The sequence below is a fragment of the Mustela putorius genome, unplaced genomic scaffold (assembly GCF_011764305.1).
Source record: "Mustela putorius furo isolate JIRA1106 unplaced genomic scaffold, ASM1176430v1.1 tig00003896_pilon_pilon_pilon, whole genome shotgun sequence".
Classification (NCBI taxonomy): domain Eukaryota; kingdom Metazoa; phylum Chordata; class Mammalia; order Carnivora; family Mustelidae; genus Mustela; species Mustela putorius.
The window spans coordinates 11,332,925-11,617,500 of NW_025422045.1; the positions used below are offsets into that span (position 1 = coordinate 11,332,925).

Genomic DNA, 284,576 nt, shown 5'->3' on the forward strand with positions numbered 1-284,576 from the left:
GAACATATGGATTTCCAGGAACCAGGGCTCCATCCTGGGAAGGTGGGCTGCTGTCTTCCAGATTGCTGCCAAGTCAGGGAGGGAGTAGGGCAGGGATAAGTGAAAGTATCATGAACTTTTCTTGCCTTTTTTTTTTTTTTTAATATTTTATTCATTTGACAGAGAGAAATCACAACTAGGCAGAGAGGCAGGAGGAAGCAGGCTCCCTGCCAAGCAGAGAGCCCGATGGAGGGCTCGAACCCAGGACCCTGGGATCACGACCTGAGCCGAAGGCAGAGGCCCTAACCAACTGAGCCACCCAGGCGCCCCTTTCTTACCGTTTTTAAGTTGTCTTTTTTTTTTTTTTGGATTAAGCATTTGCTCAGTTACTATAAACTTTTAATCATTTTCCAGAGTTCTCACAAAGTTGGTCTGACAGTTGCTGGTTATTTTTTAAAGTTTCTGTGAAGGTATGGGACTCTGAGCTGCCTATTCTGCCATTTTGATGATGTTCTTCTCCCCACAATTTTGATTCATTGTATCTTCAATGTTTACATACACATATACTTTTCAGATATATTCATATATATATATGAAAAAATGTGTAATTTTATTTTGAAGTAATTGCAGATTCAATTCTCAAGAGATTGCAAAAAAGTATATAGGGAAGCCACATGCATCCTTTCCCCTGTCTTCCCCAAAGTGAACATTTTATGAAACTACAGTGTAATATCAAAACCATGAAATTGACATTGGTAAGAACCACCCTTTCCCCTCATCCCTAACACCTTGGCAACCCTAGTCTATTCTCCATCTCTGTAATTATGTGATTTCATTAATGTTACATACATAGAATCAGACAATAAGCATCCTTTTGGGATTAGTTTTTTTATTTTTTAAGTCAGTATAATTTCCAGGAGGTTTATCCAAGTTGTTGTATGTGTCAGTAGTTTTTGTTTGTTTGTTTGTTAGATTGCTGAGTAGTACTCCGTGGTATACATGGATCACAGTTTGTTTGGCCATTTACCCTTTAAGGGGATTTGGAGAGTTTCTAGTTTGGGGCTCTTATAAAGAACATTCTTGTACAATGTCCTGTATGGAAAGAAGTCTTCATTTCTCTGGGATAAATGTCCAAGAATTGTTGAGTTGTAGGATGAGTACCTTTTCACTTTTCAAACAACTGCCAAACCATTTTCCAAAATGGCCATACCATTCCTACCACAAATGCATGTGTGATCCTTGTCTAGCAAAGTTATGTCTCATTAAAGGTTATAGAGATTTACTCCCTAAGAGTTTTATAGTTTTAACTCAGATTTAGGTCCCTGATAAACTCTGAGTTAATTTTTATGTGTTGGGTGGGACAGTAATTTTAGGGAACACAAAAATATTTTAAATCTTTGAAATTAGAAGAAAAAATAAGTATACTCTGCTTGGATTGCATTAGTCTTTACACTAATGTATAAAGACTACATTTAAACAAATGTAAATGTAGTTTTTAAAAATATAATTATATATAGATTTATATATTTATGGAAGAAGGGGTCTCTGAGGTTCTTTCTGACACCAAATATGTGAAATCTTTCCTCACCAATTCTCCAATGCCAACCAAGTATTCAACAATTCAGTTTTGACACTAACTCTGGGGATAAGCTCAGACCCCACAGGTTAAGGGCTCAGTCCCACAAGACTGCCCCTACTTCAGATACCAGTTGCCAGTCCCGTGGGCCACTTGTACTGCTGACTTGCTTTGTGGGTTCCTATAATGCCTGCTCAGTTTTGATAATTCATTAGATTGGACTAATAAAACTAAGGAAAACACTTTACTTATATTTACCAGTTTATTATAAAGGAAATAACTCAGGAACAGCCAAATGGAAGAGATGCATGGGGTAGTGCATGAAGTGGGGATGCAGAGCTTCCCTGCCCTCCCTGGCACCAACCTTCCAATACTTCCATATGTTTACTAGCCCTTATCTAATCATGTATTTAGTCTTTGTGTTTAGTCTTACCAATGACCAGCTCCTATCCTGAAACTCCTGAGGAGCCACACTCTCTTACCTCATTAGTACAAGCTTAGGTGTGGTGGAAAGGGGCTCATCATGAATAACAAAAAACAATCCTATCCTCTGGAAATTTTAAAGGTTTTAGGAGCTCTGTGCCAGAAACCAGAGATGAAGTCAAATTTTATTTTTTAATTGTACCCTAGAATGCAAAAGTGTGTAGGGCAATGAAAGTCATAATGTGGTCCTCTCAGTTGAATACCCTTTCTAAACAGTCCATTTGTGAAATTATGGCATCTTGGAATCGGGTGATGGTAGTGGCCAGCCAGTGACACGGACAGGCTTGGGAGACGTTTTAGAGGTGGAGTCAGCTGGATTGGCTGATGGATTGGATATGAGAGATGAATGAAAGAGAGGGACCAGGGATGATTTTCAGATTTTTGGTTTGAACAGCTGGCTGAATGACGGTGCCATCCATGGAGAACAGTGGGAAAGGAACAGGGCTGGGGGTAAAATCAAGGCACTACTTGACATAAAGCTTGAGATGACTAGAAGTCATGAAACAGAGATATTAAGTAGAGAGTTGGATTTGTGAATCTGGATTTTGGTTGGGAGGTCTGGGCTAAACAGACATTTTAATGTCAAAGAGTTGGATAAATTCACCTGACTGTAAAACAGAGAAGACAAGAGGGTGAGGACTGAGCCCTGGAGGACTATAACATTAAAGATTGAGCCAAAGAAGAGAAATCAGCAGATAATTTTGACAAAGAGGCTCAGTAAAGGAATAGGAAAATCAGGATAGGGAAATGTTGAAGGAAGTTCAGGAGGAAAAGTATTTCAAGAGAAAGGAGTCTTGTCAACTGTTTACAGTTCACCCGAGAGGTCATTTTAGGTAATGAGAATTGACAATTAGTTTTGGAAACATGGAGATCATTAATAATCTTGATAGGCGATCCTGGTGAGAGAAGTCAAGGCTGGATAAGAGGAGGCTGAGAAGGGAATGTGATGTGAGGAAGAGAGAACAATCATTATAGAGAGATCTTGAAAAACCTGAGAATTTATGCAGTGGAGAGAGAGAAATGGAGTGGTGCTGGAGGAGATTTTGGAATCAAGGTAGGTTTGTTTTAGATGGGAGGAATTTCAGTATGTTTATATGCTGATAGGAGTAATCTAATAGGGGAAAAGTAATGATGCTGGAGGGTGAGGTGATTGTAGGAGTAAAGTTCTTAGGAATGTGGGAGGGAAAGGAATCCAGGTCACTGGTAGAGGAACTGGCTTTCATAGGCACAGGGACACTTCATTCATAGTAACCCAAATGTTACTATGACTGTAGGAATAGTTTTGATGGTAAGATAAGGGAGTTCATATCTGTTATCTTTTCACGTTTTCTCTGACGAATGAAGCAAAACTGAGAGCAAAAAGTGTGGGTTGGGGAGGAGGTATAGGAGGCTTTCAGTAGAGAGGAAAAAGTGTGAAATAATTCTTTCATCACATCTACTTAAATGTCAATTTATTGGAGAAAGCCTTCCAGGAATTAAGTACATCTCCTTCCAACCCCTCTTCTCTCACGGGACCCTTTGCCTTCATCTGGTACTCACCACCATTTGTAACTGTATCTTTATTGGTTCACTTGTCTGTTCCTCCGTTAGAGAACTACGGGAGGGCAGGCACTTTTTGACTTCCCGATGTACACATAAAGAAACAGGACTGGTATATAATCACTAAATAATGACTTGTTGAACAAAAAGTTAATGAATGAACCTCTTCAGAATTTTGTCTTGGGTCATCCCTATAAAGTGTTTGGGCAAGTCACTTTTCCTCTCTGAGCTTTCACTTCTGACTATACACATACCACGGGAATTGTAATCTCTTCTCTGCCCACCTCGCAGCGCTGTCATAAGGAGGATCTGAGCTAATAAATCCGGAAACGCTCCATCAAGTGATCCTCAAATGTAACGGATTGTTATTTTTAGTCCACGCGCAGCCTCGCAGGTAGCAGGTGCTGAAAAGGACTCACTGATTGGGGGAGGGGGCCATTATAGTTTCTGTGACCATAGGCATCGAAGCTTTGCAGAAGGGTTCGGCAGGCCGCGGAGAGGCGGGGCTTAGGCCCGCAGCCCACTTGCTCCGGCCTTTCCCTGGAGGCGCTAGCCCAGCGAGGATGGGGGGCGGGGAGTAACTGTCAAACCTCCCCGCTTGGCGCCATTATTTAAATGGTACGTGCCGGTCTCGCTGCTGTACGTGCCCGGGGCGGGGCTCCGAGCGCCGGGAGAGGGGCGGAGGCCGGGGGCGGGTCGGGGAGGTGGAGGAGCGAGAGGGGACGGACTAGGGCGGGGCCAGGCTGGCTAGAGGGGCGGGACTAGCGGCGGCCCCCGGCGAGGTTCAGTGCGCTTGCGCTGACAGACGCAAGATGGCGGACAGTGCGGAACTAAAGGTAAAGCGCAGCTCGAATTCACTTCTAATATTCGGCCGCGGAGACGGCGCCGCTGGTGCTGGGGGGGATGGGTCCGGCCCTGGGGGGCCGCTCGGGCTTGACTCCACCCGGGCCTGGAGTTGTAGGGAGGAGCGGCGCGCCTGGCCCTAACTGAGGGGGCCCGGCAACAGCGGGCCGCGGGCCCCGGGTGCCTCGGGGGCGCTGACGGGTCGTCCCCGGCGTGTTATTGTTGTGGGCGCCTCTGGCGGGGGTGGCGGGGGAAGAGATCGGTAGTCTGGAGGTAGGGGCCTAGGCTGCCCTCTGGGCTCGGCTTCTTCACCTTCCACCAGCCTTCCCCGCCCCCCCCATGGGGAACGGGGGCTGGGGCAGGGTGTTCGTGTAGGGGGGATTGGGAAAGCTCCCCGCCGCCGCTTCCTCTTCCTCCTTTGCAGTCCGGGGCTGCTGTCAGGAGCTCTCCTCGGACCCCCGGGAACTTGGCTCCGGCCGCCCCGCCCCTCCGTGGCTCCCTGCCGCCCCCGCCCCAGACTCCGCTCTCCCCGGGTGCCCGCCTGTCAGGAGGCGCCCGGGGTGCCCCGTTTGTGGGCAGCGCAATCCTGGGGTTGTGGGGCGGGGATGTGGGGAGAAGCTCCGGTAAAGTTTAGTGAGCCCCTGGCCGACGTTGGGGCTCGGCTGAGGGGTAGCGGGGGAGTCTGCCTGGGCGGGACGTTACTTTCTCTCTGATCCTGGGCAACCGGAGTGGGGGGAGAACCCCCCTCGAAGGGTGTGTATTTGGAAGCAGTGGTGGGTGGTGGGAAGCAGCTACCTCTCCCTTCTTTTCCTTCTCTTCCTTTGCCTGGTGTGGAGGGTGAGAGGAGCCTTTGGGGGTCTCTGCACACACCATGATGGCGATGCTATAGCTGATGGAGGTGAATGGTTCGTGTTTATATCCCCCCGTTGCCTTTTGTTTGTAGGGACATCTTGCTGGCCATGTTGATTTGAACGAAATTCTCCCCTCATCCTACATCAACCCCCAATAAATAGAACGTTCCTCCGTTCCTCTCAACTGTACCAATTACTCACGCCTCGCGAAATTGGATGAAAGGGTGCCCCCTTTTCCCCGCTTTTTCTCCCACCCCAATCTTCTTTACCTGATGATGGCTTCTTTACCGAAGCAGATATACCACTACACAAGCTGTTGGGGGAGGGGGGTGGAACCCTTATGATTGGATTGTGACAAATGGGGCTCCGCTTGAATAATTTTGGTTTAGTAGCAGGCAGTTTTAACTAACGCGTATTATTTCGAGGCTCTGAACGCGATATTCCCCTCTGTGGCTTCCTGTGTGTGAACCAAGCAGCTGGGTATATCTTGACCCAGAGAACTGACATCTCTGTCAGAACGGCGATTGGGATATACAGTTGTAAATCTTTGGGGAGAGTTCTCTGTCTCTATTTAATAAAAATTATTTTTAAAACATTTCTCCGTTATACTGAAACGACAGCTTCTAGAACAGGCACACACTGGGTTTGTTTCTGGAGTTTTTCTGTGGAAAGCTTCGCTGAAAGATCGGTTTCCTCAATAATTTTGCAATATTAACATTCCAAAATTTGTATATTAAGGCGCTGGCTTTGAATGTCGTTCTTTTAAAATTTACTTCTAGTTACAAATTAATTGAACAGAGTGCAGATTTGGAATGGTTGGTTTCGTTTTTTTCCAGTTTCAAACTGTTGACTGAAATGAAAAAGCCTTAGCAATTTAAATATTTTGAGGTCATTAACTCTTGAAATATAAAGTATGCAACTTTAAGGTAGATGTTTTCAATAGTTTCACTCTTAAGATGTAGTCACAATGTTGCTGTGATCTCCTCCTTCTACTATTTATTTTGTTTGGAATCCTTTTGAATGATAGCTAATCAGTTCTGTTATACATGGGCCTCAGAGTAAAGCTGAAAAGCTTGTGCTGGGTATATTGTCACTCTTGATGCTGTCTGAAGAAACTGGTATGGAAAGCACATGCTGGGAGATTTCCTCCTTTGTTCTTTCTCATTTTAAGAAAGTGCCTTTGGGGATAGATCAGATCCCTGGTGTGAGTCTTGTTAGGTAAAGTTTCTCTTTACAAAAATGAGCCTGTATCAGATAAGTGCTAAACACTTGGGGGAAACATTATTTTTCTAAAAATGATCTCCCTTTTTGCTTTCTCAAAAATCTACTTGAGTTTTTTTTAGTGGAAAAACTACTCTTGTGTTTCTGTAGTACAATTTTTTCAAATTATAATAACTGTTTTGACCTACAGGTTGGCATTGTATGTGCCCAATACTTTTAGAAGCTGTGATAAATTGCTTAGCTGTTGATAGCTGTGTTAAAAATTTTAGTGCTTGATTGTGGTTAGATTTGCTGGTTTTTTTTTTTTTTTTTTTTTTTTTGGAAGGGGGTAGATGATCTTAGGAATGCCTACCATAGTTATTTGAGAATGTGTGTATATAAATTTCTGTGCAGTAAGCTTTGGAAGACACTTCTTTTGGAAATCATATTTTCTGATGGTTTTTTGTTTTGGAAGTAAATAGCATTTATTCTTAATAAGATAGAAGAAGTCAATAAAATTTAAGAAAAACCCAGAGATTTCAGCTTTAAGTGAAAATACAGTAGTACAATGGATTGCCAGCTGTAAGGCTTTGAGAAAATAGTGACATTTTTGTTATCCTGATTCACAGCTCACATATCATCTTGCTGTAGATTGTATTCATAATTATTTTCCTCATGGCCCATTTTAGTGAGTCCTTTCAAATCTATAATCTACAAAGATTGGATGGGGAAAATGGATAGATCTCTATCTCCTGTAGGAATAGTGCAAGCTGCAACACTTGAAGATACTGCCAATAAAAATTAGATTGTGAGTCATACATATCAAAAAGAATTCTCTGTGCACATTTGTTTATGAAAGATTTAATTTTTCATTAGGGGAATACCCATAAATGACATCTGTAAGAATGTAAAGAGTGAGCATTTTATTATCTTTAGGAACTTAAAAAGCAGGAGGATGTGATGGCCGGATGATCTTGGAAGTTAATAATCTGACAGCTTCATGTAGTTCCTCTTAAAGAACCTTTTTTTTTTTGGAAGATTATTTATTTTAGAGAGAGTGAGAGAGAGCAAGCACACGAGAGCGAGAGCGTGCATGCTTCAGGGAGAGTTGAGGGAGAGGGAGAGGAAGAAAATCTCAAGCAGACTTCCTGCTAAGCCAGGAGTGGGGTGGAGTGGCTCAAGGGCCTGATCTCAAAACCCTAAGAGGAGCTGAGCAGAAATTAGGGAGTTGGATGCTTAACCACCTAAGCCACCAACGCACCCCCAAAGGACTTTTTTTTTATTACAAATTTTTTGCATTAACTCTCAAATCAAGTTATATGGCCATTTTAACTCACGGGTGGAACAGTGGGGAGGAAGAAGTTCATCATTTTAGTGGAATAACATAATGGAATTCAATGGGAAGAGAAGCCATACTTTTGACACTGTGCTTTTAAAAGTATCTATAAGCATGTCAGGAAATTGTTGTCATATTCTTCCTCTTTATTTTCAAGAAATAGCCATTTAATTTTGATCTTTGTGGTGTGATTTTAGAAGGAAATAGACCGGACAGTTTATTCATGAATTTGATTTGATTCTCCCTAATTTGGTTTGGTGTCAAGTGCCACATTTTGTTAGCTTTTGTTTTAAGTCACCATTTTTATGAACAGTATTTAAAAACAATTTATAAAACACTTTAGTTTTTAAGTATTTCATACAGTTGTTTTTAAATACTGCTTTTTCATCTACAGTTTTCTTCTGGGTCGTTGTATTGTCTTTCTCTTCAGAGTCTCTTGTAACCGCTGTGAGTTGCAATAGTGCTTAGTGGAGAGCCCATAGCTGATTAATCTCAGGTTTCTCTTGGTGAACTATATCAACATGCTGACCAGGGTTCTTGCTGAGGCTTTTTGAGTTCAGTGTAATTTGTACCCTTTCTTGGTGGTAAGTAGGGATAAGAAAATAAAATGGCTCATGGTTGTAGTGAGAACTGGGAAGAAGTATCTTGAGTTTCTGCAAAACTGGGTGTTTGTGATAATATGATGAAGCCTTTAAAAACAAAACCCCTGGGTCATTACTTTATAGAATTGATTGTAGTGCTCTCTGAAGTATTGTGCTCTGACATTAAGCACCTTTTTCTTTTTTTCATGTTTGAATGAATAGTATTTTTTATAGTATGTTGTACTTCATGATGTTGCCGTTTATAATGTACCCATTATCTCATCTGATCTTTCCAACAGTTCTTTGAGGTAGGAAGGCAGGTCTTACCTCTTTTATTGGTGAAGCGAGCCCAGAAAGAGTAAGTGACTAGCCCAGGGTCTTACGACTAGCCCAGGGTCATACAAGTAAAAGTGGCAGGGACTTGAACTTACCTAAGTCTTGTGATTTCAAACCCTGTACTATATAGGCTGCTGTAAAGGTCCCATGTATGTCCTGGAGCCCCATAGGGTGCCTCGCTCACAAAGAATTCTAGTTATGTTGTTGCTAATACTTTCCCTCTTGCTCTATGCCAAGGTATTTTTGGATATTCTTTGGGCTTTTTGCAAGGGAGATTTTGGAGTTTGTTAGTTCGAATCATAGATGTTAATTCTTGCAAATATCATTTTGCCAAAATTTCAGGGAATACTGAAAAATAAGCAGAAAAATAAACACCTGTAATCTCAGCACTTAGAAATATCATGGTTAACATCAGGGGATCTATCCATTTAGACTTTCTCTCTGTGAACATATGTGTATGTATATTCATCACAAAAAGAGATTGCACTTTTCTTTATGTGTAATCTGCTGTTTTCATGGCTATCTTTCCAGGTAAGTAAATATAGGTCTGTGTGATCATTTGAAAGGTAACATTGTATTTTTATTCAGCTAGTCCCTTATCATTGGACACTTAGATAGTTCCACTTTTTTGCTCTTTTAAACAATGTCTTGACAAACAGCCTGATATAAAGATTTGCAAATGTTTTATTCTAACAAAAATATATTGATGTGACAGAACTTTTTCTGTGCTTTAGGGAGCAGTGTTAATGCTATTTTGATTAGATGAAGTTTTGTGAGTGAAATAAGTAGTTCTTGCTTTGTTCATTGTCTGTACCTTTGTTTCTGTTTCTATAAACCTATCTGTTTCTATAAATCTATCAGATAAGATTATTAAATGATGGCAGAGTATATTCTATAAAAATAGAAGTAAACATTTGGTAAAGTATAAAATAGAGTATGAAACAGCATTTATAATTTATTTCAAGTATGTTTGACACAGAAATCAAATATTGGAAGTTAATATGCTTTGTTAGATGACCACGGTTTTTGTTTTTTTTAAATCTTTAAAAAATTTATTTATTTATTTATAAAATTTATTTGACAGACAGTGGTCACAAGTAGGCAGAGAGGCAGGCAGAGAGAGAGGAAGGAGAGCAGGCTCCCTGCTGAGCAGAGAGCCCCATGCAGGGCTCGATCCCAGGACCCTGAGATCATGACCTGAGCCGAAAGCAGAGGCTTTAACCCACTGAGCCACCCAGGTGCCTGCCCATCTGTTTTTAACTGACATTTTAAGAAAAGCAGTGCTGACCATTAATATAGGTAAAGTAGAAAAGAGAATTTGCCTTATTCATATTTTTTTCTCAAAATTAAGTGTTGGGGTGCTTGGGTGGCTCAATGGGTTGAGCTGTTGAGCCTCTGCCTTTGGCTCAGCTGGGGTTGTGACCTCAGGGTCCTGGGATTAAGCCCTGCATTGGGCTCTCTGCTCAGCAGGGAGTCTGCTCCCCCCACCCCCCTTGCCTACTTGTGATCTCTCTCTCTCTCTCTCCCTCTGTCAAGTAAATAAATAAAATCTTTAAAACAAAACTACAAATAAAACCTAAGTGTTGCCAAAGTATTAGTTTGGTAGGTAACATTGTTTTGAGGAGGTTGTTACAGGAAAGAGGTTATAGAGGCAATGAAAATATTTTTCTATTTTAGGAAGAACCTTATTGGGTTAAATCAGCTAATAAATGCATATATGAACCATTATGGGTTAAGTCAATAAATGGATATGTCAGTTGAGTTAATATATATATTTTAGAATTTTTAATTTATTTATTTGATAGAGAAATCATCAGGCAGGGTGGTGAGGGGAAGCAGGCTCCCTGCTGAGCAGAGAGCCTGATGTGGGTCTTGATTCTAACACCCTGAGACCATGACCTGAGCTGAAGGCAGAGGCTTAACCCACTGAGCCACCCAGGCACCCAGTTGAGTTAATATTTGTGCAACATCTGGAAAGTACTACACTGTAGAAAAAATAGTTGATGAGATTAAGGGCATATAAGTGCTCAAACTCTAAATTTAATGTCAGATTTAGTCCTCATGTAAACTTGAATTTATGTAACACGTTTTAGTACTAGGATTTTTAAAAAGAGGTGATAAATTTTAAGTATGTAATTGTATTTTATTATCAATTTTGTAATTGCAGTGCACTTTTTGCTTCTCTTACCACAAAATATTTGTAATTATACTTCCCCCTTCCATGTTAAAAACTGTGGCACCCCATTACTTTTTGATTCCTTCTACTTTTGGTTTAAGTGGTATCACATGAAATGGTAGGCCCCCCCCCCCCCCCGAACTCCTCCTCCCTTCAGAATTAACTGGTAAAACTTCCTTCTTTGTAATGAATTTCTTACATGAATTTCAGTAAAATGAAGAAACTACCTTTTTTCCTTTTCTGTTTCACATTAGATCAAACAAAATAAATATAAACCCTTTGAACATTAACTAGTAACTTTGAAATATCAGTAACTCTCCAGAGATTGTTGCAAATGTTCCTATTTTTTAAAACTTCATCTTCTTCTTACCTTTCCTGCTATTCTTGCTTTCAGTTTCCCCCTTTGGTTGCCAGGCTAATTTTCCCAAAACATTTCTTTTCATCCTGTCACTCCAATGGCTTTCCATCGATAACAGGATAAAGTCTTAGCTCTCAGGTATTCAGGATTTTCTGTAGTCTGATCCCAGTCCATTTTTTGTGTGTTTTGTCTTTACTCTGTAGCAAAAGTACTTAACTTAAAGCTAGAACTGTTAGTTTGCTTCTTTTTGTTGACTGGTGTTCTGCTTTGTATACCACTTCATTTTCCCCCATTCCTACCCTGTGGATATAGTAGGTGCTTAAGGTACATTTGTGAAATGAACAAATTATGTTCAAAATTTGTTTCTGTTAGTTAAGGGGGCTGATGCACATGTTGTATGATAGTCTAAATTGCAAATGTTCACATCTTCATTTTTTTTTTCTAATGGCAGCTTTGTAGATAAACTCAAATAATGTTAAATCTAGAATTGTTTATGGGACACCTTGGTGGCTCAGTCGGTTAGGCATTTATCTTCAGCTGAGGTTCCTGGTCCTGGGGTCCTGGGATCAAGTCCCAGATCTGGCTCCCGGCTTCCTGGGGAATCCTGCTTCTCCATCTGCCTGCTGCTCTCCCTGCCTGTGTACTCTTGCCTTCTTCTTCTCTCTCTCTCTCTCTGACAAATAGTCTTTTTAAAAAAGAAACTTAAAAATCTAGAATAATTTATGAAAGATTTTTAGGTTTGTCTTTTATTTTCTTTAAGTTATATAAATTTAAGTGACTACATTTCTGATTGTAGTGATGTGGCAGTAAGTAGAGTATAGTTTTAAAGACCTTCATCTTCAACCCTCCCTTCCCTGAGAGGCAGTCACTTTGGTCTCTATTGTTTTTTGGGGGGTGGGGAGCGTAAAAGCTTTATTGAGATATAATTCACATACCATATAGTTAGTTCATCTATTTAAGGTACACAATTAGCTCGTTTTTAATACATTTACAAAGTTGTGCAGCCATCTACATAATTAATTTTAGAATATTTTCCTGACTCCCCAAAGAAATCCTGTACCTTTCAGCTATCACTCCCACTGCCCACAATTCATTTCACTCTGAGGCAGCTGCTAATCTGCTTTTGTTCTCGTAGATTTGACTGTTTTGGACGTTTCATACATGTGAAATGTCTTCTCTCTCTGACCTATTCATTTTTCTTTGAGTGGGCATTTATCTCTGCCTGTATAATATTTTTAATTTATTGTATGTGTATATCTAGATTCAGATATGACTGGGCATACAGAATGAACTCAGTATTACTAAATGATGTACATGCACATAAATATATTTTCTAAAAACAAATGGGATCATACTATACCTAATATCTTTTGACTTGTGTTTTTCACTTAATAATATATATTGAAGATCTTTCCATGTTATATCCCCAAATGAGATCATTTCATTCTTTTTTAACAGTGTACATATTTTGTACGTATATTTACAGAGGTTTACCTCTTGAGTTTATCAATGTATATGTCGAAAAGTTCTTGTTTTGATAGTTTTGTTACACTGTTGCTTTTTAAAAAACAGTTGCCACATTTAATGTAACAGCTATGGTATTAGCATTGAAGTGTCCCTGAAAAATAGAAATAAAAACTAAAACAGGTAAAGGTTGTTTGGCTTGAGGAGAAATGGAATGGAGGCTCTTTATGGGATTCTGGCAGTGCGCAACCAAAGCAGTTCATTTTGTATTTGGGTTTCTGAATGTGAGCAAGCCTGTTTTTAGCTTCATGGCATAGTGCTTAAAATAGAATTTAACATGCTATCTTGTGCTTTATGGTGAATTTTAAGACTTTTTCTTGCAGTCATGTAGGTCTAATCTTAAAAAAAGATCCGAAAGATTTCAGGATAAACATTTTTCTTTTACATTAAAATCATCATTCTGGTCTCTAGGGTTTTGTAAGTTACCCAAGAAGGGGAATGAAGAGGCGCCTAGCTGATGGTAGGTATTTGGCAAGTAGTTTTTGACTTAGGAGGGTATCTGTCACATTCTGTCATTCATAATTTTTGAGTTCTAGCTCTGAGGTATCAAGCTATCAGTAGTTTGGGTATATCTCTGTGTATATGTGTGTATTTAAACATTTTTGTTATAATGGGATATCTATTTAAAAATTACCTTTAAAAAATTTTTTTAAAGAGTTTATTTATTCATTTGACAGATCACAAGTAGGCAGAGAGGCAGGCAGAGAGAGAGAGAGAGAGGAAGGGAAGCAGGCTCCCTGTCTAGCAGAGAGCCCGAAGTGGGGCTCTATCCCAGGACCCGGGGATCATGACCTGAGCTGAAGGCAGAGGCTTTAACCCACTGAGCCACCCAGGCGCCCCAAATTATCTTTTTTAAATCATGCAAGTAGTGCATCAGCTATTACAGTGGTTCTCAAAGTCCATTTTCCAGGCCTTCGGTGATTCTCTAGGTTCTTTCTGGGGGTTGTCCAAGTCTAAAACTATTAATAGTAGTAAGGCATTATTTATTATATTGGTGTTTGCAAAATCAGTGGTGGGTGAAATTGCTGGTGCCTTAACATGAATTAAGGCAGTGGCACTAAACTGTAGTTGTTTAGTATATCACCATACATTTAGAATTAAAAAATAAATGCCAGATATCCTTAGTATCCTTAATTAAGCAAAAAAAAAAATATTAATTTGATTATGTCTCAATCCTTGAGTCCATTTGGAAATATATTTTATGTGATGTAATGGGAAGTACCTATAGAAGTATTTTAATGAGTACCAAACCCAGCGGTTAACTCAAAGAAAAGATCTTGTGTAGTTGTTTGAGTTATGGGCTGAACTAGCTGCTTTTTTAATGGAATACCATTTTTACTTGAAAGAATGACTGACAAAGTATGGTTATACAGACTTGGATATTCAGGACATTTTCTGTACGAGAAAAACAGCTGACAATATTTGTTGCTGAAGATAAAATTTAAGTTTTCAGGCAAAATGGAATTTTGGAATACTTGTATTTACTACTTTGAGTTTGACAGTTTCCCAATACTTATTTTTGTTTTGATTTGTATTTTTTAGAGATTTTGCTTATTTGTCAGAGAGAGAGGTAGAGCACACAAGTAGGGGGAGTGGCAGGAAGAGGGAGAAGCAGGCTCCCTGCTGAGCAAGGAGCCTGATGTGGGATTCAATCCCAGCAGTCTGGGATCATGACTTAAGCCAAAGGCAGACGCTTGGCTGACTGAGCCACTGAGGTGTCCCTTACCAATACTTATTTTTTTTTTAAATTTTATTTATTTATTTGACAGAGATCACAAGTAGGCAGAGAGGCAGGCAGGGGACAGTGGGGTGGGGGGGGGAAGCAGGCTCCCTGCTGAGCAGAGAGCCCGATGTGGGGCTCAATCCCAGGACCCTGGGATCATGACCTGAGCTGAAGGCAGAGGCTTTAACCTACTGAGCTACCAAGGCACCCCCCTTCCCAATACTTTTTGATAAGGTTATTGGTGGTACTAATAAATGCGATATAGCCCAAGTGTCAACATTTGGAAGAACTGCATAACTCAGTGAAGCAATACTTTCTAAATGTGTGGTATTGAAAATCATGCATGGGTAAAAAGATGCATTGGAAATAGAAGATAGACCAATGGATTTCAGTAAATCAGAGTAAGAAGTGTTTACTTGATATGGTTTTAGATTCCATATTGCAACAGCCTTTAAGGAACTGCAGCTTGTTGAGTTTTGGTGAAGGATCAGAGAATATCCATAGTTATCTGAAAAGCCTATTGAAATACTGTCTTTTTCCAAGTACATACCTGCATGAGGCTGAATTTTCTTCCTGTACTTCAGTCAAAACAACCTCATGGAGCAGATTAAATGCAAAAGCAGATATGAGAATCAGGCCGTCTTTATTAAGTCAGACATTAAAGCGATTTGCAAAAATGTGAATCAGTGACAGTCTTCTCGATAATATATTTTTTGTCTTGGAATGTAATATTTAAAATTAATATGTGATTTATGTTAACAGATAATGACTTATTTTTTTATTTTTTAAAGATTTTATTTATTCATTTGACAGACAAAGATCACAAGTAGGCAGAGAGGCAGGCAGAGAGAGAGAGAGGAGTAAGCAGGCTCCCTGCCGAGCAGAGAGCCTGATGCGGGGCTGGATCCCAGGATCCTGGAATCATGACCTGAGCTGAAGGCAGAGGCTTTAACCCACTGAGCCACCCAGGCGCCCCTAATGACTTATTTTTAAATGATGATAAATCTTTAAAAAATTCTGTTTTAGTTTCTAATACAGTAAATATGGTAGTTTTTTTTTTAAAGACTTATTTTTTAAAACGGAGAGAGAGAGGAGGGGGGCAAAAGGAGAGAGGGAGAGGGAGAGAATCTTAAGTAGACTCCCTGCCAAGTACGGAGCCCTACACAGGGCTCAATCTCACGACCCTAAGATCTCTCCCTGAGCAGAAATCAAGAGTTGGATGCGTAACTGACTCAGCCACCCAGATGCCCCAATATCGATAGATATAATCAACAAAGTTTTTTGGGTTCTCCATTTTCTAGACTGTAAAAGAGTCCAGGGAACAAAAACTTTGAGAACCTGAACACTGTTTATATAAGATTTACAGTACAGGTATAGTTTAAAATCAGACTATCCTTTTCACCTTCTTACCCATGGCATTTAAAAAAAAAATTAAAAGAAAAAATAGTTTGCTTATAGATAATAGTGATCCCATTTACAAGGCAGTTTGCAAGCAGAAACTGTTTATTTTATCTTGCATCTCTGTGGCAAAAATACTAATGGTATGCATTGCATTGTATGACTCTACTCTCAAAATGCTTTAAATCATTAGTGGTATGGGGATTCTATAACTTTTTATTTTCTCAAGGTTATGTCTCAACCCTTGATTGGTTTTTTTCTGTAGTAGGGAATAGAAATAGCTTCAATAAGTGAAAAATCCATAGAGATGTCCCCTAACCTACTTCAGCCAATAATTTCCTCTTTTCATCAGATCTTACTAGTTCTTACGAAATATCTAAGATGATTGGTTTACATTGGACCTCTTTTGTTTTCTTCCTTTCCCTCTTGTGGGATTGAAGTGGAACCTAGAGATTATAAAACTCTAAATGCTTTTCTAGTTTTTTACCTTTCCTTAGAGTTGTATTTGAAAAGCCTTTAGCTTCTGTATTCCTCAAGCATCTTTCACTAGGGTGTCAAGGTAATAGAAAACAAAGATTTTTGTGCAAAAGTTATTCTAATCTGTGGTTTCAATATGAAGTAACATCTTAAAGGTGAAAGTTTTCTTTTAAGTATGGTATTTCGTGTGTAATTGAATCCTTTAGGGTTGCCATTATTTTTCACTTCTAAATTTAAATAGTTATCCCAGGAATAGTGCAATTACTAATAAGAATGGGGAACAGTAAAAGTTAATAACCCTTAATTCCAGACTCTTTAAAAAGTTACTTCTTGGTATATGTGGCAGATATGTTAAAAACTTTTTCTGGGGTGTCTGATTGTCTCAGTTGGTGGAGCTTGTGCCTCTTGATCTCAGGGTTGTGAGTTCAAGCTCCACATTGGGAGTGGAGCCTACTTTAAAAAAAAAAAAAAAGTATTTCCACGTGGCAACCCTGGAAAGGATATTAGATAAGATTCACTTGTAATTAGCGCATTATTTGCATATAAAATGTGCTATAGCTCTTGAATAGTTTGGGTGAGTAGGTTCAACTTTGCTACTTATGGGTTGGCTAATAATTGTTTAGAACATACTTTCTTTACTTTTTTTCTTTTTTTAAAAGATTTTATTTATTATTTGTTAGAGGGAGAGAGAGCACAAGTATGTAGAGTGGCAGGCAGAGGGAGAAGGAGAAGCAAGCTCTCCACTGAGCAGGGAGCCTCATGTGGGGCTTGATCCTGGGACCCTAGGATCATGACCTGAGCCGAAGACAGCTGCCCAACCAGCTGAGCCACCCAGTGCCCCTAGAACATATTTTCTTGTAGATAAACTGTCCTGCATTATTTTCTGGAATCTGCTGATCTGAACTGATCTAATCAATTCTGTTAAGTGTGGGGAGTGATAACTGAACATTTTGTTTTGCATATAATTTCCAGTTTTATCTGTAGCTTTAGTAAAAGTGACCCAGTTTTTGATGTTGAAATGTCTTGTCATGCTAACTGCATAATCCATTTGAAGGAATGAGGTGATGTTTGTGTTTATGTGGTGGGGTGGTGGTGCTGAGGATGTGAATGGTCTTGGAATTCAAGGGGTATGTCTTCTATTGAACCTAATTCTGCAGGTAAAGTTAATCAGGGGAAAAGTGATATTGATGTGAAGTGCAAATATAGTTAGACTCAAGCTTTTATTAATTAGCTGTGGGATTAGTTTATTTGATTGAAGAAGTAATGCCTTATGAATATAAAAATATTTTTTTTCACTTAAAAATTGCTTCATCCATTAATGCTTTCCCTTTTATAATTTTTTTTAAAAGATTTTATTTATTTATTTGATAGACAGAGATTACAAGTAGGCAGAGAGGCAGGCAGAGAGAGAGGAGGAAGCAGGCTCCCCACCGAGCAGCGAGCCCGATGTGGGGCTTGATCCCAGGATCCTGAGACCATGACCTGAGTTAAAGCAGAGGCTTTAACCCACTGAGCCACCCAGGTGCCCCCCCCCTTTTATAATCTTAACATGGCTCATTAAAATCTTGGGGTTAATGAGAACTTATTTTACTTTCTATATAATTAGGTCTTCTCATATAGTCATGTATTTATTCACTTAATATTTGAGTGTATGCCATGTGTCTGGTATTGTGCTAGTTAGCAGAATATAGGGATAATTAGAACAATTCTGTTGGGAAGGAATTCAGTCTGGTGGAGAGACAGGTACATACTCTCTTGCATCATAATTATCTGGTTAAAACCAGTAGTAAAGCCATGCATGATTGATGTGTACATTTTACTTGCCTTTGAATATTTATATTTCTGGATTATTATATTTAAGATTGTTTTCCCTCAACTTTCACATAAGAATTAATTAGATTGGTAGGAAAAAGAATTATCATAACATAACTCTTGAAAAACTTACTGTAGTTTTTTTTTTGAGATTTTTGTATCCCTCCTGTCCAAATGCCTGCCCTCTGCCCACTTCCCTTCCTGCCTGACCCATGGTTTTAAAAGGATCCTTCATTTTTAGGTTAGTATTTTGCCAAGCCTAATTAACCAAAATCTGTTAGGAGCAAAGGACTTTAAGTAAAGACTTAAAGACTTAGCTTTACTTAAAGTCCTTTTATTTATTTATTTTTTTATTTTTAATTTTTTTTGAGGTTGAACTTTTTTTAAAAAAAGATTTTATTTATTTATTTATTTGACAGACAGAGATCACAAATAGGCAGACAGAGAGGGGGGGGCAGGCTCCCTGCTGAGCAGAGAGCCCCATGCAGGGTTCAATCCCAGGACCCTGAGATCATGACCTGAGCCGAAGACAGAGGCTTTAACCCACTGAGCCACCCAGGTGCCCCTTAAGGTTGAACTTCGATAATGATCTTACTGAAAGTTAGTTTCCTGTTAGAGTTTTGAGATATCTTAGGTTTTCAGAAAATTTTCTTCAAGGTCTGTTTTTTCCTCTTGAATGAAACTAGACAATTTGAAGTATGGTAGAATTTGAGCAGTTAGACATTTTCTCTTGTATATTCTTGTCTTTTGTAACCCTAAAGATGAGTTTTGCATTGTACATGGTACAGAGTGCCATTTCATACTTGAACCTTTACATGTGACCCATCTGGAGGTTTGAGGATCTTTATTCCTGGTGTGCTTACATCCTGATGAAATGCCTTCGTATGGGTATCTTTCAGTCATTGTGCTAAGGTACTTACTTGATGGCACAGTCTGGAGACACATGTCCTTCACTTCTAGGAAATTGTCTTGTGTTAATCCTTTAGTAATATTCGCCCTTTCATTTTTTGTTTTCTGTTGTTAGAGGACTGCACCTGTGCCTTTCCTTTCCTTTTTTTTTTTTAATTTTTTTAATAGATTTTATTATTTATTTGACGGACAAATCACAAGTAGGCAGAGAGGCAGGCAGAGAGAGAGGAGGAAGCAGGCTCCTCACTGAGGAGAGAGCCCGATGTGGGGATGGATCCCAGGACCCTGGGATCATGACCTGAGCCGAAGGCAAAGGCTTAACCCACTGAGCCACCCAGGCGCTCCCATCCTTTTTTTTTTTTTTTTTTAATTTATTTATTTTTTAAGAGCCCAGCATGACACCTGGACTCATGAGCCTGAGATCAAGATCTGAGCTAAAATCATGAGTCAGATGCTTGACTGACAGAGCCAGCTAGGCGCCCCTGCTTTTTTTTTTTTTTTTTTAAAACCAGTTGATTATTGTCTTTTGCTCTTTGTGCTTATGACTTAACTTTCCTTTTTTTCTTATTCCGCTGTTACTTTGTTTCTTTTTAGGGAGGGAATATGGTAGGTATTTGTGTATGGTCGTTGGTGGATATTGTAAACTCTGTGAAGCTCATAATATGAACTGTATTAATATATGATAACCATTCTTAAATAGTTGCTAATGTTGAATGAAGATTTATATTTAGTGATAATAGAAATTGTGTTCTTTTTTGAGAGAAAGCTAGTTGCTTTAAGAAAATGTATATACAAAATAATATGTATAACTTTGAGGAATGTATAACTTGTAGAAGATTAACAAAACATCCAACTTAATAGAGTATTCCAAAACTTTGAGGCTTTTTTTGGTGCTCCCTCATCCTATTCCTTTCTAGTTCCTTTTACGTAATTTGTATTAATAAGTTGCTTTTAAAGTCAAAACTGATAATGAAATATTAGTTATGTATATTATTTACTTGTAAGGTTGTTTTTAAGCTGTTGCTTCTAATTAAACCATCTAATTATATATCATAGTCTTATAAATTTCCTAGATTTGGTACAGCTTTTTGAAGAGGAAGATTCCATAGGTGGAGGTGGAGAGGAAAGTTTTAGAGACCTCATTATGAAAACATGCATAACTGTGGTAAATGTATATGCCCATAGAATCTAGCAATTGTGTCTGTTGATTTTTGGGGAAGACAAAGGGTCTTAAGTAATTACCACAGTGATGGACACTTGGTTAAGTTTTGAAAAGTGCTTAGATTTATATGTGTTCATCCTGTAACCCATGAGGAAGTTTAATTGAAGTGGTAAGAAAAGTCTAGCTTTTTGTGGAAGCATAAGCCATTAAAGTTTGTGTTATACTTAATATATTTTTTCATTATTTTGTTTGATACATTTTTTAAAAAGTTTCATGTAAAGTGTAATTATTTCTTTACTGGGCTATATACATTCTGTGCTAAACCTTGGAAACAAATAAGCACTCTCCCCTTTTCTTCCCTTAACCTGTTTCAAATTTGGCCTCTCATATCTCAGTTGGTTAAAGCAAGGATCTCATTCCATCAGTAAAAATGAGAGCTGGTTTACGTGTCAGATAACTGTGTTAGATGCTCAGTCATTATTTGGAAGTGAAATAGATTTGGGTCTTGGCCCTTGTGAAACTTATATTCTAGTATTCCAGTTAAGTACATAAAAAATATCTTGGTTCAAAAACAACAACAACAAAAAACCTGATTCTCCTGCACCTTTCTATATATGAATTTTTATAAAAAACATATTTTTATAGTTAGCAAGAAATGGTGTTTTTAAATTTTGGAGTTGTTTTTTTTTTTTTTAAAGTTTATTTATTTATTTTAAAGAGAGAGAGGGAGAGAGTGCGTGAGTGCACAAGCATTGGGTAGGGGAGCAGTAGAGGGAGAGAAGCAAACTCTGTGGAGCAGGATGTGGGCCCCCTCCCAGGACCCTGAGATCATGGCCTGAGCCCAAACCTAAAGTCTGAGGCTCAACCAACTGAGCCACCCAGGCACCTCTGAACCTTGTTTTTTCTTTTAATAACAGATAATAATTTTGAATGCTTTGATATAAAAAGTTGAATAGTCATTTGCTTTATGTATGCTTATTAAAGGTAGTTTTTGGAGGGAAGAGATGTGGGAGGAGCAAGGAATAGATTAAAGTAATTATCATGGGAAGTTTGATTACTAGCTTACTGGAAAATTTAGTGGGATGCCTGTGTCCATTGAAATCGACGATTATAGGACGCCTGGGTGGCTCAGTGGGTTAAGCCTCTGCCTTCGGCTCAGGTCATGGTCTCATGGTCTCAGGCTCCTGAGATTGAGCCCCCGAGTCGGGCTCTCTGCTCAGCAGGGAATCTGCTTCCCCCTCTATCTCTGCCTGCCTCTCTGCATACTTACTTGTGATCTCTCTCTGTCAAATAAATAAATGAATAAATAATCTTTAAAAAAAATCGACAATTATAGATTTATAATAACATCTGTTTGCCTGTGTGCATGCATTCTTCTGCCTGCCTGTGTTGTAAAGTTGGAATCAGTTGAATGTGCCAGGCAGAGATGGGGAAGGGAATTTTGCAGAGGCAAGTTTAATGATGGACCATGGAATGTGTCTAAGCTGGATATAAGGGGGCAGATGGATAGTGGTAGATATTTATGATGTTGAATTATTGCAGTGAAGGTATGTAAGCAAGAATAGGAGGTGGTAGTTGGAGGATTCAGTGTTTGAATTAGTGATTTTGGAAGTAGTGTGGGTTTAGAAAGGTCCACGGTGTGGCTACGGGAGTGAGTGGCAGAGGGTGGAGAGTAACGATAAAAAATTAAGAAATACAGCCAAGGGTATTGGGGTGGAGTGTGAATAGCTGAGGCAGATGATAAAACCTTCAGCAATAACAGGGTTATTGTTCTAGAGCTGCACTATCCAGTATGGTAGCCAGTGGTCATATGTGGCTGTTGGGTGTTTGAAATGTGTGACTGGTCCAAATTGAGGCATACTGGAAGTGCAAATATGTAATGGATTTTGAGGATGTAGTGTGAGAAGGGGATGAAAATATCTCATTAATAATTTTTGTATTGATTACATGTTGGAATGATAATATTTTGGATATATTGGCTTAGGTAAAATATATTATTGATTTTACCTGTTTCTTTTACTTTTTATTTTTTTATTTTATTTTTTCAAAGATTTTATTTATTTATTTGATAGACGAGATCACAAGCAGGCAGAGAGAGAGGAGGAAGCAGGCTCCCTGCTGAGCAGAGAGCCCGAATCGGAGCTCCATCCCAGGACCCTGGGACCATGACCTGAGCCGAAAGCAGAGGCTTTAACCCACTGAGCCACTTAGGCGCCCCCTGTTTCTTTTACTTTTTAAAAGTACAGTTAGAGGGCGTCTGGGTGGCTCAGTTAAGTGGCTGCATTCAGCTCAGGTCATGATCTCAGGGTCCTGGGATTGAGCCTTGCATGGTGCTCGCTGCCCAGCAAGGAGTCTGCTTCTCCTCCCTCTCTCTGCTCATGCTGTTTCTTTCTGTCTCTCTCAAATAATAAATAAAAACTTAAAGAAAATAAAAGTATAGTTAGTAGAAAATTTAAAATTACATGTGTAGGGGCGCCTGGCTGGCTCAGGGGGTTAAATCCTCTGCCTTCAGCTCAGGTCTTGATCCCAGGGTTCTGGGATCAAGCCTCACATCGGGCTCTCTGCTCGGCGGGGAGCCTGCTTCCCCCCAACCCCCGCCTGTCACTCTGCCTACTTGTGATCTCTGTCTGTCAAATAAATTAATAAAATCTTTTAAAAAATAAAGGCTTTAAAAAAATTACATGTGTAGCTTGAATTTGGAGCTTATATTATCTTCTTTTGGGCAGTGATTTTCTAGAAATAATATGACCAGTAAGTAGTATGAGAATTAGAAGGGAAGACATCTCTAGGGGTCTTTGTAGAACCCAGTATAAGAATCCTTTGGGAGAGGGAGTGGATTTTCATTGGTTCTCCGATGCTTTCTCTTCAGCTGTTTTTTGTGCTTAGAGTTGCAGTCTATTCAGCCTCTCCATACCTACCTCTGCTCCCTTTGCCCCATACCTGACCTCAAGAAGTTTGCCTCTTTCATGTGGAGGAGAGAAATGTCTAGAACAACTACAGTGGAAAGCAACATAAAGGAGTAACCATATGAATAGTTAACAAAGTATTCATAAGGGGAAGAGGTCACTTCTGGTTAAGCTTATTTCAGATTGGGTCTTAAAGGAGAAGACTTTTGATAGTTGATCATAGGAAGGTTATTTCAAGCAGAGAGAATAACAGGAACAAAGGTAATGTGGAGAAAAAAACATGGAGGTGTATTTTATGGAACACCCAGTAGATTCATGTGGAGGTACACATAGGACAGCAATGCAAATTCTGGGAAGTTAGAGATAGATTGAACTTTTCCCATTGAAATTATGATTCTGAAACTGTAGTAAGTTCTATAAAGGAAAGGGACAGAGTAAGCACATTTAACAAGGAGACCTGACCTGGTTTGGGTACTCAAGGAAGGCTTCTCTGTTTCCTGAATCTTCTGAACTACAAAATCCCTCCACATACAAGTCTTGTCACATCTTTCTTAATGTTAGTTTTTCTTTTCTTTCCAACCACCACTCTTATTATTTCATTCTCATTGTATCATTTTGGTGTTAATCAACAATGTCTAAATTGGTCTCCTATTTTAATTTCCCTTTTCAGTTCACTTACTCTTCAATTACATTGACTTTTTGACTTTTTGATTATACACACACACACACACACACACACACACACACTTTTTGTTCTGTGTAGGATTAAGAACAAAATTCTTTAACTTAGCCATCCAAACTAAGTAATCTATTGTTTGGATACCAGTAATATACTGACTGGGCATTGGGCAGAATTATATAATGTTTTTTATTTTAGGGAGGTAATGTGTATATTTCTAATAGGTTCACACTACCAGTATGGTTCATGTAATTAAGACAGATGTCAGACCATCATTACTCACTTTTATTTATTGACAACAAGAAAAACACAGTCTGTATAGACAGCTTAGAGTTTGATAGAGAATAGACCAGTAAACAGGACTTCTCTACATACAGCATAAGGTTCTCTGTATTGGGTTAATTTGTGGAGCATGTAGGAGGGTAAATTTACTAATGTTGAGGGTCGACTGAAGAAAGTATCCCAAAGGTGATGACATCTAATATGACACCTGAATGAGTTAAAGTTAAAGTTAAAGTTAGGATGAGAGAGGGAGAAGAATGACTTGCTGAAAAAAGAGCATGTGTATATACAAGTCCCAGATGATGGGGAGCTGGTTAAGGGGGTTAGTGGCAGTGGCTGAGACTGGATCGCGAAGTATATTTTAGGCCATGCTAGGATGTTTGGCCTCAGTTGAGTGCAGTGGATGATCATTGCAGGGTTTAAGCATGAGAATGACATGATCAGACTTACATTTTAGAAAGATCACTAGTGTGGAGAATTGCTTGGAGGGGATAATATCAGAGATTGGTAGAACAGAGATAGCATTAGTCTTGAGTTAAAGTGGTAAATAGGGTTCTTTGGGGGGACGGCATCCAAAGGTGGTCCAGTGTTTGACATTCCACTGCAGGCTGTCCTACAATATAGCCTCTAACAAAACTAGGCCGTCCTGAACCCCTGGTCATAGAATTGTTTACCCTTCTAGCATTGAAATTTGCATTAGTGTATGCCTAGGTCGACTAATAGAAGTTCATGCTGTGAGACCTAAAGTCCTTTTAAGGTTGTCTAAAACAGAAAAACAAAGGTGCCTGGGTGGCTCAGTTGGTTAAGCGTCTGCCTTTGGCTCAGGTCATGCAAGCCCCGCATTGGGCTCTCTGCTGAGCAGGGGGCTTGTTTCTCCCTTTCCCTCTGCCTACTTGTGATCTGTGCCCTCTCCCCCCATCAAATAAATAAAATCTTAAAAAAAAAAAAAACCTGTCAGCAGGGTCTTTGGTGTGTCTGTGTGTACAGTGTGTTCTCAACACAATCAAGCACGCTTTCCTTATGGGGGAGCAGAAGATTGTTGTGAAAGTGTTGAAAATGCGCAGAGTCAGAAAGCCAGATTAAAAAACAAAAAATACAAAGCTTTTTTGAGCAATAAAAGAATCCAAAGGCAAAAGCAACAAAAAGAAAAGTGGTAATAGTGACTTAGATATTTTAAGGTGGTAGGATTGGTATGACTTGGTAAAAACACATAGGTGAAGGAGAAGGTGGTGGGGAAGTTTCTGGCTTGGACAACTGGTAAGGTGGATGGAAGGTTTGAGAAATTTGATGTTTTAGGTTTGGGCATGTTGAGTACGTGTGGGACATTGAAGAAGTGGATTTGGGAGTTAACAACTTAGAGATGGCATTTTGAAGTCATGAGATGGAGGTCATCCAGAAAGACTGGTCTGAGTGAAAACAGGGTCAGGAATAGAGAGGAATTCTTATAGTTAAGACCTGGAAAAATTTTTAAAAATATCTTTTAAGGGGCACCTGGATGGCTCAGTGGGTTAAGCCTCTGCCTTCAGCTCAGGTCATGATCCCAGGGTTCTGGGATCGAGCCCCACATCGGGCTCTCTGCTCAGTGGGGAGCCTGCTTCCTCCTCTCTCTCTGTCTGCCTCTCTGCCTACTTGTGATCTCTCTCCCTCTGTCAAATAAATAAATAAAATCTTTAAAAAATATATATCTTTTAAAACTTTAAACTTCTTTTACGGACGGCTTTAATGTTTTTAAGATAGCATCTTTCCTTACAATTTTATATAATGGACTCTTTAAAATCTTGCAATTACACTGCCTAAATCTGTTTGGTTTGTGAGTTCAGTTAGCAAGAATTTATTAGTCCAGAATATTTTGGAAATACATGTAAGATTGCTAGCGGAGAATTGTTCATGAAGTTTGGGAAAATGGTTTGAGATTAATCATCATCTATGTAACAGTTTAACTGCATGCAGTAACATGGCCATGTTAATTTAACATTTGGTAAAGGTAGCACATGTTTTATAACTCATATTTAGTTTTGGAGTATTAACTCTATGGCTAGATAATTTATCATCCATACTGGGGCACTTTTAAGAGTGGAAAGGGGAAGCTTTTAATAATTCTGCTGGAACAACAAGCATAAAATGGAACTCCTAGACAACTTGAATATCCTGTAATTTGTTCTGGATTTCTTTTGTGAAGTGCTAAGAAATGAGATGTTTATAGATTAAACAACAGTAGTAAGGAAGGTTTTGTGGCTAAGTAAATTTGCAAAACGTTAAATGCAGCATTAACATTTCTGTTGGACTTCTTGGAACTTTTAATGTGTTCAAATATGACTTGAGAAAGGAGGGCATGGTGGGGAATTAGAGAATCTTGAATTTCTTGAACTTGTTTTGCCATAGAACTCTATTTCTCTGAATACCCATTAACAATATGAACCTAGTTTGGAAAATGCTGATTTAGAGTATTCTTTTGTTTAAATTAAAGCTCTTTAACATGAAGCCCAGTCAGATTGCATCATAGTTATGTTTTATTTTGGGATTTGGATTGGTGATGTCTAGGCAACTCTTTTTGTCAAAATAAGTAAATTTTGGGGTGCCTCAGTTGGTTAAGTGTCTGACTCTTGATTTCACCTCTATTCATGATCTCAGGGTCATGAGGTTGAGCCCCATGCCAGGCACTGGGCATGGAACCTGCTTAAGTAAACTTCTCTCTCTGTCCCCCTTCTCCACTCAAACCTTAGGCAAATTGTCACTGTAAGACCTGAACAACATTTTTTCCTGCAGCCTATTTTTTCTTTTTAATATTTCTCTGTAGTTTTTGAGAAATCATTTCCAGGGCTTTTATTTTATTTTTTACTTTTTCTAAAACTAGTAATCTCTACACCCACCATGGCTTGAACTTATGACCCCAAGATCAAGAGCCATTTGTTTTGACTGAGCCAGCCAGGCATCCCATTCTCAAGGCTTTCTTTTTTCCCCCCAAAGATTTTTTTTTTTTTTTTTAAATTTGAGAGAGCGAGAAGGGGGGGGCAGGCGCAGAGGGAGAGGGAAAAAGTAGACTCCCCACTGAGCAGGAAGGCCTTTGTTGGCTAGATCCCAGGACCTGGGATCATGACCTGAGCCAAAGAAAGATGCTTAACCCTCAGAACATGCCCCCCCCCAAAAGGCTTTTAGAAAATGTGTGTACATCTTAACTAAGTTTATTTTTCTCTGAAAAGCAAGTCTGTAAATTGGGATTGAAATACGATAGTTGATAGCTTTAATTATTTTTCTTGGGCAACCCAGATAGGGTATATTAAGATTAGGGAATATTGGGGGAAAATAGTCATCTGCATCCTAAGTAGTTGAGCAGTGCTATGTGTAATCTTAAACTTTATTGTTATCTGAAGAGGCATCTCTTACGATGTGCCACAAGTTCCCGTAGTCTTGACTCTGTTATATCCCAAGTTTTAAGGATGACCTGTATGAATATTTCGGATTTTGTAGGTGGCCTGGGAAGAATACGTTAGATTACGGAATCAAAGGGAGTTAGTTTGTCATCATCTCCTGGGCAGTTACCAAGTGTCAGGTACTATACCTGTCACCAAGTGTCAGGTATAGTACCTGTCACCTATGCTAGCATAGGTGATATGGAGATAAGTCATTGTCCTTGAAAAGCTCAAAGTCTTGGGGAGGACATAGATCAGAAAATAAGCAATTTATAATACCATATATGTGCTGCAGTAGAGAGTGGAGAGTGTACTTCTCCAGAGGGGTTTTGAAAGGCTGGAGTGATGAACTGGAAAAAAAAAAGTGAAGTTTAACAGAACCTAATATAAAGTTCTACTTTTAAATTTTAAAAAAAATTTGTAAGGGGCACCTGGGTGGCTCAGTCAGTTAAGCATCTGCCTTCACCTAAGGTCCTGATCCCAGGGTCCTGGGATCAAGCCCCACATTGGGCTCCCTGCTCGGTGGGGAGCCTGCTTCTCTCTCCCTTAGCCTGCTGCTCCCACTGCTTGAGCTCTCTCTGTGTCTGCCAAATAAATAAATAAAATCTTAAAAAAAAAATTTGTAATAAAGCATGAAGAATTTTAACCTAAAAGCAGTTCACATAAAAAAATCAGTTAAAGGTTTTAGTTCACTTTAAGCTTAGTATGAGCAACTATATGACGTGATGTACCTCCCCCTGATTGCTGAAACAAAAACATAACACATACCACATCCTTCCCCTTGCACAGGTAAAACAAACCAATTAGCCCTAAATCGCGAATGCCTTATTTGGACTGTGTTCATAATAAGAGAGGTGGTAATACTGCAGTATTCAAGATTAGGCCACTATCTGGATTATTTCACTCACTCTGAGTACAGTGGACTGTTAAATGCTCCAGAGAACAGTGATAAGGATGGGAAGGGGTCTAGAAAACAAGCCTGTTGAAGGAAAAGAGACGTCTTAACACATTTAAAGAATAGACAAAATTTTAGAACCTTTGGGTTTGGATTCATAGAGCTTTTCAGTAAGGTAGGTCACTTTAAGATTAGGTTGTGAAGTCTTAGAAGAGTTTCAGTAGAGGCTGGGAGACTATCAATTAAGGAGGTTACAGTAAAACTTCATATATTAGATGTAGTGTTGGACAAGAAGATTTCCATAGTTTTATTTGATGTCGTGAATCTCCTATTTCCAAAAACCATCATTTTCCAGTTATATTTAATAGTATCTATCATTGTCAGTACTTTGGAGAGTTGTGTGGACTTTGGCATCTGACTTTTGAATTGGACTGCATTACTTCCTAGCTCTGTAACCTTGTGTGGGTTACACCTGTTACTCGGAAATAGTTCCCTTGATAATTTCCCTCTAGGGCTTCACCTAATCTCTTTTCTGGGACTCAGACGGCTATGATTTAAAGACTTTCTGTTTAGTTATAGAATGTGTTTTTCCCCTTCACTTTTTGTTTTGTTCATACTTGTCTTTTCTTTCTTTTAAGTGTCTTAACTTTCTCTCAGATAGAGTATACTGTTTCTTTCATAGCTTCTTGTCTTGTCTGAAACTTAAATTAGATGAGACGGTATCTCCCAGTTGCACATGCAGTGTTTTGCTTGTTTTTGGTTGGGAGAGTTTGGAAGAGAATCCTCACTTTCATAATTCAATAGAATTAAAATTTCATCAAGCCCTGCTTATTATATTTAAATGCTAAGTTTTATTTTAAAAGTGAATGGTAGTTGTTCTCATGATCACGTACGGTACTAATTGTAAAAAGAGGCATCTGTAGCTAGAATATTGCGTGTGATCAGCAGTTTTCTTTGCAGTATTTCTTGGTTCTGTCTCTTTTACGTTGACCGTTACATTTTCTGCTTCCCCTATATGTAGATAAATAATTCTTGTTGCCATATGTTTTTGCTAGAAATCTTAAATTTCTTAATATCTTTTGTTTCATTTGTCCTACAGGTAGCTACTTGGATAGTCTTAAACACTATTTTTATCACATTTTCACTGCCTCAAAATATGCTTGTTTACTCTGTGTAGTCTAAATTCCTCATGACATTTAGTGCCCCCCTGTCCTAGAGTAACACATATTCTGCTCTGGCTGAGAGTTGTGATAAGACACTTCTCTTGGTTAGTGTTTATGAGCTTAGGCTCTGGAGTCAGGTCACATTCGAGCTCTGTCTCCATCACTTAGTGTTTGACTTCAGGTTTTGCATCGGTTTTCTTATCCATGCAGTGGGAATAACAATGGTGTGTCTTTTGGGTAATCATGTGTCTTTTTGTGTAATCATGTTTACTATAATTGGTATATGGTTGGCATGTTGTAAACATGTAACTTATATTGGATTTATCATTATATTTATTCTGTCAGCTCAGGTAAATGACACTTAAACTTTTTTTTTTTTAAAGATTTTATTTATTTGACAGAGATCACAAGTAGGCAGAGAGGCAGACAGAGAGAGAGAGGAAGGGAAGCAGGCTCCCCGCTGAGCAGAGAGCCTGATGCGGGGCTCAATCCTAGGACCCTAAGATCATGACCTGAGCCGAAGGCAGAGGTTTTAACCCACTGAGCCATCCATGCGCCCCAACACTTAAAATTTTGATTGAAAATCTTAGTAACCTAGATTCACTGACTTTACAGATTGTTTGTATTTCCTTAACTATGGAAGGGTAGAAGAATGAGAAGAAAGATTTCATTTAATAGAGTTATAGCATTGTAGAGCTTTGAAATTTTAAGGAGCCTTTGGGAACCTCTAGTTAATGCCTCATTTTTTGATGTGAGGAAACAGACCCTGTGAAAGATTGTGTTTCAGTAATTTAGTGGTCAAGTTGGTACTGGAATCCAAATTCTTTGTGTACTGGTACCATATTATGTTTTATATGTACCTAGCACATAGTAGGTGTTCAATGACTTTTGAGAATCAAATTAATATGATGATCATGTATGTCCATCTCTGAAGACTAGCTTCTCTGTATGTGTTCAATGTTCCTGTATTCCCTTTCTCTTCATATTCATTTAGGGGCTGTGCACTGATCCAGAAAGCATTTATTGAACATCTGTGTGCAGAACAGCCTTTTACTTAAATAAAAGTAATATTTTCCTACCTCTGCATAAGAAGTTTGGCAGTGTGTTAGAATTTTACACTCTAAACTTTTATATTAGAAAAAGTATTTTGTCCAAATTTTAAAATGTTCTGAGTTAGGTTTGTTATTTTTAATAACCAAGTTATCATCTGGAAGGAGCCTTTTGAAGGACACATCCAGATGTTTCATGAAATGTAGTAGTACGTAAATGGTTATGGTGTTTAAATTATCTGTCACAAATTGACGCCATGGTGCACTAATGTAACAGTCCTAGGTTTATACTCTGCATAAAGGAGAGTGGGATCTCCATATTTTGTCATTATGTGTGACTAAATGCAGCTGGTATGATGAAATAGAGACCAGGAGAAGACAGAGAAGATCGACTAGGGGAGTAGGCTCTAGAGGTCACTTTTCAGTTATCTTATATTGTGAAATAAATTAAAAAATGAGAAATTGGGTTGAATGAGATTATAGAGATAACCAACCTGACTTGCTCCTTTTGTAGAAACTGTCTAACTAGGTTTTCTGGTTGAACTGAGTAGTGACAAATTACTAATCTAACAGATGCTTATTAACTATTTCAAATGGAGATATTAGAAATGATGCAGAAGTCATTTTCATTGATGAAGCATCTGACTTTAAAAATAATAAAATATTTTTGTTGTACAGGCTTTAATGTATGCAGTTATAGAATTTTTGATGATTGCTGTTGTGGATAGAAAGTAAAAGTATAAATGAAATATAATGACATTGTTAAATGCCCAGTTTTTCTATGTTCAGAATTCATTTTGGTTTACTGTTGGTTATAAATTGATACCAGATAGTCATAATATAGAGTCTGCTTTATTATGACTAATCCTCTAAAGTACTGCAGTGGGATGTGTGAATGAAAGTAATTATGTTGCTCAGCAGGAAGGACCTAATTCTTAATTCACAATTTAGGTATGACCTTTAATGTAAGGTCATAAATAAAGAACAGTAATACTGGCACATTTTGTTTAATTGCAAAAAGCACTCTGTCTGTAGTACTTGTTGATACTGCTTGAATATTGTCTGTATTTATCTTTCTCAAAATGTGGTTCCTGCCCCTGTGGTTGGCATAGTTGTTTTCACACACACACACACACACACACACACACGTGCATGTGTGTGTGTGTGTGTAAAATTTTACATATCTGAAAGGGGGATTAAATTGAAATGTCTAATTTCTGAATGGTGAAGACCACCCTCTTCTCTCTCCCCATTATCCTGAAAACACTAGAAGCTGGTCATACTGCCAAAGCAGAACATTGGAGGATTCCTCTTTCAAAAGTAATTAGTAAAAAGGAAAAAAGGAATCCTCAAAATAGCCAAATTCCTGCCTGATCATCCTAGAATGAAGTACCCCCAATCTGCTCACTCACACAGATCATTTGATTATGTTTTTAAAGTATTTTTTAATATCTTTTAAATGTAAATGTACAGCCAGAAATCCCTTGTCATTTGAGGAAAACAAGTGGGAAATGCAGAGACCGAAGCAGGTAGTGAAAAAGAATCCAGAGGTTGCAGAGACGCTGCAGACAGCGGAAGACAATAACACCACCAAATACCCAATTTATATATATCATCAGAGAGGAAGTAAGATACTCCATTCATGAAAACTAAAAGCAAGATGTAGGGGGAAAAGAAAAGAAAAAAAGGTATGTAACAAACAGAACAGAGCTTATGGGAATGAAAACTTTAGTAGAAATGTTAGAAGATCAAGTTGAGGAAATCTCTCAGGAAACCGCGAAATGCAGAAGATGTAAAATGCAAGAGAAGAGAAAAGATAGAGTAAAGGAAAATTGGACAGTTGGTCTAAGACCAGTACCTAAATAATAGGCACACAAGAAATGTGCATCTCTAAATTTAAAAGACAGCAATTACCAGGTTCATACAATTAAAGCAAAAACAAAACCCCACAGAAAACCAACCCAGCCCTAAGATGCAACACTAAAATTGCAAAGCACGTAGGAAGAAGCTTTTTTTTTTTTTTTAAAGCTTTTATTTATTTATAAGAGAGAGAACGCGAGTGAGCGAGTGCGGGAGCATGAGCAGAGGGAGGAAAAGCAGACTCCCTGCAGAGCACAGAGCCTGCTGCAGAGCTGGATCCCAGGACCCTGAGATCATGACCTCAGCCTAAGGCAGACAATTCACTGACTGAACCATGCAGGTGCCCCAAGAAACTTCTATATACGCTCCCTTAGGGGGATATACAGGCGACTGTGAAGGATTGGGGATCAGGATGATGCCAGGCTTCTTAACAGCAACACTGGAAGCCAGAAGACAGTAAGGAAAGGCTGTTAAAATTCTGACAAAACATGCTTTCCTGTCTAGAATTCAAATACTGAGCCAAACTCAGTTATTAAGTATGGGTAAATGGATATATTTTTGGACAACGTAAAGAATTAAAAATGTAGCTTCCAGTCCCTTCTTAGGAAGCTAATGGAGAAAATACTAAAAAGAGAAAACTAAGGAAAAAGTGAGATCAGTGAAATGGGATGCAGTATGGAAGAGGGATGGGGAAATTACAAAGATATGTTGAAGGGAAATTCTATGACCATAGTTGTGTACCAGGTCTAGAGAGCAAGCAGTCCAAATTGGAAACTGATAGAGGGCTCCAGAAGGCATGTATTTAAGAAAGAAATGAAAACAGTTTTACCTGATATATTTGAATATGTTAAAAGTTACACTTTTATCAGTTACAGTTTATCAGTTTTATCAGATGAATTAGTAGTTACCTAGAAAACAAAGCAAATGCACAAATGGTGCAGTGATTAACTAAGGAAAGCCAAAGTTCTACAGAATGGAAGAGTAATCATGATATTATTTACAGCTGTAATAATAATGTAAACGACAACTGATTCAAACAAAAATTGTGAGGGGATATGGGGGTAGAGATAACACAGAGCCCAATAAGTCATTTTTTTCCTAGAAGGAAAAATTTTAGTAACACATAGACCTGCTGTATAGAATATAGTGAAAAATGCCATAAAAAATAGCCAAAAAGACTTTAAAGAGTTTGCCCTAGGAATGTAAAAAGTGAGGGTGGGGAGGGGATCTGTGTTTTCTGGTCACACTAGTTGACTTTTTAAACTGTGTGCATGTCTGCTTGATTAAAAAAATTAATTTTAAAAAGATGCCCTTCACAGAATGCTTTCCGTACAGTGTATATACATCTCTCAGGCATTCTGAATTTCCTGGGGTTCTGACAACTCTATCATTTGGAGATATATTCGCCAGAATGCTATTTGAGGAGATAATGATTTCTAGTAGTAGCAGTGGTTGATGTTATCCTTAGTTATAAATATTCATTTTGTTGTGGTGCTAACAAATGGAGATTTTTAAACACATGATGGATTAAAATATATTGCTCTTCAACATCTCATATATAAGTGTTTAGTTTTCCTCTGTGTTGTCAACACTTTGCATTGTGAATTGACTGCTTCATGCTTCTCTGAAACTTTTCGGTTGAGTGATGCTTCAGATGTTTGTGTTTCCTGGCCCCTTTTATTTATTTTTTTAAAATACTGCATGCTTATTACAGTCCTTGAGAGTATGCAGCAGCTGCTCCAGTTATAGCTGTGGATAGTACTCCATCTTTCACTAAACCTGATTTTAAGGTGCAGTGGTTAATTTGAATCCAGATGCATTCTTATCTGAATCACCCATTTTTTTTTTTTAAAGATTTTATTTATTTGTCAGAGAGAAAGAAAGAGAGATATCACAAACAGGCAGAGAGGCAGGCAGAGGCAGAGGGAGAAGCAGGCTCCCTGCTGACCAAGGAGCCCGATATGGGACTCAATCCCAGGACGCTGGGATCATGACCTGAGCTGAAGGCAGCCACTTAACCAACTGAGCCACCCAGGCATCCCTGAAGCACCAATTTTTTTAAAGCCAAAATTTTGGTGCTTGAAATGGAGATTGAATGTTTAATCAATTAGTCTTTTAAAAGGTTTTTCTCTTTCCTAATTGGAAGTGTAACAGCATAATATTTGGAGCAGTTGTATAATATTCAACAAATTTCTTAACCTGCGTAGGCCTCAGTTTTCCTGTCTGTAGAATGAGGACAATACTTGCTGCATAATTGTCAATGATAATTACACATCCTGAAAAAACAAAAACATAACTTATGCTTATGTCATCAACTTTATTCTTTTGACTGTCACACAAGAGGTTTTATTTTATGTGAATTGCCAGTGTGTACTTCCATATAACATAAAATAATACATCTGTGCTGCATCCTTATACCTGTAGAGTCAGGACAAAAACTCATTGGGGAAAAGCCTTTGATAATCACTGAATTCAAGTTTATTTGTGTTTGACCTAGGAGAATGCAGTTGAAGTGGGAAGACATTGTTCTCTTTCTAAAATTTATACTGTGTTCTCTTTAAAATGAAGTACATTTGACCAGTGCCAACCTAAACTTACTTTTAACTGATAATCTTTGAATCATAATTTATGTTATTTCTCCAAATGCAGAAGCTTACTTATAGTTGAAGTCCCAGTTCCTTTTAAAATAAGTAATAAAAAAATCTTTAAAACTCTTGTATTCTTAGGACATTTTGGATAGTAGGGAGAAATTGATAGCTTGCTGATATTATAGTTAGTAATTAATCTCTGATCATATCTAAAAAAGAGAAGCATTTATAGGATTTGGGGGAGGCTTTATTTGTAAGGCCTATAGTATTTCTTTGCCTTTTAGTGAACATAAGAGTTTGGGAGTTCATTTGCATTTGTATTGTAGTTATATGTATAACTTACCATTGTAGATTCTACCCCACCCTTTGGTGTGACTTGTTTATTTCATTCTTTCATTCATTTCTTTATTCATTGTCCAGTCATTTGATGTGTTTCTACTGTTGTCAGACCCTAGTGTTAGATGATAATGGTGACATTGGTATGTGCCCTGGAAGACCTCAAACTGGTCATGGACTCACTTGTCCAAATAGAAATTTATAAAAAAGGCAAGACAAGTGCTAAATAAATGTATGCAAAGTGACCAGTAAAAGTAGTGAGAGTCATTAATATTGCCAGGCCTAATTGGACTAAGGCTGAGAAAAGCTAGAAATTGAGGAAACAGTATTTTTCAGGCCAGAGAAGTAGGGTAAAGGCACATATATGTTTGATAGCCAGATATATTTGATATAAAGTCTTTATACACTGTTTTCTCACTATTTGATTTTTAAATTTACTTTGTTTGCACTCTTAAAATAGCTTCCAGAGGATTGGCTGGGGTGGGGTGGCCTCTCAGGTAGTGGCAGTGAGTTAGGAAAGGCAGTTTATCTTTTGTGTATTGCTGTTAGGCCTGAGATGAGGGGATAAAACAGTGGGGGAAATAGAGAGCCAGTGGTAAGCTTACATGTGTCTTCTACCCTAGCATCTCCCTGTCGGTGGTGGTCAAGTCAGGATTCTGCTGTTAATACTGTATGATCTTGGGTAAACCATTTCTTCTCTCTGGATTCCATTTTCTTCCACTTTAAGATGAGAGGGTTGGTATAGTTGGGCATTTCTTGTTGGTAGTCTCTTAGTAATGGGAGAAAAAGGAGAAAGTGACCAAACAAGTTTGGGAACAAAGAGTTAAACAGATTTTTTTTTTTTAAAGATTTTATTTATTTTACTTGACAGAGATCACAAGTAGGCAGAGAGGCAGGCAGAGAGAGAGGGAGGAGGAAGCAGGCTTCCCGCTCAGCAGAGAGCCCGATGCGGGGCTCCATCCCAGGATCTGGGATCATGACCTGAGCCGAAGGCAGAGGCTTTAACCCACTGAGCCACCCAGGCGCCCCTAAACAGATTTTTAAAATTACAACCTTCCACATTATGGCATGTGGATTGAATTCCTATACTTTTTAGCCTGGCCTTGCTAGTGGAGTGAGTCAATATTATGTTTCCAGCTCTGTCCTTTTCCTAAAGCTTTAGTGAAAAGAGCGTGGACTTTAGAATCCTACATATCTGGATTTGAATCCTGACTGCGACTTTGTAGCTATGTGGCCTTAGGTAAGTTATTTGACCTTTCTTAACTACATAGTTTCTTCATGTATAAAGAAGGAAGGGGATAATAGCTTGTGGAGATAATAAGATTTAGTGACAACCATATGAAAATACCAAGTATATTTGGTAAATATGGGGTCAAAAAGGATATATAGTTTTTAAGTCCTACAAATTCCAGGGTCAGCATAGAATGTAATACCTGGTAGTATGTTATTTATACCCTGCTTGCATCTGACGTTTGAGGTAGGCATTTATGTGTTTCATATATACTTATATACTTTTACCCCAAGAAAACAAATGTTCTTGAAGCCTCATCGTTACGTTTTGCCATCTGCATAGCAGTCAGCACTCTCTTGATGACTCAGGAGGCTCTTGATGAATGAATACCTGACAGTTGCATTGAAATAGGGCAGTGAGGTGAGACATGGTTCTGACTGGTGTATACTTCATCTTACATTTTTCATAACCATGGGTAGAAGTCACTGAATTTATGAATATTAATTTTAAAATTTTTTCCATTACTTATTTTAAGCTGGAAATAACTAGAATTGATTGTAACTGAGCTGGCCTTTAAAGCAGACCATGAGGGGAAAGGGTTAGAATTAAGTATTGTTTAATATTGTGAATTATACTCTTGGAATACTAACACTTTACATTTTGTTTTGTCTCTAAGCAAATGGTTATGAGCCTTAGAGTTTCTGAACTCCAAGTACTGTTGGGCTACGCTGGGAGAAACAAGCACGGACGCAAACACGAACTTCTCACAAAAGCCCTGCATTTGCTAAAGGCTGGCTGCAGTCCTGCTGTACAAATGAAAATTAAAGAACTCTATAGGCGGAGGTTCCCTCAGAAAATCATGACGCCTGCGGACTTGTCCATCCCCAATGTTCATTCAAGTCCTATGCCAGCAACTTTGTCTCCATCTACCATTCCACAACTCACTTATGATGGTCACCCTGCATCATCACCGTTACTCCCTGTTTCTCTTCTGGGACCTAAACATGAACTGGAACTCCCACATCTTACATCAGCTCTTCACCCAGTTCATCCGGATATAAAACTTCAAAAATTACCATTTTATGATTTACTGGATGAACTGATAAAACCCACCAGTCTAGGTAAGATTATTCTATAATGGTTATTTGGTTACTTGGGTGTGGGGGTGGGGAGATATTCAGTTTGACCTAGTTTATTATTCATGGTGAATAGTAGTGCAAATCTTTGATAGTAGCATTCAGATTACAATAAGTGTCTTTCAGTTTTAAACAAAATCAAATATAAGCTGTCTTTTAGGCAAAGAAAAAGTAGAGTCAAGTTTCCAGTGATGGTTGCTGACCCAGTAAATACTAAAAAGTTTCCAAGAACATAAACTTTTATTAAAGTGTAATATTTTAGATTGTTGATTAGTATTTTACAGTAACCTTTACAAATTAAAAAAGTAAAATGTAGTAATACTACCAGCCTCTGAATTCAATACTTAATTTTCAGGAGTTGATGACATCTAAAACAAATGACTGAATAGTTTTGATTATTTAAATGAGTTAATGGTTTTAATTATTATAAAAGATTTGAGCTTTGATGTGTAGTATTTCAGTTTCAGCTGACTTTTCAAGTGGATATGTGTGCTTTTAGGTGCACACATGATCATGGTTTATAATATTGAAATTTATTTACTGTGTTTTTATCATTGTTTGATTAATATTTGGGATATTAATAGAAATTAAGTATATTAACTGATCTGTAATTTTAATTTCTTCAGTACTGCCTTGCTTTATTTAATGTAGAATAAAACTGACTATTGTGATTTCTGATACCTTTGTCAAGATGTATTTTAAATATCAGATGTCAAGGTGCTGGTTTATTATCATAAATTAGTGGTTGACAAACTGTGGCCAGCAAGGCAGATTCAGCCTGTGGTCTGTTTTTTATGATCTAATAAGCTAACTTGTGCGCACGCACGTCTCTCTGTCTGTTTATATTCCCAAAGGGTTGCAAAAAAAACCAAAGACAAGAACAAAAAGAATAATATGTAGTAGAGACCATGTTTGTCTGCAAAGCCTAAAATATTTACTGTCTGACCTTTACAGAAAAAGTTTTCTAACCCTTGTTATAAATCAGTAAACATTACAGCTTGGAGGATTGGTTAGTGTTAAATTTTGAGAATATACTGAAATTCTTTGAATGTGGAAATGTTTGTTTTTAATTTAACAGGATTTACCTGAATAAATTAAGTTTATAGGAATCATTTTTAAACAACATGAATTTTATACCACATTATATTATTTTTAAAATAGCTATAACAAGGTATATAACAAGATGTAACAACACTTGTCAAGAACCTATGCTTATAAAACTTACACATGCTCATTATAAAAAATGAAAGTGTTGAAGTCCCTTTCTCATTAGTAATTTAATGCGTGTGCATATATAAACAAGTTAACATTTCTTGCTTTTCAAGAAGGAATCTTATTTTATACCCTATTCTGTGACTTGCCTTTTTTCCCCCTAATGTAGACATCTCTCCTTGTCTGTCTTCTTTCTCCTTTTTCACTGAAGGCCGTGTATACACACATGCACACAATATATGAGATGTATATACTTATATATGCACACACACATATTTTCTAGCTCATTTCGTATTAAACTATATACTGTTACATGATTTAAATCACTCCTCTATTAAAAGACAAATTTTTCTTATTTTTTGCTGCCAAAAACTGCTCTAGTGAACATCATCTGAAATATAAAAGGAAAAAAGATGTTGGTGGCTTTTTAAAAATTTCATTCCCTGTTCTCAAATTCTCTTCTGGTTTTAATTAATGTATCTTGCTGTTTTCATTTTCTGTAATATAAATCTCAGGTACCAGTGTGAATAGATGATGTTTAAATATGCATCTAAATTTTGTTATAAAGAGTAGAAATGCAAACTGGACACAGATTATGGTTATACTTGATAATAGTTTAAACAAATTAGAATTTAGAGAATTTTAAGTCAATTTTTATTTCACTGAGGTACTTTCCTTGAATATATTTAAGTGTTAATTTCTAATCATCTACACTGATGGTCTTTTCATGCCTTTTTAGCTTAACTTTCCTATCATAATTTACATTTTATATTTTACTGCTTTTTTTTTTTTATTTTTAAGATTTTATTTACTTGAGAAAGAGAAAGAACATAGAGGGAAAGGGAGAACCAGACCCTCCCTGAGCAGGGAGCCGGATGCGGGGCTTGATCCCAGGACTCTGGGGTCATGACCCGAGCTGAAGGCAGACGCTTAACTGTCTGAGCCACTGAGGCATTGCTAGGCAGTAAATTTTAAGTCATTTTCCCATCTTTATTCTTTATCTGGAAACTTATAAATTACTTCAGTCTGCTGTTTTTGTGTGATAATTCAAAAATAATGCTATAAAGTTTTTTCCCCATCTTTGATGACCATTAAGTAAACCCTTGTATTTATAAAATTGGGTTGAAGTACTAAAATATTTCCCATCAGATTTATTTAATTAGGCTTTCTTTGTACTGTCAGTTCTTGTTATTTGCATATTTTGTGTTTGTGAATGTCTGCTATCTCAAATTTATTTGTAATTCTAAAATCATTACAAAAGTTTCATGATTATTTATGGACATGCGTGGAATGGTGAAAAATCTGAGTCTTCTGACTTGAACTTTCCCATAAGGTGACTCTTGCTTTCTTGTTTTCAGCTCTCATACTGCAAGGACATGTCCTCTTTTGTTCTCTATTTAATGCCTTGTTTTTTGCATTTTTGTGCTTTTTGTTGGTGATTTCAGTTTTAAATAGCAGCTAACCATAGTGCTGAAGCTCTGTCTAGTGCTCTGAATGGGAAAAGGCTCTGATGCACCCAATGGAGAAAAAAGTAACATATGTATTCAGTTTTGTTCAGGCATGAATTAGTGCTGTTGGCTCTGAGGTCAGTGTTAATGAATTGTATTATTAAATAAATAAAATTATTATTAAGTAATAAGTGAATTCTGTATTAAGTAAGGTGTCCTTGAACAGAAACACATCTAAAACAAGATTACATAGTGATTAGTTGATAAAAATGTGATCAGGGCTTGCAGGAACCTAGCCCTGTGTATTCCCAAGGAGCAGTGGTTCAGTATTCACTAATTCATTGTTTTGGTGACTTTATAGAATAGTTACCACACATAATAAAAATTGTACATTTGAAGTATAATTTGATCTGAATACTAGTTTTTATTGAATAAATCTATTGTTTGTTGTGTACACATAATGAATAGGTGTTAATTTAGAATTGTTGGTGCTTTATAAATAGATTTCTAATTTCTCATTTTTGTCATAGAATTAAAAGTCATCATTTTAGTTATGCATAAAACAGTCTTACCAAAAAGTAATTTGTGGATGTTTATTGATTCATTAAATATATAGGGGTGGGAATGTTCAGTAAATCTGAGAAAGATTTATTGAAAGATTTTGAGTAATTTGCAGAGTTTGGGATGAACATCTTTTAAAGCCCTGTTTGGCAAAGAACAAAATAAAAAAAAATCTATAAGATGCTTTAATGTTACTAAAAGACTACTTCTCCTTCATTAAATAATCAAGTGACTACTTTATCATGGAATTCAGTTTTCTAAAGGATTACTTTTGCTGGTAGATCATTTGTTTTAAATGTAGAAAAATGGTATTTCCTGAAAAATTAAATGGCTTCTGGCGTTCTCTTTGTCTCTAAACATATATATATATATATATTTAAAATCATTATAACCTGAACATATATATAACCTAAACATATATATATATTTAAAATCATTATATCTTCTTAATAATTAGTTGTGACCTATAGCCAGCTAGTTCATTACATTATCACTTGCGTCCAGAATGTGACAAGTAAATTTAATTTTTCATCCCTCCCCCACTTTGGCCTTAACCATTAGATTTAAATGGATTTTAAGATGTTCTTATGTAACTGAATGGTTTTCTGCTGTATGGTTCATGTTTCTAACCAAAATCACAATAGTTTTGGTATCCCTAATTTTATTAGGTAATTGTTACCCATTCTTAAACTCTTTTTTTTTTTTTAAAGATTTTATTTATTTATTTGACAGAGAGAGATCACAAGTAGATGGAGAGGCAGGCAGAGAGAGAGAGAGGGAAGCAGGCTTCCTGCTGAGCAAAGAGCCCGATGCAGGACTTGATCCCAAGACCCTGAGATCATGACCTGAGCCGAAGGCAGCGGCTTAACCCACTGAGCCACCCAGGCGCCCCTCTTAAACTCATTTTGTTATTTCTTGAACAGTGAGTAATTTTAAGGTCCTTCATTTTGGAACCACATATTAAAGAGAGTTCCTTTCATTTTCCATAGTTAACTAGAAGGATAGTGAGATGAAGGTGGTTGATTATTTTTGCCTATAATTAAAATCCTGTTTGTTGTTTTTAGACTTACATACTTTTTAAAACCTTTTCCATGAGTCTAAGATATCCCCTATATCTATCTGTTCCTTCCCCCACCCAGAATTGAGTTCACTTTCTTGCGTGTTCTTGTAACATTTTGTTGTTAGTTCCTCAAAGTGGAAAGGTTCTGCTGTATTTATCTGTATATTCCCATAATATCTATCTGTGAATTTGTTATATGGTAGTTGCTCAGTAAACATTTATTACCTCTCTAGTTTATTTAAATACAGTAGATAGAGTCTTTTATTTCACTCTGATTCAGTGAATTTTAATCATTTTATCATTCAGATAACAACCAAGGTATACCATCATGAAAAGTGGCTTATGATAGAGTAGGGAGGAAAGAGTTGTCCTTCCCTTTATTGTTTCCACCCCCATTTTGATCTCTATGGTCAATAAATGACTTGGATATTTAATATATTCTCCCATTTCCCCCCAATTACAAAAATATATATTGCATGTTTAATATGGACTCCATAGACACTACTTAACTTTAGAAAGTAATTTAAAAATATTTCTGTTGTGTTCTAGTTAGTCATTGTTTTGTATGTATATGTGTTTGTGTTTATTTCTGATTTTGTTTTAATGAAAAGGAGAATCTCAAATACTGAGTTAACCCAGGAGATTCTTAGCCGCATATATTATTGACCCATATCAATAAAGAATGGGGCACAGTAAATTACAATCTTCATAGTATATTGAGTACCATGTGTTAGAAATGTACTTTGAAGTATCTTATTTGTACACTGTGTCACTCTTTGTGTTTCTCAGCTATCAAATTTACAATTACGAAAGTCAAGAGGACAAGTTATTCTGGATTAAAATATCTTATGTTCATTCAGAGGCAATATATTTTCCTTCAGTTCTTTAATATTATTTTATTTAGAATAATAAAATTGTTTTGAGTATTATTGTTTTGGATTTTTTTAGAGTATTACTGTTTATATTGTTTACATTGGCCTATGTTAGAACATAATGGCAAAAACAAAATATTTTCACAGTGATTAGAAGAATATTTGGTTTGATTCAGATGGGTAAACATCCATTAATACTCAGTTTTATGTTTGCTAGTGATTTAGTTATTTCTGTTTTCCTTGACTCAGGTAAATTTTTCAAGGAGCAAGTACATTTTTTTAAAAAATGGTGGTTTTAAGTATTTTTAATAATTTAAGGTATTTTAAAGGCTAACAGAAAACAGCTTTGCCTTCATTTAGAGTACTTGTGTAGAAGTTTGTTGAGTCATCTCTCAGATTTGATTTTTCTCAAATTCAAGCCAAATTATACCTTCTAAAGGGTTGTCTTCAGGTTTTTTTCATTCATTCATTTTTATTTAGAAGATTTTATTTGTAAGTAATCTGTACTCCCAACATGGGGCTCAAACTCACCACCCTTACTTAGATCAAGAGTCACGTGCTCTGTTGAGTGAGTCAGCCAGGTACCCCCCTTCTCTGGTTTTTAACGGTCTCAGGTTATACATCTGAGTAAGTTCATATCATGTGTCTTTGGATTTCCCATAGAATGGTATGAGGAATAATAATTGTTGAGCATTATTTCTGATGTTCTCATTCAGTGTTCTAATTGATCACTGAAGGATACAACATTTCCTCTTATCCAAATTGGAACCAACTGATAAAAATTATACAGAATAACTTAAACATTTTATTTTAATGTAAAACATATTAATGTATATTTACGTGCCAGTCTTTTGGTGTAGGTCAAAGCCTTTCTTTGAGACCGCAGATTTTCCAGTTTTAGTTAGTGTTTTTTTTTAAAGCACAGAGAATTTAAAGACTTGTGTAGCAGTTTGAGTGTAGAATCTGTTACAACTGGGGAAAAAATCTTTTATAGTTATTCCACGCAATTTCATTGCATTTTTTAAAAGCAGCTTTTGTTGGGTCTTTGCAGAGCATTCAACTTAGTTTTCATGAAAACAGCAGCTCTTTTTTTTTTTTAAAGATTTTATTTATTTATTTGTCAGAGAGAGAGTGAGCAAGAGCGAGCGCAGGCAGACAGAGTGGAAGGCAGAGTCAGGGGGAGAAGCAGGCTCCCTGCAGAGCAAGGAGCCCGATGTGGGACTCGATCCCAGGACGCTGGGATCATGACCTGAGCTGAAGGCAGCTGCTTAACCAACTGAGCCACCCAGGCGTCCCATCTTTTTGCACTTATATTTCATCAGTTTTGTAGTATTTAAGTTTCGTAATTGCAGGTGCAACTGGCATACACAGAGTTTATTTGAGAATAAACACCCCTGGCTCTCCAGTGCTTTTGCACTGGAGAGTGTTCTGCTGGTACAAGCAGTCACCTTGCTAGAGCACCAGTCAGGATGTATGGAGGCCATGGAGAACATCAGTTCATTTAAGAGCAAGTCAGTTAAGTCTCCAAAGATAAGGAAATTAGGAGTTTATTTGTTCTTTTGCTTGAGAATAATTTAACTGGTTTCTTCTTTGGAGGAATAAAGTAGATTATAATTTTTATGGTTGAGGTGTTTTTGTTGTTGTTTTTTGTTTTTAAAGAAAGCATCTTCTGGGGTATCTGGGTTGCTCAGTTCGTTAAGGGTCCAACTCTTGATTTAGGGTTGGGTTATGATCTCAGGGTTGTGAGATCAAGCCCCACATTGGGCTTTGTGCTGGGCGTGGAGCCTGCTTAAGATTGTTTATCTCCTTGCTGCACATGCCTTCTCTCTAAAAAAAAAAAAAAAAAGAAAAGAAAAGAAAAAAAGAAAAAGAAACTTCTTTTATCTCCCTGTCACTTCTTTGGGAGGGGTAGATGGGAAGAAGTTTAGGAGAAGTAAGGAACTAATAAGTAAATGATGTTTTTAATTGTATAGTTTTATGTTTGTAGTCTTTCTTTAGAACTCACTATCATTTAATTGTTTCCTTTTTGAGGACAATGATTGTAAAGGAAAGGCTAAAATGAAGTAAATTCACAGGCATTTTTTCTTAAATTTGATTTTTAACTAAAAATTGTCATAAAATACTAGAAATTGTGAAGATGGTCTCCTCTTGGTCCACCTCAATTCTTTTTTTTTTTTTTTTTTAAGATTTTATTTATTTATTTGACAGAGAGAGAGATCACAAGTAGGCAGAGAGGCAGGCAGGGACAGAGCAGAGAGCAGAGAGCCGCTGAGCAGGGAGCCCAATGCATGTCTTGATCCTAGGACCCTGGGATCATGACCTGAGCTGAAGGCAGAGGCTTAACCCACTGAACCATCCAGGCCCCCCCACTTCTTTTTAAGACTTTATTTATTTATGTCCACCTCAATTCTTAAAATGAAATATTTTTTGGAAAGCATTTGGATGCTACAGACTGAAGTATCTGAAATACTAAGACATTTTAAATGATCACATGGATATCATTTCTTCAATTTGTGATCAAATAAGTCGCTTGTTTATGTTTTTGTTTTTTTTTTCTTTTTTAAGATTTTATTTTTAAGGAATCTCTACATCCCGTATAGGGCTGGAACTTCAAACTCCGAGATCAAGAGTCGCATACTCTACCAACTGAGCCAGCCAGGCACCCCCTATCTTTCTTTTTTTAAAATCCTGGAAGGTGGCTTCTGTTTACGTTTTAATGTTTGTTAAACAATCTTTTCCCATTAAAAATCATGAATATCTGTCATCTGGGTTAATTGTATTTGCATTTTCCTGAGCTTTGTTACAGCTAGTTCTTACTTGATGTAGATACTTCATAAGGAAGACCCCAGCATTCTAGGTGTGTTGGGTTTATAGTCTCAATATTTTAGAAAGCTAGGTTGATTGCTTTCCTTTTTAAAACAGAACACTTCTATATAGAAAATTATAAGTATTTTAGGCTTAGGAAGATGTATGAATAATTTACAGAAAAGGTTTGAAATATATAATTCATGTATATTAAATTCATGTTTATAGATGTGTGTGTGTGTGTGTGTGTGTGTATAAATTTGGGTTTTGCCTTAGGAAGAAAGGCAGCAGATGCTTTAGCACTTCCAAATAGTTAAAATGATCCATCTTGTTTTGTGTAGCATGGGTAAGGTTTCTGCTATATCTTAATAACATTGATTACCAGTGTTTTCTGCCAAGGGCTCCTCTGGCATTGGATTAGATTTCACAGTTTCCTTCTCCTCTCATTTTTTTATAATTGAGTTTGCCTTCCTCCACATGCTTGATAGCCACTGCCTGAAGATCAGGTGATGCAAATTCAAGGACGCAGGCTCTGATAAGTATTGGAAAGGGCATTCAAAGGTTTTGTGATTCATTCTTCTGTGCTTTTAGAAAATCTGCCTTCTAACAATTCAGTACAAGCTGTGCTCTTCTATACTTGAATTTTGGAAAATCTGAGCACTAATTTTTTTCTTTGGTGGGTTTTTTTCCTAGAAACTTTTTTTTCCTAATTTGGCAGCCCTGGCTTCTGACTTTTTTTTATTTTTTTAAGATTTTTATTTATTTATTGGACAGAGAGATCACAAGTAGCCAGAGAGGCAGGCAGAGAGAGAGGAAGAAGCAGGCTCCCCGCTGAGCAGAGAGCCCGATGTGGGGCTCGATCCCTGTACCCTGGGATCATGACCTGAGCCGAAGGCAGAGGCCTAACCCACTGAGCCACCCAGGCGCCCCTGGCTTCTGACTTTCAAAACAAAATCTAAGATTTACCTTCTAAATTTGTATTCCTTTGTACATGTATTCGGTCTTTCTATTTAATATTTTTATTATATTGTTTCTATAGTGGTCCAGAAGCACGAAGGCATCTGTGTTTTTAATAAATGGGTGTCTTTGTTAATAAGTGTTACTAGTTCTTGGGAACTAAGAATCAAAGACGTATGAGTTGGAAAGGAATCTTGACAATCAGAATCAGTAAAGAACCCCTCTATGTAATTGTAAATTTGAAATTAAAAATCTTAAATTATGACATTAATGAGCCAGCCATTTAGATTCAGAAGTAAGTAAGTACGGTTTAACAAAGGAATCCAACATAAAAGATTTTACTAGGATGGAATTTAAAGATCAAACATATAGTATATATGGTGTTTGGAATACAGCATTTCAGACTTTGCCAGCGGGTTCTACACTTCTTTGGCCCAGTCTCCCCAGCACAGATCCAGTTCCATATGAGTTGCAAACCAGCTAGCTGGAGGACTTGGGTGTGGTAATCATGGGGCAGGTAGGATGGTTCATCAAAGGAAGAACTCAATTTTGACAATCCATTTTTTTCTTTTTAAAATATATATATTGATATAAATATTACGATTTATATGTATTAATATTAAATATATAATATATATTATTATTATATAATATATAATTTATATATTTACATATATTTTTAAGATTCTATTTATTCATTTGAGAGAGAGAAAGCACAAGCAGGGGGGAGGCAGAGAAAGGGGGAGAAGCAGACTCCCCACTGAGCTGGGAACCCAATTTGGGGCTTGATCCCAAGAGCTAGAGATCATGACCTGAGCCAAAGGCAGATTTTGAACCACACCCTAGGGGCCCCCTTTTTCCTTTTTTTTTTTTTTAAAGAATTTTGTTGATCAGTATCTGGGCGATTGGTTGCTAATTTTAAGCCATTGCCTTTATTGAGCCATACTACTTTATTGCTGATAGTACTTGCAGATGAACTCAGTTTTGAGCAGAGATTAGTTCTAATTCATTGGCACTACTGCTGCTAAATTTGTTTAAACCAAAATGTAAATAAGCTTTAGATGTGCCAAATAGGGGAATTTTGTGGTTCAGAAGAAGCTGGATGTTGAATGTCATGTTAGAATTAAATCGCTTTAAGGTAGGTAAAAATAAAAAGGCTAAATTATTTCTACAAGTCCTTTGCAGTTCCTAGAATTTTGCTTCACTATTTATTTTAGAGCCATATTTTTGAATATTTTATTTCTGCTCTTAAATTTCAATTGTAGAATTAATGATTTTCATACATAAGATGGATCAGAAAGGAAAATCACTTGTGTATAATATACTCATAACATTTTATGCTTCTTTTCACCACCTCCCCACGTAAACTTCATTTTTAAAAAATATTTTATTTATTTGAGAGAGAGCGAGGGAGAGGGAGGGAGAATGAAAATCTGAAGCAGACTCCACGCTGAGAACAGAGCCCAACTTAGGGCTCTGTCTCGTGACTGCAAGATCACAACCTGAGCTGAAACCGAGTGTTGGCTGGCTGCTTACCCAACTGAACCACCTAGGCGTCCCTATCCCACATAAATTTTGAATGTAAAGTTAGCAACTTATGTTTACATACAATTTTAGGAAATCACAAAGAAAGTGAGGGTTGAGTTTATTACATAAAAATGTTAAACCTCTATATATGCATCATGGTTTTTTTTAAAAAGCCCAAGTATAAAAGTAAATACCAAATGCAAAATACTTTAATCAAATATAAGACTAAAGGAAAGAACTCTCGCAAATCAGTATGGGGGAAGCTGCTAAGACTCTATAGGGCAAAATATATGAATAGGTAAGTTAGTGAAGGGGGACCACAAGTAGGTAACATCAAAAGATACTTTTACTAGTTCTTAAAGAAAATTCAAAAGTCAACAGTGAGCTTTTAAATCTTGTCTGAAGTAGTAGATTTAAAAGTATATTTCTATCCTGTATTGATAAGATTTGTTAAAATACATGTAATCTGCTGGTAGCTATATAAATTACAATACAGCTCTTTGAGAGTACAGTTTGGCAATATGTAGCAAGAGCTTAAAAATAATTTTTGAGGAGCGCCTGAATGGCTCAGTTAAGTGTCTGCCTCCTCCAGAGATCGAACCCTACATCAGGCTCCCTGCTCAGTGGGCAGCCTTCTTCTCCCTCTCCTCCCAGCTTGTGCTTGCTAGTGTTCTCTGTCGCTATCTCTGTCTCTCAAATAAATAAATAAAATCTTAAATACTTTTTGATCTATCTGTTAATTCCACCTTTGGGATCCCAAAGCCCAAGAATATTCACTGTAACGTTATTACTAATATAAAAATTAGGAATAACCCGAATGTCCAATAATAGAAAATAATTAACCTGTCATCTATCTACTATGTAGAATATTTTAAGATCGAGTTAAAAATGATTACCCAAAGTGCCTGGATGGCTCAGTCACTTAAGTGGCAGACTCTTGACTTTTGGCTCCGGTCATGATCTCAGGGTCCTGGGAGCTGCCCCATGTCAGGTTCAGCAGGGAGTCTGCTTGAGGATTCTCTTTCCTCCTCTCTCTAAAATAAATAATAAGTCTTTTAAAAAATGATTATCATGAAGTCTTTAATGTATGAATTAACGAGAGAAATGGGGTACATAAATAAAAATTATTGGGCACCTACTTGGATAAGCATTAAGCTAGGAGCTTTGTATTTGTTACCTCATTTTAAGCTTCCAAACAACTTTGGAAGTTTAGCTCAATAGTCTAAATACTGCATAAGAGGTAGCTGAGGTCTGCACAAGGTAAACAAAACTTAAGAGATAGGCAGGGTTTGAATACAAGTTTGCTTCCAAAGCCAGTGTTCTTCCTGTAATGTAACATAAGGTATTAAAAATAAAAAGATTTTTAAAATTGTTCTTTAAAGTACGGTATCAGTTTTATAACATCTTTGCTCTCAGTTTTATTTCGGGGAGGAAAAAAAAACCTCCTTGAATTTTTTCTTTAGTGGAATTCATTGGGGGACTCCTGGGTGGCTCAGTTGGTTAAGCGGCTGCCTTCTGCTCAGTGGGGAGTCTGCTTCTCCCTCTGCCTGCTGCTCCCCCTGCTTGTGTGCTCTCTTGCTCTCTCTCTGACAAATAAAATCTTTTAAAAAAATTTCATTGGATCTACAAATGGGATCACTCTTTTGAAATTTACTTTTGGAATACTACAGAAGGTGTTTCTGTATTCCACTTACATACATTGAAAGGGGGTTTGAGATTTTAATTTTACATGATAATCTTTACCAGTACACACTGTAAGAGAAATGGATTTTTATTTCATCAGATCCGTTTGGACTGGTATGAAATTTACAGCACATATGAGGAATTCCAATTTATTACCTCTTGATGTTAGCCCCTAGATTTAAAAAAGAAAGAAAGAAAGAAAGAAAGAATGAATGTTAAAATTATAGCCCTTTCATAACTCAATACTCAAATATTTTAAAGAAAACTCGACTTTTTTTTTGGTGCTGTCTAGATTTTATTTTTTTGCTAACATTCATTCTCTTAAAATGTGATGTATTTATAGTTAATCTCAAAATCTTTCTGATGAGTTTTAATATTTTGCAATAGAGAAAATGAATTTTTAAAGTTCTTCTAAAATTACTTGAATAGAAGAGAAATAAAAAGGAGTCATAGAACACTCCTCATTTCTTTTGGTAATTTTCCTCAGTTCGTTATCCCTCCCCCTTGTGTTTTTGCTGATTTTTGTCCTTTTCATATGGATCAAGCCACTGTAAAACATTCCAAAAGAACAAAGATTTTTAAATAGTACATTTTCATTTTTATGTGAATACTCATGGTCTTGGAAGTAGAATCTTCTCCATCCCTTCCTGCCAAGAAATTTGTGACTTTTTAAGCAACGTAACTTTAAAAATAACTTATTCTTGGTTTTTGAAAATTTATTCATTCATGGGCACCACGGTGGCTCAGTTGGTTAACCATCTGCCCTTGACTCAGGACATGATCTCAGGGTTCTGGGATCGAGTCCCACATCGGGGTTTTACAAACTGATCTTTTACAAACTGAAATTTTACAAACTGATAAAATGAAAATAAGATTTTTTTAATATACCTTCGCTTACCGCTAAAGTTGAATGTTTTTATGATCATTAACCAATTGTAGTTCCTATTGCTTGTTCATTCTCTTGCTCATTTTCCTAGCCTTTTTTATTTGTTTATTGTGAGTACTGTATACTAGTCAGTTCTTTATTACATATTACAAATATTTTATCTCAGCCTGTTACTTACCTTCGTGTGTAATCTATAAAATCTTTCATTACACAAAAGTTGGAAACAATTAAGTTGTCTAATCTATTAGTTATTTTATGGTATTTGGATTTTTAAAATAACAGATTCATTGAGATACAATTCATACGTTACATTTCACCTTGTTAAAGTATACAGTAATTCAGTGGTTTTTTAGTATATTCATGAAGTTATGGATCTGTCACAATTTAATTTAAAAAATTTTCATCAATCTGAAAAGAAACACCATACTGATTAGCAGTCACTCCTCTCTCTTCCCAGTCCTTGAAAACCACTAATCATATTTCTGTTTCTATGGATTTGCCTATTCTGCCTGTTACGGAATCATACATGTTTGTGAGTGGCTTCCTTTATTTAGCTCCATGTTTTCAGGGTTCATCAGTATTATAGCATGCATCAGTAGTACTTCATTCTTTTGGAGGATATATAATTTTTAATGAGGTGTGTCTAATTTCTTTTTTTTTAAAATAGATTTATTTATTGGGAGAGTATGCCAGCGGGGGTGGGGGGAGTGAGAGGGAGAGAGAATCTCCAGCAGACTGCCTGCCAGGTGCACAGCTGGACATGGGCTCAATCCCATGACCCCAAGATCATAAACAGAGCTGAATCCCAAGATTCTTATGCCTAACAGAGCCACCCAAGTGCCCCTCTAAGTTCCTTTTTAAATTTTAAAAATTATGGTAAAATTGGGGTGCCTAGACAGCTCAGTCTGTTGAGCATCTGGTTCTTGGTTTCAGCTCAGGTCATGATCTCTCTGTGTTGAGCTGAATCTGGAGCCTGCTTGGGTCTCTCTCTCTCCTTTCCCTTTGCCTCTCCCCTCCTGCTCCTGCTCTCTCTCATTCTCTCTCTCTCGGGGAAAAAAAAAGTTAAGATAAAATATTTGCCCTCTTAACCATTCTTAAGTGTACAGTTCAGTACGTTAACTCTATTCATATTGTGGTGCAATGGACTTGTAGAACTTTTTATCTTACAAAACTGAAACAATACCCATTAAACAATTCCCCATTTTCTCCTACCCTTAGACCCTTGGTAACCACTATTGTATTTCTTGTTTCTAAAAATTAGACAAGTTTACATAACTAAGTGGAATCCTTCAGTATTCATTTTTGTGACTGGCTTATTTCATAACTTAACACTGCACCCTCACAGTTCATCCTTGAGGCATGTGATAGGATTTCCTTCCTTTTGAAGGCTAATATTCCATTACATTTATTACATTTAGCAAATGTAGTATATGCTAAACTATTCCTCTGTAGATCAACATTTAGGCTGTTTTCACTTCTTGGCTGTTGTGAATAATGATGCTATGAACATGGCATCTCTTTGAGATTCTGTTTTCAATTCTTTTGGATATATATACAAAAAGTGAGAATGCTGAATCATGGTAATTCCATTTATTTGAGTAACCACCATACTGTTTTCCATAGTGGCTGCACCATTTTATGTTCCCACTAACCATGCGTAAGGGTTCCAATTTCCCTGTATCCTCACTAACACTTATTTTCTCTTTTTTTTAGTGGCTGTCTTAATGGCTGTGAAGTGGTATTTCATTGTGGTTTCATTTGCAGTTCTCTATTAATTTGTAATGAATATTTATTCATGTGCTTGTGGCCATTTGTATATCTTATTTGGAAAATGATCTAGTCAAGTCCTTTGCCCATTTTTTAATTGGGTTGTTTGTTGTTGAGTTGTTGGAGTTTGTTACTTATTTTGGATATTAACCCATGATCAGATATATGATTTCCAGATAATTTCTGCCATTCCATAGGTTGCCTTTCATTTTAGTTGTTTCCTTTGATGAGCAGAAAATTCTAAGTTTGGTGTAGTCCCAAGTGTCTGCTGCCTGTGCTTTTGGTGTCATATCCAAAAAAATCATTGCCAAATCTATTATCATGAAGTGTTTCACCTATGTTTTCTTTTAGAAGTTTTATAGCTTCAGATCTTTCATCCATTTTTAATTTTTGCATATCTTGTAATGGAAAGGCTCAACTTCATTATTTTGCATGGGATGCATTATTTCATTATTTCATTATTTTGCATTGGAAAGCTAAATGCTTTCCCAATACCACTTGTTGAAGGTACTGTTCTTTCCCCATTGTGTGGTCCTAGCACCTTTTTTGAAGATAATTTGACCTGATGTGTGAGGGTTTATTTCTTAGCTTATTCCTGTTCCATTGGTCTAATATGTCTGTCTTTATGCCAGTAACACACTGTTTGGGTTATTACAGCTTTGCTCTGTGTTTTTACATCAGGACACACATTGAAGCCTCTGACTTTGTTCTTTTTCAAGATTGTTTTGGCTCCTCAGAGTCCTTTGAGATTTCATATGAATTTTAAGATGATTTTGTTTGTTTTTACAGAAAAAGCCTTTGGGATTTTGATAGAGATTGTGTTGAATCTGTAGATCACTGTGAAGGATGGACTTTTTTTTTTTTTTTTAAGATTTTATTTATTTATTTGACAGAGAGAGATCACAAGTAGGCAGGGAGGCAGGCAGAGAGAGAGAGGAGGAAGCAGGCTCCCCGCTGAGCAGAGAGCCCGATGTGGGACTCGATCCCCGGATCCTGAGATCATGACCTGAGCCGAAGGCAGCAGCTTAACCCACTGAGCCACCCAGGTGCCCCAAGGATGGACATTTTAACAATACTAAGTCTTCTGTTCTGTGAGCACCGGATATGTTTCTATTAATTTGTGTTAATTTCAGCACTTCTTTGTTATTTTCTCCATATGTCTTTCACCTCTTTGGTTAAGTTTATCCTAAGTATTTCTTTGTTTTTGATGCTATAGAAAATGGGATTGTTTTCTTAATTTCCTTTCCAGATTGATCATTGTTAATGTTAGAAACACAGCTGAGGGGCGCCTAGGTGGCTCAGTGGGTTAAGCCACTGCCTTCGGCTCAGGTCATGATCTCAGGGTCCTGGGATCGAGTCCCGCATCGGGCTCTCTGCTCGGCAGGGAGCCTGCTTCCCTCTCTCTCTCTCTGCCTGCCTCTCCATCTACTTGTGATTTCTCTCTGTCAAATAAATAAATAAAATCTTTAAAAAAAAAAAAAAAAAAGAAACACAGCTGATTTGGGGCACCTGGGTAGCTCAGTGGGTTAAAGCCTTTGCCTTCAGTTCAGGTCATGATCTCAGGGCCCTGCGTGGGGCTCTCTACTCAGCAGGGAGCCTCCTTCCCTTCCTCTCTTTCTCTGCCTGCCTCTCTGCCTACTTGTGATCTCTGTCTCTTTAATAAATAAATAAAATCTTTTAAAAAAAAAAGAAACAGCTGATTTTTGAGTGTTGATTTTATATCCTACAACTTCCTGAATTTGCTTATTCTAATAATTTTTCTGTGGAATCTTTAGGGTTTTCTACATATAAGTCATGTCATGTACGAGTAAAAATGATTTTCTTCCTTTCAGATAGAATGCCTTTTATATTTGGGGGGGTGGGGTACATTACAGCTAGGACTTCTAGTACAGTGTTTAATAGTTTCTGATTTAGGAGAAAAACTTACAGTCTTTTACCATTGACTGTGATGTTAGCTGTAGGTTTTTCATATATTGCCCCTATTTTATTGAAATAATCTCCTTATATTCCTAGTTTGTTGAGTGTTTTTATCCTGAAGGGTATTGAATTTTCGTCAGATGCTTTCCCTCAACTGGAATAATCATGTGGATGTGGTTTATTTTTTCTTTCATTCTGTTAATGTACATTTGGTAATTTTCATAATTTTGAACCATCCTTACATTCCATAAATAGACCCCACTTGCTCATGGTGTATAATCTTTTTCATAATGCTGTTGAATTTGAAGAGTAGACATTCTTATCTTGCTCTATAGAGGGAATGTATCTAGTCTTTCACCATTGAGTCTGTTAGCTATAGATTTTTTCGCAGATGGCTTTTTTGTTGAATTTTTTTTTAGATCATGAAAGTGTGTTGGGATTTATATGCTTTTTCTCCATTTATTGAGATGATCCTGTGGTTTTTGTTCTTTAGTCTAATACATTGATTGCTTTTTATATGTTAAGCAGTGGCTTTGGATTTTGTCTGTTTTTGGTGATCCATCCTATCTCCAAGATGAGTAAATTAAAAGTGCCTTGCATTTTCCATTTCTGGTGTGTGTGCGCGTGCGTGTGCGTGTGTGCGTGTGTGTGTGTGTTTTAATCAGCTCTAGATTTTATTTTTATTTACAGGGGATAAAGCTCTTATTTTCTCCAAAACTTTTTTTAAATGAATTTTTTTGGGGATCTTATTCTGTACTGCTGATTTGTTTGTATATTTTCCCACTAATATGGAATTATTTTAATATCTTTGTTTTAAAACTTTCAAATCAATAATATATTTGCTTGATACAAAACCCAAAAGTTACTAAAGACTTTATAATGGAAAAGAAGTTCCTCTCCTACCTTTATCTCAATCACAGGTGTTGCTTTCAGTTCCTTCTTTATCTTTCCAGAGAGTTCTCTGCATATGCAAACATTTGCCACATTCTTTGTTTCTTTCCTTTTTTTTTTTAGCATGTACTTACCATGTGATTAATTGGATTATGCTTTATTAAATATTCTCCTACCAATTAACATTTAGGTAGTTTCCTGCTTTTAAAAGCAGCACTGTAGAGAATGTTTTGTAACATATATCAGTGTGTACATGTCTAAATGTATAAAATATTTTTATAAGATAAATTCCTAGAAGTAGAATGTGTATTTAAAATTTTGATAGTTGTTGCCAAATTTCCCTTCACAGAAGATTTGTGCTAATTCATAATCCTATTGGCTATGCAGAATGTTTCTATTTTCCTGTGCCTTCAGTAATACCATGTGTTTTTAAACTTTTTGATCATTTAAAAATAATAGGTGGCTATTATTATTAATGAATTACAATTCATTATAGTTTCAGCTTTCATTTCTCTTACGAGTGAGAGTAAAGGTTTTTAAAAAATATATATGTATATTGTATTTTGTTTGAATTGTCCATGAACTTTTTCCATTTAAAAATTGGATTCTTGGAGGGGCGCCTGGGTGGCTCGCTCAGGTCATGGTCCCAGGGTCCTGGGATTAAGGCCCGCACCGGGCTGTCTGCTCTGCGGGGAGCCTGCTTCCCCCTCTCTCTCTGCCTGCCTCTGCCTACTTGTGATCTCTGTCTGTCAAATAAATAAATTTTAAAATTGGATTCTTGGAAATTTTCCTCTGATATGTAGAAGGAATTTAGCACTTTGTGGTATAAATTGCCGCCATTTTTTCCCCAATATGATACCTTTTGACTTTATTTATGACTGGTGTTGGAAATTTGCCATCCATTTCTTAGTTGTTCAAGTAGTATTTCATGGATGGATGTATCGCTGTGCCCTTTCCACTTATTGAAAGGCATTTTAGTTGTTTCCAGTTTTTGTCTATCACAAATAATGTTATTATAAACATTCATGAATAGGTTTTAGGTGGACATAAGTTTTCTCTTTCTTGGCTATATGCCCAGGAGTGAGATTGCTGGATCATGTGTATAAGTGTGTATTTGGTTTTTTGAGAAAAATACCGAACTGTTTTCCAGAGTTTAATGATAAAATGTACTACTTTATACTTCCACTAGCAATATCTGAGGTCCAGTTTTTCTGCATCCTTACCGGCATATTTATTGTCACTTTTTAATTTCAGGTGTTTAAATAGCTAGGTGGTGAGAGTTGCTTTATGTATTCTATATATTAGTCCTTAGATATGGTTTGCAGATATTTTTGCCAGTCTGTAACTCATGTTTCTTCTTCTTTTTCTTTTTTTTTAGAACTTTTGATTTTGAAATAATTATCAATTTATAGGGAATTGTGAAGAAGTGTATAGGAAGGAATGTCCTGTGTACTCAGCTTCCCCCGTTGTTAGCATCATTCCCAATCATAGTGTAATATCAAAACCAAGAAATTGAAATTCACAGAGCTTATTCAACTTTTACTAGTTACTCATGCACTCACTTGGGTGTGTGCAAGTCTGTGCAGTTTTATTACATGTATAGTTTCATGTAGTGTAACTATCACCACAATCAAGACATCACAAGATTCCTTGCTGCCATTTTATAGCTTCACTCACCCCCTTCCCAATCCCTACTCCCTGGCAGCCACTAATCATTTCTCTGTCTGCAAATTTATATTTTACTGATGTTTATAAAAGGATTCATGCTTTATATATTCTTTGAAGATTGGCTTTTTTCATTCAGCATAATTTCAGGTTCATCCAATTGTGGTGTGCATTGGTAGGTTGTTTTGGGTTTTTTTGTTTTTGTTTTTGTGTTTGTTTTTGTTGTGTTCTAGGATTTATTTATTTATTTATTTATTTTTAAAGATTTTATTTATTTATTTGACAGAGAGAGATCACAAGTAGGCAGAGAGGCAGGCAGAGAGAGAGAGAGGGAAGCAGGCTCCCTGCTGAGCAGAGAGCCCGATGCGGGACTCGATCCCAGGACCCTGAGATCATGACCTGAGCCGAAGGCAGTGGCTTAACCCACTGAGCCACCCAGGCGCCCAGGATTTATTTATTTTAGAGTATGGGGAGTCGGTGGCAGACACAGAGGAAGAGGGAGAATCTCAAGCAGACTCCCTCCTAAGTGCAGAATCCAAAGCAGAGCTTGATCCCACCACTCCAAGATCATGGGATTTGAGCTGAGATCATGTGACCTGAGCTGAAATCAGGAGTTGGCGGCTTAACTGACTGAGCTATCCAGGCACCCCAGTAGTTCTTTTTTATTGCTGTGATATACTACCATTTGTTTAACCATTTTATCCACTGAAGGACATTTAAAGAGCTTTCAGTGTTTGGCTATCATGAATAATGTTGCTGTGACCATTCATACAAGTTTCTGTGTGGAAATAAGTTTTAATTTCCCCGAGATAAATGCCCGGTAGTTCAGTTGCTGGGCTATATGGTAAGTTCGTTTTTAGTTTTAAAAGGAACTGCAAAATTATTTTCCACAATCACTATTCCATTTTATACTACCAGCCATGTCTAAATGATCCAGTTTCTCTGCATCCTTGTTAACATTTGGTGCTCTCATTATTTTCTCTTTTAGCCATTTTGATGGATGTATTGTGACATCTCATTGTGGTTTAATTTTCATTGCCTTAATGACTAATGATATTAAACATAGTTTTATTTGCTTATTTGCTATCTGAGTATACTCTTCTGTGAAATTTCTCTTCATATCTTTTGTCCGTTTTCTAATTGAAGTATTTGGGTGTTTTTACTGATGAGTTTTCTGAATTCTTTATGTATTCTAGATAGAATTCACATACTCTAAGTTTGTGGTTTGCAGTTATTCTACTTTGTAGTTTGTTTTTTTTTAATCATCTTAATAGGGTCTTATGCAAGAGCAAAGTTAAAATTTTTTTTTCTTTCACAGATTGTACTTTTAGTGTCAAGTTTGTATACTCTTTGTGTAACCCAAGATTTGAAAGATACTCTTTTATGCTTTTTCCTAAAAGTTTTATATTTTTAAAGATTTTTATTTATTTGACAGACAGAGACCACAAGTAGGCAGAGAGGCAGGCAGAGAGAGGAGAGAGAAAGCAGGCTCCCTGCTGAGCAGAGGCTCAGGGGCTCAGGCCCAGGACCCTGTGATCATGACCTGAGCTGAAGGCAGAGGCTTCAATCCACTGAGTCACCCAGGTGCCCAAAGTTTTATATTTTATTTTTATGTTTACATTTAAATTCGTGACTTGCGGGGTGCCCGAGTGGCTCAGTTGGTTAAGCATCCAACTCTTGGTTTGACCTCAAGTTGTGATCTCATGGGTCCTGGGATCAAGCCCTGCCTTGGACCCCTTGCTCTGCGGGGAGTCTGCCTCTCTCCTTCTCTCTCTCTCTCTTTGCCCCTCCCTGTGTGCACTCTCTCTCTTCCTCTACAATAAATAAATATTTTTTAAATGCTAAATTTGTGACTCATTTGTTACTTTTTACATAAGGTGAGGCTTAGGTTGAGATTCTTTTATGGCTGGTTAATTGGTCCAGTACCATTTGCTGAAAATGATATCCTTTCTGCAATGTATTGCTTTTGTGCCTTTTCAGAAATTAGTTGTCCACACTTGTATGAGTCTGTTTCTGGGTCCCTTTTCTGTTCCACCGATCTGGTGTGTGTTTTCTACTGTACCACGTGATCTTAATTACTGTGGCTCTCAACGAAGTCATAAAAATCAGGTAGAATGATTTCTCTAACTTTGTTCTTCTGTTTAAAAATTATTTTAGTGGGGCGCCTAGGTGGCTCAGTGGGTTAAAGCCCCTGCCTTAGGCTCAGTTCATGATCCCAGGGTCCTGAGATCAAGCCCCACGTTGGGCTCTCTGCTCTGTGGGGAGCCTGCTTCTTTCTCTCTGCCTGCTTCCCTGCCTGCTTGTGATCTCTCTCGGTCAAATAAGTAAATAAAATCTTTAAAAATATTCTTTTAGCTATTCTAGTTTTTGTTTGTATGCCTTTAGATACAGATTTTTTGAGTTATCTGTCTCTACAAAATATATCTTATGGGGAATTTGATAGGAATCGCATTAAACCTAAATGTCAATTTAAGGATAATTGTTTTTCTTTGTTCATTCTTTTAATATGTGAATGTGGTATGTCTCTTCCTTTTTTTAGATCTTTGATTTTGTTGATTAACATTTTGTAGTTTTCTGTATACAAGTCCTGTACTTGTTTGTTAGAGCTGTATCTCAGTCTTTTACTCTTCGGAGTAATTATAGTTGTTATTGTATTTAAAATTTTGATTTTCGTTGTCAGTATATAGAAGTACAGTTGGTTTTTGTGTTGTTTTTTTTTAAATTAATTATTTATTTTCAGAAAAACAGTATTCATTATTTTTTCACCAATACCCAGTGCTCCATGCAGTCTGTGCCCTCTATAATACCCACCACCTGGTACCCCAACCTCCCACCCCCCCTGCCACTTCAAACCCCTCAGCTGTTTTTCAGAGTCCATAGTCTCTCATGATTCAACTCCCCTTCCAATTTACCCCAACTCCCTTCTCCTCTCTAACACCCCTTGTCCTCCATGATATTTGTTATGCTCCACAAATAAGTGAAACCATATGATAATTGACTCTCTCTGCTTGACTTATTTCACTCAGCATAATCTCTTCCAGTCCGGTCCATGTTGCTACAAAAGTTGGGTATTCGTCCTTTCTGATGGAGGCATAATACTCCATAGTGTATATGGACCACATCTTCCTTATCCATTCGTCCGTTGAAGGGCATCTTGGTTCTTTCCATAGTTTGGCGACCGTGGCCATGCTGCTATAAACATTTTATTCTTGTTGATTTTGTATCTTGTAACCTTGCTGAAGGTCACTCTTAGTTTTAGGAAGTTTTTTGTAAATTTTGGGGGGTTTTCTAGATAGACTACTATGTCATTTGCAGATATGAACTTTTATTTCTTTTTACCTTGCATTCATTTACCTTGCCTAATAACACTGTTTGGGATTCCAGTACTGTGTTAATACTGTTGAGAATGAAAATCCTTTCTTAGAGTTCAATCTTAAGGGGAAAACCTCAAGATCAACTGATTTTTTTTCTATTTTTGGACTGTTTCCCCTCAAAGTTTACCTTGTTTATTGTCATTATTCTTATTTAAGTTTTCTTTTTATTAGCATTTGCCTAATAGAAACTTTATTCTTTGTTCTTTTAACCTTTTCTGGCATTTTGTTTTAGGGTGCTTTTTGTTTTTTAAGTAACAGTTCTATTGAGATATAATTCACATACTATAAAATAAACTATTTTAAAGTATATACAATTCATTGGTTTTAGTGAAGTCACAGAGTTGTGCTACCATCACCACTCTCAATTTTAGAACATTTTCATCACTCCAAAAAGAGACCCTTATCCATCATCAGCCATTCCCCATTCCCACTTATCCCCGCCCTCTGGAACTAATGATGTAATTTCTGTCTCTCTGGATTTGCCTACTCTAGACATGTCATATAAGTGGTGTCATACTATATATGATCTCTGACTGACTTTTATTACCTAACGTAATGTTTCCAAGGTTCATTCATGTTGTGGCATGTGTCAGTACTTCATTCCTTTTTTTATGGCAAAATAACATTTTATTTTATGGATATACCACATGTTTTTGATCCATTCATCATTGAGGGATATTCGGATTGTCTCTGCCTTTCTGAAATTATGAATATTGCTGTTGTGAATGTGAATAGTCATGTGTAAGATTTTGTGTGGATGTGTTTTTAATTCTCTACATCATATACCTAGGATTGGGATTATTGGGTCATATGGTGATTCTGTATTTAACATTTGACATACTGCCAGATGTTTCCAAAGCAGTGGTACCATTTTACATTCTCACCAATAACGTGTGAAGGTTCCTAGTTCTCCACATCCTTCTCAAGCCTTGTTATTTTATGTCTTTTTGATTATAGCCAACCTACTGGGTGTGAAGTAGTATCTGATGGTGGCAGGTTTCTATTTTATAAATAGCAAGACTGTGGCTGGCTTTTAAAAGCTCCATCCTAGGGGCGCCTGGGTGGCTCACTGGGTTGAGCCGCTGCCTTTGGCTGGGGTCATGATCTCAGGGTCCTGGGATAGAGTCCCACATCATCGGGCTCTCTACTCAACAGGGAGCCTGCTTCCCTCTCTGCCTCTCTGCCTACTTGTGATCTCTCTCTGTCAAATAAATAAATAAAATCTTTAAAAAAATAAATAAAAATAAAAGCTCCATCTAAAAATGTAACTTATTTTCATTGTTACCACTGTTATATTTGGTCTTGATTCTGCCATCTTCGTTTCTTTCTTTCATTTATTTTTCTTTCCTGATCTCTGTGAGATGAGCTGTACTTTCTTTGTTTCCCTTTCATTTTCTAGTGGTTTGGGAATTCTCCCTTTTATTTCTGTTTTGTAAATAGTTACTATTTGAAATTTACCAAATACCAAACAAATGCCAAAATAACCAAAATTTAAACCTAAATCTTCATACTGACATCAACAAAATTTCAGTGTAATGAGTATGTCTTGCTTCTCTTTCCCCCTTCATTAATTTATTCATTGGTTTGTTTTACTAGAAATGTGTTAATAGCGTATTCCTCAAATTTTCTGTTAACAGTTAAAGCTTACATTAGGAGTCATTGACAGAAGCAGCATTTTCTCTCATTGCATAAGAGTAGAAATCTTAATAGACTGAATAATTATGGTTATGAAAGAATTGCTGTCTAATGGAGAAATACACATTCATCTTTAGTGCTTTACTTCAGATAATTTTGAAAGGACTCTAGTCTATAGAATCCAAAGCTAAGAACAAGTTGTTCCTCCTCAAAGTAGTTGGGGAAGGGGGCAAGACTACCCCCTGATGAATACCTTGAAAACTGAGTTAAAGATTAACCAGTAGAGCTCGAAAAATACTTAACATGTCAAATTGTAATTGTATCCATATAGCAGATTAGAAAATTCAGATTTTCAAATTCGCTTATGATGTGGATTATTACCTCCCTATTTAGTATAAATAATACATTATTGTTCAACAGATAGCCTTGATACTATTTCTTAACATTTTTATTTAAAGTTGAAGTTTCTGTAGAATTCTGTTCTAGAGAATAGATAACCATTCTAGAATGATTATTTTTGGATAAACTAAATTAGTGTGTATTTGTGTATAACTTGCTTATGTTTGTATAGATCTTGGAGTACTTTTGAAATCAGTATTAAGACAGTTTATATTTATGTATGTGGTGGTTTTTTCATATTAATTCTCACCTTCCCACCATAAGATCTAGATTTGCTAAAATAGAAGAATATTTGAAGAAGAATGATGCTTTATTTGGTGTGACTAGAATAAAAACACTGGAGCTTTTACTACCTCATGAATAGTCTCTGTTAGCCTTTCTAAATCTGCAACTTCCCTCTCCTTTGCTTCCCAGTCTAGCGTGTCACCTCTGGCTTTACCCGTTGTGCTTTTAACTTAACCTCTGAAATGTGTTTTAACTTTATTAAAAAATGCACTTATAGTTTTTAATGATAGTAGTTTGTTACAACTCTCATTGCCTTACATAGATTAAACTTAGAGGATAGACACTGGTGTTTTTTTTTTTTTTGGGTTTTTTTGATACCTAAGAAATCACCTCACATGATTAAACATTTTACTGTTTTGAAAAACTGGTATTATCTGTCTAATTCAGTTCTTCAACTTAAGGTCATTGTAAAGCATACTTCTGCTGTATGGCAAACTACAGTTTAGGTACAGATTCAATTAAAGGTGATAATTTCCTTTTCCAGTTGATTTTTATTTACCCTAGTTTGTGAATACATGCATTTGCAAAAGTGATTATGTGTGTAGTAGAGAGCACATTCCTTTGCACCTAGAGTTGGAGAAAGGATGAGAAAGAAGTGAGATTATACCTACTAGAGATACTGAACTGTTGGTACTCCCCTTCCTTCCCCATCAAAGCTAAAAGTGATGGTTAAACACAGATGAGACTGGTTTATGTTTAGGGGCACGTTGTGTGAAAAATCATTACTGGATCTGTAAAAGACTAACATAACATGGTAAGATACTCTTCCTTGGGAAGGTACAGAGAACAGACTGATGGAAGTAACCACACTTTTCTTCTCACCTGGGAACTGTGGACAAACAGAATGTCTGGCATTATTTATAATTATTTGGCACCATAGGGGAAAGATGCATTTGAGAAGCAGCTAAATCTAAGAAATCTACATTGGCTTGAGCATTCTTGTAGGTCCTCACCAGTAATCTTGGTATTCATAATATTTCTACTTTTGAACCTGTAGGCTCCCCACTTTAGGGATGAGAGTCCAGGACAGTAGGGGTTATTGTACATGTTTGCTTGTTTGTACTTTAGGTTTTTGTCAGAGATTTCTCATTAACTTAACAGTGTCTTTCCTCTAATCACTGTTCATAGGCAGGTATACTTAGGTTTGGGCTCACTTGCCGCCACCTTCCATCTCACGAAACATCTTAATGCTTATCAGAAGGAAATTCATTTCTTCCTCAGGGAAAGTAAACATCATAGTTGGTAAAATTGAATTCTCTTAAGCAGTATATTTTAGGGGTGCAAATCAGTGTTTACTTAAATGCCTAAAATTTCTAGTTTGTCTTTTATAACTATAAAATTAGTTATAGGCAAATGTTATTAAATGCCCAATGTTTACAGTAGATAATTGCAGTCTTTGGAGCCTTTTCTAGGTTTATGAATTTAGGTACTTAATTCAGATTTTTTTTTTTTTTTTTTAGATTTTATTCATTTATTTGACAGAAATCACAAGTAGGCAGAGAGAGGGAGAAGCAGGCTTCCTGCTGAGCAGAGAGCCAGACACAGGGCTGGGTCCAAGGACCCTGAGATCATGACCTGAGCCAAAGGCAGAGGCTCAATCCTCTGAGCCACCCAGGCGCTCCTTAATTCAGATTTTAATATTTTATTCTTACATTTTATGTAAGAAAGAAAGGATAGTGCAGAATAGATTTGAAAATGGCTGTTAACCATATCTAAATGCAGTTATACAATTAATAGTAATGTGTGATGAAAGATAAAGTGGCCAAAATTTCTAAACAAAAAGTTGACAGTAAGTACTTAATGCTTATACTTAGCTGGAGAAAATACACATTTAAGAAAAAAAACTTCAGTGTAGTCATTTTGTTTCAGTCTATACTAGGTAAATAGTGAAACATTATTTAAAATAATTTCCCTTTCTAGTCTAGAGTTGTATAGTGTAGCCAGATACTTCTAGGTAAGTTTTATACAAGAACTTATGTACAAGAAAACTAGAAAATCAACAGCGAGGAACTGTTCGAACTAATTAAGAGTTCAACATGAGAGCTAATTAATAGTTAATGTGAAAAAAATTTAGTATTCTTTTTACTGCAAATGATAGAAAAACTATCCAGAACTGGCATTAATATAAAAGCTAATCCTTTAGTTCATATAACCAATGAATAAGGGGCTTGATGTTGAGCTCAGTGAACACCAAGATCTTTTTCTTGACATTCTACTTTTTCTGCCAGCTTCCACCCCGTTGCTTTGCTCCTCATTATGGCAAAATTCCTGAGCAAGTCTTCGTAGTATGTCTCCGGTTCCTCACCTTCCATTCACCTGTATGTCCATTCCAGTCATCCTTTTGCTACAGTCCCTCCATTGAAACCTCCCTCATCAAGAAGATCTGTGATGTCAAAACATGTGGTCTCTTCTCAGACCCTGCTTATTTGATCTTTTAACAGCATTTGACATAGGTTCTGCTGCTTGTGGCACTTTGCCACTTGGTTTCCAGGATACAACCCCCTCTCTTCTTGATTTTCCTGTGTCATCTCTTCTTATACCTCTTTGCTTATTCCTCTCTTTCTCCCAGACTCTTTTCTGCCTATTCTTCTTTGATGATTTGTTCTAGTCTCAAGCCTCTAAATAGTTATTACACATCGATGACCCTAAATTTATATCTTTAGCCAAGACCTATTTCATGAATTCCAGAGTCTCATCTAACGGCCTATACAAAATCACCATTCATATGTCTTTCTCAAACTTAGTATGTCCAGAAGTGAGTTTTTGTTCTCTTTTGTCCCAAACAGATAACTGCCCAGAGTCGTCGTCTTGGTTAAGGGAAACTTCATCCTTCTAATTGCTCAGACTGAAATATTTAGAGTCATCCTAGGTTTTTCTCTTTTCTTATGTCCCACTCTAATTAGTTGCGAAGTCTTGCTGGCTCTACCTTTAAAATACATCCAGAATTTTGCCATTTCTTGCTACCTTTGCTGCTACTCTAAACTGAGCCATATCATCTCTCACCTGGGTGATTACATTAATCCCGGCTTCTACTGTTGCCCCCTTTACAATTTTCTCAGCTTAGAAGCCAGAGTCATACTTTTAAATGTACACTAATCATGTTACTTCTCTGTTTAAAACTCTTTGGACTCCCGTGTGACTCAGTAAAATCCCAAATCCTTATGGTCTAACCCTCTGTTTGTTACTTGTCTAATATCATCTGCTAGTATGCTCTTTGTTAACTGGACTTTTTTTTTTTTTTAAGATTTTTATTTATTTATTTGACAGATCACAAGTAGGCAGAGAGGCAGGCAGAGAGAGAGGGGAAGCTGACTCCCTGCTGAGCAGAGAGCCCAATGCGGGGCTCAATCTTAGGACCAACCCTGAGATCATGACCTGAGCTGAAGGCAGAGACTTAACCCACTGAGCCACCCAGGCGCCCCTCTTAACTGCACTCTTAATTACACTGGCTTTCTTGCTGTTGCTGAATACATTATGCTCTTGTCTTAGAGACTTGGCATGGGTGTTTTCTTTACCTGGAAGGCTGTTGCTACAGGTGCTCATATGGCTATCTCCTTCACCTCCCTCAAGTAAAGGTATTACTATTTTTAATGAAACTTACCCAGACTCCTTATTTAAAATTGCACCTCATTCCTTCCAATCCTCATTGTCCTGCCTTATTATTTCCATAACATTTATCACCTTCTAATATACTTTATTTCATACTATTTATTTATATTTCTTTGCCCATTAGAACGTAAGTGCCATAAGGGCAAATGTTTTGGTCTCTTGTTCATTGATTATTTCAGACACCTAGAATAGTATCTTAAAACATATTAGGTGCTTAGTAAATATTTGTTGAATGAATGTCTAACAGTTGGATTTATGTTCTCCATTTCATGGCTCTGCTTCCTTGATGTTGGTCGCATTTTTTAGGCACTTACACGGTTCCCAGCAGTTCTTTCAGATTCCCATCTACCTGAAAAGAGGAAAAGTCTTTGTCTTAGCACTCCCAGGGGAAAGTCCTGAGGTTCATTATGACTGAACTGTTTTAAATGCCATGTCCAGACCTGATCAATCAATCCTGGCAGGGAATATAATGTACTTTTTGGCCTAGACTTTGGTCATATGCTCCATTCTGAGACTGGAAGTAAAGCCACAAACCTAATGTCTATTAGGGGAATAGAAGGTGCTGAATAAGTGTAGAGGAAATGTCTACTAACTTATATACCACAGTTCTACAAAATGTGATCCTTGGATGCTGGTTCCATGGGATGTCAGGAGGTATTCTTTGACCATGTCCTATTAGCTTTGGAAACTTAAATTTAAGTGAGTTTTGTTACTGTGGAATTTCTCAGGGCTTTAAATATGATCGTGTGCTCTGTGAATCTCTAAGTAGAAAATGTTTTATGCAACGACTTCCCAAAATTCTTTGAACATGGAATCCTTTCCCTCTGTAGAGTATTTTCCCCTTTTCAGGGCTCTTTTCAGAACCTTCTAGAACATCTCAAAAGTGTATTGTTGTGGACCACACTATGAGAAATATTGATGTTTACTAAGAACTAGTTATAAAATTAAAGAAAAAGTTCATGGAACAATAAAAAAATACAAAAGAATACTCCTCAATTGTATAGGACTTATTTGAAGAAAAAAATATTTGTAGACTCCTAAAGATCTTAATATATAGAAAGACACTGTCCTTTGAATGATGGCTAGTCTCAGTAATTTAGTATAGTTACAATTAAAAATCCAACTTAATAGGGAGGTGAAGGGAAGAAGATTCTAAAATTCCTTTGCGTTACAGGCTTTTTTGATTTCAAGGGAAAGGTAGTAATACCTCATGTTATCTAAGAAAAGTTTAATGTAAGGGTATATAGGAATTAAAATCAGAATCAGAAAGTTAGGATTACATATGTTCTTTGTCTTGTTACGTGCCTTCTTTCCTTCTATAGCACCTCTGTATCTTTCTAAGCATCTGTTTTGTTTTCCTCTGGCTACAAAGAACTCTCAGAAACCATGCATGTTCCACCCTCCAAATCATGGAAGAAGCTAGTTGAATTGATTTTAGTTAATATGTTGATAATGGATGGATTCCTTCAAGCCCAGTCATTTTGTGAGTTGTCCAGAAGTCAGTGGGTAGGCCACCCCTAGAAAAATTATGCTCCCTGGTCCTGTTAATGTTCAGGGCAGAAAACAACCTAGAGCTGCTGCTTTGGTGGGATATGTGAACTGGGGAAGTTGGATGTGGTGGAGGTACCATGAGTAAAAACGTCCAGTATAAGAGAAGGAAAAATAAGAATTAAGGAATTCTGACAAAGGGCTGTATGCCATACCACATATAGAATATACTGTCTTTATATGTGGTAGAGGCACAGTAATTGAAACTGTGGAGCTGGTGCCTGAATAAGCAGTTAATGAAGTAGAAGTACAATTTAAAAATAACATGAAAGTGAAATTTCTAATTAGTAGCATGAATTAGATATTAAATTGTTCAGGAGTTCCTAATTAGCCATTAAAAAGTAAGATTCCTACCTTACAACTTACCAGAATAATGTCAGAATGGCTTGAAGATTTAGAAATGAAAGTAAAACATCATCAGAGGGAAATATAGGTTGCATTTAAATAAATGCATTAAATTATATAAATAATACTTAAATAATATTGGTGTAAGGAAAGAATTTTCCCTAAGGAAAGAAAACATTATTTCATGGTGAAGTCTCAAAAAAAAAACCAAAAACGAAACAAAAACAAACCCTAAAACTTTTTTACGTTAAATGGCACTATAAGTAAACCAAGGGAAACTATTCAGTATCTGACCATAGTATGCATCTTTATATGTGAAAGGCTGTTGAAAATCATTTGTATGTGGATGTCCTACTCAGCCATCATATAGTGTTACCCTAGTCCCTACTTTTCCACTCTGCTAGATGATCATTTCATTCTTGTTCTTTCACAAACAAGTGTTCTTCCACTCTCTTTGCTGATACATTTCCTTTTTACTTCTCTTTCACTGAGGAGATGGGACCTACCAGAAGTATAAGTTCCTACCATCATAAGTACCTTATACCCACCTACCTGCTTCTTTGCCCATATGTTATCAATTTTTTTTTTTTTTTTTTGTCTGGGACCCTGGATGAAGTCTCTGGGCTCAGGCTAATCCTTAACACTTTATGCATCATCAACTCTTTGCCTCTTTACTAGATATTTCTATTAATATACAACTTCAGGCTAACTTTCCCATCTTAAACGGCTTTTCTCCTAATTTTCTTCTAGCTATACCCCCATTTTCTTTTCCTTCATCACAGAACCCCTTGCCAGGGGAGTCTCAATTTACTGTCTCCTATTTCTTTTCTCCCTTTCTTTCATGAACTGTTTCCAAGTAGGTTTGCACCTACCCCATGCCGAAGAAACTGCTCTTATCTAGGTCATCAATGACTGTAATGTCACTAAAAGCAGTGGTCGTTTCTCAGTTTTGAAGCATCGAGAAAAAATGAAAAGATGACTCATACAGCAGAGTAGTGTGATTCACAACACAAAGAAAGCTAGTAAGGGTATGAAAAGTAGTCAGTCAACTTAGAGAGTAGCCAATGAAAGGCAAATTTAAGACAATAAGATGTTTTAGCCCAGTGTTGCCAAGGAAATCTAGAACTCTCGTATACCACTTACTAAACTTTTCTTGAAACAATTTGGCGCCTTCTACAAAAGCTTTAAGAATGTGTCTATCTTTTGACCTACCCATTCCTTTTCTAAGAGGATGTCCTAAGGAAGTAAAGATCATACAGATATACACACACACATGCACACACACCCAAAGAGGGATTGATTGTGGAATGAAAAAATTAAAAATGATATAAATGTCCAGCAATAAGAGATTAGTTGTATTACGGCATATCTCCATAATAGAATATCATCATGTAGCTACTTAAAATGATGACAAAGATATGGTTATTGATGTGTAAAGATTTTATTGCACATTTTTAAGTAAAAAGTGTATTCATTGATCTTACACTCAAGGATACACACACACACACACACACACACACATGTATATATAGGAAAATGCCTGGAAGAGTATATATGATAGTATTTAGCTGCTGTAGACTTTTGGATTATTTTTCCTAACTTGGAATGGTTGTATTGTATTACCAATAACCAAAATCAATCAATCATTCGATCAGTCAGAAAATGAAGTTTTTGCAGAAGAGAACTAACTTCTTAATTATAGTCTATTTCCCATTGATCATCAGACTTGGTTCATATCTGGCTGGTTTGATTTGACCCCGTCCTGTTTCTTATCCCACTGGATTTAAAATAGCCTGATGGCCTGCCAGCCGTGAGAGAATAGATAGGCCAGACAAAATATTTACCATACTTTTAGCTTTAAAGTTGCCCAGGAGTTTATAGGCTGATTTGATTAAGTCTGTAAGGAAACCGGCTACTAACTCAGCAAACTATCAAAACTATAAAAAAAAACTATTAAAAAAAAAAAAAGACAAATAGGAGTTAAACTCCAGAGGAGAAAGATAATGAAAGGTACAGGCAAGCATACTGAAAATGAGTTTATTAGGAACTTGCAGTTAGGGTATGATAAAATGAAATCAGAGGGTTTTAAGGAGCTGAAGTCTTAACAGTATTGCATGTTACAATTGTTCCTGTTTCTTAGTACTGGTAATTTTCGTTCGTGTGAGTTGAAAAATTCACATGTAATTAACTATTGTTTACTTAAAGAAACCTCCCATTTTAAAGATAATGTAGTTCGTCAAAGCACGTAGTTTTTTGATGATTTGGTGTATCTGCCTTTATTGGAGGAAATAAGTTTTCTGCAACCTTCTGTCTTAATGGTAGTTAGCAGCTCACTGGCTGAAAATATATCATTCCAGCTCTGTTTTAAAAAAATTATATAGTTGTCTAGGTTTTTGTTTGTTTGTTTAAAAAACTAGAGATCTCATTAAAAATTTTAAAGCTAACATTTGTAGATAGGAACTTGAGTTTCACTTTCCCCGAGACAGCAAGAAATATTCTGTAACAGAAAGATGACTATTTTTAGCTTTTCTTTCTGCTGGTGAGGTGGAATAGTGAATATTTTTAGAGCAGTTGAAAGTACAGCCACTTAGTTTAGCTCAGTGTTTCTATCATCAGAATCTCAATAACCTTGTTTATTTTATGTATCTAGGATTTACCTTCCAGTGTTTTGAGTTACGTAAATTGCAACATGATTCCTCTTTCTCTTTTTAGTCTAGTTCATCTCTCTGTGGGATAGTATGTTAAAAAAAAAAAAAAAAGGTGAAATTTTAAAAACTTAACTTTCTCTCTGCACATTTTGTGTTTTTTGAATTTATAGTTTTTCCTGGTTATTGTGGGCAGTGCTTTTCTTTCTTACAGATGAAATGTTAGTAGTTATAACTTACCAGGGTAAGGTTGTTAAAAATCTATGAGTACGGTAAGCCCTTAATATTCATAAGAGATATTCCCCCATAACCTTTGTAAGTATCCTTAATTGTGAATACCACTAGAACATTTCATCTTTTCTCTAAATTGGAGCATATAGTAAGTGAAAATCTGAGTGACTTCTGTTTTACATTCAGTGACTACAAGTGTATACAGCAATTCAGGTCATGTTGAGAGGCGGAGGTACTACCTGAAAGACAGTAGCCTTTCATCTCCCAAACAGCCAGCAGTCAAACTCTGGTCTTAGCAGAATTTCAGAAGTTTCAAATTACTGTACATTTTAGAATTTTGGAGACCTTCAAGATTGGTTCCAGTGATTCAAAACAGTATAGTAAGTAATGCAAAACCCTGAGACATTAATATAATTTCCTGTTGTAGATATGAAAATAATTGAAGATATCATATTTAAATGTTACAATCAGTAACTTAAACCATTCACACCTGAACCCATTGCACTCTGGCTTTTGCTCCTCCCATTCCACTGAAACACATCCAGTGGAGATCACCTATGACTTGCTGGTTGTTAAATCTAGTTCTCAACTCTCATCTTACCTGACCTCAGAGCATTTAACACTGTCCACATTTGCCTTGAAATTCTCTTCCCTTTTTATCAAGGACACCATTTCCCCCTGTTTTTCTTTCTGAATTTCTGGCCATTTCTCCTTTTCTTTTTAAGATTTTATTTATATATTTGAGAGAGAGAGCACAAGCTGGGGGAAAAGGCAGAGGGAGAAGCAGACTCCTTACAGAGCAGGGTACCTGATGTGGGGCTCCATCCTAGGACCCTGGGACCGTGACTCAACTGAAGGCAGATGTGTTTAACCGACTGAACCACCCAGGTGCCATTGGCTATTTTTTCCTTGGTTTGAGCCTTTAATGTTGGTGGTTCCTCAGGTTTTCTTGTTCATCCCCCTCCTCCTCTGCCTTTCTTCTGCCTTTTGCTTTAGTCACTGTTTTTTAAAAACAGCTTTATTGAAATATCCTTGGCATATCATAAGCTGCACATATTTAAAATGTACAGTTTAATACATTTTTCCTATGGAATCACCATTATCAAAATAATGAACATATCCCTCACAAAGTTTCCCCATCCCATTAGTAATCCCTCCTTGTTACCCCTTCTGTTTTCACCCAGCCCCTAGATTGAATGTGCTTTCTGTCACATTATGAATGTTACATCTATAGATTAATTTGCACTTCCTAAAATTTTATATAATGGAATCATGGTTTATATTCTTCTTTTACTAAGAATTATAACTAAGACTTACCTGTGTTGTATCAGTAGTTTATTCCATTTTATTGCTGGGCAGTATTTGATTATATAGATGTAACACTAGTCATTCATCTGTTATAGACATTTGGGTTGTTTCCAGTCTTGGATTGTTGAAAACAGACCTGCTATGAAAATTGAGACCCAAACCTTTGTGTGTTTATATGCTTATATTTTTCTTGGGTAAAATGCTAAGGAATGAAATAAATGGGTACTATGATAGATGTAGGTTCAACTTTTTATGCAGCTGCCAAGCTATTTTTGAAAGTGTTCCCACCAGCAGTGTATAAGCTTCCCAGTTACTCTTTGTCTGTCAATACTTGGTGTTGTCATTTTTAAAATTTTAGACATTAGGGGCGCCTGGGTGGCTCAGTGGATTAAAGCCTCTGCCTTTGGCTCAGGTCACGATCCCGGAGTCCTGGGATTGAACCCTGCATCAATCGGTCTCTCTGCTCATTAGGGAGCCTGCTTCCCCCTCTCTCTCTGCCTACCTCTCTTGCCTACTTGTGATCTCTCTCTCCCTCTGTCAAATAAATAAATAAAATCTTTAAAAAAAAATTTAGACGTTGTACAAGGTGTATATCTTATTGTGGTTTTAATTTGCATTTCCCAGGCTAAAGATGTTGAGCATCATTTCATGTGCCTATTGGCCTTTTGTATATATTCTTCAGAAAGGTAGCTGTTCAAATTCTTTGCCCATTTTAAAAATTGGGTTTTCTTTTTGTTGAGTTGTAGGAATTCTTCATATATTTGAGATATTAAACCCTATCCATCTAGGGTCTGATGCTGGCAGTCTATGTTTGCTAATATTTTTTGCTATTCTTTGTGTTGTCTTTCACTCTTTTTATGTCCTTTGATGTACATTTTTAATTTTAATGAAGTTTAATTTACCTTTTTTTTTTTTTTTGCCTGTACTTTTAACATCCTATTTAAAGAAACCATTGCAAAATCCAAGGTCATGAATATTGTCTCCTTCTAAAATGTTTACTTTTTAGCTCTTAAATTTAGTCTTGGATCCACTTGGAGTTAATTTTTATCTATGATGTTGTAAGGTAGAGCTCTAACAGCATTCTTTTGCCTGTGGATAGCCAATTTTCCTACCATCTGTGAAAGAGACTCTTCTTTTTCTTTCCCCATTTAATATTCTTAGCATGCTTGTCAAAAATCAGGTGACCATCGATGTGAGTGTTTGTTTCTGGGCTCTCAGTTGTATTTAATTACTCTGTGTCTTTCCTTGCAAATTTTTGTGGAGAACTGGTTGTTTTGAGTATCTTAGTATGCTAACTCTGGAAATTACATTCTCACTCTCTTTAGTGATTGCTTTTGTTACTTGTCGAGGGATGCAGCTGTCTATTTTGTATAGTGATTTTTCTATACTGTTCCCCCCACCCACTGCAAAGTCTGTATTCCTTGTTGTGTATGGTTTGTGAATTGTCTGTTCCATTGTGTCTTCAGTCAGCCTTTGATCTGACAGAGATTTTTCCAGATGTCTGGATGTAAAAAACCCAAAGTTTGTATATCTCTTTAAATCTTCTGCTAGATGCTGGCAGGGAAGCCGCCGAAGCTAGAGCAGGTCTTGAAACAAAGGGCAATTTGCTGCTCTGTTCCCTTAGGGAACTGCCAGACCACACAAAATGTACAACCCCAAATTTTTGGAAGATCTGGTTCTTAACTGTCCATATTAGCCCTACCAGCCTCTCTAGGAACACAGCCCACATTTCCCACAGCCACAGTGGGGCTCAGAAATGGTGTGATAGTTGCTGGATCACTGACATTGCTTTTTAAACAAATTTTAGCAGTCTTGTCTGTCAAACAAACTCCCATGGGCTTTTCAGAGTTCTGAAATCACTAATTCTGATAGACTTTGCCCCAGCTCAGTGGCTATTTTAGAGGAAGGACCAATCTTGGAACTTCCTCTGTGATGTTATTTATGACCTATTTCAAATTAATGTTTGCATATGGTGTACTATGTGATTTGAAGCTCTTATTTTTCCTTCCACATACATGGACATCCAGTTGTTCCAGCATCATTCATCGAAAAGAGTATTAATTTTCAACTAAATTGCCTTTGTACCTTTGTCAGAAATTAGTTCTCATGTATATGTGGGTATATTTTAAGACTGTTCTGCTGCATAGGTTATTTTTATACTCTCTTGACACCATTATCATACTGTCTTAATTACTGTACTTTTGTAATATCTTAAAATCAGCTAGTGTTAGCCCTTCAGTTTTGTCTTCTTTTTTGAAGTGGTTTGGTGTTTCCAGGTCCTTTGCATTTCCAAGTGAGTTTTAGAAGCACCTTGTCAATTACTGTCCCCTCCTTTTCAAAACACCTAGCTAGGATTTTAATTGGATTACATTGAATCTACTGATCGGTTTGGAAACAACTGATACCTTTTGATCCATGAACACTGTATATCTCTTCATTTATTTGAGTTTTTAATTTCTCTAAGTAGTGTTTGGCATTTTTAAAGGTCTTATACCTCCTGTGATATTTGTTCCTAAGTATTTCATTCTGAGGGGATGCTATTGTAAATGTGTTTTTAAAATGTCAATTCCTACTTGTTTGCTCCTAGTATATACAATACAACAAATTTTTGTATATCATCTTTACCCACTGAATTCACTTATTCACTTATTCTAAATAGCTTTTTATAGATTTTCTACATAAGTCATCATACTGTCTGTGATGGGCAGTTTCACTTATTTTCCAACCTGGGCAAGAATCTCTGGTACATTGTTGAACAGAAATGATGAGAGTGGTTATCGTTACCTTGTTTCTGATTTTTTGGGAATAGTACTTAGTCTTTCACTTTTAAGTATAATGTTGGCTATAAGTTTCCCATAAGAATTCTTTCTTGCATTGAGGAAGTTTATATCTCTGCCAGCTTTGCCAAGAGTTTGTTTTTTAATCCAGAATGGATGTTGAATTTTTGTCAGAGGCATTTTCTACATCTACTAAAATGACATTATGGCTTTTTTTTTTTTTAAGTTAATCTGGTGACTTGAATGTTGGATATTGGTTCCTGCATTCCTGGGAGAAATCTTACTTTGTTATAATGTACTATACTTTTAAATATATGGTTAGATTTGATTTGCTAAAGTTATACTAAGAATTTTTGTGTTAATGCTTTTATGAAGTAATGGTCAATAATTTTTTTATAATATCTTTGTCTTGTACTGGAGTAATACTGACCTCATAGAATGAGTTGAGATATATTCTCTTCTTTTTAATTTTTTGGAGGGAGACTTTGTTTAGAACTTGCAATACTTCTTTTTTAAATGTTTGATAGAATTATTCAGTTTTTTGAAGCAATTTGTGTAGAACTGTTTTTTTCTTTTTTCTTCAGTATTTGGTAGATTTCCCTGAGAAGACATATATGGGCCTAGACTTTTCTTTGAGGAAAAATATTTAACCACAAATTTAGTTTCTTTACTAGTTATAGGACTATTCATGTTATCTGTTTCTTCTTGAGTGCACTCTGTTTGTTTCTGTTTTTCAAGAAATTTGTCCGTTTTTTCTGAGTTGTCAGAATTTTTGGTATAAAAGTGTAATAGTTCCTTGTATGTTTTTAATACATGTAGGATCAGTAGTGATGTTGCCTTTTACTCCTGATATTGGTCATTTGTGTCCTCTCTTTCTTTTTAATTTGGCTAGAGGCATATCAGTTTTATTGATCTTTATAATGAAACCACCTTTGGTGTTACTGATTTCTCTCTCTCTCTCTCTCTCTCTTTGGTGGCAGAATGTTTTATTATATGATCATTCTCCTTATTTATTGGTATTTGGCATAAGAATAATCTTAATGGGGGGGTGCCTGGATGGCTCAGTGGGTTAAAGCCTCTACCTTCAGCTCAGGTCATGATCTCAGGGTCCTGGGATCAAGCCCTGCATCTGGCTCTCTGCTCAGCTTCCCCTGCTCTTTCTCTGCCTGCCTGTCTGCCTACTTGTGATCTCTCTGTCAAATAAATAAATAAGACCTTTAAAACAGAATAATCTTAATGGGAACTGTGTAACTATGTGATGAAAATGACAAAACCTTAAAGATATGAATAAATGGAGGCTCCTGGGTGGCTCACTTGTTAAGCTTCTGCCTTTGGTTCTGGTCATGATCCCAGGGTCCTGAGATCGAGCCCTGCATCAGGCTGCCTGCTCAGTGGGAATCCTGCTTCTCCCTCTGCCACTCCCCATGCTTGTGTTCCCTCTCTTGCTGTGTCTCTCTCTGTCAAATAATAAAATCTTTAAAAAAAAGGGGGGGGGATATGAGTAAATGGACAGAGGGTACTACTCCAGTATGGCAAGATTAAAGATATAAAGAGGTCAGCTGTCAAAATAATCTGAAGGTTTATTATAATTCTACTCAAAATACCATTAGGTTTTAAAAAATCATAGCAAAACTATTCAGAAGTTCATATAGGTGAATAAATATTTTAAGTTGATGTTAAAGTTCTTAAAAAAGAATGGGTGGAGAGAAACCCAATTATAAGATATTAAAGCATAATGAATCTGTAACAGTTAAGAACTAGAGTGCCAGCACCAGGATAAGAAAGACCAATGGGAAGATAGCCCAGAAATGGAATATGTTGGATATAAGGATTTAATATATGAGAGAGGAAACACACATCCATAGGGAAGGGAAGGATTATTTAACATATGGTGCTAGTATAATGGTAAGCAATTTGGAGTAACAGCAATTTAGATTTGTTAAAATATCACATACTAAAATAAGTTCCAGATGGATTAATAATTACATAGAAACAACAAGTCAAAAACTTGAATTATATATTGATTGAACCTAAGAAGGGAACAATTAGAATTTGTAAAGGAGGGGCGCTGGGTGGCTCAGTGGGTTAAAACCTCTGCCTTCGGCTCAGGTCATGATCCCAGGGTCCTGGGATCAAGCCTGGCATTGGGCTCTCTGCTCAGCAGGGAGCCTGCTTCCTCCTCTCTCTCTGCCTGCTTCCCTGCCTACTTGTGATCTCTGTCTGTCAAATAAATAAATAAAATCTTAAAAAAAAAAAAAAAAGAATTTGTAAAGGACATAGTTGACAGATGAGATTACATTAAAGTTTAACTTGTCCAAAAATGTAGCCAAATGAAAAAAATATAGTAGACTGGGGGAAATATTTGCAGCAAATTTCCAAGGGTTAATGTTCTTATATGTGAAATCACTATGCAAATATAAAAATGGGTGCAGGACAAGATTGGACAATTAACTAAATAGGAAACCAAACAAAAATAAACAGGGAAAAACTCTTCAACGCAAATTAAACTACTAAGGAGTTAACCGTGATCCACCCATTAAATTAGCACAACTCCCATGCAGGCCAGAGTAGGGTGCAATTAGTAGATGCATAAATTACTGGTGGTATTATATATAATGTTATAATCATTTGAAAATCACTTCCGCAGTGTGTCAAGATTCATATAAGTCTTCATACTTTTTGACCCAGAAATGCCACATCTGGGAATTGATCCAAAGAAAGTAATAACTACCCCCTTTCAAAAAACAAACATGAGCCCAAAGATGTTCACAGAGTTGTTTCAAATAATGTAAAATTAGAAACAACCTAAATAGCTAATCAGGGGAGTAATTAAGATTTTCATTATATCCCATAGACAGAATACAATCCCATAATTAAAATATGGTAATAGAGATTATAATTGAAAAATGTAATAAGGGTGATGTTTTTAAAAGTGAACTTTCAAATTGTTCATACAATTTGATATAAAAATGACTAAAAGGAAATACTGTTAAATGGTAAATAGTTAGGATAAAGGGATAATGGGTCATTCTTTTCCTGTTTTCTGTGATCCAGTATAATGCTAAACTGCATGAAGAGATGTATACCACCCAGATTAGGGGAGCTAATGAACCTGTATTATGAGAAGAATATGGGCTTTGGAGATGTTTAGATATGAGTTCCAATTCTGCTTCTACTTAACCTAGTCTGAGGCCTTGGCAGCTACTTAATAACTTTGAATATCAATTTCTAAGTCTGAAAAAGGAGCAGATACCTTTTTTTTCATAGTTGTATAGGTTAACAGTAGTAGTAGTAGATTAACAGTAGTATAGTTGTTGGTAAAAATATTCTTTTAGTCCCATCACATCTGGAATAATATATCAGTTTATAAACAACCATAAATCTCAGTGGCAAACAAGGTTCACGTCTGGCTTATGTTATTTATTAGGTACAGATTGGTTGTGGCTGTGCTTTATGTTCTTTCCACTCTAGAATCAGGGTGGACTGGAACTAAAGGTGGTGAAACGAAAGGAGAACTCATGAAGGCCTGCCTAGAAGTGGTATACTTCCATTCATATTTCACTGGCCAAGGCTAATGTCAGTGGCACTGGAATAATCTTATTTAGAATAAGCATATATACTATGACAGAGTGTGTCCAGTTCTTGCTGTTGCTTTCAGGTTGTGACAGCCCGAAGTATGCCTGAGAGTTAGGATGGTGAGTAATTCTGCACTGTCCCCTGAAATACAGTGAGAAGGGTTGAGAAAGAAGGGCTCATTAATGCTGTCTAAAATACTTGAAGAATGGCTGTCCCTGGATGTGGTGTATGACACTGATGGGTAGAAATTACTGCATTATGTATTTTGACTCAGTATAAGGGCATAAGGAGGAAAGCAGATAGAAAAGGAAATTGTTGGTTGTTTTAAATATCTTACCTCATTTATATTCTTCAGAATAACTATGAAGTTGTGTGTGTGTGTGCTTATGTGTAAATAAATATTGGAGGAGGAAACATCACAGAGTGGATAAGTACCTATGGTCATATGGCAAGTAAATGGCAAAGCCATTTTGGAATCTAGGTTACATGACCTCATCTCTTTCCACTAAATTTTGCTACTCTCTGTAGGGTTGCATGCTTTCTTATAATTTTACTGTTAATATCAGCCATCTTCTGCCTGACAAGGTAATGGCCACTTTCCTCCCACCTCTTAGTGGGTTCAGACAAAGTTTGAGGAAAGGTTGAAGGGAAGGTTGAACTCTAGATTGGTGGTCTGCAAACTTACGTGATCAAATGCACTTCTCAGTAAAATAAGTTAGCGCAAGTGTGTGTGTGTTTGTGTGTGTGAGAGAGAGAGAGAGAGAGGGAGAGAGAGAGAGGGAGAGATATCTATTAAGCTATTATACTACTATTCTATATGTTATAAAGAAAAAAAGGTTAAAAAGTTAAGATTTTACATAAAATTTTAGATATTTTTATAAACTAGATCAGAGATTTCATGTACAATCTTAACTTTTGAAACTTAAATTTACAGGTAGGTAGGTCCTTGTTCTTGTATCCCAGTGCATTATCTGGTATATCTTCTGAGATGCATACCCCTAACATTAGAAGTCACTGTTGTGGATGATACGCTGGACTCCTTTTTTAGTATGAGGATTCTGTGATTCTTTTTGGCCTGAGTTTTTCTGAAGGGGGTAATAATAGCTTAATTGCCCTTAGAAAAGTTTTTAAGATAGTCTGTTACTGAGACAAAACTCTAAATTTGTCACTGGCATTCATTCATTCATTCAAATTAAGCCTGAAAACCACATAGATGAAAGGTGCCTTTCCAGATAAATTGTAATAACTTCATGAGCATTACAGTCTAAAAGAGTTTGTAAGTAGGGGTTATTACGAAGTAATAAACCTCATTTCTGTGTGTGGCACAAGCAACTGTCTCTTTATTTTAGTCATGTCTTTTTTATCTAAATCTGCATGTGTGTGTCTAAAACTTACTGTACTCACACATTCTAAAATGAATCTGAAGTTTTGCCTAAAGAGAAATATGAATTTTTATACTTGGGAAATTATTTTAGCACTGCATTAGAGTGGAGCCAGAAATCCAAATTAGACCAAGCCTACTGGATTAAAACCTTCATAGAGAGATATCCTTTAAGAAGGAAAGGAGTTACTTGCATTGTTTGAATGAGGAAGCTGCTTTTCTGCATTCTTCTAGTCCTTGGTTATCAGCCATTTGCCAGGTTGGTACCTCACAATTAAGATAACTTTCTGGTTAGTAACTCTTTCTTGGGGATAGATTCTTTAAGAAAAAGCCTTCCCAGTTCACAGAAAGCAGAAATGCAAATCTGGCCTTTAAAAGATGCTTCTATATTGAGATGAAATTGTAGATCAGCAGTGATCTTTTCCATTTTTTTTCTCATCCTGATACATTTTGTAGATTTTTTAGTATGACATACTGCAATTTGGTGGTAATTGTAGGGGAAGTGTTGCTTACAAGTCAGTTCAAATCCCGTTTAAACAAGAGGTGGCCAAATTCAGCTACTTTTTTCTGCATGGCTTTAAGTAGCCCACAGGCCAGGATTTCCTTGATAGTAACTTTTAGTGATCCTTTTGTTCTAGAAAATTACCCTGAAAAGTATAGTTTAAATAGTTTGGTATTTTTAAATTGTCATATTCTTTAATTCATTCAGCAATCATTCATTGCTTCTTTGTGCTAAGCACCGAGGAGACATTAACGCTGATTTTTAAAGTATGTATGCAACTGGTATAAGCCAATAGAATTATTTTTGCTCACAGCAGCATGCTACAAGAATCCCTGCTCATACACAGACCTGCCCTTTTTGCCTGCTCTCTTGTTCTCTCTCCCTGCTCCCCTTCCCCTCGCTCCCTTCTCTTCATTCCCTTCCTTCCCTTCTTTTTGTAGCTCTTACCTTCTTTGAGGTAGTGACCACAGGCAAATTCTGAAGTCAGATCATCTAAGTTTAGGAGAAACTAGCTATGGTATTTACTGTATAACACTTGCATGATACAGTTAGGTAGGAGCTGGTAAAATTCATATTTTGCCTTAAAGACCAAATGTTACCTCACCTGTGCAGATCTCCAGATGTGTATATTTGTTACTTAGCTCAGAAATCACGTGTCTTTAAATGGGTTTATATTTTTCTATTTTAGATAAAATTAATACAAGCATGTTTTTATGCACGTGTGCTCTTTTATATGCACACATTTATATGATTAGATAATTTTCAATTAGTATTTCTTTGATTAAGTATTTTCTGAATTTAAATCCTGATGGCTTTTGGAATTAGCCATTTTGGTGCCTATTTCTGTTACATTACAACTGGCACATTTCTTACTTTTCAGTGCTTTAATTGCCTTGTTATCTAACTCTAGAATACATTCCAGTTAATTAAAGTCATGTGAATAATTGGGCTTGTTTTTCTTTTTTTTTCTGGCTGCTGTGTTCTCTATTGATGAATTTGAAGGTAATTAAAAGTATAATTCTTTTCTTCTTTAGCATCAGACAACAGTCAGCGCTTTCGAGAAACCTGTTTTGCATTTGCATTGACACCACAACAAGTGCAGCAGATCAGTAGTTCCATGTAAGTTTTCTTCAAGTGTATCTTGCAGTTTGGCCTTTGAAACCAATAATATCTATAATAAGTGATTTTTAAAAACAGTGTATTGGGTGAGTCATGCAAATAATTAGTATTGAAAATGCTATTACAGTGTTAATCTGAAGAACAGTTATATCTCTGATAATGTGAAGAACTTTTGGAGTAACAGTATCTTTGAATTAGCTTTCAAGTACATATTTTAAAAATAATTACAGTTCTTACCCTGTCTTTTCTAGGGATATTTCTGGGACCAAATGTGACTTCACAGTGCAGGTCCAGTTAAGGTATGGTATTGCTTACAGTATATATCCAGTGTTTAAAAGTTAATATTCCTTAAAGATCTTAAAAATTATGTAATTTTCAATAAGTATATTGAAAGTACTAGCTTTAGATGTTTGGGTGAGGGAAGACCTCATATTTTTATCCAGTTTAGATTTTAATGTAGCAAGTCATGTACCATATATCTAACCTCCATTTTGGTTGCCATTAGTTGGTTGGGAAGCTCCAGCTAGAGATATCTTTAAAAGATATGATGGTGTGAACTCTTTAGAACTACTCTGTTTATGAAAGTGCAAAGAAAGGCCTTATCCGTATTGATGACAAACTACTCAAATGAGGAACTATTACTTATGTTAAGTGTACAGTGTCTTATAGACTAACAAAACCAAAAACAGTCTAATTTGCTTTGTCCTATATTTTAAATCATTAATTTAAAAACACTCTTCTAGATTTCATGAGGCATCTCTTGATAGTTTTGCAAAGACGAATGGAAAATTTTCCAGCATGGATTCACCGTTTCCCCTTACTCAGTTTCTTTCCTTAGCTCATTTTTTCTAAGGATATCTGAGAACTCTTTTTTGTTAATGTGTCTCTCTGTCTTATATAAACCATTTTATGCTACTCTTTTTACTCTTGGACTATATCCCTGCTCCGCAGTAGTCTTGTTGCAGTAGGAATAGAAGAGGAAGTTATAAGACCATTGTTTACCTCCATAAGCTAAAGTAGGAAGGATAAGTCAAACAGATAGCCACAGTCTCTGTAATTGGATCTGAAGTTGTATGTACAAATTATAATACATTAGGAGGTCAGAAAAGGGAGTAAAGCACCTGCTCATTGCTTCAGGGAATGATGTGAAAAACTCTGATCTTAAAAATAGAATGATGAAAACAGTGAGAAAGCAGTGGAGTGGTTGAAGTCTTGATCTTACTATTCTTCGAAATTTCTATTTATTTATTTATTTTTAAAGATTTATTTATTTATTTGAGAGAGACAGAGAGAGCATGAGCAGGTGGGAGAAACAGAAGGCGTGGGAGAAGCAGACTCCCGCTGAGCAGGGAGCCTGATGCAGGGCTTCATTCTAGGACCCTGAGATCATGACTTGAGCTGAAGGCAAACTCTTAACCAGCTGAGCTATCCAGGCGCCCCTGAAGTCTTGATTTTAGAGGGCACTGACAAAAATGTTCCTGTATAAAATGTATATTATCCTCTGTCAGGGGCAGAACATGATAATGACTGAATAAATTAAAGGATTAAAAAGTATGATGCCTTCATAATAATATATTTTTGTAATTTTGCTTACTTCTGCATCCTCAGTTTTATTTTGTTCATACTGATATGTGACATTATCGTTTGGAGACATTGTTTTTCAAACTGTTGCTTGGAGCCACCCTTAGGGGTCTTGCCAGGTCTTCCCATTCCCTACCCACCCTCATTCCCTACCCACTCCCCCCAACCAGAGTAGTACTGCTTTGATCTATTTTGCATGTTTGACTTCTGGGTTAGTTTTCACTTGAAGAAAGAGTTCCAAGACTAAAATAGAGTTTGAAAACCATAGTCTAGAACAAAAGATCTAGTTCTTGTCCTCAAAATTTTATATTAATATACATGCATTCTGTAACGCAGCAACAGGTATGGTTCAGATTCGAAAGGAATGTTTTTAAGCTGTAGATCAGCTCTCTGTTTCAGAGGTTCTGAGACTTCTGAATATTGGTGGTTAAAAATGGTTTAGCCATTTTCAATTCAAATTCATTTCCAGAACTTGATGAAAAAAGAGCCATTATGTTATATTTTGTAATTATTAGATGGTTGTGAATGTATACTTATTATCCTAATTATAAATTGTATCTAAAGCATGACAATTTGGTCAGGATTAGGGTCAGTGTTTTCTCTATTGGGTTCCAAGTCTGTTCTCATTTATGTACCTGTTTTCTTTTCCCACCACCATGAACTCCTTTACAGCAACTTTCTGTTATTCTTCCTCTTTTCCCTTTGGTTTGTTAAAGTGGCTTAGATTTTCACCTTTTACTTAAATGAATAGGAGTCAGCTTGTCTTATAAATAATTCTTTTTCTGTAGCTTTAGGCAGCCAGAGTCCATGTTTTAAATTTATCATTGCATTGGACTAATTTATTAAAGAACTCTGTGGCATCCTTGTACTGTTGCAGTATAAAGGATTGTCCTGTGGTAGATTTTGCTGGGGTTAGAGATGATCCTGGGAGCTTTGACATCTTTATATTTTCATCTATTTACTGTGTATATTTCAAGAAAACCTTTGTAGATCAGTAATTCTTAACTCTTTTATGGGTCTCTTACCCTTTGAGAATCTGATGGAAGCTACAGATTGTTTCCCCATACAGATGAATGTATATATGTACACAGAAAATTGTCCAATTTGTGGATCCTTTCATACCCAGATTCTGTAGCTGGCAGGTCAAGACCCTACACCATAGATGCTGAGAGAAGATGTTTGTGTGTAATGAATATTTCACAGAATTCCAGTAGGGTTCTTCTTTACATAAAGATGCTGTGAATATTCTATAAAGGTGGAATGAGCCAGGATACCTGGATGGCTTAGGTTGGTTAAGCATCTGCCTTCAGCTCAGGTCATGATCTCGGGGTCCTGGAACAGGTTCCTCATGGATCTACTTGCTCAGCAGGAGAGCCTGCTTCTCCCTCTGCCTGGCATTCCCCCTGCTTCTTTTATCTCTCTCTTTCTCCCTCTTTCATAAATAAATAAGATCTTAAAAAAGTGGGTTGAGCCTTAGCTGTATACCGGGAATGAGGAGGTTATTAATATGTCTTAAATAGCACATTAATGATTTATTTCTTTATCTATGTAAGCATGAGCAGCAGAGTGAGAATTTACAAATTATGTAGCCATCCATAGTCTTCCTGAAAGATTATGCATTTAATTTAGAAACCAATGGTTTTATGAGTTTCTAAAATAGTGTTTTAAATGTATGTGGATATAATACAAATAATGTTATTTTTCCAGACCTTCAGTTCTCAGGGAATAATGGAGTACCTTGGCTTAGTGGATAGAATTTGGTTTGGGGGATGGACTTAACAGCATTTCAGTATATTCTGCTAAGAACCAAAAAAATGACTTTTATAAGCAGATAAGTTTGGGAGCTACTGTGTATTACATCTCCCTCTTAGAAAGTTACAGTGCATGTTACCCTAGCTCTGGGATGTTCTATATTAAGGTAATTGAATTTTTTGAATCAGAATGTCTTAAATTTATTCCACCGCAGAGCCTTTTTTTTCTTCCCTAAAACCTGCTTAAGCAAATGATTGGCAATATTACGAAGACAACTGTAGGTTGATAGTCATGATTATTGAAACTTTCTGTTGATAGAATTATTTATTTCAATTTGTTTAAATATGCTTATTCATCATGTGGAATATCTAGCTCTAGTAGTTTTTGTTGTTGTTAAGATTAGCAACCTTTTATTGATTGATTGATTAATTGATTAGCAACCTTCTAGATTAGCTATTGAATAAAAATATTGAGTTCATCCTTAATAAAGGAAGTTAAACTTGTTCTTTATTGTTTAGGTTTTGTTTATCAGAAACCAGTTGTCCACAAGAAGATCACTTCCCACCCAATCTTTGTGTGAAAGTGAATACAAAACCTTGCAGCCTTCCGGTAAGTTCTAAAAGCTGTGTTTTAAATGCATTGCCAACATAGTTATCAAATAATGACAGCTGTTGTCAATCGTAGTTTTTCATTAAGAAAACATCTTCATTTTGAACGTATATTCAGGGAACTGTGTAAAACACTTGTAACAGCTATGTATAATTAACAGCTGTAACGTTTGCTATGGAGACAAAGTCTAAGACTTAGAGCTGAGTGTGGTAGTTCTAGTTTTATACTGGATTTTGAGAGATAAGAAAAACCTCAGAGGTACTCATGTGAATCCAGAAGCCTGTGGTAGAATAGGGGAAGAATGCTGTGTCTTAGAGAATCAGAGTGCAGACTGTTATTGGTCACCTTTAAAATGTTCCTTATATACTTGCCCAAGAAGCTCTTTATGAATTCATCCTGATTCTTAAGTTGAAGAGATTTGTAACTTTTATTTGCCAGTATTATTTGCAGGCTTACTATAATGAGACTGTAGGGGTGTTCAGAGAAATAATCCTGTAAATGTTGGCTTCTCTAATTTTTAATGAAAATATTCATATTCTAGTATATAGTTTGTGGGGGTTTTTTGTTTGTTTTAGTAATGGAAGTTGAAATGATTATGGAAATAATAAGTGGAAATAAATGATATTTCATCCTTAGGGTTATCTTCCACCTACAAAAAATGGTGTGGAACCAAAGCGACCCAGCCGACCAATCAATATCACCTCACTTGTCCGATTGTCCACAACAGTACCAAACACCATTGTTGTTTCTTGGACTGCAGAAATTGGAAGAGTAAGTAAATTTTATTTCTCCTAGATGTTAGTATCATAAGGAAGGGCTAATCTCCATGGCTACCTGAGCTTATATGTAAATGATATTGTAAAACAAGTTGCAAAAGGATTTATTTCTGTCTCACAATAAATTTTCAACATGTTCCCATTTTTTAAAATGGGATCATGTGGTATTCATTGTTTTATAACCTGATCCTTTCACTCAGCAGTTTATCATGAACATCTTTTTATGGTATTACGTGTTCATCTGCATGATTTCTAACGGCTGGGTCATATTCCGGTATGAATATGCCATAGTTTAGTCTGTTCCCTGTTGTTGAGCAGTTCGCTGATTTATTGATTGATTGATTCATTGCTATTTCAAAGACCATCCTAATAGCTATAGCTTTGCATACATACATCATAATTTCCTTAAATTCCCAGAAGTGAAATTCCTGAGTCAAAGGGCATGCAGAATTTAAAGAAATGTACACATTTATTCTCTGACTTTCAGTGTTTGTGTGCCCGTTGACCCATACCCTCTCAATACTTTCATCTTCTTTAAAATCTTTACCAAGTTTGGTAGGTAAGTAAAGGCACCATGTTGCTTTGATTAGTGCTTCTTTTATTACTGAGATTGTGAGCATATTTTGTCTATTGTGATTTATGTTTTAGAAGTATATCCATAATTTATTTCTTTATTGCTGTTTTTTATATTCTTATTTATGAATTCTTTTTATATTATGATTTAACCTCTTTCACAGATTGCAAATATTTGTTTCCAGTTGTTTGCCTTTTACTTTTATTTATGTAGTTATTCAGTATTTAGAGGACTTAAATTTTTATAGAGCCAGTTTTAACTGGTTTTTTTTTTTGGTAGTCTTTCCTTCTCAGTCCCAGTCAACCTTACGTCTGTCTGCCCTTCCCAAGCTTACATAAATATTTGTTTATATTTTCTTTTAGACTTTTGAGGTTTTCTTATTTTGCCTTTAAATAATCCATCGCAAATTCTGTGTGGTATGAAATGAAAATTTACTTTCGGTTTTTCAGTAGCCAATTGGTCTGATACCATTAACTAAATAAATGCTGATTGAGAAGCTCCCATTACTATATATTTGATTTTTATTTATCCTGTGTGCATTTCTGAATTTTTTTATATTGTTTTTAAATCTTGCATTCTTTTTCTGGGACAATTTCAGAGTGTTATTGATTATTTCAGTTTTATCATGTGAGCTCATGTCTGTTCATTAATTCATTTGAATTTCATTGAATGCTTACTGTATGCCATGCACTGTACCGAAAACTGACAGTACCATAGCAAGAAAAGCAAGTCCTTATTCTTTCAGAGCCTGAGATCTGGGGCCAGGTGGTCACACACAAAAAGGTGAACATACTTACTGGAAGGGCTGTGAAGGATAGGTGTGCGGTGATTTAGAATATTTTAAAAGCTACTTTGAATTAGGGAGAGGTCAGGTAGGGCTTCCCTGAGGAAGTAGTGACTGAGCCAAGAGTTAAGAGGAGGATAGAAGGAAGCAGTTTCAGTGGAAGGTTCAGAGGACACAACCTGCACAAAAGCCCAGTGGCAGGGGTGAGCCTGGTTCTTTACAGGAAACTGAGAGGGAGCCACAGGACTTAGAGCAGAAAGTGGAGAAGAGCCGTGTACAGAATGAAGCCGCAGAGTAAGAAAGGTCCAAGCCATGTGGGCCCTGTGAGGTGCTGCTGCTAATGTTAAGGATAGTCTCTCTCTCTCTCTCTCTTTTTTTTTTTTTTTTTAAAGATTTATTTATTTGACAGAGAGAAATCACAAGTAGACAGAGAGGCAGCCAGAGAGAGAGAGAGAGAGAGGGAAGCAGGCTCCCTGCTGAGCAGAGAGCCCGATGCGGGACTCGATCCCAGGACACTGAGATCATGACCTGAGCCGAAGGCAGCGGCTTAATCCACTGAGCCACCCAGGCGCCCCTCTCTCTCTTTTTTTTTTAAAGATTATTTATTTATTTGAGAAAGCTCATGCTAGGGAGAGAGCACACATATGTGCCCACATGTGTGTGCCCAACCCAGCGGGGAGACGGAGAGGGAGAAGCAGACTTCCGAGGATCAGGGAGCCCGATGTGGGGCTGGATTATTTATTTATTTGACAGACAGAGATCACAAGTAGGCAGAGAGGCAGGCAGAGAGAGAGTGAGAGAAATAGGGAAGCAGGCTTCCTGCGGAGCAGAGAGCCCGATGCGGGGCTCGATCCCAGGACCCTGAGATCGTGACCCGAGCCGAAGGCAGCAGCCCAAACCACTGAGCCACCCAGGCGCCCCGATAATCTCTTTTTAAGTGAGAATTTTACAGTAGTATATTTCTTTTTACAAAACATCGTTCTTCAGAGTGGTAAGCAGTTTGAATGGAGGCCAAAATCATGCAGCATGGTCACCTCTTAGGAGCAAGCTTTTGCTAAAGTATTAGTGGAAGAGAGTGAGTATTAGCCTAGAGCAGTGGCAGTGGGGCTGGAGAGAAGTCGTGGGTTGGTAGGACTGAGTGAGAAATCACAACTAGGGGCCGAGAGAACCCAGAGATGTCAAGGATGATTCTTGGGTTTCTGGCTAGAATGAGAAGGTAAATGATAATATTATCGAGATAGAAGAAACACTAAAAAAGGATTGAGTGTGGGCGTGTTTTTTGTCTTTGTTTTGGAGGAAGGCGTGTTGGAAAACTAGGTGGAGAAAATCATGAGTTCAGTTTTGACTTTTGAGTTTGAGATGCCTGAGAGACACTCAGAAAAAATGTGAGCTGAGGGTGAGGGAGGCCGCGAGGAGAGCAGAAGAGTAATTACAGAGAGGGAGCTGCATTTCCCTGCATTGCTCCCCAGATCTTTCTGGGAATTGGAACAAAATTGTTTTAAATTAGTATATTAAATTAAGGAGGATTAATTTATTTACAGTATTTAATATTTCCATTCCAGGAGCTATATGTTTCTCCACTTATTCAGAGCCCCTTTTATGTTCCTCTGTCATTTAATAGTTTTTTTCCTTATAAATCTGCCATGTTTTTTATTAATTCCTGTGTTGATTACTGTTATAATTGCTGTTTTAAGTAATCTTTTTTCTATTATATTTTCTATTATATTTTGAAAAGATGAATCATTATACAAATAATGATAATCTTAGTACTTACGTCATAATTTGTTTTTGTTCTGTTGTGCTGGCTAGAACCTGTTGTGCTGGCTAGAACCTTCAGAACAATGTTAAATAATGGGAGTGTTAGTGGACATGCCCAACTTGTTTCTTATGAAAATGAGAATACCACTAGTACAAGTATTGATGTAATTAATTTTTGACAGAATTTAATTACATCAACAGTATATGCCTCTATTGCTCTTTTACTGGATATCTTTGTGAGACATGGATTTTGAATTTTATCAGAATCCTTTTTGACATCTATCAAGATTATATTTTTTCCTTTGCCTAATTAATATGTTATGATTAGGTTTTTGAAATCTTTTTACATGTTTTACTTCTAGTGTATCTTGGGGTTTGCCTTTTTGTCTCCCTTATTGAAGAGGGTATTGAAAAATGTTTTTAGTTTTGTATTGTTTTTTTTTTTTACTGTGTGTGAAACATATAGCCTACCAGGATGTTTACAGTGAACTATGGAAGAAGTCTCAAACTGTGGCAGAGGATGGAAATGTGTTGCTGACATACAGCATTAAAGGAGAGAGGAAAGCCTTTCAAATCTCAGAAGGAAGACAGTATGTTCAGTGATTTGAAGGTGATCTACTAGGTTAGATATTTATATAGACCCCAGTCTACAAGTTGGAGACCTTCTTTTTGAAGTAAAGCATTGAAAGAAAATTGTTCTTTACCAAAGCCCAGGAGATAATTTATTAGATTGTTTTTGTCACTACTTTTAATTCAACTTGTAGGGATACTCTGTTAGTTTGTGGAGGATTTCTTATTGTTTGGGGGATTAACTTGCATTTTTAGTTCCACTGAGAAATGTTAAAAATATATCTGCAAAGGAAATAGAAGAGTTAGTGTGTTAGCTAAAGCTAAGGTGGTAATCATGTTACAGTATATAAGTCTGTCAAATGAATATGTTATACTCCATAAACATACACAATGTTATATGTCGATTATGTCTTTTTAAAACTGAGATCTAAAATAATAATAAAAATAATAAATTATATAAAAATAATGTGTGTGTGTGTGTGTGTGTGTTTTAAAAGAAGAGCCAGTATAGTGCTTGAAGGAAATAAGTGAACTATATTGTAACTTATTATCCTACCTCAGGGTAATCATTGCATTTAGCATCTATTAAACTTTCATTGTTTATAGAAGAGTTATTTAGATACTGGTGTAAAGGACACTTTTGAGAGATTATATCTTACTATGGAGAAGATGTCCTGTGAACTTGATAGACAGTTTTGAAGACTTTTGAGAAGGTATTTGACAAAAACATCAGTGTAATGTAATATTTATGAGTAGTTGGAATTAAGTAGTACTTTGAAGGGTTAGCAGAAACATATTATCTACTTAGAAGAGATAGCATGCCACTGTGAAGGTTGGTGTTTTTTTGCTGCTGAATCTCTTTCAGGTGATATAAAATTGAATTCCATATTGTCAGTAAAGTGGTATTTGTTAATACCTGACAGACATTCTTTTTGCTGCTGCTACTTCTTTTTTTAATTTGGTTACATGTTTCAACTAGAGTGAACATATCTTTTCACTGAACTTGTAGTTGTGGTTTCTACTTGATCTCTCCTTAAAAAATTATAAAAAGCCTGAGGGGAGTTTCTAGTATTGAAGATTCAAGCTGTCAGTACATAATTTCACAGTGTTAATTAGCATTTCTCCAGTTTCTGTCATATTTGAAACATTAATCAAATAAATAATAAAGGTGAATAAATTTTTCCCCCAAAGGAAGCCTTTTAGTTTTATTTTAGATTGGTGGCTTGTATGCTCTAAAATTTAGGCAATTTTACAGTTCCTTGTAAATTAGCTTTTCTGACACTTCATTTTTTTCTCCAGAAAATATGTAACATATGAACATGGATAGATTTCTGAACTCTAAATGAAAATTTGGCCTTGCAGAGGATACTGTAGAATATTTTCTCTTGTTGTTAAAAGAGGAGAATGTATTTTTGAAAAGTCTGGAATTTGGTTAGGAGGGTCAAAGCCAACAGGGTGTGTTGTAGCAAGAACTGTTGAGAACTTTGCTAGCCTTGGTCATGAAGTCCACTGTCCTGACAGCCCTGTTCTTTCCTCCTGGGTTTTGTGCCAGCTCTGTCACCAAGCAGATGCACAATTGATCATGAGCACATGATGTATCTTTTTGTTATTCCTTTTCATGAACCACTACTTAGAAAAATACTTATCCTGTCTCCTCTAGGCCTTCTGCGAGGTTTAAATTAAGTAGATTGTATATTTTAAGAGTGCTTCAGAAATTATATGTAGCTGTAATCTAAAAGGTGGCAGTAAGTATTTTTTCCTTTAAGTTCTTTCCAAATCTCTTGATCTTCCTCTTGATCCCAACACCAAATAGAAAGTGGCCCTTCTTACTGAGATCTCTCTCCTACCCTTAATAAGCCTCAGCCCTCTTTTCTTCCTCTTATCCAGTCATGTACCCATCACTCCACTTTGGCTTTATCAATGTTTTCTTTGTTCCCTTCTCCTGCTATCATCTCCTCTACCAATCCTCTGTTGGTAATGGATATTCATCTCTTCATTTGCCAAACCAGCAGCTTCTCTTTGAGAATCTTTAATATTCCCTGTTTTGTTTGTGTTTGTTTGTGAAAATGGCCCATGTAGGGTCTTTTTGAAACTAGTTAGAAGTAAAAAGAGAGATTCAATGGTATGGATTAGGAAGCCAATCTAATTTGTAATTTTTAAATAGCTACTATTTTAGATCTGTTACCTACTAAATATGGTTTATGGTGATTTTTTGACATCTTACTGGCCTTGGTTTATATTTTAGTTTTAACAGTGTTTTTTTATATAGGTGCTTCAAATTGATTAGCTTCAAGCATAGGTAGTCAGGTAATATAGAAGCATGACAGACCTGACTTTATTTCTTGAAAGTTGCAAAATTCTTTTACTTCTCTACACTTCCCTACACTTCCCTTTCTGTGTCCATAAAAGTAGGTTTATGACCACCTCAGCAGCTTTTTGGTTAGGACTAAATTCTTGTTCGTGAAAACACCTGATAGTGCCTGGCCACACACAGTAGGTGTTTTAACAAGTATTAGTTTTCTTTCCCTGTCATTGTGGGATTAAAATAGATGTACTATTTACTTATATATGTTGTTTTTCTGCATCTTTTTTTTTTCTCCAGAACTATTCCATGGCAGTGTATCTTGTAAAACAGTTGTCCTCAACAGTACTTCTTCAGAGGTTACGAGCAAAGGGAATAAGGAATCCGGATCATTCTAGAGCTTTAAGTACGTATAATAAACTTATTTCATTTATGCAGCTGAACTATTTTGGTAAAGGTTAGAGTAGTATATTTTCAATGAAAGAAATTTTTTTCACTGGACCTTGTCATAGGGGATACAAAACACTGAAAAGTTGTTTTCTGAAATAAACAAATCAAAGCTTAGAGGTGGTTTTAATATCTTTGTTATGACCTATATTTTATAGTCTCTATTTTACTGACCTTAAAGGTAACTTCGGTAAGCCAAGAAATGAATATGGAAGAATATTTTATGAAAACATCACAAAATAAATGTTTATGGAATTCTAGGAGACAGGAAGGAAACCTTGGCATGTATTTCATGAGAATTACGTTATATTTAAGGTTTATCCAGGAAGAATGTACATGAGTATGTGATGACTGTATCCCTGCATTAATAAAGTAGGAAGATAGTGGGATGGTAAAAATAATAACAAAGCAGTTTCTGTTCATCAATTATGTAAGCCTTGGACAAGTCACTGTCTTCTGAGCTTCAGGTTCCTCATATGTAACAAGAGGTTGTTACTACGTGACTTCTAAAGTTCCTCCAAAGTCTGGGCTCATAGTTATGAATAACTAGATGGTTCATAGAGTTACATAGAATTTGAGATGCAGAAAGGTCTGCAGATTAACCATTCTGGCCTCAGTTCTTGGGGATGAAGGCCAGAGGTTAGCAGCCTTTCTCAGGAGGAGAACTAAGTTCTTCTGTTGTTCTCTTCTTTGTGAGAGATAGATTCTTTATGGATGGATTCATGGATGGGGCCGGACACAGGGAAACCAAACTTTTACAGGCAAGGATTAGATAGCTCCTCTTTAAGGATTCTTGATGTGAGTTGATTAATGAAACCAACTCTCAAATTTGTAGTTAGGCACACTCTGATGAAAAGAACTAAAGTAGTAAGGCCAGCTTTCCTCTCACTTTCCTCTGTGGCATAGCTTTTATCTTATTATGCTAAACTGTTCTGTGCCAGAGTAAAAGACCCCACCACCTCTGACTAGCAGTACACCCTCAATAGGTCATTGAAGGACTTTTCTGCATTAAAAGAACCCTTTTTAAAATGCAAATAATCCTGAGTCAAGAGGAGTACACTTTTGGCTAATGGCTGTGTAGACATTCCTCAGAAGACTGGAGACCTAGAATGACAGCACTGGTTTGGGGTCTAGGGGAGAAGAAGCACCAGTGGGTAGGGACAAAGAAGAAAAGGGACAGACATCTGCTGTGAAGGAGAATGCAAGAGAAGGAATTTTTTTTCCACACTTGCTGCAGTCCGTCCCTGGTCATTCACTGGAGAATCTTTATATTTGCCATATAGCTATAGAATCTCATCTAATCAAAGAGTTATGGAATTATGTGAGCTTGTGTAGAAAAAGTAATACCAAGAAATAGGACAGATGAGAATGTTATATTTAATAATAATAATAGTAGTAGTAAGGCAAACCATTTTTCCTCAAGCTGTTCACTCTTCTTCATTTGTAGTTGTAGCACCATCTGGAGGGAGAGTAGGAAGGTGAGCCTAGTATTTTATTTTCTGGAAGGAACCACTGTTAGTCACTATTCAGCAGCAGAAACTTCATAGTTCAAAGGCTGTTTTTTTCATCTCTAATACAGTGTTGGAAGTGAAGAGTAGTAGCAGAGTGGGTGGGATTTTTGTGGCAGTTTATATCTTATCTTACTTATTGGCCTGGAGAACCAATAAAACATTAATTTGGATCCTACTGGTAAGACATTCATTGTAATTGATTTAAAAACAGATTGTATGCCTTTATACTATCTATAAAGAAATAACTTTCTGAGTAAAGTAATTGTGTAATTAAAAGATTGTATAAAACAACTTGACAGAAGAAAACGTTGACAGGTTTTTCCAGATATTTTTGAAAAATAAGTTTGCCTAAAAGTATATTTACTGTAAGTCCTTCTTAATCTTATTCGTAAATTTTGCTGGCGGAGTTGTATTCATCAAATCATGCACAATTTTGTTCTTGAAAGAATAAACAGTAATATTGAGACTTTTCACAAAGACATCTGCTCTGATTCTTTGGATTTCGATTTTTATCTTGTGATTTCTGCCTTTTTGTAGAGTTTGTCCCCTCTATCGCAAAGGCAGGCCTTCACAAATTTTTGGTCATGTTCTTATCTCCTCTCCTTCTTTCTTGCAGCAGTCACCTTAAACTCTGGCCATAGTTTACTCAAACACTACTCCCCCTCTCTCAGGGTGCTACCCCTGCAAGAAAATTAGGGCTACAAGATGGGAATTCTCTCAGAAGCCCATTTCTTCCTTAATCCTAGTGCCGCCATAACTGCTTTTCACCTTATCTACATTTGCACCTATCCTTACTTACTCTCTTCAGTCTCAGGAGGAAATGTCCCTTTTTCTGCTCAGAGTTAATCTTTTATTCATTCATTCTTCTCATTCAAGAAATTATATTAAGAGTCTACAGTGTTCCAGGCACAGGAGAATATCGCATTAAACAAGACACACACCATCTCTGCATCCCTTAGAAGTTCACAGTCTTGTGGGAAAGACAGAATTAAGTGATTGAATGAGTCACTAATGAATTACAGTTGTGACATGTGCCTTAAAGAAGAAAGACAGGGAATTCTGGAGGTAACAACAGAAGAACATAGTCCTCTCCGGTGCTGTGAAGTTTAAGACAAGATTAGAAGGGTGAGGAGGAGTTAAGCCCCAAGATGAGAGGGGAATATGCCAAGAGACAGGCCAGTGGAGCTAGAGAAGAGGGAACAAAGGAGAATGATGGCCAGAGAGATAGCCATGGGGTGAGTTCACATAGGTAGATGGTAGATACAGGTAGATATAGTTCATAAAGGTAGATAATAGAAAACCCTGAAAAGATTTTTAAGCAAAGTGATATGATCAGATTTGGGCAATAAGAAGGTTGCTCTGCCAACTGAATTGAAGAGAGGCTGGCCTGATACAATGGGTCCAGTTAGGAACCTGTTGTCCAGGGAAGAGGTGATGGTGTCTTGAACAGACGTAATGGTGATGGTCATAGAGGTTGATGGCTTGAGAACTGGTGAAGGGTAGCAGTGGTGGCGGATTACATGTGGGGAGTGAAGGAAAAGGAGAAGTCAAGGAGCAGTTACATGATAGTGCCATTTGCTGAAATGGAAAACAGTTTGGAAAAGATTGAGATACAGAGGAAAGATCAGAATGTATGTTCACACTAGTATTTGAGATGTCTGAGACATCCAGGTGGAGATGCTCAGAAGCAGTGTTTTAAGACCTCGCTCATTTACCTGCTCTGTCCCTCTATAAACTCTTTCTGTTAGCCTTCCCCATCAGGTCTTTTTCATCCTTTAAAAAATACAAAAACAAGCTATTCTCTACTCTAGATAGAGCTCTGTGCCCCTCCTGTTGTCCTCATCCTACTTTCTTCAAAGAGCGGTCTACACTTGCTATCTACCTCCTCACTGCAACCCATTGTGTTCTTTTAACTCCAATCTTTCCACTGATGTCACTGCTGACAATCTGATTGCCAAATTTAAACTTTCTTTCCAGTTTTCATCTTAGATATTTTTGCTTCATTTCCTACCAACCACTTTCTCCATGAAAGTCTCTTCTCTATTTCTTCTCAATTAGCTGCCTTCAGTGGATTCTCTTGAGGGAAGCATCTTAAATGTCTGTTTTCCTTGGGGTGTCGTCCCTGCTCCACTTTTCTGCATACTTTACCTAGAGATGATCACATCTAGTCTTACGGTTTAAATTAGCATGAACTCTCCCAAACACCTTCATCCCAGACTTTCCCCTGAACTTCAAATATAGATATGTATAGCTAGCTAACTGCCTTAACTGGAACATTCCACTAGTTCCTCAGATTCAATTATTTAAAACTAAACTCAACGAATCCTATCAAACTTCCACCCTAAATATTTCTCATCCGTCTTCTCTCTCTACCATTGCTGCCCTCATTTAAGTGCTCATATTCTGCCTTTGTTTAAAAAACCTATTCTAAAATAATATATCCCTCTTCATTCTTGTCCCCTCTTCATATCTCTCTCCTGGTACCAACCTGAGTCATTAATGCAGATCTAATCTTACTATTTCCTTGCAATTCCATAGCTTCTTAACATCGGTGAAGTAGAAACACCCAACTTTGTTAGCATGACAGATGCAGCTTTCCCTGAAGCGGCACCTGCTTACTACTTCGCAGGGTCATCTGTATTTACCCTTCTTCCTATACTTAAATTCCATAAATAACTAAATTCTTTTATGTACTGCTCTGCTCGTGTTGCTGTCTGTGCCTCTGAACTTCCCTCTTCTTTGCCTGACTGCAGTTTTCCTTCCAGTTTCACTTTTTCCAGGAGGCATCTCAGCACCCCTAAAGCGGGGGAGTTAACTTTCAGCTAGCTCCCTGAACACATTTGCATTAGAGCACATTACAGATGATCCCATTGAGTGTCTTTACTCTCCACTAGACTCTGAGTTCCTCTGGGCAGGAATTTAATCTTATTTATCTTTGGAATTCCTAGTGCACAGTTCCTGGTGCATGGTAGATTTCTGTTAAGGTAGACTGATCAAAAGAGATGTAGAATAAAAATCTGGCATCTGTGCCTCTGTTTCCTTGCCTATAAAATGAAGTATTGGCCTTAATGTGGTCAGGTGTTTACAGCCTTAATATAAAATAATCTGATATTAAGAAATGATAGAAATTATTAGAAATATTAGGGGAAAAAAGTAAACAACAAGAAATAGAGCTGTGATGATGGAAGTATCATCCCTTTGCACTGACCCGTGTGGTAGCTACCAGCATCATGTGGCTCTTGAGCTCTGAAATGTGGCCAGTACAACTGAGGAACTGAATTTTAAACTATATTTAATTTTAATTTTAATATAGCCACATGTGACTGACTAGTGGCTAACTCATAGGTCATGACAACAAAGGTTTTTTAAGAGTAAATGTGGCTTGCTATAACTTTATTATAGGACATATAATAAAATACTGTTACTACTGCCCTCATAGTGACACAGGAAAACTTTAATTCCCGGAAGACTTCCCACACATTGGTTGATGTTGCAGGGTAAATATTATGATTTGTCTTTATTTTTTACTCCCTTGCCCACACATCATAAGGATTTGCTTACTTTATTTTTCCTCACTTTCTTGTGATGAAATTTAACATGGTGACTCTCCCCCCTTTCTCTTCTTTTTTTGGGGGAGTTATGTTTCTTGAAGTTTAGTTTACAAAAGTAAAAATTCATCTTTTTAATTGTATAGTTTGATGAATTTTATAGATGCATGGAATCCTGAACCACTGCCACAATCAAAATACAGAACATCCTTCATCCCAGAAAGTTCCCCTGTGGCCTCTGGCCATTCATCTCATCCCCTTATTCCCAGTTCCATAATCATTGATGTGATTTCTGTCTCTGTAGTTTGTCTTTTCTAAAATGTCTGAAGTTCTGAAGCATGTAGCGTTTTATGTTTGGCTCCTTTAACTTAGTAAATGCTTTTGAGGCTTGTCCGTGTAGCTTGTTCTTCTTTAGGACTGAGTAGTTTTCTATTTATCTGTACCATCATTTGTTTATCCATTTATCAATTAGTGGACAGTTAGGTTGTTTCCACTTTTGCATCATCACAAGCAAAGCTGCAAAAATATTTACATTTTGTGGATGGATATTCCAGTTTTGTAGACATATGTTTTTATTTCTCTTGGGTGAAGATTTAGGACTCAGATGGCTGGGTCACATGAAATGTGTATGGAAAACAGATTGGCAGTTTCTTAAAAAATGTATATGCCATTTGTGCATTCTTACCAACGACGTATGGGATTTCCAGTTTTTCTTCATCCTCAGTAGTGCTTGGTATTGTCAGGCTGCTTTGATTCTTGGCTGTTCTGGTCAGTGTTTAGTAGTATCTCATTATAGTTTTAATTTGCATTTTCCTAATTACTAATGATATCTTTACAGCTTCTTTGAGGCAGTGTCTGTCCGGATCTTTTCCCCAGGTCTTTTTATAGTTTGTACTTTTTGTATACTGTGAAGTCTTTGCCTAACCAAGGTCACAAACATTTTTCTAGAGGTGTTGCTTTTTTCGTTCTTAGATTTAGTTATGCAAATTATTTTTTAGTTATGCAAATTATTTTAAGTTAATTTGTGTATATGATGCAAGGTGAGGTTAGAGATTCATTTTCCTCATATACATACCCAGTTGTTCCAACATTTGCTGAAAAGACTACCTTTTTTGCCATTTAATTACCTTTCAAAAATCATTTGACCATAGATGTAGAATCTTATTTCTGTGATTTTCCATTGACCTATATATCTATTCTTAGGGCAGTGCAACAGTCTTGATTACTACAGCTTGATAGTAAATCTTGAAGTCAGGTAGATTCTTCCAACTTTGTTTCTCAGAATTGTTTTGACTAAATCAATAATTCTAAGTCAGATACATAAAAAGATGATACAGTATGTCAACTATACTTCAGTTAAAATAAGAGATAATCGATAGCAACCAAATAGAGTTTATTCCAAGAATATTAGGTTCATACATTATGACTGAAAATCAATCAGTATAATTCACCTCAGCAAACTAAAAAAAAAAAAAGAAGAAGAAGAAGAAGAAAGAAAGAAACAAATCATATGATCATCTCAGCATCTCAATAGGTGTGGAAGACACATCTGGTTAAACTTCAGTATCCATTGTGATAAAACTCTTAGCAAAGTGAAGAGAAGGGAACTGTTTCAGCCTTGCCCTTGAGATCTTTTTATTTATACACACACACACACATTAAAGATTTTATTTACTTATTTGAGAGAGAGATCACAAGTAGGCAGAGAGGCAGGCAGAGAGAGGGGGGAAGCAGGTTCTCTGCTGAGCAGAGAGCCCAGGGCTAGATCCCAGGACCCTGAGACCATGCCCTGAGCCACCCAGGCCTCCCCGCCCTTGAGATCTTAGCCAGCACAATAAGGCAGGGGAAAAAAAGCATACAGATTAGAATGGGACGCCTGGGTGGCTCAGTTGGTTAGGCAGCTGCCTTTGGCTCAGGTCATGATCCCAGCGTCCTGGGATCGAGTCCCACATCGGGCTCCTTGCTCCGCAGGGAGCCTGCTTCTCCCTCTGACTCTGGCTTCCACTCTGTCTGCCTGTGCTCGCTCTCGCTCGCTCTCTCTCTGACAAATAAATAAATAAAATCTTAAAAAAAAAAAGAAATGCATAAATAATTACTGTCTTTGTTCAAAGATGATTTCATTGTCTATGTAGAAAAAAACATGAAGAATATTAAAAAGCTACTAGAGTGCAGATGCCTGGTGGCTCAGGCTGTGATCCTAGAGTTCTGGGATTAAGTCCCCCATCAGGCTCCTGGCTCAGCAGGAGTCTGCTTCTCCCTCTGCGTGCTGCTCTCCTTGCTTGTGCTTTCTCTCTCTCTATAGCTGACAAATAAATAAAATCTTTTTTTTAAAAAAAAGGCTACTGGAGCTAATACATGAATTTAGCAAGTTGCAGAATACACAGTTAATTTATAAATATCAGTTGTATTTCTGTTAGCACCGAACAACTAGAAAGTGAAATTCAAAAAACAAAGAATTTACTGTAATATCCAGAAATATGAAAGACTTAGGGATATGTCCCACAAAACTTGTGTAATATGTATATGATGAGAACTTCAGAACAATGCTAAGAGGAATTACAATAAAGCTTGAATAATAATGGGGAGATATATCTTGTTAATAGAGCAGAACACTTAATATTGTTACCGGAGAGATGTCATTTCTCTCCAAATTGACCTATAGATTAAATTAAATCCAATCAAGATCCTAGTAGGATCTTTAAAAGTATCTTTACATGATAGGATTGACTTAAGATTGAGCCTATAATGCAGAAGGAAAAGACAAAGCTTTTTTTTTTTTAATAGAAAGTGGCAACTTTCTAAAATAATTTGCGAAAATGTTGCCATCTCTGAGAGAAAATGTACAAATCATTTTAAGTAGCAGTAGCTAATATTTATTGAATATAATATTGGGTTATTTTAAAGCATTTTGTATGTATAATCCTTAGAGCATTCCTATCAGGTACTTTTACTCCTGTGACTTGGCTAACATCTGGATTCTAAGTTAGGCTGATTCTAGATCCTGTTGCCTCTTCTGTTTCAATTTCTCTGGGAAGTACTAACCACTGAACTTTGTTTTGCAAAGTATTGATACTATGGTCTGTGGTATTGCTTCATTTAGATGGAAGTTTATCTATATAAAATTTGAACTGTTCCCATTTTTGTGTCTAGGGTGATGAAGGCATGCAGATGTTCAGTAATCACATTATAGTTCTGTTTAAATGTTTATATTGTATGGTGATTATTTTTTACCTTTAAAAGATACTATTTGTTGAATGTATCTTTATAAGAAAGGATTGACGAAGATTGGGTCTGTAATGAGACAGGTGTACTTTCTATAATTTACACATGATATTGTATAGCATGAGGGATGTGGTAACTATATTTTCCACACTTAAACTCAGGGTTTTTATGCCTTTTCAGCTGCGAGAGACAGCCTATGAGTTCTAGAGATTTCAAATATTTGGAATCTCTGGGCCAAATGAAAATGACTTTTTACTCTGACATCAGAGTCACTTCTGGAGCTTTTAAAAAACAACCCATTGGTGTCCCTTTTCCCTACTCCAGTTCAGTGGGCAATATAAGTTAGAAGACACTATAGGTAGTTCTGATGTATATCATGGTTGAGATACACTAATTTATGGAGACAGAATATCTAAAGCGTGGAACATCTTGGGGCACCTGGCTGGCTTAGTCACAAGAAGAGCATGCAACTCTTGATCTCAGGGTTGTGAGTTTGAGCCCCACATTGGAAAATTATTTCAATAGATAAAACTTCAAAAAATAAGTAAAATGTGGACCTCAAAAAAATTCAGATTATAATGATAGCTTTGTTTAATAAAGGTAGGACTCTTAATCCTCAGCACAATGGACATCTACTCTGAAATCATTCTTCCTTATCTGAGTACTTTTCTGCTCCCCGTTTTCTTAATTCTGTATATAATATATATAATATTAACTCTCTCTGCCACCACTCTGAAATTCTGTGATTGACTGACTACGTACACAGCCACTGTGCTTGGGCCCCACCTTACACAGACATCAAAGGCAGTGTGGGACAGTTTCTAAAATGATTGGAGTATTGCCTTTAGGCATTTCCAGTCTCACTTCAGTGTTTGAGGTTTTCAGAAGTAACATATGCCTCGGGATTCCAGAAAGGATACAGTTCCTTGTTATATGAGACTGACAAAGTAACATTACTAATGCCTCCACTCTTAAGAACCACAGGAGGTTTGAGCTAAAAAGGCTTAGAGATTATCTAATGTGGGTTCTTATTTTGCTAGAAGCAAAATTAAGGTCAGAGGAGGATTGACTTGTCTAAGATAGCATAATTAGTTTATGGATAAATAAATATAAAATTCAAGTATATGGGGAAAAAGCATTGAACTTTTTTCATAATTTGAAAATAAAATTAATGTATTTTAATAATTTAAAAATAGCATAGAAAAATAGAACTAATATATTAACATTTAAAATGTAATAATATATTTTTTTATCTGAGGTTTGAAAAAACTTATAAATTATGTTGTATAGGCCCTATTGATTGATTTCTTTAAAAATAATATTGGCATGAAAAATATTGGTAATAGTTTAAAAGAAAGAAAAACTTTATCCGTTTCTTAGGGTTTATAAATGGAAAAGTTTCTGCTATTAGTTGTCAGCTTACTGTAGAAATTTCCTTTATGTTACTACAATGCAGTTTTTGTTCCATGAATGAGAAATAGGAAACTTACAGGAAATTTAGTCAGTCTATAGATATATGGTTGTTTTTCTTTTGCTTATGATAGAAATTATAAACCATGTAATTATTTTTATCTTTACATTTAGTTAATTGGAAATAATTAAACAGATTATTTTTTAGTTCATTTTTTTAAATGGTTACTCATTTTAAGTTCCTTGTTCTTTTTCATGTTGCATCAGTGATGTATCTTTAATAAACATGTTCTATTTGTGTGTTTTCTCTTCAATGAATGTCAGTTAAAGAGAAATTGACCGCGGATCCAGACAGTGAAATTGCTACAACCAGCCTAAGGGTTTCTCTACTATGTCCAGTAAGTGTTAACTAATACTTGCTTTCCAAAAGATTCAACATATATTTTTCCCCTTTTATGAAGTATTTCTAGTATTTGCAAATGATGTTTACTTTTGAAATACGCCCACCTTTGTCATAGTTTCTGAAAAGTAGAAAGACATTATTATTAATTAGTCATAGGATTTGGAATCTAACCAAATTTTTAAGTCTGTAAAAATGTCCTACTCTTAGTAAGCTGTGTTTAAATATTGCTTATGATCAATGATTATCTCTCACACTCAAAGTGTAAATTCTTCAAATAAGGAATGGGTATTATTTTGGTATATTTATTAAAATTGAATTTTTAAAAATAGTATCCTTTTGAATAGAAATCTAGCCATGATTTACCCACACATTCAGTTTAACCATTTTGCCAACAATGACTACGTTGTAAGAATCCACTAATTAAAAACTGTTCTATTTAGCCTGAATAACTCAATTGGTTATGCTGATAAAAATAACCTAGAAATATTTTTAAACCAGAAAAAGAGGTCAAAATCAATTGTTTGTACAAAATGAATATAAGGTCCAAAAACATACCAAATGATTAAACTTGTAGTGAAAAGTTTTCCCAAAAAACGTGTTGTTAATATTTATTTCTTAACCAGCATGGTGTTAAGTCCACCAGTTGTAGGAATGGTAACTGAATGTGGCTTTCATACAAAAATATGTGAAAAGGTAGGAGTAAATTACTTTGACACTTTAATTACCTTTTGTTCTATAATTAATCAAATTAATCATATCTAAATTGGGGAGAAAGTATAAAGAATAAGAGGACACAGGTGTTTCCTGATTAGCCTGGATTATTCAGGCAGGCCTGATATTGAAAGTCTTTAATATTGAAATCTTCCTAATCTAAGATGAAGATGAAGTTACTGTATTCTTAAATAAATTTAAACAGAAACTAAATTTTATTTATCCTACATCTTAGTCTTTTATAACTTAAAAAATCTCAAACACAAGATGAAAAAGTCTTTAGTTCACAAATTAGTTTATAGTACTATATTTGATGTAGCTCTTAAAAAAAACTTTTTGGGGCGCCTGGGTGGCTCAGTGGGTTAAGCCGCTGCCTTCGGCTCAGGTCATGATCTCAGGGTCCTGGGATCGAGTCCCGCATCAGGCTCTCTGCTCAGCAGGGAGCCTGCTTCCTCCTCTTTCTCTCTCTCTCTGCCTGCCTCTCTGCCTACTTGTGATCACTCTCTGTCAAATAAATAAATAAAATCTTTAAAAAAAACAAAAATTAAAAAAAAAACTTTTTGTTGTATAGTACTGCTAAGGGAATCCCTATTTTTTATCAGGCTTTTATAAAATTATAGAAATACAATAGAGTGAATAAAATCCCCCCAATACTATCATTTTGTATATATCCTTCTATCTTTTTATTCCTTATAATAGCCAATCTTTTTCTTAAGAAAAATATTTTGATTCTAGCCTTTTTAATGTTGTTATTAAAATTCTTTCCCAAATACATGATGCAATCATTGGCAGAACTGAAGGAGAAATAGAAAGCAATACAGTAATAGTAGAAGACTTGATATCCCACTTTCAGTTATGAATAGAATAACCAGACAGAAATTCACTAAAGAAGCAGAGGGCTTAAACACTATAGACTAACTAATTCACCGTGTGTGTGTGTGTGTGTGTGTGTATAAAAAACACTCTATACAACAGCAGATTACACATTCTTCTCAAGTGCACATGGAACATTTTTTCAGTATAGACCACAAAACAAGCCTTAACAAGTTTAAGTCATACAAAATATCTTCTCTGACCACAGTGGGATGAAACTAGAAGTCAACAGCAGAAGGAAAACAGGAAAATCCACAAATAGGTGGAAATTAAACAAAAGACTCTTAAACAGCCAAAGAAGTTATCACAAGGAATTTAAAAATGGAGACAAATAAAAAACAGAACAAAAAAAACACTATCAGCATAACTTACGGGATGCAGCAAAAGCAGTAGGAAGAGGGAAGTTTATAGCAGTTAATACTTACATTAAAAAAGAAAGATCTCAAATCAACAACCTAATGTTACGCCTCAAGATTCTAGAAAAAGAAAAAGAAACTAAACCCAAAGTCAGCAGAAGGAAGGAAATAACAAAGATTAACACAGAGATAAATGAAACAGAGAATATAAAAACAATAGGAAAAAACAATGAGACCAAGAGTTAGTTTTTCAAAAAGATCAACAAGATTGATAAACCTTCAGCTAGAGTAAGAAAAAAGAAGGGAGACTCCAATAGCTAAAATTAGAAATGAAAGAGAAGATACTACAACTGATGAACTGATAAAACAGAAATATAAAAGATTATAAGAGACTACTATAAACAGTTATATGCCAACAAACTGGATAACTTAAAAGTTAAAGTATATATAACACCAATCATCTCAAACTCTTCCAAAGAATTGAAGAGCAGGGAATACTCTAAAATTCATTCTCTGAAGCCAGCATCATCCTGATCCCCAAATAAGACAAAACCAAACAACTAAAAAAAAATCACACATCATGACCAAGTGGGATTTGTAGCTGGAATATAAAGATGGTTTAGCATACAAAAAGTCAATCAGTGTGGGGCAGCTGGATGGTTAAGCATCTGCTCTGGGCTCAGGTCATGATCTCCAGGTCCTGGGATTGAGCCCCATGGCAAGCTCCCTGCTCACCGGGGAGTCTACTTCTCCCTCTCCCTGGGTCCCTCCCCACTGTTCACACACACACATACTCTTTCTCAAATAAATAAAATATTTTTTTTTAAAAAATCAATGTAATAATACCACATTAACAAAACGAAGGACAAACCCCACATGATTGTCTTAGTGGATGCAGGAAAAGCATTTTGCAAAGTTCAGTACTCTTCCATCATGAAAACTCTCAACTCACTAGGAGTAGAAGGAAGCTTCAGCATCATAATAAAAGCCATATAGAAAAAGCTGACAGCAAACATACTCAAGGAGACAAGAGTGCCCACCCTCACCACTGCTATTCCACATAGTACTAGAAATTCTGGCCAGAGCAGTTATGCAAGAAAAAGAAATAAGACATACAAATTGGAAAGGAAGTACAATGATCTCTGTTTGTAGATGGCATGATCTTTTATGTAGAAAACCCTACAGATTCCACAAAAAAACAAAATAGAGTTGCAGGATACAAAATGAAAATACAAATTTAGTTGTGTTTCTAAACATTAACAATGAAAAATCCAGAATGGAAATTAAGAAAACAGTCCCATTTACAATAGCATCAAAAGAATAAAATACTTGGGAACAACCTTAGCCAAGGAAACAAAAGATTTGCACACTGAAAACTGTAAAACATTGCTGAAAGAATTAAAGACATAAATAATGGAACGACATCTCAGGTTCATGGATTGGGAGGCTCAATATTATTAAAATATCTATACTACCCAAAGTGATTTAAAGATTCAGTGCAATCCCTATCACAATCCCAGTGACATTTTTTATTTTGCAGAAATAGAGAAGAGTCCTAAAATTACTGTGGAATCTCAAAGGACCCCATAGAGCCAAAAGCAATATTTTAAAGAGCAAGTTTGAGCCCTCACATTCCCAGATTTCAAAACATACTACACAGCAGCAGTAATTAAGGTGGTGTGATAATGGACATAAAGATAGATAATGTAGGGGGCACCTGACTGGCTCAGTGGGTTAAGCCTTTGCCTTGGCTCAGGTCATGATCCCAGAGTCCTGGGATCAAGCCCCGCATAGGGCTCTCTACTCAGCGGGGAGCCTGCTTCCCCCTCTCTCTCTGCCTGCCTCTCTGCCTACTTGTGATCAATCTCTCTCTCTGTCAAATAAATAAAATCTTAAAAAAAAAAGAAAAATGTAGACTAATGGAACAGTATGGAGAACCTAGAAACAAACTCTTGCATTTATGGGCCAAGTTACATTTCAACAAGTGTGCTGGGACTACACAAGGGGTAAAACAGCCTCTTCAACAAATGGTGCTGAGAAGAACTAGATATCCACATGCAAAAAAGGAATTTGCGCCCTTACTTTATACCACATGCAAAAGAGAACTCAAAATGAATTAAAGACCTAAAACGTAAACCCTTAAAATTTTAAACTCCTAGAAGAAAATGTAGGGGGATAGCTTCATTGAATTTCACAGTGACTTATTGGACATAACACCAAAAGCATTCGCACAAAAGCAAAAACGGACAAGTGGACTAGACCAAACTTAAAAACTTCTGCATGTCAAAAAAAAATAAAATAAAATAAATGAGAGTGAAAAGACAACCTATGGCTTAGAAGATGATAGTTGCAAATCAGATATCTGATAAGGTATTTACAACATAAGAAACTTCTTCAACTCAACAACAATAATAAACAACCTGATTAAAACATGGGCAGAGGACTTAAGTAGACGTTTTTCCAAAGAAGATTTACAAGTTTCCAAAAAACATGGAAGGATGTTCTGCATTGCTAATCACTAAGGAAATGCAAATCAAAGCAGCATGGGTTATCACTTCAGACCTGTCAAGATGGCCACTATCAAAAGAACAGAAGATCCCAAGTGTTGGTGAGGATGCAGAGACACTGGAACCCTTATTTTATATCCCGCTCCCCCGTTGGTGAGGATATAAAATGCTGCAGCCATTGTGAAAACCAGTGTGGAAGTTTATCTAAGAAAGTAAAAATAGGTTTACCATATGATCCAGCAATTTCTCTGTTGGGTATATATCCAAAAGAATTCAAAGCAGGATCTCAAAGAGAAAATTTGCACAGGCATTTCATTACAACATTCATAATAGCCAAGAGATAGAAACAGCCCAGATGTATATTGAGTGATGAAAGGATACAAGAAAATGTGGTAAATACATTAACAGTGGAGTACTATGTGCCATTTAAAAAGAAAACCCTGTCATACGCTACAACACGGGATGAACCTTTAAATCGTTCTGATGAGCAGATCAGCCAGTCACAAAAACATAAACACTACAGTTCTACTCATAAGAAGTGTCTAAAGCAGTCAGAATCATAGAAACAGAAAATAAAAGGTGGTTACCAAGGACTGAGAGGAGGAGGAATTAGTGTTATGGTACCGAGTTTCAGTGTTACAAGATGAAAAAGCTTGAGAAATCTCTTACACAATAACATGAATATACTTAACACTACTGAACTGCATGCTTAAAAATGGGTAAGGTGGTAAATTTAATGTTACATGTTTTTTTACCACAATAAAAATATACAAACTGCGGAGTCACACAGAAAGTTCTTAAGTAACCAGATAAATGGGGTTTTTTTTTGTTTTTGTTTTTAAGAAATATTATTTGTTTTTGTGAGTGTACAAGCAGAGGGAGAAGCAGGCTCCCCACCGAGCAGGGAGCTTGATGCATGACTCAGTTCCAGGACCCTGAGATGATGACCTGAGCTAAAGGCAGACACATAACCCAGGCCGCCACCAGATAAATGTTGTACAGTTTATGGTGCAAAGGAAACTGACTTTTTTTTAACATTCAGGGTAACAGCTCACAGACCAAATAAGTGGAAGATAGAAAGAAAATAAAGATTAAAAAAAAAACAAAAAACCCTGCTGCTTCTACCCCTTCCTTCAAGCCCCTATTTATGTATTTTCCTCCTCCGTGTGGTTTCTTGCCATCCCATTCCATTATACAGTGCAGTTCAGAGACTGAGAAGTTTAGAAAAGTACAAAAGCTTCATTTTCCATAATCACAGGAGGAAGTCTTGTTTTTCTTGAATCTCCTTTTAAAAGCATTTACAGTTGTTCTAATATATGTGATGTTTGTATCATTAGATGAAGCATTTATTCATATAGATAAGCACTGTAATACAAATCTTGATGTTTTTACTTCTAGAACTAGTTTTGAACTTCATAGTTCAGGTGATCTTTATCAGAAAATGTTAATCATGTTTTGCCTCTCACACCTCTTAATTAAGTGGGCCATCTTTAATTTTCTTACCATATTGCCTGTTTCCTCCCTTTTTAGTTGCAACAGCCATCTGCTTTTAAAATTCAGATCACAGAAAAAAACAACTCTAAATACATATAATCCATAATTATAATACTTTTATAGATTTCTGTTTGGCTAAAGGGAAAATCCCTTTACAATTATTCTGGAATCTAGGCAATATATTTTAGGTATGTTTTTATTCTAAAAAGTAAAACTTGGTGATGACAACTCATCTATACATCAAATTTATAGAATAATAAAAGAGATTTGTTCCCTGTGAAATATGTAAATATGATGTCTGACTGTGCATTTGAATTGCCCTTGTTTTGATACACACAGCTCAAAATAAATGAGTTTCTGTTGTTTGTGTGCCATTTAGCTAAAGGCAATGAAAATAATTAGAAATGTTTTTGCTCTTTGGGAATTTTTTTAGTTCTGATTTATTAAAAATACAGCTGGAAGAGGATCGCCTGTATGACTCAGTTGGTTGAGTGTCCGGCTCTTGGTTTCGGCTCAGGTCATGATCTCAGGGTTGTGAGATCGAGCCCCACGTCCCTGCATCCTCCCTGCATCTGGCTTCATGCTCAGTGGGGAGTCTGCTTGGGATTCCTCCTCTTCCCCCACCCCCGCTTGTGCACTCTCTCTCTAAAATAAATAAATCTTTTTTTTTTTAATAAATAAATCTTTAAAAAATATATACAGCTGGGAGAATGTTTGAGAACCTACTTTGAGAGATATTTATTCCTCAGATCAGACCTATGAATTTCAATAAAAATGACTTGGAATTGATAGAAGAAAAAAAATTCCTTGGAAATTAATTTATGAAATATTGATGATAATGAAGTGAAATTATTGTTATTACTATTCCTTTTTATGAGGAAAAAATACTTATTATTGATTTTTAAAGGTCCTTTTGTTATAAGCTATAAATATATCTAGGTAGGGTATTTTTCTCCTGCAGCATGCTCAGTTACCAAATAGTACTGTTATATGTTACAGTAAGGTTAGTGGCATTGGAAGACTTGTTTAGGGGCTGACTTCAGAGTGTCTATTTGCAAATGATGTAAATAACCACATATCCTGAAAAGGAAGAGGGGCATGATAATGATTATAAGATGAAGATGTTGTTTAGAACTCTGCTTTTCTCCTGATACCATGTTGGAGAAATCCGTTTCCATTTGTAGATAAGTATTTAGGATTTAGAGATTGTTTTTACAATCAGAACTATGAGGAGTGTGGGCGCCTGGGTGGCTCAGTGGGTTAAAGCTTCTGCCTTCGGCTCAGGTCATGATCCCAGGGTCCTGGGATCGAACTCCGCATCTGTCTCTCTGCTCCGCAGGGAGCCTGCTTCCTCCTCTCTCTCTGCCTGCCTCTCTGCCTACTTGTGATCTCTCTCTGTCAAATAAATAAAATATTTAAAAAAAAAAAAGAACTATGAGGAGTATTATTACATAACACTTAGTGATTCTTTGAAGCAAAGCATTTCTGACAGCTCATCAGCAGTCCATTTGAAAGTGAACTTTTCCTTTCTTCACCCATTTGTAAATGTCTTTCCTGCATCCTTCGCGTAGCAGTGTTCATTAAAGACTCTGGGTAAATTCGTCAGTGTGGCTGATCATAAGGGCTTGAGAGTAGCTCTCTCACCAAAAAGATGAGCTGACAAGGGAGGGTTAGAGGGAGGAATGTCTGTGAGATGATTGTTTAGAGAATAACTGCTTTTCGGAGTGTAAGTTCTGTGGCCTGTGACTTGGATTCTGAAACCGACTTTATGTCTTACCTTTGTGTGCACGGTCTTCATAAACTATCCAAAGTGGTCTACTAATTCTGCGATATGTAGGCTTTGTCTACAATTACTGTATTTGTCTAGGATTTTCCAGTCTGCGGTTTCTCTACTTAGTATTTAAGCATTAGGAAAAATACCTGCTCAGAAGCAATTTGTACTTCACAGTTAAGTTAAGGTCTGCTTTAAGATATAAAAATTTAATTTGGCACCACCAAGCAGATCTTTATTTGGAAAATGTTTCTGGACTAATGCAACATGTCTTGGCTAACAGTAAATACATGATTCTTATGTTATAAGAACTAGTTGGTTCTTTTTTGCATTTTCATCAAGTGCTTGTATAAATCAAATCATAAAAATTGAGTAGTAGAAGAGTAGAGGGGAGTAAAGAGTTGTTTAATCTTACATGTGGATAGAATGGAAGAACAACTGAGCTGAAATACGGTGTGTCTCCCATTAGCTTACAAAGTGATTTGAAGCAGATAATGTTTCTGTACTTTAATTATAATGGGTGACATGTATTGAGCACTTACTAAATGCCAGACACATAATTTAGCATAGCATAACATATAACTAACTTTATTTATTTATTTTTTAAAATGTCATTCATTTAATTGACAGAGAGACAGCGAGAAAGGGAACACAAACAGGGGGAATGAGATAGAGAGAAGCAGTCTTCCTGCCAAGCAGAGAGCCCGATGTGGGTCTTGCTCCCAGATCCCCAGGATCATGACCTGAGCCAAAGACAGACGCTTAAAAACTGAGCGACCCAGGTGTTCCTGCATAACATAATTTAACATAGCATAGTACAACATAACATAATTTAAATCCCACAATCTTATGATGTAGATGGTATTTTTATCTCCATTTTACAAAGCTGAGACTCAGGGAGACTAAATGAGATGCAGGATTCCCACAGTAAGTAGTGGGGCCAGGATTCAAATCTAGGTAGAAAACTCCAGAATTCATTTTCTGGCCTGCCTTGTAACTTTATGCAGCACCCACACGCTCCATGAGTGGTTCCTTGTGGAGCTGCTCAGTGAAGCAGAGCCAAAGCCTTAGTCCACACACATGACCATCTTCCTGCTGTATAGCACATACATTTCCAAGTGCGAGGGATAAGGAATTGAGCCTGATGTATTTCTCGTAGGAGGGGACACATACATAAGTAGTGCATAATCACACACAGGGTGGAGTTAGGCACACACACAGAGAAGGGAGCTGTCTGATTGCTCTGTATCTCTCCTGTCCATCCCTCTGACACTATGAGCTGGCACTGCTCTCTTCGCATCAGCTTATAGCACAGACTGGGCCTGTTTTGTTCTTCATCATTACATCCTGTTGAAGTAAGGAGGAAACAGTGTTACTTTGGAGATAGAAAAAGAGGCCCAGAAAGGTTAAGTGCTTTTCCTAGTGGCACAGTAAATCATTGGTACCAGAACAATAATTTAGGGCCACAGATGACAGTTAATTTCCTTGGTAGACTTCCTAGGAAATTGCACATTTCCCTGAAATTCTTCTAAGCCAAAATCCTTTTCCTCTTTCTTTCCTCATTTAACCTCTATCCTTTTCAAGCCTTTATGTTTTTCAAGCTTGCAAGTATGTGGGAAATTCTAGTTAGCAGACAGTGTGGTTATTGAAAGTAGATAACTTTTCTACTGTATGGTCATTGTTGCCTCCCGGGGGCCCCACAGTGGTAACCCAGGTGTGCTCTGTGTAGTGGCCTCCAGGGAAGGAGCTGTGATGCGACAGCTCTCAGGGCAGTGTCTGTGCCTGGGCCCAAGCCAGCAGCTCAGGGACCGGATGAAGTTGGTTTCATTTTTCATAGAACAGACTCTATTTAAGTTAAATACCTCAGCTTAAGCAACATTTGCAAGGCAAGAAGAGAAAGTCTCATAACATGGTGGAGATGGTGGAGGTCTATGGATGTTTGTTGAATTATCTGTGCTAGTGCCTAGTGAGGGAGGAAGTACAGAGTGCACGCTCTTGACTTCCTTCTCAGAGCTGCCATTTGGCATCCTGGGGAGTGCTTGCCCTTCGTGCCGTTTTCACATGTGAACTACCCCATTCAGAGATCAGGTTGGATAACTTTGTATCCCCCACTATTTAATAAGACATTCTTTTTCCATTTCCCAAATGCCTAGTAAAGTGGTTCTTAACTTTTTTGGATCGGAGACTACTCAGAATTTACTGGGGCGCCTGGGAGGCTCAGTCAGTTAAGCATCTGCCTTTGGCTTAGGCCAAGTTCCTGGGATCCCGGGATCGAGCCCTGCGTTGAACTCCCTGCTGAGCAAGGAGCCTGCTTCTCCCTCTCCCTTTGGCACTCTCCCCTTACTCTCAAGTGAATAAACTTTTAAAAATCTTAGGGAAAAAAAAAAGAATTTGGTGAGAGTGCTCTCTCTGGGGAAATACACAAACTTGCAGAATTTTGCATATTATTTTAAGGAGTTCATGGTTCTTTCCCCCCAAAAGCTGATCTGTGTGTGAGCTTTGGTGGGGGAGGAGGGAATAACCCTTTCTGTAGACTTTCCATAGTCACTGTTTTTAATATCTAAAGAAATACTGTTTTTTTAAACAGGTAGGTTTTTTTTTTTTTTAACAGGTAGGGTTCATAGAAAAATGTGTTTAACGTTCTTCCAAATTGATGAAAAGTAACCATAGTATGCTTTAAGTCAGAATACATACGCATTGTGTTTCAGGAGATTTTTATCAAAACTTAAATTTAATAACAGTTGTCTCATATTTACTTTTGTCTCCCTCTTTTAAAGCTTGGTAAAATGCGGCTGACAATTCCATGCCGGGCCCTGACATGTTCTCATCTGCAGTGTTTTGATGCAACTCTCTATATTCAGATGAATGAGAAAAAACCAACCTGGGTTTGTCCTGTCTGTGATAAGAAGGCCCCGTATGAGCACCTTATCATTGATGGGTATGTCCATTTATTGTGTTTCCTTATACTGTGACATGACCGTCTATTATTTGAATTTGTCTTCGTCAGGTTTAGGATGGAAATTCTGTAGGTAGTGTTTTCTGAGTAATATATTTTAGGATTTTCCTGATTCTAGAAATCAGTTATTTTTAAAGTAAGTAATCCTGTGAGCATTTTTTCTTTCTAAGTCAATGTTTGGGGAGCGCACGCTTTACCATCTTTTGTCTCCCGACTTTCACCATTTAAAGTACCAGTGGTTCTGAGCAGGGTATGGTTATACCTGTTCCTCACATGAATCCATCTACCCCTAGTCATGCAGACCATGTCAGAGAAAGAGTGAAAGCACTGAGAGAAACTCTAGCTAACTTAAGCTCATCCAAATTGAGCTTCTTAGTGGAAGTTAACCTGTTTTTGCAGATGTTTCTCGTGGTATTATACCTGTTCCCCCATCATAAGGGCTGCTAAAACTGATCAGCGTGCCAAATAGCAGCTTTCTTGGTTTTTCTCTTTCCTCTGAAATACTTGTCTTTGTCTTGTCTGCCTCCAGCATCACAACAATCAGGGTTTTTGTGGTGATTTTTTTTTTTTTTAACACTCCTGTGTTTTATCTGTCCTTCTAAACATCTTGTTGGAGTGTTTGTCTAAATGTACCCCTTATCCTCTAGCCTCCTTCTGTGTCCTTTTTGCCACTGAACAAAGATAAATTGTGGAAAGAAGGATCTTCTTGGTAGTTGCTGTACTTGCCAGCAAAACACTTAAGGCAGCTTATCTACAGCATTTGAGAAAACTCAGGAGTCTGAAGTTGTACTTTAGAAAGGGGATACATTTAGCAATACAGTGTCACCTAGAGCTTGAAAGATGGCAGACCAATCATGGGGAAAAAGTAAATGTGTCACTTAAATGTTTTATGTTTAATTGTTCAGAAGTGACAGTGATCACCAATAAATCTAAGTTAAGTAATATTTTACCAGTGCTTTTTATTACATAGCTTTAGATCCCTACCTCTATAAACTGGGATCATTCTTTTTTTATTTTTTTTTTTGTTCTTTATTTTTAAAAGCCAGCGCACACATAAACGTTATCTATACACACATTTAAAGAGAAATGGGAAAACTTAGGAAAATAAAAGGGTTTCGTAGTGTATTTTCTGATTTTTGTTTTTTCTAGAATTGTGATAGTACAGTATTAATATTTTTTATCCATTGGTTTCATTTCAGAATTTGACATTTCCACACATTTTTTGCAAATCTCATTTCTTAATATTGGCATGGTATTTTTCAAGGAGATGTACCGTTCAGTACCTATTTTTGTATGTATTGTTTCAATAAGATATGCTTACTGTGGACAGTTCGGATTATGCACAAGAATGTAAAGGAGAAATGATGTCGCCACTCAGAAATAACTGCTGTTCATGTACCATTCACACACAGAATTTTATTTTCACATTGTAGAATTTTATTTCCTTGGCCTCTTCCCTCTTTCTGTGACTATTTACCCTATTCTTAAAAATCTTTGAGGGGCGCCTGGGTGGCTCAGTGGGTTAAGCCCCTGCCTTCGGCTCAGGTCATGATCGCAGGGTCCTGGATCGAGCCCCTCATCGGGCTCTCTGCTCAGCAGGAAGCCTGCTTCCTTCTCTGCCCCTCTGCCTGCTTGTGATCTCTCTCTGTCAAATAAATAAATAAAATCTTTAAAAAAAAAAAGAAAATCTTTGAAAACCTCGTTGTTCATGGTTATGTAAGGTACCTTGTATAGGGTACTGTAATCTAAGTAATATTTCTCTAAAATAGGCCTCAATTTTGAGAACAAATAATTGTCTGTTCTCCTTTCTTCTTTCTTGTTTATACTTCTACCAAATGTAGGAGATCTGAATGTTTTTTGAACAGCAATACTTCTAGTCTGTTTTCATTTAGAATATGATATTCAGAGGACCACGTATTTTTTGTAGCTTGTTTATGGAAATCCTAAAGTACTGTACAGACTGCGATGAGATACAGTTTAAGGAGGATGGCTCTTGGGCACCTATGAGATCAAAAAAGGAAGTACAGGAAGTCTCTGCCTCTTACAATGGAGTTGATGGTGAGTTGATGGTTTTCCAGAAGGGTGGGGCAGTCTCCCTGCTGTGGTATAGCCCTGCTTTTCAGTATTAAAACACATGTATTTCTGGGGGCACCTGGCTGGCTCAGTCAGCAGATCATGTGACACTTGATCTTGGGGTCATGAGTTGGAGCCTCATATCGGGTGCAGAGATTACTAAAAAAATAAAATAAGCTTTTTAAAAAAAGTATATATTTCTGAAAAACATAGCAGTTTATGGATAGCTCAGTAACTCTTATGAAATTATTGATTAAACATTCAGAAGTAGTAGAGAACTTTTAAATTCACGTTGCCAGCTTTTAAAATTTTGGGATATTGAAATTTAAAAGCAACATAATCTAGTAAGTCATTTCTAAGGTCATGCTTTTGAAATGGTCTGCTTTTAAATTTTTAAGAGATTTGGTAAAGATTCATGAACATTTCTTCCTCATTTATGTTATTTTTCTGGTTTTTAGTATGCTTTTGCCAGAAGGAAACTATGACTTTTAAAAAATGTTACGATACATTTCTTAAGTATCCCGGGTACATATGTAATATATAGTATTTACCCTCAAGCTGCTTTTATTCTGAAATAGACATACGTTTTGATTGTTTGCCCTAATTCAGAATTGTCTTTCAAAAAAACAAAACGAAACAAGAAAGCCCCTTTAACAACCAATAATAAATAGTATCTTTAAACTTAGGGGACCAGAGCTACTGCTCTCTGACCCCAGCAATATTTTAAGTCTAAACTATAATTAATAAACTAATCCATAAGGGCACACTGAGGAAAAAAAGAGAGGTGTCATAGGTCTTTTTTGGCCTTGTGTTTGATCATTCCCACACAGGATGCTTGAGCTCCACATTGGAGCATCAGGTGGCTTCTCACCACCAGTCCTCAAATAAAAATAAGAAAGTAGAGGTGATTGACTTAACCATAGACAGTTCATCTGATGAAGAGGAGGAGGAGCCATCTGCCAAGAGGACCTGTCCTTCCCTGTCTCCCACATCACCACTAAATAATAAAGGGTAAGTACTGAGACCCTAAAAAGTCATTGTGAAAGTTAATTTGCAAGTACGATTTAAAAGATCTGCCAAAGAAAATGATTATCAATGATTGTAAAACTTAACTTGGTAGTCAAAGAATAGGTTGTATTTTCCCCAGGTGTGTGATAATCTTGAGGGACTGGGATAGTGCATTCAAGGAGTCCCTTGGATACAGTATTTATCGTACCGAAAGGTATTCTAGTGCAGTGGTTCTCAAACTTCAGTGTACAGCAGAATCGCCCAGAGAGCTCATTAAGACACACATTGCTCCCCTATTCCCCCATGTCTGATTCAGGAGTAGAGACTGAGAAAACTTGTCTCTCTGATCAGTTCTTAGGTGATCTTAATGCTGCTCGTAGGATTTAAAACATTTACTCAGGCTGGAAATGTATGCTATAAGATTAGTTCTGAGTTGAATCTTTCAAGTAGAAAACTGAGGAAGACCACAGGAGTGCTTTAAGCTGGCCTCAGAGTGTGTGAGGTTTGCAGTGAAAGAAGTCAGAGCCTGAAGTTGCAGGGCACAATGCGTTCTGTTTTGCCAACTCATGTCCCATATTTGCCATTAGTCTCATACCAGTAATAGTGTACCTTGGTTATGCTTCAGTTCAGTTTAGCAAACAGTTATCTACTTTAGGTAAAACACCTTATGCTTAACATGGGTGATAATAATAATAATAATAATAATAAGTACAGTCCTAACCTTAAAGGTTTAACATTTTGTGGAGGATAGTAAAACACATAGCTAGCTCTAGCTGTACTCTTAAATAGACTCAGCCGCATGAGACACATTAGGGATTCTCAACAAAAAGTCTTCATGCTTTGCTGAGGCACAGTTGTGGCACACTAAAGGTGAATCTAGAAAGATGTGTGCCCTTTTTTAGTTATGTGTCAGGAGAATGATGTAGCCTGTTGGAACTGAAAACGAGCTATTAAAAAAAAAATCTCCTTCCAACAAACAGTATGCCTGAAGAAGGAATGTTAAGTGGGAGAGGGCCTGATGTAAGGTTGCAAGGTTCAAGAGGAAAAGTTAACACCAAACCAAGAGCAGGCATTTCCATGTTTGGAGTGAAATAATTTTCAGGTTTAAGACTGATAAAAGATCTTCTATATGATATGAAAAAAGATCTTCTATATGAGAATATTTGTAATTACTTGAAAGGTAAAGTTGAAACAGCAAGAACATAATAGTGATAAATGTATCTCACTCATTAAAAAGTTTGACTGTTTCAGGAATCTTCATAATACGATCAAACCTGTTAAACGGGTTGGTATTTTCACTCTAGAGGAGCTTCACACACATCAGACAGCAGTAAAGACATTAATAGCAGTATCGCTATTATAAAGGAAAAAAAAAACGAATTCACTAATTCTGCTTTAAGTCTTACTTCATGAAGAGTTACCTCTGATGAAAGCATACCCTGATGGCTGCTACCCAACAAGCTTGACCTTGTTACTCCCTGATTTATTTTATAAATCTGATTGAGAAAAAAAGAAGAGTCAAATGGCCAGAAGCTGGTATAGTTAGATATCGATAGACTCTTGATTCCAAGATATTTTGTATATCAAAGCATACTGTGACCAAATACATATTATTTCTTTAAATACCATAATTTGGGGCGCCTGGGTGGCTCAGTGGGTTAAGCTGCTGCCTTCAGCTCATTTCATGATCTCAGGGTCCTGGGATCCAGTCCTGCAGCGGGCTCTCTGCTCAGCAGGGAGCCTGCTTCCCTCTCTCTCTCTCTGCCTGCCTCTCTGCCTACTCTTTCTGTCAAATAAATAAATAAAATCTTAAAAAGAATAAATACTATAATTTGGCGACATGAAAAGATACTTCATAAATCTGGGTGTATAAATACCTTGTAGATTAAATGTGCCTTTGTGTGTAAGTTAGTTCTACTCCTTAGAGTATTTTAGTACTCATACATATATGTGACCTGTGTGGTAGTTTTGCTCTCTTGACTATACATTTTTCCTTAAGAGAAACGTTTTTTAGTGTTTAGTGTTTCAATTCTTCAGGTATTTGCTTTGCTGTTTTTCCAAAAATAGTTTTATTACGTTTAGAAAATTATATTAGATACATTAACTACTTCCTGAGCTTCCCAGTGAACAAGTAAACCCAGATACAATATTTACAAATGTCAGACCTTTCTCTGTTTTCAGATAAAAACAAGCAGCCTTGGGGCGCCTGAGTGGCTCCGTCGTTAAGCCTCTGCCTCTGGCTGAGGTCATGATCCCAGGTTCCTGGGATCGAGCCCTGCATCAGGCTCTCTGCTCCTCGGGCAGCCTGCTTGTCCCTTTCCCACTCCCCCTGCTTATATTCCCTCTCACTGTGTCTCTCTCTGTCAGATAAATAAATAAAATCTTAAACACACACATACACACACCCCTACACACACACACACACACACCCTACACACACACACACCCCTACACACATACACACACACACACACAACACCTACCTGCAAGTTTATGGCATGTTTAGAACGTTACAGCCATATTCAACACTAGTGGCCATTTTACAGTAATGACTAGCTGATAAATAAAAACCTAAACCCCGAGAATATTGTATTTGTTATTGTGCAGTGTAAAGGTGGAAATGCATTTTCAGAATATTACCACAAAATTGAAAAGAAAATTGCTAGCCAGGAATTAGAAGCAAACATTAGTAAATGTAAAACATTTTGTTGTCTTTAGCCACCAGGTGTTTAGTATTCATCCAGAAGTGGGGTTTTTTTGCTGTTTGGTATACCAAGATGTTTTCAAAGGCTGGCATTTCATCTGCTTTCTTCTCTCTTGTAATCCCTTAGGCATTGTCAGAGGAGACGGCTAATGGAAAGTGGTACTTTTTATAGATGTAAGAGGTTTAATTAAGTTTCCATTAGACAAAACATTTTTATGAGGTAGATGAGAGTCTATTTTATGCTTCATATTCCATTCATGAAAAAATGGTAGATGGTCATAATTAGAACTCTGTTCCTAGACATCCAGCCTTGGCCTCTTTTGAAATATTCTGATCTTGCACTGCACCACTGAAATTGCGTCACACACCCAAGTATTTTTTATGAAGTTTTTGCAAGCAAAAAAGCAGCCTTTCTTTTCTCTTTATTTTCTAAAACATACATGCCTATTAGCCTCTTCTGTGATTGGGATAGGACATAAACCTTATGTTCACACTCAGAGCTGTTAGAATTCTTTTTCTTTACAAAATCATTTCAAGTCTTCCTTTTCTTTTTCATTTCTTTCTCTCTTTTTACTTAATTTTTTTGTAAAAAAAAAAAAAAAGAAGAAGAAGAAGAAGAAGATGAAGATGATTCAGGGACGCCTAGGTAGCTCAGTCAGTTAAGCATCTTACTCTTGGTTTTGACACAGGTCATGATGTTGTGATCATGAGATCAAGCCCCTGTCTGGCTCCACACTCAGCGTGGAATCTGCTTGGGATTCTCTCGCCCTGTGCCCCTCCCCCATGCTCACTGGCTCACACACACTCTCTTTCTCTCTGGAAAAATAATAAATCTTTAAAAAAAAAAAAGATAATTTAACTTCTCAGCTACAGAAGCACTTCATGCTGTTCTTGCAGAATCCCTTTTTTTGTCATTCCCCACCCCCTACACACACAGTTCTGTTCTCCCTTTTAAACCTCTCCACCACCTGTTCATTTTGCAGTATCTCTTCTTGTCTGCCTCCTTCCGTTCATTCAACCGGCCTTGTATGCAAACAGTGTGCTAATGAGTGTGTGGGGCATTAGGGATACCAGGATAAATAGTTCCTTATCTCTGTTCCATAAAGCTTATATGTCTGGGGGCCAGCTGTTAAGTCCACTGCTCAGATTGCTACCGTCCCCCAGGCTTGTCTATATGTGTTTTTTTTGCGAGGACATACCTATACTTTTTACCAGACAGCACTCAGTGCTTATTTTTAAAACGTTTCAGAATCGAAGCACCTGCGTAGTGCAGTCGTGAAGCCTCTGCCTTCAGCTCAGGTCATGATCCCAGGGTCCTGGGATCGAGCCCGGCGTCAGGCTCTCTGCTCAGGGAGAAGCCTGCTTCTCCCTCTCCCAACTCTCCCTGCTTATGTCTCTCTCCCTGTCAAATAAATTAAAAAAAAAAAAAAATCTTTAAAAAAAAAAAAATAAAAGGTTTCAGAATCTCAGCTGCCATAGATATCTTCCACTAATCTCTCAGTGGAGGGGCTCAGCCATGCATTCCGAAAGTGTAGATGAAGCAGCATGTGATTATGAATATGGGACATACCATTGCACCCATCCATTTCCCCCTGTAGCCCCTGCAAACGGCTACTGTGTATGCAGATTACTTCCTAGTCATTATGATAGTCTAAATTATATATTGCTTTGGTTGTCTTTTTATTTCCAGTACAAAAGATATGATTCGTTTTGTGAGATGCAGTCCCTTTGTTAAACCTAAAAGTTCAACTAACTCATGAAAATTATGCAAACCTTTCCTTCTTCTAGCATATTAAGTCTTCCACATCAAGCATCTCCAGTGTCCCGCACCCCAAGCCTCCCTGCTGTAGACACAAGCTACATTAATACATCCCTCATCCAAGACTACAGGCATCCTTTCCACATGACACCCATGCCTTATGACCTACAAGGTGAGTCACCAGTTCTTCTCTGTTGTCACATAGCATTATGAATACCTTTCATCTGCATAGTCTTCCTCCGGATGAGTCTAAAGAAGGATGGAAAGATTGATAAAATGGGCTTGGGCTTAGGGAACTGGGGGAAGTGCATACTGTGATCTTAAATAAATAGAGGTCTAGTTTCTTGTTTGTACCTTTATCAGTAGCTAGTGCTTTACTGTCAGTAGTGAAAATTGTGTGATGATCTTTAGGTTTTGTGAGCTGCAGAATAGTCTGCAGGTTGTTTTGGGGTGACTCTCTGTATATTGCTTTGAATTTTGATATTTATGAAAATTATTCATTGTTCCCTCCCTGGATCCAGTTATAATGCAACAGGCATGTGGGTAACTCTGTTGTGTTATCTTTAAAATAGTGCTGAATTGAGACATTGACAGTTTTAACTTTTGTTCCAGTGAACCTGATTCTTCCTTTTAAAAGTAGTTTGAAATGTCAGTGTACTCATTGCACAATGTATTCTGAGTTGATAATAATCATTTACATTATCACAAAATTATTAGTTCTCTTATATGTTTGTAATTTAATAATTTGTATATCTAGGAAGATTTTTATTTAAAAAAGCTGTACGTACCCATTGTGGAAAATTCAATACAAAAAATGTCAACTGGGAGTTGTCCTCCGCCCCTCCCCCTACAGACGAATTCGGTGCAAAGATTCCCAGAAGCTGAGTTAGTTCAGTAGGTTCTTAGTGATTGTTAGGAGTACCCTGTTTGAGCTCTGTCCAATAACACTTTCCTCGGGGAGGGAGATGTTATAATTGATAGTGACCATTAGCCCCATATGGTTATTGGGCATTTGAAACATAGGCTAGTGTGATTGAAGAACTGAGTGTTTCATTTTATTTCATCTTAATAAATGTAGATACCCACATCATGTGGCTAAGGGCAGCCCTGTTTTTTACGTAGGTTACTGCCAGATCTCACTGTCAGGAACCACAGTGTTATCCGTTTTGCAGGTCTTCATGTTATCTGTTCCAGTGTAGATAGTGGATGGATCCCCATAGCATTTGTGGTGGTGTCATATTTTTCACTACATCTGCTCGTTGTCCTTTCCCCCAAGTTGAGATCTCATAATAAAGCATTTTATTCACATGGATTTTCTTGTTCTTCATTACATTTTGCATTGAGTGACATGGACAAGAGTAGGAATTAAAGAAGGGGCAGCCAGGAATCAGATCTGGCCCTTCTGTGATGCACCACTCCAGCAGCGAGGCACCCCCAGCCCCACCCCGCAAATCTGTTTTCCTCCCTTCTGCTGCCAGAGGGTCTCTGAGTTAGAATCTGGTAAGATAGTGGTGAGTAGGCAAATTTGAGAAAGAAAAAGAAAATCTGGGCTCCAGGTTGCTGAAATTTTTCTGTGTAAAACTTGTCTCACCTACAAAATGAAGCCAGAAATAATGTCCTACCTCGTAGGTGCTTGCGAGGAGTAAATTCGAGTAGTTTGAAATGTTACTTAAGAGGAGTCGATGAGAACGTTTGGTGAAAAGTGCTCCATCAGTGTAAGGGATCAGTGTTGGATCCAGCAGGGCAGCTGTGGCCCAGATTGCAAAAATGGAGTTACAAGGCGGGCACGTCATGACTAGAACTTGGACTTCAGCCTCGGTAATCTAGAGATGAGAGAGATGTACAACATGCAGCTCCACTCTTCTTATTTAACTTCTAAATGACTTTCGAATTAGCATTTTAAGATTTTTGTTTATTTCTGGAGTATTAGGGGCATTAGGGAGGGTATTTTCTTTTGTTTTTCAAAACTAAAATAATTTTTTTTCTCACAGGATTAGATTTCTTTCCTTTCTTATCAGGAGACAATCAGGTATGTTATATGAGAAAAATGCTGTTGTTTTAATCGCACATTGGAATATTTATAAGTATAATATGTAGCTGAGAGAGAAGATAAATTTCTTGGCAAGTTCAGAGTAGCCCTAATTATTATTGTTAAGGTTTTATGAATTTAAATAAAAATACCCTTGTTTCTACTGTGTCGGAGTATATAGTAGGAACAGTATCTATTTGTTGGTTCCCCAATAATTTTTTTAATAAAGAAACAGGGCAATAAATCAGCTGGTAAATTCTTGGCCAAATATCTCCATAAGAGAAAGAGGGTCAACTGTCTTCTTTCCTGCTGCTTCTGAGCATATGCCTCTTTGGAAATAGAATTTTGAGAACTGTTTGTATTACAAATTAAAACAAACAAACAAACAAAAAAACTAGCAGTTTTATTTTGGTATTACCCCTGCCCCAGTTTAAAATACAGAAATGTCTCTCAAGTTCAAGGATGTGATTATTACTTAAGGACATCTCATTCTGCGAAATGTTTTATTAGGTATTTCAGACATAGCAGATATGCTGTATATATTAAATTTAGGACTCTGGGGATGCATGGGTGACTCAGTTGGTTAAGTGTCTGTCTTCAGCTCAGGTCATGATCTCTCAGGGTCCTGGGATCAAACCCCACGTGGGGAGCCTGCTTCTCCCTCGCCCTCTGCCTGCCACTCCCCCTGTTTGTATTCTCACTCTCTCTGTCAAATACATTTTTTAAAAGATCTTTTTAAATTTAGGACTGTTCTGCCGAGAAGAAGGTTTATGAATTAGAACTGATGGGTTTTGTGTCTTCTGTTCCCCACCCCCCAGCATTATAACACGTCCCTCCTGGCTGCCGCCGCTGCAGCAGTGTCAGATGATCAAGACCTCTTACACTCGTCTCGGTTTTTCCCGTATACCTCCTCGCAGATGTTTCTCGATCAGTTAAGTGCAGGAGGCAGTACTTCTCTGCCAACCACCAATGGAAGCAGTAGTGGCAGTAACAGCAGCCTCGTGTCCTCCAACAGCCTGCGGGAGAGCCATAGCCACACCGTTGCAAACAGGAGCAGCACGGACACAGCATCCATCTTCGGCATCATACCAGACATTATTTCATTGGACTGATTCCCTTGCCCCTGCTGCTCCCGCCCCCACCCCAGATTAAATGAACTTGGCAGAAAGAAGAGAACTTTGTGCTATGTTTTACCTTATTCTGTTTAGAAAAGTACACAAGCGTGTTTTTTTCCTTTTTTTAGGGAAAAAATTAAAAGAAATGTACAGAGAACAAAACTATATTTTCAGTTTTACTTTTGTATATAAATCTAAGACTGCCTGTCTGATAAAACACTTGTAAAAAACAAACAAACAAAAAAAAAAACAAAAAAAAAAAAGGAAAGAAAAGAAAAAAAGAAAAAAAAAACAGTACCCACAAACCACCTTCAGTTCATTTTTTTCCTGGATTCTAAACATTTTTTTCCATCATTTGTCCTATGGTTTTGGTTTTATTTTACTTCAATGGCATTATTTTATTTGCAATAACAGAAAAGGAATTGCATGTATGAAGTTTCAAATTGTGGGCTTTTCTTCGTTGTGGGGAGGGAGCTGGGGGGATAGTTTTCATTTCCATTTTCTAAAAAGGACAGACTTGGATTCTGTTTGTGTGTGCGCATATTTTATCCAGCCTTAAGTTATAAATCTCATCTGTCCCACTGCATTCCCTGTGTTTTTTTCAGGACCTAGCTCGTGGGGGTGTGTTCAGTGTGTGTGTCTGTGTATATTTTTCTGTTGTTACTGTTCCTTCTCCCAAGTTTGCATTCAGTTGATAAATCAGTTGCCTGCTTCTTTCAAAGTGCTTTGAAGGTCTTGAACTCACATATGAGCATCTTTATTGATATCCCAAGTGCATGTTCTCCATCACATATTCTCTCTTATTTGCTAGATACCCCCTGAGAATATGTTTTAGAGATTTGGAGTAAAGCTTTCTGGATAAGGAGTAGGCTTGGCAGACCTGTGAATAATACACTTTAGTCTAGTTCTTCTAAATTTGGATTGCCAGTATTATGTATTTAAACCAAGTCTGTGAACACCTGCCTTTTGGCCACAGGGTAACAAGTTTTCATGTAAGATCTTCATGCCAAAGTAGGAAGTAAAAATAGCTTAGAAAGTTGTGTTGGGTGTCTTGTGCAGCTGACAGAGGTAAGGTTACATCACCTCGAAAAAGAAAGACAGTCAGTTATCCTAAAAGTAAATTCTCTTTGGAAAATACAGTGTACCACGCATGTCAGTCTAGAAATCCACTATCTGATAAACAGTTGAAATGCGAAATAGGCTTGATCCTTGGTCATTTTTACTCTCTGGATCTGAGTGTACTTCTTTTCTTAGCCTAGCTATCTTGTTTGTTTTGTTTTTTCTCACCTTTTAAAGAAAAGCATGACATAGGAAGTCAGTTCTTTGTTACTTTCTTTCATTCTTTAGAATTCATGGATCAATCTGATCTATTTATTAATAATGGAACATGTAAATAGAGTGAGAACTGTCTTTCAGGAGATGAGTGTGGGTTGGAGGGAAGGAAGGTGGTTCTACCTGTGTCCCAAAATCCTCATTAGAGAAGGTGTGATGTTCTTCAGGGAGCACCTGAGGGTGTGGAAAGTATATTCTAGCTGATGGAGAGGTTTAGCTGGTTTAACAGAAAAGATACAAAGAAGGAAGGGGCGTAACAATTACCAGTTTCCCAGGCTGGATCTTTGTATCACAGCTGTTCAGGTTCTCAGAGTTGTTGAAGGACCACCTTTGTGTATAAAAGTGTTTCAACCTTGCAGTGGTAACAAAGTGACCTACTTTTTCCAGGTAGAATTCAAGATGGCTGTATCTTCAGTTGTATGATAAAATTAACGGTTCACATGACTGTGTGGCATCTAAAAATAATACCTGTTTTTACAGCATCTCTCTGCCACTAAATTGTTGACTTGAATTTTGAAAAACAAGTTGGTGTTGATATGTATATGTGTGTGTGTATATATGTATTTATAGACAAGTGTGAGTGACACGTGAGTTATATAGTCTTCCCCTACGCATGTGTATTCCACACATACATGGCTGAGTTATAGTCACTAAACAATCTGCAATAAAAAACAAAAGATTCATTGTCAGTGAAAACAGGAATTAGTTAAGTTTTTTAATGAATATGCTATTATGGTGAGTAAACTCTTTAAGAACTCGCATCACTATATTAACTTAGGCAATACTTAATGGTACCATAATTTGTGTCTAAATTCAGATTGGGTTAGAAATCACTCAAGTTGTGGGGTGTTGCTTCTTATTTCACACTGTAATAGGAAACATTTCTGTTAATTCAGCTACCTAAAATGAATAGTTTTCTGTATTCTCTTTTTTTGTTTGTTTTTCTGTCGTTGTTAGTGGTCTCAAAATTCTGATCAATAACTTTGTGTATGATGCTGAATTCCAAACTCTGAATGATCCAGTTGAAAACCCATCCCTCTCCTTTCTTCAGCCCAGTTTTGGGGATAGTGAGTTTCCCTCAGTGCCCTGCATTATACCAACCTAAGGGAAGAACAGGTAATAGGGAGAAAGAAATGTCTGGTGGCTTTGGTCATGTCTCCACAAGAGAAACGAACTATTTGATTGTCTTTTGATGTTAGTTCATTCCACTCTAAGGAGTTTGTTTCTTTGGAAAGTTGTTGACTTTCCCAAGCGTTGGATGAGTGGTAGCTATCAGTCTGTTGGTCTCGTGGTCGATACTGGTCAATCAGACTGTCATGATCTGTACTAGTTACTGGTAGAGTCACGCACTGCACTGTACTCTTCTAAGTTAAAAGGAGTGCATGGTCATTTGGTCTATTTTTTCCTTAGCCTGCCCTCACTCCCCCACCCACACCAACACTGACATGCTGTCTGCGGACAAATAGCGACTCTTAGAGTCTTTTGGCAAGTTGCCACCATCCCCTTGCCTTGGTCATTCATAATAGGTGTGCATACGATTGTGTTTCTGTACAGTACTCTCTGTGTGGGTGTGTGTGTGTGTGTGTGTGTGTATACATGCACACATCTTTGATAAAATAGCTGTTTGACTTAGCAGGGTTGAAGTGGCTTTTAATTATTTTGTGGGCATTATTGGACACATCTTTTTAAAACAATCTGAACCTTAACCATACCACACTTGGTTGACTAATTTATTTTGAGCATTAAAATTTTTCTTCTGTTAATTGAGATGTTACCACCTTTCTGTATCATTACTGACTTAAGAAAGATTGCACTTAATCTTCTGATAAATGTGATTTCCTGGCAGATTTTCCGAAGAGACAAATGTCTGAAACTGAATGAAAATATATCCCGATTTTAAATGGGCTAATTGTGGAAAGAACATTTTTAAACAATTCCAAGTTAAATACATAAGACGCTTCAAGATCTTCAGGACATTTAAAGCACATTTAAAATTATTTTAGTAAGGATTTTGTTTTATCAATACATGTTGAATTGTTTTTTAATTAAAAAAAAAAAAACACAAAGCTTAGATTTCAGAAAGAGGGAGGGAGAATAGCTGGTGGTCCCAGAGTGTGCTGCTGTTAATTGTTTAATTAACAAAGGGGAAATGTATATAAACAGATATAAAAGTTACCATAAATTCCATGAACTTAAATCTGTGATTCATTGCCTTAAAACTTTCTCTCTTAGAAATTTCCATACCGCATGCCAAACCAGTAAAATGGCTTTTAAAAATGTATAGTAGACCAATGTCAGTTTGTATAAAAAGTACCAAGTGAAAATATTTATTACATGCATTGGAAAAAAAATTGTTTACCTATTGAATGTTACCTGTTTATGTAGAGCTCTTTAGATGTAATAAAAGAAAAGCCTTCAGTTAATTTGTCTTTTGTAAAATATACTGTGGGTATTCAAGGGACAATCCCTGTGAGAAAAATGATAACGCTTTGTGCTTCCAAAGCACCTTTCATCCAGAGATTTCAAAGCATGGCAATTAACTAATTCTCTCACAACATGCTTTGAGGTAAGTAATGCATATACAGCCATCGTTCCCCTTTCTTACTGAAATATGGCAAGCTTTGTACTGAACCATAGCATCTGTTTAGTTTTAAATCTGTTTGGTAATCTGCAGTGTGAGTGCTAAGAGCAGTGTGGCCTTTTTTGTAAACAACTCTAGGTGCTAAGTAAACCAACTGGAATTTCAGGAATGAACAAGAAACCTGGGCTTACTGTAGTGTAAAAAGCCTTTCCTGGGGTAGAGGTTTACATCGGGATGTGTTGCAGGATCTTAGAATCCTAGCCACCACTTAACCTTAATTGGGAACACTGAGTCAGGGAAGATAGCCGCAGGTGCTGATGGCCGCTGCACGCCACTTAGGTGCTTTGGGCAAATTGTGCTTTGGATTCCTATTTGGCAACTCAGATGATTGATAAAACTTGCTTTAAAACCGTCCTGGGACCATTCAGTGACAGAGACATTTTTAAAAAGCCTTGAGGGCAAGTACCCTTGTTTATTCTGGCCCAGAACTTCCTTTTCCTGTCCCTCCAACTCCTGGGTATCCCTGTCTTGTCCGTGGTGTTCAGCTCAGCTGTGCAGGACTTGCTTCTTAACGTCCATGATGAGTCAGAAAGAGATGTGGGGGCAGGCCCCTTAAGCCTTCCCTGAAAGTGAAATGCAGCGTTTCTCGATGGGGTGTACGAGGAGCCTTTGACTTAATGGAAGTTTAAGCACCAGTGTGTGCCCCACCCCCACTTTGGCCTCTGGAAGAGTCCTGGGAGTAGCCCTAACGCTTAAGTACTTCTATTCATGTATTCTTGAAAAAAGGCCATACAAGAGTGTAAGCCTCAGACAGCGCAAAACCTGGATGTGCCCTTGCACTTTGTGAGCCTGCCTGGGCTCCCCCAGCCAGATGGTCATGACCTCACCTGCTTAATGTCTGAGCCACTTGCTGCCTGCCTCCTACAGGACCTTTCTGTAGCTCCTAGGAATTCCTGCTCACGCCCTCTGGCAGTTACACTGCTGGGAAAATGAAAGGCTCTCCTTTCTGAGGACCCTGGTTAGGTCTGAAAGCTACAGCATCGTGAGATAATTGGCAGATTATCTGATCTGCCCCGATCTGTCCCCTGCAGTTTCCCTGGTGCTTAGCCCTTAGATTTGTGTTTTGTGTAGCCTCCCAAAAGACACTCCTCCCTCTTCATTTCATTTTCTTTTTCTTGAGCCACTAAGGCACCAGTAAACAAAGCCACAGCCTTGAGAGCCCAATTTTGAGACATATAAGGATGAAGATCTCTGTACTTAGAGCTCTGGCCTCTGCCTGCTTAACGTGCTGGTGTGGGACTCCAGGCCTTTTTAGGGCTGTGCTGACAGTACCAACAGGATCCACAAATGTATGAGCACACAAGCAGTGCTGGCCTGGCCCCTCCTGGTTGCAAACCTCACTGAAAACCCTGCTCAGGCTGGAAGAGGTCCCAGTGGGGCTCTTGCTGTATCCTGGCCATGGCCTGTTCCATCCCTTTATTTATATCTCTGATCAATCTGGCCCACCATCCTAGTGCTGTGACCCTCTCTGATAACAGGAGAGCTCAAAACAGACGGGAGCTCCTCCAGCTCTGCAAGGCTCTGATAAAGGCAGCAGGTCACATCTGGTGGCCTGTAGTGTAGGTTGCAAAGTCCCATTGCCCTCCCTGCCGTCTAGCTGATGCCTCTTGTAATGTGACCGTGTTCACTCTGTACTCTGTGTTTATGAATGAATATCCTGAACCATGTCACTGTGAGTCACGCTGGGAATAAGAATGTGTAAAGTGGCCCCATGGTGCTGCCAGAAATGTTAACCATACTTGTTCATTCGTTTGTTTTAGCTCTTTGCTTGATGCTAGTTTTCTGCTCAGCACTGGCTTTACTTTGGAAATGTGGAAGATGGTTCCAGCACCAAAAACAGACACCCTCAGTAGGCTCCATGAGGTAAGAAGTCGGAGTCCACCTTGAGTTTAGGGATCCGACTGAGGCTTTAAGGGGTGAAATGACTTACCCAGAGTCACACAGCTGGGACATGGCAGAGTCAGAACTGGAACCCAGGCCCAACTGCAAACCAAAGGCTCTCTCAATGCCGTAAAATGCTGGACTAATGGCACTTGTTAAAAATCAATACAAATCTTTTATTAAAGACTACTAATGCTAGGCTGAAACCATTTCATGTCATTGCTGAGTTTCCGCCCTGCCACCGCTGCGGTCAACTCATCTCATCTTGCTGCAGCATTTACCAGTCGTGCCCCCCCGGCCCCCAGGGTAAAAGAGCCTTTTCTTTTTAAAAACTTCACAGTCTGAGTTTTCAGGCCTGGGGGAGGCTCTCTTGCAATTCTCTTTATTCAGTAGTCCCACACAGGAATGGTGATCTTGTGGATAAATTCATCGTACTTCACTTTGCCATTTGGTTCGATATTTGCTTCCTTGAAAAGATCATCCACTGCAATAAATCACATTAATTTTTCAGTTTGGCTATAGTGTTACATTATAGCACATCAAATTAGTTATTGGGGGTTGAAGCTCCCCAAAGGTCTTTCCTGGTGTCCAGTGGACTGTTCCTGAAGACCAGGAAATTAACGAGTGAACAGAACAGGACGACTCACCCCTATCCCTGAAGACAGATTCAGTTTTGAGTGAATCAGGCTTTCTGCAGGAGCCCAGGTAGATTGTGGGGATGTGCTAGTGGTGAGTCCGTCACTGAAGCCACCTGGTGCTTGCTTGCTTCTTTGTCTTTTTTTTTTTTTTTTTTCTTTTTTAACGAAAATATCTGTGCCTGTATTTCCAGAAACATTTGGTATGGATGTTACCTTCTATAACCCACTCCCTCAGTCTCCCGGCAGAACAGCCCCATCCTGGGCCACCCTGCCCTTAGCTTTGGCCTGCCCCCAGCCTGCATGCCTTCCCTTCCTGCCCCACCCCAAGTGGGGACTTGGTGACAAGTGGTGAATGCCACCATCACCTCTTTTTTTAAAACGTGTGTTTGGGGGGGCGGTAGTAGAAGAGAAGATAAATTCAACTGTGTCTAAAGCTCAAAGTGTACAAAAGTGTCATTGTTCTCTGACATTGCTCAAAAAAAAAAATCACTTCATTTACTTGTTTCTTCTGGTTCTGGATTCTTGGGACAAAATACTAGCTTGTCCCAGATATTGGCAAGAAAGGCCATTTCAACCTCCATTTCTCCACAGTGGCCTCTTGGTGCCAACCTGCCTTTGGCTCTTTGGGCCCATCCTCATCCCCTTGCAAAAACTGTTTCACTGCCCTGTGTCAGCTTCCCTGGCTCTAGAAGTCCCTGACATATAATTCTGGGCAGTTGGAAAATCTCCTGCGATTCTCTGCTTAACTATCCATCCTCCTCTAAAATGTAATTACTATGCTCAGTGCCTAAGCTGATGGTAGTTCTCAGTATTTTTAGAATGTTGAGGAGACTGTAATTTATCCTGTTTCATGGAGAAGCTTCTACCCATCAGCCATTGGGGTCAACCCATTCCAGTGGACAGGCCCAGTGGCAGCTGCAGCTCAAGCATACAGGCCCCTCCTGTCCCCAAGAGGGGCTGTACTCCTCAGCTGAGCGCTGGCCACGCCTTCTGGGTTCACTCAGATCCCACAAAGACCCAGGGGGCTGAAATCAGCCTGTTCCAGGCCTTAGAATGAGGCCTCCCGGCAGCCTCCTCCAGCCTTCGGAAGATGCTTAATAAAATTGAAGATGTTCTTTTAGTCACCCAGGGTAAAGGATTCCTACTTCTCATATCATCTTTCCTCCCTCCCATAGCAAGAGGAAGGGATGTGGGTCTTCCTGCTTGTCTGGAACACATTACCAGTTTGGAATGTTTCTTCCCTGGTTAAACAAACAAGAGATGGGTGTGAGTCTGGGGGGCCAGGGCACGGCTTCAGACAGAGATCATTAACCGTGAGAATGAAGGCCTCTGCTGCCCTCTCTGCGCCCCCGACAGCACTCCACCTGCAACATAAGAGGCTGAGCAGTGTCCTAAGAGCCTGAGCGCAAAGGAGAGCCCTTGTGTCCCACGTTCCCATGAACGCAGCCACAGTGAAAGATGAGCTCACGGTCGCCACCAGCCCGAAAAAGCAGGGAGAGCTCAGTGTGCCTTCTGTAGCGCTATTTTTAAATGCTCTGTGCTGTGCCTTAGTGACTGCAGATAAAATCTAAGCGAACTGCTTTACAGAATGCTAGCTCCTGGAGGGACCTGAGGGATTGTCTACTGTACTGTCGTTTCCCAACCAGGAAACCGTGGAGGCTGAGAGAGGTTAAGAAACACCTCTGAGGGTCTGGGAGAGCCAGGCATCAAATCGAATTCAAGCCACCGGTTTGTTGTGATTTAATCAAAGGCTAAAGGTCCACCATTCCCAAAGCCTTTCCCTCCACCTGCCTGTGTCCCAGCCCAGCACTCGCGTCTCTGCCACTGGCAGGCCCAGAAGCCTAACTGGAAATGCCAGCCTCTGGTGGCAGCCCCCGGACGGCTGCTGTGACGGGGGGAGGGGCAAGGCTGGAAGAATGCCACCTGGCGTCCCAGCATGGGGGTCACCCCCTACAATGGCCAAAGGGCGTGCCCAGAAGACCCCATCCCCTCATCCTGCTCCAAGGCAGGAAAGCCCACTGGCCTGCTGGAAGATGCGAGGCAAAGACCGCCGCAGACGCTCCTTATGGAAGAGCACTTCAAACCGGCTGAGTCATGAGAAGGGGGGCAAAGTAGCATCTCAGTTTGGAAACCCTCAGCATCAGCAACCACTTCAGAAGACAGCTTTGGCGAGGGGAAAGAGTCTGAGGGTCCGTATGTGTGTCGAACAGACTTGCATTCACACCCCAGCTTGTCACCTGTAGGTCATTATAACAAGGGCACTGGTGCCTCCAGGGGTCTTGTGAGCACTAAATGAAGGCCCAAGTAGATCCTAGCATGCTCTCCCCAGGCCTTCCCTCACCCTGGCAGCCTTCTCCCGTCACTCTCAGGCCCCTACTCTTTCCCTTGGGCTCGAGTTCACTGAGTATGACACGGAGTCACAGCCGTCTGGGCAAACATCACATGCGGTGTCTGCACAGTCCTGCTGACCGGGCTTTGCTGCCCTTCCCCACCCCCCCCCCTCACTGTTGCAAAAGAGGGACTCAGGCCTTTACCTTCCTTGTGGGTGAGCTTCTCCCCCAGTTTCATGAGTTTGGACCGCAGCTCAGACGCCATGATGTAGCCTTTCTTCTCCTTGTCGGTCATCAACATGGCCAAAAGAATTTCTTTCTTTGGATCCTCTTGTTTTATTTGCGAGTGCATGATGGTCAGGAAAGTGGAGAAATCCAGCTCTCCATCTCTGTCTGGGAAACCCCCCAACACAGCAGACTGAGCAGGGAGGAAGAGGCTCTTCTTGGAGAAGCTAAATGGCCTCCTGCCCAAGTCTATGGCCGGCTCAAGGGCCCCCAACTCAGAAAGTGCCATGCTGGCGACAGTTATCATGAGGAGGATGCAGCCCTTCCTATGGAGCCCCCCCACCATTGATCTGCCTCATGAATCCTCTCAGGAGCCCTCAGTGACTGGGATGACCCTTGCCCCATTTTGCCCACTAAGGCAACAGAGGCCCCGGAGCATGGAGTCACCTCACAGGATGGTGGCAGGACCAGGATGGGGCGCACTTCCTCCGCTCCCATATGGGGGCTCCCCTCCAGCCCTGGGCTGGAGGGAAGTACTCTCTGCATCCATCCTTCCTCAGTGGCCACTGCAGCACACCCACAAGGACGGACAGGTGACCCCACCTGAAGCCTCAAGCCCCAGCCCCACTCCCTCTTCGGCCTTCTCCCTCACTGCAGCCTCTGCCCTGGTCTCCCCAGCCCAGGCCCCTCCTCCAAGCATGCCTGCAGGCCTCAGCCCAGGCCCTGGCCAGCTACAACTGCAGGAAATCAGAACTTCCCCTGACCACAACTTCCTGTTTGGAGGACACAGAAGCCAAAGGAAACCAACACCCCATTCAGAGCTGGAAATGGGGATCTCAGTCCCTGAGCACCCCATCAGCCGGCTCCAGATCTTCAGAAGCCCTCCCACCCCCCATGGCCTCCCAGTGCTGCTGCAGATACGCTCTGACGGGACCTCCGAGTAACCCTAGCCGATGGGTGAGGAAATGTGGTCCAGGCACCCAGAAGTCACCTCTGGGCTCCAGGTCAAGTGCACTTTCCAGTCCACCTCCTTCCTCTGGGCCAGGTTTTCCTTCCTGTGTGTCCAACTACCAGGGCAAACATCTATCCGGCCTCTGACACCTCTCTGGTATTTCTCATTTTTGTTTTTTTTTTTTTAATAAAACTTGTTTCTGGTTATAAAAGTCCTAGGTGTTCCCATCATCAAACATGAAAGAAACAATAAAGGGAATGAAAATCATCCCTAATCCCATCACCAGAGAGAACAATTATGGTAGCATCTTGGGTGAGTTTTCTTCTACCTTTTTTCTCCACAGTGTTTAGGGGGTCGGTCTTTGAAAGAAGAATCGGGTCCTAACCCTGATTCCACCACTGAGTTAAGAACTTGGGCAAATTACCTAATGGCTCTGAACCTTGGTCCTTACCTGTAAAACAGGAGGATGGTGCGTACTTCACAGAGTTGTTTGAGCTAAGCATAGGACAAAGACTCAGTGAAGGGAAATTGTCCCAACACGTGGGATCACTATTAACACAGTCTTTACTGCAAGTTTGTGATAATGGAATGCCTAGATCCTGTGGTCTTCTGTGACAAACAGGCATGTCGCTGGTTGCCGTGGGGCTTCCAGGAAGCCTGAGTGATACACAGCACACCTGGCCACATGTCTCCACAGCGTCTGCTGGTGAGTTCCGACTTCCACCCGTACCTCAAACGTCTGAGCTCTTCATACCCACCTGCTGGGCCCTACGCCAAGACGCCAGCTACAGGACTTGCCCCCAACCCCCAGCCCAGCTGGTGTGTGCCCCTCCAAGCAGCCATGTCTGGCCCAAACCACTCACCGATCCCGTGGATCTGTAGGTGCCGCTGCACTTCCCTTGGTGTTGGGCTAGCCCCCAGGCACCTCATCACCACCATGAGGTCAGTGGCTTTTATCTTCCCCCGCTGCTCCTTGTCATACAGGGAGAAGCATTCCTTGTACTCTGTGCACAGCCCAGAAGGAAGAGTCACCTGCATGTAATTGCCCTCCACACTCATGCCTTGCCTTCCCCTCCCCCTCCTCTCCCCTCCCCTCCCCCTCCCCTTCCTATCCCTTTCCTTCCCCTTCCTTTCCCTTCCCCTTGCTGACTCTCCTCTTGAGTTTCCAGACACAGCAAATAAAACTACAGGGCTGCCAAGTTAAACTGAATTTCAGATAAATAAGGAATACATTTTTAGTATAAGTATGCCCCATGTTTTGCATGGGATATACTTATACTAAAAAGTTTTTGTTGTTTATCTGAAATCCAAATTTAACTGGGTGGCCTATATTTTATCTGGCAACCCTATCCCCTCCCCCTCCTGACTTCCCTTCTGCCTCCTCCGTCTCTCTCCCTTCCTGCCTCTCCCTCCCCCCCCCCTTTTTTTTTTTCTTTCCTCTTTTCTCCCCTTCCATAACTGACTAAAACCAAAGGAAAGCAATCCTACCCTCCAGGCCAGCCCATGGAGACCTGGAGTTTACAGCAGGGCCTGCAGACTCTAGAGTACCTTTGCAAAGACAGCGTATAAGGGAAACCAGGGAAATTATGCCGCGGGTAGAAATCCCCTCTGGGAAGGCCTGGTGGAGAATGGCTGTCCTATCTGGTGAGTTATTATCACATCTGTGAGCACTGCTGTGTCCACGCTCTCCAGCCTCCCACCTCCAGGCTGCTGAACCCTCAGGCAGTCCTCTGACACAGACAGCCCTGGTCCTATGCTTAAAGACTCCGTGGGACTATATCTGGCTGGCTGCTCCCCCGACCCCTCCTCCTGGGGAGGAGATGCAGTGGCTGCCAGGAGCTAAGGCTCCCCTAGACCCAGCAGAGCCCAGCTCCCTGCCCTCGGGGCACTGCAAGGAGCTGAGGAGGATGCCTGGGCCCCACCTCCGAGATTCCCAGACAGGCTGGGGTGGGGCTGCGGGCAGAATTGGTCAAGAGCTTCCCTGGTGACTCTAATCCCTGAGTCGCACAGCAGAGCCCCATCGGGGCCTCTCAGCATTCAGCTCCCCTGTGCCTCTGAGCCGCTCCTCAGCTGATAATAACAAAACCAATGACAGGCTCACTCTACGGAGCACTTCCCCTGGGCCCTTGTTTCATCCTGCCATGCCCCTGTGATGCCCAGTGCAGTGCCTCTACTGTTCCCGTAGTGCCAAGGGGCCACTGAAGGCTGTGGCAGCTGAGGGCCTGGGGAGGGAGGTTGGTGGGGGGAGGCAGTCTGGCCCCTGAAGCAGAGCTCCACCCAGGCCACTCTGGATCCTGGGTTCCCAGGCAGAGGCCACCAGAGGGTAGACAGGAGTAGGGGGAGGCTGAAGGAAGGTCGCCAGCTTCTGCCCTAAGGCCCTTTCATGTTCCCCAATTAAGGCCTCTCCTTGAGGATTTCAGGGGCGCTGCTAATAAAAGGCAGCTTCCCTGGTGGGGTTTAGGGACAATTAGCCAACTTTGTGCCTGTGGAGAGGCTGAAGGGGAAAGCCTAACCCTTTCAGAACTTTCCAGAGCCTGGGCTTGGAGAGGGCCAGAACACATGAGCAGGGGACAGGAACTGAAGTGGTCTAGAGGAAGCAGCACCAGAGCCTGGCCTAAGATCCCACCTTTGGTTCCTGCAAAACCCGATTCCCTCCAAGAGGGCGCCATGCCAGTGGGGGTGATGCCACCACTAATGTGGGGGCACCCTGAGGGAGCCACCCTGCATGTAGGGCTTAGAACTCCCCCAGCGCCCTTCCTGGGGACCTCTCGTGACCACCCACCATGTCTTCTGAGTCTGCCCCCTGAGTCCTCAGACCATGACTGTTGTCCCTGCCTGATGCCCATCACACCCTTGGGGCCTAGAATTGGCCAGACTTCACAGACAGGCAACTGCCTCTCCCACATGGATGAGTGACTGGGACCATGCCCCTAAAAGCGGCGGGGTCAGGGGCAAATGGAGTCCCATCTCCTAACTGTTAGGTAAAACACGTTCTATCTTCCCACATGGACAAATAGACCATTGAAAGACCCAGAAGGCCACCGCTGAACGGGGACCGCCGCGCTAGGGCAGGACAGCAGGCCGCTCCCCTTGCAGCTCCCTTCCACCCTCCCTGCTCCCCCTTTCTGGCCTTGTCTTCTGAAGGGCAGGCCCTGTAACCTCCCATATATGTTACTGCTTTTGTTGTCCCCCTCCTCTCTGTGTGAGCGAATGAACGGATTTTGTCTGTCGTGTTTGCTGCCGTATTTTAGAGCCTAGACCTGGGCTGGCACAAAGAAAGGACTCATATTTGGTGAAGGAAAGAATAAATGGGTTAAAAATCCCCCTCAGGTCTTCCCTTTGGGAATGCAAAGACCCTGGAGCAAGAGAAGGCCTCCCCAGGGCCTAGATGAACACCAGTTGTGTGCTGGTGCGGGTGTAACAACCAGCTCTGATGGCATATGGACACGAGTTTATCATGACGTTTACAGACATCGAGGACGTGTAGCACGCCACTTATAAGTAACAATAAAATGTGCACTGTTCTTTATAAGTTCCGTTCCAGGCAGCTGATTGTCACAAGTGAGTTTTGCCAGCTCTCGTGTCCCTTGCCAGCCTACAGTTTCCATTCAACCATGGTTTGCCGAGCCAGGCCGCATGCCAATGAATGCAGCTCTTTGCCCAGTGAAGGTATGGTCATTTAATCTGGTGAGTTACCATTACACTATTTCTCACCCTTGTACAAATTCATTAAACTGAAACCTCTTTCAAATTTTCAGCATTGATGATAGGGTTATTTTAAAACATTCACTGCATAGATGCAGGGACTGAAACACTATTTGATGCTACTTTATTTAATAATGACTGATTTGAACAAGCAGCTCAAAATATTCGTCACCCAGCTCATGCTAGCTAGAGCAAGTCTGGGTGACACCATGTGCCCGACTGACATCTTCTCTGCCTCTTGCTCACAGTGTCATTCTCCCTACTTCACAGAGGAGAAACTGAGGCTCAGAGATGATGGAACCCCCAGTCTGCTGCCTCCAAGACTCCCGCCCTTACCACTCCGGTGAGCTACCTCTGCGCAATCTCTCATTTGAGAAACGTTAGTGGCTGCTTTCTTACTGTTGGATACAAAGGGATACAAAGGGAAGCGTCCCTTCTTGCCTTCTGGGAGTTTCACAAATCCTGCGGGGGGAGGGCAGTGAGCCTCAAAACTAGGTGTGGGTTGGTGGAGGGGCGTTCCTGAGGCCGACAGCCGGACTCCAGCCTTGAGTCACCACTCAGTCTGCCCTTAGACTTGGGAAAGAGAGGCCCTTGCCCTGGGCCTTATGTTTTCACAGTCCCTACTCTGGCCTTCTCTTGGGATGAGGAATGTTGAGCCATCTAAGACAAGGTGCCCACCCAGACCCTGCACCCCCTAATACCCACCCACTCTAGACCAAGCTCTGGGGGCCCAGAACTCTGGCATTCCTGCCCAAGAAGCGCTAGGCATACCTCCAACACCTGTAGGACCCTTGCTGGGCTCTGGCAGGCCCCTGGGTTCTGTGTAACCCAACTCTCCCCTCCTGGCCTTCTGGAAACACAACTCCATGCTGTGCTACACTGAGGCTGGCTGGGCGGCGGGTGGACTGGGGGCTCGGGTAGTAAGTGCTCCAAATGCTGCTTGATGTCAGGGGACAGGGGACCACAGAGGCCACCTCAGCCCACGCCCATTTCACAGATGGGGAGACTGAGACCCAGAGAGTAGAAGTACCTGCCTGAGAGTGCAGACCAGGTCTCTCAGCCACAGCCAGTTAATGGGGCACTCCCCATCTCCCATCCCTCCTCCCAAATCCAGCTATCTGGTCCTGGAGAAGCCTCTAGCGGGCGCCCTCTCCTGTCTCCCCCACCAGTAAGTCCCACTGACAACTGTAACACCAACACTTCACCTCTGAGCCCTACCCCCTCCCCTGCAGCAGGCGGCCCCCTGCCTGTGGGTGGGCTCTCCCACCAGCTGCCCTCCTTCCCACCCACAGAAAAAACGAGCAGAGCAAATTGCCTAATGAGACCCACATTTTGCTGCAAGTTGCTAATCAAAGAGCAACGCCAACCTACCATTAATTTGGTCCTGGGAAAGGAACTTGGCCTGTAGCAGAGAGAGGAAAACAGTCAGGGAGAGGAGCCCGTGAAAGCGCCCCCCCCCCCCCCGTACCCCCAACCCCAGGGCAGCCAGGCTCCACAATGTCACAGGCCCCCACTCACCATCCTGGGCCTCAGGCTGTCACTTGCGGGCTTGAGGCTCCCACAACTGCCTGCTCCGTCCCTTTCCTCCCAGCTTCAAGTCGAAAGTCCGCCAAGCTGGGTGGAGGCTCCGTAATAAATCCGCGGCTGCCATGGAGACCAGGCCGGGCGCCTGCCCGGGTCAGATTCCAGCTTCCCCTGCGCCTCGGATGGCGGCGTTTTTGCTGTGAGTCAGTGGGGATGCAGAAGGGCCCCACCACCACTTGTCCTGCTTCGGGAAGCTGGTGCTCTCTAGCAAATGGACACATGCCGCAGTTCCTCCCTGGGGGGCCCTCCATGGACGGGGTGGGGTTGGTGATACTCAGAAAGGGGGTGCCTCGGGGGTCTTTCCTGTCTCTTACCTGGGGCTAAGATGGGGCTGATTACAGAAGACCCATCGGACAGCACCCTCTGGGCCGGAGAGGACCCCTCCCATGATGGCACAGCCAAGCAATGGGGGGCGCCCCCACTGCCAAGGCCTTGGGATGCTCTCGGGAGAAGGGGCCCAGGCTCCGTGCTCTTGGGCCGGAGTCCAGTCCTTCCCTCAGATCCATTTGCTGAGTGACCTTGGCGCATCATTTCACTGTGCTGTGCCTCAGTTTCTGCACCCGGCCTCATCACGGGGCTGTTGAGAGAATCAAAGGGCCAGCACACAGTCGGTTCACCCCTTCCTTCCTTCCGGACACCCTGACGGTAGCAGTTGGGTCGGTGTGTGCACTGGGGTTCCAGGCTCCACAGTTGAGCTACCCCGCGGGCTCACAGGGAGGCCTCTTAGGTGACTTTCCCCAGCCAGAAGGGCTCCTCTTCTTCATTTCCCTCTTCTGCTCCCCACAGGTGCCCCCCTCCTCTGCAGAAACTGCTGACTGTCCCCATGTCCTTGCCCCGGAAGTGGGGTGGTTCCCTGGGGCTGCGCACTGGGCACAGCTGGGTCTCACCCTGGCTCTCCTCCACAGCTGCTGGCTCCGTCTGTGGGGCTCCATCTCCAGGGCACCCCCCGCCTTGTTAGGATTGCCGCGGAGGGCTGAACAGGCTGTGCTCTGCACAAGGGCCCCCCACCCAGGGGACGCCTGGGACCTGGTGAGTGGCTGCACGTGCCTGCAGGAAGGGGCCCCTCTTGCTAATGTGTACAACGTGGACAGGGGGGCCTGCCCTTGATCTGTTCTCCCTCCCTCCTCTCCTGACCGCCTCCGCATGAAAGATTTTCTGTTCTCCAAAATAGTGTCTCCTGAGTCACCTCTTCACATCTGTTTCTAGACCCCGAGAATTTCAGCTGGGGGATTTGACTCCTCTCTGTTGGGGGACACAGGAGGTGGGACAGGAGGGAGCTTCTGCTGGCAGCCTTGTGGGGAGAAGTGAGGCAAAGTCAGGCGGGGCCTTGGAGGCCAGCGGTGGTGGGGAGGGGGGTAGGGGACAGAGCTGAGGTTTGTGGGGAGGTCCCCAAGGGGGCCCAGGCCAGAGTGCTTGCTCAGAATGACCCTGTGTTTGGGTTGGAGCTTATGGGGGAGACAAGGTATTTTCTTGCATCGAGGTCAGTGCATGATCCAAAACACCTGCTTGTGAGGGTTGGCTCCACGAGGGGTCCCTACAAAAATCCATGGAGCTATGAACTTCACTGTATCCTGTGTCTGCTATACTTCGACTGTCAGTGGCTGAGAGCAGGCGCCACCACTGCCCACTGGCCATCTATGCCACCCCATGGGATGCTGGGGGTGGGGGACAAGAAGGGCTTCCTTCAACTCAATGTGAAAAACAGAAAGCCCCTCCAATACCGCCTGGGGCCGAGACTTCGTTCCCCTGAAGGGCCCCATCACCACCTTCTGATGCGGCTGTTAGAATGGGACAAGAATTTGTATTTTCTTCTGCCATCCTGATGCTGCCAGTCAGGGCCACACTTTGAGAACCACTGGCCTCCAGTCAGCAAGGTGCAGTGAAGCCAGGTTGCAGTTAAGAAGTATTTCTAGGGACATGTTTCCAGCAAACTCTTTTGGGCAAACTGCCCAAAGAGATCCCGGTCAAGGGGGACATGAAATCATTCTAAACATTCACTTTCATACCTATTTTTTTTTTTTTTTTACAGTTTATTTATTTTAGAGAGAAACGGACAGAGAGAGACAGAGAGACCAAGAGCAAGCATGCCCTGGGGTGGGGGGAGGGGCAGGGAGACCCCGAAGCAGACTCTCAGCTAAGTGCAGAGCCCAACGCAGGGCTCTGCTTCATGACCCTGAGCTCGTGACCTAAGCCAGAATCAAGAGTTAGACACTTAACTAACTGAGCACCCCCCCAGGTGCCCCTCATACCAAATTTTTTATTCATTTTTTTTTCCTGTTTTCTTATCAAGGACTGCCCTCCCCACAAGTTGTATGAGCTTCAGGCCCCACGTGACCAGGCCTGTGCCTGCTCATAAGACACCCAGCAAGTCTTGCTGTGCAGAACAGGCCAGAGACGCAGGTGGAAGGAGAAGTGTCCTTGAGGCAAGGAAGGGATCCGGCAAGATTGCTGGGCTGGTGGGGGCACAGCCTCCGACGATGCCAGCTTCGAATGTCTCCTGTCCAGCATGGCCCTTCCTGTGCTGTCTGCTAACAGGAGCCCCTGGTAAGTCCCGGGAGCTGGGTGGTGAGTCTGAGATGTCGAGGGAGTAAGTGACTTGCCCAAGGCTCAGAGCCAACCTCCAACAAATCTGACTCCCCACCTCCCCCCAAAAGGCACCTTTCTCTGTTTCAGCCTCTGGAATGGGCTGGCAGTGCAGCTGGGAGGCCTGAGGGGCCATCTCTGAGAGGCAGGCCTGGAGAGGCTCTCTCCTGGCTCCCCACTCCCCATATGCCCCGGACTTCTCTGAAGAGAGCTGGGACCGACTGGGAGAAGCCCTTCTTGTCCCCCACCCCCAGCATCCCACGGGGTGGCACGAATGGCCAGTGGGCAGTGGTGGCGCCTGCTCTCAGCCACTGACAGGCCTCACACCAGCCACTTTCTCCCCTGCCCCAGGGAACTCCCTCCTGCTGCCCAAATTCACACACGAAGCAAGCAGCAGCCACCAGCCAGGTTGGGCTCCACACTGGTCTTTATTCACACCTCTGCCTGTGGGACCCAGGGCTGGGGACCTCTAAGGGGGCTGCTAAGGGACCCCAACATGAAAGGAGCATCCGAGGCACGGGGCTCCCTGAGAACACAGGAGAGGAGGCAGGGCCTGGGGAAGGCAAGGTAGGAGGCCCTCTGAGATCCACAAGCTCACCGAGCCAGCACTGGGTGGAAAATGAGACGGGTGCGGGCAGCTGTGTGGGCAGATCTGGCCCCAAGACCCGGGGGAAGGTGGGCACTTCATTCCCTACTGGGAATGAAGCTTCCTTTTTCTGGAAGCAGGACTGCGAGCAGAAGGCATGAGATTCAGGCTAAGACAAGGTCTCTGGGGGAGAGCCTCCAGATCCCCCTCCTAACATCCTCCAAAGGCCCCCTGGCCCTATAATGGGGCTCAGGGCACACTGCAAGTGTTTGAAAATGCAGCATTCAGCTGCAGCTCAGACCTCCTGGTCAGGGTGCCAGGAAAGGGTGCCACAGTTACGGTGAGCAGCAGGGAGACAGCTTCGGGCAGAGGGAAACGGCGGTCAGGGGAGTGGGCTGGCCTCTGGCTCTCCAGAGTCGGGGCAATGCAGCACTCCACGTGACGTGAGTTTGGGTGAGGATCTGCGGCGCACATACACTTCCCGGAGTAGCAGAGGGCGGTGACAGGAGAGAACGATCCGTCCATCCCAAGGCTGCCCCAACAACCAGTCCACAGACACACTTTGGGCCTAGGTCCCAGCCAGTGCAAAGGAGGCCCAGAGGAGGGATGTGCTTTGTTCAAGAATATGCAGGAAGTTAACTTAACCTTTGTAATCCGGCCTCCAGGGTCAGGGCAGGTCTGAGGGGTGAGCCTGGTGGCAGAAGACAAGACCAGTCCCCTCATGGCTGCTGCCCCGCCCACCAGGCCTACTCAGCATGGCTACCAGAAGCCTCCCTAGGAAGACACCAGCCCTGAGCAGTGAGAGTGACCCACTCCAGTCAGATGCACGAGAGGGCAGGGCCCAGACCTTGGCCTGGACATACGGCTTCAAACTATAGCCCAGCCTGAAAAGATCCAAACCAAAAGAGAAACTTGATCCACATAATTGCATATTACAATGAGGCACTCTGTACATATGTGTGTGCACGTGTGTGCGCACACACACACACACGCACACAACCTGTCCTTGTGCACGTGTTCTCAGTTACCAGTTACACACACATACACACATCCCATCCATGTGCACAATGTGTATCCCTGTGTTACAACTGCACACACACGGGCAGATACACACGTAGGCGCACACACGCACACACACACACATACACTCCCTGCTCAGACGCACTCTCTGGCCCATCGCCCACCAGGCAGAGCACTGCTGAATGGCTGGTGCCGGGGACTCAGCGTCGGCTGCTGACATGGAGGGTGTAGAAGGCCCAGGGCTCAGGGACATAGATGACACCCGGGTACTTCTTCCTGAGTACAGGGTCATTCCACAGCCAGGCGACCCACAGCGCCACAAGCAGGAGGGTGAGGGCGAAGGAATAAAAGAGGAAGAGGCCGTTGCTGTCCAGGAAGAGGCACTTGCGCTTCTGGTGCAGGACGAGGGCCAGCATGGCGAAGAAGGTGAAGATGAAGAGGATGAAGATCTGGCCCTCGGTGACCAGGTACCTGAAGAGGCCAGTGGGGGCGGTGAGGCTGGCGCTCTCTCTGCCCGGCCTCCCTCCCTGTACCCACATTCCAGGCTGCCCCCTGGTCAGGCAGAGCAGCTCATCTCAGGCGAGGTGGAGGGAAGCGTACTACTTGGAGCCACAGCCCATACGGATTTGGCTTGTACAGTAGCTATTTTTAAAATATGTTGAGTTTGTTACCAACATGTACACAACAGCAGAAAATGTGGATTTCTGGTTTCTTTGGTCACATCAGGCCTCTATTTCTGCTCAACAACTGATTAGAGGAGAAAGCAGCTATCCCCTCTAGAAAGAATGGTTCTCTTTGCCACAGTCTCCACCATTTCCTATTGCCTTACTGGATGCCCGCTTGATGCCTTTCTGTTACTGGTTTATTTCCTATAGGCATTTGAGATTGGGAATGCAGCTGCAATTCACGGAGGCTGTCATTACTGTCTCCTTGATGGCTGGGACAGGCTCAGGTCTCCCAGGGTTCTCTGTAGCTCCTAAGGCAGTACCTAGCACATGGCCAGGAATCAAGTCACATCTGTTGGAGGGCTTCAGAGAGGCTGTTTGGTCCATGCCCCTGCCTCTGGAGAGAAACATGATGCTGACCCATTCCGTTCAAGGAATGACAGCTCTGCAACTCAGTGGCTGTGGAACCTCGGGGAATCTGCACGACATCCTGGAGCCTCTGCTTTCTTACTTAGAAAGGGGGAATAAATGGCCCTATCTCTCGAGACGTTAAGAGCTGACAAGAGCTGTGTACGCCTCTCACTTGGAAAAGCACGTTGTTCAACAAATGGCTGCTGTTCCTACTGTGGTTGTCTCAGCACTAATATGCTGCGCACGTCGAACTACTTTCCTTCTTGCTGTGGTTGCCACTCCTTCTTTTTCATCCTGTCCTCAGGGGCATACAGATTGGTCCTGGTTGACCCTCTCCACCCAGCCGGGGACAGACCCAGGAGCGGATCTAGGAAACTGGCCCAAGGAAAGAAGAACCTTTTCATTCTAAGGCAAGCTTCCCATCAGAGAAGGGTCCAGTCCTTTCCCAATGCTCCGGGAAAGCCTGTCCCCAGGGCAGAATTGACAAACATAGGGCCTGGCTGAGGCTAAGTCCTCTGAAATGGGAGAAGAGCTCTGAAAGGCACAAAGAAACCAGGGATGCCTGGGTGGCTCAGTGGGTTAAGCCTCTGCCTTAAGCTTGGGTCATGATCCCAGGGTCCTGGGACGGAGCCCCATATTGGGCTCTCTGCTCAGCAGGGAACCTGCTTCCTCCTCTCTCTCTCTGCCTACTTGTGATCTCTCTCTGTCAAATATTTGGGCTCTCTGCTCAGCGGGGAGCCTGCTTCCTCCTCTCTCTGCCTGCCTCTCTGCCTACTTGTGATCTCTGTCAAATAAATAAAATCTTAAAAAAAGAAAAGAAAGAAACCAGGCAAGAAACTTCCCCCCCCCTTATCTGTCCTTGTCACCCTCATAGTGCTTTATTGTTTATGAAGCCTCTTTTCCTCCTCCTAGATCCTCTCCATCTGCTGAGAGGGAGACAAGCAGGGGCTGTCCCAATGTCACAAAGGAGGAAACAGGCCCACAGGACTCGATGGGCTCGATATTACAGGTGGGATCTACTGGGCTCCACAGTAGCTCTGGGGTTCCAGGAGGTAGGGCAGAAGAGCATGAGAATGGAGAGGAGCACTCAGGCCTGGCTTCCTGGTGACAGAGAGGCTACCACAAAGCAGTGCACCATCTCCACTAGACCCAGGCAGAAGCAGAGCCCAGAGTGGGACTGTGGCCAAGAGGACTTTTTATTACCACCCAGCTCCCTGAGTGCCCCCCACGCAGGTCCAAGGTCCACTCACCAATAGTACAGGCCACTGGGCACCACCAGGAGCAGGGCCACCCCTGGCATTGAACTCTCGGCTTTGGTGGGAGTGAAACAACCACTGAAGTACATGAAGAGGATGAGGAAGAAGGGGATGTACCTGCAACAGGGAGGCCGGGGCCTCAGAGGCCCGCCCGCCCGCCCCAGCGCCCCTCCACCCAGCCCTCGTCCCCACCTGTCCTTGCACCATTCCATGCCGGCCGCATCAGCATTTACCAAACGCCTGGTTTAGGCCCGGGCACTCATCCCCAGCAGACTTCCCCGTGCTGGGGGCCCTGGGGGCGGGTGTGCAGGAAGGAAGCAGGAAGATGCGGCTTGCTCCCTGGCATATGCAAATCAGAGTTTCACAGGCTGTGGTGTGGGGAGGACCCTCCCACACGGCCCTGACCACCTCACTCCACGTGGGTGTGTGTGTAGGGGGTGCCTCTGTCTCATGCTGGCACTCCCCACACCCGGGGGAGGTACACCCAGCAGGGCTGAGGAGGGAGAGCCTCCAGGCCCAGGTTTAAAAAAAAAAAAAGAGAGAGAGAGAACCATACCTGCTGGGGTCCTCCAAGGGGCTCTGTGAAGCCCCCTCACCCATAAGCAACCCAGAGCCTCACCCTTCCCTACACACAGCATCTTACCCAAAAGTACCAGCCTCTCCTCTCCACAAAGGCTGCCTCTCCCACACCCCCTTCTCTCAGCTACCTTGTGTCCCCCTCCCACAGCCCCCGTTTGCTCCCAGCCCACCCCCTCTTCCTTCCCAAACATGTCTGGGCAAAGGCCTGTCCAGGGCCCCTGGACTCACTGCCAAGAGGACCAACTTTGCCTGTTTAAAGTGGATCCTGGAGGGCTGCCTGGGGGCTCAGTCAGTTGAGCATCTGCTTTTGGCTCAGGTCATGATCCCAGGATGCTGGGATCAAGCCCTGCATTGGGCTCTCTGCTCAGCGGGAAGCCTCTTCTCCCTCTCCCACTCCCCCTGGTTCTGTTCCCTCTCTTGCTGTCTGTCAAATAAGTAAGATCTTAAAAGAATAAAAAATAATAAATGGATCCTGGAAACACGACTGTCGGCCTAGTATGACAGGAGCCATCCACCTCACTCAGGGGTGAGGCTACGGGGTGCAGAGCTTGCTGGCTGCTCCCCCACACCCTCTCACTGGCCCCAGCTCCTCCTGTAAGATGTGGGGCAGAACAGACAGCTGCCGGCGGCTGGGGCCCTGGCTCTCCCACGGCTGTGCACAGCTGGGAGGTTTCCGCTGCCTTTGGGGTGAAGGGGACCCCTCCCAGGAGTTTCAGAAGCTGGGCAGACAGCCCCTCCTCCCGTCAGTCCACTTGGCCCTCCTCGGCTTCACCCCTACCTCCACCCCCAAACGCCGCGTCCTGACCCAGTGCGGGTCCCCCCTCGGGGCCCACCCACACCCCACGGCAGCGAAAGGGGCGGGACCTAGTCTGCGCCGCGCCACCCCGCCCCAGGCTACGGCCGGGCCAGGGAGGGACAGCCGCTTGCTGCCCTCTAGTGGCTGCCGCGGGCACCGTCGCGCTGGGACGCGGAGGGCCTGGCACCCCACACCCAGAGGCTTGTGCAGTGTCCTCTGGGGCGGGACCCGGCGCCCCTGGGGAGACAGCCCGGCTGGCGCTGCCTTCCTGGCCCCGACACTCACCACATGGAGTGGCCCAGGTACTCGTCGTAGTAGTAGAGCAGCTCGAAGGAGTCGATCTGAGGGCGGTGGGCATGGCAGGTGAGAGCAGCAGGTGCGTCAAGGCGGGTGTTGGGGCCCACGCGGCCCACCCTTGCCCGGGCCCGGCCCTTCCCCCAGCAGCCCTCATTCCCCACCCTAGTCTTGCCCTCTACTGCAGGGCACTCCGGGCGGCAGCCAGTCAGGGGCCCCTGCCCGAACTGTCAGAGGCATCATAGCTCAGCGGGTGCCTCCCCTAGCAGAACGTTTAGTGGGTCAGGCTCAATGACGGCTGGGGGCCACCTCTCTGGCTTCCAGGACAAACTGTGCCAACAAGGCTTTACATTCTGGGTTGGGGAGGGCGGCTCACCAGCGTCTCTGGCTTGAGGTTCCTGATGATGGGATTCTCTCGGACGGACAGGTGGTGCTGGTAACCACTGAAGAGCAAGCGGTGGTTCACGGAGTCGCCCACCAGGTGGATGCTGGCGCCCATGACGAAGGTGATGATGCTGAGGTAGATCATGGCACGTGGCAGCGTGCGAGGGGACCGCTCCATGAGCTGGGGTCAGAGGGGCGCCGGAGAGCGCGATTCAGCCTTCACCACAACAGGAGACAGTCCCTGGTCCCTCCCCCATGCCTGGGGTCCATGGATGCCACCTCTGAAGAGTCACTCCAAACTGGGTCCCTGCAGCAGGCTGAGCCAGCCTCCACAGTCTCCTAGGATCCTCGTGAAGCCAGCATGAGTTGGGAACCAGCACCCCCGTTCCTCAGAGAGCACCCCCAGCTGCAGAGGGACGAACTGACTGCCAAAGGTCACACACTGACCCTGTGCTGGCAGTGACAGCCAGGCCTTCAGCACAGGCACCCAGGCCTGGCCCTCTCCCCACTCCCAGCTGGGCCTCTGGATGGCTGGGCTGGTTCAGCGCTGCAGGACCCTCTCATTTCAGAGCCACTGGTCCATGGTAAACACCCAAGAAATGTCAGGGAAGTGGGATGGGGAGGATGCTTTGGAAAGGAAACTTTAACTTAAAACTCCTCTGAATTCTAATTTTATACCCTCTTACTTTTTGTGATTAGACACATTTTTCTAGAAACAAAATAATGGGGATGGTAGGTGGTGACAGTTGTTTTAAGAGCCCTTATTTGAACCTGCAAAGCCGGCAGCCCTGGCTAGTTCTTTGCTCCCAGGGTCATCTCCAAGTCGCGGATCCCCAGGCCAGAGTAGAGGTCACCTCTGTTGCTTCCACCTGGACCCTACCTGCTTTCCCGACTTCTCCCCAGACAACCAACCCACTCACTCCCTCTGCCTCAGCCTCTCCAAATGTAGTTTCACAGCATGACCCTGTCTTCAGGTCCTTTTGGTTGACCACCTCTTCTACATCATTTCCTGGCACACAAAGCTGACGCCCAAATCAAATATCCTTCCCTGGGGAGGGCCTCTCCATCCCTCCTGGCCAGGCCTTTGGTGTGTCCCTTGATCACAGCCTTCACCCCCCAAGCTCAGGCAGGGTAGGCCTGCTGCCATATCTGCTTCCAGGACTCCCAGGGCTTGGCACCAGCTTCCTGCCAGAGAAGGAGGAAGGAATGAGGGTGGGAAGGGAGGGCAGGGAGCCGGGGACTGTACCTTGAGCAGGAGGAAGGGCGTGATAATGTTGTAGGCCATGTGGAAGTAGTCCCCCACGCTGGGCTTGTTGAGTGGAAACCATTCGAGAGGGAACACCAGCTGGGGAGCAAAGGGAGGAATGGTGTTCACCCAGGCAGAGCCCCACAAGGCCCTCAGGGAGTCAGCCCCCACCTCCTCCACACACACACTTAACTCTTTTTGTGATCTATGGGGATCCTCTGGGCAGCTCTGGGGTACCCAGACAGAGAAACTGAGTCCCAAAGAAGATAAATGGACCTGTCCCCAGGCATACTAGTAGATGCAAATCCAGGGCCTGACTCTGGGCCCCCACCCTAAATGGGTACTAAATAAATGTCCCTGGTACTGGTCTGGGAGCTGGAGGCTGATTTGGGACTTCATGGTGACGTCTGGTAAGTCCTTCTCTTCTACAGGCCTTGGTTTCCCCATCTGCAACATAAGAGATGTGACCTAGGTGGTCTCCTTGGGCCCTTAGGGGTCTGACAGTTCAGGTCCTATGATGATGAAAAGGTCTCCTGACCATGAGGCCCCATGCTGTATGCACTGAGCAGATGGACTGCAGGCGGACTGCTTCCAAATCAGGTCAAAAGCGTCCATTAGGAAACAAGAAGAAAGTAAGTGAGTCCTACAAAGCAGCTTCATTTCTTTCTTTCTCACCTTCCCTGAGATAGGAGGCAGGCCAGGGGCAGTTCCTCTGCCTGGGAAGCCCTCTCTTACTGGTCTGCCCCAGTGAGTCCTGGCCGTGTCAGTGTGAAAACCCCCGTGCCAAGTCAAAACATATTATGACCCCCAAAACTACACTTCCAGCATCTGTTCATTGAGAACACAGGCAATGACTACAATTTTCAATCCAAATTATAAATATTTATCTCTTGGGGCGCCTGGGTGGCTCAGTGGGTTAAAGCCTCTGCCTTCGGCTCAGGTCATGATCCTAGGGTCCTGGGATCGAGCCCCACATCAGGCTCTCTGCTCAGCGGGGAGCCTGCTTCCTCCTCTCTCTCTGCCTGCCTCTCTACCTACTTGTGATCTCTGTCAAATAAATAATGAAAAAAAAATCTTTAAAAAATAAAAAAATAAATTTATCTCTTTTAACTCAGAAATGCCATGCTGGGTGCCTGGGTGGCTCAGAGGGTTAAGCCTCTGCCTTCGGCTCAGGTCATGATCCCAGGGTCCTAGGATTGAGTCCTACATCGGGCTCTCTGCTCAGCGGGGAGCCTGCTTCCCTTCCTCTTCTCTCTGCCTAATTGTGATCCCTGTCAAATAAATAAATATACTCTTAAAAAGAAAAAAAAAGCCATGCTTGTTAAAACTAACCCGCAAATATAAAAATCCCAGGACACAGGGTCTGTTCCTCTCTTTCTTTCTTACTCAGTGTGTATCTCTGTATCTTCATCTATATCAAGATAGATATGCTGGATATATAAACCACATCTTCTTTATCCATCCATTTGTTGATGGACACTTAGGGTGCTTCCATCATTGGGCTATTATAAATAGCGGGGTACATACCTTTTTGAATTGGGGTTTTCATTTTCTTTGGGTAAATACCCAGTAATGGAATTACTGGATTGTATGGTATTTCTATTTTTAATCTTTTTTAGGAAACTCCATACCGTTTTCCCCAGCGGCTGCACCAATTTGCATTCCTACCAACACACATGAGGGCTCCCTTTTCATCCCATCCTTGCCAACACACTACCCAGCCATAAACAGAATCTTCCCATGTGGTATATACACACAATGGAATACTATGCAGCCATCAAAAGAAATGAAATCTTGCCATTCGCGACAACATGGATGGAACTAGAGCGTATCATGCTTAGCGAAATAAGTCAAGCAGAGAAAGACAACTCTCATATGATCTCCCTGATATGAGGAAGTGGTGATGCAACATGGGGGCTTAAGTGGGTAGGAGAAGAATCAATGAAACAAGATGGAATTGGGAGGGAGACAAACCATAAGTGACTCTTAATCTCACAAAACAGACTGACGGTTACTGGGGGGAGGGGGTTTGGGAGAAGGGGGTGGGATTATGGACTTTGGGGAGGGTATGTGCTTTGGTGAGTGCTGTGAAGTGTGTAAACCTGGTGATTCACAGACCTGTACCCCTGGGGATAAAAATACATGTTTATAAAAAAATAAAAAATTAAAAAAAAAAAAAAGAATCTTCCCATTTGCAGCAATATTGATGGGCCTAGAGGGCATTATGCTAAGTGAAATAAGTCAGAGAAAGAAAAATGCCATGTGATTTCACTTATATGTGGTATTAAAAAAACACAAATTTCAATGAACAAACAAACACACAAAGAGAATCATAAATACAGAGAACAAACTGGTGATTGCCAGAGGGGAGGAAGTTGGGGCATGGGCAAAACAGGCGGAGGAGACTAGGAGGCACAAACTTCCAGTTATCAAATACATAAGCCACGGGGCTGAAAAGTACAGGATAAGAAACAGCGTCAGTAGTGCCGAAATGGTGCAGTACAATGCCCACACTTAGTGTGGCACGGCATGATGTAGAGAACTGTGAGGTCACTATGTTGCACACCTGAAACTAACTTAACACTGTATGTCAATTATACTTAAATTTCTTTAAAAAAGATACATACAATGGCTGAAATACTCTTTGTGATAGCAAAATACTAGGGACAGGCTGACTCTTCAACTAATGAGGACAAGCTCAATATATCACAGGGCATCTTTGCTACAGCAGGTGAAGTAGCCATTATCAGAAATAACACCTGATAGCTACCGACAAGGGAAGGCAGCCATCGTGTATTCTAAAATAAAGCTAGCAAGTTGTAGAGCAAGGCATAAAGTAAGATCTCATCTCTGTTAGAAAAGGAAAAAGAATATATAGTATGTTTGCAGAAGCAGAGAAAGGGGCGGGTGCTTACGCCCCCAAACCGTCAGGGGCGGGCCTGGAAAGGGAGACTCTAACACTTCTGCTCACACCCAGGCATTAGTGACTTGTTACAACCACTACATACTACTTTTATAACTCGCATGAGTTCGGTTTTCGTTATTATAGATTCGAGAATGTCGTGCCTACATTTCAAAAGCTCCAGTGTATATATGGGCTTCTCAAGTGTATACTCTCCTAACAAGCCCACTGATGTTGCGGGGCGGGCTGTGGCAGGGATTCACCCTGCAGGAGACCACCACGGCCAGCTGTGGCTGAGTCCTAAGGAGCGAGAGCAGGGGACAGCCGGGAGCCCGCCCCAGGCCTCATTTTCCCCTCTCCACAGCATCAGTGTGATGCGCAGCTCCTCTGGCCCCCAGTCCGTGGGACTTCATGGCAGAACGGGGCTGGGAGCAGCCAGGCCAACCAGCCTCCTTAGAGATGAGAGAAACAGAGGCCAGCAGACAGTGACTTGCCGAAAATCACCCGCAGAGGTAACCAAGTACACTGACTCCTGGCTCTTTTTTTTTTCTTTCTCCCACGCTTAAACAGCACGTAAGCCTTACAGAGTCTGCAGGAAGGAGAATCAGCATCCACCCCAAACCCACAGTGCAGCCAGAATGGCTTTTTAAAAAATTTTTTTTCTAAATATTTACTTATTTGAGAGAGAGAGAGAGTGCATGCGCATGCAAGAATGAGCTGGAGCAGGGAGAAAATCCCAAGCAGATTCTGAGCTGAGTGTACAGCCTTGACTCAGGGCTTGATCCCAGGACCCCGAGATCCTGTCCTGAGCCAAAATCAAGAGTCAGCTGCCTAACGGACTGAGCAACCAGGCGCTCCAGAAGAGCTTTTCGTAAACCCCTTCCAGTCTCTGACCCATGTGTACAAGGTGTTGAGACTGTCACTGACCTGCAGTCAGGGGGTACGCACACCACCGCCACACCTCTCCTCTCTGAGAGCAACCTGGGTCGCTGGCTGCTCTAGGGCGCTTAGAGCTGCTCTAGGGCACCTAGGATTCCTGTGTCATGGCCAGATAATGTTTTCTATACCAGATACCGAAAGTTGTTCTACTCAGTCCCTACTGCTGGACACTGAAGTCATGTCTGAGGTAAGCAACACTGCAGTACAGAGGCTATTGTCTTCTTGTTGATTACACCTTTCAGGGTAGATTCTTGGAAGGGGTCTTACTGGGTCAGGAGGGATGAACATCTTAGGGTTCTGGATATATCCATGACAGGAAGGGAGTAGGCTCTGGGACTGGATATCTATGTGCTGATGCTGGTTCTTCCACATGCTACTTAGGTGACCCTGAGTCAGTGAGCCAGTGACTTGCCCTCTCTATCCTGAGTCTTCCCATCTATAAAACTGAGATTAGTAAGAGGGCTGAGCTGAGGATTCAGTAAGTTTAAACACATACAGAGTTTAGAACAGAATGAACACTCAGTGTACGTTAACCACTATTTCTACTTTCCCATTATTATTATTATGATCGTTATTCCTTCAATAAAAGTGCATTGAGGGGTGCTTGGGTGGCTCAGTTGGTTGAGAGTCTGACTGTCTGACTCTTGATTTCAGCTGTGGTCATGATCTCGGGCTCCTCAGATGGGCTCTGCATCAGGCTCCATACTCAGCAAGGAGTCAACTTAAGATTCTCTCTCTCCCAAAGGGGAACCCTCCTACACTGTTGGCGGAAATGCAAGCTGGTGTAGCCACCTGGAAAACAGCATGGAGGTTCCCCAAAAAGTTGAAAATAGACCTACCCTACGACCCAGCAATCGCACTATTGGGTATTTACCCCAAAGATACAAATGTAATGACCCGAAGGGGCACGTGCACCCAAATGTTTATAGCAGCAATGTCCACAATAGCCAAACTATGATGTTCATCAACAAATGAATGGAGAAAGAAGATGTGGTGTATATATATGGAATACTATGTAGCCACCAAAGGAAATGAAATCTTGCCATTTGCAACAACGTAGATGGAACTAGATGGTATTATGCTGAGCGAAATAAGTCAATCAGAGAAAGACATTATCACAGGATCTCAATGATATGAGGAATTTGAGAAACAAGACAGAGGATCATAGGGAAAGGGAGGGGGAAAAAAACCAAGATGGGACTGGGGAGGGAGACAAACCATAAGAGACTCTTAATCTCAGGAAACACACTGAGGGTTGCTGGCGGGGAGAGCAGTGGGGGAAGGATGTGGTGGCTGGCTGATGGACATGGGGGAGGGTATGTGTTGTGGTGAGTGCTGTGAATTGGGTAAGACTGATGAATCACAGACCTGTACCCCTGAAACAAATAATACACTATATGTTAATTTAAAAAAAGGAAAAAAAGATTCTCTTTTTCCCTCTGCCCCTCCCCCACTCATGCGTGCACACCAGTGCACTCTCGCTCTAAAATAAATCAATCTTAAAAGAAATAATAAAAATAAAAATCCAGGAAGCACTTATGCTAGGCACTGTTCTCGGTGTCTAGGTGTCATCTTGACAAAGTGCTTTCCAAAAGGGCTTTGCTAATGTGCTTATTACTAGCAGGTGCAAGATGTCTGTTCCAATGCTGGATATGGTTATTGTCCACACACGTATACACAAATTAACAACTTGGTTCATGGTGATGTCTCACTCAATTCATTCTCATTCTATTACCTATTTATCTATCTACCTATGTCCTTATTACAAGCCAGGGGCTTGGGTGCTCTTCCAGTATTAATCTCTCTGGAGGCCACCACTGTCCACTGATGCATGGAATATCCTGGAGGGAAGGGCATGGTGGCATGAGATAGCGCTAAGACTTACCTGAGGCTCAGAGTCACACATAACATGCAAGATCAGCCTATACTCTTTACCTCCAGAAAAACGATATTATACCAAGGCCATGGGGATGCTCTGCTTTCTTTCTCACACCCCATGGTATGACTTGGTGATTTGGTTAAACCCGGGTGTAAGGCGTCGGGGAGGGGAGTGCACAGCATTCCTGTTTAGAGCCACTAGTTCCCCTGTGAGAGTCAGGGCACAATATGACTATGCAGGCCCCCAGGACCCCGGCTTGCTGACACAGTCACAGAGCTAAAGGACATGTAAGCATGTAGGCCTATTCTTGCAGTTTACTATAGGGAAAGTGACTTGTCTAAGGTCACTTAGCTAATTTAAGTCACACTGTGTCCTCACTGCTGACAGGGGCTCTGTCCATGGCTTCACACTCACCATGGCAATGGGGCGGCCAAAGTCCAGAATCCAGTTCTGCAGGGTGAAGTAGAACCAGAGGTCAAAGTGGAAAGGAGCTGTGCCAGCAGCTTCGTCAGCCTTGACGGCACTGTGCCTGGGAAGGAACCAGACAATAGGGGTCAGCTCTCCTCTCCTCCCATGAGAATCTTCCCCCTGAGATGAGCCACAGAGAGGTATGGGGATTGGAGGGCAGGAGGATTAATTTCTAGGAAGAGTTTTGTTGGAAATACTGGCTCCGAGGCCAAGGGGAACGTGTCTTGGGAATGGACTCTGGCTGCCCTGATGATAGCTTAGCTTCTCTGTGATTCAGGAAACTGCCAAACCAGAATGGGGCACTCTCACCTCCAGAATGACCGGAAAAGGAAATGGGTCAAAGGATGCAGTGTGGTTGAAGAATGGGAATCATGATGATGGATGACAGCAGTGAGTCTGTATCACACACTTACTATAGTCCAGGCACACGGCAAGCATTATTTCATTTAACTCTTTTCATCCTCACAGAAATCCTTGGAGGTTGAAATATTACCCCCATTTTACACAGCCAAATATTTAAGCCTAAATGATTAGGCTCCATGGTATCTCTGCCATCATCATGTCCACAGTGACTGGGCCACCGGAAGGGCATGAGACCTGAGCTGAACCAGTCAGAGCCCTCTAATGAGATCAGCCTTATAGACCACAGACTGGGATCAATGGGCCCTTTCCCTCAGTTCCTGAACGAGGAGGAAGTAAGAACGGGGCTGCTGGTGTTACTCCTCTCACTAAACCACAGTGCAATGAGGCAGCAGGGGACAAGCTAATGCAAGACACACGGCAAGCAGTGGAATGCCATCTGACAACACGTCTTTGGGTGCCTGTCCCTCCTGCAAAGCAGTTAGCCAACTGCTTTTTGCAGAGGAGCTGAAGTTCAAAGGCCAATGCACATGCCACCTCCTCCAGGAAGGCTTCCCTGATGAAGCTTTTCCCAAAGCCCCACCAGCCCCACTATAGGGGTGCGCCATCTCTAACTCTCAGTCTAGCCATGACATCATGGGCCTGGAGTTTTGCTTTTACCCAGCCCCTCAAGATGAGTGACTTTTAAGGTTCCCTCAACTCACCCACCTCCTCATCACAGTCCAAATCCTCTTTACAATGTCCTGACACACCTTGCATGCCTCCAGCGACAAGCAGCCTGCTACTTCCTGAGATGTGTGTTTTATTGTTCTCTCTGTGCCAAGAACGGAGCTGTGTGAGTGGCCCATGTAACCCGGAGTTCTCAGCTCAGCTCCTGGTTTATGCTTAGCGATTACTGGCTGATTTAGAAACATCTCAAGGCGCGACTGGGTGGCTCAGGTGTTAGGCATCTGCCTTCAGCTTGGGTCGTGATCCCAGGGTTCTGGGATTGAGCCCCACATCAGGCTCCCCCCTCAGAGGGAAGCCTGCTTCTCCCTCTCCCGCTCCTCTTGCTTGTGTTCCCTCTCTCTGTGTCTCTCTGTCAAATTAATAAATAAAATCTTTTAATTAAAAAAAGAGGGGCACCTGGGTGGCTCACTCAGTTGAGCATCTGCCTTCGACTCAGGTCATGTTCCCAGGGTGCTGGGATCGAGTCCCACATCGGGCTCCCTGCTTGGCGGGGAGCCTGCTTCTCCCTCTCCCTCTGCTGCTCCCCCTGCTTGTGCTCTCTCTCTCTCTCTCAAATAAATAAACAAAATCTTTTAAAAAAAGAAAAAATTAAAAGAAAAATTAAACCATCTCAATTACTAGTTACTCATTCTTTTTACTGGCAGACACTAGCTGAGAGGCAGCGACATGAAGGTCTTCCTCTTCTCAGGGCTACTGTTGCTTCTGTAATCCTTTTCAGCCAATTGAAGAATGGCCCACAGGGGGCTGGTAGAGCAGCCCAGAGGCAGAGGGGCAAGCTCCTGGGGAGGGGGTGTGTGTGTGGGGTTTCTCATCATCCTCTGATGGCAGGCATCCTCTGACGGGGTGGGTGGGGGTGGGCCTTTCTTGGGTCAACTAAGCCTTCCTGTCCCTTCTACTTGGTGCCGCGCCACCCCCCCCCCCAACTGAGTACTGTGCTTCACCTGCATCATCTCACCGAATGCTTGCAGCAATACCGGGAGGGAAGTCCCCTCTTGTGTGATGGATGAGGGTACTGAGGCTTACAGGGGCTAAGTGCTTCAATCACCCCCACAGTAAGGCTCTAAATCAACGACTCCTTTGGTCAGTCTATTTCCCACTCCATGCTTCTAGTAAGAGATGATGTTTCCTTGGCCACAGGGAGTGCCGGCGACCTAAGCCAGCCCAGGAGGACTTTACCAACTAGAGGTGGTGGAAGGAGTGCCTTTCTTTCTGGGATGCTTAGGATGCAAGTTCAGGGCTGCCTGTGGCCCAAGGTACCAGCCTCAAAGGACAGTCAGGCAAGAACGAAGCCTGCAGAGAAGACCAGGGGAAAGGAAGAGGAAAAGCCCTGAGAGTTCTGGGCAGCCCCCATGTAACGAGTTGGCCACAAGAACTAATACATTCCTTTTTGCTAAGGGCACTATAGTTCACACTGGCTTTATGTCACTTGCAACCCAGGGGTTTTGAACAGCATAATAAATTCAAACCTATATGAACTCAAGAACTGTGTTTCCTCTTCTGTATTATAATAAACTATGTGCCATATGAAGAGATCAAGACAGAGAGGGTCAGTAAGGCCTGGAGTGGCAGGCAAGGCCTGCATGAAGGAAGAGAGCCTGAAAGCATGGATGGGTGGATTTAAGAAAGCAGAAAAGCAGGAGAGTGGGCTGGAAGGCCTCGGTGGGAGGGAGGAAGGCGCTGCATGGAGGTGAAGGCCTGGACTTATTAACAGAGAGGAAGAGAAGTAAGGGACCAGCTGGGCTTCAGAATGGGCAGATAGAAACTCACTGTCAGGACTGCTCTGAGATGGGTCTGAGCGGAGGGACTGTCTTAGAGGGTCCACCTGCCCTTCCTGCCCTGTCAATCAAGGCCTCAAAAAGCAGATGGTGAGGGCACCTGGGTGGCTCAGTGGGTTAAAGCCTCCGCCTTCCGCTCGGGTCATGATCCCAGAATTCTGGGATCGAGCCCCACATCGGGCTCTCTGCTCAGCAGGGAGCCTGCTTCCCCCTCTCTCTCCGCCTGCCTCTCTGCCTACTTGGGATCTCTATCTGTCAATTAAATAAATAAAATCTTAAAAACAACAACAACAACAACAACAAGCAGATGGTAGAACCTCCAGTCCTGAAGAACTTGGTAGGAGAAAGAGGATAACAACCCTCAGTGTTTTATTCTGGAAACCTCCAAATTGGGCAAGGAGTAGGATGTTTGCTACAGAGGAGAGAAGTATTTTGAAAGCCTGGGAAGCACTTAGATATGGGTCTCTGGAAGCTGTGGATAACTAGCATACACTAGGGGGTCAGTAACTGTTTCCTCTTCTACCCAAGGGGGCATCTCAGCTAACGAGGATCCCTGTCAGTAGTCCAGCCTGGCTTAGCAGTCAGGAAGAAAAAGGGCAGATACAGGGCACTCGACTTGGAAATCAAGACTGGTTAGCATCTGACTGGTTAGCATTTTCTTCAGTTGGGACTGTGACCACCGGAAGCAGATTAGGGAGGGTGAAGGCATCCTCTCCCCTAGTCCTTGTCCTGGGGATGAGCAACCTCAAGCCTGTCCCAAGTTCCTGACCACAGACTTCACCTACTGGGCCCCCAGCCTGTGCCAGCTCTTGATCTCAGTCATCAGAAACTGCAGCCGAGAACACCAGTGAATGGCAGGTAACCCAAGACAAGGATGGCCTTCTCTCCCCTCCACAGCTTTACGAGTCTACCATATGGGGGGACCTGATACCATGACAGGTGGGGAATACATAACATACAGCTGAAATATTCAAAGCAGTCAGCATCTGCAGGACTGTCTGGCAGAAAAGGAAGGAGTCAGTCATGGTGGAGTCAAGCAGTGACTCATAAATGGGAACTACAGAAGGATTAATTTCGGTTCTACATAAAGAATGGTAAAATACCTGACACGAAGGATAGCCTGAACAAGAAAATGAAGGCAAATAATAAGAGGGGAAAAGATAAGGCAATTAGAAACCCCAGGAAAAAACAAAAAACAATATAAGACAGCATATGGCACTGTTAAACATTCCTCGGTTTTGTAGAGAAAGTTTACATAGCTTGACTAACAAAAACACTGTATACAGACTTTCAAAGCTTAGAATCCATGCACACCCAAAACATGGAAGACAACTATGCCTAAGAACAGCAGGTAAATACCATTAACCTTGAGAACATGAGAGTAGAACTAAAGAGTATATGCGTTAGAGGAGAGGGTAAGAAAAGTCAAATGTTAGGGTAGGGGACTATTACTCTCCTCTGAAAAAGGAATCAAGAGATAGCACCCATACTTCCCAAGAAAGGAAATAATGGTGTATGCATGTCCCCTAAGGCTACAAAGGTTAACAGAAGAACTAAGAATAGTTTAAAAACTGAGAATAGATGAAAAGAAACATCTTGTGAAGATGAGGGAGGTAGAAGTGAGGCAAATCTAACAGGAAATCAGCAAATATTATCGTAGAAGCTACAAATGATAAATCAAGGGGCACCTAAGTGGCTCAGTTGGTTAAGTGTCTGCCTTTGGCTCAGGTCATGATCATGGAGTCCTGGGATCAAGCCCTGTATCAGGCTCCCTGCTCAGTGGGGAGGCCGCTTCTCTCCCTCCCACTGCTGCTCCCTCTGCTTGTGCGCGTGCGCACCGCCCCCCCCCCCAAATAAATAAATAAATCTTTTTAAAAATGATAAATCAAGAAATGGCAGTTAAGCATAGCTTTTAAGAATATGGACTTCGCCAATGGGAAAAAGACAGTCTCTTCAACAAATGGTGTTAGGAAAATTGGACAGCCACATGCAGAAGACTGAAACTGGACCATTTCCTTATACCACATACAAAAAAAGACTCAAAATGGATGGAAAACCTCAATGTGAGACAGGAATCCATCAAAATCCTTGAGGAGAACACAGGCAGCAACCTCTTCGACCTCAGCCACGGCAACTTTTGCCTAGAAATCTTGCCGAAGGCAAGGGAAGCAAGGGCAAAAATGAAGTACTGGGACTTCATCAAAATGAATCGCTTTTACAAACAGCAAAGGAAATAGTCAACAAAACTGAAAGACAACTAACAGAATGGAATAAAATATCTGCAAATGACATATCAGATAAAGGGCTAGTATCCAAAATCTATAAAGAACTTATCAAACTCAACACCCAAAGAACAAACAATCCAATCAAAAACGGGCAGAGGACATGAACAGACATTTCTGCAAAGAAGACATCCAGATGGCCAACAGACACATGAAAAAGTGCTCCATATCACTCAGTATCAGGGAAATATAAATCAAAACCACAATGAGATACCACCTCACACCAGTCAGAATGGCTAAAATTAACAAGTCAGGAAACAACAGATGCTGGCAAGGATGCAGAGAAAGGGGAACCCTCCTACACTGTTGGTGGGAATGCAAGCTGGTGCAGCCACTCTGGAAAACAGCATGGAGGTTCCCCAAAAAGTTAAAAACAGAGCTACCCTACGACCCAGTAATTGCACTACTGGGTATTTACCCCAAAGATACAAATGTAGGGATCCGAAGGGGCATGTGCACCCCAATGTTTATAGCAGCAATGCCCGCAATAGCCAAACTATGGAAAGAACCTAGATGTCCATCAACAGATGAATGGATAAAGAGGATGTGGTGTATATATACAACAGAATACTATGCAGCCATCAAAAGAAACGAAATCTTATCATTTGCAATGACCTGGATGGAACTAGAGGGTATTATGCTGAATGATATAAGTCAATCAGAGAAAGACAAATATCATATGATCTCTCTGATATGAGGAATTTGAGAGGCAGTGCAGGGGGAATGTGGGGCGTAGGGAAGGAAGAAATGAAACAAGATGGGATCAGGAGGGAGACAAACCATAAGATACTCTTAATCTCACGAAACAAACTGAGGGTTGCCGGGGGGAGGCGGGTACAGATGGGGTGGCTGGGTGATGGACATCGGGGAGGGTATGTGCTATGGTGAGTGCTGTGAAATATGTAAGCCTGACGATTCACAGACCTGTACCCCTGGGGAAAATAATACACTATATCTTAATTTTTTTAAAAAAGAATATGGACTTCAGAGACCACCTAGGTTCATATCCTAGCTTTGCTACCAATCAGATCTTGAGCAAGTTCCTAAACCTCTCTTGGGCCTCAATGTTCTCATCTATAAAATGAGTGGTAACAGTAGATCCTATCTCAAGAGCTGTGGTTGAATTATTACATGCAAAACTTTAGAGTGGGCTCTGGTTCATGGAAAGTGTTACAAAATATTTGTTGATATTTAAAATATGAATTTAATTCTAGCAGAAACGGCTAAGAGATGCTATATAGTTACCTCTGGTGCCAGGGAAAGGTGGAACGGAGAACCACTGCTTTTTACTCTAAGCCCTTCTGTGCTATTTAACAACAGGCATGTATTACTTTGATAGCAATACAGAAACTATCAACAGAGCAGGCAGAAACCGGAATGGGCTACTTTGAAAGATAGCGAACCCTGTGTCATTAGAGGCATGTAAGCAAAGCATGGATACAGCAGAGGAAGTCCAAGCATCTTAGGAACCGGACAGGTTGATTCTACCTACTGTCTTAAGCAACAGTGATACTGAAAATGGTCCTACAGGTATGCTACAAGGGTGGTGGGGAAACCCTGGAAGTGAGTCAGTCCTTGTGCCACCCCCAGGGAGCACCCTGGCTGGAAGTGAGCTCCTACAGGAGGAAAGACGAGCACTACTCCTCAGCAGCCCAAGTGGAACAGAACAGAAGCCCTGGGTTTAGACCCTGGCTCTTGCCAGCAAATGATGTCACCTCCCTGGGCCTCAAACACAAAACGTTTTTGCACATATACAAAATATGTATATGTTTCCACATACAAAACAGGAAAAAGACTGAGTCAGATACTGCATATGGAAGCCCCACATATGAGATAAAGTGGGATCATATCTGATACCCACAGGTTGTTCTAAATGGGCCGCCACCGTTCAGGGCAGTCAAAGACCCCTAAGTTGAAGAGGATCCAGAACCCAGATGACCCTCAGTAGCAGGATAAAGAGCTATCCGCACAGCCAAGTCTCTCAGACTTCCTCCCTCATACCAAATGATACCACCAAATTCCTAAAATTGACTCTGAGCACACTCCTGCTCAAAAACCTTCCATGGCTCCCCTGTGCTTACCAGAAAAAGGCTGCATTTTTAACCTACCATTTAGGGCTGGAACTAGAGTGAGGCAAGTGAGGCACATAGGGCTTAACATTTAAGTAGGCACAGGGTGCTTGAGAGTGAGCGTCTTCTTAAATTTCCTTAAAACCTGCAGTCTAGGCCTTCACTCTAGTCCCAGCCCTGCTGCCAGGAAAGGCCCTTCCCAGTCAGTCCGCTTGCCTTGGCCGCTGTACACCTGAAAGCTCCAGAACCACTGACCACTTGACTCTCCCCAAACTTTCCACCACCACCTCCCCCCACTGGAAGAGGCTTTCCTCGGAGTCCTCTATTGAATACTCGGAGACTAAGCTCAAGTGCCACCTCCTCCACGAAGCATTCCAAGATGACCTCTCAGCCTCTCTGGCTTCCCGTCGCCCACCCCTTTCATGCCTCCACAGCACGGGGCACACCGAAGATGCTTTCTGGCCCAGGATGAAGGCTGAATGGAGGGAAAGACTGAAAGGTGGTTTCCGAGCTTCTTCTGCCCCTCCTGGTCTCAACTACATAAACCTGTAACTTCTTCCTCTTAGTGAGAGAAGGGAACAGCCGAACGTTTGCGAAAAGCCCTTCGTCGTTCTTTCTCAGGAAGGGAGCTTCCACACACTTCACTGTCTCCCGAATCTCCATTCTCACATTCTTGGGATAAGAAGCGCGCCTCCCCACTGGCACCAAAATCCAACTCCTATTCCGCTTGGAGGGACCCCAAGAGCTCGGGGGCGCCCAGGGCGTGCAAGTGCGTTGCGGGCAGTGTGCGCCGGGAACCTGGGGCACGCCTCCCCCACCCCGAATTTCTTGGACCCCTAGACTAGTATCGTCAGAGGCTTGTCCCAAGCCGGCCCGGGAGGCGGGGGCTGCCGAGCCTGCCTGGTCCCGGGGCGTCCCCAGGAAGAGAAAGGGCTGTGGAGACGCGGCCCAGGCGCCAGGGCACAGCGAGTGCCGCGCAGAGTAATCGGACTCCGGCGGCAGTCCCAGGCCCACCCGGGGCTTCCCCAACCCGGTCCCTGCCGCCCGCCCCGCGTCACGTGGGGGCCGCTGCCTCGCTCCCGGCGCCGGCGCGCGCCCACCTAGCCTGCAGGAAGGAGGCGCCAGGCTGCGCGGCCGCGCCACCCGCCGCTCCCGGATGCTGCCGCCTTCGCGCCGCTGCCTCCATGGCTGCCCCGCCGGCGACCGGGGTCTCGGCCCGCTTTCCGACTTGCGGAAGCACTGTGCCGGCCCCGCGGCAGCGGCAAGCGCAGACACCGAGCGGGGGGCGGACCGGAGCGGATGGGGGCGTACGTGCGAGGGAGCGCGCAGCCCGGGAAGCACGGGCGGGGGCGGGGCCGGTGCGGGGGCGAGGCTCTGGGGGGCGGGGCCGGCGCCGGCGGGGAGGAAGGAGAGGGACGCGGGGAGGGACTGATGGAGCGGGGGAGGCGGAGCGCGCCCTGCCAAGGCTTCAAGGGACTTCCTAGTGGTGGCGTTCCCGGCGGGGAGCGGGGCCCCGCCCTGCGCGCGCGACGCTTGTAGTGTGGCCCTGTGGGGGCTGGGCGTTCCTGGGGTCGCGGATGACGTCTGGGAGAGAATCTTGGCCTTGGCTGGCTGAGGCCGGGATACTGGTGGAGCGGGGTTAGGGGTCGGCATAGGGACCTGGGGTAAGACTCGCTTGATCTAGAGGCTAAGGCTGGATTTCCCTTGTCCTTGAGGACAGGGGCGGGGGGCGGGGGGGGCGGAATTATGTCCTCCCACCCTGCGCTACGCGCTTTCCTTTTTCAGATGGAAGATGTCGCTTCATAAAATGACACCTCTATGGCACTTGACGCTAGGAATTAAATAATGGGCGGGATTAGAGGGTAGGGCAGAGAGGAGCCGCGAATTCTTAACAAGTTGGGGTGACCTGGAGTGGATTGATGCAGATTCTACTTATGGATTTGTCACTCTCCTGGACTTTGTGGCTTTGGAAAAGTCACTTGCTCCCTCTCCCTTCCAAATATATATTAACTCCCTGCTGTGAGCAGCTCACCCTGCCGACAAGAATGACAAACCCAGCTCTAGTAAGGCCTACACTGGTGACGGGAAGGGGGCATTGGTAAAGGGTGTGGTGAGAATAGTACTGAGGTGTGAATATAGACTTGGAGAGGGTGGAATCAGACCCGGCTTCTGGAAGACCAACATCCCAGTTGTGACTTTGGACTTCTGAGCTGACAATGAAGTCTGAGCAGCCGTGGAGGGAACACAGGGAGTGTAGCAAAGTGTTCCAGGCAGAGGGAGCAGCCAGGCAGGAGGCTTAGCATCTAGAGAGAAGCTGTTGTCTGGAGGAAAGAAAATTTCAGCCAGAGCAGCAGAGTGCAGGAGGAAGGGCAACGGGAGGTGGCCTGGGAAAGGGTTCAGATGAAGAGGACCTCTGTCCTGGGAACAACTGGAAGCCGTTCAAGAGTTCTGGGGTAGGGAAGTAGCACCATCATATTTGCATTTTAGTGTGGGGTAGATGAGAAGAGGCAGGACCAGAGACCCCCAGGTGGAGCACATGACATGCATTTGTTCTAGTGAGGGTCCTGCACTGCTAGCAGCCACGGCAGCAAGGAGAAAGTTGATGACCTCAGGTGTATGGAGGGTACCATGGTGGTACCTTGGGTGTCAGGGGTGAGGAGAGAAAAGCTCAGGCTCTGGCTAGGTTCTACAGCTGGGTGGGTGGTGGAGGCGTCCTCTGGGAAGTAGATTAAAGCAAGTTTAGGATAAATGAGAATTCTTCCTTGGAAGAATACTTGAGGTGGGTCAGGAAGGCTGTTGGGCCCACGGATCTGAAGCTTAGACCAGACCTAGGAACAGGGCAGACTGACTCGTGAATCGTGAATTGGGAATACAGATGGTAATTTGACTCTAAGAGGCTGCTTGGGGAAAGAATAAAGGGCAAAGCCCGAGAACAATCAGGAAGCAGACTGCCTGGGTTTCAATCCTGATATTGGTCCTAACTAGCTGTGACACTCGGGTAAATTGCTCAACCCCTCCCAGCCTCAGTTTCCTCATCTGTGACAAGGAGAAGCCTGTTGCATCTACTGCACTAGGGCTGTGATGATTTCATGACGTCATGGAGATGGAGTGCTTGGCACAGAGCCTCACACTGGTGGGTTTGTTCTTTACCATAGTCTGACCTTGAACCTGATGTTTCCTGAGCGAGATGATGGATTTGAGCCCATTTCCATTCCATTTTCTTGCCTGTGCATTCCTATGGCAGACTTTTACAGAGTTTTATTCCTTCTCATTTTGATCAGAGCTCATGTCCTATCTTGGCTGTGACTAGGGCCTGTCTTGGGGTCATTTTCCATTGGCACCCCCCCCCCATGGTGCACAGCAGCCCACAGGCTGCACATCCTGGTGCCCATCCCAGCCCCACAAAAGGGCACACTGGCTTTATAGCTTTTTTTCTTTCATTTGCTCCGATGTCCCTATTTTGCAGCAGAGAAAGCCAGTATCCTGACTGAAATAGCATCCCCAAGGTCAGCCAACAATGCTCAGACTGGATCCCAGATTTGGTTTGGGACAGTCTGCTCTTCCTTCTACAGATTGCTCTATGTATATGCCAAGAAGAAGGATTGAGGCATCTGACTCTGACCCCAATCTCTTATTCTCTGCTGGTTTTGCAAGCCTTCTGGGCTTCAAAGGAAGGGGCATGAAGTGCCTATGATGTAATATCAAATTAATAACACCAGGGTTGGGCTTCCAGCCATTAGAGGATGAGGCTGTGTGGAGGAAGCTTCTCTGGCCCATTTAATCCTCCAATCCCTTAAATACTAACAAATCTACCTCCCATCTGGAGCCTGCAGCTGCGCCCTGAATGGAGGGGAGCCCAGGCTAGCAGCAGGGGCCAGGCCTGTCCGAATGAACATGACGAATACCGTGGCCCCCCCAACCCCCTGCCCTGTGGGATTATCAGTCCCTCTCTTTCCTGTCCCACCAGAGCTCCTTAAGAACATTATCTTCATGTCCTCTCAAATTGCATGGACATTTGGTGGGGGGGGGGGGCATCTAGCATCATTGATGCTCATGGTGGCCACCTCAGCAAATCTCTCTGTCCTCATCTGTCTCACCCCTTTTCCTCACTGCAGCTTCCCTGGCACTGCACTCCCTCACCAAGTGGCGGCACACACACTCTGCCTTGAGCTCTGCTTCTAGGGAACCTGGGCTAAGGCAGCATCTGGCAAGGATGCTCAGAGTAGAAAGCAGATACAAGTGGGGCCACTCTGAGTGAAGAGAAATGGGGCCCCATGGGGCCATCCCTTTTCCCTCTATACGGTTTCCAAGGTGATGACCCAGGCACCTCGACTAGGGCTCCCTGGCAAGCCTTTGATCTCATCTATTTCTGTCACTCAGCAGCCGAAGCAACTGAAACTTAAAGTCACACAGCAAGTTAGAAGTGAGGCCAGACCAGAATCCGGTCTCTTCACTCTGAAGCCGGCACTCTTCCTTTCAAATCCATTTAAGAACTTCTGAAAGTGTTTCTTTTTCCCAAGCATCTCCCCACACTGGCTGCCAGGGAGACTTTGAAAGCCCCATTACACTGTAGCCACCACCTGGGAGGTATGACACACACAGCCACAGGGGCAGACAAAGAGGAACTGGGACAGGGAAAAAAGGTAGTCACGAAACAGCTGGTCCGAAGACCTCTGCAGGCAGGAACCAGGGATGAGGTGTGTTTGGAAGGCTGCACGAGGACAGGCTCCAGAGAAGAGTAGGGGACAGGCCTGGGGGGAGAGGGAGGGGCCACAGAAGGAGCTGGAGACTGGCCTCCCCTGTCCACTGGTATTGCCTGGGGGGGCACCCTTGTCTGGGCTGAAGTTGCCCTCCAGGAAGCTGGGAGGGTGACCAGAAGTCACACCGAGGGGAAGGAGACAGAAAGAGGCGCTTGCCTCAGGTTGCCTTCATGAAGATTCTTGGGACTGAGACTGCTATAAATAACTGGGGACAGGTTAATGACCAAGGGGGATTGTATAGAATAGGGATACAGGGACATCTTAAGAAATCGAAGCACAAGGATACAGCTGGGTCTTGGAGAAGAGATGAAACCCAGCGCCTGGGTTTGGAGGACTCAGAAAGTCACTTTCCTCCAACCCCGTTTCTGTTCCATCTTTCTGTCTCCCTGAAGCCTGGCCTTCCCTGCATCCTAGGGAGCATGACAGCAAATGGCCTCAGCCAGCAGCTTCCAAGTACACCTCTCTTCCAGGGTGATGAGCAGAATGAGCCCAGAGTCTTCTGGGCACAATTTTAAATCATCAGGGAGGGATTCTGGTTGGTCTGGCTTGAGGCAGGAGCTTACCCTGGGCCGGCCAGTGAGGCCAGTGAGGTTAGGTTAGGTAGGTTAGGTGGTACCTAACCAGGGCTGCTCCCTCTCTGACCTGACGGGTAGGGGAAGAAAAAGGGGAAAGTTCACTGCCTTGGGCTTGCACCTTTGAACAAAATCTCCAAGCCAGATTCTGCGCTCTTTTCCAACTCCTTAACAATCTATGTGTGGCTATAAACTCAAACCTTGTCCAGAAGCCTGCCTCCCCCGGTGCAGCCTACAGGTGAATTGGGCTCAGCCAGCCCCCTCGCCCCCACCCCCATCTGTTACTGAGAGCTGGAAGAAGCTAAGAGGGCCCCAGCCGCCTGCCACAGTCCTGATGTCATATCCTTAGCGCTGAAATGAGCACTAGTGAAGTTTACTTTGGTTTGATTTTAGACTTTTTTTTCAGTCAGGTCAGTGGGCCTCAAAAGAATTCCCAGGGACCTTTTTCTGAGCCTGTGGTGGGAAAGGCTGTTGGAGGCCTCTAGAACCAGAGCTTATGTGGGGTTTTCTGCTTCAGGAGTCCGTAGTTTCAAAGCCCAGAAAGGAATTCAGGGTTCTTTTCTTTCAGTTCTAACTAACATTTATTGCACAATTACTGTGTGCTATGTCCTGGTCTCAAGACTTTTGAAGATTTTTTTATTTTTTATGATTTTATTTATTTATTTATGGGGCACCTGGGTGGCTCAGTGGGTTAAGCCTCTGCCTTCGGCCTAGGTCACGATCTCAGGGTCCGGGGAATTGAGCCCCATATCAGGCTCTCTGCTCAGGAGGGGGCCTGCTTCTCCCTCTCTCTCTGTCTGCCTCTCTGCCTACTTGTGATCTCTGTCAAATAAATAACCAAAATCTTATTTATTAATTTGAGAGAGAGCAAGAGTGGGAGGTGGGAGAGGGAGGCGGGAGGGGAGGGGCAGAAGCAGATTCCCTGCTGAGCAGGCTGGATCTCAGGACCCTGACTCCCTGACCTGAGCCACCCATGTACCCCAAGGGCTTTATGTATAGGATTTCGTTTAATCCTCACAACTGCCCTAAGGGGTAGGAATAACTTTTCTCTCATTGACAGATGAGGAAACTCAGGCACAGAGAAGCCAAGTCACCTGGCCAAGACCACACAGCCTGTCAGTGGTATAGCCCTTCCTTTGGGGCCCTGTGGAGTTCAGAATCCCCCCCATGAACCAATGGGATGGGCCATGCAGGCCTGAGGGAGTCTTTCCCACGGTCATAGCCAGCAATGAGTAATAATACCTGCTTCTAAAAGCGGTTGAAGAATTATTATCCTGAACTCTGTGTTGTAGGACTCTGAAATGTAACCACCTATGGGAGTGTGGCAGAGACCCAGAGCTGTTAGTCTTCAGAAAAACTTAGCTTCTTAAAGTATCTCCAGAGGCCTGATCCTTTAAAAGTAGGAGAGCCCTTCAGCGGGTGGACAGCTTGCTGCCGAAAGTAAGGGCTTTGAAGAGACAAGACTTAGGCAGGATCTGGCCCTTCTGGGTTGATTCAGGGCTGTGTGATCCTGCAACAGTGACCCAAGCTTTCCGAGTCTTGGTTTCTTCCACCTACAAAACGCGGACAATGATAACAGCTGCCTTGCAAGGTCCTTGGGAGGCTCCACGAAGGCGGTAGAAGATGGACAAGTCGTGCTCATCATCCTGGTGGCAAGAAATATGTCTCCTGGGTGGGAAGCTCTGGGAAGGTGATGCTTACTCCGCAGGAAGCGCTGACTAGATCAGCGGGGCCTCCATGGCTCAGTCGGTGAAGCCTGACTTGATTTCAGCTCAAGTCATCATCTCAGGGTTGTGAGATCAAGGCCCGTATCGAGCTCCCCACTTAGCGGGGAATCTGCTTGAGAATTCAATCTCTCTCCTTCAGCCCCATCCCCCAGGGGTCATCTGAAGGACTTTGGGGTCCCCTTGAGCCACACCAGGTGGTTCCACATCATAGGACTGACCCAAATTCCTTTCTGGGCTTTAAACCTGTGGACTTCTGAAGCAGAAAACACCATGTAAGCTTGGTTCTAGAAGCCTGCAGCAGCCTTTGCTGCCACAGGGTCAGAACGAGGTCCCAGGGAATTCTTTGGTGGCCCATTGACCTGCTTGAAAAATGAGTCTGAGATCAAACTCCAGTAAGCTTCGTGAGTCTTAGGTTTTACTGAGAGACAAACATGACAGCTGCAAGTTACATAATTTTTTTTTTTAAAAAGTCAGCTTCATTGAGGTACGATTTATACACAATGAAATTCTTTAATTTTAAGCACAATTCAGTAAGACAGAAGTGTCTATTTTCACATAACCACCACCACAGTCATGTTATAGAATAATCATATCACCTCAGAAAATTCCCCTGTGCCCCTTTTAGTCACTCCCTCCCACTTTCCCCAGCCCAACTGCTGAACTTCTTCACACCATTGTAGTTTTGCTTTTTCTTAAATTCCATATAAATACAAATCATCTAGCTTTTTCCAACTGGATTCTTTCACTCAGTATGACGCTTTTGAGAGGCGTTTGTGTTGTTTTATATATCAAGAGTCCAGTTCTTTTTATTACAGAGCAGAATTCTGCTTAGATGAACCCATTTGTAATTCATGCTCCAGTTGAAGGACATCTGAGCTGTTTCCAGTTTGGGGCTATTATGATAAAGCTGCTAGAACATTCACCTACAAGTCCTTGTGTGGACAAATGTTCATTTCTCGTAGATAAGTACCTCTTGGGTAAATGGGATTGCTGGGTCATACAGTGAGTGTATATTTCACCTTATTAGAAACCACACAGCGTTTCTGGAAGTAGTTGCACTCTGCCTGGCAGTAGGATCAGCAAGATTACCTTCCGGACTGTAGCAGAGGTGACCATCGCATATCCTCATGATGAATCAAGTTTGTGTTCATCCCCGATGGCTGGGAGTTTCTTCATCCCTGCAGAGTGAGAGGAAAGCTCTAAACTGGGTCACTGACCCCTACCCTCACCCTTGTCCCCCCTACCCTTCTATGATCTTGCTGTGCTGGGCACTGGCCTGAGTGCCAAGCACAGAAGCGGGTCAAGGCAGTTTATACATAATGTATGGATTGTCTGGGAATTAAGTTTCCACCCAAAGCAAAAAGCCCTAGTTGCCTGGCTTTCAATTAACTATTCATTTGTTTGGCTACAGGATCCCCCATTGAACAATAGGCAAGACATAATTCTAAATGGACCCAGCAGACAAAGCCAGATCCCTTTTCCTAGCAAGACAATTAACCAGAACCAGTTATCAGTTACAGTCAATAAACATTTGTTAAGCCACACCAGGATAGTGTGCAGGGAGTCAATGTTTCTTGCAACCTTACTGTCCTTGCCTAAGCACTCTGTGGATATTGTCATTGTTCCTGGACAGATGATTAAATGAAAATTTGGAGATGGGAATTAATCTGCCTGAGGCTTCCTGGCAGAAGTCAGAGCGGACTCCCAGGTCTTTCTGCTATGCCATTTCTTTCCTGGGGGCCCTGAATGGTAGCCAGGGGATGGGAGTGGGGGCAAGACCAATGTGCATGAAACAAGACAATCCAGCTTTTCACTTGGGGCATTCCTAAAAAGCTGACCATCGCATAAAACTGTTTTCCCCATAAGGGAATTATTTGAGTTGGGAGCTTGTTCCTGGTTAAGGTGTTGGCATAAATGAAGTGACGAAAATCTCATTCCTATAAGCAAAGTTATTACAAGTAGAAACTCTTATAATAACTTATTAGTGAAACTGTGCTCAGTCTTTGCAAAATAAGCCTAAAGACAGTGTAGGCATTAATTACACAAAGGGGCCTATCACCCTGCACATTTTTTTATGCAACATGAAAAACCTAACTAGATCTTTGATATAATTTAAAGCTAATATGCTAAAAATGGTGAACAGTGAACATTTAATAAGAGATGCTTTTATTTGTCTTTAGAAAAGCATTGGGGAAAAAATCCCATTGGCTTTGTCTTCTTTATAAAAGTTGGGCTGAGATATTAAATGAGACCTTATTTCTCTTTGGTCACATTCTTACTCCCCATGGCTAGCTAGGGTGAGCAAATGGGCATCAGGGGTCTTTGAACCACCTGAAACTGTACCCAACATGATTTGAGGATTATATTTTTTCGGTAATTATAGCCTTTGTCAGATCCCCCAAGGTCTCTGGGATACAGCCACGAGTTTGAATCACTTCTTTCTCAGTTTTTTTTTTCTCTTGCCAGCAGCAGCATCAAAAATACTCCACTGACTTTATGGGAGTGCTCAGAGTTGGAATTATTTTCTTTTAAAAAGCATCTGGATCAGGGCACCTGTCTGGCTCAGTCAGTGGAGCATGCAACTCTTGATCTCAGGGTCATTAGTTCAAGCCCCACATTGGGCATAGAGCTCATGAAAAGAAAAATAAATGAATAAATAAATAAATAGACAAAAACCTGAGACACACCTAAAATAAAAGGATACGGAAAGGATGAAAATAAAATGATGAAAGAAGATATACCAGCGACATGCTAACTAAAAAAGAGCTGGTGTAATTATATAGATATGAGACAGACTACACTACAAAGCAAAATGTATTATTAGGGCTCTTATCATTATCATGATAAAAGGTTTAATTCATCAAGAAGATACCATAGTTCTAAAGTTGTAAGTACCTTCTGAAATAGCATTCAAACATATAAAATAAAAATTTATAGAACTATAGAAAAAATAGACTAATCCAATATAGGGGGTGTATATTTTATCAGTACAATGCTTTCAATTATTGGTAGGTTAAGAAATATTTTTTTTTTATTTTTTAAAAGGTTTTATTTATTTATTTGACAGAAAGAGAGATCACAAGTAGGCAGGGAGGCAGGCAGGGAGTTGGGGAAGCAGGCTCCCTGCTGAGCAGAGAACCCAATGCGGGGCTTGATCCCAGAACCCTGGGATCATGACCTGAGCTGAAGGCAGAGGCTTTAACCCACTGAACCACCCTCAAGAAAAATTTTAAATAATAGAGCCAACCAGCCTGATTTACTGGATGTTTACAAATTATTCTGCATCCATTCATCAAGGAATAGACATTATTTTCAAGTACACATGAACATTTCTAAAAACTGACCATATAAAAGGTCATAAAGCTAGTTTCAATAAATTTCAAATAATATGGTTTACATAAACCACTTTTTATGACCTATGGCCATAGATCTAAGTTATGCAATTAAATTAGAAATCTGAAACAGAAAAATGATACCCTCCCCAAGTTTTGGAAATTAATTAGAAAGTACACTTCTAAATAATTTATGAGTCAAGTAAGAACTCATAATAAAAACTGAACACTGTATAGAGACTGTTACATGATGTGATAAGAATTCTACATAACAAAACTAGTGGATGCAGCAAAAATGGTAATTATAGGGAAATTTATAGCTTTAGATGCTTATACTAGGGAAAAAAAGACTGAAAATTAATGAGCTAGAGGAAAGCAGAGTGGAGGGAAAGGAAGGAATAAAAAGGGAAGAAAAACCCCACCAGAAACTCAGAGCATACGGAAGAGGTAAAGATGAGAGCATAAACTAATGCCACGGGCAACAAATGTGCAATAGAGATGACCAACAAGCCGACACCAGATAAAATAGACCCTCTGGTAAGAGTCATTAAGAAAGAGGGTAATAGCATGCATGAATAATAGAGATAAAGAAGAGAAGAAAGCTGCAAATACTGAAGGGATTAAAAAGATAGGGTGAACATACCACGGATAACATTACATCAGCGAATTTAAAAACTTAAAGGGAAACGTTTCTAGAAAAATATAGTTTGTCAAAGAGATAACAAAAAAGCCCGAGTTTTCAATAGTATTACAGAAATTGAATCAGTGGCTTAAAAAAAAAATTAAGCTTCACTGGTTTTTAGGCAATTCCTAGCAGGTTTTCATAGGATAAATTAATTTTATTTTATTTTACTTTATTTTTAAGATTTATTTATTTTAGGGAGAGAGAGTGAGCTAGAGTGCATGCGGGGTAGGAGAGGGTGGAGGGAGAGAATCTCAAGCAGACCTCCTGCTGAGCATGGAGCTGGGAGCAGGGCTGGATCCCACAGCCCTGAGACCATGACCTAAGTCAAAATCAAGAGTCGGATACTTAACACTGAACCAACTGAGCCACCCGAACACCTCTAATTTTATACCAACTCTTATAAAGAATATCAAAAGAAGCAATACTCCCCAACTCATATGAGATTAGTACAACCTTGAAATAGAATGAGCCAAGACTCTGCGAGAAAGTAACAGACCAGAATCCCTCATGAACATAGATGGAAATGCTTTAAACAAAATATTAGCAAATCAAGTCTAACAGTGTATGATAAAGACAATTTATCATGACTAAGCTGGATTTATTCCAGAAAAACTAGGATGATTCAACATAAAACCCGGTAACGTTAACTCTTCACATAAGTGGGTTAAAGGAGAAGTTATATAATTATCTCAACAGAAGTAGTAAAAGCATTCAGTAAAAGTCAACATCCAATCATGAAAAAAGCCCTTAGTAAAGCAGGAATAAAATGAAACTTCCTAACATTAAAGGGTTATCTTTTTAAAAAAAGCCTTCAGTAGTCCACATTCTTTTTTTTTTTTTTAAAGATTTTATTTATTTATTTGTCAGAGAGAGAGGGAGCGAGCACATGCAGACAGAGACAGAGAGAAGCAGGCTCCCTGCTGAGCAAGGAGCCCTTTGTGGGACTCGATCCCAGGACGCTGGGCTCATGACCTGAGCTGAAGGCAGCTGCTTAACTAGCTGAGCCACCCAGGCACCCCCAGTAGTCAACCTTCTTAACGGTGAATTATTGAAAGTCCCTATTCCTTTAAGAGCAGAACAAGATAAAGGTGTCTGCTCCATAGGGCAAGCTTAGCACAGATAGAAGGAGAATGAAGGAAACAATACTGTTACTGGCTGCAGCTAGTGTAACTGTGTACATAGAAAACAATAAACGAATCTACAAATCAGATCATTGAAATTATTAGAATCACGAATTGGTATAACTGAAAGACACTTTGCAATATTTCTTAAAACTGAACTAGAATAGATTACGGAGAAATCCTTGTGCGTGTGTAAGAATATTCGTCGCAGGACTGTTTACAACAGCAAAATAGCAAAAAATTGGAGGCTACCGAATGTCCATTGAGAGAAGAACGTATAAATAAAAAGCCTACACATTCAGCTAGTGAATGTACTACAGCTACACACATAACCTGGTCGAATATAATTAGAACATTTATATTTTCAAATATAAAATAAAACAAATATTTTCCATATAAATTTTTTATAAACCTGAAAAAGGTAGGTTGCAGAAAATGGCACTGTCACGATACCACACTTATTGTAAAGCTCCAGCAAGTAAACTAAACAATATTTTGTTTGAGGTTGATTACGCATATGATAAAGCTACATATTTAAAAAAATTTTTTTTGATGTATCAAGGCATTAAGCTTTTTATAGAGCAGCCTGTAGTTACTCTCCTTCACCACTACATGACAGGCTAGTCCGTCAGTAAAGTCATTCCTAAAAGGAAAAGGCTGATGAGAGGGGAGATGCTGCGTACGTAATGGCTGCGTTCTAGTGGCCAGGAGCCTGCCGGGGAATTCTGAGTGTTCACACGTGCAGTGGGGCAGCTCAGATGCGCCTTACTCTGGCTAGGATTTCGAAGCCAGGGGGCCAGGCTTTTTTTTTTTTTTGCCTTTCTTTTGGCCTGGCTATGGAACCATTTTGCAAACTTAAAAGTGTATCTGCTGGAATGTTGATTTTTATTTCTCAGTTTTTCTGTTTCTCAATAAAAATTGAGATTTTTATTTCTCAATTTTCCTGTAACTACAGGCTGCTAAAAGAACAGCATGGGGCATGGGGTTTATTACTTGGTCTCCCTCGTGGCAACTGACACGTCCTCTTCTGTGTTTATGGATCTGGGTCTATTGTTTTTCAGCACTAGCATTAGAACTATGCTTCAATAAACATCTGCATGACCTGGTAATCATATATACAGGAATATTTAAGTCTTGGTAACAATCGTTAAAATAGCGAAACAATAGTCATCAAAATTACTCACAGAAATCATGATGCCCAATAGCTTTTTCATGTGATGTGCTTGCCTGAGGTTGGCAGAGACTTGTTTCAGCAGCCAGTGTTAGGACAGCAAGTGGCAACAGGACCCCAGTCACCCACTTCTCTCTTCATTCTCTAAACCTGCCTTGCTGGCCCAATACATTAGCCACTAAGCCACATGTGGCACTGAGTGCTTGCAGTGAGATGTGCCCCAATACATCTTGGATTTTGAAGACTTAGTATGAAAAAAAAAAAGGTAAATATGTTAATAATTATTCGTATTAATTACCTATTGAAATGATACTATTTTAGATACTTTAAGTTAAATAAAATATACTATTAAAATTAATATCATCTGTTTCTTTTCAGTTTCTTAGAAATTTAAAAATTACTAGAAATTTTAAAATTACATACTGCACGGCTTACATATGTGATTCATATTACTAATTCCATTGGACAGCACTGCTCTGGATGTTACTACTCTGGATGCTTGCGATCCCTGCCTCCGGAGCCAACCTCATGGCTAAGGTCTCCACCTTCCGCCCGGGGAAGGGTCCTGGGGGCCCTCGTGGGGATGGTCAGGACGGGGTGCTGCGGTATTCTTGGCGCTGCTCTCGTCTATTCAGATCCAGAGGCGGAGCGTGAGTGGCGCCGCGCGGAGGTGACGGTCCCGCTGGGAGTTGCCTGTCTGCCTGGTGGAGGCAGTGGGTCCTTGGGAAGGTAAGACACCTGGCCGGACTGTCTCCCGACTCGGCCAGGGCGCGGCACCGGCGTCAGCGGCTGGAAGGAGCCACAACCCACCAGCACGCCCGTCTGAAAAAGAAAGCGTGCCCTGGTCGGGCTTTGAGCTTGGGGAGAGATGGGCGGGTCTTCCTCCTTCCAACCATCCTCAATCTTTCTTGTGTTTGTCTCTTCTCCGCAGCTCTAGGCACTCCTTGGAGACAGGCCAAACCACGAAAATTGTGGAATTTCTATGATTCCGCCTGTGGCTAAATACTAGTGATATCTGCATTTAAAACTGGCATTACACATTACAGAGAATGGTAAAAATTCATGCTAATAATGAAAATCTTAAGTTGTTCCTGACATTTCCTTTTCTTTTCTTTTTTTTTTTTTTTTTAAGATTTTATTTATTTATTTGACAGAGAGAGGTCACAAGTAGGCGGAGAGGCAGGCAGAGAGAGAGGAAGGGAAGCAGGCTCCCTGCTGAGCAGAGAGCCCGATGCGGGACTTGATCCCAGGACCCTGAGATCATGACCCGAGCCGAAGGCAGCGGCTTAACCCACTGAGCCACCCAGATGCCCTGTTCCTGACATTTTCAAACGGTTGAAAAATTTTTAATTTGTAATTGTGGTATATAATACACGCCACATAAGATGTACCATCTTCACCATTTCAACTGTGCGGCTCAGTCACATTAAGTATATTTATATTGCTGTGTGACCAGTCTCAGATTTTAGTGTATGTGCTGCCCAAATGAGCAAGGTGCAACCAGTCTCCAGAATTTTTCACCGTGCAAAACCGGAACTCTATACCCATGAAACACCGACCTTCCATTTCTTTCTCCCACTAGTCCTGGCAACCACCATTCTGCTTTCTGTTTCTATGAGCTTGGCTGAAACTCTGTAACATTTTTCTTTTTGCTATAGTTTAATTCAGTTAGTATAATGTTCTTAAGGATCATGCATGTTGTGGCATGGGTCAGAATATCCTTCCTTGTTAAGACTGACTAATTTTCCACTGTATGTGTATACCATGTTCTTTATCCATTCACCCATCAAGGAAGATTTGTGTTACTTCCCCCTTTTGGCTATTGAATAATGCTGCTATGAACAGGGGTTTACAAATACCTCTTTCCAATTTTTGGCTAAAATAATCAAGATTGCAATTAATATCTTTGTATACAACCACTTTGCACACATGTGAGTGTATCTGTAGGATACATTCTTAAAGGTAAATGGGTCAAAGGGAATGTACACTTTATAATTTGTTCAAGATTATCAATCTGCTGTCCATAGAGGTTAAACGATTTTATAACAACCTAATGCCGTATGTTTTCAGTCAACGATCTTTGGCAATACAGTAGATTAGAAATAGAATTTCTGTCAGTAAGAATGAGTGGAAACATGTACAATATGTTGAGACCCACGAGTTTGGAAGGATACCACAAATACTCCCAAATTTTCAAAGTTCACTTCTGGAGGATGCTAGGGAAATAATTTACTGGTTTGAAAAAAAGCAAATGAAAACAAAAGGCAGGAGTCGAGCATGACCTATCTTTGCTACGTCAACACTTTATATCGTATATCAGGATAGCCAGATAGCTGATGGAAGGAATTTTCTCTTTCTACAAATATTCTCGTTGTTAAGTGGAGAAGGAATGATGCAACCACTGAAAAGAGCGGTGGACAGTGATCACCAATGATCACAAAAGAGAGACAAAGTAAGAAAGAGACAGCTAGATATCCTGTGGCCCCCGACAGGCGATCATTACACTGTCTCTGAACTATACTTCCCTGACATCTAAACTTGAATCTGATCAAGTCACCAGGGTTAATTGCCAACTACCAAGTTACAGAAGAAATCAGGGTAAGAACACGTTGAGCAATATATCAAGGGGATGGGATCAGCAAAATCCAGACTGTAGGAAACTCAAGCGACCTAGTTTCTTCAATAAATAAATTAAAAGGAAAAAAAAAAAAAAAGGAGGAGGGAGGAGGAGTCTTTAAAATAAATTCAAGGTGGGGTGCCTGGGTGGCTCGGTCAGTTAGGTGGCTGTCTTGGACTCAGGTCATGATCCCAGAGTCCTGGGATCAAGTCTTGTGTTGGGCTCCTTGCTCAGTGGGGAGTCTGTTTCTCCCTCTCCCTTGGCCTTCTGCTCCTGCTGCTTGTGCTCTTTCTCTCAAATAAATAAATACAATCTTTAAAAAAGGTAAATTTAAGGTTCATAGCAGCCAAATGTAACATATAGGCCTCTTTATATTCTGATTCAAACAAAAAATATGTGTTATTATTTGTAAGACGATTGGGAATTTGAACCCCAATTTGATATTTAATTATATTAAGGAATCATTGTCAATTTGAAGGTACTATGGTATTAGGCTCTTTTATCATAACATTTTAGATATTAGGATATTGTTTTGTAGCTTTGTGGCGTCATGGATAGGTTAAAAAAATCTTATCTTTTAAAGATCTACTAAAATAATTATTGATAAAATGATATGACGTCAGAGATTTGCTTCAGAATAACACAGTGGGAGTGTGTGTGGGATGGAGTGCGGATGAACCAAGACTGACTATGAGCTGATGACTGCTGAATCTGTGTGATGCATACCCTACAATTCTCTGTACTTTTGTTCATGCTGGAATTTTTCCAAACAAAAGAGTTTATTCGAAAGAGAATGAAAAGAGAGTAATTAGGAAAAATAGGTACAAATAGCTCTTTGTAGCAATTTTAATGTTAAAAAAAAGGAGCAAAAAGGAAAAAGAATAGCTAGGAGGGTCAATAGAAGGTTTTTTGTTTTTGTTTTTGTTTTTAACTAATCTCTCTGTCCAACATGGAGCTGGAACTCACAAACTGGAAATCAAGAGTTACACGCTCTACCAGTTGAGCCAGCCAGGTGTCCTAATAGGAGGGTATTAAAAAAAAAAAATTAGAGACACCTGGGTGGCTCAGTTGTTAAGGGATTGCCTTCAGCTCAGGCCATGATCCCAGGGTCCTGGGATCAAGCCCCCCATCAGGCTCCCAGCTCCGCGGGAAGCCTGCTTCTCCCTCTTGTCCCCCTGCTTATGTTTCCTCTCTTCGCTATGTCTCTCTCTGTCAAATAAATAAATAAAGTCTTTTAAAAAAATTTAAAAAGTAAAAGAAAAATTATTCAAGTATTACATATATATGAAAAAGCAAGTAACTCAGTACCTCCTCATCAAGTAAATATTTCCCATGAATGAAAAAAGATCTTTTATTGCAGCTTTTTGGGTAAACACTTCAGTAAAGCACATAAGCATTAAACTCAACCGATTTTAGAAATGAGTGTCTCCATGTAATCATCATCCAAGTCAAGAATAAAACATTTGTAAAATGCTAGAAACTTCCTGTCTTCTGCCAGACAATAAATAACCCCTGCAAAAGGTAACCTCTCTTCTAAGATCTATCATCAAAGATAAGTTTTGTTTTCTTTTGAACTTCACATAATGGAATCACACAGTAGTTACTCTTTTGTATCATTTCTTTTGCATATATATATATACATATATATATGTATATATATATATGCAATACATATATATATATCAGGGAAGAAAAAAGGAAAAATTTTGAGAGAGCCTTTGTACCAACCTGTAACAACAATAAATTATGGACCAAGGAGTGTTATTTATGAATTCTTGGCATCTGAGTTCCAATTTCAAAAAGAAAGGAAAACAATGCATAATTTCAAAAAGTAAATAAAATAGGAAACAAATATATGAAAAAATCCAACATTTTTAGGACTCAAGCAAATATATATCCATATACCAATGAGATATTAGTTATACTATCAAGTTAGCAAATAAAAATATTAATATCCAGTGTTACGAAGAGTTTGGTGAAACAGGGCCCTCGCGCTGGGCTAGAAGGTATGTAAATTGGTAAAATTATTTAAGAAAGCAATTGGTAATTGTTGATCAAGGTTCTAAACAGTTTTCAAAATTTTATCTTAGTAATTCTACTTCTTGGAATCTAGCGAAGGATATTTTTTCGACAACCCAATATTCTATAACAAATCCACTGGAATGGTTTTTATAAAATTGTGTAATATGGGGGTTGCCTGAATGGCTCAGTTGTTAAGCGTCTGCCTTCGGCTTATTTCATGATCCCAGGGTCCTGGGATCAAGCCCCACGTCGGGCTCCCTGCTTGGTGAGGAACCTGTTTCCCCTCTCCCTCTCCTCCTGCTTGTGCTCCCTCTCTCACTATTTCTCTCTCTGCAAAATAAATAAATAAAATCTTAAAAAAAAAGATTGTGTAATATGATGGGAAATTATGATATAATATTAAGGTTTGTTTTTTTTTAAAGCAGGCAATATCAACAAAGGCAAATATTACAAATAGCATATATTATACATTTTGAATATAAATATTTGGAAAACAAACTAACCCAACATCTGGGAGGAGAAGATTTAGCCTTTACCCCTGGTAAACTCACAGTATGGAAGGGATAGATGGCAAAAGTAGGCAAAAGTATGCAGGCCTCCATTTTTTTTGAGAAAGGGGATTTCGGGCTAAGAAGCTGGTCTTGTTGAGTAAGAACTGACACCACCCATATCAACATGACACAACTGTTCCAGAAAATTCTTGCCTAGGAAGATAAATAGATTAATTGCTAGCTCAAGAAATTAATTTATCTGGGCAAATAGTTTGCTCATCTGGACATGACAGATGACTGCTATCAAGACCACTGACCACACACAGAGGCAAAGAACTAACCATTATGACAAAGTTTATTTATCAAGACTTGTTTCAGGACCCTTGCTTCTCTGAGTCTATGAGTCCTAAACTGTCTTACTTTTCCCAGACTGCCCAATCCCCATCAATTTTTTGCTTTGGAAAACCACTTCAAACCACTTGCGCCCATACCCCCAAATCCTATATATGTCCTTTCCTGAAATCTCCTTTCTGAGACACTACCAATCTCTATCAAGGTGTTATTCTCCCTTGCTGCAGTAAATATCTAATAGAATTATGTTGCTTGATTAACAGGTTTCACGGGTGTTCTTTTGGGGAGTTGAGAGCAGACAAGATCTGTGAATTCAAATGAGAAAAAAACCTGATATTTGTTTTCCTAAACTTATAACTGAAATTGAACATTTCCTTCAACTAGGAATATAAGCAAAACCACAGTGACTGTAGCCATGTCACCCCTAAAAATTATGACCACTGGTCACCAATAAAAATTATTAGATATTAGATCTATCATATCTATCTCAAAATATCATTTATGCTCACCACTATTTTAAAATTAATGCAAGGTCAGAGCTGTGAAGGCTCTGAGATTTTACCCAACCTGCAAGCTAACAAGTCAGCTTGCCAGTTTCATGGATCATGAGAGAAGACACAGAACTCCCGAGTCCGAGATGACAGACTTTATTATTCACAGCAAAAAGGGGTAGTCAGAGTATCAATGTATTTGTGCAGTTTCCCTGATTTCTATTTCCACAGGGATGGTAGGTGAGGGGTGGGGCAGATCACAAGGACACAGGTAGCAGATTTTGTTAGAAGACAGGAATTTAGGGCTCAGGGCTGGTGTATTTTTGAGCAAGCAACAAATGTAGGCAAGCAGCATATAAGCTAGTCTGGTTGCCTACGTGTTTAGCTACTGATGCTGCTCAGTTTCAAGCAATGGAGAAGCCGTGCAGTCTGGCACACTCAGCAAAAGTGTACAGGGACAATCAGGACCCATGTGGACTGCCTCTCCAACATGTAGTACTAGACCTTGCTCTTAATGCCTTTTTAAAGGAGCAGATACTTTATCATATCATCACTTTTTTTTTTTTTTTAAGATTTTACTTGTTTACTTTTGCATGTGAGAGAGAAGGAGCATGCACAGGAGTGGAGAGGGGAAGGGGAGAAGCTGACTTCCCACTGAGCAGGGAGCCCAATGAATGATGTGAAGCTGATCCCAAGACTCTGGGATCATGACCTTAGCCAAAGGCAGACGCTTAACTGACTGAGCCACTCAGGTGCCTTCATCATTGCGCTTTTATATTTTAAGATCACTGGTTTCCTTTGTTATTTTAATTAACATATGCATATAAATGCATTATTCGGAGAAGGGGTTGGTAGGCTTAACCAGATTGCCAAAGGAGTCCCTGGCACAAATAAAGTAAAGAGATGGAAGATTTTAAAAAAATATTTTCATTATTGATGAGAAAATAAACTGTTATGTAACTCCATTACTCAGGAAAACTTGTTCAGAGCTCTCCTTGTCAAGAAGGCAGAGTGGGAAGGGCCCTGGTGCCAAATCCAGGAGACCAGAATTTGGGTCTCAGCTACATGAAGGTCCCACTAGTTACTTAAACATTTCATCCAGTTTTCCTCAACTGTAATGTGAGAAACTTGTCACCTAACTCAGTGTCTGACTGGCTCAAAACAAGACTGAGAGATGTACTCTCACACGTTGCCTGTGGGAGTGTAAACTAAACATGTTTCTGGAGATTAACTTTGGTTCTATGTGCTCAAAAACATTCAAATCCTTTGAGCAAGCAAATCCATTACTAGAAATTAATTATTATTAGATGTAATCAGATGTACAGACAAAAATGCAATTGAAAAGATGTTCGTGGCAGTATTATTTATAATCGTTGCAGTTTTGTAAACATCTTGAATGTCCAGTAATTGCAGAAATTGTGGCACATCTATACTGATAAATGCTGTCATTATGAATCATCAGAGCAGAATATTTTGTGACATTAAAAGATGCCCATGATTTGGCGTGCCTAGGTGGCTCCGTTGGTTAAATGTCTGCGTTCCACTTGGGTCATGATCCTGTGGTCCTGGGATGGAGACTCACATCAGGCTCCCTCTGCCTGCCTCTCCGCTTTCTTGTGCTCTTTCTCTCTGTCAAATAAATAACATCTTAAAAAAAGAAATGTCGGTGATTTTATGTTGGTGGAAAAAAATGCAAAACTCTGTGAGGTGCCTCCAATTCTGTTTAATGAATTATATACATGTATATAGGCTTAGAAAAAAAACTAGTTGGAAATTTTCTGAAAATGTTATTGCTAGTGGTATGATACATATATATATTAGAAATTTTTAAATTCACGTTAATAAATTTGCCCTTGTATTTCTCAATAAGCATATGATGCTTTGTAATAAAAGAAGCAAATAATTTTATTTTTTAGTTGTTTTTGTTATTTTTTAAGATTTTATTTCTTCATCTGAGAGAGAGAGCATGTGTGCACAAGTTGGGGGGAAGGGGGAAGAAGACTCCCCACAGAGCTGGGAGCCTGTTTTGGGGGCTCCATGTGGGCTTCATGTGGGGCTTGATCCCAGGACTTGGAGATCATGATCTGAGTGAAAGGCAGGCGCTTAACCATCTGAGCCACCCAGGCATCTTGAGAAGCAAATTATTTTAAAAAGCAACTCAAAATTAAGGTTATTTGTGTGAAAGTGCTTTGACAATCATATTGTGCTACATAAATGTGTAATGATATTAGTGTTTTTCTGGAAATCGAGAAGCACAGTTGGATTCATGTTTAAATCAATAAATTTGACTGCAAGGAAGAAAAATTGGTCAGTGGGCGGGCTATGTTTTGTGTGGCTCTGCAGCAGGCCGGCTCCCTCTGATTCCTCCTGCTTCCCTCCCCCTGCCGCCTGTCTCTCACTCCTGTTTGTTTTTCTCCTCCATGCACCATCCAGGCCTCCTTCCTCCGAAGGAGGCTGTCTGGTCTTGTCTCCTGGGCTCAATCATGCCTCAGAAATGGAAAAAGCCCCAAGGCTGGGGCCTGTCTGGCTTGAAGAGCTGGGGCTCAGTTTTGAGTGTGACATCAAAGTGCATAATGAGGGTTTTGCTGCAGATTCCAGGCTAGAGGGCAGGTGTGGGTGGCGCCATGGTTATAGGCTTCTGGGCTGTGGCCCCAAAGGAATGCTGAAGCCATCTGGCTGGATGCAGGTGAGGAAAAATCTGCTTTTTCTGTGGGAGGATTTGAGAGCATCTTGTGGTCTCCCTCACCCCGAGCTTCTGGTGCCAATTCACTGTCTAGTGCTCCTGACATCTCCACTGTTAAGGAAATGTATATAGGTCCTCTGGAGGCAGCAACCTATCCTAATACTAGGATTGAGGCTCTGGAATTAGGCAGACTTGGTTAGATTTGGATCCCAACTCCACTGCTGCTTGGAACCATCACTCAGTGTCTAAGAGCCTGGTTCTCAACATCTATAAATGATGACAAAAGCACTCACATGCACCAGGCACACAACAGGCACAGTTCTAGGGGCCTTTCTTATTATTAACTCATTTGATCTATGCAGTCACCTTACTGGGCACTTGCTGTGATCATCATGTCCATCTTAGATATGGGGAAACTGCAGCTGGGTGGGTTGACTCACTTGCCCAAGGCCTCACAGGATCAGTACCAGGATGAACCCAAGCAGTGTGGCTCTAGAGTTTGCATTTAACAACCACGTTTGGAAGCCTCACTGTAAGATGAGTCAACAACAATAACTATGATTTATTAGCAGCTCACTTAGTGCCAGGCATGACGCTAAATGCTATTCAGGAACTTCTCATCCGTGTGTCCCCATGCCTGGATGAGGCGGGGACTGTCGTTATGTGCTAACATTGACCTGCAGCACAGCCCATGGTATACAAGGCCCTCCGGGAAAGGCTGGGCCTTGGCAAGGTTGTCACAGTATAGAAGAGCTAGGATGTGTCCATAAATAAATGTGATTCATGTAGAATCGGAGCTGAGAGATTATCTGGTTTCAACTCATTTTTTTTACTGAGGACAAGAACCGACTTGCTTTGTTTATTCCCATAGAGTTTGGAGGAAGAACCACTGAAAGAACAATAGGCAACAGTTATTGGGTTCCCAGGCCCTGTGTGAGTGTGTTTATATCCTTCAACCCTCACAACAGCCAGACAGGAGAGGCCCTGTTATTATGCCCATTTCGCAGATGAGGAAACAGATATGGAGAAGTTAATATGCAGCTCATCCCACCTCCCACAGCTAGCAAGTGGCAGAGCTGGGATGCTGGCTGTGAGTTCCAGAGCTCGGCCACTAAACCACCATGCTCTGGGCCGCCCGGATCACTGAAAGTGGTTAAGGAGCCTAGGAGGTGGATCAGGTAGATCAGAAAGTTCTTTGTAGATTACAAAGAGCTGTATAGACACAGCTTCTTATTAGAAAGAAGAGTCCCAAGAGAGTTATAAAGTCATATAAAAGGATGCCTGGGTGGTGGCTCAGTCGGTTAAGCGTCTGCCTTCAGCTCAGGTCATGATCCTGGGGTCCTGGGATGGAGCCCCGCTCAGTGGGGAATCTGCTTCTCCCTCTGCCTCCCTCTGCTCATGTTCTGTCACTCACTCCTCTCTCTCTCTCTCTCATAAATAGATAAAATCTTAAAAAAAAAAAAAGGCAAAACAAACAAACAAACAAAAAAAAAACCCAAAGTGGTATAAAGCCCAGGACAAGACCAAGGACTATCTCTAGGATGAGATGGCTTTGCTTCGGACTTGGACCCATGCTAAGTAGGAATGAAAAATGTCCAAGGGTGGGGGAGCGTTATGGGGTGGTGGTGGGGAAGGTTCCCTCTAGTTCTCCCCCATTAGCTCAGGATGGCTGATCAGATTAGCCCATGGGCATGCTGGTCCAGGTGAAGTGGTGATCAGGACCACAGAGAGAGCCTTGGGGACCTACAGAGAGCAAGCTGGTGGGTGGGACCACTCAGAGGGGGATAAATGAAGGCACAGAAGGCTGGTAGCAGGGCCAAAAATGGGAGTGAGACAGCCTGAATTCAAATCCTGCCATTCTATGACATTCTGATTAGGAGGCCACTGCCAAGCTACACAACATCTGTACCTCAGTTTCCTCATCTGAAGAATGGGAACAAAAATAGTGAGTCTTCAGAGGCTCATGCAAAACTGACATGCTCATTTGTTTCAAGTGTTTACTCTGATGCATGGCACACAGTAAGCACTGGATAAGAGCTAGCCATTGCTATTTGTTATTATTGTCCCAGGAAGCCTGAGTGGTGTCCTGATTCAGGGAGGAATGCGGTTAGAAGGAAAGCAGACACGTACGACTACTGCAATCTGCTCCTGGTAAATCGAAATCCGCTGGGGGTGAACTGGATTACAGAAGAACACGGACTGGCTCCCCTCTTTCCCACCTTAGGTTTTGTTTCCGAGAATCATTGGCTCTGCTGTTCAGGGAAAGGTAAGGAGTAGAAGGACGAGGAGATAAAGGCCAATGGGCCACCAGTCCTCTGAGCTAATACGGAAGGGTCAGCGGTGGTTTCTGAAGTTCTGTTGGCATTTCTGAACCCCTGTTAATTAGCCTTCTCACCCCTTTGCATACTGTGGATTTACTTTCCATTCTCACAAGCAGACATACTCCTGCAGGGAAAATGCAGATGGATGAGAAGTCTTTTCTTGAACAGATTAATGGCAGGATTGGAGGATGACTGTTGGGTGGGGACTAGGAAAAGTGAAATGAATGCAAATGTGTACTTACCCATACTCCTTTGCAGGGCCAAGCTGGGTGAAGGAACTTGCATGTTGCCATCACGTCAGCCCTGCAAGGAAAGTATTTCTTAGCTCCATGGTAGAAACTTGTCTGAGGCCACAGCTAGCCCATGGAGCAAGGAGTCCAACCCAGATGGATTCAGTACCAAGGATCATCCTTAATACAAAATCTGAGAAACTCCACTGACTCAGAGCTATCAGGCCAGGCCAGGCTGGCTTGGGGGAAAGGACTGTTCCATGGAAGGAAGGTATAGTTCATCCTGCTCGTAGGCCTCTTCCCAATCCCCACGAGTTGGAGTGCTGGAGGTCAGTCCTGTCTTTGGTCCAGGTGGAAGGTTGCAGTTTATTGTCACCAGCAAATTGACCTCCATCGGGATATTACTAGTTGCACTTCTATCTTCCTATTGTTCAGTTGCTCAGTAGGCACTTGTCACAGGTGTGGGGGATAGGTCAGGAGCACAAGGAGCTATTTCTGGGCTCTGGGCTTTGGGAAAGGAGCTATGTCCTGTTTACACATCGTCTCTCCAGATTTGCACAACCTGACCACAGAAATGTCATCTTCCAAGCCCAGGTAAATAGAGGCAACCAGATAAGTCTGGTTGGCCAATGGCTATTGAGTAACCAAGGGAGCCCAGAACCCTATAGTAGGCAACTATGAAAAATATAGAAGAAAAGAGCAGCCTAAGACTCCTGACCTCGGGCTGCTGGAGCAGAAGCATATTCCTATTGGGGGGAGGAGGTCACACAGTGCAAGTTTCGAGGCCCTCTCTCACATGAATGACTCTTGGTCCGGTCACCCCTCCCAGCAACCACCCACTTACACCACCAAATTGAGGTGTCAATGTTAGCGTGAACCCTAGTTTATCTTGCAAGAGTGAGAGGAGGAAGAAGGAAGTCTCTTACTCAACGATGAATAGCTGGCTGAATCAGGTCTCCCTCAGAAAACAAACTGAAGGGAAGAAAGAGCCTGTGTCTGGATCACCTTCTTCAAAAATTTAGGTGGGAAAATAAAAAAAAAAAATGACACATGACAACAGGCTGGGCACAGAGGTGAGAAGGGATGGGGAGCCTGGTTGCTCTACAGAGCTAGGGGAGGAAACCAGTTAGAAGGGAGGCCCTGGTCACGCATCTAAATGTGTCCCTGCAAAGTCCCCAGGGGCCATAAAGCCTGTCAGGAACTGGATATTTTGCCAATTCTGAGAGCCCCAGAATGAAACTTACCAGCCTTCTCCTCTTTTCCATCAACAGAACTTCATCTTCAGCCCCCATGTTCAACATTGTTTTTGTTTAATATCTTCAGGGGGGAAAACAATGTTTGTGTAGGGATCTGCCAAGAGGTGAAGTCCTGCTGCCCAATAAAAGGACAGGTTTTTTTTGAGAAGTGGCCAAACCCCACCAATAGCTCTGTAACAGAGGGGAGGCCTACACCAACTAGGATTGGGGGTGGGGTGGGCTGGGGTGGGTGTCCAATGAAATAATTTATGTCAACTTGTTGAGCCCCGCCTGGTCTCTTGGGGCCAAATATGCGTATTTGTTCTTTCTTTGTGGTAGATATTGTCCTTTAGGGTTAAGTGGGAGAGAGGAAGACTTCCCTATTGAGCTTGCACATTTTGTGACTGTCCCAGGAGCTTCATCACCCCTGCCTTCTGCCATCCTAGTCCAAGACCTTTCTTCCTAAATAGCCTTCCTGCTTCTACACTTGCCTCCTAGTCTATTCTCCACATAGCAGCCAGAGCGATTATTATTTATTATTATTTTTTAAGAGTTTATTCATTTATTTGACAGAGAGATCACAGTAGGAGAGAGGAAGGGAAGAGATCACAGAGAGAGAGGAAGGGAAGCAGGCCCCTTGCCGAGCAGAGAGCCCGATGCGGGACTCGATCCCAGGACCCCGAGATCATGACCTGAGCCGAAGGCAGCGGCCCAACCCACTGAGCCACCCAGGGGCCCCCAGAGCGATTATTTTTAAAAGTGTAAATTATCTTGTCCCTTTCTTGTCGAAAACTCTTCAAACGCCCCCATCACACTTACGAGTAGAAGTTAAACACTTCACCAAGGGTTACTGGGCGGGAGGGTGACCTGCACCCTGCTGACTTTGCCTCCCATTCTTCCTCCTACGGCCCATTCTGCGGCAGCCACACTGATCTTGGTTTCCGAGCCCGCCAAGACGGTGGCCTCCTTAGGGCTTTGGTACTGGCCTTCCCCCTTGCCTAGAATACCCTTTGTTCTTCTTACCTGCCCACTGGAATTAGCGAACCCACCCACCGTCCCTCTATTGGCCTCACAGCAAACGGGTAATGATACGAACTCAACCGGGCTTGCCTACCATTTGCTCACTTGTCTACTGTTTTCCTCACAACACAAGCCCCGGAAGGGAAGGCGCCGCCGTGTCCGTCTTGTCTCTCACCCAATCTCTGGGGCCAAGCAGAGCCTGGCACGGAGTAGATCTCTAGTGTTCGTTAGATAAATGAGCTCTTCAAACCTGAACCATCCTGAGAGGTCTGTGAGAAAAGGGAGGTTCCGTCAGGCTGGGGATCAGAGTCCTGGTCTGTCTGAACACAGACCTCGCCTTCCTTTCAGACACCTCGCCCCTTTCCAGGGTGGGCGTAGCTCCCCCCATCCCTTCTCACACACTTGATCCCCTCTCTCTCCAGGAAGGACAGGCCCGAATTCCAAGCCCTTCTCCGCGTCTGGTGCCAGCCCCCAAGTCCTCCTACATCCTGGGGGCTCAGAGACACCGCCCTTTTCTTAAAATGGACCCTGTCGGGTGCGTGCAACCCCCCTCTCTGGGTCCCCAGTCAGGGCACAGAGGAGTCCCCGCACCATCTATGGTCAAATGGGACGAGATCCCCGGCCCACCCGTGGTATCGCCTCAGGTCCCTGACTGTGGCCCCCTCCCAAGCTAAGGAGCCCCCAGGCCGTGTGGGGGCGAGGAGGACGGTCCAGGCGTCAAGGGCAATGAGGACATTCAGGCCCGAAAAGGGGATAGGCTAACTTCGCGCAGTAGAACCTTTCTTCACCATGCCCTCGTTTGCCGGCCGGGCAGCTTTGGAGGAGACACCCGGTTTAACCGTTCCTCCCGCTCGCACCCTCCCCCTCCCGGCCCAGTCTGCGGAGGCGCGCCTTCCTGCCCGCCCCGAGTTCGGGGGCTGCTGCCGCGGAAGCGTTCCGTTTCGCTCCGGAGGCCCCCAGGCGTGGAGCTGCGAAGGCATCGTTAGCGTCTGGCGCTTCTGAGCTCTGGTGGGCGAGGATCTGCGTGTTTCCTCCAGCGGGGGAGGACGCACAGCGGAGGCGGAGGCCGAGGCAGTTTTGAGCCCTAGGCCCGGCCGCCGGGGACCGGGGAGACGCGCCCAGCATTCGCCATCCGGGGCGCGTGTGGTCCTCTTGGGACCTCGCCGGCGACCCGTAGCTCGGGCACGCGCCTGTCGCAGCCCGCAGGAAGGAGGGGGTCCGGCCTGAGGCCCGGGGCGGCGGCCGCCATGGAGATCGCCTCGGCCCAGGGCCGGCGCATGGGGCCTCGGGGGCGGCCCTGACCGCCCTCCTCCCTGCCCGGGCCGGGTCGCGGACGTGCCCCCTGCGGCGTTCGGCCACCTCTGCGTCTCCGCCCTCCCCGGGCCGCGCTGCTGCCTGGGCGCGGCGGCGGCGACGGCGCCCTGTTGAATGGGCTGTGAGGGCCCAGGTTGGAAGCGCTGGCGAACGCGGCCTCCGGGGGCGCAAGGCAGCAGCAGCGGTGGCGACCAAACGGGTGTTGGAGTTGGCGGCGGCCATGGAGGGCCTGGCTGGCTATGTATACAAGGCGGCCAGCGAGGGCAAGGTGTTGACCCTGGCCGCCTTGCTTCTCAACCGGTCTGAAAGCGACATCCGCTATCTGCTGGGCTATGTCAGCCAGCAGGGAGGGCAGCGCTCCACGCCCCTCATCATCGCAGCCCGCAATGGGCACGCCAAGGTGGTGCGTTTGCTGTTAGAACATTACCGGGTGCAGACTCAGCAGACTGGCACCGTCCGCTTCGACGGGTAGGTATATCCCAAGCCCCCTCCCACGAGCCCGGACCCACCACCTCACTGGTCCTTCCCTCCTTCACTCTCTCCCCACAGAGGTATCACTTCTTCCCTTTTGTGCATCCTCCTGCCGCATGAATGCCCGCTTCGTCTTCCAGTGCTAATGCTTCGTCCCGTGGTCTGCTGCCCATCCTCATCAGCCCCTACCCCTTATTCCCTATGTGGGTAAATAGCCGCACCCTATGTCTAGATACCTAATGGGTATTCTTCTTCACTAGAGAGTCCGTGTTACGAAGGAGGTGCTCCTTCCGAGGTTTCACCTTTATCGGTATTGGGGTTGTAAGCGAGATCAGAAATTAACGCGGTTAGCAATTAACATCGAAGACCTCTGTTTGATGAGTAATTTAGTCACCCAGTTTTTACTCCTTCAACTGAGTGGTCCCTTCAGACGGGTTGCGGGGGCCTTAATGTCAAAATAAGCCCCTAGAACTCCAGCCTCTTTGAGGGATTGTCAGGCAGCCAGACATCCCTAGACCTGATTCTGACACTTGCACATAGCTCGGGGTTGATAGGTTGGCTGCAAAAAATGGCCCTGGACCTGGTATAGAAGGTAATGGCATTGTTAATATATGTTATCTTGTGATATTGTGGGGAAACTTGATGGCTTATGTCATTTGAGGTAGGAAGTTCAAAAATTCATATTGTCATAGTTAAGATTGGTCTCTTAGGTTTAATTGTATATATTGCATAGGCATGAAAATGTTTAACACAGAACTATCAGGTTTGACATCTTCTTTGCTGTGCTGGATTATTATCAAGTGTTCTTCAGTTTACAAACTTCATCGATTGCATTTGTTTTTCTTGACTTTTATGCCAGTACATAAGCTATTCTAGCATTTTCTTCTGTTTGAGGTAGATGGGGTCCACACATAAAGATATGTATCTTTAGTTTTGGTGATTGAAAACTGCTTGGTTACAAACCTCATTGGAAAAGCACTTCTTGAAAATTAATAGAGCATTGTTGAATTTTGGTTCTTTTTTAGGTTTAAATAATAAAACAACGAGAGGAAGATATTTTTAGATGAGAGGAAAATATTTTAGAGCATTACATTTTAATGAAATGATAGCCCAAGTTGGTGGTTAATCTCTGGTACCACCTCCCTAGATATCAAGGAGATGGTCTTTTTCCTCTTGATTAAAGATGGCAACCTGATTCATGTTTGCTTTCCCTTCCCATGTTTGCTTTTGTGTCCATTCTGGAACTCCCTGCATTTCCACAGCCTTTCCTGTACCCAGACAAGGAGTGAGACAGAATGACCTCTGAATTTCAACAGCATTCCAGTTGTATAGGCACATGGATTCACTGAGATACGAATCTCAGTAACAGCTGCTAGAAACATCGCTGCTAAGGAGCTTGCTGAGGCCTTTTTGGATGAGGGGAGGATAGTGGTGGGGAAAAAAATTAGTTTCCTAAAGCATTGGAAAGGTTTTGCTTATTACTGTCTTTTTTACCGTCAGACAGAAAGGTTTTTTGAGATGGAATTAAAAGAACCTGAAATTAATGGAAATGATTAGAAATACAGCCTGCGTTCTGCACTGGGCAGTGAAATTAAAGGGTTCAGGAGGCAAACACTAACTCCTGCTGTTGTGCTGGGGGCTGTGTGGTAGGGATTGGGTATGCAAAGGTGAGTAACATACTGTTCCCAATGTGAAGGAAGACGTTTTAGCGGGGGAGACAAGAGAAATAGAGATGTAAGTGAGTAATTGCATGTAAGTGAGTAAATGCCATGCCATTTAGAATTTTAGAAGTCTGTTGGACTAGTGAGGGATATGGGAATGGGAAGTGCTCAGCGTTGCCTGGGGGAAACAGGGAAGGCTCCCCCTTTCCCATGCTTGAATTTGGGTCTTGAAGTGAAGAAGAGGGGCAACAGCAAGCATGGTGAACTTGGAGTGACAAGTGTTTGAGTGTGGTTGTAGGAAAGGATTCAAGCTGGGGAAATTAAGAAAGAGATTGTGGGTGGCTGGAGAGAGGTGGAGGCCAGATTTTGATGATCATTGTATAAAATATCAGGAGTTCCATGGGGGAGACTGCAATTGCAAACGGTTCAGTCATTCATGATTTTGGCTGAGCATCTTTTTTTGTTATGGATTATTACAATTATGAATATATTAGCTGCTGTGTAAGAGGAGTGGAGAATTTTATTTATTAAATGCCTGTGATGGGTCTAGCCCTATTATACCTTCTGTGGAGGATACAGAAAAAATGTAAGGTTTCTGCTTTTTTGAGGAGCTTGCCAATTAATTAACAAGCGAGAATTGAAGTTCATGGCCACCTTTATGCCCATTCAAACCACACTATTACTTTTCAGTTTATTCCAGTCATTTTGTCATTTCAGAACTAGATGGCAAATGTCATGATTTCACTTTGCACTCATTCCAGACATTGTGAAAATAGTCTGAATGAGGTGTTAACAGTATGCCCTCTCACCCCTTCGGGGCTGGCTTTTTGAGACTTATTTAGCAAAATCCCCCTTTATTTTTTTATTTTTATTTTATATATTTTTATTATTATTTTTTAATCCCCCTTTAGATTCCATCCGCTCTTGAGAACCATGGCCAGGTGGGAACTAACAGGTTCTCTGTGTGTGCTGATGTAGATTAGTGTTTCCTAGTATTTAGTCACTTGTGTACCATCTTCACAATTTTTTTTGTCAAAATTGTTTCTTATCCTTTTATTTGCCTGATATTTAAAAAAAGGTTTCACTTCTTAGTTCCATCCTAAGCAACAGTTACTTGTATATAGGTTTCATATAGTCTGTTTTGTGTGTGAGAGAGAAAGAGAGACATTAAAATAAATAGCTTATTTAAAATTTTGTGAAAGTCTATGTTCTGCCTAAAAATTTCTATACTATCTTAAGAAACTCAAGTGATTCGTAACCGATTCTCAGGAAGGAAGGGACTGCTTACCTAGGTCAAGCCCCATGGTGATATTTGAGCCCTTGTTCATATTTTTAAAAGTAATATTTGAGATCATTTTACTTATGGCTTAATATGTGAAGACTACTATTGACAGACAAGTGGGCAAGAAAAATTACTTGAGTAGAAATGAAAGAACCTTTAGTTGGAGAATGGGAAACTTAAGAATGTTAAAGAAATGGAACAGAACAAAGGTGAGGTGTCCTGTGACCATGGGCTAGAGTGCTGGCCCGAGTTCCTAGGGCCTGTCAGCTGAGTACCAGAGTTTGTTGGGGAACCTTTGTCCTAAAAGAAGTTTGCTGACAGGGATGGGAAGAACAGGACCTCTGGGAGTTCTGAGGCTTTTTGTTGAGTTCTCTCTTAAAGTTGGCACTACTACTAATACTTTTAATGTTTAGGTAGAGAACAGGCTTGAAGGCCACATCATCATTTGGTTTCATTTAAAACTCATTGCCATGCAGTATATATTTCAAAGAAACTATGTTTGGTCTAATAAACAATTTTAAGGACTTTGGTTTAAAAAAAGTGTTGATCATTTACATTTAATGAATTTTTATTTCCGTTTCAAATACTTGATCAGACATTTTTATTTTAAATTGGACCAGGAAATAGTTTCAGCTTAGTTTTGTGATCAGAAATGTTATCTTTTTTTTTTTTTTACGATTTTATTTATTTATTTGACAGAGATCACAAGTAAGGCAGAGAGGCAGGCAGAGAGAGAGCGGGGGAAGCAGCTCCCTTCTGAGCAGAGAGCCCCCATCCCAGGACCCTGGGATCATGACCTGAGCCCGAGGCAGAGGCTTAACCCACTGAGCCACCCAGGTGCCCGAAATGTTCTTTTATTGTAAAATGTTTCCATCATATGATGTGTACATTTTGTTTTAGGTGAATATCAGATTATAGTTTATTTTTATTTTATTATTTTTTAATGTAGTCTCTACCCCCACAACGTGGGACTCGAACTCACAACCCTGAGATCAAGATACACACACTCCACCTACTGAGCCAGACAGATGTCCTGCTTTCTTGATTTTTTTGTTTGTTGGTTGGTTTAAAGATTTTACTTGTTTAGAGAGAGTGCATAGGAGCTTGTGCTTGCGTGTGTGGTGTAAGGGCAAAGGGAGATGGGGAGACAGAGAATCATAAGCAGACCCTGCCCTGAGCCTGGAGCCACATGCAGGGCTCAATTTCACCACCCTGAGATGGAGCCCTGCGTCAGGCTCTCTGCTCAATGGAGAGCCCTCTCCCTCTGCCCAGCCCCTCCCCTGCTCGTTCTCTCACTCTCTTGCTCTATCTCAAATCTCTTAAAAAAAAAAAAAAAAAAGTCAGATTCTTAACCGACTGAGCCACCCGGGCACTCCCTGGTTTCTTGATTTTTTGAAATGAAATGCATTATAGAGAGTTTGGATTGCAATTTTGGAGTGAGTCTAGAAAGAACTTTGTTTTATAGTACTTCTCCCTTAGGGACTAAGTACATATTGCATTAATTTATCATATTTTTATTTTCTGTTATAAATGTGGTATGTTGTTTTGAGGAAGTCTGTGCTCATTATTTTAGCTGAAGCCTATGGACAAAGGACTGTCATAGATTTTAGGCTTATGATTCCCTTTAATTGTTTAAAGTTTTTGTTTAGATGTAGAAATTCAAAATTTGCTCAGGCTAATGTTTCTGAAGGACTAGTCTTTTTCTAATACATTCTGCAGTGAATATTTTTATCCTAAACTACTTAAAAATTTTAATTGCCTCAATAAAAATAGATAATTGAAATTTTCTTGAGGCTTCTGTTACATCACTCTATGGAAAAATGGAAACCATTAGGCTACACCACAAAAAGTATTAAACTGTTACAAAAACCAAGTGAAATATATATTTATAATTTAATTTTTACTCCTACATCATTAATTCTGGGACATTTGAGGTGAGAAAAATATTTTAATCACTTTTTGCTCTTTTTTTCATCTTTAAAATGGGGATCGTATTTATCTTTTATGGTTATTGTGAGAGTTAAAAATAATATATGTGAATTCCTATTTTAATGTAACATTTTCAAGTTTTACATAGTTTGGGTTCATGTATATAATAATTTCATATTTTTAAAGTGCAAGGAAACATTTAACCATGTAAGTGTAACTACATATTAACTATTTTTGATAGATTACTGTTAATTAGTTTGAAAAAATGCTTTTTATTTTTTGGAAAAAATGCCTTTTATATTGAAACTGAACAATGACATGTATTATGTTTCCTTAATACATAGAGTACTATGTACTAGAGTACTTTTGTGTTTTAATCTCATGTAAACTTTTAGTTATGTATCTGTGAAATGAGCATAATAATAGTATCTATCTCTGGGTTTTTGGGAGGAGGTTATTACGAGGATTAAATGAGATATATTGCATATTGATCCCTTAATACAATGAGTGCTTGGGACATTGAAGATACTTATTAGCTATTTGTGTTCCTTTAAACTGTTATTCTTTAATTATGTCTCATTTTTGTTTTTAATTATAACTTTTTATTTAAGGTGTAACATCTAGTAAGGTGCATACATTTTAAGTGTACCATGTGATAAAATTTTAATATGTTTAGCTATGTAAATACCTTCTAGATCAATATCCAGAAAGTTTTTGTCACTCAGAGTTTCTCTTATTCTCCTCAGTCAGTTCCTCTCCTTTCCCTTCTCAGAAGTAAGGATTACTCTGACTCTATCACCATAGATTGCCTATACTTGAACTTCTATAAAGGGAATTATACAATATGTTCTTTTCTTTCTGGCTTTTTTTTTTTTTTTTTTTTTTTTTTTTTTTGCTTAATACATTGTGAGATTCATTTGTGCAGTTGCATATATCAGTAGTTTTTTTTTATGCTTTGTGGCATTCCATTGTATGAATATACGGCAACTTACTTATCCTGTACACAGGTATTTAGTTGTTTCCAGTGTTTGACTCTTTTTTTTTTTTTTTTTAAAGATTTTGTTTATTTATTTGACAGACAGAGACCACAAGTAGGCAGAGAGGCAGGCAGAGAGAGAGGAGGAAGCAGGCTCTCTGCCAAGCAGAGAGCCCGATGTAGGGCTTGATCCCAGGACTCTGGGATCATGACCTGAGCCGAAGGCAGAGGCTTTAATCCACTGAGCCACCCAGGCGCCCCCAGTGTTTGACTCTTACGGGAAAAAAGCTGCTTTTTTATGTGTACGTCTTCACTGGTGGGTGTTTGCGTTCACTTCTTGTCACTATATGCCGAAGAGTGGAATTGCTGGGTCATGGGGTTGGTGTATGTTTAACTTGAATAGTTACTGCTAAACAGTTTTCCCGAAAGTGGTTCAAACAAATTACATTCCTACCAGCAGTGAGTTTGAGTTGCTTCACATCCTGGCCAGCACTTAGTATTGTCATGTCAGTCTTACTAATTTTAGTTATTCTAGTGCTTGTGTATTGGTAACTCATGATTTTAACTTGCTTTTCCCTTTCCAGTAGTTATCTTGAACATCTTTTCATATGTTTATGGTCACTTTTGTGAAATACATTTGTTTATTAGTCTTTTTTTTATTTGGGTTGTTTGCCTTTTTCTTACTGATTTGTCAAATACATTTAATGTAAATGTCTTCTCCCAGTGAGTGGATTGCATATTTACTTCCTTCTTAATATCTTGATGAATTGAAGCTCTTAATTTTAACGAAGTCCAGTAAATCATTTTTTTCTATGATTAGTGCTTTTTTTGCATTCCGTTTAAGAAATAGTCATTAACTCCAAAGTCATGAAGATAGTCTACTTTTTGTTTTTTTTTTTTTTTTAAGAAACTCTCATGGTTTTGCTTTTCATAAAGATCTATGCTACTTCCCTAATTTCTGTGCATAGTGTGCAGTTTGATGAGGAATTTCCCTAAATATCCACCCATGTAGCCACAACCCAGATCAAGATTTAGGACATTTCTGATAGCTTTAAGACTCTTCCTAGTTAGTCCTGCACCCTCTCCCCTAGGTAACTCCCTCTGTAGGTACTTGTTAGTGAGCAGGCTTTTGTGGTCATTTGGTGCCATTATTTGAAATGGAAGAATTAACTGGGTCTTTTGTTTTCAGCAGAAACAACAGACAAGTGGTATTTTGGGAATGTTGTTAGTTGGGGCAGGGGATTATATATACTCTTTCACTTGATGGGCAATATAGTTTGACCTGTGTTAAAACATTAGGTTGTATAGTGAGAAGCTCAGCAGTGAGGTTTTTGGTATAAATACTTAGTAGTGCTAGTAAATACTGCTTTTGATTGACCTTTTCTCTTAACACTTGTAAATATACTTATTTTAGTGGTTCAAGTACAGTATATCTAAGTATGTGCGGCAAAAGTCTACTTTTTAGGTCTGATGGTCAGTAACAGGATAAAGAGTTGAAAAATTGAGCTTGGGGAAAATGGAAGGTAGAAAGATGGGAAAGATTGGCCTCCTAGCAAGTGTCTAATTCTATTATAAGAACCTAGCACGCATCAGACAATAGGTGGTGACTATGAAGCCACAAAGTGCAGATATGGGCGGAATGTCAGGGAAGAGGCCCACTGGTTTTAGGAAAGTGCTGATTGTTTCTTGCTGTTAGCATTTCCCCCAGTGGTTTAGTTGAGGAACATACCCATAATACATACACACACACACACACACACACACACACACGTATTTTTAAGACCTTTAAATTGGAGTAGAATGGATGGAGAAAAATGCACTAATTGAAAGCATTTATAAGTTTCACAAAGTGAATGTATTTGTTTACTAAAGTTCCCTTTGTGCTTCCTCCCACAATCTCTCCCCTAAAATAAAGTATTCTGATTTCAATACCACAGATAGGTGTATAAATGTAGTAATATAATATGTACTGTGTTCGGTTGACTTCTTTTGCTCAGCACCATGTTTATGTGATTGTTCTGTATTACATGGAACAGGGATTTTTTTTGCATTCTCATTGCTGTAGTAGAAGTATATTTGATGAGCTTAGATAATCCTAGGGGGCAATTATCTGCTTAAATATTTTTTTCCCTAAAGCAGTTTCTAACACAGTGTTACTGTAGGGACTGGGGTAGCTTTCTTACTGACCTATTGAGAGAAACTGTGGTACCTGGGGGATACTGGGAAGTAGTAACAGGTTTTTCCTTAATAGCCAGTGCATGACCTTGGTGGTAAAGAAGTTATGAACCTCCTTGCATTTCTTCTGTGTTTTCTGAAATGTATTTACTTTTGCTAGTAGAAAGTTTGTGATTTTTTTTTTTTTTTTTAGAATTATATACTTTAGCAGTAACAGTAATAGTTAAGGTTTGTTGAGCTTCTGTTAGAAGTATAGTGCAGAGTGCTTTACTTAAGTTACCTGATTTTGTTTTTACCCAAACTAATGTTGTATTCATGTTCCACAGATTGAGGTTTCAGTCAGTGCAAACGAATCCATTCTTTACACTTATGTTAGAACGTGTGTGGCCTGTGTTTTCTGACCCTTTGCTCTTTTCACGAATAGGTATGTCATTGACGGTGCCACCGCTCTTTGGTGTGCAGCAGGAGCCGGACATTTTGAAGTTGTTAAACTTCTAGTCAGCCATGGAGCCAATGTGAACCACACCACAGTGACTAACTCGACCCCGCTGCGGGCAGCGTGCTTTGATGGTAGACTGGACATTGTGAAATACTTGGTTGAAAATAATGCCAACATCAGCATCGCCAACAAGTACGACAACACCTGCCTGATGATTGCAGCATATAAGGGACACACGGATGTGGTCAGGTACCTTTTAGAACAGCGTGCTGATCCCAATGCTAAAGCACATTGTGGAGCCACAGCGCTGCACTTCGCAGCTGAAGCCGGGCACATAGATATTGTGAAGGAGCTGATAAAATGGCGTGCTGCTATAGTAGTGAACGGCCACGGGATGACACCCTTAAAAGTAGCTGCCGAAAGCTGTAAAGCTGATGTTGTCGAACTGTTGCTCTCTCATGCTGATTGTGACCGAAGAAGTCGGATTGAAGCTTTGGAACTCTTGGGTGCCTCCTTTGCAAATGACCGCGAGAACTATGACATCATGAAGACGTACCACTATTTATATTTAGCCATGCTGGAGAGGTTTCAGGATGGTGATAACATTCTGGAGAAAGAGGTTCTCCCACCGATCCACGCTTATGGGAATAGAACTGAATGTAGAAATCCTCAGGAACTGGAATCCATTCGGCAAGACAGAGATGCTCTTCATATGGAAGGCCTTATAGTTCGGGAACGGATTTTAGGTGCTGACAATATTGATGTTTCCCATCCCATCATTTACAGGGGAGCTGTTTATGCGGATAACATGGAATTCGAACAGTGTATCAAGTTGTGGCTGCATGCCCTGCACCTGAGACAGAAAGGGAACAGGAATACCCACAAGGATCTTCTTCGATTTGCTCAAGTTTTTTCACAGATGATACATTTGAATGAAACTGTGAAGGCCCCAGACATAGAATGTGTTTTGAGATGCAGTGTTTTGGAAATAGAGCAGAGTATGAACAGAGTAAAAAATATTCCAGATGCTGATGTCCACAATGCTATGGACAATTATGAATGTAATCTCTATACTTTTCTGTATTTAGTGTGCATCTCCACCAAAACACAGTGCAGTGAAGAAGATCAGTGCAAAATTAATAAGCAGATCTACAACCTGATTCACCTTGATCCCAGAACTCGGGAAGGTTTCACCTTGTTGCATCTAGCCGTCAACTCGAATACCCCGGTTGATGATTTCCACACCAATGATGTCTGCAGCTTTCCCAATGCACTCGTCACAAAGCTGCTGCTGGACTGTGGTGCTGAGGTGAATGCTGTAGACAATGAGGGGAACAGTGCCCTCCACATTATCGTTCAGTACAACAGGCCCATCAGTGATTTTTTAACCTTGCACTCTATCATCATTAGCCTGGTTGAAGCTGGCGCTCACACTGACATGACAAATAAACAGAATAAGACTCCACTAGACAAAAGTACCACTGGGGTATCTGAAATACTACTTAAAACTCAAATGAAGATGAGTCTCAAGTGCCTGGCTGCCCGAGCAGTTCGGGCTAATGACATTAACTACCAAGATCAGATCCCCAGAACTCTTGAAGAGTTTGTTGGATTTCATTAAGTGACTGGATATGTAAAATCGTTTAATGTGGTGCTAAAAAGTAAAGGACTTTAATCACAGACAATAGAATTATGTGTTCATAAATTCTACTTTTCTTTCCACTACCTTCCTCCCTCCCCATCCATCCTTAGTTCTGTATTTGGTCTTTCTGCCTCATAACGGTTATTGATTTCAAATACACTTTAAACAAAGCCACATTGTTTAGGTGTAACTATAAGGTATCTGAATATTGGTCACTTAACTTTTCTTTTTTCTTTGTTTGTGTCTTTTTTTAATTGAAGTATAATTGAGATATTTAGTTTCAGGTATACAACATAATGATTCAACATTTGTATTTTTTTTTTTAAGGAATGAGTATAAAATATTTTGTTTATGTTACAAGGGACATTTATGATTTGAAGTTGATAATGTTTTAAAAAACTGCCTACAAAAGTATTTCTGTTAAGCCTGTGTCAGCGTGTTATCCTTGCAGCAGTTTTGAGGATCTCATGAAGAAAAACAACTAAAAAGGACCATTAAGAGTAACGGGATACCTAGGTGTTCTGCACGTGCCAAACTGCTGTAGGTAGTCTTCGCTCTTCCAATATTTATGTGGAGTGATACAACACATGATAACATCAGGAGGATTTCAAAAAATATAGCTGCAGCTTAATCTGAAAATGTGCTAATTTAACAATAGTTACACATTTAAAATTTCAGTATATGTGCTGCCGAAGCGAGCACTACACATTTAAAATTTCAATCCATTGAAATTGTTGCATTATGCTGAGTGGTATATACAAAGTAGTAATAATCTTAAAGCAATGTTTCAGAGAATACTGATGGACTACTTGCCTTTAGGCTTAAATTCTAAAATTCTTTGAAGTCTGTTTTAATGTAATTTCTCTAAATTGCAGCAATCTGCATTTGACTCAGCTCACAGACATGTAAAAATTATGAATGCTATGTTTTCTTATGAAACAAATTGTTATAATATAGTTACACATTCTGTTTTTGTCCCTTTCTCCCTTTCCTCCTGTGTGGTCTCTTAAAATTTGGAAACTGCTTTTCCAGAGGGCATTGTTTGTGTGCCCCCCCAATAAGGTGTTTATGACAGATGAAAAGGAACCCAAGATATTTGTGATTTTTTTTTTTCACTTTCTCTACTTTGTCCCTTATAACTAGTAGGAGAATCGCTAGTGTGGTATAGGAAATTAAATGGTTTTGATGATAAGAATAATTTGCAATGCTCTTTTGAAAGGTGTTTCTGTGAGAGCTGTAAGTTTTTCAACCGCAAAATGTCACGGATTCTGATAGGCTATGCAGAGGTCTCTGTGTTTTTTTCTGTTCTGTTTAAATGGTAGCATTTTAACTGTCAGACTGAAAGTATTCTGTGATTATCTTTTAAGCATCACAGAAATTCAAGTAAAGGGTACACACCTATTGATGTTAAAAATGATAAAGTAAAATTAGCTATATCTGTATTTTTCTCTCTAGTGCCAAATGAATGCCTTAGCTACTCATAGTGCATGGTACTGTAAGTGAAGACCTGCAGCTTTTTTTTCTTTAATGAAAAGCATTATGATTGTGTAGTACCATCAGATATAAACTAAAAAAACAAACAGCCCTCCCCAACGTTTATGATTTCAGTGGTCATTTTATGTATGCATATTGTTTTGTGAAGTAGAAGAGAAGGATCGCAGTTGGATCAGTAGGAAATATAATGACCAAGCCAAAAGTATCACCTAGGGCCTTAAATAAAATAGATACCCCATGAAATGAAATAGTTTGAAGGGTGGGAGGAAATGGCAGGTGGGAAGCTTAAAAACTTTTCCCCCAGGAGTGCAAGATACTTTTCCAGCTACTGTAGTTACTCTTCATGTTCTTGCTTCAGCTGGGAATGTTTTGATAGTAAATTCTGTCATGGTAATGTATTTTTGTTTTCCTAACCTGAGGTTTTTACAAGGAGGGTTTTTAGGATGGTTTAAAGGGAGGTATTTGAGCCCTAATTTGAAAATTACAGGCCTTGCTCCTCTGGTATGAATCGAGGAAATACTGTACCTTGCTCTTGGCAACTCTCATGGCCTGAAAGAGAAAATGCATGGCCTCAAGGTGAGTGAATCCTGCCTTTTCCACAGCTTAGATCAGACCCTGTGTTTTTTAGACTTCAGGGCCTGCTTTGATAGCCTGAGGAGTGGCTCTGATACTTGGTATTCAGTTGGTTCCATTATTAATGTGTATGATTTTTAAACACCAAAACTTAAAATATCAGATAATGTTGCATGTTTTAAAAACCATTTCATCCCTTTGGCTATCCAGGACCAGCGCTACTTTAGGTATTGCTTATTTATAAAATGAGAATAATGATTATATGTACATATTCAGACATCAAAATTTAATGACAGTGTTTTTGAGAAGGGATGAATGCTGGAGAAAATAAAACTGCTGATTGAAATGCTGACAGAGTTGGAGAAAGAATTTGAAGACCGTGGAATAAACTATGAACTCTGCTAATGGTAACACATTTTTTTACTATAGTATAGTAGTACATTGTTCACTCTATTGCTAAGGATCTAAGTTTGTCTTGTAAAATAAGTCCAAGTATGTATTGTGAAACATCTGTATAAAACCATTCTTGAAACAAGTGATCTACATGCCTGTTTTTTATTTCTTTTGGTAGAATTATTTTAAATCTGTTTAGCCAAATCCTTCACAAGCTTAAGGGTTTTTTTTGTTTTGTGTCTGTGTGTGTGTGTGTTTTAAGGAAAATAAATCGGTAAGAAAGATAATCTGTATCTCCGCTCATTGAGAATTCTAGGCTCCATTTCCAGCCACTTTTGTCATTTCCAGTTTATTATTGGTAGAAATATGCTTCGGATTTTAAGTCTTCATTGAGGATACTGCAAATTCAGTCAAAACTTCTTTGTCTTGCTCAGTAATTGTCCTGCAAATTCGGCTGAGCTAGAGAGCTAGAGAGGCCCAGGTGAATGACGCCCTGGGCAAACCATGTGAGACTTGGGTGGGTTTTACACTTTCAGTGGAGTTGGTGAAATTGAACTCTTGAACTTAGGTAACTGTTTAACTCAAGGAATGGGCAACAAAGCCATCCCCACAATTGATCAAGAAGGGGGAAATCCTTGATGTAAGAACTCTGATACAACATAGGTTTTTTCAGTTTACCTAGTGCATGGCTCCAGCAGGCCACAGTCCAACTACCTTAAGGTTCTTTGCTGTGGGAACTGAAAACAAACCAACCAAAAAGCAAGCTTTGGTCTGACTTGTTTCTGGGAAGGTTTTTGTTTCATTATACTATAGTTGACTAATAACTGATAATCATTGAGAAACTTAGGTATGATAGCACTGTTTGAAGTGTGCATTTGGCAAGTGTTTTTAAAAAATTAAAATCCCAAGGGAACAACAGCACCTTGTCACCAGTCTCCACTGCAGTTTGAGGCAGCTGCTTTATGGATAAGACCATTTTGGATTATTCACGCGGAAGCATTTCTTTTTTGGAATGGGGCAGGGTGAGGCGTGAGTTGTCGGACCTCGGGTTACAGTTTGCTGGGTTTAGAAGCAACCAGTGATTGAACTAGTGAGTAGATGGATAAGAGTATATTAAAGGACTTGTTTTTATGGTAGATTTTCTGTAAAAATCTTAAATGTTCCTTTTTAGGCTAGCCAGATATATGTAGGTACAGATGACTATTCTGTTTTCCTCACTGAATATGCTGTAACATTAAAATGGATTAAAGAAAACAAAACTCGGCCTTTTGCTCTTAAGAAAAGTTACTAGTCCATAAGATGTTAAGCTGCGTGTTTACTCCTACTCTGAAAATGCACAGCTCTGCTCTGGATACCCTCCCTGGAAGGTAGAAAGCTCCTTGTTATGTATGGCACATCGCAGGGCTTTCTCCTACATTTCTGGCAGATTTGCCCAAACTCTCAGATGGGCTGGGTTGTATGTACAGCATCCCCTCTCCCAAATATGGGATCTGACCTAAACAAACTGATAGTGATGATAGATGTATTAATTTTTAAAACTGTAAAGTAAATGTGGTCTCTAGTCCTAGGTTTGTGGTGTGTTCATTTGTGTTAATGTGCAGGGAAGGGACATCGACTTGATGGTTAAGGGGAGCGTATCTTGATGTGTGTGCAGGGGTGAGTATTGCTAAATTATTAACAGCTTTTCATTTAGGGGTGAGTCATGTGATCAGTGGCCTAATCAGAAAAATGAAGGAGTGAAGATGCAAGCTTTGCCAAGTGATGAAGTAAACAAGGTTTTGTATCTGTTTTTTTATCAGGTGTTGTAAAATTTGTGCATGGCTTTTTTTGGTTGTGGCTTATTAGTAATTGGTAGAGGAGAAAAGATGAGGAAAACCCCCTCAGCTTTGCTAACCAGTCTTTTCAGAGTTACATAGTTGGGGAGTAAAATCCGACTGGCCCTAATGTGTTGAAAAGATCCTATCCTCTATAATATTCACCCCATCCTGTAATCCTCTGTGTAGAAAAACAACATTGTTGTATTCTAGTAATTCCCTGTGATTTATAACAAACCAGTGATGTCATTCTATTGTGCACTTTTGTCAAACCATTTACGTGACTTTAATAAACATAGTAAACTTGCTGACTGCGCCAGAGGTCTGTTAGTGATTTATATATATTGCATGACATTTTTTATTTGAGTTTGACATGTAGAATCATTTTTAATTTCGTGGCAATTGATAGTCCTAATAGCCCAGCTAATTTGAAGCTTAACAATATTGCTGTGTAAAAGGAAAAAAAAATGGTGTTTGTGTTCAGTAAATGTTTGAAAAAAAAAAAAACAAAAACCTGCCTTGAAGTTTGTGTCTTTATTGTTCAGTGTGTCTCAGTGGAGATGATCTTTTGTTGAGTGCATTTAAAAAAGAGTTGTCAAAGTTATATGTGCCTAGGGAAGAATTCAGCTAGTAAAGAAAAATTCAGATAGTAAAAAACAAAAAACTCCAGTGCCTTCTCCATCTCTACCTGCCTCCCATTTAGACTCTTAAGAGGGCAGTCACTGTTTACTAGATTTTTAAAATAGCTTCCCAGAATTTTTCTGTGCATATATGTATTTTTTCTCTTCATTTATTAAAAATGCAAATGGGCTTTTTCCTACTCTCTTCTGCATCTTGTGTTTTTCATTTAATACATCTTGGACTTCTTCGTATGGGGATGGTTGTTTCTTCTTTTATTTACTTTTTAAAAAATCATTTATTTATTTGACAGAGAGAGAGACAACAAGAGAAGGAACACAAGCAGGGGGAATGGTAGAGGGAGAAGCAGGCTTCCTGCTGAGCCAGGAGCTGGATGGGGGGGCTCAGCCGAAGGGCTGAGCCATCCAGGTGCCCTGGTTTTTTCTTTAAATATCTTTAAATAGATTTAATTCTGAGTGGGTTTAGCATTTATTTAACCAGACCTTGTCGTGGACTTCTAGGTTTTCATTTTATTGATATTCCAAATAATGCTTCAGTGAACATCCTTATATTCTATATTCCTAGAACAAATTCATTCCTGGAATTTATGGTTTGGTGGCTGAGTATTTAAAATTTTGATAGAAGTCATTAAATTTGTCTTCCATCTACCTACACTATTATTGACATCAGATTTTACCTAATCACATAGTTTTTGCCAAGGTGCTTAATGAAAAACAGCATTTCATGGTTTTTATTAGTGTTCTTTTATTCCGAATGAGGTTGACACTTTTTTTTTTTTTTAAAGATTTTATTTATTAGAGTGAGTGTAAGCTGCTGGTACAAGAGCGGAGGAGGGGAAGGAGAAGCAGGCACCCTACTGGGAGCTTGATGTGGGCCGGGTCTGGGACCCTGGGTTCATGGCCCGAGCCCAAGACAGATGCCCAACGGACTGAGCCACCCAGGTGCCCAACAGTTTCATATATATTTACTGACACATTTGTATTTCTTTTTTTGATTTGTGGTCTATTTCTTACTAGTTAGAAATTCTTTGGAAGTTTAAGGAAATTTTCTCTGTCATAAGTCACAGCTTTAGTTTATTTTTTGACTTTGAATATAGTAGTTTTATATTAGTTTACATTTTTATGTAGCCAAATTTATCATAATTTTTTAAAATGGAGTCAGTTTTGTATCTTGTCTCCACCCCAAAATCATAAATCTTTTGCCATTGTTTTCTTCTAATGCTTTTATGGCTTCTCCCATGTCTCTTCTCCCTTGTTTTGTCCTCTTCCTCCTCTTCTTTGGCTTTAGATAAAAATTTAGATAAAAATTTTTTTTTTTAAACCAGATTTCTAAATTTTTAAACCAGATTTCCATAGTGTAAGTGGATCTTTTTCTGTTTTGGTTTTTGTTTTGTTTTGTTTTCTGTTCTGTTGATCTGGCTGAGTGATGGAGCTCTGGGGATTATTGTCAAGGCTCTATAACTTACTAGCTCTGTGGCCTTGGGCAAGTTACTTTTCTATCCAAGCTTTAGTTTCTGTAAATTGGGACGATAATACTTAACTTGGACTGTGATGAGCAAATGAGATACTTACTCAAAGTCCCTGACACATAGCAGTGAGATGCTTGCTAAATGTTAAGTATTAATGCTAGTGGTGCTAATATGTCTTCATTTGCCTTCTTTGGCAGAGGGGATGTAATTATTTTATTTGTGTGTGGTTTTTTTTGCCAGAAGAATTTTGGTGTCCTGTTTTGTTGAAAGATGATTTTGTTTATCATTGAGTTTAATAGATTAAGTTAGGGAGACTGTCTTTATAAATCTGCGCCTTTTTATCTGAAGGAAAGATAGTCCCATTTAGTGAAGTCTTACATCTCTTAGAGACTTTTTTCAAGCCTTTTTTTTTTAATGAAGTTCTTACAGATATCTTCCTTTTATTATTACATTCTTTGTTTATATTGTGGATAGGAGGTTTTTTTTTTTTTTTCCATTACATATGCTTCTAAATGTTAATGTTTTTACATAGGCATTTTAATGGATTTGCCTTTTCTTGATAAATGAAATTTTTCATTTGCTTCTTTTGGATCTCCCAGATATACATCATTTAAAAGTAATGATTATTTTGCCTTCCCATTTCAGTATTCATATTCTGTATTTCTTTCATTTGCCTAATTAACGTTGGTTAAGGTTACCCCCGGAGTATTATCATATGGTGGTATTAGAGAACATCTTCCACACATGTTTTCAAATTTCGATTTAGTGTAGCCTTCCCGTCCCTTTATAGATACCCGAGAACACCCTTTAGTCCAAGTCTCTTTACAGCTGAGGTTGTAGACCTGGAAAGAAGTGACTTGTCCATTCAGGGTCACACAAGGATTGAATGTTAGAGCCCAGGGTAAGCTGTGTCTTGACCCAGTGAGCAGAGCTCTTTGACTAACAGACTGTCAGGCTGGTACAAACAAAGCTCCCCTAGCATCTCTGCCAGGTGTGTGCCTGGCTGCAACATCCAGCTGGGCTCTGGAAATCCAGACCAATTCCAAACTTTTTTCCCCCTGTGTTTGAAGTAACATCTGCTCTATTAAATTAACAGATGACCAGACAAAAGAAAATACTGGTAGTAATATATTTAATCAGATGCTTGATGTAGAAAATGTCAGTATGAGAAGCACATTTCAGGTAGTTCATAAAGACTTGGCATGTTGGCAGGCTTAGACAGAATTTTCTACTCTAATTTCCCTGTGCTTTGTACATTTGGTGTGCTTGGTCTGTCCTGAGAGCAGAACTGGGGTTGTGTTCCTGCCTCGAACAGAAGCACCATTCCATGGATGTGCATACCAAAATAAGAAAGATGATCAAGCTTGTCATCTCGCCAGTTGCCTCTATCTGAAGCCTGATTTTCTGTTTTTCATCAGATTTTTAACTTTAATTTCCCAAACAAAAGTTTATGATGTTACCTTCAGACTCTGGCTTAGGCCATTTACTGAAAACATTTCAGAAAACATCATTGGATTGTTGCTTGTCATTTTTGTACATCGTACCAGGGAGATGAGGACAAAGAATGTACACAACGTATTAGAAAGGATGAATCCATTAAAGAATGGTGACCCTTTTTAAGAAAAAAAAAAAAATGTTCTGCTCATACCCTACTTTGAACCTTGGGAGTGGTGTCCCCTTTTTAAAGAACATGTTCTGCTCATACCCTACTTTGAATCTTGTGAGTTTGCTAGGTTCATTTTAGTCTGTATCTTACTGAAAAGTTTCAGAACCCTAGTGCCCGGCTTCTAACCCTCTTTCCACACTTAACCAGCAAAGCTCCTCCGTCCCTGTTTCAGTTTCTGTTTGGAACATGGTGTCCTACTTTAGTGTGATGTCAAAGCTAATGGAATAGATAGTGACACAGCAGCACTGGCATAGTTTCAATGTGGTCAGTTAAGCTGAACTGCCCTTTGCACGGAGCCTAGCTGATGTTAATACTAACATTAGGATAATTTGTGGGGATTTAAAAAAAACAGAAGTCGTGCAGAATAAAGGACTGACGTGATATTAACTGGAGGTAAAAACGGGCCAATGTGGCAGTGACTGAAAACAGGAGACCACTCACCACTAATGGCTATATTAAGTTAAGCCACCCAAGACATATCTTGTGGTGGAGAGACCTGGCCACTTTATCGTCTGGGGTGAGATGTGGTCGGAGTGAGTCATGCTGGAAAAGGAGCATGAGCAAGCTGGCCATTTCTCTTACAGGGTGCAGAGCATCTTGGGACTTGGAGCCACAGGGACTGACGCTAAAACCTCCTGAGTGCTGACGGAGATAGCAGCTTGTCTTTTAAAGACCTCTAGGAAAAGTCACTTCCATACCTTCTGTCCGAAGCTCTTCATATTGATTCTCCCTCTCTGTTGTGTTTGGGTTAGCACATTGCCCCTCCTACCTGATAGCTGTCTTGTTAAAAAATACCTGCTTCCTTAACGAAAAGGAAAACCCGGAATCTCCATTCTTTGTGCTGGAAGGACACCCCTGGAGGGTTTTTGCTGATGACCACTGCCACCGAGATCCAAGGGCAGCTAAGAAAGGCTACACGTTTCAAGGAACTGACGTGGAAGTCTAGACTTAAGAGAATATCATGGCTTCAGATTGCTGGTTCTATAAACTGAATGTGCTTAGAATTACCTCACAGAAATTGGATTTGTGAGGTCTGGAGTGAAATGTAGACTGTGGTTCTGATCTGGGCAGCTCTGGGATCCCACTTTGAGACGCTCAACTTGGGATAGATCATGTGTTCTAAGAGTCACACTGTCCTGCCCACTTACATGCCCACACCATCTAATGCCAGAAAGAAGCCCTGCCCTCGCCTGGATTTCTTTCCCGAGCTCAGCTGGCTGGATCTGAGGGATCCAGAACTGATATCCACTTCCCTGCAGAGCACTGGGTGCTGATGGCACAGGGCTTGGCTTGAGGACTCTCTTGAGTCCATCCAAGGCCCGCCCCTCAATTTCTGGATCTTTTCTGAGAGCCCCCATCCCACCTGGGGTTTCACCATGTTAGAACAGCAGGGAAACCTCACAGAACATCTCGAATGATTCATTTCATAACTCCTATCTTTTTCCTCTATGAGATGGTGAGCCTAGAATTTAGGAAACCCACACAATCCACCAATTTCTAACACCATCGTCTGTTGGTATTTGGTTTATAAGACCCAGACCTTGCCCCATGTGTTTTTCGGCCATGTGATTGTTTGCTATAGACTTGCTTAAGCAAGTATCACGGATTGCCTGAAAGTCAAATCGGCTTGTTTAGAGTAAGGCCTAGGATTACTGGTAATGCTTTTAAGAAGACTGAACCCTTTTTAAGTTGGCTGCACTTCAGGTTAACACTCTGATTTCAACGCTAAGCTCCATCAGAAAAAATTATTCTTAACTATAGAATAGAGCATTGCTAATAATATCCATCTGTGAACCATGATAAGAATTTTATGTTGATTTGAAGTTGCATTTGGGGTGCTTGCCACTAAATGCCGAAATTGCTTCATCTCTCCTCCAGACAATAGCAAATGTGTTCAGCTTCTCCAGGAGTTCCCCTGGGCCTCTGGAGACCCAGGAGAACCAAGTGAAATCTGCAGCAGATCCCACCCCGGAGACTTGCTGGAACAAGAAGTTCTTCCCAACTCCAGGCTGGGATCAGGCTAACTTGAACATTAGAACGACAGCATAGTTCTTACTACTCGTAATGGAAGGTCACCTGGATATGTTAACCCCTTACTTGTTTCCAAGCCTATATATGCCTGCCTCTTGACCTCGACTCTGCGCAATAGTCACAGGGGAGGGGGAGGACTCTGAAGCAAAGATGGCCCCTTCCGACCAATTAAATCTGAATCCCTGGGTGGGCCCTTGTGTAGGTATCTTTCCGAGCTCCTGGGCCTGAAGAACACTGCTCTAGAGGGAGCTTTGCTCCCTAGGAAATGCATCTTCTCTGTGGCCCTACCAGGCACTCTTTAAGGCCAATCTCAAACATTTATACCCCAGAGCAGATAAATTCCAAAAAGGAGAACTGATAAGAGAAAGAAGGCAGAGACGCTAGAGGAGGGCTTGAATTCCCTGAAGTTACAAGTTTCTGCCTTTTGATCATCCAGTTATTGCTATAGGGCTGGGGTGGGGCATGGACAGACCGAGGAGCCCTGGGGGTAAGGCTGCCTCTGAAGGCCCCGAGGTTGCCATATGGTCACTTCTGGGCTGCATCTGACCTGCAGATAACATTGCGTCTGGCCTGCAGTGTGGCTGCACAGAGCAGTTTTTAAAATGTGAATGCCAGTCCCTAAAAGGTTTCACATGAAGGCATTCTCAGAGTTGACAGTGCTTGACAGAAGGCGCGGCACTAAGTCCCATGACACACGTGTGTGTGCGGGTGCCTCGGGTTTCCTTTCATCAGGTGCTCCATTCACGGGAGTAAGACTCCAGGGAAACATGATTGCAAATGCGTCCTTCTGGCTTGGGGTTCACCATCTGAGTAAAAGTATTCCCATAGTTCCATCAGTGCCTTCTCCTTCCGTAAGACCCCTGAGGCTGGGCTAGAATGGCTGGCTTGAAAGAGAGCCATCCTGGGGTGAGTCTGGATTTTGCTGTGGAACCTAGGGCTATCTTTTAACTGCTCTGGTTCTGAGTGTCCTATCTATGGGGGAACAAGAGCCAATAATTTCTAAGGTTCCACTTCTGGCTTCTTGGGATTCTAGTAGCATAAGGTTAGAATGGAGACCACTTGGTTTAAGAGCAGTCTGTGTGTAAAGGTGGAGAAACTCTTAAGTCAGCGTGTCCGGTCAGCACTGAAATGCTAGCCTGGAGAAGTCTAGGAGACCAGGGAGGGGAAGGGCTGGAACTAAAGGCTAGAAGCTTGAACTATCCAAACAGGTGAAGATGGGCCTGGTGGTCTTGTGAGGGAGGAAGGGCTGCATCGCTGGAGGTGTTCATTGCAGATCAGGCGCCCATTTGGTGGGGAGGGTGTAGGGATGTAGGGAGCAAATGGGGGACAGGTCCCTTCTCAACATTTCGAGAGAATGGGAGAGCAGGAGGAGCCCCACATCTGTCTCCTTTCCTTCAGAGAAAAGAGGTTGGTTCCCCAGGATATGCCCTGCCCACAGAATGGGATGATAGCACCTTGGTTGTTTTCAGTCACTGTATTTTTTTTTTTTTATTTTAAAAAATATTTACGACAGTAAAGGTCGTACTATGTGACCAGGGGGCAGATGCCTTTGAGCATCCCCCTTTCATTTCTACCTCAAAACAAGATTAAGGCATAAATTACTCGCTGGGCACCAGGCGTGCCTGTTGTCCTCAAGGCGCCATCATTGGTGGTACCACTTGTCCCATGGGCCAGCGGATCAGACATTTGCCACTGAGCCTGCACAGACTCGGGTGTCCCTACACCAGCTTTAACTAGTGCATTCCAGAGAGACCCCTCAGCAGTGCCGGCCCTTCTCTCTTGCACGGTGGGCAGAAGGGAGGGATGGGAGGCTGTGTGTGTGTGTGTGTGTGTGTGTGTGTGTGTGTGTACACGCGCACGCAGGGAGATGGGTGACACAGGGAGGGGAGGCTCCGCACCGCTGCCCCTGCTGCCGGGTTGCACATTAAGCCAGGCAGGCTGGAAGACCAAGTGCGGACGTGGGACTCGGAGCGTGTGGTGCTCGGGCTCCGGCTGGGTACTAGGCACAAAAGCAGCTGGCTGGGCAGGGGCTGTGGGGGTGTGGAGGGCCCATTTGCCTCCCCATCTCGGGGTGGGTTCCCCATGTTGTGCGTTCCAGCTGCCCGTCCGACAGTCTCCGCGACCCAGGGTCCTTCTTCATTCCTGGCCTGCAGCTGTCACCATCGGGCCCAGGGGCCCCCGGTTCATTCAGGGACAGCTCCAGGGACCTAACTCCTGTCCGCAGAAGATGAGAGTGGGACCTGGAGCCTTGGGCAGTGCAGGGGCAGGGGTGGGAGGGCAGCACAGAATGCAGATCTGCTGCGCCGGTCCCCCCCACCCCCCGGGTTCCTACTGGGACTGGAGGCCTGGAGTGTGCAGAGTAGGTTTGCATGGCAGTCTTCCTCTCCCAGTTTCTTCTGAGGATGGGACAGGCCGGTAGGAATTCCTAGCACCTTAGTGGCAGGGGCACAAATGCCCCCACAGAGCCCGGCGGAGGCTTTGGTGGGCCATGTGATGGGTCCCTCTAAATCACCAGGGCTCTGTGTTGGAGGTGCCTGGGCCTCCCAGTAGAGCAGTCCCTCCTAAAACTGGCTTGAGTTCCTTTCAGAGGGTGTAGGCTTGGTCTCTCAGGAGATGAGGTCAAGTGCAAAGCGAGCTGGCATCTTCTCCACCCCAGCTCAGTGGGCCCTGGGCCTGGGCCTGCACACTGCCTGGACTGGCATCCTGGCCCCCATCGACTCGCAGCCTCCTCTGAGACTCACTCCAGCGCTTTGGGGTTGGGGTCCAGGCCAGGCTCCCTCCTGCGCTTGGCACTTTTAAAGAAGCCGAGCTGTGGGCAGCAAAGGCGAAGTCTCAGGGGTGGGCCCGGTGGACAAGGCCTGTCTCCCCTCCCTGCTTTCCCTTCATTAACCCTCCCAAGGCTCCTTCCCGAATACCCCAGCTAACACCGAGTACCCCCTCAACCCCCAATCCAGCAGGACTCCCTTGGTGGGCCACAATGGGCCCCTGAATTGGTGGTGGTGGTGGTGGGAGCTGCAGTGGAGTGCATGCAGCCTGGGTCAGGAGGCTAGAAGTCGTGCTGTATGACCCTGCCCCAGTCAACACCCCTCTCTGGGCCTCCCTTGCCTCATCTGTAATAGGTTCTCCACCTGCCACTCAAACACAGAGAAGACTTTGGGAGGCTTGTGAGACGCGTGGAGAAATTTTGTTGGAGAAATTTTGTGGTTCTGTGTGCTTGCTTCTTTTTCTGATAAGAGACCTAGCTTTCATCAAGTTCCTAAAGGGACCCACAGAAGGGTCAGAGCCACAGGCTGCAGGTCCCCTGGTGGCACTAGCCAAGCTGTCTGCTGTGGTGAGAGGGGCAGGCTTTGGTAGCAGGCTAGTTCTGGGGAGGAGGCTGGGTGTGTGCCAGCTCTCATGGGGAGGAGAATGTAGGGACTGGCACCAGAGCCCAGATGTTAGAGCCCCTGGCCTGAGCCCCCCACCCCTCACCCCCCGCCAAGATGCTGCTTTCCCCATCACCTGCCTGCTGGGGCCTCACCTTCCATAGTGCCAGGACCAGCAGGGCCAGCAGCAGGAGGCCCCCCAGGGTGCTGCCCACAATGATCCAGATGGGGATCTGCGAATCTTCTTGCTTGGAGATCTCAAATGTGATCTGCAAGGGGAGGAGGGCACCAGGTCCACAGCATGACTGTTCTGGAGCCCTGGGGTGGGGGGTCGGGGGGGGTGGCGTGGGGATAGCTAGTGCCCAGGGGGATCTGCTGGAGGGATAGGTGACACCTGGCCAGCAGAGGCCCCAGAGCACCCCACCCTTGCACAACAGACACGGGAGTTAAGGGACCCAGGTGTTCGATCCTGCCTTCTCTTTGAGACACTTTCTGCCTTTGGCCTTGGGCCACACTCCACTCCCCTTGGATTCTCCCACCACATGGGCTACTTTTTCTTATTTTCTCTGCTGCTTCTTCATCGCCTCCCCCGCTTCTAAATTTTGATGTGTCCTGTGGCTCTGCACTTGGACTTCTGCTTTACCTATAGTCACTTCCTGGTGAGCTCGGGGCCTTCTTCCACGCTTGGCACAGTGGGCCCAGGGCCTTTGGTGCCTTTAGAAGGCCCCGAAACTGTTCTAATTTCTTTTAAAATTAGAAGAAGAAAATATATAACCTTGCTTGGATTATGTTTGTCTATATATGGACACTGTCATAAAATAAGGATTTAAATTATGTTTTTAAGGAGGAAGGAGCTCCAAAGGCAAAAGGGCTCAGGGCCACGAGAGGGCCTAACTCTCTCCAACGTGGGGCTTTACCATCTCTCCGCTGACCGCTGTCACATTTCTCCCTTCTACTTGGCTTCTCTGCTAAATTCCAGACTCATATCTTCTATCTTCCCAGCCTACTTGGCATCTTTAACAGGTTCCCAAACAGACTCTTGATCCCACTCCTCACCCTCAAACCTCTTCCTTCACTGCGTTTCCCAGGGAAGCAAAAGGCAGCACTGCCCTTCCTAGCTTTGCTCAGCTGAGAAGCTCCGGGCTCGGCCCTGACTCTTACCTTCCCGGCCACATGGACTCCAGCCAAATCTGGCCATTCGACCTTTGAAGCCCCGCAACTTTGGCCAGTCTTCCTCCCTCCAGGGCTACTTCCTTGGACCCAAAACCCTCCTTTTAGCCTTGGAAACCGTAAGAACCCGCTTACTGCCTCCCAGCCTCCTCATCGCTCTCTGTAGTCTGTTCTCGGCATGGCAGCCGGAGGAAGGCAGACTTAATTCTCTCCTCCACGCTGTGTCTGCAGCTCAGAGTGGAAAATAAGAGTCCCTGTCCTGGCCCGCAAGGCCCTACACTCTCCAGCTCTGCTCACCTCCCTAGCCCCATCTCTTCTCTCCCCATCGCTCTCTCCACTCCAGCCCTCCAGCTACCTGGCCTCCCAACGAGCCAAGCACACACTCTTTGCAGGGTCTTGGTCTTGCTGTCCCTTCTGCTGGGCTGGTAGTGACGAGACACCCCCCTTCTTCATGCTCTCTCTCTGATGTCAGTTTATCTGGGAGGCTCTTCCCAATCTCCTTGTATAAAACAGCACCCTGTCCCCCCAGCCTCCACCCTTTTGTGCCTGTTGCCTTTCCGGGCACAGCTTTATCACCACTCGGCATTGATGTATTCCCGTGTCTTGCCATCCTGCCCATCTAGAACGTCTGCTCCAGGGGAACAGGGCTTTATCTGTGTTGGTCACTGTTCTGTGTTCAGTGGCCGGGACAGAGGAAGCGCTCAGGCAACACGGCAGGGGACGGAATGTGTAACACCACCCCCACCTCCCCATTCCCAGCAGCGGCTTAGGGCCCTGGCTTGGCCACCCACTCCCTGTTCAACTTCAAGCCAGTCACGGCCCCCTCTCCGCCTTACCTGCCACAGCCTCAGTGTCTATATCTAAAAAATAGGGGTGGGCGTACCTCACAGCACTTTGAGGAGTGAGCCAGATCGCATGCCCAGTGTCTGCTACAGTGCCTGGGCCTGAGTCACGGCTCCACGAATGGCAGGCGAGGGCCTTTTATGTTCTCTTTCAACCCACGAGGGCTGGGACCTTCACCTCCCCGCCCCCGGAGCTAGCTCACAGCTAAGCCAACAGGGCCTTCGGTTCTGGGTTGCTGCATTTCTAAAAGAGAAGTGAGGTATCTGGAGAGGCTCAGAGGGATTTCTGGGGGGAGGTGGGAGAGGAAGGAGAAGGAGAATTCACTTAGAAACCATGGACTAGTGTAGAGAGAGGGGTCGTGCGTGTGTGGGGGGAAGGGCGTGGGGGGGCATCGGGGGTGCCTATACAACGCCTCCTCTCTCGGTTGCCTGCAAAATTCTGACATATCTCTTGAGATTCGGATCAAGTGGACTGTCTCCAGAAAACTTCCCCTGGACATCCCTTGCTCTGACTGCCACCCCCACCCCCCAAGCCCAGCACCCGCACTCGCCCCCAGATCAGAGCCATGCTCTGTTATCTTCATCCCCCTTGTCTGCTTAAGTCATCTCCGTATCCCCTGGGGGCCTGAGTCATAGGAGGAACACCCAGCACATGTCAGATGAAGGAACAAACTGCTCCTTCGGTGGGTCCCCTGCTCCTGCTCCCCCTCTGCCTGGCAGCCCCCCACAGGGCTTGCAAGTGGTGTTTGTGCGTTTGATTAAGGTCTGGCTTCCTGTCCATGCCTGAATTGGGTCTCCACCATCCCCCTGGGGGTGGGGCTGGAGGTTCACTTGGCATCTAGTATGAGAACCACTCACAAGGATTGCAGGCCATGGCTGGTGTGGGGATGTGGCCAGTGGAGGGCAGCAGTGTCCCATGTCCCAAGCCCCTCTCCGAAGGACTGGGCTTTTCTTCAAGACCCAACTTCTCATTTTCTTAGGAGAGCACTATACGAAGCCTCATCCCCTTCTGGGGGCCCTGATTTTAGACAGTCTGGCCTGCGACAATCCGGTGTTAGCCAATTCACAGAGTCCCAATACAGAGACATCTCGCTTCCCTTGTTCTTCACGAACTTAGTTCACACCAACCTTTAAAGCACGTTATGTGCATTTCCTCGTATTTGGGGTGAGGATGGATGGGGAAGAGAGGGATGGATGGTCATTCTAGGCTGCTGGCCTTACTCACTATTGGTGGAAGCAATCAATGAGTTCCCCCCACCAAGACCCCCAACCCCTAGAGGTGGGCAGGCCTGAGACCTAGTCCATTCCTCTAGTGCAGAATACCCATGCTCCCCTCCTTCCTCTGATTCCATGGGGCTGCTGTGGTATAGAGCCTGGTGCTCTCGAGGTCACTGGGCTAATGTCTACTTTTGGCCCCATCCCTGCTCATGCCCCAACAGCCTGTATGTCTTGCTTGTCTCCTGTCTTTTGATGCTGCACTAACTGCAGATCGGTCCACCTCTCTCCTGCAGGAACACGTGAGCACAGAGCATAGGAAGCTCTAGGGAGAGGGGCAACCCCTTCCCTAGCTGGTCTGACTCAGGCTGAGGCCTGCAGGGTTCCGGGGGGCTCACCTGGCGGCTGGGATCCTCCTCTCGGAAGATGAAAGGGCTGTGGAACTGCCTCTGCAAGGCTGCATTGACTGTGATCTTCATCAGCTTGTACTTGAGCTGTATAATCAGAGGTCTTGTCAGAAGCCAAACCTTCCCCTGCGGGGAGATTCCCCGGCACCCACCACCTTCCCTTGCTTCATTGGGGTCTAGCTCAAGAGCTCTACTTACTGCTTTTAGGGACCTCAACCACAGGTTTCCCAGCAGATGGAAATTGATCTCCTGGTTGGGGGCCAGCCTCACGTTGCAGTTGATGGAAACTACGTCAGAGTTGCTGTGATTCTGAAAGAGGAGGTGGGTCTTGGGGTGAGCGACTGGGCTCCAGGGGAGCAAGGAAGGCAGCTGGCCTAGCCACGCCCGAGAATGTGAGCAGGGCCTTGGGCCATCAGACAGATGGCTGAGCCCAAGTTTGGCTCCTGTGAGGGGGGAGGGGCAGAGGATGGGCTCAAGGAGAGGTGGGGGGTGGGGGGACACATGGGCTGCGGGTGCCACTTGATGGCTGGAGGACGAGGTAAGGACGGTATAGCCTATGCTGGTCGAGGTTGTGGGTAATCACGTGTATTCTAGGAGCAGAACTTGGATTTGACCTTAGGGAGCCTATAAATGTCATCGCCAGACAAACAGATTAAAGGAGACATTGTATGATTACTGTAACAGAGGCAGAGAAAGCATTTTAGGAAATCCAACTTCTGTTTCCGATAAAAACTCCCAAGGAATTTCCTGAATCTGAATATAGGGTGTTTATGTGTGTGTGTGTATATATATAAAAATACAACAAGTATCATGTTTAATAATGAAAAACTTAAAAACAATTTAAAAAAAATCAAGTTCAAGACAAGACTGTCATCATTTCTACTTCCCACTGTCCTGGAGGTCCTAGCCAGAGCCAGAAGATGAGAAAAACAGTTTGTAAGGATTGAATGGTAACGCTCATACTATTATTGTTTACAGATGATCCCGTTCAACAGAAAACCCAAAGAAATTGTCAAATTATCAGAATTTATTAGGTTAAACTTGTTTGTATCCCTCTCTTGCAGCTACTGAAACAACCCCCGCCCCCAGTCCCCCAGGCCCAGTCTTCAGGAAAGTACACTACACTCAAAATGCTTGGTGTGAGGGGCTTATTTGCAGAAATCAAACCAGAACAGCCAAGATGTTAGTCTGGGGAAGAACAGTGAAAGCAATCAGAAACTGTGATCTGGAGCAGGGGCAGCCCTGGGAACAAAAAGCTGGGGACAAGCAGGTGTCACGGGGAGGGCTTTGGGAGGTGACATGAGCTGCCCTCCATCCTCAGGGACAGGGAGGACCCAGCTGCTGGGGTCAAAGTCTCCAATACAAGCCAAGGAGGTCTTGGCCTTCAGAACCTTGCTGGGTCTGGGCTTCCCCTTCCCTTTGCTCATCCGTATCCTGCTGCCCTCTAAGGCACAGGTGCCAGGCCACGATCCCTTTTCCTTTCCTGGAGGTTGTCTGCTCCCCTCCTCTCTCTCTTGACACCTGTCACAGCCTTGTGACAGCCAGCTCCTCTGGCATTCACTCTATGTGTCCTGCAAGATGGTGAGCTCATTAAGTGTATTTCTTCATTCTGTTTCCTCTTGGTCTGAGAGGCTCGCGGCCCAGCCCCGGGTAAGGAGGACACTCACCAGCTGTGGGGCTCGGGTCAGGTCTTCCTCTGTCGGGGCATGTCGGTACTCGGTGTTGTTTCCCCAGATGTTACAGGACGTGTTCACCTGCAGCAGGGCCACACACAACCGGCCTCACCACCAGCCTTGGCCCAATCAGCATCCCAGAGATGCTCCATTCTTCTCCTCTGCCCCGTGAAAGCCCTGCTGGTCCGGGGCCGGGGAGGAGGAGCTGATGTCTGAGGACTTGGGGGCACCCCTAGGGGTAGGTCACCTACTGATCCCCTCCCTTGAGCAGGCTCCCAAGGGCTCTGGTACCTGGTCAGTATGGAAGTCCTTCAGCATCAGCAGGCGGTTGCCCCCTCTGGTGGCGATGGGGATGGTGATCTTCATCATTACTCCGTGGATGGGGAATAAGCCCAAGTTTTGGATCTGTGACCAGAGAGAGGAGGAGTCAGTACGTCCAGCAGCAGCTGCAGTAGAGGGGAGTGGAGGATGAGGTCCATGGAGGTGAGCCACCCATCAGGTTGGGAATCAGGCCCCTTCAAGCCCCTGGCATATATGCTCTGCCAAATCACGGCAGGGGCTGTGTGCACAAAGGTGCGTGGAAGCACCCAAGGGGCCGGGCTCCTGGAGGCCAAAGACAAGCCGGTGGGGGCCATGAGGCTGGAGAGCAAGGTCACTTCCATTCCCAGGCTCTCCTGGCTGTGGGGATTTTGTAGCCTAGTGCTGCTGGTCACCCTGGGCTGAGGTCAGGGAGGAGATGGTGAGAGTTGAGTCATGCATTAACGAAGGTTGTAACCGTGAGCGAGTGCTAGCCGTGACATGGCCGGTGTCAGAGTGGCAGTGACTCCAAGCAGGGTTCTGGAATCAGAGAGGCCAGTCTCCGACCCAGAGCTTCGAGCGTCTACCAGCTGTGTGGCCTCAGGCAGTCACTAGACCCCTCCTGCAACAGCCACCTGGATACCAGCATGTCTGATACATGGTTTCCAGCATCAGCCTGCCCCGAGCTCACACGCAGCTTTTAGGGGTGGGGGGGGCACAGAGCTCACTGGGCAGACTGCTCGAATGCCTCCTCATCCCCCTTCTTGCTCCTTCCTTACACGGGGGCAGAGACGAATGCCACATTTCCCAGCCTCCCTAGGTAACTGGCAGTGTGAGAAACTGCCAAGGAGTTTCTTTAGGAGGGAGGGGCCTGCTCTTCTCCCCTTCCTCCTTCCTGGGATGAGAGTGTGATGGCCGGAGCTGCAACTGTATTGGGCAATGAGGTGAACTTAAGAGGCTGATAGTGGCATGTCAAGGACGGTGGAGCAGACAGAAGACCCAATCCTGAATGATTTTATGAAGCTGCCAACCCTGGACTTCTTTTATGGAGAGAATAAACTCTGGTCCATTTAGGCCACTTGTATTTAAAAATATTTTTTAAATATATGCAACCACACCTAACCTTCATTGATAACATCCTCCCAGTCCAGCCCCATTCTTTTCTTCTCTTTTAAGATTTATTTATTATTATTTGAGTTGGGGGAGAGGGGCAGAGGGAGAGAGAGGATCTTAAGCAGATTCTCCACTGACCACAAAGCCCCACTTGGGGCTCGATCTCACGACCCTGAGATCATGACCTGAGCCGAAATCAAGAGTCAGCTGCTTGGGGCGTCTGGGTGGCTCAGTGTGTTCAAGCCTCTGACTTCGACTCAGGTCATGATCCTAGGGTCCCAGGATTGAGCCCCACATCGGAGGGGGGTCTCTGCTCGTCAGGGAGCCTGCTTTCCCCCCCTCTCTGCCTACTTGTGATCTCTGTCAAATAAATAAATAAAATCTTAGGGGCGCCTGGGTGGCTCAGTGAGCTGCCTTTGGCTCAGGTCCTGATCTCAGGGTCCTGGGATCGAGCCCCGCATTGGACTCTGCTCAGCAGGGAAACTACTTCCCCTTCTCTCTCTGCCTGCCTCTCTGCCTACTTGTGATCTCTCTCTGTAAAATAAATAAATAAAATCTTAACAAACAAACAAATAAATAAAATCTTAAAAAAAATAAAAAACGAAGTCAGCTGCTTAAGAGACTGAGCCCCAACCGGCACCCCCCCATTATTTTCTAGATAAGGACTGAGAGGCCCAGAGAGGGCAAGGAACTTGCCTAAAATCGCACAGTGAGTGGGTAACAGGGCTGGGGCTGAATCCCAGGCACTTGCAATGATTCCAGACCCCTCCTCACCCCAAGGGGAACCCTCAGCTCTTGTCCTTCACTCTGCCTGGCTCTCTGCCAGCCTTACCTTGAAGACACAGCTGAAGGGAGGCCCAAGGCCATCGTACCTCTCCAGTGAGCTATTGGACTTGACCTCATAGTGGCTCAGGCTGCTGTCCCTGCAGGGACAGAGGACAGGGACGCTGTTAGCTCAGGCAATGTTGGCTCACTGAATAAATGCATGACAGAGGGCGTGGGCATGTGCCCGGCTCCCCTAGACCACAGGAAAGAGGTTTTCTCTGGTGTCCCTGAGGACGGGGAGGACTGTGTTGGGAAGGGTTCTGAGCCTCAGCAGGGATGCATGCCGAGATCTCTCAGCAAAGGCCGCCTCATGTGGGGGATGGGCATGAGCTCAGAGAGCTGGTCATTGGCCATCCCTGCCCTTGGGGGCCATTCCTGGCCTCTCAGCCCAATGGCAAGACCTCTTTAGAGCATGAACTCGCCCACTTTGCCCCATTCCAGTGTCCAGCAGTGGCCACGGGAGGGCCTGAGCCTGCTTTCTGTGTGGTTGCAAGTCTGACTTCTCCAATGGCCTAGGGACTCCCAGGGGACAGGGCTGGCTGGTGGGAGCACTTTGCCCTTTGGGGAGGTGGGTTCTCGTACTTTCGCTGTGGAAAGTTGCTGGTTCAAGGTGGTAATGAAAAGCAGATGGACTTTTAGTAGGTTTTATGACTTAAAATCCTCTCAGACCAGACCCCCACTTATCACCTGCACTGGGGGTGGATACCCCCCATGTGCCACCCCCTCCCAGAGGCAGGAGCTCCCTGGAGGTCAGCTCTGTGTCTCCTTCTACCCCCTGCCCACCATGGCTGAGGGACCTGCCCTCTCCGAGTCCTCAGGGACACCCCCGACGCACAGTCCCTTGGCACTGCAGCCTGGCCCCTGTGACCTCTGGTCCTATGCAGATCCCCCCCAGAGGGTATCCCGTCTTAGGCCTCACTTCTCTCAGGCTTCCCCCAGCCTGTCCCCTCCCACCCCCCCACCTGGTGAAGAGGACATCAGCCTCGTATTTGAGGTGGAAGCGCAGGAGGGCCGTGTTGTCTTCCCTGGTGCTCTCCTCCTCGTCGCTGTCACTGCAAGGAGAGTCGCGCGGGGCGGTCAGGAGCGGGCCAGGGGGCCTTCCACCAGCCGAGCCGGCTCCCCGCGTGGGCTCACGGCAGCCCCTTCGGATGGGCAAAGCAACTAACAGGTGAGGAAAGGAAGGCTCAGAGAGGCTGTGTGAACTTCCCAAGGACACACAGCGTGTAACTATAGCAACGGGGAGAGGGACACTGGTTGTTTGTTCTACTCCTTCTCCCGTGTTCTTTCTGTTCTGCACTTCTCTCCCCTCCAACATTTTTCCATTTTAAAAGACCTTCCTTCCCTTACTCTGTGAAGATGACCCCTGCTTTGCTATTGTCAGGGGCTGCTGTGATGCCCGATGATTACATGTACAGTTCTTTGTAATTGAAGGTTTTAGAAACAGCTGCCAGAGCAATGGTAAGGGTTTGCTATTTCTCTCTGAGCTGCCCAAGGATGGAGAGGGCAGCAGGTGGACCCCCCACCCCCAGGTCGGGGCAGGGGCACAGGGAAGAGCTGTGGCTAGCAGCAGAGCAGGGGACAGCAGCGAGCAGAGCCCAGAGGGGGCAGAAGGAGCAGGCGACGCCCAGACCTGCCAGCGGTGAGCCGGATCTCCAGGTGGTGCAAGAAGATGGATTTGCTGAACTCAAAATCCAGCCGGAAAGCCACCTGCGAGGAAGAGGTCCAGTTGCTGGAGCTGGGGTGTCTGGGAACTGCAGGTCTGGACATGGCCAGCCTGCCCCTCCTTGCCCCTGCCCTTGTCTCCCCGGGGTGGGGGGGGGTGAGTGGGTAGCTGTTGCCTGGGGTGCCTGGAGGACCAGGTGCCAGAGTGATGTGAGCTGAGCTTGGGACCTGGGGACACAGCCACAGACAATAGCTCCTCTGATAGGGTTTCTTGGCTAAGGGACCAGCCATTCTCCCCACGACTTCCTTTTTGTTTTCAACTACAGGCAACTAGAAGGCAGCAGGTCCAATTTCAGGATCCTGTGGGAATTCCTGGGTGGGGAGCTTGATGGCGGGAAGGGGAGGTGGCCATCCCCATGAACCACAGGGTGCAGGGCCGGAAGCCAGCAGGAGGACTGCCTCAGCGGGCCCTTCTTCCTGTGTGCGATAGGGAGAGGCCAGCAGAAGGGTGAAGGCTGCCTCGGGCACCCAGCAGTTCAATAAGGCACCTGCCTCCTGGTCCAGCGGTCCTCCGACCACTTTGATGGTCTAGTCCTATGCTTCCTTTGGCCTTGGCCAAAGGGACTGTAGCCTGTGACCTCTGACTCTCTGACCCTCCTCACCACCTCCCACCCGACTCTGGGGACATTACAGGGGCTTTGCCCAGACCTCATGTTCTTCTCAGATCTGCTTCATGGGGTTTCCCAAGGAGACTTTGGGGCCCCATTCTTGACTTGTGTCCCAGAGGGGAGGCGAGGATTCCCCTTCTCTCCCCCAGCCTTGCAGACTCCGATCCTGGGAACAAGCTGTCACTCTCCCTGACTCTTGCCTCAAGCTCCCTTCTGTCTGATGCCAGCTCTATGAGTAGCCTAGTCTCAGCTGGGTCTTTTCTTGTTCCAGAACCTTCAGTGGCTACCCAGTACCCCGTAGAGACGGACAAATGCTACGTGATCTGGAGTCTGGAATCTGGGGATTCTCCTTCCTGGGGAATTTGCTTTTCCCCTCACACACCCTACCCACTTTCCACTTGTCCTTTTAAGCACATGACAAGTGCCCACAAAACGTCAATTTTTCTCCCAATCTCTCCCCGTGCACAAAATAGGCTGAGAGAGGCTGGACTTGGAAAAAGTGTGTTAGGATAAAGGATAAAGGGATAACTGGCCAGGAGGTGGTGGGAGAGGGGTGGGTGGAGTGGTGGCATTGCCCTGAGGTGAAGGAGCCTGGATGCTCTCTTGGGGGTGGGCTGGCTAGTTAGGTCCTGTGGGTGTCATTTCCTGGGTGAAAAAAACTAACAGACTTAACAGCCATGCTCAGGCTTCTCCATCCCTCCCCTGTTCTCCCCTCTGTTCATTTCCATCTCCCTTGCCTCCCTAGTGCCTCCCAGCACCCACCCGGTCCCGCCCCCACACTGCCCCCAGCCTCAACCTTGGCCTTGGCCCTGAAGAAAGGGTAGCTGACATTGCAGACTTTCTTGTGGAGTCTCCTCTCCTCGTTCACGCACTCGATGCTGCCATCTGAGTCGTCCTAGGGGAGGGTGGGGAGCACCGCGGGCAGCTGTTAGGAGGGCCAGAGACCTGGGCCTGGGGACCACCCAAGCCGCACCCCACCACCTACACCAGAGCTGTACCACAGACCTTGGAAGGAAGCTGGGACCCCAGGGGCCCCGGAGACACGGGAGGCAGTGGCTTTGAGGGGGAATCACCGCCCAGCTCCTGGGCCTCTCTGAGCTGGGGTCCTGCTGGGCCAGCGCCGGGGTCACCTCCGCTAGGGTCCTGAGGGAGGGGACTCCCCCACAGTGCTCTAGCTTGACACTGTTGGGTGGCTGTGTGTCCTTGTGTGTATCTTTGGGCATGCATATGCACGTGTGGACAGAAAGGCATGTCTGTGTAGACTCCGCCTGTGTGTGCCCTGTGGCAGGCATGAGGAACAGGTGGGTTTCCTTGAATGCACAGGCAGGTCTGTGAGCTTTTGCATGTGTGTGTGCAAAGTGCTCATGATCAGACTAACACATCTGTAACTGGCTGGGGCGGGGGTGCTTCCTCCACGAGCGTTCCCCTCAGCTGGATGGTGGGATGGAGGGCAGCCTAGGGAGAGGAGTGCTGGTCTCCCAGCTGTGAGCAGCTCCTGGGCTGGGGCTGGATGGGCAGAACTAGGTTGTGGGCTATCCCTACACACACGCCCCTCCCCGCCCCCCATAACCCCGCTGCATGTGTGGATGTAGCCCTTTCTAGAACACGCTGCCCGCTGCCCGCTTCTCTTTGTCCTCCTCAGTTCTCAAAGATCTTCTGTGCTACAGACACAAAATCCCACGAAGACTGGCCCCTGGGCTTATGAATAGGCATGGCACTGTAGCGTCTGGACCAGGGGAGTAGTGAAAGGTGGATGCGGGTTGGGGCCCTGTTTCCCCTAAGTACCCCAATTCAGACAGATGCCAAAATCTCTGGGCGGGACAGGACTGGGAAAGAGGGCCATCACATGGGCTGCTCATCCTCACTTGGGGTTGCAGGGGGCTTGACTGTGCGGCCCAGCCTTGGGCCTGAGGAAGGGACTGCCTGGCAGAGACTGAGGGGTTCTGTGTCTGCCCCACCCGGCACTCAGGGCTCCATATGGATGCTCTGAGATCCTTGGGGGCAGAGACTGTCTGAGGGGAGCTGGGACCGCCCCCCGCTCCACATGACAGTGATGTCCTGGGTTGACTCAGTGACCCTGTCTCAGGGACTTCTCTGGGCTCGAGCCCTGAGGAGTTCAAGGTCACCACAGGCCAACACTTAGGCACTGTGAATTCCCTCGGAGTGCATGCAGGGCCGTGCTGGGGAGCTGTGTGGGGCTGGGGGAGCCCGTGTGGCCTTCTGGGGCTTCGGAAGGCCCTCCAGAGCTTGTGACATGAGGACAAAGCCCTGTCCTAAAGTGCAGGCCCAGGAACCCTTCTGCCACTTACTAGCTGTGTGGTCCTGGTCAGGCCCTGTCCACCCCTCTGTGCCTCAGTCTCTGGCATGATAGGAAAGGTTGAAGTTTGGAATAACCTGTTCCGGTTCTTGTGAGAGGGCCCTTTTGAGAAAGCCTGAAGGATGAACTGTGGGCAGGGGGCTGTATTAGCTGGTGTGCACCTGTGTGGGGTGTGTGTGGCTGTGCGTGTGCACACGCATGTGTGTGTGCTCCTATTGAGAGCCAAGGACACAGGCTAAAAGACATTCCTCCCCATACTCGGGAAGGGCTCAGACCCCCCTCTCCCAGTGGCTCTCCCCCTGCTGCACGCTGACCTTGCCTGGGATGCTTTCAAAGCATGCTGATGTGGGCGTGGCCCCAGACCAGACCCGGTAGAATCTCTGGGAAAAGCCTGGCCACAGGGATCTGTAAGCTCCCAGTGGCTGTAACATGCAGCCCACCAGTCCCCTTGGCTGGACCCTTCCCTTCCTGCCTCTGCCCTTAGCCTCAGGCAGACCAGGCCCACAGTTGAGGTCTTACCTTCTGGATCAAGCTGGCAAACTGCAGGTTTGTTGACTGCGAAATATTTAGGACCGTGCTGTAGGCATTCTCGCCTCTGTTCTCCAGCACGGCCTCCACAGCAACCCGCCGGCGTGTGCTCTCGATGATGAAGACCGTAGTGTCGAAGGACAGCGTGTAGGCGGAGCAGTCCTGCGTGGTCTTGCCCAGGACCCTCTGGCAGTACTCCCTGTGGGACAGAGCCCACCCAGGGCCAGGCTTATGGAATGGGGAGGGCGGGGCCAGGCCTCCCTGCTCTCCTCAGCATGTATCCCTTTTGGCTTTGGCTACCGGGAAGCTCGGAGCTAAATGAAGAGACTATCTTGATGAGTAGCCAGGATGGCTAGACGGTTTGCTTCTTCATCCTTCTCAGGGTTTGTCTGTGTTATTTCTACTTATTGTATATGTTTTCTAGCTCAGTCATTTTGTTTTCTAGCTACTCAGACTGAGTAAGTCAGTAAGTCTACCTTTAGACTACCTCTAAAAGTAGAGGATGGATTACTTGAAAATAAATGACATAAATTTTAAAGAGGATATTTTTCATTATTTTTCCTTGTATACTATATCTTTTTTTTTTAGAAAAAGGCTTTGTGGGGCGCCTGGGTGGCTCAGTGGGTTAAGCCGCTGCCTTCGGCTCAGGTCATGATCTCGGAGTCCTGGGATCGAGTCCCACATCGGGCTCTCTGCTCAGCAGAGAGCCTGCTTCTCTCTCTCTCTCTCTGCCTGCCTCTCCATCTACTTGTGATTTCTCTATGTCAAATAAATAAATAAAATCTTAAAAAGAAAAAGGCTTTGTCCTCATGTCACAAGCTCTGGAGGGCCTTCCAAAGCCCCAGAAGGCCACACGGGCTCCCCCAGCCCCACACAGCTCCCCAGCACGGCCCTGCATGCACTCCGAGGGAATTCACAGTGCCTAAGTGTTGGCCTGTGGTGACCTTGAACTCCTCAGGGCTCGAGCCCAGAGAAGTCCCTGAGACAGGGTCACTGAGACAGGGCACCGTGCTCAGCCACCTGCTTTGTCTCCTTAGTTCAAGCAGTCCATCACTGGGCCCACAGGTCACCTAGTTGGGGGCTAGGAGGGTGAGCCACCAGGATCACTGGTCCTAGTCTCCATCTTTCATCTGTTTGATAGTAAAGATTCCAAAGAAAGGATTCCTTTTTCTAAATGAAGTTTGAGGAGTTTGGATAGATGAGTACTTTTCATTTTGCAGAGGAAGTAACTGAGGCCCAGAGAGGGAAGGGACGTGCCTGAAGTCACATGAGAGGCAATTAGAGGCAGAGCCTGGGCTAAACCCAGGCTCCACGTTCTGTGTTTGAGCCATGCTGCCTCCAAGAACCATATGCAGGCAGCACTCAGGGCTTGGGGAGCCCCAGATCTACTTGCGGGGGAAGGAACGGAATCAGGGCAGGGGCAGGGAGGAGCCAGCTTACATGGCCGTGGGCAGGTCACTGCGGGCATCCAGCAGGAGGTCAGGGACACAGTGCTCGTCCTCATTGCAGCCGTTCCAGAAGGGCACCTGTGCCAGGGAAAGTCAGGGCGGGGTGGCTGGTTGGTTGTCTTTGCTGCCAACCGGCCCTCACCCCCATAGCACGCCGGCTCCCCACTCCACCACACTAGACACGGGCTTCGTCTTCTCTGCCCTCCTCCCAGACGACACCCTGCTGTTTCTCCTGCTTTTGCACAGGTACTCCCTTCTTTAAAACATGGCTCCAAACTCCGCAGCTCCTGGGTCTCCTTCAGTTCTCAGCGAAGCTCAGGATACCCACACCCACCCAGCAGGTTTTTAAGGATCATCTGTGTTGGGGGCAAGGTCTTAGGTACTGGCGGTACAGGATGAGGAAGACACAGCTTCCGCTCTCAGCTCGTGGGGAAGAGTGCTGGATAAATAATTACAGTGTGAAATGTGCAAAAAAAAAAATTGTAGAAATCTGTGTGTAGAAAAGAGAGGAAGAGGGGAGGAAACAATTTTTTGTCCTGTACATGGTCAGAGAAGCCTTCAGGGAAGAGACAGTAGGTCAGAGTTCTGAAGGATGACCATGTTAGCTGGGTGACCAGGGAGACAGAGAATTCGGGGGGAAGGACGAGCCTGTGCAAAGGTCTGAGGCATGAAGCAGCATGGTGAGTTTGGGAAATGCTGGGTGCTTTAGCATTGCTGCATTTTGGGATGGGGAAGATGGAGAGATGAGTGGAGTCAGTTCTTCTAGGGCCTTGGGGTCATTCTTTGCAGGTGACAGGAATCACTGACTGCTGTAGACAGGGGAGTGAGTATCCCGTCAGACCTGCATGCTGAAGGCTCGCTGTGGCCGCTGTGGGTGGACGGACTGGAGGGATCAAGGCTAGAGTCAGGGAGGCCACTGAGGAGGCTGCTTCAGTGTTCAGGCAAGAGATGATGATGGTGTTGGGGGTACGGGTGTGGAGAGGAGACAACAAGTTAGGACTGCCAGAGGTGGGGTCCATAGGACCTGGAGTTCATCAGCGCTAAGGGGCCAAAGTGTCCAGGATGTGGACAAGTCCCTTTTCAGTGTCTGGAAGGAGGGCTGCACCATTCATTTATAAACGGTGGGGTGAAGTTGAGTTTGGTTCTGTGGTCCTGTAGTCCTACCGGGTCCACGTGCTCAGTGAGCAGGTAAGCGTTCAGGTTGGCCGAGGAGCACAGCTGTCCCTCCCAAGGGTACAGCAGAAACCCAGGAGAGGGGAAACCAAGCTCGCACAGATCTGAAATTCATGGACCTTTCTCAAAGGTGAGCCCCTGAGCCTCACCCACATCCACCTGCAGCCCCCAGCTGCCCCGTTGCACGGTGGATTTGCAGCTAAAAGCAGAGAGGGCAGCAGAGCCATACAAAGGAGGGCGGAGGGAGGCCATCCAGTGGTGGGACGTAGTGGAAAACATTGGTCACCCCCAGGTGCCTCACTGAACCCTAGTACCCACATTCACCTCGGCGACTTCAAGTCTCCCATAAGATGCCCCCACGCCCACCCAGCCTCCTGCCTACAAAGGGCGCAAACTGTGCCATCACCTTCAGAACATTTCCATCCAATTGATTAAAAGGAATAATTAATGTGATAAGCAGCTGCTACACTCAATTATGTGGAACAGCTCATCCCCCAGGAAGCGAGATACTGCAGGGCTAGGGCTGTACCAGAGCTGGGCACTGAGTGGATGCTAACGAAAAATTTGCAGAAGAGCACTGGGCAGAATGTCTCTCATTTGCTAGAAATGGGGAGAGGTTAGAAATCCAGATTAACAAGATTTTTTTTTTTAAAGAAATTTAGCTGCTATCTGAAGCCCTTGATGATGATAGGACCCAGATTATTCCTCCTTTTAAATTTTTTTTCTCTTTACACATTCTCTTCAGCCTGCCTCTCTCACTGTCGTCCCTTGGTCATATCGTTAGCTCTCCTGGAGTGGAAGGCCACTCTTCCCATCCCCGCGTATCTGAATCTGGTCTATTCCTTAGGGTCTGGCTGAAAGTCGCCCTGTCCAGGAAGTCTTCCTGGCTTGTCCTCTGGTTGCTCAGCGATACCTCCTCTGAGCTCACTCCTGTCTTCACCCTGGCCTCCAGCCCTAACAGGCAGCCTGCACTGGGATTGTCCGTGTGGGGCAGAGTGAGCCTTTTGCATCAATCTGCAACATGGGCTTCGACTCACTCGTGGATCGCCTGGCAGATTCTCGTTCATTCGCCCTAGCGTCTCTGTAATTACTGTGGCGGGGAACAGTAGTGACTCACGCACCCGTCACTGACGATGTCTCCATCTGGGCCAGTCCATTCCCCCCCTTCTCGAACTGCATGAGACAGCCTCTCTTATATGTGAGGGATGCGGAATCAGGAGAAAAGAGGGAAGGTGTGAGGGTCAGGGGCTGGGCAGTGGGGTCTGGGAGGGCAGGGAAGGCGGATGGGAGCAGGAGGTGATTTCGGAAGCCTTGCTGCTCCTCAAGGTTTAGGAATTAGATATTAACTTCATGAATTTCTCCTGCTCTCCCATCACAGTTCAGCCAGAAATAAACCGTGAATTGCAGGTGGGAGGAGCATGTGAGTGTTCTATACCAGAAAGTTCTGATGCCACTAGAGCCAGGGATCAGGAACTGTGGTTGAGGGGGGCAGACCCCAGCTGCAGAGCAGGCTCTGGGTGGCTGACTCCCATGCTCTGGGCCCCAGTGTCCTCACCGGCTCCTGAGGGAAGCAGGTGATCAAGCCCTAAGATCCCTTTTGGTTCTGTGATTCTCCAGGACCCTCCAGGTCTCCCCTATGCTGGAGATATGGGGGATCCTCGAACAGGAAAGGCCCCGTCCTTTCCCTCAGCGTGTTCCCAGCGATAAGGGAAGGAGTACCTGGGGCCCTCTGGATCTGGGCTTTGGGGAGGAGGGAGAGGAAAAGGGCTTTTGGGGGTGGGGAACGGAGCACCCAGGTTGTGTGCCCTGTATGCAGGCATGTACCGAGACTCGGAGGGTGGAGGGCCAGCCGTCGTCCAGCACGGGGCCGTGGTTGGGATCCTCCAGGGAGTACTCTACCCAGAAGGTCACTGGCTTCACGTAGTCAGCGGTGTCCTGTGTGGAAGGAGATGAGGATGGGGTGAGGGGGCACGGAGCACCTGTTTCTGGGCCAGGATCATGAGAGAAAACTGCTACTTCCTGCAGGCAGTGTGTGTGTGGCGGGGGGACAGCCTCCCTGCCAGCCTCCTCATCCTGGGTGAGGCCAGGATGGAGAAGCACGCTGGGTGGCTGGAGGTTCAGCAAGCCCTCGCTCAGCCTCCAAGGCTGGGCACCCGTCCCCCGGTGCCTTGGCCTCTGGTGGCCCAGGCAGCCCCCACCATCCCGTGTGCACAGCCCACTTCTCGCATGGAATTTGAACTATCTCTGTGCTGGCCTCTCCCTTTTTCAGGAGCCTGGGGCCCAGCCGCGGCACTGTGACAGGGTTCATGGGCGTACCGAGTCAATGAATGAACAAATGTGTGAGCAAAACGGGGGCTGTTCGGCTGGGTCCAGGTGCGAAGGGTAAAGAAGGGGACGCTTAGAAATGCCTACAAAACCTCCCCCATGGAACCTGAATCCTGCCGTGACTGGCTTCTTTGTAGCAAGGCAGTGGCTCTCCAACTTGAACTTGTGTCAGAATCCTGAGGGGAGCCCGGCAACATACTGAGGCACGAGCACACTCCCAGAACTCTTGATTTGGTGGGTCTGGTGTGGGGCTTGAAACCATGCATTTCTGGGGGCACCTGGGTGGCTCTGTTGGTTGGGTGTCTGCCTTCGGTTCAGGTCATGATTCTGGGGTCCTGGGGACTCCCTGCTCAGTGGGGAGTCTGCTTCTCCCTCTTCCTCTGCCCTGCCCCTCATGCTTGTGCCCTCTTTCTTTCTCAAATGAATAAAATCTTAAAGAAAGAAAGAAAGAAAGAAAGAAAGAAAGAAAGAAAGAAAGAAAGAAGAAAGAAACCACGCATTTCTAACAAGTTCCTATGTGATGGGGCTGCTGCTGCTGGTCTGGGGAACCACACTTTCAGAACCGGTACACGAACACATCAGAGGGGACCCCCTGTTAACTGACAGGAGGACTTCCCACATCTGTTCATTTTTCTGACTTTTGGCCTTTGAACTACAGGGGGCAGGAGGGGGCTCTGAGTGCCCCCTGCTTATGTCTCCAAGGCCAGAGCTGTGGCCTAGGTATCTGGAGTTTCTGGATGGGGTAAACTTCTCATCTCTTCCTTATCCATGAAACCAGGCACCAGGCTCCTGCTGCTTCTCCACCTCTGCCAGGCAGGCCACAGTCAGTTCCTTCTCCTGGCTCGCCCCCACCAAGGGCCTGTCTTACCTCCACTTTAGCCAATGCCTGCTTCCATCCCCTCCAACCATGGCCCCTGCCGGCTGACCCCTGTTTCCTCTGTGAGACCTCACCGAGCCCACCTCCCACCTCAGACCCCCCCCCCCACCGCTAAAGGAACAGTGGGCATCTGAGTGCTGGGGAAGAAGGGAGTTCGGAGAGGGTACCACAGGATACCGTGTCTCAGTAGCCTTTTTCTGGGGCATAAGGATGGCGTGGCCGAGGTCCAGGACTCTGCACCCTGGCTGGGCCTCCTGAGGTCTGCTGGGGACTCGGAACCAGCCTGGTGCCCGCTGAGCTCTCTGGCTCTCCCGTGGCAATTCCTCCTCCAGCTCTGTGGCCCTTCCTGTGGGAGCTTGCTCCCAGCTGGTGGGGCTGCTGGGTGTCAAGCTCACCAGGACATGGAAGTTGATCCGCTCACAGTGTTCCTGGCCCGAGTAGAGCAGGACAGCTCTGTTGGTGTACCGGTCCCCGCCCTCGTCAAGGTGGGCCCGTGGGGCGTATCGTCTCTCATCCATGGTAGCATTGTACCTGACGCCTGCAGGAGGGAGAGGGCAAAAGCAGGAAGGTGGAGCCACGGGTCCATCCAAGACTCTTGGCCCGTCTTCTAAGAGAGCCTCCTGAAAGCCAGACTCCTCCAGGAAGCCCTCTAGGCTGGTCTGGGAAAACTGCTCTTCTCCCCTCGAGAGGCCTAGTATAGGTGGGAACCTCCCATGCAGAGCGCGAGTGATGCAGTGAGAAAGGAGAAAAAGAAGGAGCCAAAGAGAAGAGAGGCAGAAGCAGGAGGGGTGAGGAGGGGCCTGACCGCGAAGGGGGAGAGAAAGAGGAAGAAATACAGGAGAAAGGAACATGGTAGGAGAGGAGATAGGTTGAGGGGTCAGGGCGTTGCCCTCATTTGAGCCCCCGCTGGAGGGCGAGGCCTCCCCAGCTCTCCTTTCCTTCACTTTCCCAGGTTATCCTGTGGGGCCTGGCTCAGAGCCTCCACAAGCCACAGTTCCCTCCCCGCGGCTCCTCGAACCCAAGATTCCATTCGGGGATGTAAGGCCTGCAGCCTCCTTGCCTTCAATGGGGCTGATCTTTTGCTACAACCAGGAAAGGCTTCGTCCCTTTGCCTGGACCCCCGCCAGCCCTCTACGTGTGCCAGGTTCTGGCATCTTTCTCCTTTTTCAGGTAGAAGAGAAAGAAGACCACAGCCGCCCAGACTGGCCTTTTTCTCTCTCCCACTCCCACCCCCACCCCTCAGGTGGGCTCTGCTCCTTGACTAAAAAAATTTGGAAATTGCAGTTTCCTGCCCCAGGGCCCAGTCTGGTCCCAGAACCTGCAGTCATCACTTTGTGGGGCTGCGTGGGCCCAGGGCTGGGGTGGAAGGAATGATCTTCAGAAGGACACGTCCTACCGCAGCCATGAGCCCACTCTGAGCCATTACCGTGATGACTGGGGGCTGCGTCTGTCTGACCCTCCCTTTTCCTCCTCCCTCTCCTGGATCCGACATATCCTCTGATTCCAGGCTGCCCAGTATGCTCCACAGCTCCCAGTTCCCTGTTCCAATGGAAACTTCGCACCCCAACTATTTCCTTCTGCCCCAGGCCTCTCCCTTGTTGGTCACAGCGGCTCACGGCCACCCTCACCCCGGGATGCTGTTCCCTTTTGGCTCCTTGGAATTAGATCAGCAAGTGCAGTCATCAAGGTGCGACCCGGCCCTGAAAGCCCATTTCAGCAGAAGCCCAGGTTTTGAAGCAGAACAATGCCAAAGTCCATGGGGAGACTGGGACTCGGGGCTGGGTGGGGTGGGAGCTGGTTTACCGACTGCATCTGTTTCAAAATGGGGTGCCAGGAAGACAGGCGTGAAGCAGAGGAAGGCGGCCAGGCAGGTGGCGTCCCTGCCGCTGCGTTTGCAGTCCCTGTGGAAGATGTTGATCTTGGACGGCTCGAAGTGGAGACTGGCATTGATCTGAACCACCGGGCGGGACCTGGAGTGGAGTGGAAGAACGAGTAGTTGGGGGGTGGGGCACTCCACTGCCCCGGGGCCCCAGAGATGGGGAAGGGGAAGAAAGGGGGTCCTGCAGATGGAAATGGAATCTGCAGACCTTTAGGGGAGGGCAGAGAGGGGCCCCAGATATTACACTATGGGGCAAAAAAGTGCCAGGTGGGTAGAGGGCAGCCCCAAAGTCCAGCCCTTCATTATGTCCTCGCGCCTGTACTCGCTGCAGACCACACCGACCTCCTTGTGTCTCCCCATTCCATCCCTGGACATTCATTAGAATAATGGGGAGAGTTTTAAAAAATCCCGATGCCCAGTTTGCCCTCCAGGTCAAATCAAATCAGAATTGGCATCCACCTGTCTGAAGGCCGTGCTTCTCAAATTTTAATGTTTGCACGTTTCTGGGGCCATGGGGCAGGGGGAGGGGACGGGCGGAAGCAGATCTTTAAAATGCAGACCCTGACCCCATAGATGGGCACAGATGCTGCATTTCCAGTAAGCCCTCAGTGAGATGCTCGCTCTTGGTCCGGGACCACCCTTGGAAGAGCAAGGTGTTGAAGCTCCCTGGGGATTGCAATGTGCAGGCCGAAATTGAGGACCACGCCCTGTCCTAGAGATTCCCCACCTATCCACCCGACACCACCCCATGCAAATTTATTCTTCTACTGGTGTAAGAAAAACAGAATCAGAGAAGGAAGTGAACTGCCACTCCAAACCATGCTTTTATATAAAAAGAAGCAGGTGTAGTACAATTTAGAATGTGTCCAAATTTTCACACTGATATCTGTCCTGATGTTTTGCTCACTGTGTGAGGGGGCTGGTGCCTCCTCCCTGCTCTGTGTGGGGTCTCGGATCTGAGTCTCAGCTCCACTGGTTCCTCAGGGCCCTTGGGCAGATCCCAAGATCTCTCTGAGGAGGATGTGGGAATCGAAGGAGGTCAGTGAGGGGGGCCCCTTGACAGTGTAGAGAGCTGTGTAAGCATAATAGCTTCTATGTGTGGTTCTCAAACTTGGCTGCCTAGAAATTCTGGGTTAAGTGGTCAGGGTAAAGCCTGGGCTACGAGCCTTTGCAAATCTCCCCAGTATGGGACAACATGGGTGGACCTAAAGGGTATGATGCTAAGTGAAATGAGTCAGACAGAGAAAGACAAATACCATATGATTTCACTTATTTGTGAAAAAAATCTAAAATCTTAAAAAACCTAAAAAAAATCTAAAAACTGAAATAAATGAATAAACAAACAGAAAGCAGAATCAGACCTATAAACACAGAGAACAAGTCGAAGGTTCCCAGAGGGGAAGGGGTGGGAGGATGGGCAAAAAGTGTGTCGGGGTGTGTGTGTGTGTGGGGGGGTACCCGCTTCCAGCTGTGGAATGTGGAAATCTGGGAATGGAAGGCACCACATAAAGGACAGAGTCAGTGATACTGAAACAGCATATGGTGACAGATGGAAGCTACAGTTAACATATAAACCTGTTGAATCACCATGCTCTATGAAACTAACAGAACATGAACATCACCTATACTCAAATAAAAAGAAAGGGGGAAAAAAGGAGAAAAATTCTGCACCCGATTGCAATGGGGCAGTTTGAGATCCATGGGGTTTGAGCACAGAACCCTTCTGGAGGGTTCTGGCCCACAATTTCATCACACACTAAGGTAGCACTTAGGTTGAGACCTCAAAATCTAGAGCTTGAATGGATCCTTTGTGCCAAAGTGATTCTTTTGGGGGTGTGGGGGTGTGTCTCTTCTTTCCTGTAAAGGACCCAGTTTCTGTGTCACCCTACTGACCCGTTAGGCCATGTCTACCTCGTACCCTGGATCCTAGGCAGCCGTCTTGCTCCCTGGCTGTTGGAACTGACATCGGAAATACCTTTCCCACCCACGCTGCTCTTGCCACTGTCACCTCCAAAGATCCATGAGCCCCTACATACGCAGCAGATCTTCAGAGCAAGGCTGTGGCCCCAGTGTGTGGTAGCCCAGCACTGCCTTAGAGGCCTGGGGACACCACAGGAGATAGAGGGACTCCCCAGACACACTGCTCTCCCTCTTCCCCTACAACGGTCTGTTGTAAGAAGCCGGGGTGTGTCCCGCCTTGCGGGAGATACAGGGAGCAAGCATCCGTGTGAAGCTGAAGCCCCGGCTAGCTCAGGGATGCCCCCACTCACACTGCTCCTCTTTTTCCCTCCAGCACTCCTGCCCCCATCTCTGCCTCAGGGCCCAGGCTCCTCCTGGGGTGTTGTTACACATGAGCTCCAGTCTTGGGCTCTGTTTTCTAGGGAACCCGGGCTAAGGCATCTCCTCCCAACTGCGCTGTGATGTTTTTGACCCTGCGAGCATGACCACTCCTTCGTTTTCCCTGTGAGGTCGTGGGACACTTTGGTTTCATGCCTTTTTAAAGTCATATGAAAAATACGACTGTGCTTATATAAACTTACCTGCGGGGGGGAAAAGATTGGTAGGGGGGGGAGAAAAAACCCCCAATGCTAGTAGCGGTAACGTTATGCTGATGAAACCCTGAATGATTTTTGTTATTTTATCATGTTTCTTTAAGTTACTGGATTTATAATCAAAAATAGCTCATCAACATACATGAAAAGTTAAACAGTTTTTGGCTTAAAAAGTAGCCAACACATCCCATAGTAAAATACAGTGACTTTTACAAAGCTTTTTTTTTTTTTTTTTTTTTTAAGGGCTATAGACTTTAATTGTAAAGAAAACCCCTGCATGCAGATATATGGCAAAGATATGATGAGATGGTACAGAGATGAGGCCCTGAAAAAGAAAACGAGGAGCCCCGAGGGGTTTAGGGGACAGAGATCCCTGTACGGCAGGAACATTCTGCCGCACTTGGGGAGAAGGAGGATCCGTCTGGCCGAGAAGAATATCCTCAGCCTGACTCTTTAAGGGGCTTAAAAAGCTGAAGCGGAAGAAATGCCCTAACAGCCAGAGCTTTTAGGCCAAATTCTAAGAGAGACTTTTGGACACCAGATTGCTCTAAAATCTTAGAATGCTCTTGGGAAGAGGGAATTGGACTCCAAAGCCACGTGCGAGTGATTCCCCAGAAAGGAAATGTGTCATCGCGAGAGGACAAGAACCAGGTGGATTGGGTTGACAATGACTGAAGAAAGGGAAAAAGGTCCTAAAGCCTTATCTCTAAAACCCGGTGTCCATCATGACTCTCAGAAGAGCCCGAGAGCCAAAAGAAGCAGAAGAACCAACCACAAAATGACAGCGTTGCCCAGGGAGCCCACCGCCAGGTCGATGAGCCCATCGTCGTTGAGGTCCAGCTGCCCGTGGATGCTGCAGCCAAAATACTGGAGGCCCAGAGCCAGGTCAGAGGCAGCGATTCTCTGCAGGATGTAGGAGGAGAAAGCTGGAGACTGGCATTGTTAGCACGGGGGAGGGGGTCAGCGCCACCCTCAGGGAAGCTACGATTGGGAGCATTGGAGAGAGCCCATTTGGAACCACTGGAACCATTGGGAAACTTTCCTTTCCCAGTCCAAAGTTATCTCCTCTCCTGGTTTGTGATGGCACCGACCCTCCAGTCATCCTTTCAGATTAAGAAATTGTGTCTTAAAAGGGATTGCCATTCAGGGTAAGTCCGTGTTCCTTGGCAGACCCCCGTCACATGTCTGACCATGGTGTATTAGAACCCCTTACAAGAAAATATGTATGCAAAAATGATGACCCCCCAAGAGCATGGGACCTGAGATGGGTCCCTCTTGAGGGAAAGCAGGGTTTCCAACATGCAGCATTTCCAGAGAAGAGCAAGCCCACATGGGAATTCTCCACTCACATCAACCGCATGCGTGTGTGTGCAGGGTGGGTGAGGGGCTGTAGGGAGGTTCTGGTCCCCGGGGGTTTCATTGTTGCCGGGGAGACAAAGTCAAGCAGGGAGAGGGTGCCCACAGGGGTGATGGTAAAGTCACCCATCCCGAAGACAAAAGCACCCATTTCAAAATCCCGACTCGAGGCACGTAAAGCTAGGACAGACTGGAACCCTTTCCTGCCGGAGGACACAGAAGAGACCCCTGCACGGGATGCCCCAGCCCCAGCAGCCAGGACCCCTGGTCTTACCTGCTTCGGGGTCTTCAGGAGGCTGGCTTGGAAGCCAAGGAAGATGTAGATGGCTCCTCTGTGGTTGTCCTCCAGAGGGGCTCCCACCACCACGTCGTTGTAGGAGTCCTGATTGAGGTCCCGAACGGAGGCGATGGAGGAGCCGAATCGGGCATTCTGGTAGTTGGAGGAATCCTTCAGCGTCCCGTTATACACAAACCGGTTCTGCAACACCATGGTGGGACAAGGCTCAGCCCATCTCCACCCCATTTTCCCCCTGGAGTTCCCCTCTCTGGCTTCCTTAAGCAGGGCGACAGAGGAGGGTCCTGCTGTCCCCCACCTGGCTCTGCGGCGGGCGGGTGCTGGCCTCTCTGGGGTAGCCCTGTTTCCCCCACGGACTCCCAAGTGAAAGCTGGGGTGAGGCGCCCCTCCCCCGCCCCAGTACCTGTCTCAGGTTGTAGACGTACACTCGGCCTTGCTCTCGGCCTTCACTGAAGTACATGGGGGCGCCCACCAGCAGGACATCGGTCAGCCCATCGCCGTCGATGTCCACCGAGGTGATCTCACTCCCGTAGTAAGAGCCTATCTAGAGCATAGGGATGGGAAAGGGCAGTGGGCTGGAATGTGCGGGGAGCCGGGGACACCCTTCCCCTCAGAATCAGGGTGAGCAAAGAGGAAGGTCCTCCCCTTCTCACAACCCACTCCCCTTCCGTGGTACGGACTCACCTGTGTTTTTTTTTTTTTTTTTTTTTTTTTTTTTTTTTTAAGATTTTATTTATTTATTTGACAGAGAGAGATCACAAGTAGACAGAGAGGCAGGCAGAGAGAGAGAGAGGAGGAAGCAGGCTCCCTGCTGAGCAGAGAGCCCGATGCGGGACTCGATCCCAGGACCCTGAGATCATGACCTGAGGCGAAGGCAGCGGCTTAACCCACTGAGCCACCCAGGCGCCCCGGACTCACCTGTTTTCACCTGGTCCCACCTTGCCCTCTTTTCTCCTTCTGTCATCCACCCCGCCCCCCTTCTTTCTTTCCATTGGTAAATTGTCTTGATTACCATTTGTTCTGTTGGTGAGCAACACAGTCTTGTGACAAAAATGAGCAAAATCAGAAAACAGTATGAACAAGAAGATAAAAGTCACCCATTGTCCCAACGTCCTACGGGAACTCCCGTGAATGTCTGAGTGCATTTTCGTCCAGTCTGTTTTGTCCAGGGTGTGTGGGGCTTGTTTGTGTGTGCGTACATGGCTTTACTTGTATAATCGAGGATTGTAATTTATGTATAGCTTGTTTTTTTAAATCAAGCAATGGATCATGAACAGTGTCTTCCTGATGGGTTATATTTTTTCCTACAAGCTGATCGTCGGTGGTTCTGTGATATTCCAAACCACACACAGGCCACACGAACATAATCAATCCTCTTGTGGGACATTTGGCTCGTTTCAATGTTTAATGTTACAAAGAACTTTGGGATTAGCACCTCGGATGGGGAACTGTGGTTTCTTTTTAGCATTTGAGCACTCACTATGCTCCTCTCCCCCCTCGGGTGCCATGCCCCCCACTTCACTGAGGGTGCCAACCACTTGTTCAGTCTGAAACCTGAGGGTCCTCCATGGTCCCACTGCCACCTCTGCAACAGCAGCCCTTCCTGGTGTGCACCAGACTTGTCCCGAGTCTGCTTACTTCCCTCCTCTGAGGCTTCTTCCCCAGGTGAGGCGTCTCCCAAAGGACACCCTGCCTCACTCTCCAGTCCACGCCCATGGGCAGCCAGAGTGGCCTCTAGTAGCTGACCGCACCACTCCCTTGCTCTTGAAGAGGGTGCAGGGGGGGTGTCCAAATTCTTCAGCCTGACCCTATTGGACCTGCCTCCGTCCCCCACTAGCCTCTGTGTCCCCCTGCCACCCGCCCCAGGCTCCCACACTCTCTCTGGCCATTCCCATTCATTTCTCCAAAGCCCAAGACCCTGGCTGGGTTCCAGGCTTCCCTCTGTACATACTTTTCTCTTGTCTGCCCTCCTCTCCCCTTCTTCCTGCCTGATAATGTCTATCATCCTCAGGTCGCTTCCTGTTAGACTCCCGCCCTGCCCTGCCCTGCCTGAGATGGGTACTCCTCCTCGATGCTCCCTGCAGCTCCATACCAGCACCTGCTCCCCCCACGGAGAGTGGGCACAGTGCCTGCTGTGTCCCCTTCGGGCCTGGGTATGATCATAATATAATAAATATAATAAATGGTTTTTGGACCAGTGGGCCACTGGGGAAGGATAAAGGACCCCTTTCCACGGACGAGCCCCATGTGACACACTTTGTGACCTCAGTTGGCTTATGTGAGTCCCTTGCTACCTTAGGAGAGATCACTGCCCTCATTTCACAGGGAACGAACTGAATGAAGCTCAGTGAATCTGAGTCAGTTGGCCAAGGTCAGAGGCTGGCTACAGCCGAACTGGGTTGAAACTCCGGTCTGATACCCAAGCCTGTGACACTGCCTCCCCCAGCCGCCTCCTGGCTTGGGGTGCCTTCAGGAGAAATCTATCTGCAAGTATTAAAAGCTTTTAACTGAGGAATGAGATAGAAACACAGAAAAGAGGAAAATGGAAATCTCAGCCCGGGGGTGGGTGCGGAAAGAGCTATCCTTACCTAAGGTGATTAAGAGGCAGACAGAGAGCAAGTAAGGGAGGAGGGAAGGAGTCTTTTGTCTAAATATGTGGCCTCAGCTATGTGGGTCACAGAGATTTGGAATCTACTTAATTTAGCTGTCTTCAGCACTGCGGTTTCTCGTTTGGATGTTGGAGGAGGAACCGGGCAGTAAAAATGTCATAAATTCATCAGCAAATTCCCTCCAGCTCTCAAGGTCTAGCTTTGGATTCCCAGAAGAGCCTGCCCAGGCAGCGTTTGGGCAAGGTGGCGTGGAGGCCCGGGGACAGAGCAGGGGGCTGGTCTGCCAGTGCCCTTGAGACGGGAACGATGGCCTCCTGCAGCTGGAGGGATTTAGGTTAGACCCCATGAGGACCTTGCCCTCACAAGGGCAGTTAAAGGTGCAGAAGACAGGTCTGTTCCTGGCCCTGCAGAGCCAAGGGTGAACTGAGAATGATGGTAAGGGCCTGGCTGGGGCCCAGCTCAGGCCCAGGGGACCACAGATGCTGAGTGCTGCCAGGTGGGGTGTGTGTGTGTGTGTGTGTCTGCGCTTGTGCGCACGTGTGCACACATGCACTAGTTTTGAGATTATCAAGGGTCAGGAGGTAGCATAAGGCAGAGAGCTTTCAGAGAGTCCTGTGTTCTAAACCTGACCCAGCCTTGAATCCATTGTGTAACCTTGCAAAAGCTCTATGGCTTCTCAGGATCACTGTCTTCCTCAGCTTTTGGAATGACTTGGATCAGAACCCTGTTTTCTGGTCTTCCCCCCTCTAGTGACTGTTATCATAGTTTTGCAACTGGTAGTCATGGCCCACGAGACTCAGAGCAACACCTCGCATTACCCACGGCAGCCTGGGCAGGGCCGTGGTGTTGGTGGCTGTAGCATTCTGCATTGTTCCCATTCCAAGGACAGGAAAGAAGCTGGGGGTGTCCTGGTGACCCCAGGGGGCCTTGCTGTGGGTGGGTATGCTGCTGCCCTCCACTGATGGCAGCGTGAAGGTGTCTGGAGTGACATGCCTGTTCCTCAGGATGCCTGGGGCCCCAGCAGCCCGAGCTGAGAAGCCAGAGCCAGGAGGCTGCCTCTGACCCTGAACTCTGGATGTGAACCCAGAGAAGCTGGCAGGCAGGGGCAGAGGTTTGGCACCAGAGACCCGAGGTCCATGAAACGGAGGCAAGCAAATTCTCCCAGGATCTCTTTGCTGCAGCAAGGACCAGGGCCTGGCTTTCTGGGGAAGGGACAGTCCAGCTCCAAGGCTGGTAGGAAGGAGGTATATGCCCCTCCCACCCCCCCAACTGGAAAGAACCTCCGAGGACAAATTGCTGAGCTCCAGAGTCCTCGGCAGCTCCGTCTTTCCCCTGTTCCCACCCACCACGCCCCTGCCCTCAGACTCCCCCTTCCTTACCTGCTCGCCCCGCAGTGCCTGGTGGATGGTGAGACTTCTGTTGTTGTGCATAGTGAAAAGGATGGCTTTGCCCGTGTGGTTGAACCGGGGTGCTCCAGCCACGTACACCCACCCCTGCCTGGAGGACACGACCGATGTGACTGTGTACCCTGCCGCGGGAGGAAACAGGCTGGTCTCTGTCCCGGGTCCTCGGGGGTACCTGAGGACGGGCCCTCTTGGGGAACACGTCCAGGCAGCTGAGCAGATGTGAAACCACAGGGTGGAGATTCCTAGGTACCACTGGGAGGGGGCAGCTGGAAAAGGTGGGGCTCAGGATGGTGATTTGGAGGGTAGGCGGAACTCAGGCCCCCCACTCCGGGCTGGAGGGCACCGAGGAAGCCGGGGTGGCAGGGGGAGCGGGGGGCTACTAAAAGGCACTGCTGAACCAGAACGTGCATGTCCCCTCCCTCCCCAGAGTCCTGAGTCCCAAGGGCAAGGGGGAGCAGGGAGGAGGGAAATGGTGGGTCTGAGCTGGGCTTTATTACATATTGGGCTGGCTCTGTTTTTTGATCCCCACCAGTTGTCTCTCTCAGGTACCAGGGAGTGTCATCCTCATTCCTGTAACCTCAGCTAAGTGGCTCTTGGGAAATTAGAGCCTTGGCTGCCAGGTATAAGGAGCTGCTCCACAGGGCATCCACATGGGGTCCCAGGGATGTCTGCAGCCCCAGAACTTTGCAGGAAGGAGCCCTGAGACTCGTCCCAGTCCCACAGGTATGCTAGGCAAGTGAGAAAGAAATGGAAACCAGGGGATCTTCTGGAATGGCCACCACTCCGGGCTGTCGGGTTGGCTTTGCCTGATCGCTGTGACTCTCGCTGCACCCGCAGGGCCCAGGAGGCGTGCAGAGCCTAGAGCCCCACTCTCTGCCAGATGACCTCAGATACTGGACCCCAGTTTTTAGATGCCTTTGTTGGTGGTTTCCAGGCTGTTTCTGGCAAACGGATGTCTCCTTCTGCCGTGTGCGTGTGTGTGTGAGAGGGGTCACCACTATGGTTCCACTGGTTGCTTACACAGTGGCTGCAGGATGTGGAGACGAGTTGATTCAGTGACTGGGAGCACAGATGCAGTAGGGTGAGCTACCCTGGTTACAGACACAACATTTTTGGCTCTTAAAGGTGTATTCTGGGCAATGGGGCTTGAGAGGTCAGCGAAGCAGGATACCGCCTAGGCTGATATGGCTGTGTATTAGCATAAAGGTGGGGTCAGCTTGAGGGAGAGCGGCTGAGCTCCCTCGCTGGCTTGCTTGCTTTTGTTTTCTCTTTTTGGTGGGGAGGGGTGAGAGAGAATCTTCACGCTCAGCATGGAGCCTGACTCTGGGCTTGATCTCCCAACTCCGAGACCATGACCTTAGACGAAATCAGGAACCGGATACTTAACCAATAGGGTCACCCAGGCACCGCACCAAGCCTTCTTTTGAGCCCCCACTGGCACGAATGAAAATGTTCTTAATTAGCCCTCCAGCTCTGGGCTTCCTCAGAAGGAGGGACAGTGGTGGGGGGAGGGACATGGGGGTCTAATGTCCTGGGAGCAGGCGCCTCTCACAGCAGCAAACAGCAAGGGGAACTTCCTGCTTCCCACAGTCTGCTGGCTGTGGCTTCAGTTTCCATGGGGTTCTTTGGCCGGCAGACAGGGCCATCCTAAAAGCTGGACCGACCTCCCAGAAGGCCTTGACAAGATGACGGGGGAAGACCCACGGCCAGAAGTCCATATAGCTTCCTTGTATGGAGGAGGAGAGCCTGGCCTCCCGGTCTCCCTCCTCCAAAAGCCCTCTCCCTTGGGGCACGTAGGAAGGAATCTTCCAGAGAGTCCAGACACTCATGGATGAGACCCAGAGGGAGGAGGAAGAGAGAAGGCACTCTGTCAGGATTCCCGCCCAAGGCTGTGACTGTGGGTAAGGCAAGATGGTGGGGCCTTAGAAGGGCTTTTCGGCCTGGCTCTCCCCCACCAGGGTCTCCTGGGAGGAGGAAGACAGCTCTTGGGAGCCTGGAGAGAGAGGCTCCTCACTCAGATAGCTTCACTATCTTCCTACGCTAGCACGAAAGAGCTCCAGCTCTTCAACCTGGCCTCTGAGGCCTCCTCCAGCCACTGCCTGCCCCAGCCTGCCTGCCCTTTCTTGCTGCCCCTCACCACCCCAGCCTCACCACTCTATTCCCTGGGTCCTGAACCCACCCTGCACCTTCCGCATCTCCCTCCTTCTCTTGGACCTTTTTGGTTTTTTCAGTCTCTTCCTGCCTCGGAGCCCTGGTATAGGCCCCAGCACACGCAGCAGGGGCCCGATTGTCATGATGGCAGGACTACGACCACCGGCGGTGTCTGTCCCACTCACTCGGGCCCAGGGCACTGGTGCTATGTCCCTGATAGTTAAGGCTTCACGGCCACTGAGCCACTATCGCTTACTTGGTGTCCCTACTTTCAGCCCCCTGCTGAGCACAAGGGAGGAGCATGACTGGTCTGTGTTAAGTGGCCTCTAGCCTTCGTTCTTCTGACATCTCTTCTGCTCGCTGGGCCTTTGCCAAGACAGGGCTCCAATCTCTCTCTCCTTTTCTGTGCCTGCATCTGAACTCTGGCCCCACTTGCATTATAATTTGTATCTGTGCACCTGTCTCTGGCCGCGATGGCTGAGAAGCCGCTGGAAGGCAGAGGCGGGGTCCGGCTTGTACCAGGGGGTCCGGAGGGCGCTCTATGCAGTTCAGGTTTAATCTCTGTGGGCCAGGTAGTGTTGGGGGACTTCTAGGGACCTATTCCTCTGTATTTCCCTGGGCAAGTCCTGATTCCAGGCTTCTGTCCTGTGGTCAGCTCAGGGTCCCAGAGTTGCGGATGGAAAATGGGGTGACCACCGCATGGACAGTGTCACAGGCAAGGTGGGCAGCTGAAGAGCTGAGTGACAAAGGTGAGGATGACATGGAGCATTAGGGAGAGGAAAGACATGTGGACAGATATGCCAACTCCAGGTGGCCCAGGAGTGGGGTCTGAGGAGGCATTAATGATGGGTGACTTCAAAGATGGCCGACTTGGCTCAGAAACAATGGGACCCTCGGCCGTTCATCCCCTGCTCCCCTTTGCTCTGGCTCTGCCCTTTCAGAAAGGAATCTGCCCTGGCAGCTTCAGCATCAAGGGTCAGGCCCATGGTTCTTCCAGAATAGGAGGTGACTGTGTTCAGTGGGTTAGGGCCTAAGAGCAGGGACCTATCACCAATGTTCAACAATTTGTAGCTCTCTCTAATGTCCACTTCTGGAGTGCTTAATGGGTCAAACCCCAGTCAAGGCAGTGAGCTTTAAAGATGCAGAAACCCCTGACCTAGCGTCTAGAAGCATCAGCTGAATTTCAGGTACAGGTGCATTGCTTATCACTTATTCTACCTGTTTCTCGAGAATCTACTGCGGGCCAGGCACGATGCTGGGCACGGTGGATGCCAGGCTGAAGAGGCCATGGCCTCTGACCTGTGTCTGGATGGTCACAGACAGGCCCCTCGTCTCATGTGGGGCCAGTTCCGCTGGTCCCTCCTCGCCCGCTCGGGCTCTTACCTAGGTATGCGCCATGGTTCTTGAGTTCCTCGGGGAACTCCTTCAGGTAGGACTCTCGGAGAGGAATGACCTTCCCGCCACTGGTCTCCTTCAGCACGGCTCCGTTCCAGTCATAGGCGCCAACGGCTCCCAGCAGAATCCCGTCCTGACATTGGGGAGGGGATACACATCAACTCGTGACCCCCGGGGGCCCTTCGCTGGGAAGCCGCGAAAGGTTTCTACACAATGAAGCATCTGGCAGCCACCTCAGGCCCCTTCTCCTGTGTTCATTATTTAACGACTTCCACCAGGATTCTTGACTTTTGAATGAGCCAAGAACCTTCCACCTCATCCTTTGCACAAAGTGGGTCAAACAAAGGAATGCTCTAGAAATAAACTCCACCTCTAGGACCCAGCCTCTGGTTCCTCTTTGGGCTTCAAACCCCCTGAAGGAAATCTCCTGTCACTCTCCCTCCTTTTGATGCTCCTTGAAACCTTGAAACCGTGCCCCTGCAACTGGCCTCCTTCCACATTCCTTTGTGGTGTCTCAGTTGCTTTCCTATGTGTAAATCTTACTTTTTCATTTCTTCAGTAAAAATTCACCAAGTGTCTGCTTTGTCCCAGCTACTTGCTTATTGCAGGGATATTGTCTCTGCCCTTGCAAAGCTCCAAGTACTAAAGAAATGTGCAAATAAGCATAATAGTTACAAAGTGTGATAAATGCTATAGGTAAATAACACAGGGAGGTTTAAGGTTAGATTGAAATGGGGGTAAGGAAAAGCGTTATGAATGCGTAATGCTTGCCTGGACACTTGGACAGGGAGGGGACATGTGTGCAAAGGCCCTGAGGCTGGAGAAAGTCTTGAGGCTTTGGTTTTAAGGAGCTGGAAGCTGTTTGATGGGGTGGAGCATGGAATGAGGGGCCAGAGTGACTCTGATGAGGCTGGATGGATAAGCCAGGGCCACATCCGTGGCAGCCCGTGTTCTGAGGAAGGACACTTGTCTTTAGCTGCAGTGTTTGGATGGGAAGATGGGGGCTCTGGCTTCCTGAGAGGCAGGCTCCCAGTTCCTGACTCTGGGGTCATCCCAGAGGACTGGGCCCCCTCGCTCTCTGGGCTGCCTCTGCAACCCCACCATCACCACCCCCCCTCCTTAAACAACCCACAGAGCTAGTGGGCCCAGGAAGGCAAACAGCAAGCACTTAGAAGAGGAAGAGCAGTGACTAGGGACAATGAAGGCCCAAGAAGGTAGTAGAATCAGGGAGGGCCACCTTCCTGGATGACCTTGGCCATTCTGGGCCAGGCAGGTGGTACCCCAACTTTGGACTATGAGAGCACTAGCTGGTGAAGTCACTTCTCCGCACTCCCACACTGAAGCTCCCTGATTCAGGCTGGTTGGCAGGATTTCATGTTCCCCCACTCCATCTCCCCAAACCTCCAAAGCGATGGTGCCAATGGAAAAACGTGAATCTGGTCTTGGGACAGTCAGGATTGTGGCAAGGTCACTGGGCGCTGGTCTCACTGGTGGCAGTGGAGGGGGCAGGACCGTGAACTTGGAGCTGACCTTCCATTTCTCATTTCCCAGGGGTCACTTTAAAGACTAAAGTTGATCTTAGATAAGGTTTAAAGGGTCGGAATACTCTGGAACTGGAACTGACTGTTCAGAGAGAATGTTTTTACAACTGTAAATGAGCCGGTCTCTGGAGAGTCTGATATGCTTGGTTGTGTTTAATGTCACACTTTCTAATTAGCTTTTTCCTCCTACTCTATGTGAGCCTCAGCTTGGGAGTGCCTGACATCTGCCAGGCCAGGATTGGGGCTGGGGCCTCAAAGACTTGCTGCCCATGGTCACTGCCAGTGTTCCTTGAACTTGGGCCATGCTCCCTTCTTTGCAGAGTACTTTCTCATCCAGCCACCCACTGTGAGAGGCCGACAGGACAGATACTCATTATCTGCACTTGACAAAAGGCATCTGAGCTTCAGAGAGGGAAAGCGACTTGCCTGAAGCTGCACAGCAAGTTGGGGCAGGGCTAGGATTTGGAGCACGGAGGTGGGTTGGGCAGGGGAGAAAATACCCATGGGCAGCTCCTACTCTGCTTCTGGTTTTCCATCAGAGCACCCTCTAAGAGGGTCATGATGCATGGGCCTCCCCCCTCTCTCTCCTCCCTCTCTCTTCTGGCTGAGTCCAAGTTTGCTACTGCAGGACCAGGCTTCTTCCTTCATGGAGAGGCCTTGGAAGATGAGTTTTTGGCTTTGCAGATAATGAGGGGCCTCTACAATGGACTGAGGAGGACTGGCTCAGGTGACATGCCTGGGATTCCGCTGGGGAGGACTGATACCGACCAGTGGGGCTCAGGATTCCACTGGCCTTCTGGATCTGGTGGTACTGGGCCAGCTGAGGGCTCACAGGCTCTAGCTTTATGCTGTTTTATCCTGGCAGGGGCTGCGGCTTGTGCTCCCAGGTTGCTAGGGTCTGTTGCCAGCGAGAGCCTTGCAGAGTACAGTGGACGGGAGGGCAAGTGAAGGGCACTGGACCAAACTTCGCTATGGCACTCTCTTTCCTCAGCTAGGGGAGCCTAGACAATGCAGGGCCCCCCAAATGGCCAAAGCCTGGACAGAGGAGCCGGGCAGGGAGACCCAGCTGGATCACAAATAGCAGGGCATTCCAAGGAAGAGCCTCATCCCATGCCTCAGGCCCGGCACTGGCGCCCCAATTTATGGCTTCCTTTCCCCTGGGGCTACCTGAGCTCCCACCTGATAGGGCCAAGGTGTGCCCGGGTGGCCTTGCCCCTGGACCCTTGGCATAAGCTGCCTTTTCTGGTGCTCTGTGTAGAAATGAGGATGCAGGCATGGTCAAGGCCAAGTCCATGCCCTCCCTATGGACAACTTGTACTTGCATTCACCTGAGCATAGCACCTGCCATCAGACTCTGCTAGCTCAGCTCTTAGCTGCTTTCTGACCCGGCCTCTGCAGCAGTCTTGCCTTCCCAGCTGAGTTGAAGGCTCCCTGGGCATGTGACCATATCTCTTCAAACCACGTACCAGCCAGTCTGCATCCCCAGCCCTGGAAACAGCATAGTCCAGGGCAGTGGTTCCTGAATGGGGGCAGTCCGGCCCCCAGGCAATATTTGGCAATACCTGGAAACAGTTTTGGTTGTCAGAGCAGGGGGTTGGAGGTGGTGTTGGGCTCGGTATGGCATCTGGGGGTAGTGGCTGCTGCCTACCATGCACAGGACAGTCCCACAGCCAAGAATGTTGGGACCCAGACTGTCCACCGGGCTGAGGCTGAGCATCCCTGGAGTCTGGAGCCAGACAGAGCTTCTAGCTGTGTGACCTTGTGGGAGCCTCTCTCTCTCTCCCTCACTCGCTCTGTCTCCACCACAGCTGTAAGTCGTTTTGTTGTGAGGATTAACATTTTTAATTCCTAGCATGATGCTGGGCAGCCAATAAGGATTCGTTATGTAGTAGCTCTTCTCTCTTTCATTCATCCATAAAACACCAGGGAATCAGGAGTAAAGAGGCAGACCTCATGGTCAGGTTGGCACCGCTGGTAGCCCAAGGGGAGGGCCCCTTTGGAGGCCAGGGCAGCCTCGTTGGGGGGGCCTCCGCAGGAAGGGGTAGGCAACTGGGGAGATGGGTGGAGTTAGGAAAGGGTTTTAAGAAACCCTTACTTGATTTATTAGCAAGACTTGAAATGTACACTTCCAGTTCCAAGCCTCAAGATTCACTTCCAGCAAACATTTTTCAGACATCTGCTCAAAGACTGAGGTTCAGAGAGGTGAAATGATTTGTCTGAGGCCACACAGCCAGCAGTGCTTTCTTCTTGCCCGGTAGTAATGGAATGAGGATACCAGATGCCAGCCATTCTTCTCGGCTTTGGCTAGGTAGGGCGGTGCAGGCAGGTGGGGGTGGCTGCTGGTGGCCCTGTGCACTGGTGTATGGGCCACCTAGAGGACGCTGAGTGCTGTCCTCCTCCCCAGACTCCTCCATGGCTCCCTAGTGCCTGTGTGCCCATCAACTGAGTGACTGAAGAAGGGCCGAGAGCCCCTCCCAAACAAGTACATTGTTAAGAGGATGGATTATACTTTCACTAACTGCTCGGATTCTGTCCTCAGATGGTGTGTTTTTAACAAGCCCGAAGAGGAGCCTGAGGAAGGGACGAGTGCCAAGAGGTTTAGATGGGGTTAGGCAAGAGACAGCCAGAAACAGGACCTCAATCCTTCTGTGGAGTGAAGCCCTTCACCGGGCCGGAAACCGGGAGCCAGGGTGACAAGGAGGGGTTGTGGGGAGCAAGGTCTTGATCAGAGTTTCCAGGAACGAGGCCCAGGAGTGGGGTGCTGGGTACCAGTGCACAGCCTGAGGGCCTGGGGCGTAGGAGGACCTCCCAATGAACTGGACATGATTCCTGCCACCAGAAGCCACCTGTGAACAATCTGGAACATCAAACTGACAGACCTTGGTTCCCACACCCTGGCCACACAGGATGGAACGCAAGAACACCCCAATTGCCTGCCCTAGTTACAGGGGCATAGAAGAGTTTACAACCTCCAGGTGTCAACCCCTCGCATCATTATTATGGATTAGTTTCTTTCATTTTTGATTGAATCAAATGTGCCAAACTAGTTCAGATGTAAAACCTTTAGGAAAGATGACAACCTGAAGGTTTCAGCAGTTCAGAGCCTCCGATAATGGCCAAGGGCCTTTGCGCTCTGGCCCACCACCCCAGGGGCTGCTGCGGGAAGGGCACAGGCTGACAGGGCAGCTGGTCGGGGAGGTGGGAGGCTCTCTGTTCTTGGCCTGTTCCAGAATAACTGAGGGCTGTCCTGCTGGGCCATCACGTGTAGGTGAAAGGAAAATAGTCTCTTCCCATCTCAGGTCAGTCACCAAAGTATTTGTGTAGACAGGACCCATCCTAATAAAAATGCTTCCTTCTGTAAACTTTCCGGGTTGGGGAGACCTATGGACTGCGGGGTAGGAGGTCCGAGTGAAATTCCTCAGCTGAGGGCTTACCTGAGGGCTCAGGTAAGAGGAGCACCCCCCTCCCCCATCAGCTCCATCCACCACCAATGGGTAATGATTATTCATAGTCCCTTCCTTCCAGCATACCTTCCCCTCCTGGCCTGTGGGCATTATAGCTTCATAGAGTCACAGCCCCTTAGGAGGTATGGATCCCTTTTGTAAGCTTTCTGGCAGACTCCTGCAGCTTCTTCTTGATTACCCAGCTCACCAGGGAGTTCACTACCTCAGCAGGCAGCCAGGACTAATAGAAACTCCCTCCAGCTATTAGTGACCTTTGCATTCATTTCCAAATGCTAATGGAGACATTGGCTTCAAAATTTGTTTTCAAATTTGACCGGAGATCCACAGCTGGTTTTCCTGATGGTAATTTCCCAAATATCTTTTTCTCCCTTTTTGCAAATTGAGACTTGAGTTTCCTGGGTTGACTGTAGCTCCCTGGGTTTCCCCAGAGGCTCCTGTGGCCTGGGGCATTGGGTTCTTTGGGTGACCAAGTGACATTTTGGGGTCTCCTCTCCTACCCCAGGCACTGGAGTCTCTTTTTTTCTAGTTGCTTTCATCCTTTTTCCCTTAAAGGCTATTTCCCTTGCTAGGTAGACAACAGCAGCCCAGGTGATGAGTAGTTGGGCCCTTCTGCTCTTTAAGGACATTCTATGGGGTCCTTCCCCTGGGACTAGAGATCGTTCTCTCTGACCTAATTAAACAGGTCCAGGGCAGCTGAAAGCTCTTCACACATTCACAGGAAGAAGCTGTCTGAGGCAGGTGAAATGATTTGTCTGAGGCCACACAGCCAGCAGTGCTTTCTTCTTGCCCGGTAGTAATGGAATGAGGATACCAGATGCCAGCCATTCTTCTCGGCTTTGGCTAGGTAGGGCCGTGCAGGCAGTTGGGGGGTGGCTGCTGGTGGCCCTGTGCACTGGTGTACGGGCCACCTAGAGGATGCTGAGGGGAAGGTGGAGCCTGGTAGCTTGCCCAGAACACAGACTGACTGGGGCTCCGGACCCACTTCCGGCAAAGCTAAACGCCTGGACTGCCTGTTCTCCAACCCCGCAGAGCTCTGACCGACCCTGGGAGCTGCAGAGCTGGACTCGGAGGGACAGGACGGCTGTGGCCGATTATGACAGCATCAGTGGCCCACACTGAGAAACCTCCATGCCCTAAAATAGCCACCCAATGGCCAGTCACAGCACCAACAGCCCACCATCGTTCTATTCCTTCAGATTTGGAAGGATTTTTTTTTTTTTCCTTTTTAAGTGTTAAAGTGTCTCAGATTCGAATTTAATCATCTCTTTAAGAGTCCTGTCAGATAAAAACTTCCAGATGCCTATTACTTGAAAACAGGACTCGGGGGCTTTAGAAGAGCCGGGCGTGGGGATGAGGATAGGAAGGGCACCGTGGTCTCTCCAACCAGGGAATGAAAACAAGCTGGACACGTGGGAGAATCTGCACAGGGCTATGCATGACCTTGACCTAAATAACAGCCTGGCTGGGAGCTCCCGGTCTCCCCTGTGCAGCTGGGGAGCCCACGGATCCTGCAAGGACTCATCTCGCTCGACACACTGAGCTGCCTGGGTCATTTTCCGGAGAACATCTCAGTGTTCTTGAATACCTGAACCTCGTCATAACCTCCCCTTCTCTTCAGGTTCCCTGAAGGGCATACACGGTATTCAAAGCAGGAGCCTGCACCTTCTAGGACCCAACGTATGGCCCAGCCCCGGGAAGGCATGGAAAAGATATGCAGATCTGACCACCTAAAATGGACAACTATTTCCCGCTGCCACCCTGGCAGGGCTGTGTGGAGCATGAAATGGGGCGCAGGAATTTCCTGGAAAATTCTGAAGTGCTGTGTGCATAGAACAGGAGTGTTATTCTTACAGGCAGTTCCATTTAGATCTTGCTATATTCAGGGTGGGCATGAGCCTGTCCAGATTCAGCTCAGGAACAGCGGAGCGTGAGTCAGGTTTCCGCCCTTCCGCCTGCTGCCTGCTGTGCACATGTCCCCTGCCTTACCCCTACTCCGATTTGGGATTTCTGACTCAGACCCCTTTAGAGTCCATAAGCTTTAAGGGAGCAGCTGCTTGGTGTGGGGAGGAAGAGTGTAAGACTGGTGTTTTCTGGCTTATGTCATTTCAGGGGGTCCCTCAGACTTCGTGTGACACAGTTTATTCCTCTGGAGACCGGCACCTAGGAATCCTGCCTGATTCACCTCACAGAGGAGTGGGGGGCAGGGATCAGTGAGATAATGAAGGCGGTGTATAAGCAGGAAGGACCAATAGTTCTTTTCTGGCAAATGAAGAGGCAGAAATACACTCCCATGGTGCCAACTTGGGAACAGCTAGGACACCGTCTGCCCAACGCACGTCCACTGAGACAGACTTCTGACGCGCGGCCCTTCCACTACATGGTGCTCCCAGACAGGGCTCCACAGTTACCAGAACATTCTCACAGACACTGACTCTCTGCCCCTCTGGCGATCCTGTGAGGTTCCACCCCATCTTGTCAATCAGATTCAGGGGAGGGCTGTGCCCGGGGAGTGACGGCCTGACGTTCTATGAAGCAGAGCCTCTGACAGGGCATGCTGCTTGTGACCCTGTGTGCCCACCTGGGACCTCTGCCAGCTGCTGCCGAGCCTGCAGGGGGAATGCATCTGGCCCATCTGGACACCTGCCAGCATCGGTGCGGGGCCATGCCCCCGCATGGCCCGGCTGCCACGGGAGCAGGACTCTAGGAGCGCAGTGCTATTGGTTTCGCTGCATTGACCCAATTTTCACGCAGGGCTCTGCAGACCGATTGGGACCTTTGGGCCTGGAGGAAATGCCCCCAGCCCCCCCGCTCAGGGAGGGAGTGGTTCATTACTTGTAGACCACTCCCTGCTGAAAAGGGCTTGAGACAACCTCTTTTAAGTTGAAGACTTTGACTTCCTTCTTGCAGCCACGGCAGACAGAGGTAGAGAGACCCAGAGACAAAGAGATGAGTGAGAGCCCAGGAAAGGTGGCGTGACCACCTAGAGAGCTGGGAAGTGTATGGGAAGGTGATTCCAACCCCAACCCACCTCCACCACGTGAGACGAAAAGCCGGTCTGCGACATCTCCAGCCCGAAGGATGTTTCATTCTTGTTGGTGCCTAAAACAGAAGGACAGAGGGATCTCAGCTCCACACCTGACCACTTAGCGCCACGCACACCTGCATCTTCAGCCAACACCTGGGTCCTGGGGGCCCCTTCAGGGAGGGCAGAGAGGGCCTGAGGCTGAGTCCAGCCGCACTGCCCTTTTGGGTGGCCCCACAGGCAGGCACCGGGAACCTTCCTTTGGCCGCTGGCTTAACTATTAGTAACCCCGTCACTGCTGAAAAGGGTTTGGGACAAGTTATAGGACAGAGCGTGCATGCTATTTGACTGTCAAAATAGGGGAAAGATCAAGGAAAGTGCATGGAAAGAAATAGTCTACATTTTTGGCAAGAAGTGGAAATTCCATTTCTTTCTGCACTTCTCTTATTCTTATTTTTTCACCAGCTTTGGTTCCAGATGCTTTTGGATGATTCCCAAATGCCGGCTCGACCCCTGGGAGGGAGACCTGTCACCACCACAGCTTTGCACAAGAAACCCATGTGTGCTGAAAGCCCCACCCCACAAAGCACCCCTCCCCAACCCCCCCGCCCCCGGACCCTGGAGTCGATGTTCTCCACACCCAAGGCAACCGTTTCTAGAAGTACTCTCATCTGGATATTTAAGTCCTGGGGTGAGTTTCAAAACTCAGGCTCACACTCTCTACCCCTTTATCCTTGTGGATGAGGGCTGCTTTCGTCTCTGGAGCTCAGCTTTTCCAATATGCTCAGGCCCCGGGATGCTGCTTTCTCTCTGTTTACAAACCCTCCCCTGTGGCCCAGCCCAGTGTTGGGAGGGCCCGCTTTAGCAAGACACTGCACAAAGGAGAACCATGCAGACAAAACTGCAGTGTACATAGTAAGGAGAGAGGCAATCAGGAGGAACCCTACTTGACGTGCTTTTGGCGGGAGGCAGCAGGACTCAGGGATTAAGCGTTTTGGGCTATGGAGGCAGGCCCAGCTTTGTCCAAACAGCTTGCCCGATAAACTACAGGATGCCCAGTTCAATTTGAATTTCAGACAACCAGCAGATAATGTCTTAGGGTCAGTCTGCCACAGACACGGTATTTTGTACTTGCTAATTCTGGTGACACTAGGTCAGACCCTGTCTCCTTTCCAAGCTGGGGAAGGTTTGGCAAGTCCCTTGGCTCCTACAGGCTTCAGGATCACCAGTGGTCCCAGGAGGAGAATGCCAGCAAAGCCCCGGTCCCTCATGGAGTAGCATGGGTTTATAGGATGGTTCTGCTAAAGCACTCCGTGTTGTGGGGCTGGATATCATTCCACAGGGTTCACCTGATGTGAGCCCAGGAACGCAGACCCCTCTCGGTAGGCATCGCTCACCTTCCAAGCTGAAGATCCTGTCCCCCAGGGCATCAACAATGTCCTTCAGGGCTGCCTCATCGGTCACGTTGAAGAAGTGCTTGTCATCGGGGTCACTGGCGATATATTTGATCTCATTTAGAAAAGCTTCTGGATTGATCCCCCTGCGGTTGTAGTAGCCTAGGACCTGCCAGGGAACAGGGGCAGAGTGACCAACCAGGACGTAGCCCAGACCTCCTCACATGCCTGCGGCTGCTGTCCCTCAAGTGGCAGGGGCCTCCATTTCAGCCACCAGGAGCAGAACTTGGGGTTCCACTTACAGCTTGAGACAGGCTGTCTTATAGGGGCTACAGAAGGCCCCTGGTCTAAGATAGGGGTCAGGAGCCGGGTGGCTTGGGGGGTGTTTCCTAGAGTTCTGAAGTTTCAGAACCTCCTTGGCAATGGAAGAAAAAAAAATCCCCCAAACTCCATAACTGTTTTGGATGGCTCTGGACAGCGCTGAAGGAAAACTCCCCAGATCCTCTTTAGGAGAAGATAAAACAAGGAGAGGCACATTGGAGGGTCTGGACAGCTTGTTCACGACCTATAATATGTCCCTGGGACTCCCCAGGGGTTTGATGGCTAAGCCTCTAGGATCACGCAGGGTGGGACACGAGGGGCAGGACTCACGGCCACAGCGTATCTGGTCACGTTGTCTCGCTCGCTTTGCTGGATCACCTTCTCCAGGTCTGGGCTGTCGTGGGACTCCCCATCTGTGATGACGATCATGACCTTCTTGGCCCCTTTCCTTCCACCTTTCTGGAAAGCCTCTGAGCTGAAGCCAGAGCGCAGGGGGAAGGTCAGAAGAGGGATGTAGGGATGGGGCAGCCCCCAGAGCTCCTCCAGGGGGCAGCCACAGAAGTAGGGGTGAGCCCACTCCCAGGGGGAGCAACCCAAAAGGGCTGGGATCTAGAACCAAAGAAGAAGCTGGGTTGGGATGCCCACACTCCTCATTCACCAGATGGGTCATGTATCTGCTTGTCCTTTTTTTTTTTTTTTTGAAAGATTTGTTTATTTATTAGAGAGAATGCATGAGTGGGAAGGATACAGGGAGAAGGAGAAAGGATCTCAAGCAGACTCCCTCCTGAGTGCAGAGCCCAATGTGCAGTTTGATCTCAAGAACCTGAGATTCACGACCCGAGCCCAGACTGAGTCGGATGCTTAACCGACTGCACCAGGAGTGGGAGCAAAGGGGCAGAGGCAGAGGGAGAAGCAAGCTCCTCACTGAGCAGGAAGCCTGATCCAGGGCTCAATCCCAGGATCCTGGGATCATGACCTGAGCTGGAGGCAGATGTTTAACAGACTGAGCCAGCCAGGTGCCCCAGATGGGGACCTCTAGATACCTTAAAGGTGTCTAAGTTAGTTGTTAAAAATCCCAGCTGTACATTAGAATCACCTGAGGAGTTTAAAAAAATGCCAATGTCCAGGCCCCAATTGGGCATGTAATCAGAAGCTCTGGGGCATGGCCTAGGCATCAGTATTTTTCCAAAGATCTAATTTTGAGAAGCTCTTCCTTATACACTGAAAGGGCGATGGGCCAAAGTAACTCAACACCCAAACAACATTAATCCGTAAAATACACGGAATGTAGCCTGAACGAAGTTCTGACTTTTCCCACGAGGACTATTTCGATTCTATTTTGGGAGCTATTAAATATCAAAATCCATGACAAATACTCCTCTTTCTTGCTTTTTACTTTGTTTTCAGTGCCTGGAGCAGGTGCTTAGCCTGCCTATTGGGCCCTGCAGCCAGGGACTGGGGACCTGGCCCGCTGGCCCACAACACTGTGGACAGGCTCTTGCCTCTGGCTGCCCATCTTAGAAGCAGGAAACCTGGCTCTGGAAACATCCCGGGCTCTCAGTGCCTCTATGGCCAATCCTCCTTTATACCATGACGTTCTGAGTAGGAATGATATGGCCTGGACCCAAAGTCTGGCCCAGCAGGTAGAACTTTCCAGTAAGGATCTGAAGATAAATGTTTCCCACATAGACTCTGGTCTAACCCATATGGTCTGACCCATAGATTTAAGCTCCATGATGCTAGGTTGAAGCCCATCACCAGACACACTGATGAACCCATGGGCATGATTTAGAGGTTGAATATCCAGGAATTCATGGAGCCTGGAAGAAGCTAGTTCAGAGCATCTTCAAGCTCCCAGTTAAGAGAGACAGACCCACCATTCTCTCAACTCTATGATATTGTGGTTAGCCTAAAAAAAAAAAAAAAAAAAAAAAAAGTCAAATTTTAATATGAGCTGTGAACTAAAGGAAGCTAGAGTCACACTTGATGTGACTACAGCAAATTTTGAGCATCAGCCTGACCCAGTGGAGTGAGAACTCTGCCAGTCGCTCAAAGGAGATTCTAGATGTTTCCATCACCTCATGAAAGGGTCAGGCCCAGCCACAAAACTCATGAAAAAAGTATGGCAGGGGAGAAACAGGTTTTATTATATCTGGAGCCAAGAATTTTCAGGTTCATATTTCCATGTAGTGGAATCATGTGACTATCTGTATGAATCTGCAACGGGGTGAATATTGACATGAATCATCAAATTTAAAATTGTAATTTTCTATTGTGTAAAAAGCCTTGGATTTATTCCTTTGTAAATCAGATCACAAGTTCCTTGAGAGCAGTGAGAGCTGGATACTCACAACTCACATTCTGGAAGCCAGAGTGATCTATGGACAAGGAGGCCATACCATGTCTCCTTTCTGCTCAAAATCTGCACTGGCTCCCATTTCTTGTGGTCCTAACAATGGCCCACCAACTCATCATAATCTGGCCTGGTCATCCCTCTGTCACTCTGAGCCCTTCCTCCTGCTTGCTCCCCTTAATAGAAAGTGTTGAGTGAACTACAGAGGAATCACATCATTGTGTCCATGGCCTCCAAGCCATCCATGACTACCAGATTCACCTTTATGGGCATATCTGATGGCAACACTCTCGAGCCTAAGAGTCCTCAGTGGCCACTCATGGTTGTTTTAGCAATGACATTATCATCTTCACAATCTGGCCCCAATGCCCCCAAACCAGAACCCCATTCCATTGTCAAAAGACTCCAGATAGAAACATTCCTTGACATTTCCCCTCTTCTGTCTTTGGCTGGTGGAATGTCTTCTTTCCACCTCTCCCTGACTGAATTATGGCATCTTCCTAGAACAAGAGAAGTGCCAGCCCCTCTTTATTTGACAGACAGAGATCACAAGTAGGCAGAGAGGCAGACAGAGAGAGGGGCAGGAAGCAGGCTCCCCGCTGAGCAGAGAGCCAGATTCGGGACTCGATCCCAGGACCCTGAGATCATGACCTGAGCCAAAGGCAGAGGCTTAACCCACTAAGCCACCCAGGCACCCAGATGCCAGCCCCTCTTCACAATCTCTCCGTGGATCCCAGCCTTTCATCCTCTCTGAGTTAAGCTGGTGCTTGTCAGAGCTCCTGACTGGGCCAGGAGGGGCCATGGGTTACCATCTTTGTAATCCCTCAAGTCCATGGCCCCAATCTTTATAATTTGGCAGGTGCACACACACACACAATGTATTGTGAATAACTGAGTGAGGAGAGCAAACCTTTTACTTTAAGACGCACCCCCCGTAATTTGGGACTTGGCAGGCTGAGATCAGATTTCACACTTCACTTGAGGCCTGGATTACCTGAGGCCCAGCCGTGCTCATGAGTCATGACTTGTTCAAACTCCTTGGTGGGTCCCACACTCGTAAATGATCTGGGGTTGGTGGGCTGCAACCCTGTATGAGTCAGTTAGTTCCCACCGAGGAAATGCTTGCCCGTGGGCACTGGCTTCAGAAGCTCTGTTGTCCCAGCAATTTCACGAGGGGCGTGGGGGTCCTTAGGGGCTCATCCCAGTGATGGCAAAATAGCAAAATAGCTCCGTTCCTTACTCATCCATGAGGATGAGTAAGACTCATCTTCTCACAGAGGGAGGTTCATTTAGGAAAAATGCTAGGCTAAGTTTTATCAGCAAACAGAAGTACGTTAGTGGAGCCGTAACTTGGTTATGAAGACTTAGTTATAAGGTTGGGAAAAGCTTCCTCATTTGACCACATGAAATCTGTGTTCCTACTAAATTCTGTGAAAAACATCCCCTCATCCTATGTGAGGTGGGATTATACGAAAATGGGCCTGTGGTCCCAAGGGACAGTGCAGAACTTTTACTTGTAGATGTAGAATTTATACATTAAAAGCCATTAACCTTAGATGGAGTCACCTTTGGGGTTTAGGCCTCAGCTCAAAACATCTTGGGGAATTGCTTCTGAAAGCACTCCCTGATTTCAGTGGGGGGGAGGTGAGCCAGAGTTCTGAGCAATGGCGAAGTCACCGCAGCGAGCATGGAGCCATCTGTGAGGGCGCTGTCAAGAGGGAATGTTCATTGTCATGGTGAGTGGGTTCTGGTATGATTTTTAAGGAGCCAGCTCCATTAGACTACAACGTTGGGAGTTAGGAGATTCCGCAATGTTCCTCATACTCCATTGATGACACAGACTCCACAAAAGATTCTGCCCTCATGGAACCTACCCACTTTTTATGGGGTCTCTGTGGTGCAGCGCATTTTCCAAAGTTGGTTGCAGCAATACCTCCCTTTCCAAATGCTCTTCTGTGATGTGACCTTGCTTTTCCTCCATCAAGAGGCAGAATCAAATTCTCTTCCCCCACCAACCTGGGTTGGTCGTAATGACTTGCTGGATCAATAGAATATGGCAAAATTATATCCAGGACTTTGGGGGCTAGGTTAAGGCAGTCTCAGAGTTCCTGGAGGGGCCTCCTGGAAAACTCTCGGGATGCTCCCTCTCCAAGCCCGGCTGCTACACCAGGAGTAAACTGGGCCAGATGGCCATGTGTGGGTGCTCAGGTCTCCAGCACACACTGAGCTCCCAGCCAACAGCCCGAGACAACTGCCAGCCTTGTGAGGTTGCCTTTTTGACGTCCAGTCCAGTCAACGCCACCAATGACAAGAGCCCCAGCTGACATACCAGATTACACCCTTAGGAGAGAACCCAGAGAGAACGGACCAGCTGAGCCCAGTTGACCCTGAACTTGGGAGGAATTAATGTCTCAAGGTATGGAATTACATGGAGGTTTGTTATACAGCAATGTAGAACTAGAACAGTTATCTGAGATTTAAGTACATTATCGTTTTTTCTATTTTATTAGGACTTTTAAAAAATTATTATTTTTTTACCGAGCAAATTCGATGCCAAATGCCGTCCGGGTCTCCGTTCCTCCTCTCTGTTCAATGTGGCTGGCAGCTTCCACCACATCTCGTACAGACCTGTAGTCATTGAGGTGAAATTCATGCACCACGTCTTCTCCGTATTGGACAACTCCAACCTGTGAGAGAGGGAGAGGGCTACAGAACACTCTGACCCCCGAAAGCTGGGCTGTTGGCGGTGAGGGTCTCCGGATTCATCCCTCTGTCTGTGACTCCTGGGGAGTGTGAAGGGGTGGGAAACCTTCCCGAGGGAGAGTCATTGGGAAGGGAAGTTGTTCTGCAGAGTCCTGTAGAGCTCTGGGAATGGAGGGGTGGCTGGGTGAGGAGAATGGAAGATGCCTCTCCGGGGGGGGAGATGGTGAGGTGGGATCGAGCCCCATTTCGGGCTCCATGCTGAGCGCATGGAACCATACTTGGGATTCTCTTTCTCTCCTTCTCCTCCTGCCCCTCCTAGCTTGTGCACGCTCTCTCTTTCTTAAAAATAAAAAGACAAAGAAAAATAAAGAAAGGCCCAACAGGTTATGTTTCTCGCTTGAGCATAGGATTGAAGCCGAAAATATTAGGAGCAGCATGACTGGAGGCCTATGACATTTTTTCACCAAATACTGGAACCAAGGTTCCTAAAAACTTGGAAGAGAACCTTTTATTCCTAAGGTTGATAAGGTATAGACAATATTAATAGCCTCAAAATAAACAAACAAACAAACAAACAAAACCCCCTTAAAGGCCTATAGTAAGATTAGAATGATGAAACCTTCCTGTCGGATGGGCTCCAACTTTATCTGGTGCCTTTTTAAGGACAGACTTTCACACACGATACCCTAAAAATGATCTTCCCGTTATGTGCAAGTCATTACTTCTTGAGAAAACCACTCCCTTTTTAGCAGCTCTGAATGTTACAAAATAATTTCCTAGAGTGACTCGAAATCTGCTGCCTTGTACCCTCTATATGTTAGTCCTCACTTGGCCGGCCAAAACAGCACAGAATGAATCTACCCCGTCTTTCGCCAGGCGGTGTTTTGGACATGGGCTGACGGCTATGCCCGTCCTCTTCCGCTTAGTCTTCTCTCAGGATCCGAGTGTGTAATTCTCCCCTGTGTCTCACTCAGCAGGGATCCACTCAACCTTTCCTGCCTTCCTCCTAACTCTCTCTCTAGGAAAGGTCTCTCTTAATAGGGAGAATCAATGCCAAAAGATAGGTTTGATCTGTGAAGCGGAGCCTCCCCTGAAATAGTCCCAGAGATGGGCGTCCTGAGCTGCAGGGCCTGGGCACTTAAAGGTAGTTAGCAGGTGCAAAGATGCTCCTCCGCACCCCAGGCCAGCCTCTGGGGAGCCCTGGTCAGAGGAGGAGGGAAACACTCACCTGGATCTGCCCAGGGCCAATGTAGAATTTCTTCAGGATGTTGATGAGGAAATGCTGAACCTCCACCCAGGGGTAGATGCTGTTGGAACCGTCGAGGACAATGACGATGTCCATGTAGGTCTGGCACCCTGGAAAGTAGGGACACAGTCATGGCTGCCCACTAACTCAGTGCTTTCAGGCTCTGATTCCCCAGGTGCATGTCCAGGGGACAACAGAAGAAGGACCCTGTCACATGTACAGATATCCTGGGCTGGGGGGCTGTAATTGCTTGGGCTAGTCGTTTATTTGATTATCATGAATGCTGAGCCCAGGAATTCCTGGCTCTTCTCATCCTCTCTGTGCTGGGCTGTTTGAACCAAGCTTAAATCCAGCCTACCATCAGTTGGCCAATTCTTCTGAGGGTGCCCAGAAGGCTGCCCTTCTTCTGTCCTGTCCAGACCAAGAGCTCACAGTCATTGGTTTTACTGTAACGGGCAGGCTGCGTTTACTGCTTTTAGCCCAAATGAGTGTTTCATGTTTTAGGAGAACAGTAAAGGGCTTAGGATGAGGGATCTGGCATCAGACTGTTTGATTCCTGGTTTTGCCAGGCACTAGGTGTGTGACCGTGGGCAAATCACCTAATGTCTCAGTGCCTGTTATCTGTCATGTAAAAACAGGTATGGTGATAGGAGAGGGTTGCCATGAGGAATCAAGGAGCTGAGGCTTTTAAAGGCTGAGCACAAAGTCAGTGCTCAAGAAATCTTAGCAGATCCTCTTATATTTAAAAATGTTTTATTGGGGTGCCTGGGTGGCTTAGTGGGTTATAGCCACCTTTAACTCAGGTTATGAGTTTGGCTTTGGCTCAGGTCATGATCCCAGTGTTCTGTGATTGAGCCCTGCATCGGGCTCTCTGCTCAGCAGGGAGCCTGCTTCCTCCTCTCTCTCTCTGCCTGTCTCTCTGCCTACTTGTGATCTCTGTCTGTCAAATAAATAAAATCTTAAAAAAAATTTACTTATTTATTTTTAAAAATATTTTATTTATTTATTTGTCAGAGAGAGAGAGAGCGTGAGCACAGGCAGACAGAGTGGCAGGCTGAGGCAGAGAGAGAAGCAGGCTCCCTGCTGAGCAAGGAGCCTGATGTGGGACTTGATCCCAAGATACTGGGATCACAACCTGAGCTGAAGGCAGCCGCTTAACCAACTGAGTCACCCAGGCGTCCCTATTTATTTATTTAGTAAGATTTTATTTATTTATTTGGTAAGATTTTATTTATTTATTTGACAGAGAAACACAGTGAGAGAGGGAACACAGCAGAGGGAGTGGGAGAGGGAGAAGCAGGCTTCCCATCAAGCAGGGAGCCCAATTCGGGCCTCGATCCCAGGACCCTGGGATCACGACCTGAGCCAAAGGCAGGGGGACTAATGACTGAGCCACCCAGGCGCCCCTCATTTACTTTTTAAGCAAAGTACTTTGTTAATGTGACAATGACATCATCAGGTCAAGCGTTTGTACTTTTATCTCTGCTCTGAATGTAAATGTTTCTCTATATTTTTAAAATATGAATACCGAGTTAAATAAAAATAAAATAAAAATAAATAAATAAATATCAATAAAATAAAAATCAACAAAGAAACACTGGTACTGTAACAAACGCAAAAAGCTTCCTTTAAAATCTAAGTAACTTATTTCTATTGGTGAGGGGTTGCAGTTACTTTGAAATTGATAGCCCAATATGATACGATAGACCAATAGTATATTAGATGATATCATATCGAAATATTGGGTACCTGTTGACTTCTACTGGAGAATTTTCACGCTATTGTAAAGTCTACTTTTTGGCAACATGGCAGGAGGCTTCTGAGCGCTAACCATTCCAGCAACTCCTGAATCCTGAAGGGCTGGAGTCAGTGCTCACCAGAGACGAAAGGTGGCGGCTTTGAATGCGGACATTCTCACTCCACCTGCCACTGCGGGCAGCACGTGATGGCCCATTTCTTCTGGGCTTCCAGAGCCGGACAGCTTTGTCCTTTTCCAATCTGGTTTAGCTTAATGCCTGTGGCCATCTGTGTGGTGTGGGCGGCCATGGACTTGACAAGACAGAAACTCCTTATTTAGGGGGAATTCCTAATCTAGGGGTAGGAACCAGGTTTCTTTGATTTTTAAGCCATCTTTATTATTAGAATGCATTTCTTATTGCTGATTCTTGCGATTTCACCTTTTTTTTTTTTGAAGCATCTTGGGAAGAACTTTGAGTTAGATCTGGGGTTCCTAAACAGGATGGAACACACACTCTGGTGAATACATGCACACATTCTCAGGCATATGCACACCCTGGGGCTTGTTCTAGACCTAGAGTTAGAGCCTCCGGTGGGCGGTGCCCTGGGATCTGAGTCGGATAAACTCCCAGCACACTGATGGGCCGATAGATGGTCATTTGTTGGCCTGGGGTGAGGTTCCCCATTCACACTTCATGTGACCGGACTTGCCAGCCACAGCTCTGCCTTTCCTTTGGCCACTTTGTGAGCACAGAATCAACACCTCCTCCTTACACTTTAAAGGATCACTCTGCAGTCCCTGCTGCGCTGATGCTTCCTCCCCACCCACCCCAGCCCCCAAGCACAGTCCTTCCATCTCTGATTGGGCCACGTTGTTTGGAGGGGGGCTGCTGCTCGCTAGAGGTGCTAATCCCGTCACCCTCAATAAACTGGGTTAGCAGCTGCTTGGGGGATGGTGTTCAGCCCAGAGGAAATAGTGAGGCTCAGAGCCAAGTAGTCTGGGCTTGCAGGAGACAAGGTCTGAACATTATTCCTCCAGATTTTCTTGGCGGGTAGGGAGTGAGTGGGAGGTTTTGTGTTCCATGAGGCTCTGGGCAAGCTGGGTAGAGCTTCCTGATATCCAGGACCACCAATCAGAGGGGACCGTTACCAGGGATATTTCAGAGTCTCCCATGACTGACTGTCGGCCACGCAGCATGGATCTGCAGATTTGAAGCTACTTACTTTGGAGAGCTGGGGCCACCGTCTTGGAGAACCTGAAGTTGGAGTTGACTCTCGAACACATTCCTGTGGTGTAGTAGGAACTCCCACACTCGTGAGACCAGAGGGGGCTGCAGGCCTGCGAAGCACAGGGAAGACCCCCTAGTCAGGGGGTGGGGGGCAGGGGGCATCTCCAGAGGGTCCAGGCCTAACAGCCTTTGACTGAACTCAACCTCCATAACCCCGGACAGACATCCTTTATTTGAGGATTGGTACTCCAAGGATTTAGAGAGTTTTCTGGAGTCTAACTGAGATCTTTCTTGCTCTAATGTGTTCTAGTTCCCTTGGTTTCAGATGGAATGGAGAAAAATGAGTGGTAGAATCCTTCTTTGTTGTATTTTTCAAGGGTCCCATTCTCTATCCTATCATCCCATCCCATCAATCACCTCCTATCCCAAGGAGAGTTGTGACTCTCCTTCACTCTTCTTGTCCACCCCGCCCACCACACAGCATCACCCATGGGAGTGGACCCTTCAAGGTCACTAGAAGAGCCTCTCTGTCTGAAGAGGTCCCCTGAAGGTCTTTACTGGGAAAACTTCCAGGACTGGGTCCCAACAACATGCCCATCCATTTTACTGGGGAAAGAAAAAAGAATGGTTCTGCTCCTTCTCTGAAATTTGCTACCAAACACATTGATGTCAGCTTCTCATTTAAAGACTGAGTGATGAGTCCCCTCAGGGTCGGGGTCATTTAAAAAAAAAAAAAGCCCGGCCCCATGCCTCCATTTTTGTCCTGCTGCCAGGAAACACGGGATTAAATTTTGTGCTGTAATTTCCTTTGGTTTGGAAAAATAATTATTCCATTTCTAATTCCTTTCTTTAATCCGCTTTCTTTTTTCAGCCAGACTTTAAGGGTTTTGTTTTATCTCTGTCCTTTGTTGAAGCTCCAGTAAATTTTTTTTTTCTGGAAGTAGAGGGGAGAATAAAGGAGGGTGGGTGATGGGTGTTAGCTGGAGGGATAGATGGATAGATTATGATGGATGGATGGGGAGATGGCTAGATGATGACGGATGGATAGACGGACAGATAGTGGACGGATGAGTGGGTGGACGGATGATGGATGGATGAGTGCGTGGGTAGAAGGGTGGAGGATGGATGCACGGCTAGACTGATAGATGGTAGCTGGATGGATAGGTGGATAGATGATAGATGGACAAGTGGGTGAATGAATGACGGAAAATGGATGGACGGAAATATGATGGATAATGGGTGGTGGATGGGTGTAGGAAGAGATAGACGGAAGGATGAGTGAAAGGATGGATGAACAGATGAATGGAGAGATAAACAATTGGTTGGGGGATGGACTGATGAGTGAATGGATGAATGGATGGGTTAATAAGTGAGTGAAAGTTGCCATTTATAAACCAGGGACTTAACCCACCCACAGAAGCCCCAGAGGGGTGTGTCACACCCTCCTTCTTGGGTCTTCAGCCACCTCGTGAAGTAGAGGAAATCAGTTTGGTAAGAACATGATAAGGAGCCTCAGAAGGAAAAGGGAGTAGCAACAAAGCCCCTGACAGGTCTGCGTGTGGACAAGACCCAGTGTCCTGTCTGTCCTTGGTTGAGATGGTGAAGGGATGTGGGCTGACCACATCCGAGGTACCTCTGAACTTTCCCTGGCAGGCCCACTCTGCTCTCTGTCACCCCTGAGCATGCCACTCATCTTGTTGTTCTGGTGTCTGGTGCTCCACACCCTGAATGTCCCATCTGTCTACAGAAACATATTGTTGGACAAGAACATAGAGCAACACAAGCCCTCCCATCTTAAAACGAGTGGGTCATTTTATTGGGCTTTCTGGGGTAATGTTTCTCTGAAATGCTCTTCTGCAGCTGTTTCTAGAACTATCTGTCCCAGCAGGATCCTGTTTTGAATCTCCACCATTGCCCAACCCCTGGTGGCAAGGAGCAGCAGTGCCTGCCACGAGGCCACCCACCCTTGCTGACTGTGTGCAAAGTTGGGGAGCACTCGCCTGGGCAGGGTGCAGAGACCTCTGATGACTGGCCTTCCTGCCCCAACATCAGGTTTACACTACTCATTGGCTTATCAGCTCTCCCCCGACCAGAACGGAAGCTCCAGGGAGCAGGTGCTCTGTTGACTGCTGAATTCTGTGGCAGGTACTGGGCTCAGCACATCGCTGCCTCTTCAGCACAGGTAACCCCTCTTCTTTCTTCCTTGCTAAGACCCATTGTCTCTTCTCAAAAAAACAAATAAAAAACCTCCCCCAGGAAGCCTTTCCATCTAACCCTGCACAGTCTGGGGGGGGGGCCATTGTTCTGTATCTCTTCCCCCAGTTGTCATAAATCCGTGTTCTTTCATTTATGGCTTCCCTTCAGACACTTCCTAGGGTGTGTGGTGTGTCCTGGTTCTTTGATCGAACCTGGAGCAGAGATTCGGCCCCCCTGCCTCAAAAGTTTGGCTCTCCAGAAGGAGGGATGAACCCCCTTCACACTGCTGCCCATCTTGCTTCCTGTTCCTTTCGGGCTGTCCATCCCACATCCCAAGGTATGCACACAAAGAGCTCAGTATGGTCTCTTGCCAGGGCTGTGCCTCTCAAAAGCTGAGGGCATGCTGGCAGAACGGTACAGACAGGAATCAGAGGCAGAGCTGTTCCCTGAGCGTGTGGACAGAGTGCGAGTGTATAAGGAGACAGTAACTCACCCCCTGCCTCTCCTGGCCCCAAGCAGAGGGTCTGGGGGGTGGGTAAGAGGGGCAGGGATGTGGAGAGAGGGTGGGGTGGGTGGCTCTTACCAGGAAGCTGTTGTCCTTGGGGTTGGTGGCCAGGCTCAGGCCGAGGCGCATGTTGTCCTTCCGCTCAGACACGTTGGATAGAGTGACCCTTCCTGGGGTGGGAGGGAGAAACTTAGCCAGGAGCCCTGTACCCCCTTGCCCAGAGCCTGCTGCGGCTGTTAGCCCCCAGAGGTGCCTGTGCAGGGTCAGTGCCAGGAGGAGCCCTCCCTGATTCCCCCTGCCCCTCTGGAGCCCTTGTTCGCCTGCACGTCCAGGCAGCCCTTCATGCTATCCTAAGGTCTTGCCCAGACATGGTCCTGTTACTTCCTCACTATTCCCTGTGTGATGAAGAAACTGAGTCTCAGAGAGGCCAAGCAACCTGCTCAAGGTCACACAGTAAGCACTCGGCTGAGCATTGCCCAGTCCAGCGTTTCCCTCCAGACATCTGACCGGTCCCTAGTATTCCTCATGTGTCCCGTCCTGCCTCTTCCAGGGCACCCGACTTAGGCGGGCTTCCTCTGGGCAGTGTGCCCTCCACATTTTCCTTCAAGCCAGTCTGCCATCAAAACTTAGCAGTCCATGTCCTCCTCGTGTCCTCTCTGTTCATCTGATAAGTGGACATGTGATAGTCGATTCTCTCAAGGGGCAGCGAGAGCTCTCTAGAGGTGTGTGAGGTCTTGCGAGAATGTCGTTCTGTGGTGGGCTGCCAAGAGAGCTGATTAGGAGCCGGACTACCAGCAGCCACCTGAGTGTTGGGACAGGGCTGGGGCACATTAGAATTGCTCAAAAAATTCTGTGAAGGTCTGACGAAATCAGACCTGAAGGGAAGGAGACAAGCTTGACCTCCCCAGCGCTGATATGTCGATGGATGTGTGTTGGAGTGTACACACGTGTGTGGGCATGTGGCAGGGGGTAGAGTTTTGGGGGGAAGTGAGCCGGGCATTTCATCAAATGGATAGCAGGTCAGTCTTCCCGTACTGTGAAGGGCGAGCAGATGCCTTCCCTGTTGACTTCCAAGGACTTGGGTGACCTCCACTGAGAACAGTTCGCATTTAGCTTTGGCGGAGGCTGTCAGTTTGATGAGGGGGGCCTGGAGCTGAGCATTAGCAGAGGCTGGAGCTTCGACTCCTCACTGTGCTGTGGGCAGGGGGTGGGGCAGCTGCGTTGGCTGTTTTTCTTTCTGGGTTCCCTCAGTTGGTAGTAAGGCTCCTTTTGAAATCCAGCCCCTCTTGGCTGTAGATTGTGAGTGACTGGGATTGTTTTGTTTTGTCTGTCCAGAGAAGCCGGAGAGAAAAGAATAGTAATAACCCTGTGTTTTCATAATGCCTATATCATTTACAAAGTACTGCCCACACGTGCCCTCCCAGGACCCCTCTTGGTCTTGGGAGGCCCAGGAGTCAACATCTCCATTTCACAGATGAGAAAATGGAGATGCAGAGAAGGTTAGTGACTTCTAGGAGGTCAGTTGCTGGTGGATGAGAGAGTGGGGACTTGAGTCCAGGCTGTGCACCATTCCTTCCCAAGCTGTCCTGTCTGATGGCAGGGCAGTAGTGGCAGTGGGGTGGCAGAGAGAAATCTGGAGAGGAAGCTCTAAGCAAGCCCTGATTGGGCAACCTCCACCCTTCAGCAGCTTGGGTAGTTCTGCCCTCTGTTTGTGTCAGGGGCACGCCCCCACCCCACCCCACCTCACCTCATCCCACCCCACCTCACTCCACCACAGCTCACTTCACCTCAGCTCACCTCACCCCATCTAACCTCACCTCACTTCACCTCAGCTCACTTCACCCCATCTAACCTCACCTCACTTCACCTCAGCTCACCTCACCCATCTAACCTCACCTCAGCTTACCTCACCTCACCTTACCTCACCATGCATGATCTAATTCCCCCTGGTCTCAGTGACCAAAGTCCTTAGTCAGACTGCTGACCCGGAAGTAGATGAGCATGGTAGGGGAGACTCAAGCTCACACCCTGCTGTGTACAGGCCTTGTGGACTTGGGGTAATCATTACCCTCTTTTTGGTTCAGTCTGCCCCTCTGTGAGCAGGAGAGACTAGTATCTTTCTTGGTTGGTATTTTTTTTTTTAAAAGATTTTATTTATTTATTTGACAGACAGGGAGAGGCAGGCAGAGAGAGAGGAGGAAGCAGGATACCTGCTGAGCAGAGAGCCTGACATGATCCCAGAACTCTGGGATCACGACCTGAGCCGAAGGCAGAGGCTTTAACCCACTGAGCCACCCAGGTGCCCCTTGGTTGGTCTTTTTGAGGACCGTGGCGCACAAGCTCTTCCTCACATGGAGTCTGCCTTCCAGAATCACATCCTTTGCCTGAGCCTCTGCCCTTCATTAAACCCCTGACTTTATCCAGGTGTCAGGAAGACAGCACCAGTGACAGGCTTTTTCACATTGAGTTGTGAATGTCTGCCACCCATTTAGCCTTCCCTGGAGAGAGAAGAAAGAACATTCCTGGCTTGGTAAGGCTAACAGCCTGGAAAAGTCATAGGAAAACCCAGGAGTCAGGTTTCCCAGCCTTGCGTTTTCCACTGTGGGGATAAACTGACAGATGGTCTTCCTGCCCTACACTTTCTCCTCAGTGGGAGGGAAAGAAACACTCTTCAAATGAAGGGCTTCCCAATCAGTTCTTTTCCTCTGCCCTGACTCACTTTGCTGCCCACTACCTCCCAGCATATGCCCCAGTTCAGGAATGTTTTCCAGGGCCTGAGGGCTTCAGGGCTCTCACTGCCAGCAGGCGCTCCTCCTCCTTTGGAAGGAAATAGGATCTGCACTGGAAATCAGAGCAGTAGAGGAAATTAAATGATGAGTCCATGTGTCTATGTCCCCACCTGGATCAGGAGCTTCTCTCAGCGTCCCTAGCCCTGAGCCCAGTGCTTATACCTCCTGCCCCTTTCCTTGCTCCCTCTGACCCAGCTGCATGGCCCTTCTTTCTGCCCTCCAACAGAGTAAGCTCATTCCCACCTCAGGGCCTTTGCATGTGCTCTCCCACTGCCTGGCATGCTCTGGCCCCAACTGACTCCTTGCCATCAGACTTTTGCTTGAATGTTACCTGCTTAAAGAGGCCTCCCCTGACCACCTTGCTGAGGTAAAATCCGCTCCCCACTTCCTCCCCCACCCAGTCTCTCTTCTCATAGCACTGGGGTTGGTCACACAACATTTACCCTCACCTATAGCATTATGCCTGTCTATCTCTACCTGCTTTCTAGTTTATCTGCTTGCTTACTGTCCTCTCCCAGCAGAGCCCTTGGCTTCTTGTGCCCTGCTGTATCTCCCAGAGCTAGGACAGTGCTTGACACATACTAGGCTTTTAGTAAAGTTTGGGGACCTATTAGACCTGGAATGGATCCTAGGGTCTTCGAGTCCACCCTCCTCACTTCACACATGAGTGAACAGAGGCTCAGAGAGAGGATGTGAGCTCCTTATGGACACACAGCAAAGAAACTGTCCAGCTGGAAGAAGACACCCAGCTTGACTTGTTCCAGAAGCCTGTGCCTTCAGGGTGGTGATGACTGGGTTCTGTGAGCCACCAGTGAGGCTCCCGCCTCCCCCTAGACTGTTTCCTTACTGAAGTCTGGGCCCCGGCTGTGCTGGGGTTTGAACTTCCCACCCACAGTGCTGACGCAGATGTGGACAGCAGGAGTGTCCATGTGATGGGACAGCTGGCCGCCCTGGGGATCTGGGTTCTTGGGCTTTCTCTTTGATGCTGGCCTTTCCGTTCATCTGCTTATCTCTTGAAGCTCTGCTGCCTCCCCAACCAGGCCCCGCCAGCTTCATCTCTCCAGGGAGCCCCACCCCACCGCTGCTGGAGGGCAGAGGTGGCCTTTCTAGAAAGCAGGGAGGCCAAAGATCCTGGCTCTGGGGCAAGGCTGAGACAGCAAGCAGCATCCCAGCCCAAATGGAGATTTTGCTCCCTTCGGAAAGCGCAGTGATGGTCCAGCCACGGTCGGGTGTTTAGCACAGGTGGAAGTGTGTCACACGATTAGCGTGTGCGTTTTCACAGATGCCCAGGTATGTGCACACACACACTTGCACCCACAGATTCTGCGGGGCTCTTGGGTGAGGACAAGGCCTTTATTTCCAGAAAGGCCGTGCTGCTCATTGACTGCGGGGTGGCAGTAGGCTGCCTGGATTGGAACCCCGGCCTCACTACTGCTTAGCTAGTGTTAGCTAGTGACTCTCGACAGGTTCCCTCAAGCCCCCCCACCCCGCTGCCGTTCCCTCCTTTGTTACCTCAAATCTTGAATGGTCGTGGAGGGGATTAAATGAGTCAAAATCTCTAAAAATGCTTAAACTAGTGCCTGGCACATGGCTAACATTATAGAAGATATATGAATATTAGCCATTGTTATTACTTCAAAACTGGAAAGAAGACAGGGAATGTTTTTCTCCTGCTGGGAGAGAAAGCCTCACATTCACGGGCAGTGGAGGAATCAGAAAGAGCAACAGAGGCCGAGGTTTGAATCCTGGCTGGCCCCAGACAAGCTGGTGTGACTCTGGGAAAGTGGCTTCCTCTCTCTGGCCTCAGCTTGCTCATCTGTCGAATGGGGGCAGCGATCCCAGGGTGGCTGGGAGAAACCAGCATGACTATGGGCATAGATGCACTTTAAAGCAGGTCCTGCCCTAGATGGCTGTTGGCCTCACTGTGGGGAGACCAGAGGCTCATGTTACCCAGGTTGAGCTTGGAGCAGTTCCCATGGGTCACTGGGCACTTGTACACGTCTCCTGTCTTCTGGTGGCCATTGGTTTCCAACGGAGCACCTACAACCAGCCTGGGAAGGAAAAGAAGACATGTAAAGACGTTGGAGGAGGGGCTTCTTGGCTTCTTCCTGGCAGAGGATGGAACAGGGAGGGTGGTACTGAAGGGAAGATGGGGTAAGGAAGGCAGGAGGAAATCCTGAGGGGCAGCTGTGTGCAGACCTTCCAGCTCAGATATTTGTCTCCCACGGAGAGGGATGCTGGGCATTCGGCATGAAGTCATGAGGCCTGTGACCTACTCCAGGCCCTTGCCAGGATCTAGATACAGAGATGAAGACCATAAGGGCCCTGCTGCAAACGAGATGGAACTTAGTTCCTGGGAGAAGAGAGCAGGGCAGACATCATGGAGGAGGTGTGCTTGGGCTGGGTCTTGATGGATGTTTATGAGTTTGTCAAATAAATGGATGGTGGTAATGGTGGTCATTCAGGCAGAGGAATGATGGTTTTGGAGCCATAGAGTCTTGGCAATGTGTTAGGACTTGTGGAGGGCCTCATTCCTCACCTTGGGAAGCCAAGGGTCCTGGCTCTGGGGCAAAGCTGAGACAGCAAGCAGCATCCCAACCCAAATGGAGATTTCGCTCCCTTCGGACAGTCTTTCCGCTGGGGACCCAAGGACTGGGCATGGTGTCTAGCGGTCACTCATGGCTGCCTCCAGAGCCATGAGTGAATGACTGAATCTTTGTACAAGGTGGGCAAGGCCCCCAGCTGGGGCTTCTGCCTTGAGCCTATGCCTTTTGTGACCTTACTTGGAAAGATGGTCTTAGCAGTTATAATAAGGGATCTTGAAATGAAGTTATTCTAGATAACATAGGTGGCCCTAAGTCCAATGACTGGGTGTCCTCGTAGGCTCAACACAGAAGACAGACCCAGAGAGAGGCGAAAACCGTGTACAGATGGAGGCAGAGCCAGGAGGGACACAGCCACAAAACAAGGAATGCCGAGCCACATGGAAGTTACAAGAGGCAAGGAAGGAGTCTCTCCTAGATCCTGCAGGGGAACATAGCCTGGCCCACACTTTGATTTTAGATGCCAGGAACCCTCTGGGCCTCCGGTGCTGCTCTCAGCCAGCGACCACCTCCTCTGCTCAGGCCTGACTCAAGAATGAAGCCCTGGCAGGGACAGAAGGTGCCAGAGCTCACAGTGCCCTAGAGGCCTCCGGTGCCCTAGAGGCCTCCCAGGCCCTAAGGTACAGGCAGCAGACAACAGTGGAGCTTGTGGTACAGGCACGGGCAGATGGTGGGACATACAGACCACTCTGGGCGCCTGCTTTCCCCGCAGCTCCCCATCCCTGGTGACACTGCCCAAAGAAGCCATCGTGTCTTCTGACTTCTGATGTCTGAGAGGGGACAGGCTTTGAGGTTCAGGCTACCCAGGACTCCAGTGGCTTCTTGTGGTCAAATTCCCCCGGACCCAACTCCTGTCCACCTCTCACTGCTGTCAGGGAAGCACAATAGGTCTGAAGGGGAAGGTTAACAGAGCTCTGTTTGAAATTAGAGTTTATGAAATAAGAGCTGAGCTTTCTCCCCTGGGAACCAGATAATGACAGATTCTAAATATATCCGCTAATTAAGCCTGCCTATTTTTGACCAGCAGGAATTAACGGGACCCATAAAATCTGTTTGTCTAGACGACCGTGATTTTTGGCTACTTAATTCTGTGAGTGATTGTGTGGTCAAGGCTGTTGCAATTCTTTCTAGCAAGGGGAGTGGGGAGAGAGAGGGAGAGACAGAGAGACACAGAGAGACAAAGAGAGAGGGAGGGAAGGAAGGAAGGAGAGAGGTAGAGAGTGGGGTGGAGAGAGAGAGAAACAGGGAGGGGAGGGAGCTATCTATCAGTAAGTGAGGCCTGGGCTCCTGGTTGGGTTTTCTGGCTGCTCCAGTTTTCAAGGTCAACCTGATAGGTGACTCAGACTTCCCTCCAGGGCCCCACCACCTGAGAGTGAGTGCTTGCTGGAAAGAGTGCCTTTGAGGAATACCTCATAGGGCGCCTCTGGGAGAACTAGGCTCAGCAGGCTCTACATCAGAAACCCCAGGGCCATCTGCTAGAAAAGCTATCTCCATGTGTCTTCTAGAAAACACCCCAGCATCCTGACAAGGCAGATCCTCACAACTCTGCCCATTTTATGGATTGGAACTTTGAGGCCTCTGTTGGGGGCCTATTGGGTAAAACTCCCAGTACAAGGAGAGGCCTTTGGGGTGAGATTGTAGGGGCTCTTCTGGACTCTAGCTTGCTGTGTGGTCTTGAAGGTCATTGAACTTTCCAGACCTTGGTTTTCTTGGCTGTGAAATGGGGTTAACAACCCCCATACTATCTCTGTGCGAAGTCACAGATGTCAAAAGTCATCAGGAAACAGAGGTGCTACATTGAAGTAACCTATGCAGAAAGACTAAGGTCATGGGCCAGCCCCTACATCCCATGTCCATTCTCCAGAATGCATTTCCCCCGGGGGGACACTGGCATCTCAAGAGGTGACGGGACAGGGCATACTGTCCCCATATTACAGATGCAGAAGATGAGACCCCCAGGAGGGATGCTGACCTAGACCCCCCAGTTTGTCTGTGACAGAGCTGGGACCGGTTCTCCTGGGACAGCTTTGTCTGTGTTGTTCCAAATATTTCCTTGCCATGCAGTGAGGGCCTGGGTCAGCCTTCTTTACCACTCTCGAGGCTTGGCGTTACGTGTGCCTGTCAGGCTTGAGGTTTTGAGGATATGATTCAATCTCACTGTGAGGGGGTAACTGCCCAAGCCCAGGGAAAATGTTTGCGTCACCACCAAGACCAGCCAAATGGCTCCTGGGGTCTGGCAGCCCCGGCTGTCCCCTTATATAGCCATCTGCAGCATCAGGCCTGCTGTGCCTCCGGGGGCAGGACACCAATCCCTGTGGTGTGGGCACCAGACGGGAAGACAAACCCCAAAGGTCATGGCGAGCATCAGGCCCTTTCCATGCGCAGTGTGCTGTGACTCACTGGCTGTGGGCTCCCAGCATTCTTCTGGGAGCCGAGCTGCTGCAGATGCGAGAACTGGAGTCAGGCTTCGGCCCCAGCCCCTGGCGGACCCCTCCCTGGTGGCTGTCCTCTAGAGAAGCAAGGCCTTGCCAAGGGAGGAACTCCCCAGAAAGAGGGCCACCTGAGGAAGGCAGGTGTGGTGGCCTCGCTGGGGGTGGGGCTCCTTGGCTCCCAGCAGGTCACAGGCTAAGACAGGGAGGGGCCCTGGCTCTGTAACTCACACCCTCTCCAACAGGGCCCCCTGGGATTTCCTGACTTCCCCTTATCCTTCGCTCCATTCTTCAAGGCAATTTCAGTCTCTGAACCTTTTCAAATGCATGCTCCTATCAGAAAAAAAGGTAACATGTACCTCCAGTGTATATAAATTTACATGTCAATTACACCTGTGTGAAACTGTTAGTCTGTATCTTAAAGATAAGTAATGGTTTTTTTCAGATAAAATATAAATTTAAACAGAACTTGAATTATTTTATTTCTGTGCCCCAAGTATACTGTCCTGCTCATGCCCGGTGGTGTGCACATCCCACCCCAGACACCATCGTTCCCGCAAAATTTTCGTTTGAGTTTGGCAAAATTCCCACCTACTCCAGGAAGCCCTCCCTGATTACCCCCAGGCTTTCCCACATGAACTAGTGTGTAATACCTGCTGCCTGCTGCAGGAGGGATTTCAGTGTCATAATTCCTTGAGGGCTGAAATGTCCTCGTCTGGCCTTGTTGTCAGGACTAGCACTGGGTAGTGGCCTGAAAGGCCCTCAGTAAAGACGTACCTATCGGCTAATCTGACATTCTGGCTGATGGTCCAGAGCTGCAGTAGCAGTTTCAGGAGCTTTCAGCTTTGCCTCTGACCTAAGAGGAACCCCAAGTTCAGTACCCAGAAAAAGTGTTACTGAGAAATAGAGTATTTTCTGTGCAAAGGAGTGACCCACCTTCCATTTAGTCAGTGTTGCTCGCTTCCTTGGTTCCCATGTCTCTCTTCCCACAGTCCTCATTTTTGCTTGGGGATCCAGGGAATCTAGCTCCATTCCCAGTTCTAAGGACTGAGCACATACCTCAGGCAAGGCCAAGTTTATCCCCTGCTGCAGTGATTAAGTCAGGGTCATCCCTATCAGAGTGAATCTCTGGACTTCTGCTTGGGACTCAGGGACCAAAGTAGTTCCTTTTCTCCAGATGCCATATGTAGATGTTAGCCATGGAACTGCCAGCAGCCACCTTGTGGCAATGAGAGTTGTGAGCTGATGCATGGAAAGGGGCGGAGGGCTGAGAGAAGCATTAAGAGAAGGGGCTGAAGTCCTGATGATACTGTAAGCCCCTGGATCAAACTCTACCTGAAGCTAGATTTGCTGCTGGACTTTTCAAATATATAAGCAATAACTACTTTTTACCATATAAGCCTGTTTGGGTTGAGTTTGCAGATATTTATAACCACAGACATCTAACTACAGTGTGTAAGGCCAAAAAACCCACATAGTTAAAATTACCCTTAGAAATTCCATATATTACCATGCTATAAGAGGAACCCAACATCCAAGACCAATGAGAGAGGAGCAGATTCCTACCCCACAGTTCATGCTCCATCTGGGGCATATCCTTACTTTGTCATGGGTGGTGGGTGGATTCACAGACAACATGTATATTATTTCTCTGGTTGTTTAGCTGAATGCATAAAACCGTCCCCTGACCCACTCTTGTTAGAACAGAAATTCTTTTGTTCTGTGTGCATCACACTTACAACAGCTACTTAGATAGGGAGACCCGCACTCTAGGTATTTCTGGTTACCTGGTAACTGGCCTGGCAGGCCATCAGACCTGAGAGGAAACCAAGAGGTTCCTTGGGTCAGCCTCACGACTTAACAGTGAGTCATCGGAAGCCAGATCAGGGAAGTTCTGTACCTGAGGTCTCAGAGCAAACAGTGGCAGAGCTGGACTGGTATATGGCATCCTGATTCCCAGGGCAATGGTCCCCCAAAGCATGGAGGGTGGAAAACATGGGGACAAGGGCTAAATTCTAGGTGCAGCTCAGCCTTTTACTGGCTGGGTCTGGGGAGATAGGTATAACAGCTTAGCTCTCCAACAGATGGAGTCAGCAGAAACCATGGGCACAAAAAGGCCATCAGAGGCTTGGGAAAAGAAAGAGGAAACTTCCGAAACTGCCATGGGCACGCCCTTGGAGGAGGTGCTGAGCCCCAAGGTCAGAACAGACGGCTGAGGAAAAAGGCAGGCTGTAGGGTTTTATCTGCGACCCGGGCAGCCTCTTTGCCTCTCTCTGCAAGACCTGGCCCTCACATCCTAGGGCATCTGACTATCACTGACTGTTTTTTTCATTTTAATGAATCCTTTTTGGTGTCATTGAATTACACTTGATTTTGATCACCAGAACAGCTCTGAGACTATAAGAACAGTTCATATCTGAGGTTCAGAAGGTGAGGTGACAAGCCTGTGGAGAGACACTGAGATTCCAAGTCCAGTGCTCTTTCTTTTTCTTTTTTCTTTTTTTAAAAGATTTTTATTTATTTATTTATTTATTTGACAGAGAGAGATCACAAGTAGGCAGAGAGGCAGGCAGAGAGAGAGAGAGAGGAGGAAGCAGGCTCCCTGCTGAGCAGAGAGCCCGATGCGGGACTCGATCCCAGGACCCTGAGATCATGACCTGAGCCGAAGGCAGCGGCTTAACCCACGGAGCCACCAAGGCGCCCCTGCTCTTTCTACCATTGTGAAAGAGTGGCCAGCATGGAGTTCAGAAGGCCCAGCATGGAGGGGGCTGCCGCCCCAGAGCCAAATGAGCCAGTCCCCCACGGGCCCTGTGTCCCCTTCTCTCCCAATCACCCCATTCCCTCCCTCACCTGTTCCTCTCTCCCAGAACCCCTCCTCCACCAAACCCACCCAGCCCCTTTGCTCCATTTCTTTCTTGGCTCCATTTTCCTTCCTTGAAATCAGATAGGGGCATCAGGGAGGGGGTCCACTTAAGGAGCAGAGAGCTCAGGGGAACAAAGGAGAGACTATTCCTTCAGTGAGGGTTTTCCTCTCCCTCTCTCTCCATGGAAAATGTAATCTCCTGCAGCCAACATGAATAGGGTGGCTAATGTGTTCAAGATGGGGCTGGGAAAGCGCTGAGCACAGCAAACCCCATGCTGAGAGTGGGGTGTGGAGGGAGAGCCCACTGGACACCTGCTGGTCTTCCTGGTTTGGTCGGAGGGGCTTGTGGCTCAAAGACCTGACAAGATCTGAACCCCTGGGGGCCAGGAAGATGAAGACCCCTCTGCTTGCCAGCATATCCCTAACTCCCCCTGCTCCTGTGCAACCCCCATCAGAGGTGGGACTCCTTTGTGTGCCTTTGAAACACACACATGTACTGTGATGATTAATTTTATTATGTGCCAACTTGACGGGGCTTTGGGGAGTCCAGATCTTTGGTCAGACATTATTCTGGGTATATCTGTGAGTGTGTTCTGGGATGAGATGAACATTCAAATCTAAAGACTGAGTAAAGCAGATTGTCCTCCTTCACGTGGGTGGGCCTCGTTCAAACAGTTGAAGGCCTGAAGACAACAAGAGGGCTGACCCTAGCGCCAGGAACAGAGAATCCTTCCTAACGGACTGCCTTGGAACTGGGACATTGCTTTTTCTTATTTTCAGTCTCAAATGGAAACTTCAGCTCTCCTAGGTCTCTAGCCGGCTGGCCTTCACCCTGTAACTACCCCATCATCTCCTTGGAGCCTCTAGCTTGCTGATGTACCTTGCAGATCTTGGGACTCGCCAGCCTTCATAATCATGTGAACCAACTCCTTATAATCTCTTTATAGATATGTGTATGTACACACACACACATACACACATCCTATGGGTTCTGTTTCTCTGGAAAACCCCAATACAGCTACATAGTGCTTGTTATATTCCAAGGGTTTTACATAAATCTGATGTTGCCAATGATCCACACCCTCATTCATTCAATGAATCGTGAGCATTTATTGAGTTCCTGCTAACGCGCCAAGCACTGGGGGCATGACAATGCACATGAGGTCATCCTGCCTTTGGGAACTCCCAGAGGAGCTCACCCAGGGACACGGGCAGGTTAACAGGTCATGACAACACCGCGGTGGTTCTCACAGTGGTGCCCAGACCAGCAGCATCAGCCTCCCTGGGTGCTGGTTAGAAATGCAACATCTTGCCCCCCAAGGCCCCGCCTACCCAAACTTACAGAATCGAAACTAAAAGGGGGAGCCAGCGTCTGTGTATTAATAAGCCCTCCAGCGATGCTGACCCATGTAATCATGATATACAGGGTAACCTGTGAACCTGGCTGGGCTCAAAGCCCCAAATCCATTCCAGTAAAATCCACCCTCTTCACTCTGCTTGCAGAAGCTCTGTATTGGCTCCCTGATGCTCACCTGCCTGTCCCCCCTTTTTATCAGGGTGGCTCTGAATGTGACACGACTGGGTCTGTCACTTAGGGCTCAGCTCCAAGGTCACTCCCCGCAAGGGGCCTTTCCTGACCACCCCTTTCCTGACCACCTGCCCCTCCTGTCTCACCACCATGCCTTAATTCCCTTTAGCACTTCGCCCTCTCTGAAGACGCAGTGTTTTGTTTTTTTTTTTTTAAGATTTATTTACTTATTAGAGAGAGAGAGAGAGAGAGAGCGCAAACATGAGTGAAAGAAAGGGGCACAGGGAGAGAGACAGAGAGAATCTTAAGCAGACTCTGGGCTTAGCATGGAGCCTGATATGGGGTTCGATCTCATGACAATGAGATCAGGACCTGAGCCCCAACCAAGAGTCGGGCGTTCAACCAACTGAGCCACCTAGGTGTCCTTGAAGATGCTTCCCCCTCCATTCATCATCATTTTTTTTTTTTTTTTTTGACAGAGAGAGCACAAGCAGGGGGAGCAGTAGGCAGAGGGAGAAGCAGACTCCCTGCTGAGCAGGGAGCCCCCTGTTCATCATCCTTATCTCCCAGTAGAATGTGAGATGCAAGGGGGTGAGGACCTTGTTGGCCAGGTTTGCATCTCTAGACACCCAGCACCCACGAGAGTGCCTGGCACAGGTCAGCTCCCCAAAATACAATTGTTGGATGAGTTAGCCAATCATCTGGCTTAGTGGAATGACTGTGATCCCATAGCCTGCAATTTGGGACGGCCGACCATAGGCCCTCCTTGGTTTCCCAAAACCTGTTAATCCAGCCTGGAGAGTGAACAAGCTCTACTGGAGGAAACAACACCTGAAATAAGGCTGTTAACTGCCCTGGGCTTCAGTGTTCTCATCTACTGAATGGGACTGAACACACCTGGGCTACTGGGGTTTTGAGGGTGGTGGGTCCCAGACCTTGCTGGTCATCAGAGTCACCTGGGGAGTTACCAATGCAGGTTCCTGGGCGTCACCTCCAGAAGGGTCTCGTTCAACCAGGTGGGGGACAGGGCCCAGGAATCTATTCTTAGAAGCTCCCAAGCGTTCAGGCAAGAAGCAGATGTGAGGTCTTGCAGACATGTGAAAAAGCACGTGCGCCCCAGGAATATTTACTACATCTGGGGATCATGACCACGGCACCCTTCTTACCTGTCCCAGAATGGTCCAGGAATTTTTGTTTTTTTATTTGTTTTGTTTCTTTGGGTCACAAGAAAACACATAAGAAACACCTACTTTAACACATAAGTGATATACGCTTGCTGTCTGAAGTTCATAGTGCAGAACTGTGCAAAGTATCATATGCAAGGCCTCCCCCTTCCTCTTCACCCAGCCCTCTATAGATAGCCACCGTGAGCAATACGGGCACAGAAAACCTTCTAGGTATTTATAGAGCAAATTTGGAAAATGGAATATTCTGCATATACGGTTCTGTAGTGAACTATTTTCACTTAATTATTTTGCAGTCGAACAACTTTCCATGTCAGTATATATTAATGTCACACTTAGAGCTGGTCTTGGGCCCCTTGCCCCGGTGCCCACTCTGACCCTTCTCTGATTCTGCCCCCTCCCACAGGGTAAAGAATCCTAGAGGTCAAAGGGACAAGACACGTAGAGCCGATGACTACCCCCCCCCCCCCAGCCTGGGTGCCGGGACTCCGCAAACTCCTGTCCAAACAGCTCAGGACAGGCCTCTCCCATGGATCTGTCTTTCCCATGGTGGATCCTACCACCGACAGGGCCAGCAGAGGAATGGCTGCTCACTGGGGGTATGGACAGAGCTTGGAGGTGCGGCCTTTCATAGCCCTAATGAATAAAGACTCTGCAGGCCTAGCTACGTGGGGCAGTGTAGTCGATGGGGACAAAACTCATGCCTGTTACTGTGCGGGCGGGCCCTGGAGCCGGCCCCCATCGTCTCGGGCACAGAGCCTGCCTGACAAGCATCAGCACAGCTGCTGACCTCATTCACAAGTTTGGCTTTCTGCTTTGTTCCTGGAAACTTCTGGGTCCACCTCAGCTTACATCCAAACAGCATTTTTTCCTAAGTTGCAGCAGAGGGAAGAGTGAGGGAAGGTGACCGCAAAGGACAATCTCAGCCCACTGGAAAGGAAAACAAGAACCTGACCCACTGACCGTGAAGAATGGAGTGGCCCCCTGTGCCGTTTAGCTCAGTGCCCCTCCCCTTCACACACCCAGCCGCCAGTCTCTCGGGGCCACTTGTTCTAGTTTTCACTAGACCTGGAACTCTCCTTCCTACCTCTGTGTGTGCGGTCCCCTAATTCCACACTCTTGAGCCTGCCTCCTTCCATCCACTCGTCAGTGCCTCTTCTTCCAGGACGCCCTCCTTGATCTCTCAGCTCAAAGCTCTCTCTCACTTCCCACGAAGCTTTGTTTTTTCTCTCCGTTAGATAATTTGCCTCGAGAGAGCAGAGAGATACCCCGATCCACCTTTAAGTCTCCCCTTCGATGCTGGTCAAAGTACCTTGAACACGGTCTAGTCTTCATAATTGCTTGTTGAGTGAATATGCAGATGGACAGTTGAAAGACACCGCTCATTTGGCAAAGACGAGCTGAATCTTCACTCTGCTTCTTAGGGTGCAGGTAGCCAGGACCCCTTCTGCAGCTGGGACACTGACTTTGGAATGTGACCTGGTGCTCTCCAGGAGGGTGACTGTGGGTTGGTCTCCTTTTGGAGAGGGGAGCATAAGGATCCCCCCTTCTCTTTTCAAAATGTCCAATAAACCTGCTTGTTTTTCTAAGCTGCACTCAAGGTTGCTTTCTCCCCCTAGTTCTAGAACAACTCTTTCCTCGGAAAATGAAATGTAAACACGCAGATAGTTTGGGCAGATGTTGCTCAGTGGAACGTATGGTTTCAATGTTGTGGCAGCTCCTCAGTTCAAACTTGGCCACGGAAGCCGCCATTCTCTGCCCCGTGTAGGGCTCCTTCCTCGGGGTCATGGTCAGGCTGGTGATACCCAAAATGTGACCAGCATACCCAGCCCTGGCTTGTGGCACTGCTCCTCAGGCTGGGGGAGGCGATCGCACAAGCACTTATGCGCATCTGGCTGAAGAAGAAATGTCAGAGGCTCTGGGTAGAGGCCGAGGTGCAGACGGGATACTTCTTAGTCCTACTGAGTCTACTGTGGTTTCCATCAGCAGGATTTGGGGAGTGGAGCAAAAGAGGAGAAGAGGCAAAACAACAGATGCCGTTTTTAAATTTGGGGCTTGTTGTTATGTTTATAGTTAATTCCAATCTGCTTCCAGGCAGACTTAGTGACCTGGGGGAAGCCCCTGCCCTCTCTGGGCCTGTGTCCCCACCTGTGAAATGACAGCTTGGGCAGATTCAGTGCAAAGGAGACACTGAACCCATCGTATGAGCTGGGCACTGAGGATGGAAA

The 284,576-nt window shown here is 43.8% G+C and overlaps 5 protein-coding genes and 2 long non-coding RNA genes across 16 annotated transcripts in view; 3 read left to right on the forward strand and 4 right to left on the reverse strand.

The window, feature by feature from the left end:
* The first annotated feature begins 4,310 nt into the window (after positions 1-4,310).
* Positions 4,311-128,141, forward strand: PIAS1 (protein inhibitor of activated STAT 1). Of its 3 annotated transcripts, none has more exons than XM_004758612.3 (14): positions 4,311-4,413; positions 37,339-37,783; positions 81,699-81,783; positions 82,035-82,082; positions 85,635-85,725; positions 86,362-86,496; positions 92,790-92,895; positions 102,952-103,025; positions 113,520-113,680; positions 115,626-115,756; positions 116,602-116,782; positions 121,272-121,414; positions 123,234-123,271; positions 124,090-128,141. In XM_004758612.3, exons 1-14 carry the CDS (start codon positions 4,390-4,392, stop codon positions 124,381-124,383), a joined length of 1,956 nt encoding a protein of 651 aa, XP_004758669.1. In that variant the 5' UTR covers positions 4,311-4,389; the 3' UTR covers positions 124,384-128,141. The 3 variants fall into 3 exon arrangements, with proteins under 3 accessions (XP_004758669.1, XP_044923372.1, XP_004758671.1); XM_004758614.3 differs by lacking the exon at positions 4,311-4,413 and adding an exon at positions 36,500-36,671; XM_045067437.1 differs by lacking the exon at positions 123,234-123,271 and having other exon boundaries at positions 124,090-124,232.
* Positions 128,142-130,395: 2,254 nt separating this feature from the next.
* Positions 130,396-140,272, reverse strand: CALML4 (calmodulin like 4). Its single transcript, XM_004758611.3, is given in 6 exon segments — positions 130,396-130,724; positions 133,413-133,601; positions 135,249-135,389; positions 139,462-139,492; positions 139,609-139,656; positions 139,659-140,272. Coding segments are annotated over 6 exon segments (774 nt in total). The 5' UTR covers positions 139,926-140,272; the 3' UTR covers positions 130,396-130,626.
* Positions 135,820-142,546, forward strand: LOC123388204. Its single transcript, XR_006602770.1, has 4 exons — positions 135,820-138,054; positions 138,361-139,813; positions 140,580-140,703; positions 141,965-142,546. It is a non-coding gene; the product is annotated as an uncharacterized LOC123388204 (long non-coding RNA).
* A 120-nt stretch (positions 142,547-142,666) lies between these two features.
* Positions 142,667-164,254, reverse strand: CLN6 (CLN6 transmembrane ER protein). Of its 5 annotated transcripts, none has more exons than XM_004758607.3 (7): positions 163,998-164,252; positions 155,629-155,743; positions 149,495-149,593; positions 148,241-148,429; positions 147,856-147,911; positions 146,190-146,312; positions 142,667-144,334 (listed from the first exon to the last, which is right to left on the reverse strand). In XM_004758607.3, exons 1-7 carry the CDS (start codon positions 164,081-164,083, stop codon positions 144,064-144,066), a joined length of 939 nt encoding a protein of 312 aa, XP_004758664.1. In that variant the 5' UTR covers positions 164,084-164,252; the 3' UTR covers positions 142,667-144,063. The 5 variants fall into 5 exon arrangements, with proteins under 5 accessions (XP_004758664.1, XP_044923373.1, XP_044923376.1 ...); XM_045067440.1 differs by having other exon boundaries at positions 144,191-145,320; positions 163,998-164,254; XM_045067438.1 differs by lacking the exon at positions 149,495-149,593 and having other exon boundaries at positions 163,998-164,253.
* Positions 164,255-170,349: 6,095 nt separating this feature from the next.
* Positions 170,350-190,566, reverse strand: LOC106006478. 4 transcript variants are annotated; one of them, XR_006602754.1, is made up of 6 exons: positions 190,354-190,566; positions 189,821-189,995; positions 188,716-188,842; positions 187,484-187,544; positions 176,279-176,509; positions 170,350-171,134 (listed from the first exon to the last, which is right to left on the reverse strand). It is a non-coding gene; the product is annotated as an uncharacterized LOC106006478 (long non-coding RNA). The 4 variants fall into 4 exon arrangements; XR_006602752.1 differs by having other exon boundaries at positions 188,716-188,839; positions 189,821-190,566; XR_001180536.2 differs by having other exon boundaries at positions 189,821-190,566.
* Positions 190,567-190,597: 31 nt separating this feature from the next.
* FEM1B (fem-1 homolog B) lies at positions 190,598-206,197 on the forward strand. Its single transcript, XM_004758610.3, has 2 exons — positions 190,598-191,508; positions 199,959-206,197. Exons 1-2 carry the CDS (start codon positions 191,261-191,263, stop codon positions 201,592-201,594), a joined length of 1,884 nt encoding a protein of 627 aa, XP_004758667.1. The 5' UTR covers positions 190,598-191,260; the 3' UTR covers positions 201,595-206,197.
* A 6,955-nt stretch (positions 206,198-213,152) lies between these two features.
* The window catches only part of ITGA11 (integrin subunit alpha 11), a 111,381-nt gene continuing 39,957 nt past the window's right edge, over positions 213,153-284,576 (reverse strand). Inside the window, exons 3-30 of the mRNA XM_045067443.1 lie at positions 273,692-273,792; positions 269,031-269,122; positions 266,247-266,361; positions 263,268-263,395; positions 261,875-262,023; positions 257,314-257,458; positions 256,666-256,831; positions 255,275-255,345; positions 247,230-247,374; positions 243,669-243,817; positions 240,084-240,224; positions 239,660-239,863; positions 238,802-238,932; positions 235,402-235,568; positions 233,994-234,136; positions 232,221-232,331; positions 229,216-229,301; positions 227,767-227,974; positions 225,727-225,825; positions 224,231-224,307; positions 223,563-223,652; positions 222,608-222,698; positions 220,657-220,770; positions 220,360-220,446; positions 218,891-219,001; positions 218,684-218,779; positions 215,214-215,327; positions 213,153-214,502 (exon numbers count right to left, since the gene is read on the reverse strand). Of these exons, the coding sequence (XP_044923378.1) occupies positions 214,431-214,502; positions 215,214-215,327; positions 218,684-218,779; positions 218,891-219,001; positions 220,360-220,446; positions 220,657-220,770; positions 222,608-222,698; positions 223,563-223,652; positions 224,231-224,307; positions 225,727-225,825; positions 227,767-227,974; positions 229,216-229,301; positions 232,221-232,331; positions 233,994-234,136; positions 235,402-235,568; positions 238,802-238,932; positions 239,660-239,863; positions 240,084-240,224; positions 243,669-243,817; positions 247,230-247,374; positions 255,275-255,345; positions 256,666-256,831; positions 257,314-257,458; positions 261,875-262,023; positions 263,268-263,395; positions 266,247-266,361; positions 269,031-269,122; positions 273,692-273,792 (3,403 nt within the window). The 3' untranslated portion in view covers positions 213,153-214,430. The remainder of the gene's footprint in view (positions 214,503-215,213; positions 215,328-218,683; positions 218,780-218,890; positions 219,002-220,359; positions 220,447-220,656; positions 220,771-222,607; positions 222,699-223,562; positions 223,653-224,230; positions 224,308-225,726; positions 225,826-227,766; positions 227,975-229,215; positions 229,302-232,220; positions 232,332-233,993; positions 234,137-235,401; positions 235,569-238,801; positions 238,933-239,659; positions 239,864-240,083; positions 240,225-243,668; positions 243,818-247,229; positions 247,375-255,274; positions 255,346-256,665; positions 256,832-257,313; positions 257,459-261,874; positions 262,024-263,267; positions 263,396-266,246; positions 266,362-269,030; positions 269,123-273,691; positions 273,793-284,576) is intronic.

What these genes read in the sequence shown, in the direction of transcription:
- CLN6 (XM_004758607.3), bottom strand. Translation starts at nt 164,083, where the DNA reads ATGGAGGCAGCGGCGCGAAGGCGGCAGCATCCGGGAGCGGCGGGTGGC. An exon ending in GCCTCCTTCCTGCAGGCTAG is followed by an intron (nt 155,744 to 163,997) that starts GTGGGCGCGCGC and finishes GTTCCTTCCCAG; the next exon opens with GCACAGTGCCGTCAAGGCTG. An exon ending in CGCCCTTCCTCCTGCTCAAG is followed by an intron (nt 148,430 to 149,494) that starts GTACAGTCCCCG and finishes CTCTGACCCCAG; the next exon opens with CTCATGGAGCGGTCCCCTCG.
- PIAS1 (XM_004758612.3), top strand. Translation starts at nt 4,390, where the DNA reads ATGGCGGACAGTGCGGAACTAAAG. An exon ending in GGATCATTCTAGAGCTTTAA is followed by an intron (nt 92,896 to 102,951) that starts GTACGTATAATA and finishes AATGAATGTCAG; the next exon opens with TTAAAGAGAAATTGACCGCG. An exon ending in CTCTTACAATGGAGTTGATG is followed by an intron (nt 115,757 to 116,601) that starts GTGAGTTGATGG and finishes ATTCCCACACAG; the next exon opens with GATGCTTGAGCTCCACATTG.
- FEM1B (XM_004758610.3), top strand. Translation starts at nt 191,261, where the DNA reads ATGGAGGGCCTGGCTGGCTATGTATACAAGGCGGCCAGCGAGGGCAAG. An exon ending in GGCACCGTCCGCTTCGACGG is followed by an intron (nt 191,509 to 199,958) that starts GTAGGTATATCC and finishes TTTCACGAATAG; the next exon opens with GTATGTCATTGACGGTGCCA.